At 45.9% G+C, this 288,358-nt stretch overlaps 2 protein-coding genes across 3 annotated transcripts; one reads left to right on the top strand and one right to left on the bottom strand.

Annotated features, from left to right (window-relative positions):
- The first annotated feature begins 128,192 nt into the window (after nt 1–128,192).
- Nucleotides 128,193–256,472, top strand: STX18 (syntaxin 18). 2 transcript variants are annotated; one of them, XM_067036393.1, is made up of 12 exons: nt 128,536–128,751; nt 196,884–196,951; nt 197,047–197,119; nt 208,808–208,923; nt 210,384–210,461; nt 210,621–210,687; nt 231,901–232,016; nt 241,770–241,858; nt 250,985–251,043; nt 252,526–252,595; nt 254,466–254,546; nt 255,227–256,472. In XM_067036393.1, the coding sequence occupies exons 4-12, from the start codon at nt 208,815–208,817 to the stop codon at nt 255,320–255,322; spliced, it is 765 nt and encodes a 254-aa protein (XP_066892494.1). In that variant the 5' UTR covers nt 128,536–128,751; nt 196,884–196,951; nt 197,047–197,119; nt 208,808–208,814; the 3' UTR covers nt 255,323–256,472. The 2 variants fall into 2 exon arrangements, with proteins under 2 accessions (XP_058922275.1, XP_066892494.1); XM_059066292.2 differs by lacking the exon at nt 197,047–197,119 and having other exon boundaries at nt 128,193–128,751.
- NSG1 (neuronal vesicle trafficking associated 1) lies at nt 256,148–287,967 on the bottom strand. The gene is made up of 5 exons (XM_059066296.2): nt 287,307–287,967; nt 286,758–286,912; nt 282,782–282,898; nt 264,723–264,833; nt 256,148–258,009 (listed from the first exon to the last, which is right to left on the bottom strand). The coding sequence occupies exons 2-5, from the start codon at nt 286,884–286,886 to the stop codon at nt 257,809–257,811; spliced, it is 558 nt and encodes a 185-aa protein (XP_058922279.1). The 5' UTR covers nt 286,887–286,912; nt 287,307–287,967; the 3' UTR covers nt 256,148–257,808.
- Nucleotides 287,968–288,358: the final 391 nt, after the last annotated feature.

The raw sequence follows: 288,358 nt of genomic DNA, 5'->3' as shown, positions 1-288,358 counted from the left end.
TTGTCTGAAAGTTACATCATCTGTTTCCATTATTTTAGGAGTTATCCTTTAATTCTTCAATATGCATATTTGACTGAACAAAGGAGAAATTCCGTTTCTAACCTAAATTTTGTGGATAAGCAGCTGTGAAACCTTAGCCAAATCAGTTTATCTCCTATTCTTTCTTTACTCTATGCCAGAGTTCAGTGATTTGTTAAACGAAGGCTAGAGATCAGTATGCTTTCACACCGCAGTACCCTGAGCCTTTTGTACTTACTGTCAAAAATCACAGAGCCTCCACAGCATACGACTGAGTGAGAGAAGCCAGACAGAAAAAAAGGGCATGCTGTATGACTCTGTTTATACAAAAATTAGGGGTAAAATTAATCACAATCAGGACAGTAGTTCCCTGGAAGCAGAGGGGAGATAGATAATGACTGGAAGGGACCTGAGAAGGGGTCTGGGCAGCTGGTAATGGTCTAGGCACCAGTTTCATAGCTGTATCCAGTTGGCAAAAGTCATCGAGTTGTATACTTATAATACATGTACTTTCTGTGTGTATATTATATTTCCATAAAAAAGATTTAAAATTTTATTTTCTAAGAAAAAATGAAAAAGAAAACATGAGTCTTGGTTGTCAAGGAACATTTCACTCTGTTGGTTACGTTGAACTTTCCCAGGCAAGCAGGTGAAGACAGTCATTGGGCCAGGTGTCCAGGGAAGAATGCAGGCTGGTTCCTGTCTTCAGGAAGGTCTCCAACTAATAGTAGGGACGGGCTTGTTTTTTAAAAATTCATAATTTCATGTGGCAGGTGCTATAACAAGTTTTACAAGATGATGCCGGGAGGGGAGGGCAAGTGAATAACATCGTGAAGGAGGCAGAAGAGGCTCTCAAAGGAGATGAGCCTTGGGCTTTCTCATAAAAGACAATCATACATCCCCATTCCTAAGGGAATGCAAGGGCACATTCCATACTGGGAAGCCCCGGTAGTTTGCTGTGTCCTGAGCTTTGGGTTCCAAGGAGTAGATGAGGCTGAAGGAGCAGGTAGGGAGTGGCCATGAAGGGCCTGGTGGCCTGGTCACAGTGCCCCCACAGAGACTCTTGGATGGGGGGAATCCAGGCACAAGAGGAAAGGAATGAACACTGACAGCAGGTACAATGAGCCAGAACATAGTTTCTTGCAGCCTCTACCGTATTTTACCTTCCAGACTACCCTTGGAAAAGGTGTTTGTTGGCTTAATTCACCAGAATCATTTTTCCCAAGCATTCTGGGTCATCATTTCTTTGTTGCTATACAAAGGAGCAGGAATTGCTGAACCCTACAGGTCACTCATGCTGAACCCTAACGTTCTTTCTTCCCATTGCAGACCAGCTGTATGACCTTGGGAAAGTCTTTCAACAGCTCAAGGTCCCCGATGTCTCGTGGATAAAATAGGGAACCAAACTTTGTGCTCAGGGCAGGAATCAGAACACATAATCTCTCAAAAATGATTTTATTTCAAGTCAGTGACTCTGTAATAATGATCAGTAATGTAGACTGAACACTTCCTGGGCACCAAGCATTACTAACTGCCTTATATGTAGAAACCCAACCTTCACAACAACTTTATGGGGAAAATACTATTATTAGCCACAATGTACAGACAAGAAACCTGCATTACAGAGAGGTTGAGTAACCTGCAGACAAGAGCTGGCAAAATTGGGACTTGAACTTGAGAAATCTGTCAACATCCACATCTTTGGCAACTACGTTTTAGTCCCTCTAGGCAAGCCAAAGATATTGCAACTTATATATTTTTACTTCTAGAGAAATTCTTTTTTCTTTTTTCTTTTTTTTTTTTTTTTTTTTGTGGTACGCTGGCCTCTCACTGTTGTGGCCTCTCCCATTGCGGAGCACAGGCTCCAGACGTGCAGGCTCAGCGGCCATGGCTCACGGGCCCAGCTGCTCTGAGGCATGTGGAATCTTCCCGGACCGGGGCACGAACCCGCGTCCCCTGCATCGGCAGGCGGACTCTCAACCACTGCGCCACCAGGGAAGCCCTAGAGAAATTCTTATACTTGCTTAAAAATATTACTTTTCTTTCATCCTATTTCCCATGGAGTTTGCTCCAAAGCAGAATTTCCTTCAGGCCCATTTAACTTGGCATCAGGTATTTTATTGGTCAAACATCCATTTTTATTAACACTTCATCTTATGAAAGTTCAGTATAATTGCACTGGTTATATTTTGTCACAAAATTATTTTCACAGGAAGAAAAATAGCAGCTTAGCAGGACCATTGTGTTTGAAATCAGAAGGAGGTAAAAACCAAAAAGACAGTCTCTCTTGCAAAGTTTCTTCCACCTTTCCTCCCTGGAGGAGGCGCCACTGGAGTTTCTCAATAGCATCCTCGTCACTTTCAATGTAGGGTCTTAAGGTGACATCAGGGAGGGTTCATTGCCACTTCAGTCCCCTGATTCCACGGAAACTTCAAAATCAGAAGCAAGTATGCTTAATTTATAGAATGCCAGAGCTGCTCTGAGAATCATTAGTTAAACCCTCATCGAGAAATTGAGGTTCAAAGGCACCATGTCATGTCCAACATCATTCAGCCATTTAACATCAACTCCGAACCTGGGTTTTCTGGGTTTTGTTCAAGTAGTCTCCCCACTAGTCCAGTCCAAGGGAAAAGAAGCTGAAAAAAATAAAATAAAGCAAGGTTTGAACTTGATTTTGTTCAGGCAAATTTTGTTGTCTTCAATGAAATGGTAGGATTGAATCTTTAAATTTTTCATTTACAAAAAAACCCATAAAAATAAAAGAGTAAGATGTAGGAGAGCATATGGAGGGGAGAAGACTAGCAAAGGGGTCCTGAAGTCTCACCAAAGAAGTGACCAAGCACCAGGGTCCATCACTGGCCAACTTCTAGAAGCCCCTAATTTCCAGAAAAGACAACCTCAGGGCAACCTTCCAATTTGCATTGGCAAATACATTCATGCTTCAGAAAGGCAGTGTAGCTATTCATTAAGAAGTTCTACACAGCCTGTAATCCCAGGTCATAGGAAATAACTGCTCTCTTAAGCAATTCCAGGTTTGTTGGTTCAAGCCAGAGGTCTGTGACGCTTGGAGAGATATTACTGGTTTATTAAAAATTCTATGGAAATAAGGCAGGAGGCCAAACCTGATGGTCTTTGAAGAGCTTAAGCAGCTTCCATTAGCCCAGGCACCAGAACAGCTAAGGATTTTCACATGCTTGCTAGTGAGGTGCAAAATATATAAAACAGATCCCTGTATGTAGAGAAACGAGCTGGCACTTAGCAAAAAGACATGGGAGCCTTTCATCAATTAATGTGGCATTGCCACTTACCAGCTAGTGGCTTTGATAAAGCTTCATCACTCAGGTGAATCACCTGAGTCTATCAGTGGACAGCACGGTGGATGCACCCCTGCTTTGCTACTTAACTGCTGTGTTATCTTGGGTTTGCCGCTTCACCTGTATGCACCTCCATTTCTTTACCTGCAAGATGGCCATAATGATGTAGGCATCACAGAGCTGTTAGAAAAAGTCAGTAATGTCTGGAGGGCTTCCCTGGTGGTGCAATGGTTAAGAATCCACCTCCCAGTGCAGGAGACACGAGTTCGAGCCCTGGGCTGGGAAGACCCCACATGCCGTGGAGCAACTAAGCCCTTGTGCCACAACTACCGAGCCTGTGCTCTAGAGCCCACGAGCCACAACTACTGAAGCCCACGTGCCTAGAGCCCATGCTCTGCAACATGAGAAGCCACCACAATGAGAAGCCTGCACATGGCCACGAAGAGTAGCCCCTGCTCACCGCAACTAGAGAAAGCACACGCGCAGCAACAAGGACCCAATGCAGCCAAAAATAAATAAATAAATTTATTTTTTAAAAAAAACTCTCCTTTCGGGCTTCCCTGGTGGCACAGTGGTTGAGAGTCCGCCTGCCGATGCAGGGGACACGTGTTCATGCCCCAGTCCGGGAGGATTCCACATGCCGTGGAGTGGCTAGGCCTGTGAGCCATGGCCACTGAGCCTGCGCGTCTGGAGCCTGTGCTCCGCAACGCGAGAGGCCACAACAGTGAGAGGCCCGCGTACAGCAAAAAAAAAAAAAAAAAGAAAAGAAAGAAATAATAAGATTAAAGTTTTGAAAATAAATTTATGAATTTGAGAAAACTTCCCAGAAACTAGAAAAAATGAATAAAAAGAAGAAAAGGGGAGAAAAGAAAGAAAATTAGAGTCCTGTCCAGGAAATTTAATATATAAATGATAGAAACTACCAAAAAGGAAAAAAACAGAATAGGAGAGGGAAATCTTCAAAGAAATAACCTTCAAGAATATTTTCCAGAACTGAAGGCATGCGTTTTCAGATTGAAAGGGTCCACTGAGTGTCCATCACAATGGACAAAAAGGAACTCACTACATGGCACACCATCATGAAATTTCAGAACACTAGAGACAGAGAAAAGATGCTGCGATCTTCCGGAGAGAAAAAGCAGATGGCATGCAAAGGGGCAAGAACCAGGACAGCATTGGGCATCTCCACCACAACAAAACCACGTCTGGAAAGCAGTGGTGCAAAGCCTTTTAACTCTGAAGGAAGTAACTTTTTAAAATTATTATTTAATTATTTATTTTATTTTCCTTATTCTTTTGGCTGTGTCGGTTCTTAGTTGCAGCACATGGAATCTTCACATGTGGGATCTGTCGTTATGGCACACAGACTCTTTGTTGCAGCGTTCGGGCTTCTCTATAGTTGTGGTGTGAGGGTTTTCTCTCTCTAGTTGTGATGTGCACAGGCTCCAGGGTGAGTGGGCTCTGTAGTTGTGGCACATGGGCTTAGTTGCCCTGAGGCATGTGGGATCTTAGTTCCCCAACCAGGGATCGAACCAGCATCCCCTGTATTGGAAGGCAGATTCTTTACCACTGGACCAACTAGGAAGTCTCTGAAGGAAGTAACTTTTAACCCAGAATTCTACACCCAGCCCTATTCTCCATCAAGTGTGAGCATGGAATATCCTCAGACATGCTGTCTTACAAAATTTTAAATTGAAAAATACCTATCTCAGAAAGCTACACGAGAATGCACAATTTGTTTCTAGAAAAGGGAATAAACTAATTAAGAAAAAAAAGATGCAGCATATAGGAAAACAGGATCCGTCACAGGAGAGAGGCCGTGGGAACCCCCTTTATGCTGGTGAAGGGAGAGCCCAGAATATAACTCTGCATTGAGCCTTGACTGGCTTGAGTCAGAAGTTTCCAGGAGAGGCTTATTTAGGAAGAAAATGTGTAGAATACCCGATATATTGGAATAACATTTACATACTTATAATAATGTAAAGGCAAATATTAATCTAAGCAAAATTAATATAAAATGTTTTGGGAAGCTGGAAAGATTCAAAGGTTGAAGAGGGAGGTGGATGGAGAGAGGAGACTGAAGGAAAACTAAACCCAATCTTCCATAGTGAAAAGGCAAAACGGAAAAATCTGGAAGTAGTAACATAAGCACGTTATCTCATAATAGGAAAATAATTTCCAAAAAAAAATTTTTAACAGGCAAAAGAATTGAAAATTATGATGTCTGAAGAAAGAGAAAAGGGTGGGCTGGAGGCTGCTCTTTATCAAAGCAAGCACAGGAAAATTATTTGACCCTTTACATTGGATACATGTAACTTTTGATAAAATTTAAAGAAGGAAGATATAGGTTGCATTTTGCAATCTTGGAAAAAACAAACAAAAGAAATCTCATTCTGGGCTTAGGTGAAAGCCCAGGACTAGAAAGACAGCTTTGGTTGTCATGGTAAAGGGCCTTTAGCTAGATATTAAAATTTTGAAAACTCATCCCAGCTCCACTGGAATTCACTATGTGACCTTGGGGTAAGTCCCATGAATCCTCTTAACTCTGCTTTCCCCTTGGAGCAAGACAGGAGTTGAACTAGAGAGCCATAGAGGTCCCCCCTGGTGCCTACATGCTATGCCCAAGGTGCTTGGATTACGAGCCCAGCACCATCAGGGAAAGGTCACACAAAGTCGCATGAAGGCGAAACAGAGGAGACACAACTCAAAAGGCAATGCGGCTCCCTCCTTCCTGCTCTGAGAGCTCGGCCAGGTCAGCAGATCTGCATTTGTTCAGAAGGCTGGAAATACAGCTGTCTCCCCCTTTCTAACAAGGATGATTGCTGCCTGGCTGCTTCCTGTGAATTCCCCTTCTCTTTGTCTGTAGAGCTGCCCTAGGGCAGGGTCCCTCTGCAGAAACCTCTCCGAGGTATGTCCATCCAGGTGGTGCGCTGGTCAACTAGAGGCCACCGGTCCTGCACTCTCTACTACTTCTCTGCTGGAAGTTTACCCCAACATGCCAGCGTTGACTCTGCTAGGTGCATGTGGTGCTAGGGTCTGTGGGTTGCCTGCGGGACAGACACCTGCGGGACCCAAAGACCCTCCCAGGCTGAGCAAGCATCCCTAACACAGCAGCTAGCTCGCCAGAATCTGCTCCTGGGAACTAAGATGCTCTCACTTTAGACTAATAAAAACAGGCTGGACAACTCTTTGTGACAAATCGAAACAAAACCCCATGCTTTGGCTGTGGGTTATTTGTTGAAAATCACCACGTTTTAAGAGCGGTGGCGAACATAAGTGCCTGTGGTCTTGGGCGAATCCTCTAAGAATTTATATTCTTAGCATCCACACTGCAGCCTCAGGAAGGAAGCTGTGAGCTAGAAGTGCACACTGAGGAATCGTTGTTTAAATAGGGAACCAGAAAAGCCTTCAATGTGTTATAAATTCTGAACCCAGGTATTCTCTGGAAGAAAAAACCTTCCACTGAGTGAAGGAATCCTTGTGTACTGAAGTCTCCTGGGAGCAGAATTGGCCTTCTGCATGTGGCAAAAATGGCCACCATCCCAGAATCCTCCCCACGCCCCCCCCTTCGCCTTCCTTTTTTAAAAGAAATCCATACAAAACAATAAAATAAATGAAAACTAAAGAAGCCCAAGTTTAATATTCAGGGGATATAATTCAAGTATAGCCAACTGGACCACTTCCCTGTTAATCAGAAGAATAACAAAGTTTTTCTCCTTGTGTTCTTTGTAGAACCTAAAGTTAATACACTGTTGAGGATACACATGGATGTGTGGAAGGAACACAGGATGGAAAATTGAAGACTGGCTTGCCTTACACTCACCACATCTCCCGGGAAAGGCTCAAGAGCAGATTTTCCCCAACATGACTGTATTAGAATCACTTGAGAGCCTTCTTAAGAATTCAGAAGGCCAGGCCCTCAGACTCTCAGCCTCCAAATATAAGGCCCTGCTCTCTCTGTCCCATTCCCAGCTCCAGGTTTCTCTCGCCTCTAACTTCTCTCAAAAGCACTCACTTCTCTCCTCTCCCCATCAAGGAGTTAAGGCTTCTGGACGATGAAAAAAAGTAATCAAAACTTTTCAAGATGATAGTTCATTATCTTGATTGTGGCGATGTTTTCACAGGTATAAATGTATGTCAGAGCTTATCAAATCATGCACCTTAACTATGCCCAGTTTCTTGTATGTCAATTATACTTCCAGAAAGCTGTTTGTTTTTTTTTGTTTTTGTGGTACGTGGGCCTCTCACTGTTGTGGCCTCTCCCGTTGCGGAGCACAGGCTCCGGATGCACAGGCTCAGCGGCTGTGGCTCACGGGCCCAGCCGCTCCACGGCATGTGGGATCCTCCTAGACCGGGGCACGAACCCGTGCCCCCTGCATCAGCAGGCGGTTTCTCAGCCACTGCGCCACCAGGGAAGCCCCCAGAAAGCTGTTTTTAAAGGAGCTAATCAGGTGGTCAGATGGCAACTTCTGCTTCAGGCCAGCAACATAACTACCTCCAAAGGCAACAAAGGGCAAACACATACACATGTTAGGCTATATAGGCAAAGCTGCTATAACCCAAAGTTCCTAAGACACAGTGGCCCCAACATGAGAGAAGCTTCTTCCTCTGTCTCATAACAGCCCAGAGGAAAGCAGGCAGCCCAGGGTGGGTGGGGTCCACAAAGTCATTCAGGGACCAAAGTTCCTTCCATCTTGTTCTGTGTCCACATGATGGGAGTTGACCATGGCTATCCATGGCCACATTCCAGCTTCTAAGAAGTCAGAAAAAAGAGAAATTGGAGGACTAGAAAGTTCCTCTCAGGGAAGCGTTGCAGAAGTGGGCACACAATCCTTCCACTCGCCTTCTATTGGTGAGAACGTGGTCACGTGGCCACACCCAGCTGCAAGGGAAGCTGGGAGATGTCGTTTCTGGCTATTAAAATGGGGGAGGAGGTTTCTATTATTAAAAGGAGGGAGGGGCTTCCCTGGTGGCGCAGTGGTTGAGAGTCCGCCTGCCGATGCAGGGCACACGGGTTCGTGCCCCGGTCCGGGAAGATCCCACATGCCGCGGAGCAGCTGGGCCCGTGAGCCATGGCCGCTGAGTCTGTGCGTCCGGAGCCTGTGCTCCGCAACGGGAGAGGCCACAACAGTGAGAGGCCCGCGTACCACAAAAAAAAAAAAAAAAAAAAAAAAAAAAGGAGGGAGAACAATTAGCCATCTCCACCCTAGTTTGGACAGATAGGGAGGAAAAAGTATGGGGAGAACAAAACACAAGTCTTAATAAATTACATTGCCACACAGAGTAGATCCTCAAGAACTACAATTTCCATTACTATGATGAATGGTATATTAGCTTCCTCGTGCTGCCATAACAAAGTACCTCAGACTTGGGGGCTTAAACAATAGAAATTTATTGTCTCACAGTTTGGGAGGTTGGAAGTCTGAGAGCAAGATCTCACAAGATTGGTTCCTTCTGAGAGCTGCAAGGGAAAATCTGCTCTATGCCTCTCTCCCAGCTTCTGATAGCCTCAAGCATCCCTTGGCTTGTGGATAATGTTCTTATATCTTGACATCATCTTCCCTCTGTATGTGTCTCTATCTCGCCACATGGATTTTTTTCATAAGGGCCCCAGTCATATTGAACTAGGGGTTCACCCTACTCCAGTATGACCCCATTTTAACTAACTGCAAACACCCTATTTCCAAATAAGGTCACATTCTGAGGTATTGGGGGTTAGAACTTCAATGTACAAACCGTGGGGAGACAAAAATTCAACCCATCACAAGCACGGAACTTGAAATCAGGAAACACGTGTTCATGCCCCAGCCCTGCCACCCACTGGCTGTGTGATCTTGGACAATCTTATGACATATGGTCTCATCGACCTCATTTCTCAAGGATGAAATAACCACACCAGCTCCCAGGGTTGCTGGCAAAGGCCTCGAGCAAACTGGGAAGGGCCCTGGTGAGACATGCAGGAACCTGGGCCCTGGGCGCCTTTGCTGCAGTGCTTGCACCTGGACAAACGTCTCCTCTAGCAACAGAATACTAAGTAACTCTAAGGGACTTCAAAAAAAAAGAACCTGCATGCATGTGCAGTTGGGGCAAATTATGGACAAGATACAAAAAGACCATCAAAACCCAACTGCCATTTCTGAAGAGCTGGGAGCAAAAGCAGGGTACTGCACTTGCCCCCTGCACACAGCACCACCAAAGGGGCAGGCCCACGTCACCCCTCCAGCCCGACCCCTGGACCCGCCCCCAGCCTCACCCCATATGAGGACCCAGCACCCTTCCTTGGGGAGCAAGCAAGGAAATCTGTTACTTGCTTTTGCTCCCCCCTGCTGCAGCAGGGGCCCCAATAAAGTCTTGCCTGAATTTCTTGTCTGGCTTCTTATCAATTTCTGTTGATTAAGGAGGACAAGAACCCAGATCGGTAACACTGGTGGCTCTCTGCCTCTCGTCCTCCTCTGGCTGGAATGTTGGCTCCAGAGGGAGGCATAACTCTGGCACACAAGCCCAGCTTCTCTTCCTGGCATGCGCCCTTTCTTGAATTAAACTTTGTGGAGGATTCTCCACGTTGCTCAAGTCGGAAGGGGCCTCTTAGCGAGAAACGCTACCATGGGCAAAACACCTTCAATTCCCTTAAAGGAAAAAAAAAAAATTTCTTTTGGTCCACAGATGGGTAAATATATTCACTATTTCCAAATGTCAAAATGCCAGCCTGGGCCAGGTCTCTACTGAGATCAAACGGACTCCCTGGGTCTCCTTTCTGCTGATGTGGGCGTGTGTTTAGCCATGGTGTAAAAAGCTGATTCCTGGGCAGAGTGGGCTTGGTGGACTGCACGGTTCACACAGCGAAGAGACGGGGCGTCAAGCCTCCTCCAGATTCAGACACCAGGAGTCATACACCCCCCCCCCACCCCAGGGAGAACTCTCAAGTTCCCAGAACCTACAGTCAATGTTGCCCAACACTCAGAAACAAACCTAGAACATCCTTGAGCTCAGGCTAAGGTGTGCTAAAGTGGTAATAAGACTGCCATTTATGAATATATCAAATTAAGATGTTGTATGCCTTAAACTTACACAATGCAATATGTCACTTATATCTCAATTAAAAAAAAAAAAAAAAACTTCTGGACCATCTCATGAAAATAATAAGGCAGGCAAGGTTATCCGGTCTAGGTTTAAAATTTTGTGATTAAAGGCCAGACTAAGTCTTATCATAAGTTGGTATTTGTTTGTGTTTTTAGAAATTCAGTTAGTAACATAGCAGGGATGGGCGTGGAGGAAGATATGCCTGCGGGCATACCCCTGGAGGGTGTGGGAGGTAGTCCAAACCTCCCTTTTCCCAGGACATCCTGGGAATGTGCTAGCAAAGCCTGAAGCAGTGTCTTTATCCTAAGGAAGGATCAGACAAGTTTACATCAAAGACGGTCCACTGTTTAAAATAGCAAAGAATGTAAACAACCTGAATTTTAAGGATAGCCTGCAGCTTGCCCTCTGGACCCCTGGGGTCTCAACTCCAGGATTAGCTCTTCTGGGAAGCCCCCTGGATACCCCCCATCCTCTCCTGTTCCCACCACACTTCTTCACGTCTCCACTATAGCAACTGCTTGCATTATGAGCCTTTATTTGTCGTGTTTCTCTTAAGGACACCAGAGTCTGGCAAACCAAGGTGGGCCAGCCCACCACCACCTGTTTTTGCAAATAACATGTTAAGGTTGTACAGCCACACCCATGATTCACATATTGTCTATGGAGGGAGACCCCAAGACCCCCAATATTTACTATCTGAGAAAAAGCATGCCAACCCCTGAACTAGGCCAGCAGCCCTTTGAAGAAAGAAAAAGGCTTATTTACTTCCACATCCTGTGAGGCCTGTGTGGTGCCAGGCACACAGTAGGTGTTTCATAAATGTGGACCAGGTTGATGGATGAACCTGAACCACGGAACAGACCAAGGTTCTCACACTTGTATGTGCGTCGTAATCACCTTGGGCATTTGTTTAAATGCAGGTTCCCAGGCCAAATGCCCACAGGTCTTATTTGATAGTTCTGGGGTGAAGCTAGGGAATAGGCATTTGATCAATTATACATTCCCAAGGTGATTCTGATGCTAACAGATCTTAAATGGGCCCTGTAGAGAGAAGCTCATGGTGAAACAGGGGATCAGGCAGGTTTCTAGCAATACAGTGGGACTAAATAACCCTCCTGCTATGTGCCAGAAAGAACATACAGAACAATTTAAATGTAGAGCTAAGCTCATAGGAACAAATAAAGGAAATTTCTAGGGCTCCAAGAAGGGGCGGGAACTGACAACCAGAGCGATTGCACAGGTGACCTGTGCCTGCCCTGGGTGAGGGAGGTGCAGAGTTTGGGTAACTTAGAGGCTGGGGTGTTAGTAGGCTAACTGGGGCCAGGAGACGAGGCCCTAAGCCCATGCAAGATGGGGAGTTAGAACTGAGGACCCCACCAGGAAGCAGGGACTCTCAGCAGACTACAACTTCAGTGAGGGATGGGTTAGAAAAATCCTCCTGCCAGCCCCGAGAGCTGACTGACAAGCTGGTCTCTCTCGACCTTGTTGTCCTTTAAGAATTCTCTCCCATAGCTTGTCTGCATTCATCCTCTATATTAGCAGTTATACTCCTCATGTGGTGGAAGAAACTTCAAGCAGAGAAATTAACCTAAGAGGCCAGGTCAACTAGTATCATGAATATCATGAGTCCATATTTGTTGGTTGTTTCAAAATTAAGTTAGGAGCAGTGGTGATGGGGGTGGGTGTCTGGGGTGCCTGGGAGAAGCATGTGCAAAAGCTCCTTGAACAGCAACCCTCAACCCCAGCAGCAGAGTGTGTCCACCGAATATGAGCTCACACTCCACAATCACAAAACAATGGGAGTGAGTTGGCAGACACAGCCAAATACTAATAACAGAATTGTCATATCCTACTGTTTCTCATCACCTTCCTGAAACCACTCCCTCTGGGTGGGATTAGCGCTTCTGCCCTTGTCCTCTCTGCAGTTTATGGTCAACCCTGACCATCAGAGTGAGCTTGTTAAAATATAATCGGATCACATCTCTCTTCTGCTCAAAATCTTCCACTGCTTCTCCATCTCATAGAGAGTAAAGTTTTGAGGCTTGACATCCCCCGGCCCCTCACTGCCTTTGAGAGCTCACCTTTAACACTGCTACCCATTCCCTCACTCTATGCCCAAGGTCATCGTGTATTCCCCAAACACAGTCCAACTATCTCTATATTCTTGATGTTTTGCTTATTCTGTTTGTTCTCTACTATTCTATCCTGTTTGTATATTCTCTATTATATTGAAAGCAGAAGACCAGGGTTTTGCCTTGCTCCTCACTGTGTCCCTGGTGCCTAAAATAGTGCGTAACACATATTAGATGCTCAATTTGTGTTGAATGAATGGATGAATGAGGACACTAGAAAACCACTGGTGCATTTTAATAAAAAGAGTAACTTGATCCTATTAATGTTTTAAAAAGTCATTATTCACATGAAAACCATGATTATGTTCAGCACATGCTGCCTCTGTGTATTGATTTCATGGTCACAGCTACCGTGTGAGGTCAAGGGGAAGTGAACTATTTTTAATCCTTACTTCACAGATGAGTAATTGGGGGTTCGGGGGTTTTAGTGTCTCATCTGACTTCATGCAACTGGTGGGACAGAATTGGACCCACCCTTCAAGGTACATCACTCGGCCGCCTGCTTTCTTACCTGCCAATCTTCCCCTAGTTTCAAGTTTCGGTGTGAAATACCTTTTGACAGATGAGGGATTTAGAGCTGAAAACCTAAAATCAAGTGTTCCTTAAAGAACAATCCCAGGGGTGAAATGTCACTTGATGAAGTGTCTCATGGCAGGATTATTTGTGGGGATATTTCATCCAGGAAGAGCATGAAGTGGGAAGTGGCCGCCTCTGTAGGGTCAATGTTAACACAGTTGAGTTGAGGTGAAAGCCCACCCAATGGGACACAGACCTCCTGGACTCCAGCCCAACCAGCATCCCCTGACCACTCTGGGTATGTTTCCTCATCAACAAGGAAAGCAGAAACTCAAACTGAAGGAACACTACATCTCTTCCAGCTCTGAAATTCCATGTGGAGGGGTTGATGGTTGAGCTTGAGAGACCACAGCACTTGATCGCTCTAGTAAACACTCTTCTGACCATTTCTCTCTGTGAAACGAGCCCAAACATAGCTCTCAGCCTCCCCAGGGACCCTGGTAACTCCCAGAAGCCAAAGCCGGGTGTCACGGGAGGATGTACTAAATTGTTGCCATTACAATGACTCGCCGTTGACTGACCTAGCACAGAGCGCCGTGCTGAAAGCTGTGCTAAGAGCTTGAAGCCCAAGGCCTGGCTTGGAATCCCGACCCCACCCCCAGTGAGTTGCTTAACCTTCAACCTCAGTTCTCTCCCCCCCCCAAACTGGAGATAATCACAGTCCCAACCCAGTGGGGCCCGCTGAGAGGACTCCGGGAGGTTAGTGCCATCAAGCACCACGCACCTGTTAGGGAAACGCCTCTCCGCTAAATGAGCATCATCAAGAAAGGAGAAAAGACAGTTCTGGGCTCACAAAGGCTGTGAAAGAAAGCTCCTCCTTGGCTCATCTCTCTGCTCTGCACCAGCCTCCATCCTAGACACCTGGACAGGGTCCACTGGGACCCTGTTGCTTCTGTGCTTGTGGCACGAAATATCTGGTTTTAACAACAGGGACTTGCAGAGCCGTGAAAGGACGATTTGCAAACACCCACAGCCAAAGGCCCAGGGGGATATTGCCAGCCACAGCCCATCAGGATAAACAGTGATGGATTTTAATGGCACAGGAGCTTTATGCTGACAATGTTTCCTAAGTTTTGCCCAGCTTCATTTCATCCACTGGGGAGGCAGCCGCGGGGGAGGGCTGGGACGTCCCCGCCACCCGGCCTGCTCTGCCTGGCACCGCTGCCCCTCCGCTCGCCATCCCTACAACACGCCAGCCTTCTGTCCCCTCCCAGCACTGCGTGGGCCTGGCCTACGCCGCCCCTTGGGTAGAATGCTCCCCGTCCCAGCCCCCGCCTGCGTCAGGGGCAAAGTCCCCTTAACCTGCAGGTTGGTCTCTGCGTAAAACTGACCTCCCTGCAGAGACCCTCCCTGGGCCTCCCCCAAGGTAACCCCTCCACCTAATGTCAGTCCCCCTGGCTTTGCTCTTAGAGCCCCCTGTAGATTCTCCCTTGTGTAATGTATCACAGTGGCAACTACTAAATTATTAGTATAATTTAGTGACTGTCATTCCAACTAAACAGTAACTTTCACGAGCGGAAGTGTCCTCCATCTCTGTGCTGTCACTGCTCAACTGCCAGGCCCGGCGTCTAGTAAGTTCCGAATTACTGAATGAATGAATTATGAATGAATGAGAAAGAGGGGAACCAGCATTTTATGAGCTCCTACTGTGTGCCAGCACCTCCTTCCCTTCTCCTGACTCCCCAGGGCGTAGGGCTTACGGATGAGAACACAGACAAGGAAATTGCCCAAGATCTCTTGGGCCGAGAAGCAGGGGAGCAGGAGTTGAATCGAAGCAGCACGACCCCAGACTCAGTGCCCCTCCGTGACCTCTTGCTTCTCCATCCTCTGGGGTTCTAGCAGACCCCCTCAAGTCTCTGAAGTCACCCCAAAAGGGGTCCCCTCATGGTAGTTAGAGGATGGACCTCTAGTGGGTATAAAGCTGCTGGCACGTGGGGACATTCAGAGAACGTGAGTTCTCATTCCTCCTCTGTTCTGTGTGGCCTGGAGAGTTCCACAAAGTGCTTCCACGCGTCTCGGCAAGTGTGGGGCGTGGGGAGGCAGGGGCTCACTCCACCTCACCTGACCCCGGAATGCGGCTGGAGGAGGCCCAGAGGGCCAAGGAGCGCCTGGCCGGCCGAGCACGAAGTGATGGGCGACCTCTCCTGCGAGCAGACAAGGCTTAGTGAGCGACGCGAGACCTCCGCCCGGCGCAGGGAATTTACTGCAGTTACCGAGGCTTCAGCACCAGCACAATGTCTTCCCCGGGAAGCCAGCTGAAGGGAAAACGAGATTACACAAATCTCGCCGCCTCCTGGACTCATCAGGTTAATGAGGCTTGATGCCTGCCTCTCTGTGGTCAAAGAAATTGATTGTGGCTCCAGTGCCCACCTCGCACGGTAGAAGAGAGGGACCTCAGATTACACGTTGGTGGACCAGCTCCTGACCCACACTGGCCTTGAGTGTGAGGGATGGTCCCCCTCCTCCCTTCCATCCTCCCGTCGAATACTTACTGGGAAGTCAGTCCTCGCCTTAAAATTTACCTACGACCTGTCTGAACTTGACAGGCAGTAAATAAGAGGCATAAGAATAGTATTGACTAACACTGGGGTGTCTACTCTGTACCACTCACATGCATTACACCGGATAACGCCCACAGCATTCTTAGGGACTATCATTATCCCATGTCACAGACGAGGAAATGTAGACGGGAGGGAGGTAACTCTCCCAAGATGCAGAGCCAGGGTCCCCACCTGGCATGGGACTCTCAGCGCCAGGCACAGGAGGGCAGCTGCGCGAGAAGGCCTCGGGACGGACCTCACAGAGGGGGCCCTGGGCTAACTCTTCATCTCTCTGAACCTCAGTCCTCTGCTGGGTTAACCGGTACAGGAAGCCCTGCTTCATAGGACTGAATGAGGATTACAAGTGGAAATGCACGTGGAGTGGGGATCCCAGCACATGACACAAAAGAGTGCAGAAGAATGGTTTGAACTCACAGCCCTCATTGCCTGACAGCTCACAGAAGCAGGAAGGGCCATAAGGTCAAGATGCAGGGAGGCCTGGTGATTCTGGGGGGTCAGACAGCCCTGGGATGGAAGCCTGGCTCACGGACCAACTGTGGAACCTTGACGCCAGCTGCAAACTCCTCGGCATTGGGGCCCTGGTGTGTAGGATGGTAGATGGATGAATGAATGGCTGAAAGGAGTAATGGATGGAAAGATGGATGGAAGGAAGGGAAGGAGGACTAGAAGAATGGATGGATGCGGATGAGTGAATGAATGAGTGGATTCATGAATGGATGATGGATGGAAGGGTGAATGGGTGGATGGGTTGGTGGGTAGACAGAATTTCAGAACTGAGAGAGGCAGGTCAGCCCAATATACCTCTTCCTCTTCAAGTGAACAGAGGCCTGAAGTGGGAAGTGACTTACTCAAGGCCACACGATTAATTAGGCCCAGGGCTGAGGACCCCCAGCCCTTTTAACCTTGCCCCTCTCTCCCTTTAAGTTTCCTGATGTCATATAACACTTGGCCTGTGACTTAACTTGAAGCAGAGAATCTGGATCATACCAGCCAGGGTCCCTGCCCTGTATCCTCGGGTCCGGCCTGAGGTATGTGGGGTGCTGCCTCATTCAGCCTTCACGAGGACCCATCCCCATCTCCTCTGACGGCCATATTCTCCCCTCTCCTCCAGAGCAGCATCCCCACCTAGGAGATCAGGGAGCCACTGCCAGGTTTAACCCTGCTGAGGGCAACAGTAATCATCATGGTTATCAGTTATTGAGCTTTTACTTGATGTCATATTTATTAATAAATTCACCTTCGTGGAGATGATAATAACAGTGATAATAACGTTAATAATAGTCACAGCTAACATTTACTGGGGTTTATCATGTCCCAGACATTGTGCTTAGCACTTTAATTCAACTCAGTGAGGGAAGTACATCATCCTTTCTCAGATGAGGAAACCGAGGCACAGAGAGCTTAAGTGACTCGCCCAAGATCACACAGCATGGAACTCAAGAAACCTGGATTTGAACTTGGGAGTGTCTGACTTGGGCACCTAATCTTTTTTCTCACTCTAGTTCTCACTGGCTCCCAGATTACACAGACAAAAAAAAAAAAAAAAAAAAAAAAGCCCCTGGTCACGATCGGCTACACCTTTATGGGAGATTTCACAGCATTTTCTACTCAATTTCTCATGAATCCTCAATAAGGTAGGAAGGTGAGTCCAGGTGAGTCCTGCCTTCATCTGGAGTCTAAAACTCTCTCATATACCCAGATACTGGAAGACTTGAGGTCAGCAAACTGGCTGCTATAACTAATTCTGCCACTAACTGGCTATGCAACTTAAGGAAAGTCGCTTAACCTCTCTGAGCCTCCTAAATAACAAGCAAGGGTCATTCCACCTTTTAGGTTTATGGTGGTTGGGGAGAACAACTTCCAGGGCCAAGGTTTTTCAGAGCCATCCTGGGGGCTCACTTACCTCCTAAATGTGGAGGAAAGGAGATTCAAAAGGGAGCTGCCCACATAAAGGGAAGGGGGCAGCGAGCCCTGAAACCCACTGGAAGATTCCTCACCTATGAAGCTTCTGCGGAAGCTGAGGGGAACTTCACAAGCAGCTCCAGCTGTCAGGCTGCCTGGCCACGGGAGAGGTAACAAGGTAAAGATGCAGTTTCACCGTGGCTCTTACTCAAACAGCAAAAGAAACTGTCTAAACCTTGGCCAGGCTGCCAAGCCCACGGGGGCCTCCTGCAGTCTTGTCATTCCATGAGCTGAGAAAAGTGAACCACACGGCCCCGTGATGGCAGGGAGCTGTGCCAGCTAGGACCCTTCAAAGGTGCTCATGTGTCCTTGTCCAACAGTCCCGTTGACTCCCTCAGCCTGCCCGGAGGGACTTCTGGCCCTGGAAGGGCTGCTTTGGAAGAAGCAAAGGAAGAATGAGTAAGAGCTGAGTGCAAGCAAGAGCTAGGAATCGGGGAACGCCCCCCAGGCCAAGGTCACAGCTGGGGCTGGCCAGGGAAATCAGCGAGTAAGCAGAATCCACCAATCCCTGTGACTCTTCAGCAGCGGTGCTGGCGGGGAGAGGGATTCTACCAGGGATCGATTTAATTCTCACAATAGCTCTGCAGAGCGGGTACTGTTATTCCCATCTTATGCACGAGAACAGTGGTGCTCAGAGGGTAAGGAAATTGCTCAGTTACACGGCTATCAAGCTGCAATTTCAGGTTTTCAATCCAGGTCTCTGGGACTCAAAGCCGGTGAGCTCTTGCCTCATCGTGCCCCATGCCTGCTGCTGGGCCCTCATTGAGCCCAAGGAGAGGGATGTGCCCCCCCCACTCCCCACCAGAGAGATGGAGGAAGTTGTGCCAAAGGGAAGATGTCCAGCCTTTAAGAGAGCATAGGCGGCACCCGGAGCAAGGGCCATCAACGCCCACCCATAGCGCCTCGCATGTACCCCGGAGGCCACTGCAGACATTCCCAAACAAGGCCCAGGGCCCCTCTGGCTGCAGGGGCTCGTCTGGCTTGGCCAATGGGGTGGCCAGAGCGCTAGAAAGTGGACATTCCAGGAGCCACGCTTAACCAGTGCCGGACAAGAGCTGGAGGACCAATCCCCGAGGCTCCCCTCCTCTGGGGGCAGCTCTGGGGTGGGTTCTGCACACCCTCTGGACCCTCTGGGGGACTGAGCTCAGGATGTCCACAGCGGGGACCTGCCCACTTCACCCCTTTATTGCGTCTTCTTCTCTTCCTACCTCACTTCCCTTTTCTGGGTCCATCTCATGATATGTTATACACATCACACACGAAGTACCTGAATCGCAGCCTTGTCTCAGGATCTGCTTTGGGAGAACCTGCACATAGACACGACCCTGGAAATAACAGGCATTGTGTAAAGGGGGCGCTCCAGGCCACTCTTACCCCTCACAACCTTAATTCTGAGCCATTCTCAACTCCTCACTGGATTCCTCCTGATTCTTAATTATCTGGATACTGACCTGGTGCCTTTTTCACTTCCGTCCTTACCTTGCTGTGGGGATTAGACTCTGGGGTCATTCTCCAGGCTCCCCTGTCATGTTTTCTACTCAGGTAGATACGGTTCCCTGGACCCTGAGCCCAGGTCGCTCCCTCCCATGAGGCCACCCTTCCGGTGACAGGTTATCCAAATCTGCCTCATGCTCACTTACTCTCACTTTCATGAATAGTCTACAGTGCAGCAGTCCCATGAATGAGGTAGGGCCAAGAAGGGGGAGTCGATGATGACACCCATGAGTCTGGTTTGGGCCAGTGGGTAGACAGTGATGGCAGTCAATTGAAGAGGACCCCCAGGGTGAAGGAAGTTTTGGTGAAAGAATAAGTATTGGATTTAAAGTGCCAGGGGGACAACCCAGGGGTGATATCCAGTGAGTGAGTGGAGCTATGGAGCTCAGTCTTGGCTGATGAGGTGTTGCTGAGAAATTTCCGCTACAAGGCGGATGGGCTAAGTCATCAAGTGGATGACATTCCCCAGGGCCAGGACCTGATTCAGGTGTTTATGGGCCAGGAGCTTATACAATTTGGGTTGGGGATGCTTATTAAGGAAAAAACCCACACAATTATGAAACCAGAATTGCAAGGCCTGTCTTCGACCCTTGGAAGGGATCTATGCCAAGTGAGGGACACTGAAGCTTAAGTTCACAGTAAACCAGTAGGGAGTTAAGAGACAGGTACATTATAGTGAAAGTACTTTCTAATGTTCTGTCTCCATCACTAGAGTGTGAGTATCTTGAGGTCTAGAATTATGTCAGGTTCACCTGTGGCCCCAGGGCCTTGAACAGTGAGTGGCTGCATCAGCAGGGTTCAGTGCAGGAAACAGAAATGTGTCTAGGTATTTCTGGCAGAAAGGTAGTCAGTATGAAGGAATAGGTGTTACAAAATTGTTGGACAAGCTGGATGAGTAGAAGTTATGCTGCTGCTACTGGGTTTTTAGTTTCAGTTTTCACCACTGCTTCAATTTTGAACTCAGGAAACAGCTAGAAATCCCTGCAGATGTCCCAGCAGCCCAACACCCATGAACTGATAAATAGAAGTGGGACATGGAGTGTGGCCACTGCAAAAGCTCACGTCTGGCAGAGCCTGTCCATCAGCTGCCACAGCAAAAATCCTGCTTTCCAAATCTTTCACAGGTTCATCTCATTAGCAGGATCTAAATTACATCCAGAGCACTAGCAGGAAGGGAGTCTGGTAATGCAGTTTTTATCCTTCCAGCCCCTGGGAAATAACAGGGTGGGGAGATCATGGGAGGGGGCACAAATGAATGCAAGCCCCTTTGTTTTACAAATACAGAAGCTGAGTCAGTCAGAGGGCATCTGTCTGGATATTTCCCACTTAACTGAGTGAAGAAGCACACCTGAACCCTGAGGTGAGTCTTACCTGATGGCAGGTACCACCTACCATATCACCCAGGCATCCACCTCAATGGGTCCAGACCAACTTACACCAAGGAATAAACTCTCAGGCAGCCAGATGTTTGGGCCACCATGTTTCATCCATTTTCTCAGCGAATGCTGTTGAGCGTCTGCTGTGTGCCAGCCCGTGGGGACAAACAGTGAGTAAAGTGGACAGAACCCTGCCCTCACGGAGCAGAGGGTATGATGAGTGACACCCACGTTAGTTCAAGAATGATACACGTTAGCATAATGTCATGTAACCAGGGTGTTGAACATGGAGGAAAATCAGAAAAACAGTTGTGTTTCTGTTTCTCTCAGTCCCTTCCTACCTGCCCTTTATCTCCTGCCGGTGAAAACTCAGATCATCCCCAAGACTTTCCTGCTCCCTTGTAGGTAATAGAAAGTTCCATCATCACTGGAAGACATAACCATGGTCTTGATTCAACATGAGGATCTAATCCCAAGTAATAACCAAAACTCCAAATTTCATTTTAAACTTGGACTTTCCATTCCCCAGCTTGGGCTGGCTCCAGACAGTTTAATGGTTTATTTCTTTTTGTCAATTACTTCACTGGTATCTGCTTAGCACGCTTGTGTTTCTTTGATTTTGGTGAGAAGGACAAAGCTATAGAACCGCATAGCTGAGCCACTCAAGGACAGGGGAATGGATAAGAGAGAAAGGGAAGGGGGGAACAGCATGGAAAGGAAGAGGGAACAGCATGCAACTAGTCTCAGAGTTTTAGTGAAAAAAGGAATGAAAATGAAATAGGCGCCACCCTTTACAGTTAGCATGTATTGAACAATTCTTGAACAGAAAAGAATTCTGTTTGTTTCTTCACAGATGAGGAAACTGAGACAGATAGAGTAAAAGTTATTGGCCCAAAATATTAGAAACAACCTACATATCCATCCATAGGGTGTTGATGATAAATTATAGTATAGCCCACAGTGGCACCCAGTGATGGGACAACAGTAACCAGAATGCAGAAGTTCACGAGCTGGTATCTTGTCATCTCCAGGATGGAGAGTTAAGTGGGAAAAGCAAAGTACAGAGCAGAAGCAGGTAGGGAATGTGAGCCCCTGTGCACACTTGCTTGTGTGCACAGAACTCTAGAAGGGTGCACAAGAAACTCGGAACACTGCAAGCCTGTCAGGAGAGGACAGGGAGGTTGGGGAGAGGGCTGCAGAGAAAGTTCTCTCACTGTATGTTTGTTTAGATTTTTTGGATTTTGATTCATGTGACTATATTAGCTATTTCCACCAAATTTTTTAGGTTAAAAGAAGGGAATAAAAACTATCAAGTTTCTCACCCTGTCTCTGGTGGTAAGTAGCAGAGCTGGGCATTAGGTGCAGGGGGTCAGGTCCTGCAGCCCAAGCCCTTAGCCCTCAGCTCAGTTCCGTTCCTGAAGCAGTCTGGGCTGATGGGGCCTGGCTGGGAAGAAGAGTGTCAGCTGCCTTGACGGATCACAAAGAAGACTGTCAGGTCACCACCATCTCTTGTCCCCTAGTCATCTGCCCTGACTCCAGAGGTCCCTTCAGGCCAGAGCGTGCAGAAGAGCTGGTCCCAACAGAACCTGACAGAGAAGGATGCTACCTGAGGGATGCTTCCTGTTGTTCCCAGAGCTACAGCACTCCTAATGCACTTGATCCTCCTCGTACCTCCTCCTCTGAGGGCTCGAAGGATCAATTCCACCTCTCGGATGAGGAAACTAGGTCCCAGCAGCAGGAGGAACTCGCTCAAGGATGCCTAGCTGTTAAAGGGTCAGAACTGGGGCCATGACCTTCCATCACCTGCTGTTAAAAGCCAAATTGTAACCCCCCAAAATTCATATGCTGAAGCCCTCATGCCTGGTACCACAGAATGGGACAATATTTGGAGATAGAGCCTTTAAAGAGGAAATTAAAGTAAAATGAGGTCACTAGGGTGGGCCCTGGTCTAATCTGACTGGTATCTTTCTAAGAAAAGAAGATTGGGACACAGACATGCACAGAGAGAAGACCATGTGAGGACACAGGGAGAAGGTGGCCGTTTGCAAGCCAAGGAGAGAGGCCTCAGAAGAAACCAAACCTGGGAATTCCCTGGTGGTCGAGTGGTTAGGACTTTCATGGCCGAGGGACCGGGTTCAATCCCTAGTCGGGGAACTAAGATCCCACAAACTGCACGGTGTGTCCAGAAATAAAGAAGAAAGAAAGAAAGAAAGAAACCAACCTGCCAACACCTTGATCTTGGGCTTCTAGACTCTAGAATTGTGAGAAAATACATTTCTGTTGTTTAAGCCACCCAGTTGGTTATGGCAGCCCTAGGAAACCAATACACCCACCCTGCCCTGGGCACATCCTTTCATTTAAATTCACTACAAGCCTGGATGTGTTATTCTCATTCAATGGCTGGGCCAACTGAGATGCAATGACTTGCCAAGTTGTCTTAGCCAATGAAACAGTGGCTTTTAAGAGAGGCAATCGGTAGAAATGAAGGGAAAGGAAAAGCGTAAAACTTTGAAGAAATCAGGTGCCCTGTTCTACTGTGAGAGTCAATGCAACATTTCCATAGGGATGAGCATGAGGTCCTTAAGTCAGCAGGACTTTATGCAGCCAAGGAGTCAGGGTCAAGATCAAGTTTCTCAGCACTGTAACAGTAGTACAGTCTCCCGGACTCAGTAACAGCGTAAAGAGCTTTAGACTCCGAAGACCATGCTCCATTCACAGTGCCTCCACACCCGCCCCTGCCCAGAGAATCCCAGATGCTTCCACGTCCAGCCATTTTACAGAAACATAGACATGCACAAAGATGTATATACATCAACACCTCCAGTCACCTCTATCCTGGATGCCTCTCTAAGGGGTCTGGCTCCCCCTAAGCAAGGGAGTAAGATGTCACGGAAAGTCCTCCAGCACTGCAGCTCAACAGACACAAGTGTGCACCCAGGTTCCGGCAGATCCTGGCTCTGGCACTCTGGCAGAGTGCCAGATTAAGCACTCTGCCAGCATCCTGTGAAGAGTGTCCCTGAGGAGTTGCTGTTCCTTCAGAAATAACCAGAAATGAGGACACAGGGGGCAGAGCCACTCTAGTCCAGCCCAGCTGGACTGGCAGCTTGAAGCAGAACCACCCAGCTGAGCCCAACCTGAATGTGCTGCCCCAGATGACACACACACCTTGTGTCCATTACTGAATGCCGTAGAATTCTGTGGTTGGTTGTTACACAGCATCATGAGGCCATAGTTGACTGATACAGGATATTAATGGGCCTTAGAAGTGCTTGTACATCATCACACACAGGGCTTTAAATTGGTAATGAGTTGTTCCTGGTATGGCTTGATGCGGAGGAAGAAGTTTCCTTGCCTTTATGCTAAAACCATAGTAATAACAAAAACAGCAACCTTAAGAAGCAGGGTAGCAAAAGGGCTAAAAGCCTCTGAATTCAAATACAAGTTTTATCCCTCACTAGCTGAGTGACCTTGGATGAGTTACTTAACCTCTCTGTGTCCCAATTGCTACTCTGGATAATAATACATCTAAATCATAGGACTATGTAAGGATTGAATGAATTTTTACATGCACAGCCCTTATGCCGTATCTGACACATGTAAGTGGTAGCTGTTAGTATTCACTAGCACCTACTGCATACCAGGCTCTCGGTCGGGGGTTCTCCCTCAGCTACAGCTTATCCTCTCAATAAATCAATCAGTCCTATTTTGCCAATTAGCTCAGAGAGGTTAATCCATCCAATTCTTTCCATCTATATATCTGCCCCCTAGCCCAAAATCTAGAATGCTCTTCCTCCAGGACCCCTCCCTATCTTCCTCAGATCTCAGCTCAGTTATCACACCTTCAGAGACATTCTCCTAACCTCCCCTACCCAGCCCATTCCCCTACTATACACTTTCACGATACCAGGTACCTATCTAGTGGGGCTGTATTAGTCAGGATAGGACAGGCTCTGCTGCAGTAACAAACAAGCCCCAGTCTCAGTGGATGATCAAAGGTTATTTCTCTCTGGTGCTACAGGTTCACTGTGGGACAATGAGAGGTAGGGAGTAGGGCTAATTCATCATGGTCACTCTGGGACCCAGGCCTAGCCGAGGCTTCATCTTGGCACGTGCTCCCACATTCCCCGAAGCAGTGGGAAGGGAATGGGGCAATGGTGCCCTGGCTTTTAAATCTTCTACTCATCACTGAGACACATGACTCTTATGGTCACATTTCATTAGCCAAAGCAGGTCAAGGCCAGGCCTAACTTCAAAGGAATGGGAAAGTGCAGCCCTACCATGTGTCTGATGAGGGATAAGAGGACGACTCTTCAGAGAACATCACTATTAACTGCCACAGTGGCACTTACCCCAGTTGTGAATTGACATGCATTTCCATGACTGATTTATGTCAGCCTCTTCCCCTAAGACTATAGTTGCTGGAAAGAGGGTCTGGTTTTGCTCATGCTTGCATCTCTGGTGCTCTGCAAATAGTAGGCACTTAATAAGTACTTACTGAGTACATTATTGAAGTGACTGTTCGAAAGTCACCCTGTGACAAGATCTGGATTTGAATCCACATCTAGCTAACATAATCACTTTTCTCCGTATCACTGTACCAACATTTGAATTCTATCAACTATAGCCTAAATTGGGTGCCCTCTTGACAACTAACTTTTGTTTATTTGTTTGTTTTGTTAATTCTGAAAGAGTTCAGGTAGGAATACTATAATTAATTCATGTCACAGTGGGGAATTAATTCAATCAGAATTTTTTTTCTCACAAAACTTTGCTTAGCTCTACCTCAGAAACTGATTCTGGAGTATAGGGCATGGGATGGCCCATGGTTTTAATGAGATAAAGAATGAAGAACAGGAAAGAGGCAGGGCTCATTTTGGAACTTTTACCACCTGGCAACATTTTGAGATGGGATGACAATCTTTGTCCATTTCCTAGTTTTGCCAACTGTGGACTCTGGCTGTGCAAAATGATACAACTCCAGTTGGACAACCTGATTCCTTCCTCAGAAGGCCGGAACTCTATGAAACTGTCATGGAGTTGCAAAATCCCATTCGATTTGGGCATACAAGACAAGGAATCTGCACAAGTATAACTTTCCTTTGTCTTAATTGTGGTCAGAAGTCATTTGGCCAAGAGTAAGCAAGCCCTGGTTATGAAATACTTTTACTGAAAGCTACCCCCACAACACCCTGTAATCCTCGGGGTCTTGTGCAATGGGATACCAAAGCTCCCTCTTGTGTAAAACCTGAGAACTACAAACCCACCCCAGACATCACTGGCCAAACACACCCCTTACCTCTGTTCTGCAAAGTATGTTTCCTAAGACCTTTTCTTTTGCTATCAACCATAAGCATCTCAGACTCCATGCAGAATGCCTGAAAGACATGCATTAGCACAGGATTCTCATGAGTATGGCAAGAGGGAGTATGGAAAGAACTGAGCTATAGGCTGACAATCACTTGTTCACAGTAATGAACCTACTCTGATATTTTCAGTAATCACTACCTTTCCTAACTGCCAGCTTGAGTTGCACAATGAATGAGGAGGACAAATTTCCTGTTTTTAAGGAAAAGAGAAGACCTACTTGGATAAATTAGGAGTTTGGGATTAACATATACACACTACTATATATAAAATAGATAACCAACAAAGACCTACTGTATAGCACAGGGAACTATACTCAGTATTTTCTAATAACCTATAAGGGAAAAGAATCTGCAAACAATAGATATATATGTATGTATAACTGAATCACTTTGCTGTACACCTGAAAATAACACAGCATTGTAAATCAACTATACATCAATGTTTTAAAATTTCTTTTTTAAATACATACTTGGAACATGACCAGAGTTAGGGGGAGGGGTGGGAGTGGGAGTGGGAGTGTTAATTCGGCACAGACATTTTTGCATTGCGAATCCGCCGGAAGAATAAGCGTGTTTTAAAGTAATCTGTGAGTTCGTCTCCTTTCTGGTTTTCAAAAGCCTGACTGAGGAGCCTGTTCAGGTAGGGCATTTACATTTTAGCCTGAGGATTTCCTGCCTCTGAAAAGGCAGTTCTGCAGACTTGACTACTGGTGACTCAGAAGCACAAATATCAATACAAGAGGTTTCTAACCTCAAAGGCAAGGCAGCCTCAGGCACTTTTACTGGCTTCATTGTTGAGGTCGATTTAAATTTAAATCTTCCCCCAGGAAAACGCACACACCCAGCTCCTGCTTGCACCCCAAGCAGAGAGGGAGCCCCTCTCAGGCCAACAAGGAATGAGGATCCCCAGCTCAAATGCCAAGGAACTTCTTATCAAGTCAGAGCTTCTTTCCGTGGGGAGACAGACAGTATACTTGGAATGACTTGAGACAGATATGATCCAAGTCATAAAGAACCCATAATTACCAGTAACATTTACTAAAGAATTTAAGAATAGGAAAAGAGAGAGAAGAAAGAAGGAATGAAAACAACAACTAAAGAGTAGGACATTCAACAGTGAAATTGAGAAAGTAAGGAGAGAGACCAACGTGAAAATGTTCACCATTAATACACATGTGCTCGCAAAGTTGCCTTTCTTCAGCAAGAGCCACTGCCCAGATGTCCCACACGTGAGGACAGCTGTGACACTTGGCACCCATGGAAGACTCCTAACTTTAACTCTAGGGAAGATGTAACTCCTCCGGAGAAGAAGAGGCTGTTAGAATCTTCTGCATGGGTTTCCAGAACTTTCTGGAAAGTTCTGGAAATGTTCTGCTGATCCTTCTAGGATCAGGGGAAGATGTAGGCTCTCAGAGGACTGTCCCATCTGGGTTCCCCTCCTCTTTTCTCCAAAAGTTATCTGAAAAGAGAAAATTCAAATCAACAAAATCATGTTTTCATTTTGGGGGTCAGAGGGCTCGAAAGACTGAAACAGCCCCAGGAAAGCCCAATGACAAGAGAGTTTTTAGGAAAGGGAGCAGTACAGGCGGGAAAGTTGTTTCTAAAATAACCGTGTGCTCTTGCCAACTGCCCCGATGCTCAGATGCTCAGCTTCTTGGAAAGGGGTGGTGGTGGAGTGAACTCCCCATGGCAGTTAGAAGGCTGGAGCCTTGAGCACAGACACACACGGGTAGCGTTTCCCAGGCTGAATCTTTGCCCACGAAGTGGTATTTTTGGCTTGGTCCTCAGCTAAATCTTATGAAAAGGCTTCTCTCTAAAGTGTTCATTGGACCGATGCTGACAATTTTGCTCTCAAAGGAAGCTGCTGGGGAAGCAATAGAGCTACTATAAAAGGTGGTGGCGAGACACCCCTGAGTGTGCAAGACCCGGGAACCCGGGATCCAGAAGATGGACCACAGCCTCCACCCGTCTCTGACATTGTGCGCTTTTTAATGTGGACATCGCCTCTATGACAGTAAACCTTTCATTTTGTTCTTAGGTGAGAAAGTAGTTTTTCGTAATTTTTAAATTAAATAGTAATTAATTTTAAAAATTAATTAAAAATTTTTTTGTTAAACCAATTTTGGCTTAACAAAAAAATCTCTGATTTCTTCTTTTTAGATACCAATTGGACCTAATTCTAAAGTGCTTTTTTCTTTCCTTGTTATTTATTCCATTTATTTGAGAAAACCTCTCTTCCTATGTCTATTTTAGAGTGATTTCTAGGGAATTGATAGACCTATAAACATTATGATTGTTTTCTATTTTTCCATAGAAATGTCCCCATACAATATACCTGTCATTTCCATTTCTATTAAAACACAAACACAACCCCCTCTAAACATCCCCTTACAAACTGCAGGACAAAGTGGGAACACAGCAGGATGTACAATTAGCTTTAAATCACTGTAAATACCTCCTAATTCTCTTAGCTTCAGACCCAAGATGTTCCCTGCAAGGGGAGATGTCTCAGAGCTCAGGGACATGCAAAATGCCCCCCTAAACGCCACTCCAGGATCCCAGGCAGCGACCTCATTAACCCACCTGCTTGGTAAAGAGCAAAAGAGGCTGCACATTGGTGAAACTGAAACTCCATATTGACAAGCGAATGTGCTTTCATAACATGGTGGAGACTGGGCGGTGCGTAGGTGCGGGGAGTTTAATCTCCGCTGAAAAGATTCAGTGAAGAAATTTCAGTGAGACTGGAGGCCACAGGTAGGGAGCAGGGGGGTGACTTAGAACTAATAGTAGCTAACTCAGATAGCTCTGGCAGAATAAAAGGCAGAGAAAGACAGATCCTTCGGTAGCCTCACCTTTTTATTCTGTGGTATTGTAAACAAATGTGGGAGTAGCTCCCAGGAAGTCAGAACTGCAAATAATAGGACGGATGGATGGATGAATGGGTAGGTGAGTGGGTAGACAGGTGAGAGAGTGGGTAGAACAATGAACAGATGGTTGGGTGGATGAGTAGGTGAGTGGTTAGGTAGATGGAAGAAGGGTGTTATGAGGATGAGTGGATAGCTGGGTAAATAGAATAAGGTTTTTCCCACTTTTACATGTAATTTCATTACAGCATCCCCCCTTCCACATTCACAGCTGTTTTATTTTTAAAATTGCCATCAAGCACTAAATATAATAAAATAGGCACTCTACCCACTGCTAGTGGACATGTAAATGGGTACAACTTTTCCGAATGGTAAAGCTTATCGAGAATATTTAAAAGATTGTTGCACCACAATGTTTACAGCAGCATTACTCATAGTGGCCAAGAGGTGGAAACAGCCCAAATGACCAATGGAGAAGCAAAATGTGGTCTATACATACAACTGAATATTCAGCCTTGAAAGGAATGGGAATGCTTTTTTAAAACAATTTTTAATAGTTCAACTAAAAACGTAAGAATATTGATCAGACTTGCTATCAAGCTAATGCTGGCCGCTGGTCCTCCCCGTGTGAACACAGTGTAGCTGGCAGAGAACTGTTTTCCCAGGAATGGCCCTGGGTTGAAAGTGCTTCACCCACATGCCCTTTGAATTTCTCGTTGGTGGCCAAGGACATCGTTTTCGGTTTCATTTTGTTTTGTTTTTCTGGCTGTATTGAGGTATACTTGACAGATAAAATTGTACATATTTAAAGTGATGATGTGATACGTATACGTTTCAATTTAACAAATCTACCACTTCACATGGTTACTTTGTGTGTGTGTGTGTGTGTGTGTGTGTGTGTGTGTGTGTGGTGAGAACTCTTTAAGATCTACTCTATTAGCAATTTCAAGTACACAATACATATCATTAACTATAGGCACCATGCTGTACATTAGATCCTAAGAACCTATCTTAAAACTGAAAGTCTTTGCCTTTGGACCAACATCTCCCCATTTCTCCCCCACACACACCCCACCCCAGCCCCTGGCAACCACCATTCAACTCTGTTTCTACAAATTTGACTTAGATTTCATATATAAGTGACACCATATGGTATTTGCCTTTCTCTGCCTGGCTTAATTCACTCAGCATAATGCCCTCCAGGTTCATCCATGTTGTTGCAAATGGCAGGATTTCCTTCTTTTTTATGGCTGAATAATATTCCATTTTCTGTGTGTGTGTGTGTGTGTGTGTGTGTGTGTGTGTATACATATATATGTGTGTATATATACATATACATATATATACACACACCATATTTTCTTTATCCATTCATCCATCAACGGACACTTCAGTTGTTTCCACATCTTGGCTACTGTAAATAATGCTGCAGTGAACGTGGGAGTACAGATATCTCATAATCACTGATTTTGTTTCAAATATAGATCTAGAAGTGGGATTGCTGGATCATACAGTAGTTCTATTTTTGATTTTTTTGAGTAACCTCCATACTGTTTTCTATAATGGCTTTACCAATTTACATTCCCACCAACAGTGTACAAAGATTCTCTTTTCTCCACATAAAAGGAAGGAAATTCTGGTACATGCTACCATATGGATGAACCTTGAGGACATTATGCTAAGGGAAATAAGCCAGCACAAAAGGACAAATACTGCATGTTCTAATTATATGAGGTATAACTATATAGCCAAATCCATAGAGACAGAAAGTAGAACAGTGGTCGCCAGGAGTGGGAGAGGGGTAATTGGAGTCAGTATTTAATGGATACAGAGTTTCTGTTTGGGAAGATGGAAAAAGTTCTCAATGTTGGTGATGGTTGCACAGCAATGTGAATGTAGTGCTGCTGGACACTTAAAAAAGTTAAAATGCCAATTTTTATGTTATATGTATCTTACCACAATTAAAAAATAAAAAGAGTGGCGCTCTCTGACCCCTTATAAAGCTACTTAGAGCAATCAAGCCTTAGGAAATAAATTAAAATGCAGGCAGGGCTTCCCTGGTGGCGCAGTGGTTGGGAGTCCGCCTGCCGATGCAGGGGACACATGCCCCGGTCCAGGAAGATCCCACATGCTGTGGAGCGGCTGGGCCTGTGAGCCATGGCCGCTGAGCCTGCGCGTCCGGAGCCTGTGCTCCGCAACAGGAGAGGCCACAACAGTGAGAGGCCCACGTACCGGAAAAAAAAAAAAAAATGCAGGCAAAGAATTATGCACAGTTATGCTCATCACCCAACTGTTTACTGAAAACAACCTAAATGTCCAAAAATGAGGACTGATGGAGAAATGATGGTACATCCACACTACAGATTATCATGCATGCATCCATTAAAAATGAGATTTATAAAATTGTTTTAAAGAAATGGATAATATGTAAGATCATTTTACAGTATAAAAACAGAACACAAAATGGTGTTTGCAAATTATTAATAAGCTCATGAAGAAAAAAAGTAGCTAAAGAGACTACTATAAAAAAATTGGCCAAAACATTACTTCCAGCCCTCTGAGTAGTGGGATAATGGATAGGAGGTTTTTGGCTTTATATATTTTTATGTTCTCTCCAAATTTCCTACAGTATGCACATGTTCTTTTGACGGTGGTGGGTGGAGTTAGGTAATTGGATCGAAGCAAGAAGTATAGGTAATCTCTCTCCTTGAGCAAAATAATTTTCAAATTTACTTGGTGGTGAGGAAACTTGGTCTCAACTGGCATCAGGATGATGTGTGCAGAGAAGTATCTTAGCTGCAACCAGAAAGGAGGCTTCCAAAAGTGCGCCACGGGGAACCAGAGTCCCCGAGTGACAACGACGAGGGATGGGCGTGGCCTGGAGGAGGATGGGTGTGGTCAGGGCAGGACTCCTGGCAGAGACGCTTTAGTGTGCGCTCTTCGGCAGTCTTCACAGAGTGAAAAGTACAGATTCCTTTCTACGGTGAACAAGCCAGGCCGGATATTCAAAGAAAGCCAAAGGAAAGGGCTCAGAGAGGAGGCAGAGCCAAGCAAAAGCTTTTCAGAACTAAATAAATTACTGGTATAACCAATGGGGCTTTTTATGCTGTATGATGGGGTTAGAATGGAGAACAGTTGTTTCCGAGACTTTTTTAAATGAGCGAAACAGACGCAAACATTCTGGCCATGAAAGTTGTCCAAGAGTTATTATTATTACTCATTAATTCTGCAAATATTTATTGAGGACCTACTATGTCGGCACTGGTCCAGGCATCAGAGAACAAAACAGACAAAATTCCTGCTCTCCTGGAGCTTACATTCTAGTGGGAACAAATGACAGTAAACATAATAAACAGTTCCAAAAGAAACTGTGCACCTACTGTGTGCCAGTCGCCATCCCCATGTTGGAAATGAGGAAACTCGGATCCTGTCTGCTCCTGCCCCACTACATCTCCCTGCCTTCCAGTAAGGTCCTCACTGCAGGCAGAGCAGTATTCAAGTGATAAAGAAAGAGCTGGACACCTGGAATATTGCCCATAGCCTAATCCAGCGACAGCACATGGCAGGCACACAGTAAACCTTTGCTCGATGAATCAGCGCATTGAAAGGTAAATGAGTGAATGCATAATCAATCAATTAATGACCACATTCACCTGGCAGGTGGGAGGATGAGGTTTCTAGAAAGAGAATTGTACCAGGAAAGAGGAGCTTGCCAGTATGAGGACCCACTGTGTGCCTGTCACTCTGTCCATGTAAGATCCAGTCACCGACCCTGAGCACTCAGAGTCAAGGCAAAAGGTTACATACCACCGTCCTACACGGGTATGTAGGGGGCCAGGGCTCACATCCAGGCCTGTCTGCCTTTCCACTCCCCTTCTCCAGGTATCCCTGTGAAACTCCTGAGCTGCTAAGGTCTTGAAAACACCCGTGTCTTTGCCCCAAGCCACTGAACCCTGGAGAATTTCCCCAGGAATCCAGATGGGTTTGCGGCACTGGTGGCTAAAGGTGGTGCCTCAGACTGGCCCTTTGTGCATCTTTATCTAATAAGGCAGAGGTTCCTGCTAATTGGGTTGGTTTGTGGGTGTTCTACCTTATCCTACAAATTGCCGTCAATAAATTCAGAGCCTGATGCAGTCCTGGAGGCTGACTAGGTTTAAATCTCATCTTGGTTGGGAGTAGATAAGAACAGCCTCAGGTCCTCTGGAGGGGCTGGAAGGTAACAGGGAGCCCAGCAGGCCCCCAACCCACCCCCACCCATAAGCAGCCCACCCTCTCCCGGCTCAGCTGACAGCAGGTATTTATGCTCTGGGACCTGGAGACGCTGTTCTTATAATGACCTAATGGCTGGTGAGCCGATGCTGTTTGGAGGAGGTCATAAATTAAGCCTGGAATCCTAAGGATAAACATCTTCAGGATTTATTCTTGTAGCTGCTCTCATGAGGCACATTTTTTTCTGGAGCCAGGGTGTTGGGAGAAGCCCACACACCCCCTCCTCAAAACTCACCAGAGGGAAAGGCTCCCTCTCAAATGGATGGAAACTTCTGCTCTGGGAGGGCAACCGCATTGCAGAGGCAGGGCTTAGGAAGCCTCCACGCGTGGACTATCCCCCTTGTCCGACTCCCCGGCAAAGGCTATTATTCCACCAGCTTCCGCTTCAGGACTTAGCTCTAGCCATGCCCGGTGCGGTGCAAGGAACATGGTCTTGGGAGCTGGAGATGGGCTTGGAAGCCAGCTGGGGGATACAGAGCAGCTTCCTCACCTCTCTGAGCCTCGGGGTCTTCATTCATAAGAGGAGAGATTAGCCCACTCATGTGTGGGCTTGGTATTAGACGGCTTGGGCCACCTAACAAACTACCAGACTGAGCGACATAAACCACAGAAACTTATGTTCTCAGAGTTCTGGAGGCTGGAAGTCCAAGATCAAGGTGTCAGCAGGGTTGGTCTCCTCTGAGGCCTCTCTCCTTGGCGTGGAGAAAGTATCTTCTTCCTGTGTCCTCACTTGGTCGTCCCTCTGCGCATGTCTGTATCCTACTTTTCTTTTCGTATAAGGACACCAGTCCTAGTGGATCAGGCCCAGTCTAATGACCTCATTTTACCTCAGTTAGCTCTTTAAAGACTCTATCTTGAAATGCAGTCACATTCTGGGGTCCTGGGGGTTAGAGCTTTAACATATGGATTTGGGGGGGACACGGTTCAGCCCACGGCAGTGCTCACAGAGTTGACTTGTCTCCAGGGTCTTGGGTAGTCCTTTCTGAGAAGCTGCACCCACCAGATGCTCTAAAGACACATTTCCCAGGAAAGGGAAAGAGGACCCAGATTTGATGAACACCCACCACATGTCAGACACTGTGCTGCGTGCTTCATGTACGTATCTTTGAGTGGAACCCAGTGTGTTAAGGGATTTTGTGTGTGTGTGTGTGTGTGTGTGTGTGTGTGTGTGTGTGTGTATTTTATTTCCTTCTGGGAGTGCGGAGCAGAAATTCCACCATGGAGTAGTGGTTTATATGAGCTCTACGGCCCCTAGAGTTCTGGAAAACTGGGATTTGTTTACATTTATCCATTCATCTAATAAATTTAAACTGAGTTCCTATATGGCCAAGCATTGTTTTAGGCAAACAACATAAAAAAATCTCTGTCCCTGTGGAGATTGCATTCTAGTGGAGGGAGACAGATCATCAGTAGATACAGTGAGTCATGTAATATGTTAGGGGAGCTGGTGCCAAGGGGGAAACAGAGGGGCCTCTAAGGGGGCTGGGGGGTTGCCTATACTTTCAATATAGGGTAGTCCTGACTTGCTCAGAGGCTGAGCAAGGATTTGAAGGAGGGAAGACAGTTAGTCATGCAGATGTTCAAAGAAATATATTCCTGGCACAGGGAACAGCCAGTACAAAGGTCCTGTGGCTGGTGTGATACAAACAACAACAGGGAGGCCAGTGGAGCTGGACAAAGTCAGCAAAGGGGAGTCAAGGGAGGAGAGGTCAGGTGGCAGTGAGGCCCACATCAGGTCAGGCTTAGAAGGCCTTTGCCTTTTTCCTCAGGGAAATGGAAATTATCAGAGGGTGAGAATTAATGAGAGGAAGAATCAGAGTCAGTGAATTCAGAAAAACAAATGGGATGAAAAACCATGTCAAGAGATTCCCCATGACCCAGACCAGGTGCTGGCAGATCGCTGAGAGGTAACTGCAGTTAATGTCAGGTCTCTGACCCACTCCTGGGAAAGCAAGGGGCCAATCTCACAGCTACAACACCAGCATTTCAGATCTCTCCCAATATCAAATAGTATCAACCCTTAAGAGTGGTGGTATTGGTGTGGTTAACACAGAGAATCCTGATAAATTGTTTACTGGGGGGAAAAAAAGCCACAAAACCTCAGGTGGGAAGCAGTATAATAAGTGGTTAAATGTTGGGGTTCTGGAAGCAGGTTGCAGGGTTTGAATCCCAATGCTGCTGCTTGTTGTGTAACCTCAGGCAGACTTCATGCTGTGAAGCTTCATATGTATGATCTCATTCTTGCTTTAGAAAAGTGGACGTATGTACATCCCTGTGCATAGAACAAAAGGTAAGGAAGGATGGTCGCCAAACCACAAAGGCAGGCATCTGGGGTGGAGGATAACAAGGAATATGTTGCCCTCGGGCCTCCTCTCTGCTTATGGATTCCAGAGCCTTGGAAGCCCAGATACACCCCACCCCCCAACTCCACAGCTGATCCTCTGCAAACAGATAAGCAGACTCCATTCTCCCCATGCTTCCAGGGAGGAGTGGTCAGTAAACTGCTAATTTACAGCAACTTTTCCAGCTACAAGGTCCCTAAGATCCCCAGCAGAACTTTTTCAGATGACCTGAGGCTGTAGAATAATACTGGTGATTAGATTCCCAGGCCCTGACATGAAGCAGCCCAGTGCAGGAGGCAAGAGGTGGCCTCCATCAAGGCCCCACAAGCATCAGATAAGGACCTGGTGAGAGGGAAGGCAGCCCTCCTCACTGACCACACCCAGAGCAGGAACCAGCAAACAGCACCCTCAGCCCACCAGAATTTGACTTTTAGGAGAAAGTGGAAATTGCCAGGAGGATAAGCTCATAAGAACTGATTTTCTGTGTCTGGACCTCAGGACCCACACAAACACGTTCCCTGGAAGACATCTCAGACAGGAGCCATAGATCCTGGTGTGTGGCTCGGGCAGGGTTTCCAAAAACATGCAAGTTATGGGATGAATTGTGTCCCCCCAAAAATTCATATGTGGATGTCCTCACCCTCAATACCTCAATATGTGACAATATTTGAAGATAGGGTGTTTAAAGAAGCATTCAAGGTTAAATGAGGTCACTAGGGTGGGCCCTGATCCAATATGACTTGTGTCTGTATAATAGACCGTTATGACACAGACACACACAGAGGGCAGACCATGTGAGGACACAGGGAGAAGAAGCCATCTATACAAGGAGAGGGGCCTCAGAAGAAATCAACCCTGCTGACGCCTTGATCTTGGACTTCCAGCCCCTGGAACTGTGAGAGAATACATTTCTGTTGTTTAAGCCACTCATATAGTGGTTAATTTTTTTAAAATTGGGAGATTTCAAGCAGAAATCCAAATTTCTATTTTCTCTTTAAAAACTGTGAGTCGTGGCCTCCGTGGGCTCATTCCCTCCTGGCTGAAGCTGGCAGTAGCTGTTCGCTTCAGAGAGGCATCAGCCCCACCTGGCCTCACTCCCGGACCCTAGTTTTCTGGCCCCAGTTGGCATTTATGTCTTCAGTTCCTGAATTCAAATCTGCTAATCCCAGACACAGCCTAGGGACAGAGATGTTATTAAACATAGAGGCCCACGGCAGTTTGCCTAGAAAGACATGGGATGTAAAGCCACCGTTTCCTACAGATCCAAGGGAATTGTTATCCTTGATGATAATAATTTCTCTTATTGTTGCTATTAACTGACCATTTGTTATATCCCCACCTGTGCTGTCTTATTTAATTCTCACAACAACCCAACGAAAGTTGAACATTATCCCCATTTTACAGATGAGGGAACTGAGGCCCAGACCCAATAAGTGACATGCCCAGAGTCACACAGCTATGAAGTGGGAGGACAGTCATTCAAGGTCATTTCTTCTTGACTCTTCCACCATGTTCTCATTTGTAAAAAAGAGGTGCCTTCAATCTAAGGAAGTGGTCTGGGTGGGAGAAAGAGACCAGAGGTAGGAGTCAGGAACCCTCATTTCAGGGAAGCCCCAGCTTGGAGTTAACACAGGTGCTCACAAGGTACTCGCTGCCCTGCACCCTATCTCCCCACCCTCCCCCATAAGTGCACACTACTATGACCTTGGGCTTCCCCTTACGTGTTGATTAGGAGGATCAGATACAATCAGATATTTCCAAAAGGAAATGTCTTTCCAGAGGGAAAAGCTTACTAGGGAAGGAGATGTAATTCTACAGCCCCCAAACAAGCAAACCAAAATCAAAAGGAAAAACAAGCTTTTAATGTTAGTTTTTAATACAAAAAATCTGGAAATGTTCAGACTCTTTACATTGGGGTTTCTGTCACCACATCACAAGCCAGGCTCCCACCTTCCTCAGGATGTCATCAACTAGCCTCTGCAAATATATGCAAACTCTAGCGGAAGGGGTGGGGGAGGGGCAGAATACGGGAGCCCCTGTGTGACCCAGGTGTGCGCCTCTCTGAGCCTCAGCTTCCTCATCTGTAAAATGGGGCTAGGGGCTTGTGTCTCACCTGCTGTGAGAAGATTCCTTCTAATTCTGTAAGCTCTGAGGCCCATTCTGAGCCAAGATGCTGTGCTTTTGTAAGGATTCAAAGGGCCACAAGGGGGTGTCACTGGAAGCTCGTGGGTGACCAGGTGCTAGATACAACATTCACCTCCTGGTCAATGAGCAGGGTTCCCACAGGGAATGGAGAGTACCTTCCTCGCCTTTCTAAGAGGGAGGGTCACTCCATGGTCTGGAGGATACCTGTCTCATGTTCATCCAGACCCAGCATGAGCTCTACCCTGACTGCCTTCCTAAAGTTCCCAGAAGCTGCCACTGCTGGCTCACCCCTGATAATAAAGATGGAGACCACTAACATTTATTGAGCACTTACCAGACTGAACCCCCATTTTACAAATCAGGACACGGAAGCACAGCAAGCGGCCAGGATTTGAACCCAGACACTCTGGCTCCAGCGTCTGCACTGGGGCTCTGACTATAGCGCTGCCTTCTGCCTCATCTGCCTGGGGACTCCGCAAGCTCAAGTCCAAGCCCCACCTCCTCTCAGAAGCCTCTCCTGGCCACCTGCTAACCATGGCAAAATGGGACTCCACCCTCTTTGTGCCACGTCTGTAGTCCTCATGCATCCATGCCCACACACCAGGCACTTAATCCCTGATGGCTGCTCACCCCCAACAAGCGTGCAAGGTGGCCATTGTTAACTGCCATTTAACGATGGGGTCCTGAGGCTCAAGACATTTAAGTAACTTGAAAAGGCTGCATTGCCCATCAGTGCTCAGGCAGGATTTGAACTCAGGTCCTCCTGACTCCAGAACTCCCGGGTGTCCACTGTTATATGCTGCCTGCCTTTCAAACTCAGCAGCCTTCACTTGTCACACTGACGTGCAGTTCTGCCTCTGGGGTGGGGCTCACGCCTGACACATCCCTGATGCCAGGAGCCAACCCCAGGCCTGGACGGAGCCGGCACTGAGGACCTGGGTACCAGATGCCTATGGCAAGGGACACGACTGGGAAGATGCCAAGCACCATTCACACGGCTAGTCCCGCTTCCTTTCTTCCTTCTGTCATGCAATCCATCGACAAATGTTAATGAACTCCCACAGTAGGCCAGGCACTGTTCTAGTCACTGGGAAAACAGTAGAGAACAAAACAGAAATGTTCCTGCCCTCATGAAGCTTGTATTCTACTGGGCATTCAGACACACACACACACACACACACACACAAAAAGACAGCAGTGTCAGCTGGATGGTCTTGAGTTCTGTGAAGAGAAAGAAAGCAGCGGGGGTGATAGATACAGGGGTGGGGCTCACTGTTTCATATCAGGTGGTCGGGAAAGCCCTCTGGTCAGAGTGTGGCTGAGCAGAGACTTGAAAGAAGTGAGAGGTCAGGGGAAATAGGGAATTCCAGGCAGAGAACAGCAGTCCTAAAGGCTGAGTGAAAGAAGCATTTAAAGATGGAGCAAATGCTGGCTGCTGGAGGATGGAGAAGAGGCCAGAGACGATTCCCAGTGATGCCCAGTGGTGCAGGGGAAAGAGAAGGCCACAGGAACGAGGTCTAGAAAATGCTGCACCCTGACAAAGTGAGGAGGCTTCTTCACCCAGGGGCCTTTGGGGGCTTTGACGGGCCGCTGCACCTTCTGAAGGCCCAGGTGTGGGAGAGCACACACGGTGCCCCCAAGTGTATCTGACCCCAAAAAGCATCTCCAGGATAAACATTCCTCAGAAAACATGTTGGAACTATGGAGAGTGATTTTCTGCAGGGGCTGTTTTCTGAGCTGGAAGGGAATAGGTGGCCTCAACCCCTCGAGATGTGATCCTGGGAAAACGGACCCCATCCTCAGGTAGGTGCATCCCCCTACCTTCCCCAGCCGCTGCCCTGAGAGGCAGTGAGGTGGGAAAAAATGCCTGTGGGAATGAGGGCAAGTGCCTCAACCTCCCCAAGCCTCAACTTGATAGCACTTCCTGTACTGGAGTTGCGGGAGAATTAAATGACTCAACTTGTGGGGAAACTATCAGGTCAACCGTAAAGCGCTGAATAATTATGAGTCATCGTCACGCTGAGTCATCATCATGTCTCTTAACAACAGTTTAAGATATTAACTTTCCCAAAGAACACCTGCATGTCGACGGGGAACTTCTTGAAAGGCAAAACCTGAGTCAAAAGAGTGGCAGCAAGGATGAAAATATTGCTCCGCCCCCAAAGGCAAAAATAGTAACAAATAATAAAAACGGCAAAAAACAACAAAAGTGACCCTTCATTTACCACTCATCTTTGCCTGGTGCTTTACCGCTATTAGCGGTGACCCTATGGGGTAGACATTAGCATCTTTATTTTACAGATGGGGAAAATAAGCCTCAGAGAGGTTAAGTAACCTGTCCAAGGACACACAGCAGGAGAGGATGCCACTGGTAAGTAATTCATTTACAAAATACCTGTTTCTGCTTCCTCTGTCCTGTTCTCTGGTGTTTCTCTGGTGTTTCCGACACTGAGCTTTGAAAATGAGGACTTCAGAAGGAGAGGAAGAAGGGCGTTTCAGAGCAAGGGACTGCCTTGCTACCCAGGGGAGAAACTACAGCCCAGGTGCTTTGAATCTGTCCTCTGTTCTCAAGCAGGTTCATTGCTAGTGCCTTGGCAGTGAGGGGTCCCCTCGGAAGGATGAGCTCCTTTTTTTCGTGGATAGAAGAACGAGCACTGGACCAGGGTATGGGCTCCAGGTCTGCCACCTTGAGCATCATGACCTTGGGAAAATCGTTCTGAGTCTCAGTTTCCCCAGAGAGGGCATTTTTTGGACAGTGATTTTCAAAGTGTGGTCCCTAACCTGGCAGCATCAGCCTCACCTGGGAGCTTATCAGAAACAAATTCTCACCCCCCGATCTGTGGAATCAGTAACCCTGAGGGTGGGGTCAGCCAACTGTGTCTTAACAAACCCTCCAGGGATGCTGATGCCTGGGAGAGGTCTGCTACCCCAAGCGTGGCCCTGGGCCCGGCCACGCTGGCATCACTGGGGAGCATGGTAGAAATGCAGAGTCTCAGGCGCCAGCTCAGGCCTACAGAATCCGAATCTTCCTTTCCACAAGATCCGCAAGGGGTTGCCTGCATATTGACTCTTGCAAAGCGAAGTCTGATAGCTGGGTGACACCCGGATTCTGAGTGACACCTCCTGGCAGCTGTAAAGCCCTATCAGGCGCTCTTGGGAAAATCACCCAATCTTTTATTTCTCCTTCTGTGAAGACTCCCAGGCAGGAGGGAAGCCCTTTGGGTTCAATCAGGGCTCTGAGTCCCTTTGATCCGTTCCAATCTCTGATAAGAACTGGGGCAAGGGGCACTGGGAGGAGCCCTCTGGCAATAAGGAGAAAGTGCTTTCCAGCAGGAGTCAGGAAACTGAACAGCAGTCTTCTGCCAGCTCGGCCAAGGAATGTCCCCTTACAGATCCTCTGGAATTGGGAAGAAACTCCGTGCAAATTCCTCGGCCATCCCAAACCAGTGAGAAATCGCAAGAGCTACCCAGTGTGGTGTGGTCGGCTCGAAATTGAGTTCAAAACAATTACCAGCCCACATGTGTTTCCTATGAACGGTGCAAGTGTTAAAACGGATTTAATTTTCTTTTGTAAATAAAGAGGCCCATCCAGACCAGCCAGTTTATCTCCCTGGGAGAGATGAAAGTGTTTCATCTGCCAGTAGCCTCTGCCCGCTGCAGAGGTGGGGGGCAGCTATCTGGACCCCATGTGTTCTCTATCTTGTAATCCAAAGTCATCTTTCCCATGTAGGACCGTTTGGGCACCATGGGGTCTTGGCTGGAAGTCTTATTTTTAGTTATCTAAAATGGTACTCCCTTTTTTTTTTTCTCTCTTTCTTTCTTTTTTTTTTTTTTTTTTTGGTGCTTAAACATATTAGTGATTCATAAACAGTAAAATTAGTCTGCTAGGGGCTAGTGGAGGTATTCATCCTGGTGGCGCCTGCTTTCCTGAGTTAGTAGTTAAAATAAATCATTGCTGTCACAATGGAATTCAGGCCTAAAAATCACCTGTAGGAATCCCCACCCCCTTCCCGTTCCACCACCCCAGGCCCCCAGAGCATCAAGGATCAAAGTTATCTCCCCCACTCCAGCTGAGGGGGTGAAGGAGGGAGGAGGAGGGAGGAGAGGAGGACAAGGCACAGGAGGAAAACCCCAGAAGTTATACCAAACCAGGAAATTAATGTCTCAGCTCTATTGTCGAAGCTGGAAGCACGAAAGTATGAGGCCAATTTATGATATTAGTGTTTCTAAAGTGGAATATGATTAACCACTTTATTATGTAAAGTTATGTTTCCGAAACTTAACCTCCTTGTGCTGGCATCCAGAACTTGGGGGCGGGGGGGGGGGGTTAATTGCAAATTTAATAAATTCCAACATGCCCAAACTTCCTGACTTCCACTGTCCACCACTGGTATCTCTAGAAACTTCAATAGTGGGAGATAACTCATACAGTCTGCTGCCTACCTTCTCTGCCGATGCCCTAATCCGGGATCAGGCAAATAAGCTTTCATCTTCGGAGCACTTAAGTTAATTACATGGAGGCCGGCGGAGGCCCCGGAGCCGGTTCTGCGCACAGCCCTCCCGAAGCCAAACATCATAGGATCCAGATGCAAACCCTTGGCAGCTTAAGCCCAACAAATTTCCTTTGTCAAGAAATGCAAACAGCCAAACATTGCCGCATAGGCTACTTCAGTAAGTGGGCCGCCTTCTGGGATGCTGGGCCTGCGGGGTGGAGGCCAGAAGTGCAGACCAGAAACCATTAAAAAAGCACGCGTGGTCAAGGGCCTAGCTGTTTCCCAGGCGTCTGATGGGTTTGTTTTATTTTGGACGGGTTACCGATCAAAATGACTGGCTGCCTCCTTTAATCCAGCCCAAGGCGTTCTGATGATTTAGGAATCCATCCTAGGAGTGGGAATGCAGGGTCGGGGGAGGGGATGCATGGGGGCTGCTCCCACCCCACTGACCCCCTGCAGACTTCCTTCTAAGTTCACTTCTGCACTCCACTCTCTGGTTCCTTTCAATCTGTCCCAGTGTGCTTAGTCCCTTTGCTTGGACACTCTCCGTGGATATCCTGTCTCTGCTCTCTGTCCCCCTGGGACCTGCATTGCTGGGCAATCTTCCTCCCTGACTTCGTGCTCCACGTGCCATCAGAGCAACATGTGTGGCCCTCTCCCACCCGCTTCTCTGCAGGGTGGCTTGGACTGGGTGGTGAAGCTGCCAGATTCCGGGGGTGGCCAGAGGAAGCTCACTGGGGCAGCCTAACTAAGACAACGTTCACCAAGCCACAAAGCTGGAATTCTGACTCTGTCCACATGACTTTGGTGACTCAGAGCTCAGGTGGCGAGCAGAGGAGCGTGCTTGATTAGCTTCCTGTTGTAGGTGAAATTGTGTCCCCCTCCCCACCCGCCCGCCCAAATATAAGTTCAAGTCCTAACCTCCAGTGGCTGTGGATGCAACATTACCTGTTATTACTTATTATTACTTGGAAATCGGGTCTTTGCAGATGTAATCCAGGTAAAACGAGAGCATACGGGTTCGGGTGGACCAGAATCTGATGGCTGGTATGCCTAGAAGAAGACAAAAATTTGGACACAGAGACACAGAGAGGAGGGAGACAGTCATGCGAAGACAGAGGCAGAAACTAGCCTGTAAGCAAGGAGCCAAGGATGGCCAGCAGCCGCCAGGAGCTGGGAGAGGCAGAACAAGCCTTCTCCTGAGCCTTCAGAGGGAAGATTGCAGACTTCCAGCCTCCAGAGCTGTAGAGAATAAATGTCTGTTGTTTTAAACCAGTTCATGGTACTTTGCTTCAAAGCCCCAGGAAACGGATATATCTCCTAAAACCTCAGCACTAACCACCTGTGTTTTCCCACCTGGACCTAAGCATCTGAACCGGATGATGGGGCAGCGACTTCCACGGCTGTGCCTGTCCTCTTGGCTGGCACACAGCACTGAAGTCTGCAAATGCTCAGCTGACTTGTGGGCTACGGCCAAGCCCGGGGCCACCCTGCCAGCCTCTAGGATTCCATCCCTGGCTGCCCAGGCCCCCTCCTCTGCGCTTCAGCTACCCTGGGGCTTTGCAGCTCCCTGACTGGAACTAGGACTGCCCAGCTGGCCCCCAGCCCTTCCCCCAGGCTGTCCTCCCTCCCGGAGCCCACCTTTCCTTTATGCCTGGACAATTCACCCGGTTCTCAGGACCCAATCCCAGAGTGCCTCATTCAGGCTCCAAGAGCGCTTCCCTGACTCCCATCCAGCCTGACTCGGGGCCTCCCTCTGTGACCCCAGAGCCCCTCACACAGCACCTGTCACCTTCTACTGTCATTGTCACCTGCCGGATTCACTACCGTGAGGCAGGCGTCACAGATGACCCACCTCGAGCGCACACGCGGGCCCGCCACGCTCCAACGTGTGTGGAATGAAAAAGCGACTAATAAATAAGTGGGTGGATCCCAATGCTCTCCCCAAATGGGTCCTCCACATGAAACTCTACGTCCGCTCAAGGGTCATGGCCCCCCCCATAGGAACAGAAATAGGAAGGGACACCCCAGCAGGACCTGTTGGCCCCTAGAAGGGCAAAGAGAAATAGAGAAAAACCCTCTGAATTCCCTAAGTTGGCCCATTTAAGTCAGACCTGAAACACGCTGTCTGAGCCCTTGCTTTTGGTGTGTTTGTGTAAGAGAATTGTATTTTGTCTGGCTGGAGAACACTTCTTCCCTTGATGGGTTTCCAAACCCACCTTATCAGCCTGTGTCTTTGCCCGTTTGCTTTCTCCTGAGAAAACAGTGTTGCTGGCAAGGCCGGAGATCCAATTAATTCCCTGAAGGCAATTAGCTTGGAAGGACCCAGAGGGAACCCACCAGAGAACGTCCTCACATTGATTCTGCGAAGAAAGTTCCAGAGGCAGGTCGGTGTTTCATTTATGGAAAAATATCTTTGAGCCCTGAATCAAGGAAGACTCTTTCTAAAAGTTCAACAGCCAATAACTTAATATTTCCGTAATGGCCACAACCCACCAGAAGGAGAGTTGGGATAGGCCGTGTTCTCTTGTATAAAAGTCTCATTTGGGCTTCCCTGGTGGCGCAGTGGTTGAGCGTCCGCCTGCCGATGCAGGGGACGCGGGTTCGTGCCCCGGTCCGGGAAGATCCCACATGCCGCGGAGCGGCTGGGCCCGTGAGCCATGTCCGCTGAGCCTGCGCGTCCGGAGCCTGTGCTCCGCAAAGGGAGAGGCCACAACAGTGAGAGGCCCGCGTACCGCAAAAAAAAAAAAAGTCTCATTTTAACACCGCACTTCTTGCTGAGGCTCAACTATGCTGCTTTCTGTTGTTCCCTCCGCCAGAAACTCCACTCCCGATGTGCCTTAGCCCTGACACCTACTCTTCCCGCAGGGATCAGCCTAAACGTCACGTGTCCTCAGGGAAGCCTTCAATCCCATCCAGCTCGGCCCCTCCTGCAGGCCCCATGTGTTTGGGGGTCCCTGGTGAGGTAACTGTCTCTGCCCCGGCCACACTGTACCCCAGCACCCAGCACCTGGCACAGAGGGGACTCTCAATATCCGGAAAGATGAACTGCAGCCGCCTCCCTGCAGCCCTGTTTTAGTGAAAGATACAAATCAGTGTAACCAGCCATTCAGGTTTGGCGGCTCTAACAGAGACCCAGAAAAACAGCAGTTTAACAAGATAGAGACCCATTTCTTTCTTATCAGGGATCCAAACTCCCTCTATCTTCTCCCTTTGCCTTAATAGGAAACTTCTACCTCGTGACCAAAATGACACCTCAAGCTCCTGCCCTCTCATCCACACTCCAGCCAGTGAAAGGAATGGGGACCAAGGAAGGTAGGCTCCTGCATTTAAGGATGTGCCCTGAAGGCTGTGTGCCTCACTTCTGCTTGCATCCCACTGGCCAGAACTTGATCACATGGCGACACCTGGCTGCAAGGGAGTCTGGGCAAGTAGGCATTGGCTGGGCAGTCACATGGCCAGCTGAGAACTCAATTACTGTAGAAAAAGGACAGAATGGATATTAGGGGACAGTGGGCCTACTCTGCCTTCCCCTGGAATCATTCTGAGGCACTCTCACTCTCCTCTCTTCCCAAACATTTCTCTAAGCAATCACCACTTCCTTGTCCTTTGATTTTTACTTCAAAAATGTATTTTGGTTCTGCCCCTGCCTCCCCTCACTACTGTGGCCTCAGATCAGCCACCTTCATCCCTTAGCTGGAACCTGCAGTGGTCTCCTGCCATCTCTGGTCCTGCCACCCTGCGTCCCCATCTATGCGCCGTATCTGAGTTCATCGGGTCCAACCCTATGGTGGCACTTTACAAATAGCTATCAAAGGGGCAAATTCATAGAGCCTTTGACCAGCAATTCTATGTGTTGGAATTTACCCCACCACTGTCTTAGTCCGTTGGGGATGCTATAATAAATTACCATTGGCTGGGTGACAGATAAGCAACAGATATTTTTCACTGCCCAAGATCAGGGTGCCAGCAGCTGAAACAGAAGGCAGTCAGTGCAAGAAAGTTCAAGGGGGTTCTGGGTGTTAGGTGTGCTCAGTTAGCGAAAATGCAGCACACTGCACACATGTGCACCTTTCAGTGTTTATTGTAACTCGTTTTCTAAAAATAAAATAAAACCTGCACATATAACATGCTTACAAGTGCTTGAAACCTAAGTATGGACCAAGAGAAGAGGACGAAAAGGAAATGGATATTACAAGGTAATGATGTCATGGATGTACTGTTTTCCTTTAACATCCTTTTATATCATTCATTTCCTCTTCCCTTCTTCAGTATTTAAGAAGTAACTAAGCTAGAAGGATGAGGAGCAGGGAGGAACTGGCCACCTCCTCTCCCACAGGGTAATGAGGGCAAAGATTCAGAGAAAGAAAATAATTTACCCAAGTTACATGTGGAGCTGTCAGGATTCAAACCCAGGTCTGGGGGCAGTCCTGGGTTGGTGTGTGCTCCTGTAATCCACATCTAGCCCATTCCATCCAGCTCAGCCCATCACATGCTCCCCTATTCTGTGCAAGGCATATAGAGAAGGGGATGCAACTTCTGGAGGTCACACAAGTCTGCTCACTGAAGGATGCATCACCCACTCAGAGGGTACAGAGCCAGGAGCCTTCATGTGCTCCTCACCCAATGACAAATGTTTTTTATTCAGCAAATATTTTTTTAGCATCTGTTCTAGGTGCTGTTGTAGGTGCTGGGGATGCAATATTGCCCTGCCCTTGGGAGGCTGTCATTCTAGTGGAGGGGTACGAACAGTGCACAGGGGAGCAAGGAAAACATGGAGCAAGGGATACGGGCTCTAATGGGAATGGAGCAAGGTCAGGAGGGATGAGTGGGGCTATGTCTACGTCTGATGGCCAGGGAAAGCTCCTCTGTAGCCGTGACCTGGAGCAGAGGCCACCATGGCGGGGAGCAACGTGGGTCTCTGGGAATGATCATTCCAGGCAGCTAGATGAGCATGTGCAAAGGCCCTGAGGCAAGAATGGGTTTGGTGTGTTTGATGAAGAGCAAAGAAGCCAAAGCAGCCAGAGCAGAGCTGGAAAAGAGAGGGAGCTGGGGTCTAAACCCATCACCCTGAGGTCATGGTCGGGATCCTGGATTTCATCCACATGAGATGTGAGCCATTGGGTTTTGAGCACACAAGTGACAGGCACTGAACACTGGCTGAAGGGGAACATATTAGTCTCCTCGGGCCGCCATAACAAATTACCCCAAACTGGGTGGCTTTAAACAACAGATACTCATCCTCTCCAGTTCTGAAGGCTAGGAGTCCAAAATCAAGATGTCAGCAAGGTTGGTTCCCTCTGGAGGCTCCAGGGAGGATCCATTCCAGGCCTCTCTCCTGGCTTCTGGTGGTTTCCTGCAATCCTTGCCACCTCTTGGCTTATAGACGCATCACTCCAATCTCAGCCACCACCTTCACATGGCCTTTCTGTGTATCTTCTCCCTTCCCTTCTTTTCTAAGGATGCTTGTCATTGGCTTTGGAGCCCATCTGGGTCATCCAGGATGATTTCATTTCAAGATCCTTCACTTGCTGCCCTTTTTAGGTCACGTTCGCAGGTTCTGGGTAAACATATCTTTTGAGGGCCAGCGTTCAACCCACCATGGGGTCCAGGGTGGACACAGGGAGACCAGTTACGAGGCTACTGCTATCACTCAGTGAGTGATGATGGTGGCCTGGACCAGACAGGGGAAAGCTGAGACTCTGCAGGTTTAAGAGGTTATCAGGAGATGGAATCCAAAGGATGTCATGCATGACCAGGTACAGAGAATTGAGGAAGAGGGCACAGCTAAGGATGACTGTCAGGTTTTGGCTTAAACAACTAGGTGGATCATGATTAAAACAAAATAAACAAAACAAAACCAAAAAGACTTTATGTCATCCAATTCTATACCACACAACTTACCCTTCTCACACAACATTGTAAAGCAACTATACTCCGATGTAAAATAAAAATTAAATTAAAAATTAAAAAGAAGTAAACTTACCCTTCTCCCCAGAACCAATTACCCCAGTTCCCCAAAAGAGCACACCCAATCTCTTAAAGTCTGTCTGCTTCCCTTCAGACATTTTTTAAGGCTGAAGAGCCCCAGGAAACACAAGAAGACCTTCATGTGATTGCTAAGTAATTGCTTTCCAACTATAAAAGTAATTAAGAAATGGCACCAATTTCCCTAAGTGTAATGTAATTAAATCCACTGGTTTGGAAAATCATTTGCGATAAACTGAAACAGCGAAAGATCAGGGGAATTAGGGAAGTGTCTGACAGGAGGGACAGCGTGTTCTCAGGGGATTTTCCCCTGGAGGGGTGGCCTTGGCAGGTGCAGGAGGTAGCTGGCAAAGGAGGGGAGGGTGGAGGATGGGGAGGGCCAGATCCCAGGCTGGAGAGGCCCAGCTGGGGCAGGGTTACCTGCGGGGAGAGGGTGAAGCCCAGGGACCCGGTGGAGTGGAGTAGAGCCCTTATCCCAGGAGGTCAAAGGCAGCTTCGACTTTGGTCAGGAAGGTGGCCAAGGAAGCAGGGTAAATGATCGGGATTGAGGAATGAAGCTGGACCATGAACAGAAGCAGGTGAAATCATGGTCCAGTTGGGCCAAGAAATGCACACAGGTCAAGGCCAAGACTCTGGCCAAAAGGCAGGCCATCAAAGGTCTCTTCTTCAATGGTTCCAGCTGCAGGTACAGAGTCTCATGGCTAAAGAGAGCCAGGAAGGCCAAATAGACAGATTTGCAGTATAGACTGCAACGAGCACCCTTTGGGGTCAGAGTGTGGTAGAGAAATAAGAAAGAAATTTTGCATCAGGCGGAGACCTCTGGGTTCAGATCCTGACTCACACACCTCATCATCTTGACCACTTTGCTAAACTCTCTGAGAACTGTTTCCTTTTCCATAAGAGCATAACAATCGTTCCTAACAAGTGCATTGTTAGGGAAAGATGCATACAATGTGCTTTAGAAACTATCAAGGCCCATACAGATGTCCTCTGGGATTACTGAGAAAGGGCCATCCATCCTCTGACCCCTTTGTCCCATCTCTTCTCCCTCCCTGGGAACTCCCTCCCGCTGGGACTTCCTTCCGCTCCCTCTCCACATCAGCACCCCTCTCTCCTCTTGTTCCCTCCCTTTGACCAAGGCCCCTACTCTCTGCCCCTCAGTTTCCTCAAATATAATAAGAAGAAAATTAAAGTCTCTCCCTCACAGGGTATGGTAAGGATTGAAAGAGCTAATGCGTGAAAAAATGTGAGGATTAAGCTGGGCCCAGACCTCTGTGAGCCTGCAGGAAAGCCCAGATATTATTATTATCACTAACAATCTAGAAAACAGTGAGCAAAAAGAAGAAACAAAAATCCCCCCCAGATTCCCCCACCTAGCAGGAACTATCGTTAACATTTGGAGAATAACGTCGTTGGCTTTTAAAAAAATGAATAGTTAATTTTTTTAATTTTCAGGAACTGATCAGATTCTTACACAGTTTGGAGGACCTATTTTTGTCATATAACAACCTATCATAAGCAACTTTATGTTATCTCACTTTCTTGTACATTGTTATTCTAATGGATGTCAAACTATCTGTAGTATTATCACACCATTGTTTAATCAACTAGCTGTTCCATGGACTGTTGCAAAAGCTGTCTCCATACCTCCTTTCCAACCAATTCCCATGCTCCATTTCTGGTGCAGGCTCACCTCTCTCCACGTCTTCCTACAGATCTCCATGAAGTAAGATACAGTTCCAAACACCTCACTCTTCTACTCAGACACCTTCAGTGGCGCCGCAGTGCTTAACAACTGAAATTGTATCTTCTCCCCCTGGCGCTCTCTCCAAAATGTTGCTCCAACCCTGTTAGCTCCTAAATCCCCCTGTCATACTCCACACACTGCCCCAAGGACACTCCTCACTCTTGCTGTTCCCAGCACCCTTAAGGAACTTCTTCCCCCATCCCCACATCTTGGTCCTACCCATCTTTCAAAACCCAACCCAATTCCTTTTCTTCCTCAAAATATTTTGTGCTGCCCATTGTATCACTCAGGATCAGATTCAGCTGGGAAGAAACAAGACTCAATATAACAGTGACCTAAACAAGGTAAAAGCTCATTCTCTCTTGCATGAGAATGACCTGAGGTAGATGATCCAGGGACTAGTACGGTAGCTCTTCAATCATCTGGCATCCAGACTTCTGGCACTCCTCTGCCATTCCTGGGATGAATACTCATCCTCATGGTCTAAGATGGTTGCTAGAGCTCCAGACATTGCATCCACATTCCTGAGAGAAGAGTTTTAAAGAAGATGGGAAGAAGAATGTATGCTCTCTCTTTCAGGAGGCTTTCCAGAAATACCACACAGGACTTCCGTTTGCATCTTATTAGCCAGAACTTGTTCACTTGGTCACCCAGGTGCAAAAGAGGCTGGGGAATTTAGTAATGTGCCCATTACTAAGAAAGAAGGGAGAATGGGTACTGAGAGAGAGCCCAGCATCCCCCAACTAGCAATAACAGCCCCTTCCTCTGAGCTCACAATGCATCTCCCATAACACTGGGCTCCTACTCCAGGAGGCAGCAGGGGCTAAGGAAAGACAGAGGCTTTGGAATCCAACAGACCTGGGTTTATTTAGATCCTGGCCAGCTGCTTTCCAGCTAGACAATTTAGGAAAGTTACTTAAACTTTCTCAATCTCTGTGTCTTAAAAAAAAGAAGCAGTTGTGGGGTCATAACATAGTCTTGTGTATATAAAGTACCCAGGAAAGTGTCGCGGAAGAGCCCAATAAATAATCATTGGCTGCCACACCCTTTCGCATTATGTCATCTACACCCATGTATTCCATCTTCTACAAGACTGTGAGGGTGGTCGAGCCCAGGCAGCTGGCACATGGAAAGGGTTGTCAGTAATATTTGCTGCATTCAATTGACCCCGTTTGGCCTATCCCTTCTCCTGGGCTCGTTCTGACCCTGCCTTAGTCATTGAACTTGTGGCCACTGGGATGCTGGGCATGAAGCTGACTCAGCAGGTTTGGGATGGAGCCTAGAAACCTAAATTGTTCATCTTCCCAGGGTTGAGAATCAGGGGTCCAGACATAAAGCCCCTTCCACCTCTGACTCTATAAGCTCTTACAGAATACAGAGCAGGCAGCGAGTCCTCAGTAAACGTCAGGTCCTATCCCCATGGTGGTTGCATTTGCTCTACTACTGCTGCTGAGTTATAAACAAACCCTAAACCGTAGCAGCATCAAACAACCATTTTGTTATACTCATGGTTCTGTGGGTCAGGAACTTGAGCAGGCTTTGTCTCTGTTCCCCAAACTCTGGCCCTCAGCCAGGAGACTCAAATGGATGGCGGCTTTAGGCATATTCACTCCCACGTTTGGCGGTTCATGCCACCTGTCAGCTGGGCTGTTGGTTGGGACACACGTGGCCTGTCTCTGTGGGCTAGGTTGGACTTCCTGACAGCATGGCAGCTGGGTTCCCAGAGACAGTGACCCGAGAGAGCAAGGCAGACACACGTGGCATTTTTATGATCTAATGAACTAGCCTTGGTAGTCACATAGTGTCACTTCCGCCATAATCAGAAGTCTGCCCAGGTTCAAAGGGAGAGAACATAGACCCCACCATTCAGTGGAAGCAGTGTCAATGTCACATTATCAGAAGGACATGTGCAATGGGAGATATTGTGGCAGCCATCTTTAGAAAGTACTGTCTGCCACAATATAACAATAATAATAGAGGAGGAGGAGGAGGAAAAGGAGGAGGAGGAGAAGAAGAAGAGGTCACTGTCGTCACTGTCATCATCTATAACTACCCAGGCCAGTACCACTCAGTGTGATGGAACCAGCTTTGGAAATGGACAATCTGAGATCTACCACGTACCAGCCTTGTGACCTTGAATAAGACCCTTCTCTGTGCCTTATGTTCTGCATTTATCACATGGGTATCAGAATTCTTCCCTCCCAGGACTGTGGTAAATCTTAAACACATACAGAACATACAGAAAATTCCTAGGGCCTGGTGCTGGCTCCCTCCACGGTGAGATGCAAGTTTTCTGTTCAGGGCTGAATTAGAGCCAGCCTTCTCCACAAATACTTCTACAGCCCTGCAGGGCATTTGGTCAGGGTCAGGGACCATGGGGGCCAGGCCAGCGATGTGTCCAGACCATCTTTTCTAATGGACTCATCATAGGACTTTGAAACTTCAGCTTCCTGGATGACTATCCTTTGAAGTTACCCTCGGTAGTTTGAGCCTCTTTGGGATCCCCTTGACTTTCCCCCAGTGAGATATTTGGTTGGTGATATAGCTGGAAAGATCCACAGGAGAGACACGCAATATCTTTCTTCCCAAACTTCCCAGTCCTCCAAGGAAAGGACGTGTTTGGTTTGAAAACAGAATGGCTTTATCACCAACCAGAGCCCTGGATGAAATCTCTCCCCCTAAAGCTGAATAAACAGCCCAGGCTCCACTCACACCCTGCTCTTAGCTCTTGAAACCCATTTGGGCTTATCTAGGCCCTGCCTTTCACCCCGGGGCTGCCCAGGCGCCCTCTTCTTGGAGGTGTGCCCTGAGCCCCGTAACACCCCACGGGATGGGAGACCTGCATTCCGCTCCATCTCCGCCTTGTAGGAGAAAGAGGCGGCTGGATTCAAGCCTCTTCCTACTCTAAACCTCAGTGTCCTCATCTACAAAGTGGGATGATGTTGCCTCACCAGACGGTGCCAGATTATTTTAACAGGAAGTACTGACATAGTAGGTGTTCAGGGAGCCCTAGCTTGGTCTCTGAAGAGAATATGGCCGGGTGGGATCCAGGGTCCGGCTTGGCTCAAAACATGCTGTTTATGTGCTGGGTGACTTTGGGCAAATTCATTAACCTCTCTCAGGTTCAGCTTGTGAATAATCTTGTGGTAATAACATTGCTACAGAAGTTAATACAGTGCTTGAGCATTGCACCTAATGCATAGGCAGTTCATTAATGGTAGTTGATTATTATTATCATTATTATTAATTCATTACATTCCTTTAGGCAAGAACTTATAATTTATTTCATCCCAACACTTTGCAAACACAAAATGGAGCTCCTCAATGTGATTGTGGGTAGAATCTTACAATTTTAGTTCATTTCTATTTTTAAATACAATCTTTTATTAAGATCACTGTAGATTCCTGTGCAGGTTTTTTTTCTTCCTTTTATTTTTCGCCGCACCGCACAGCTTGTAGGATCTTAGTTCCCCAACCAGGGATTGAACCTGGGCCCTTGGCAATTAAAGCACAGAGTCTTAACCACTGGACCACCAGGGAATTCCTGATTCATGTGCAGTTGTAAGAAATTACACAGAGAGACCCCAGTACACTTCCCCATGGTAACATTTTACAAAACAATAGTGTATAACATCTTACAAAATAATTTTTATATTCACGACCAGGATACTAACTGATACAATCCACTAAGCTTCTTCAGATTTTCCAGTTTTATTTGTTCTCATTTGCGTGTGTGTGTGTGTGTGTGTGTGTGTGTGTGTGTGTGTGTGAAGTTCTGAACAATTTTATCACCTGTGCAGGTTTGCGTATCCAACACAGTCAAGATAACACCACGAAAGCCCTTTGTGTCGGGATCCTATCTTTTTTTTTTTTGCGGTACACGGGCCTCTCACTGTTGTGGCCTCTCCCGCTGCGGAGCACAGGCTCCGGACGCGCAGGCTCAGCGGCCATGGCTCACGGGCCCAGCCGCTCCGCGGCACGTGGGATCTTCCCGGACCGGGGCACGAACCCGCGTCCCCTGCATCGGCAGGCGGACTCTCAACCACTGAGCCACCAGGGAAGCCCGGGATCCTATCATTTTAAAACTAGAAAGGCACCCTAGTTTGATTTTACGCATCAACATAGCATATAGATTAAGAGGGGCTCAGTGACCTGCCCACCTGGGTTCAGATGCCTGCTCTGCAATTACAGCTGTGTGACCCTGGGCAATGCCTCTTTAGTCTCTTGTTTCCTCATCTGTAAAATGAGAAAATAACAGCTCCCAGCACTCAACAAAGAATTCCATAAATGAAAGCTGTTAGTACAGCTTCCAGAAGTTAGTGATGAAGAAACTGAGGCCCCGGAAGAAAAGATACTTGATCAAAATCACACAGCAAGCTGGAGGCACAGCTGAGGTGGGAGCTCAAGCAGATGGCCTGCAGTAATATTCTACTTGACAGGCCAGCATGCATTGGCCGTAGATAAACCAGACCTCTTTCCGTGGTTGACCACACAGGCTCTGGAGGCTGCCAGCCTGGGCAAGTATCCCCACTACTGGCATCTGACTGAAACAAGTGGCCTAAATTTCCCCATGCCTCAACTGCCGCATCTGCAAAATGGGAATAGCAGTTGGGCTGCAGTAAAGATTTGATGATGTCCATTGTAAAGCAATTAACAAACTAAGAGCAGTATGTGTGTAGTTATTATTAATGTTAAGCCAGTTGCTATTACTAGTTAGTGGCATGGTCTTAACTGATTTCTTTAAACTAAAATTATCACGAGGAACCCTGTGGGCTTGGAAAGGTAAGGTGAGCAAACACGTCAAATCACAAAATTGTACAGGCAGTCCTCCGTACCTGTGGATTCGGAACCCGTGGATACCAAGGGCCTACTGTACTACACCATTTTATTCAAGGGACTTGAACATCTGCGGATTTTGGTATCTGAAGGGGTTCTGGAACCAGTCCCCGATGGATACCGAGGGAAGTTCGAATAAGGGAATCATGGAACATTATCACAGAATCCAAGTATGTTCTGTTAGAACCTTAAATAACTGAGCCAGCAGATCCTCTCCAGTTTACAGGAAAAGCAGTTTCTCATTCCTCCCAACAGAATTTCCTTCTTTTCTGTGAGTGGATTAACTCTTGAATACAGAAAACTTCTGATACTGTACCTGGAGCCTGTTGTTAAAATGTCATTTCCAAAAAACACAGGTTACAATCTCCTCTCTCTCTCTTCTTTTCCCCAAGATCAAAGGAGGCATTTGGGCCTTTAAGATAACATTCATTTGGAGAGAGATGGTAATATATAAGATTAATGAAAATTAACATAATCCCTCTGAATAGAAGAGAGCTTTTGTTCAATCGTTTGTCCTGCTGTTAATTATGCGTTAGGTGGTGATAAATGCTTTAAATCAAGCAATGCCTTGAAAACCATTTAAATGATTTTCACCTAATTAGGTTCCCTGCCTTGTTCTGAGTGTGGGGTATCCCTCCCTGCTGCCCCCCTCCTTCTGAAATGTAATGTGCCGGGGGCGAGGGGGGTGTGTGGAGGGGCGGATCAACAGACCCTGAGCTCCAGAGGGAATATTTCTTGGCTTCCACCAGCTCTGACCCACCCCGGTGGGCACACGGTTGTGATTTATTTTTTCGGAGTGGCTTTGCAGATCAGAGATCAAAAGGAAGTTTATCAGTTTCTGTCTCCCTTCAGCCTATTCCAGCCAGACTTTATGACAAGACCCTATCGGCCTTAAAGTTGAGAAGGCCCGGCACCAAGGGGAAGAGAGAGGGGGAAAGGCCCGCGAACTGTCACTGTCAGATCAGGGGCGGAAATTGCTGCGTGGCACCCAGCGGTCCTCAGGAGGGGGTGGAGCAGGGCAGGACAGGGAGGGGTGCTGGTTCGCGCAGCCCCCAGAGGTCACAGTTTCATAAAGGCTCCCCTGCTCCGCCACCCCTTCTGAAGTTGAAACCTCATCTGTGCCTCTTAAAGAAACTGGCTAAAGGTGAATAGAAGCTCTGAAGAGGAAGGGCTTGGTGGGGGTGGGGAGGAATAATCAAACCTCCCAGAGAACCCAGCTTCTTAACCCGAGGCAGGCGTGGGCCAAGAACTTTTGCTGCTCCCTTACAGGTTTGGGAATCAAATGAGCTCCTCCTCCTGGGGGGCCTCCAGGATTGCAATCCAGGCCATTCTAGCTCAAGGGGGACCCCATGTACCTTCAGTCGCCACCCTTCTTTCTTGCCAGGAAATGAGGACATTAAAGACAGTTTATTTAGAGGCAAATCGCCACTATCCTAAGCTGTCAAGTGCTGACCATGGCATTCTGACACGCATGACATGATTCTCTGATCCGAATTTGAATTGCAATCAAGACCTGCTACCTCCACCTCCATAGGTTCCTGGTACCCTTCTGTCTGCAACAGCTGAAACATCACAAGGGCAGCAGCTCCCATTGGGTTTTAACTTCTTGCTCCCCCCTCTGAAGCCAGAAGATCCAAAAAGAAAAATGAAACAAAAATTAATTCCTTCAATAGACACCTCTTCTAGCTGAAAAAAAGAAAAGAAAAGAAGAGCCAGTTCACATTTGAAGTTGGAATCTTTGTCGGAGCTTTTCCCCTCCTTTCATCCTGAACAATTCTCGCATTTACGATGCAGAGGGTTTCAGAACCCCCTGAAGTTGCAATTATTTGGACATTTTTGGAACATGTCTGTTAATGATTTGTGATCCTAAGGACTTATTTTGAATTAATTCCTCTTTTAAAGGGCAGTTTGGTCTCCCAATACGGGGCAGACCCTGAATGCCACAGCCTCTGCCTTTGTGCTAAATGAACTTTTTAGAGATTCCAGATGACTCCTGGCACCGGACAGAAGGAAGTCAGCCAGAGAGGTCAACGCTCTGGGCCAGCTTCCCGGGAGGATCCCCGCCATCCTCCCATCCCTCTCCCTCCCCCTCCCCAATCACTGGGCAGGAACGGTGCCCCCCAGTCAGGTATTTCAGAAATGCCTTTGAGACAACAGGCCAGGCCAGCAAGGCCTTGGTGAGCTCTCAGCAGGGGCAAAATGGGAGATGGAGTCCCAAAGCTCCTCAGACACCACCCAGAAAGGCCCTTAATCACTCTTCCCCTGCTACTGTTTTTTATTGTGGTAAAATATACATAACATAAAATTTATCATTTTAACATAATTAAGTGGCATTAAGTACATTCACATTGTTGTACAGCCGTCACCAACATCCATCTCCAGAATTCAGTCTTTACCTGTTCCCTCCACCTGGAATGCTCTTTTCACCTCATAGCTGGGTTAACTCCTAGTAACTGTCAAGTCTCAATTGAAATGCCACCTCCTCCAGGAAGTCTTCTCTGATAGCCCCCTTAAACACTTAACACCCCATTCTCCCCTTCCCAGGCCCTGGCACCCACCATTCTACTTTCTGTCCCTGTGAATTTGACTACTCTAGGCACCTCGTATAAGAGTGGAATCAAACACTATTTGTCTTTTTTTGGACTGGTTTATTTCACTCTGCATAATGTCCTCAAGGTCCATCCGTATTGTAGCCTGTATCAGAGTTTCGCTCCTTTTAAAGGCTGAATCATATTCCATTGTGTGCATAGACTACATTTTGTTTATCTGTTCATCTATCATTGGATATGTGTGTTGCTTCCACCTTTTGCTAATTGTGAACAAAGCTGCTGTGAGCTGGGTGTGCAAATATCTGTTCAAGTCCCTGCTTTCAATTCTTGGGGAGTATATACCCAGAAGTAGAATTGCTGGATCATATAGTAATTATGTTTTTAGTTTTCTGAGGAACTGCCAGACTGTTTTCCATAGCAGCTGAACCATTTTACATCCCCATCAATAGCGCACAAGGGTTCCAATTCCTCCACATCCTCCCCACCACTTGTTATTTCCAGTTTGTTCGATAATGGGTGTGAAGCGGTATCTCATTTTGGTTTTGCTTTGCATTCCTCTGACGAGTAGTGATATTGAACATTTTTTCCTGTGCTTATTGACAATTTGTATCTTTTCTGGAGAAATGTCTACTCACGTCCTTTGCCCATTTTTTTATTGGGTTGTTTGGGGTTTTTTGTTGTTGAGTCATAGTTCTTTATATATTCTGGGTATTAACCCATTACCAGATACATGACTTGCAAATACTTTCTTGCATTCATAGGTTGCCTTTTCACTCTGGTGATAGTGTCCTCTGACACACAAAAGGTTTTCATTTTGATATAGTTCAATGTATCTATTTTTTCCTTGGTTGCCTGTGCTCCTTAATCATTCTTGCCTCTAATTCTTTACCAGTTCTCTCCACCTGGAACGTGCTTCCTTCATCTCTTAGCTGGGCTAACTCCTAGTAACTGTCAAGTCTCAATTGAAATGCCACCTCCTCCAGGAAGTCTTCTCTGATAGTCCCAGTATGGAATAGCTGCCCTTTCTCTTGTGTTCCCAGGGATGAGGGGCTTCCTTCAATCAGAATACTTATCCAATTATTTTATAATTGGCCTTCCCACCAATAGACACACATGCCCCTGAACTTCGAGTTCCTTCAGGACAGGGTTCTATTTTCTAGTTCATTAACCAAGTGCAGTGCTTGGCATAGGGAAGGTTCTCAATCAAATTCGTTGACAGAAATAAGCTATTCTGTGGCTCCAGATATTTTTCATTATAAAACCTCTTACATAAGAAAGTATTTCATAAATCCTCCTGATAGAAATTATATTTCCATGTTTATGTTAATGGAGAATATCCATGACAGAAACAGTGAGGTTTTCAAATAAATGTTTCTTCCTAGTCCCAATAGCATCAAAAGTCATTCCATCTGCCACCATGCTACGTTTGCTTGAAGATTCCAAGACTCAGAGTAACTACTCAGTCTCCCCTTCCTGGGACCCACAGCCCACAGATTGGGAACAACCATCTATTTTATTGAAGGGAAAATTAAGTCTCAAAAGGTGAAAGAGAATTGCCCCAGTGCTTCCAGCAATGATTTGTCCTAAAATAGTAACTGCAAAATCTTGCCCTGTTCTCGCCAAAAGATGCCTACTTTTGTTGGACTCTGGTCCAGATATAGGATTTGGGAAAATCTGGTGGCCATGGCATAAACAAGGCTGTGGGTCTACCACCTCATTTCTTTTTCCCAGACACATCCTGGTCTACATTTCCCAGCCTTCCCTGCAGTTCAGCTAAAGACCATAGGACTGAGTTATGCCCAATGGAATATGGGCAGGGAGGATGGAAGCTGCTCTCAGCTCTGGTCCTAAATGCACCATTTCCCTTCTTCCAAGGTGGCCTTGGCAGCCACGTGTTTTAAGATAATGACGTGCTGAAATGGAAGAAGCCTGGATCCCCCAATCACCACTTACAGGAGAGCACTGGAGTGTGACCCAACTACGATATACCTTCACTGTGTCAAGCCCCTGAGATTCCTGGTTACCCTGGCACCTGGCACTGCCCACCCTCTCCCAACCAACGTGTCTGCTCTGCAGATGAGTAAACCCACGAATACTGATTACAAAGGTGCCTCATGTGCTGGTGGGGTTCTCCCAGCCCAGTGCTCTTGTGACAAGTGACCTCTCTCAGTTTTATCTCATTGATTTGATGGGACTCAGAGACCAGTGACGTCTCCCCTGGTCCCCAAGCACATCCTAGTCCAACGGGGGAGGCTGACAAGCAAAGCCAAGGTTCAGGGGACACCGGGGAGCCAGAAGTCAGAGTCACAGCTATATGTGTTACAATGCCAGGGGATTAGCGGGACCCACTGTCTCTACCGGAAAAGTAAGTTACAAGTGACAAACCATGAGAGAAAAAAAATCGCGAAAAATCTTGGGTTCTAGAGTCTGACAGATCTGGGTTCAGTTCTTCCTTTGGCTATCTGAGAAATCATTTCAACTCACTGGGCCTCAGATGCCTCATTTGTAAAACAATAATTACCAATACAAAATGAATGAATGAATGAATGGATGGATGGATGAATAAACAAACAAATTATTTGCTAGAAAAATTAAATGAACATAAATCTCCCACACAGGGGGCACAGAGCAAACTGCTACTATTATGACCACTATTATAAAAAAAGCTTTGTAAATTTTCAAGTTCCATATATAATCATCCTAGTCTGTTTGGGTTGCTATAACAGAATACCATAGACTGGTGGCTTATATACAACAAATATTTATTTCTCATGGTTCTGGAGGCTGGGAAGTCCAAGATCAAGGCGCTGGCAGATTCAGTGTCTGGTGAGGCCTGCTTCCTGGCTCATAGATAGCCATCCTCTCCCTGGTCCTCACATGGGAAAGGGGGCTCTCTACCCCTCACCTGCTTTATTTATCTCTGTAGCACTTATCACCACCTTGTACATTATATGTTGGTTTGGGTTTGCTGTCTGTTTCCTTTTCCTCCATTTTGATACAAGCACCTTCGGAATAGAGATTTTTGGTCTGCTATTTCCCTGCTATTTCCATCATAATGCCTGACATGTGTGGTAGACATGCAGTAAATATTGTCTGGATGGGGCTGCCCTGGTGGCGCAGTGGTTGAGAGTCCGCCTGCCGATGCGGGGGACACGGGTTCGTGCCCCGGTCTGGGAAGATCCCACATGCTGCAGACCGGCTGGGCCCGTGAGCCATGGCCGCTGAGCCTGCACATCTGGAGCCTGCGCTCCGCAACGGGAGAGGCCACAGCAGTGAGAGGCCCGTGTACTGCAAAATATATATATATATATATATATATATATATATATATATATATATATATATATATATATATATTGTCTGGATGAATAAATAAATAAAATAAAGAATGAATGGGCCACTGGAGAAAAACACTTGTCACCGGGCAGGTTCTAAGTTGCCTTCCCGGGTGAGTAATGAGACAGAATCAAAACTAGCCTGTGTCTGAAAGAAAATCAGATATTCCTCCTCTCTGTGTTGCAAGTGTGTTGGACCTCCTGACTACCTCTGGCTGGTGAGCTTGGTCCTAGGTTCATCTGATGGCTCATGTCCAACTGAGCTGCTTAATTCACATCTCTTACAGCAGGAAAATAACTCCTCCAAAGTGCCCTGAAATCCCATGTCCAGGAACCTCGGTGGCCATTGTGTTTGGACTTTTGAATATGCTAAGGGCATTATGTTATGTTATCTGCAGCACAGAAGGAGAAAAACTAGATGCAGGGATCCCATATTTTCAGAGAACTTATACCATAGATGCAGCAAGTGATTGGAGGCTGACGAGTCTACTTACAATGTAAGTGAACAAGTTCTATATCCTACCATAAAGTAGTATTTAATGTGCAAATAAAACATTTAATAACTTAATGTGCAATGATGCACATGCTTCAAGGTGGATGGGTGACATATTCTGAAGATGTTTAGCAGGAATTCTGCATTTAACAGTGATGAAAATCCAGAGTGGAGTTGTAGTTATTGTTTTTCCAAGAAGTTTTTGCTTCATCTCAAAAAACATGGACAAAAGGGCTTCTATAAAATTAAATTTAGGGGCTTCCCTGGTGGTGCAGTGGTTGGGAGTCCACCTGCCGGTGCAGGGGATGCGGGTTCGTGCCGCAGTCCGGGAGGATCCCACATGCCACGGAGCGGCTGGGCCTGTGAGCCATGGCCGCTGAGCCTGCGCGTCCGGAGCCTGTGCTCCGCAACGGGAGAGGCCACAGCAGTGAGAGGCCCGCGTACCACCAAAAAAAAAAAAAAAAAAAAAATTAAATTTAAACTGACTTTTTCCCTTCCTGGCTGGGGAAACTTCCTTTATTTTCGGGGTTCCCTTGGTCATGGAATGTAAACAGCCTCTCCTTACCAGCAAGACATTCTGAAATTACAAAGTGCTCATCAAAATCAAATTCTTCTTTGCAGCAACATGGATGGACCTAGAAATTGTCATACTGAGTGAAGTAAGTCAGACAGAGAAAAGACAAATATCATATGATATCGCTTATATGTGGAATCTAAAATAAATGGTACAAATGAACTTATTTATAAAACAGAAATAGAGTCACAGATGTAGAAAACAAACTTATGGTTACCAGGGAGGAAAGGGAGGGGAGGGATAAATTGGGAGATTGGGATTGACATGTACACACTACTGTACATGAAATAGATAACTAGTAAGGACCTACTGTATAGCACAGGGAACTCTACCCAATACTCTATAATGACTTATATGGGAAAAGAATCTTAAAAAGAGTGGATATATGTATATATATATATATATATATATATATATATATATATATATAACTGATTCTTTATTGTACACCTGAAACTAACACAACATTGTAAATCAACTGTACTTCAATAAAATTTTTTTTAAAAAATCAAATTCTTCTGTCCCAGGTTTGTCCAATTAAATTGTGACATCGTTTTTTGTTTGTTTGTTTTTGTTTTTTTCATTTTAACCAAAGCTGAATCAAAATGCTGGTTCTTAATTTCTATTTCTGCCTTTGGGAAGATCATTTTCATGAGTGTTAGACAGTACAAAAATGTTGGTGCTTAAATAAACTCAATAAGCCTTTAAATAAAGGTTCTGTTAGCAATGGTGTATTGATATAAACATTCTCTAATGATCTAATTGTAAAATCACCTCCATTTTTGAGGGACTTGACCAATGGCACAGAGCTCTCTGCTGCAGAGCTGCATGTAATCCAAACATGCTGAGAGGTAAACCAGGTAGGAGGGAGCTCTGCCCATTTTGCAATTAATTCAGTTCCACTCATACTTACTGGGCACCTACTGTACGTCAGGTCGCTCAAGGAGTTCACCCAGGGTCTAGTCGGGAGGAGATGCACGGACAGTGTTGGCAACATAGTGCCATAGAGAAGAGCCAGTAGCTCAGTTCTTGCTCGAGTAGGCACTGCTCCAATACTGTACACGTGTCATCTCATTTAACCCTCAGGACAGATTCGCAAGCTGGATCCTGCCAGGACCATCTCCATTTGGCAGCTGAGAACAAGACACAGTGAAGTCACTTGGAGTCACTATTCAAATTCTGGAGGTCAGAGCTGGAGCCCACACTCTTATAGACTGTAGCCACATCTCTGACACCGGAAGCTTGGGTGATATGGTCTCTGAGAAAGCAGTCACCCCATCCCAGCTGGGGAGGGGGCATCCAGAAAGGCTTCCTGGAGGTGGGAGGGCTGTGCAGAATGGTGTGGACAGAGAAGGAGTTAGCTAAGGGTAAGAAGATGTTCTGGGCTGAGGGAACAGCCTATACAATAACAGACAGGAAGGCATCTGTATTCGGGTTCTCCAGAGAAATAGAAAAAATGTGAATTTTCCTATTTATTTATTTATAGAGAGAGAGGGAATGAGAAATTGGCTTCGGAGGCCGAGAAGTCCCACTGCCTCCCATCTACAAGCTGGCGCCCCAGGAAAGCCAGTGGTGTAATTCAGTCTGAGTCTGAAGGCTTGAGAACAAGGGACACGATGATGTAAATCCCAGCCCAAGGACGGAAGGTGACATGAGAGGTCCCAGCTCAGTGAGGCTGAAGAAAGGGGCAAATTCCTCCTTCCTCCACCTTTTGTTCTGTTCAGGCCCTCAGTGGGTTGGATGATGCAGCTGCCTCCACCCTGGGGGGTGGCTGGGGGGGTCTGCTTTACTGAATCCACCCATTCAAATGTTAATCTCACCTGGAAACAGCCTCACAGACACAGTGGGGAAACAACATTTAATCTGGGCACCTGGGGGCCCCCTCAGGTCGTCACCCCTTCTGGCGCAACCCCTGATGCTCAGGCAGAGTGAGCTGGTGGGATGAGAGTAGGGCCTGTGTCTGTCCATTCGAGTCCTCCTCTCAGCTCTCCTAGTGATAGAGCTTTGGGTTCATTACTTTGTATTACCGGACCTCAGTTTCCTCATTAGTCAAATGGGGTAGCTGGTGTACCTATCTCACAGGGATATGACGGGGATCAAGTGATAAAACATGGGTAAAAGCAATTTTTAAACTCCACCAAAAGGTGTTTGTTTTTAGTTTTTAATTAATTTATTTATTTATTTTGGCTGCGTTGGGTCTTCGTTGCTGCGCATGGGCTTCTCACTGCGCTGGCTTCTCTTGTTGCGGAGCATGGGCTCTAGGCACACGGGCTTCAGCAGTTGTGGTGCACAGGCTCTAGGCACGCAGGCTTCAGTAGTTGTGGCGCCCGGGCTTAGTTGCTCCGCGGCATGCGGGATCTTCCCAGACCAGGGCTGAACCCGTGTCCCCTGCATTGGCAGGCGGATTCTTAACCACTGCGCCACCAGGGAAGTCCCACCAAAAACGTTTTTACAAATGAAAGGGCTCTTGTTATTATCTCCAGTTTTCTACTTTTTGATGCTTTCCCCAAATATTATTTTGTTGTACTCCAGGCAAAGTTGGAATGAATTCATTCACTCAACAAATATTTGCTAGGAGCAAAGGGAAAAGATGAAAATCCAAGACATCTTGGAAGGGGACTTCCCTGGCAGTCCAGGGGTTAAGACTCCAAGCTTCCACTGCAGGGGGGCATGGGTTTGATCCCTGGTCAGGAACTAAGATCCTGCTTGCCATGTGGCACAGCCAAAAAAAAAAAAAAAAAAAAAATCCAAAATTAAAAAAAAAAGACACCTTGGAAGTGACAAGCTAGGGAGGCTTAAAATGGACTCATTCCGGGCTTCCCTGGTGGCGCAGTGGTTGAGAATCCGCCTGCCGATGCAGGGGACACGGGTTCATGCCCCGGTCCGGGAAGATCCCACATGCCGCGGAGCGGCTGGGCCCGTGAGCCATGGCCGCTGAGCCTGTGCGTCCGGAGCCTGTGCTCCGCAACGGGAGAGGCCACAACAGTGAGAGGCCCGCGTACCACAAAAAAAAAAAAAAAAAAAATGGACTCATTCCAAAAAATTTATGGAGCACCTATTATCTGTGATACATTTTCAGAAATAACAGCGACCATATAGGTGGGAATAATATGAGCTCCTGTAACAAAAATACTCCCCGAATGCAGTGACTTCATGAAATGTTTCTCACTGCCATAAGAGTCCCACGCAGAGGTACCTGTCTGCTGGGGGCAGGATCCATTCTTTTCTGCAGGATTATTCGGTGAAAAACTGCCATCTCCCACAGTGGCTACCATAGTCATCCTGGGCTTGGACCTCTGGCCGAGAGATGGGAAAAGATGGTGTGAGGACCATGCCAGGAGGTTTGCAGGCCAGGGGTGGAGGTGGCCACATCACTTGCATTCACATTCCAGTGACGCAGGCGCAGGTCCCCACCCCAGTGCCTGGGGAAAAGGAAACCAGGTTTGGTGCACAGCTGGCTGTCTATGCCAACTGACTCTGCCCTCCAGTGGCTCATAATATTACCTGAAAATTCAATTAAGGAAACAATTCCATTTGCAATACCACCAAAAAGAATAGAATACTTAGGAACAAATTTAAGCAAAGAAGTAAAACACTTGTATGCTGAAACTACAAAACACAGTTGAAAGAAATGAAAGAAAACCCAAATAAATAAAAAGAGGTCCTGTATTGGTGGATTAGAAGAACTTATATTGTTTAAAATGGTAATACTCCCCAAATTAATCTACAGAGTCAATGCCATCGCTATCAAAAGCCCAACAGCCATTTTTGCAGAAATGAACAAGCTATTACAAAAATTCATATGGAAATGCAAGGGGCCCGGAAGAGCCAGAACAAACTTTAAAAGCACAAAGTTGGAGGATTCACACTTCTTAATTTTAAAAATGACTATAAAACAAGAGTAATCAAAACACTATTGTACTGGCATAAGGATAGACATGTAGATCAAAGGAATAGAATTGAGAGTCCAGAAATAAACTGTCACATTTATGATCAATTTATTTTTCAACAAAGGTGCCAAAATCATTCAATGAGGGAAAGAAAAGTCTTTTAAACAAATGGCACTGGAATAACTGGATATCCACAGGCAAACAAATGAAGCTGGATCCCTACCTCATACCAGATACAAAAACTAACTCAAAATAAATCAAATCAAGGACCTAAATGTAAGAGCTAAAGATAAAATTCTTGGAAGGTAACATAGGTGTAAATCATCATGACCTTGGATTAGGCAATGGTTTCCTAATATGACACCCAAAGCACAAAAAGCCAAAGAAAAGAAGTAGATAAATTGACTTCACCGTACTTTAAAAACTTTTGTGCATCAAAGGACACTAACACGAAAGTGAAAAGAGCAAATGGGAAAATATTTTCAAATCATATATCCGGTAAGGGTCTAGTGTCTGGAATACATAAAGAACTCTTACAACTTAACAACAACAAAAAGCCTCAGTTTAAAAATGAGCCAAGGGGGCTTCCCTGGTGGCGCAGTGGTTGGGAGTCCGCCTGCCGATGCAGGGGACATGGGTTCGTGGCCCGGTCAGGGAAGATCCCATGTGCCGCGGAGCGGCTGGGCCCGTGAGCCATGGCCACTGAGCCTGCGCGTCCGGAGCCTGTGCTCCGCAGCAGAAGAGTCCACAACAGTGAGAGACCCGCGTAACGCAAAAAAACCCTAAACAAAACAAAACAAAACAAAAAGGGCCAAGGATCTGAATAAACAGTTCTTCAACAGAGAATGGCCAATAAGCACAAGAAAAGGTGTTCAACATCACTAATCACTAGGGAAATGCAAATCAAAACCACAATGAGATACCACCACCTTATACCCACTAGAATGGGTAAAAACAACCAAAAAGACAGATAATAACAAATGCTGGTGAGGATGCGGAGAAATCAGAGCCCTGTACACAGCTGCTTGGAATGTCAACGGTGTCACTTTGGCAAACAATTCGGCACTCCTTCAAAAAGTATCCATGTGACCCAGCAATTCCAATCCTAGGCCCATACCCAAGGGAACTGAAAACATACGTCCACACAAAAACTTATACGTGAATGTTCATTGTACCATTACTCATAGTAGCCAACAAGTGGAAACAACCCAAATGTCCATCAATGGATAAATGGATAAACAAAATGTGATATATCCATACAATGGACTATTTTTCAGGCAGAAAAGGGACGCAATTCTGATTCTACAGCCTGGATGAACCTTGAAAACATGCTGAGTGAAAGAAACCAGTCACAAAAGGTGACATATTGTATGACTCCATTTATATGAAATGTCCAGAATAAGCAAAACTTTAGAGATAGAAAGCAAGTTAGTGGTTGCTAGAGGCTGAGGGAGGGGCAACTTTGGGAGGGTCTACTAGTAGGTATGGAAGATCTTTGGCGGGTGATGGAAATGTTCTGAATTACACAGTGGTGACGGTTATACAACAGGGTGAATCTACTAAAAACTACTGATGGTACACTTTCAAATAGTGAAGTTTATGTTATGTGAACTAGATCGCAATAAAACTTACTCTAAACTAATATGAGAGACATTGGGTAAACACATGAATTACAATGGAGTGTGATAAGAGCATGGCAGGTCACACAGGGCAAGGGACAATAAAGTATAGGAGCATCAAGAAGGCAGGGAACACTTCCTGACTGGGGGTGCCTGGGGTGAATTTTGAAAGATGAGTAGGAGTTTATCACACGGTGGGAACAGCCCAAGCAAAGACATGGCCAGCTGCTCAGCATGGCCGGAGTGGGGAGGGACATTGGGAGAGCCAGGAGTGAGCCTGGGGAGGGCCCCGGGCCAATATTTCTATTGAATTATTTGTGTAACTGCAATCAGGGGTCTCCCTGCTTGACTGTTGGCTCCAGGAGGACAGCCTATGTGTATGTCTTGTTCTCAACCACTGGCCCAGAGGCCAGCCCAGTGCATACTGAGAGGAAACTTCTGGAACTTATTCTCGTTGTCCACCTAGCTAGCCGTCTTTGGGCTCTGCTAGCTGCTCTGCCCCCCTTGGCACCCTGCCCCACAGGTCCGGATACATCAGACCGTGCACCTCCGAAGCCATTGGCTCCATCAAGGCAGACTCTCATTCCTAAGGCCTGCCGGCATAGGGACTCTAATGCAAGAACCCAGCCTCAGATGCCCAGTGCTTCCAAAAGCCGAGGCAGGAAGTAAAATTCAACTGAGATGCAATCACAAGGCAGATGCAGAATTCTCTAATTCAGGCCAACCACTCCTCCAAGGTCAAAATCCCACTGTACCCAGACTCTGCAGCCATCTCCTGTTGAGCCAGTCAGGGAACGAAATACCCCCGACTTGTTCATGCAGAACAAATTTGTCTCCTAAACAAATACCAATCAGCAAAACAGCCCAGAGTTAAATACACTGACCTCTCGATAAACTTCAATAAGCTGTTGAGTTTGGACGTGTGGATGGGGGGCTCTCGCCACGCTGTTTCTTTCCAGAGGGAGGAGGAGAGAAGCCCAGGAAGATCCCGCCTTGCCGACGCTTTTCCAAGGTCGCTGTCCACCCCCTGAACTTCTGACTGAGGGGTCTGGTGGGCTCCCAACTCCGGAATCCCCCAGGAGCTGGGCTTAGCTCAGCAGATCAGAGCATGTTGACCTGCTCCAGCCCTTCCCCTCCTGCACAGGTGTCTTTGGGAAAGTGCCCGTGGAGGAGCTGGGATCACACTTGGGCTTGGGTGGGGCAGGCTCAGGACTGATGAGTTAGGGAGTGGGGACAGCTCCTCTGGTCCCATTGCACTCCATGCAGACCTCTCCATAGAATACCAATAACGGTGACAGCTACCAGTTTTGTATGTGTCACCATTACACACATTTTCTTATTTAATCCTCACATCAACCCTCAAAGTTAGCTGCTATTATTCCCACTTTTCAGAGGAAGAAACTGAGGCAGCTTGCACACTGTACTACACCTAGTAAGTGGCCGAAAGGAGATTCTAATCCAGGTCTGTCTAATTCTAGAGCTCACGTATTAACCATTAATATCATGCTGCCTGGCAGTAAGCCTGCAGTCCCAGTTTGCATGGGACTAAGGAAATTTCCAGAGCACCAGACTTTCAGGGCTAAAACTGGCTGCCCCAGGCAAACTGGGATGGTAGTTTACTATGATAGGCTGAATCACAGCATCTCCCAGCCAAAGATGGTCTCATTCTAAGCCCTGGAAACTATGAATGGCAAAGAGGACTTTGCAGATGTGATTAAATTGAGGATCTTTTCTTTCTTTTTTTTCTTTCTTTTTTTTTGGCTGTGCTGTGTGGCATGTGGGATCTTAGCTCCTTGACCAGGGATCAAACCTGTGCCCCCTGCAGTGGAAGCGAGGAGTCTTTACCACTGGACCACCAGGGAAATCCCTAAATTGAGGATCTTGAGATGGGGAATTCTCCTGGATTACCAGGGTGAGTCCAGTGTCATCACAAGAGTCCTTATACGTGGGAGACAAGAGCATGAATTTTAAAAAAGGCTATGTAACAACAGAAGCAGAGGTTGGAGTGATGCAACTGCTGGCTTTGAAGGCAAGGATGGGGCTACAAGGCAAGGAAGTCAGGTGACCTCTAGAAGCTGGAAAAAGCAAGGGACTGATTCTCCCCTGGAGCCTCCAGAAGGAATCAGCCCTGCCCAAATCTTGACTTTAGCCCAGTGAGACCCATAGGGGACTTCTGACTTCCAGAACTGTAAAACAATAAATTTATTTTGGTATAGCAGCAATGGGAAACCAACACAGACACTCTAGCTGCCTCCAGGCAATGGCCTTGCCACTCTGTCTTACTTTCATTTTCCAGGAAAAGGAACCTACCCTGGGTGAACAACTATGCTGTCAGGCCCTGGAAGATCTCACTCATTCTTTCATGCATCATCTCATGAACTCCTGTGGACAATGGGTATGAATGTGTTATTATTCCAATTCTCTGTTTACAGATGGAAAGACTAGGCAGGAACTAATGAAGCAGGTTTCAGAGTAGTACGTCCCTGAATCTGACAGCCTGCCCAGGCTCCAGAATTTCACCCCTGAGCCCTGTCCTAGAGCTCGGGGCCCTGCTACTCATAGACCGATCCTGTTCATTCATTCACTCATTCATTCATTCAGTAAACACTGAGCTAGCAACTTCTTGGTGCCGGAACAGCCCCAGACACCGGGGGGGGGGGGGGGGATTCAGAGATGTGCAAGACATAAGTTTTGCCCACAAGAAGCTCACATCCTAAGAGGCTGATGTTCTCCAAAGTGGGGAAAATGCACACCTGGGGCTGTGCACAATGGCACTAGGATGTAAGAAAATGGGTAAGAATTGCTACTTCTATTTCTTCTTATCTAATAGTTAGCAGGACTTAGGAAATTAAGCTCTGCTGCATTTATTATGTGGATTGATGCTGGTGCCCAGGAGCCCACCTGTGTCTGGTGGGTCCACGTGAGTATCCCACAGAAAGAGGGAGAACCAGTCATCACGTGGTGGAATATGTCGGGGCTGGAGGGTGCGGATGGGAGGGATTCGTGGTGATCCCGGCTCTTCCATTGGCCTGTCCTGTACAGTGTAGTTACCTGCACCAAGTAAAGTAGGTTTGCGACTTCATATTATCTTGCTAATTACATGAACTTTAACAAGCACACATAGCTGAACAAAATTCCTGCAGAGAATCCACAGATTGCAGACAACACTCAACAGGTAAGGCTGAGTGGGCCAGAAAACAGCAGAAAACTTGCTCCTCCTCCAAGTACGAGCTCTCTGTCATCTCTTAGGTAAAAACCCTGACATCTAATCAGAGGCCAAGGAAATGGGGGAGAGAGAGAGATTGAGAGAAATTCATCAGGAAAACAAGCTAAATATGGATCTACAGCTGCTATCATTAGCAACAAACTTCTCTGAATGATTATATGTTGCGCCTGGAGACATTAACTACAGATTTCACAGAGTAAGGGATGTTTTTTAAAAAGCATCCAAAACATTATTAATAATTTTTGTTTTAGCACTGGGAATGAAGAGAACAACAATATACTTTAAAGAAATCTTGTTTAGTATTTTTTTTAAATCCATTGTGAAATTTTACTGTAAGATGTATAACATTCATTATACATTTACAGTTATTATACATATATAATTTAGAAATATACATGGAGTGCCTGCTCTTTGCATGTGGAGTGCATGATTTATGGGGTGAACAACTTTCTTAAGTGGAGACAAGAGAGATAGAGATAACAGGCATGTCAACCATGAAGTTGATAAAACATTACACATGCCAGCTTAGCAATGCCAACTGCCTACTCTCTGTCTGTTCTCTTCTTTAGTAAGAGAACCCTGATTTTTCTCTCTAGGTGTCAACGTGCCTGCACATTTCCCAGACTCTTTTGCAGTTCGAGGTCCCCACGTGACAGCCTTCTGGCCAATGGCACATATTCTGATTATCGAGTGCAGTGCAGAAAAACCACCCCCAAACCTGGTGACTTAACACAGCAACCGTTATCTATTTCCTTTATGATCTGAATGTGGGCAGGGCTCATCTTTGCTCCAGTGGTATCAGCAGGGGCAGCTCAGCTGGGGCTGGAGGATCCATTTCCAAGATGGTTCGCTCACATGGCTGGCAAGTTGGTGCTGGTCGTGGGCTGGGAGCTTCAGTTCCTCTTCACATGGGCTTCCCCATGGGGTGACTTGGGCTGCTTCACAGCATGGTGGCCTGGTACCGAGAGAGAGGATTCCAAGAGCTAGGGAACAGAAGCTGCCACTTTCTTAAAGCCTCGACCTGGAAACTAGCTCAGCACCACTTCTGCTGTACTCTATTGCTCAAGCACCCCCCGAGCCTGCTCATTTTCAAGGCGAGAACACAGAGACCCTATCCCTCACCGAGGGGAGTAGCAAAGAATTCATGGATATCTTTAATCTACCAGTACATGTAAGCAGAGCTTGCTAAGGATTCCTAGGAAAGCATGTACATCCTTCTCTACTGTCGCTTCCTTCTTCCTTTTCCTGGAACTCCAGTGGGAGACTTGGGGTGGAATGCCCATCCTGTAAGCAGGAAGTAACCACGTTAATGACTGCCACACACTGGAGATGGTGTGGGGGGGAGGAGCCGGGGTCCCTGGGAACATCACTGAGCTGCTGCCCCCGCCAGGACTGCCCATATCGAGACTCCTTGTGAAATGAAAGGACACAGACTGCTCCTTGGTTCAGCCCCTCTAGTGACAGACGGACAAACACCGTCCCTAAGCCAGAGCTCAGAGCTGGAGGAGCACAGAGGAGAGAAGGATGAGAAGACTTCATAGGGAAGTGATGTTGGAGTCAAGGCTTGAGAGGTGAGTAGATGGCAAAAGCTTTCCGGTAGCAAAGGTGCAGAGGGGCACCATCTACTCTCCCTGCCAGCCACGGGTCCTCCACCTGAGTCGCAGCCCCTGGGTAACAAACACCATCTCCTAGGATCCCTCACTTCTTCTCGGCCCCCTGAGACCTGCTTCTCCCCCACTGCCACCAGGCCCACGCCCCCTGCATCTCCTCACCCCCAAGACTGTTTCAGCAGGATAAGTACTAGACAAGGAGCAGGGAACCAGGCACCTCCTGTGAACCAGGTCTTGGGCTCTGTTTCATCCTTGTTTTCATCTTGTTTAATTCTTGCAACCACCCTGATAAGGACACATATCCCCACTTCACAGGGGCAGGGGGAACCGAGGCTCAGAGAGGTTAGCGACATAACCAAGGTCACACAGCTATTAAGAGAGGTAGCTCAGTGCAGAATTCAGGCTGCCTATGTCCCTTCAATGTATGTGTTCATTCTAGTCCAGAATGCACCCAATCTGTATCCAGGAGTCTTGGATTCAACTTTTAGCCCAGACACCCACATTCTATGTAGCTTAAATAACTTATTTCACCTCCCTGAGCCTCAATTTCCTCAACCCTACAATGAGCGAGTTCTGAGGGCTGAATAGGAGCTCCCAAAGGAGGTTTCTATCTGCAATATCCTTTGATCTTATGCAACTTTGGATAACATCAAGGTTTATAAAAACAAAGTATCATCAAATGAGCTTGTAATAAAATTCCAAAGCAATATGTAGAAGGGAAAAGAGCTATAAATCCACAGGATGTCAATTCCAAGTTGAATACAATTTACAAGAAAATGGTTCAAATATCACAAGGTCAAAACAATTTTGAGCTTTCCAGTATTTACAAACATACTTCACTTCATAAACCTTTCCAATCCACGTTGCGCAATATATACAGGACCATTTTAAAACGACTCTAGTTAATTTGATGTGGCTTGAAGTGAGGTCTGTTAGAAATGTGCTACTAATTTTGGACTTTTGTGTTTAGGGGAAAATGCGATTGAAGCTTAATCCAATTTTCTAACACCCAAAAACAGCTACAAGGAAATAGACAGGCATGAAGGAACAATGGCCTCAGAAAAGGCTCAACTCACCACTAACTTGCCCTGCTGGAATGTTCCATACCAATAAAATGTTAGCCCTTCCACCATGTGGGAAAGTCAAGCCATGAAGGTAGCTCATAATGGGGCAGGGAGCTTAGGGAGGAAAGTCAGCTCAGTTTGTACAGCTGCCCTCAAGAAACTCTTTCTGGAGGACATTTCTGCTCTGACTAGCTGCACAGAGGATTCTCAATATATATCCACCTAGTCTTAGAACTAGATGACCGATGATAGTAACATTTACCATTTGTTGAGCTGCCCCCAATGCAATACTTTGGGTTGCCTAGCTAACTGCAGTTTCCTGTTTTTTCCATATTGGCCAATGCCCTGCCCCATCACCACTCTCACAAATCCAGATAGGTCTGAGCCAAACATGGAGGTCTCATCCTCCTTGTTATTGATTAGTTAATAGGTAAGCATGTGTATTTCGGCAAGTTGTATTTTCCAAAAATGGCTGCACCCATATATAATCCATCCCATGTGCTCTTCTGAATATATGACTTTGACACTCCTCCCGTTGACAGGCAGGGGTCTAGGTGCCCTCCCTCTGAATTTGGGTGGAATTGCGTCTGCGGCAGAAAGATGCTATGTGACATCTAAGGCTAAGTCGTAGGTAATATAGTTTCCACCCGGTTCTCTTGGGAGGCTTGTTCTTGGAACACAGCTACCACACTGTGAGGACACCCAAGCAGCCCATGGAGAGGTCCACAATGCAGAGGAATCAAGGTCCCAGGCCCACAGCCCCAGCTGAGCTCCCAGCCAAGAGCCAGCACCAACTTGCCAGCTATGTGAAGGAGCCATCTTGAAACTGGATTCTCTAGCTTCCAGTGGAGCCACCCCAGCTCAGGCACGGAGCAAAGTCAAGCTGCCCTTCCCCAAATGCAGATTTGTAAGCCATGCCCTTGAGGTAGAAATGTCCACATAATTTAGAGGAACCAGAGAGCCTCAGCGTCACGACCTGCTCACCCAGGCAGAGCCAGAGGAGGCTGGAAGGCTCTAGGAGTAGCTGCACATTGCATGTGGTCCAACAACCAACATGGTGGTCCAGGCCAATAGGGAAGCATCGACAGAGGACATGTCTGGATACATGACCCTAAGGAGGCACTGCTCATTCTCCATGATCAACAGAGCACCTAGATGTTCCCAAATGCCTTGGCGAGAGGCTAAAAGGATGAGGGTACCAGGAGAGGCTCAAGTTGGAAGGAAGGAGCCACAGGATGCAGAGACTTTGAGAGCAGAAATAAGTACATAGCCAAGACCGTTAGCAATGAGTGCTCAGAGGCTGCCCCAGAGGCCAGCTGGGCCCAGCTGACCCTCATTAGATCCCACACAGGGGCCCAAGGACCAGATTAGCCCAAACTGGAGATGCCACCACAGAGCCAAGAAGACCCAGGGACACCCCAACCAACTTGCCTCCATAGGGTCATGGAAGCTTCACCCTCAACCCTTGAAGAGGCAAAGAAAGGAGACACGGAAAGTCTGAGCGCGTACCTGAAAGAGATCTGTTACTAAGGAGACTTGTAACTGTGGAAGAGACCGAGACCCCAGGGGGGTCCCTCTCCCCTTTCTGCTGCTACCCAACAGCACAGGTTAGGTTATTTCTAGAAAATACAGAAGCTGCATTTCCTTTACCTGTGTGAGGGGTGGTGTGTAAATCTGTGATCCCACTCTACCTGTTGCTGTTATTGGTCCACCATATTGTCTCTGTCCTGTCCTAAGTCCTCTCTCGCAAAGGACGACTCCTATGAAAACTCATTTTAAAAAGTGTTCCAAGTAGAGCTGATGAACTGAATTTTCTCCCGAGGCCAGTCGGGGCTTGGTGGTGTTTTAAGCAGGGAAACGGCTGGAGAAGTTAGTGGTTTAGGAAAAGCTGGAGGCAGTGAGGAGAAGGGGCAAGATTCGAGGCCCAGAGCCTCGGATGTGAACTGGTCCAATAGAAAGATGGCAAGGATCCTGGACTCAGGCAGGGGCCACAGAGAAAACAGCTAAGGAGGGCAAGGTTCAAGATAGATTCAAACAGCAAGTCTTGCCGCTGTCAGTTGTTTAGCACCTGCCCATGGGCAGGAGCGACCTCCTCTCTGAACCTCAGTCTTTTCTTCCATTAAAAGGAGATAGTAATACTGATCCAGCAGAGATGTCAGGAGTGTTCAGCGAGATCGCAGCGGAAACACACAGCACAGTGTTTCTCCTGCTACAGTTGCTATCCTTACCCCAACCCCACTATGGAAGGATTCGTTTTCAAACGGCGATGAAGGTGTCTAAGAGAGGTACACCTGTCTCTACTGCTGTTAGCAAAGCAAACAAAGAGCCTCTGTCTTCCACTTGGAGAAGGAATTATCTTTACAGCGGCAAGCCGGGATCCGCAAGGCGCAAGAGAATTTCATTACAAGTCTATAAAGAGGCACTCGGAAAGGAAACCGTCCGCACGAGGGGCCTTTGCCAACCACATCCAGATGTGTCGTGAGAACCGCGTGCCTCTGAGGGATTAGGTGAGACCCAGCATCCTGAACTACAGTATTCTCTGCTTCTGTTTACTGTGAGAGGTCAAGCAGGCTCCTCGCTTCTCAGACCCTCAGTTTCCCCACCTCGAAGGGGAATAAATACCCCTGCTGTTATGGGGGGTTGCTGTGAGACCTGTGAGGAAGCATGCATAGGTGAAGGGGAGAAATCCCGGGTGTGGAGTCACCTGGATGACCTTGGGAGATAATCAGCCCAAACCTCAGTTTCCTCATCTGTTACGTGGGCATAGCACCCCCTGCCTGTCTCCCAAAGTTCATTTGTTCTCCCAAGCCTGAAGAATGGAACCAGTCTCTGCCAGGTATCAGGCTCAGACTGCATACTAGGAGTGCCACCAAAACACAGCAGATGTAGCCCCTGCCGCTGTGGGGCTTAAAAACGCTGGTCAAGGTCATCCCTGAGAATAGCACAGACTCCTCGGTACAGAGGCAGTCAGGCAAAGAGCCTCTGGAACACAGCTGCCTGGCTTGGAATTCTCATTCGACAGCTAACTAGCTGAGCCACTTTTAGGAAGTCACTTAACCTTTGCATACCTCAGTTTCCTCATCTGCACAATGGCACTAATACTAGTTCACTCAATTGTAAGAGCTCATTGAGGTAAAATGGGGAAGGCTGTTGGAAGGGTTATCTGCATGTCCTCTCTCCGAGTCTTATTTTTGTAATGAAAGGATCTATGCTACCTGGCCCCAATCCCCTTACATACAGTCTCATTCCCTAGTATTTTCCTGCCATGTACTCACCCAAAATCTAGAGACACCAAGCCACTCCCAGCCTCCAATCTTGCCAACACCTTGATCTTGGACATCCAACCTCCAGAACTATGAGAAAATAAATGTCTCTTGTTTAAGCCCCCAGTCCATGGTGCTTTGTTAAGCAAACTCAGGCAGACTCATACAGACACACACATAGGACTTTTAAATTAACTTTTTATGCCTTTGCCCAAGTCACAATACTGGTCAAATTGGAGTTTTTGTTTGTTTGTTACTTAACAATATATCAAGGATGGCACCCCAGATCACTACATAGAAATCTAGTTTTTATTTTATTTTTTATATTTTTTTGGCTGTGTTGGGTCTTCATTGCTGCACGCAGGCCTTCTCTAGTTGCGGCGAGCAGGGGCTACTCTTTGTTGAGGTGCGCGGGCTTCCCACTGCGGCAGCCTCCCCTGTTGCGAAGCACAGGCTCTAGGTGTACGGGCCTCAGTAGTTGCAGCACGCAGGTTCAGCAGCCGTGGCTCACAGGCTCTAGAGCACAGGCTCAGTAGCTGTGGCGCAAGGGCCCAGTTGCTCCGCGGCATGTGGGATCTTTCCAGACCAGGGCTCGAACCCGCGTCCCCTGCACTGGCAGGCGGACTCCCAACCACTGTGCCACCAGGGAAGCCCAAAAATCTAATTTTTAAAAGGTTGATATTCCAAAAAGATGTATATGATTAACTTCTTCAACCTTTCTAGTCCCGATGGACTTTCCAATTGCTTCCAGGCTTTTGCCACCACAAACAAGCGACAATAAACATCTTGTTCCTATGGCCTTACGTTCTAGCGCTTTCATTTCTGCAGGGGAGATTCCCAGTGTGGGATGGCAGGACCAAAGGAAATGTGTGTTTCTAAACGTTAATAGATTCTTACAGATGAAAGTCCTAAGAGGCCTTGCCAGTTCCCAAGGACCCAAACAGCAACTCCTGTTCCCGCCAACAAAATACGGTATGAGAAAAGACTCTCTTTCCCCTGGGAGTTCAGCCCCCTGTCTGCAGAGAGTCTGCCTCCTTAGAGGCCAGCTGGCCAGGTTTCCAGGTGGCAGGGAAGCAAGCTGACAACCAGGCCTGGGTCTTGGCTGAACGTCCGGAGGGAGGTGGCTCAACCTCGGACTAGAAGAGGACCCAAACCTGGCCCAACTCATCTTGCAGGCACTTGGCTGGAGACGGCAGACACAGAGGGCCACGTGGTACATTGGGGACGATTCTCCCTCCCCCTGAGCTGACTTCCTGACCACACTACCCTGGAGGGCATTGCGGCCCAAGCCCCCTCTGTCCTTCCTCCCTGCTCACTCGGTATATACTGCTCTTCCCCAGGACAGGCCTTTCTAGACCCCCACCTTGTTCTTTCTTCCTCCTTTTCCTTCCCATCCACACCTCGCCGCATCCTTTTGAAGTCTGGTCTGCCATGCTGGGGGTGGGTCTTCATTGACAAATAACAATGGCTCTCCTCCTGGTCACAAGTTTGGCAATTCAACCTCATCAGTTCAGCAAAATAATAATAATAATGGCTAACATTTGCTATATGCTTGGCACTAAGCACTTGACCTTGAGGTGTATTAGTTCATTTACTCTTCACAGCAACCACCGTTATCCCATCTTACAGGTGAGGAAATATAGGCTTAGCAGCAGGCACATGGGACCTTGACCTCCTGCTGCCTTGTAATCTTCTGTGAATTCCACAGGACCAGGATTCACCTAGTCCAGGCATCCGTGTGCCTTGGGGAGGAACCTGGACTCACCTTGGTCCTCATGGGGAGACCCAATGTTCCAGGCAACCAAGGACCCTACCGTGTCAGTCCCAGGGGTTCCCCTCCGGCGCCCAAGTTCCAAGTAAAACGTCTGCGGCAGGTCCAGCCACATCAGATGCCTTCATCAACCCACCTCCGCCATGCTCACTCATCATTAATTCTGCCCTCACCTGGAGGACCAACTATGTGCCAGGCGCTGGGGAAGCAGAGAGGGATTTAAGCCAGTGCCTGCCCCCAAGGGGACCGCAATGCGGTGAGAGTTTCATGAGCCCAGAGGGGCCCCCACCCTGCCCGGGAGCAGTCAGGGAAGACTCCCAAGGGAAGTAAAGTTCCAGCGAAGAGGTATCGGGACCACCGTTCCTGGAAGAAGGCACATAAAGAGCAAGGTCTTGGAGGTCATCAAGAGAAGGCCACCCAGCACTGGATGCACCTGCTAATGCCCAAAGTTCTGAGAAGGGTGCCCAGATTCCTTGGTCCTGGACACTTTCCATTCCCAGAGCCTGGAATTAGAATTACAGTCACGGCTGCGTCTGACATCTGCTCGAACCAATTCGTTTTCATTAGGAAATGAATCCCTAATGAATTTCTGCCACCATTAAGTCTGATTTACAGTAAGGGTAATCACCCTTGGAAGCACACGCTTTATCCCTTTAATTAATAATCCTCGCTTATCAGCAGACCTACTGATCATGGGACAAAAAATGGAAGAAAGCCTACCAACTCCAGCACCAGCTTCCCCATTGCACCCTTGGGGACAGGGGAGAAGGGTCAGGTCTCTGGAGAGGGTCCAGGGACCAGGTTGTCTGCCTGTGAGGTTATTAACAGCCCTCATCCTCTAGCTGAAACTTCTGAGCCAGCCAGATGGTTCGGCTCAGTCCCCGAGGCCCACAGGTCACCGCCAGCCCATGCCCTGCCAGGCTTCCCATTTCTCTGCAGGCTCACTCACGCTGGGGCATCTCCACGTTGCAGTCAGGGCTCTCATCTAGACTTTAGCAAATCTGAACAAGCCACTCCCTGCTTAAAACCCTGCAGGGGTGCACTTGTGTCCCAGCTCTCCACACCCCAAAACCACCTGCCTGAACCTTCCTCCTACACAACCAGCACCCCTGCCCACTCTTCTCCTCTTCTCCCAGACACCTGGGGCGCCCTTGTGTGACCTTCTGCCTCATTCTGACATGACCTTCCTTCTGTCGCATCACACCCATCCACAGCCCTTCTCCCATCCCTCTGCTGCTACCCTAAGTGGTTTGTACCAAAAGGATCTTCTGTGTATCCGAGAGGCAGGTGGACAAAGTCAGTGAGTAACACCAACGTAACATAAGGAGCCACCATCAGCATGTGTGAGGCACAGAGGGGACCGAGAGGGGAGAGCTTTCAAGATGAGGGGATGCCTGAGCTAGGTACTGAAGAGCCAATTCTATATTAATGTTCCACCCACCATTACTAACCACTCAGCAGGTGCCGGGCACTTTACTACGGTATCTCACGTAAATGTCATATCAATGCTGAGAGGTAAGTATTATTACCCCCATTTTACAGGTGAGAAGATCGAGGTCCAGAGACATCAAATATGCCTGGGGTTTTGCAGAGCCTGTGAGTGGCAGAGCTGGATCCCTGTCTCTGAGTGTCTGTCCCAAGATGCACACTTCCAAGGGTACCAGTTTTCATGGGCTTTTAAGAGCACTCTTCATGCCAAAGCAGGACACAATATAGCACTGCCGTTACCTTGTCATGGCTCACACACACAGATCATATCGGCTGACTCGTTGGGGTCCACCATTGACCCAGAAGCCACACAGCAGGTGTACGTTTCCACCCCCTCTGAGGACATTTAGATTCAATATCTTGGCACACTTGGTCTCAGTCAGCTCAGGCTGCCATAACAGATACCACAGACTTGGGGGCTTAAACAACAGACCTTTACTTCTCCCAGTTCTGGAGGCTGGCAATTGATCGGGATGCCAAGGGGGTCAGGTTCTTGGTGAGAGTCTTCTTCCTGGCTTGTAGCTGGCTTCCTACTCTTTGTGTCCTCACATGGCACAGAGAGGATGGAAACAAGCTCTCTGGTGTTTTACTTAGAAGGGCACTTACCCCATCATGCGGCTCCACCCCATGACCTCATTAACCCTAAGCACCTCCCAAAGGCCCCATCACATTGGGGGATTAGGGCTTAACACATGAATTTGGGGGGGCACAATTCATCCATAGCACACCTGAAGCTCACTGATGGTGTGGGCTATGCTATGCTAAGGGGAAATCTCATTCATGTGAGAATGATGGAGCCGGATGACAGAGTCATTTGCTGGGTTCAAAACCTGGCTCAACCCCTTACAAGGTCATGATACTGAGGAAACTCCCTGTGCTTCAGATTTCCTCATCTAAGAATGAGAATACCGATAGGACCTACCTCCTAGACTCCTGGTAAGGCTTAAATGAACTGAAACATGTAAAATATTTGCAACAGTGCTTGGTTCATAAGAAGCATTCAGAAATGTTTGTTGATATTACTGTGTCACCAGGGATATCTTGTTCTCAGCAAAAAACTGGTAAGATTCAGACCCTTGGGGCTGAAAGATGAAATGAATACAAATATATCTAATGAGGGGGCTTCCCTGGTGGCGCAGTGGTTGAGAGTCCGCCTGCCGATGCAGGGGACACGGGTTCGTGCCCCGGTCCGGGAAGATCCCACATGCCGCGGAGCAGCTGGGCCCGTGAGCCACGGCCGCTGAGCCTGCGCGTCCGGAGCCTGTGCTCCGCAACGGGAGAGGCCACAACAGTGAGAGGCCCGCGTACTGCAAAAAAAATAAAATAAAATAAGGCTTAAAAAAAAAAAAATATATATATATATATATATATTTAATGAGACGGAAGGATAACAGGTTAGATGGAATTTTGAGATGGTAGCCTGTATTTCCCCGCCCCCCCCCCCCCCATATTCCTTTTTTCTTCCCAATTCTGAAATGAACAGCCAGGTGACATGTCCTGAAACACTCCAGTTATAACAAAGAAACATAATAGGCAGATTTGTGCGCCATTCTCCCTAAAACCCTGGTCCAGGCTTTTCTTCCTCCACATGCAGGAGAACCTCCACGTTCCTCAGGGCAGCATCCATGCTACTCCTCAAGCTGATCCCTGCTCCACATCTCTGGATCCATCTCTTGATGCCCTGTCTCCTGTAATGCGGCTCCAGCAACACCTGACACACGTGTGTACACACCAGGCTGTTTCCAAGCTCAGGGACTGTGCCTGCTCATCCCCTCTCTCCTTCGTCAGCCCTAGCTACAAGTCTCTGCAAGGACGCCCCCCCGAGAAGCATTCTCTGGCCCTCCCAGACTGTGCCCTCCCTCCCATGGGCTTCCATAACCCCTGGGCACTGAACTTACCCCACTGCATGGCACCTGTTGGTGGAGGTCGCCCAGGACAGTGGTTAAGAGCATGAACTCTGGACCCCAACTGCCTGGATGTGAACCCTGACTTTGCACCTACCGTCTGCATGGGGATGGGCCAATCACTTGGGCCTCCCTGTACCTCTAGTGTGCCCTTTGTCAATGGGGTTACAGACATGTGCCTCCCTCATGGGGCCCTGTTAGGATATAAGGGTACATAAGGCCCTTAAAACAGTGTTGAACACCTACCCAGTCAAGAGGCCATTGCTACCTACAAAACCGTACCCCTCACTAATGCTGTCTGTACTTCCCCACCGCCCGGCCCAGCGCCGGAGACTCAGTAGTTGCTCCATAAATATTTGTTGAGCTGAATTACCCGACAAAATGGAAACAGAGCTTGGCTCACAAAGAGGGAGATCACTCATATTACACATTAGGCGATTTTTCCAGAGTATATCATGCCAAACATTGTACATTCTTTATTACAGTGAGGGCAGTGAGATTCATTAAAGGGTAGCGCCGTTTCATTAGAAACCCTTATTTTCGGAATTTTGTAACTCGGCCACAAAAATTCACTCCGGGCAAAAACGCTAACTTTCGTCTGGAAGTAAATGGGTTTATTTTATAAATTTTTATGCATTTTCCACACATAAACAAATGGCTAGATAAACCATTCTTGAATGGAAGGATTGCAAGCGGAAAACTTGATATTTTGGCATAGGAGACAGAAAGACTCAAAAAGAGGGGCGGGGGCAAAGGGAGGGGGCTTGCTAGGTTGGGAAGTGTGCTTCACTGGGCATTTATACATAATCTTTCCTCGGAGCATTTTCAAAGGTCTCTTGCATCATAATGACTGCCATTGTGAGGGCTTCATCAGGTCAGCTGCTGTTCTAAGTGATATATATATGTATTAACAAATTCCTCAGATTACAAATTACATGTCCTCTTAAAGGATGGGTACAGTGGGTTGAATCGTGTCCCCCCCAAAAATTTATGTCCACCTGGAACCTCAGAATGTGACCTTAGTTGGAAATAGAGTCTTGGTAGGTGTAATCAAGGTAAGAGAAGGCTTACTAGATAAGGGTGGGCCCTCAATCCAAAGACTGGTGGCTGATAAGAGAAAAAGGAAGGAGATTTGGACGCAGACACACAGAGGTGAGAAGGCCCCGTGATGACAGAGGCAGAAATTAGAGAGACACAGCGACCGCCAAGGAGAGGCAGGGACTGCTTATTGCCACAGGAAGCTGGAGAAAGCAGGAAAGGATTCTGCCCTGGACACTTCAGAGGGAGCACATCCTGCTGACACCTTGATTTGGACTTCTGGCCTCCAGAACTATAAGAATATATTTCTGTTGTTTTAAGCCACCCAGTTTGTGGTCATATGTAACAGCAGCCCCAGGAAACTAAAGCAAAGCAAGGCCAGGTAACTTACCTGTTTACTCAGTGAGTAGGCAGAGCTGAGGTTGGAAACACAGGTGGTAGGCTCCAGGGTCCAGAGGTGTACCCATCAGTACCTGCTCATCAGCAGATACATAAACAAACCTTTTGAGCCAGCTCAACAGTAAACAACACACCTGTAGATGATTGCATCTCTTAATTCTTCCCCAAGGTCCCACAGGGAAAAAGGAACAGGCACCCCGAAAATCTTGTTTTCATTTCAGGATTTTAATTCATAATTCAGGGCTCTACCTAATAGCCTAAAAGCTACCTCTCATTGATTTCTACACCGTGGTGAGATCTGATTAGGGCAACAACATAGATCTTTACACACATTCAATGTCTAGAAAAACAAAGTCACAAGGAAAAGCAATTTAATAGTGTCTGCGTCGGGGCAGGAACCCCACCCTCATCCTCAGCCAGGTAAGCCTCTGTCCTTCCCACCTGCCCACTCTAACCTGCATGACCACAGCAGGGGCATGTCCAGGGGAGGAGGTGCCAGCAACGATGCAGCCAGTTAAAATGTCCATAGTAGGGCTCCCCTGGTGGCGCTGTGGTTGAGAATCTGCCTGCTAAGGCAGGGGACATGGGTTCGAGCCCTGGTCTGGGAGGATCCCACATGCCACGGAGCAACTAGGCCCGTGAGCCACAACTACTGAGCCTGCGCGTCTGGAGCCTGTGCTCCGCAACAAGAGAGGCCGCGATAGTGAGAGGCCTGCGCACCGTGATGAAGAGTGGCCGCCTCTTGCCACAACTAGAGAAAGCCCTGTTCATAAACGAAGACCCAATACAGCAAAAATAAATAAATAAATAAATAAATAAACTCCTACCCCCAACATCTAAAAATAAAATAAAATAAAATAAAATAAAATGTCCATAGTATAACTGAGTCACTCTGCTGTACCAGAAACGAACACAACATTGTAAATCAACTATACTTCAGTGAAAAAAAATAACAAAATGTCCATATCGGCTCATAATGATAGGTGTGGAAAGATGTACACAGTGTTATGAAGTGAAGAAGCAGCTTATAAAATGGTATGTACAGGGCTTCCCTGGTGGCGCAGTGGTTGGGAGTCCGCCTGCCGATGCAGGGGGCGCGGGTTCCTGCCCCGGTCTGGGAGGATCCCACGTGCCGCGGAGCGGCTGGGCCCGTGAGCTATGGCCGCTGAGCCTGTGCGTCCGGAGCCTGCGCTCCGCAGTGGGAGAGGCCACGGCGGTGAGAGGCCCGCGTACCACACACACACAAAAATGGTATGTACAGTGCACATCATTCTTAAAAAATGTAAATGCAGGGAGTTCCCTGATGGCCTAGTGGTTAGGATTCCGGGCTTTCACTGCCATGACCTGTGTTCAATTCCTGGTCAGAGACCTGAGATCCCTCAAGCCGAGTGGTGAGTGGCACAGCCAAACAAATAAATGAATAACATAAAATGTAAATCAAACATATAAACAAAGAAAAAGGGTGTGTGTGTATCTGTCCATAAACACATAAGTAAGAATGGAGAAGAGTTGACACAATGTTAATAGTGGTTCAGTAGGAAGATATTAAGGGTCATTTTTGCCACCTTATACTTTTACTTATTGTCTGAATTGTTTTCAATGAATATGCATTTATTTTATAATTAGAAAAAGATAACAGAACTCTTTACACTCAGGGAGGGCCAGGAAGCCCGCAAACTGCAGTGAATTGTGTGCGACCTCTCCTGCAGGACGGGCACCAGAAACCCCCCAAGTCACAGGGTCTCACCCAGCAGTGCCCCAGTGGAAGAAAGGCTTCGTTGAGTCAGCAGCCCAGAAGGATTGGATTTCAGCTCCCCTGTCAGCTCCCCCTGCAGCCATCCCACTTAAACCGGCCTTTCTTATCTAAAATGCAAATGAATTCCTCAGAGTTAATCTGAACCTCCTGGCCCAGTAAGCAACGGGGAAATGAAAAAATAAGAGGGCCTACCAGAGCCCAAAGGGGCCTGAGCATTTACAGTTAAGGGGACAGGTCCATCAGAGGGGATTCGAGTGTTCCAGACAGAGGAGCAGTGCCAGGCAATCAGCCTTGAGAGGCAGAAAGACCCAGTGGCTGCTTATTCAAGACAGAGACTGTGTTAGTTTCCTGTGGCTGCCAAAACAAATTACCATAAACCAGGTAGAGTAAAACAACGGACATATGACATAAATCACAGCAAGATCCTTTTTGACCCACCTCCTAGAGAAATGGAAATAAAAACAAAAATAAACAAATGGGACCTAATAAAAAAATAAAACAACCCCCCCCCCCCGACATTTATTATCTCACAGTTCAGATGGCCAGAAGTACAAAATCAAGGTGTCTCAGAGCCATGCTCCCTTCAAAGGCTCAAGGGGAGAATCCTTCCCTGACTCTTCCAACTTCTGGTGGCTCCTGGCATTCCAGTGGCTGCGTTGCTCCAGCCTCTGTCTCCAGATTCACATGGCCTTCTTCTTTCTGCATATCTGTGCATCTTCCTCTTACAAGGACTGTTGTTGGATTTAGACCCACCCTAACCCAGCATGATCTTAATTTAATTACCTCTGCCAAGGTCCTATTTCCAAATAAGGCCACATCCTTAGGTCTGGGAGGACATGAATTTTTAGGGTACACTATTCAAATCAGTACAGAGACAGACCAGCTCCTGGGACCAGGTCTACCCCCGGCCTACCCCGAGGTTGTCTGTCCCGAATCCCACATCCTCACAGTATCTGGTGACTTGGTCATCCATCCAGCACTCAACAGCTATTTACTCAGCAACAGAAGAAGGACCCAGACACATTAGGGTTAGACGTTTGCATGCACATTTGCTCGCTGTGATGGTTGATTTTGCGTGTCAGCTTGACTGGGTCACAGGTGCCCAGTTAAACATTATTTCTGGGTGTATCAGGTCAGGGGGGCTGGTGTTTCTGGATGAGCTTAAACTCAAATGTAGACCAAGTAAAGCACATTCCCTCCCCAATGTGGGTGGGCCTCGTCCGATCAGTTGAAGGCCTAACTAGACTAAAAGCCTGGGTAACAAAAAATTCTTTCTCTCTGTCTGTCTTCAGGCTGGGACATCGGTTTTCTCTTGGCTTCAGACTTGAACTGGAACCAAAGGCTCTCCTGCTTCTCAGACCTTCAGACTTGGACTGGAATGACACCATCGGCTCTTTGGGGTCTGGACTTAGCCTCCATAATCATGTGAGCCAATTCCTTATAACCAATCAATCACATTGGTTTTATTCCTCTGGAGAACCCAGACTAATACACTCCAACATGAGGCAGATAGCTGTAGACCATTGTCAAAGAACAACAGTGTAAGGAGGATTTAAAATAGAAGAGAAGGGGGAAAAAAAAAAAAAAACTATGAAACTCTGAGAATGGGCAGTCTTGTTTATACACTTTTAGCATAAACTAATAGGCTGGTTTCTAACCAAGAAGTCAGTCCTGGCAACCTGGGCCTAAGCAGACAGACTAGGGGTGCACAGAAAACCGGTTCAGCTGTTCTGTGGATCCTCCAGAAAACCTTGGCAATTGGGCTGTGAAGCACAGGAGACAGACTGTCCTGTGTGAGGCTTCCTGCTCCTTCCTTCCACTTCCCATGGGCCGAGTCACCTTATGCATGTGTCCCAGCCTCACTCCACAACAGGCCACGAGCTCAGATACCAGGACAAGCAACACAGCACAGCACCGGCCTCAGTGCACTTTAATTTTCTCATGTCTTAATGACTCTCACCTTTACCACTTAAAGAATTGAGTCTTGTCCCAAGTTAGCATAAGGGGTGAAGGAGACTCAGCCCTCATCCCTGACATTCTCCTTCAGCACTTTCCTTGATGCAAAATAGCCCGGCCCCCGGCACCAGCCTGAGCTGGCTTTGAACCCCAGTCTTAGGAGGGTTCCCTAGATGCAGCCTCAGGTGGGATCTAGCACACAAAGGTCACCAGCTCATCCCAGCTAGACATCCCCGGTTTTAACACTGAAAGTCCTGTGTCCCCAGGAAAGCTGTCAGTCCAGGCTCATGACAGAGGGAGGGGAGGGACTCAGGATCAGATTGGCGGGGGAGGGGAGTGAGAAGTTACGGGCAATACAACCCCGAGCCCCAAGGGCTGCTTCTGGAGGGGAGCTGGCCCTTCAGCATGGACACTCTCATCAGTCAGAGGCAGGCTGACCCTCAGAAGGGCTGTCACCGTAGGCGAGGTGGCCCCCTTCTCTGGAGAGGCTGACAGTGGGCTAACAGCAGCTGGGGCCACAGGCCTCTGCTGAGTTGGAGGAGGGTCTGGATGGCACATTCCATCCTGCTTTAAGAGCTGTGGATCTCGGGCAGGTTACCCCACTGCTCTGAGCCCAGTCTCCTCAAACAACATTGTTTTTCCTACCCGAAAAGGGTGTGGGGAGGAGAAATCTAAAAAATATAAGGAGGGGCTTCCCTGGTGGTGCAGTGGTTGAGAATCCGCCTGCCGATGCAGGGGACACGGGTTCGTGCCCCGGTCTGGGAAGATCCCACATACCACGGAGCGGCTGGGCCCGTGAGCCATGGCCGCTGAGCCTGTGCGTCCGGAGCCTGTGCTCCGCAAAGGGAGAGGCCACAACAGTGAGAGGCCCGTGTACCACAAAATAAAAAAAATTAAAAAATAAAAAATATAAGGAAAGTGACTAGAACATAATAGGATCTCGCCAATGGGGTCGTTTCCCTCACTTCCACCTGGATTTAGGACCTGAAATGAAGATGATAATGAACATGGTTGTACTAGTTTATCATAGTAATGATAATAATAGCAATAGTCAGTCTTTATGGGGCCCTTACCTTGCAGGCTTGGTATTATTTTAAGCACTTTGCATATATGAGCTCATTTGATCTTCAAAAAACCCTAGGAAGCAGGTACTATTATTATCCCCATTTCACAGATAAGGAAATTGAGACTCAGAGGTACTCAGTAAGTCGTTGACGTTTGCAAGAGTAAGAGGGAAAGGGATGGTATTTACGTTGAGTATTCCTTTTTCTTTCAAGCGACGGAACTTAGGCTAAAGCACCTTTGACTTAGAAGAATAAAAGTTAGGCAGCATCCAGGATATATAAAGAATTCTTACAACTCAATAACAAAAAGACACACAACCAAATTTTAAAATAAGCAAATGATTTGAGTAGATGTTTCTCCAAAGAAGATATAGAAATGGCCAAGAAGCACATGAAAATATGTCATCAGGGAAATGCAAATCAAAACCACAGTGAGAGGTGGTGGGAATGTAAATTGGTGCAGCCACTATGGAAAACAGTATGGAGGTTCCCCAAAAAACTAAAAATGGAGTTGCCATATGATCCAGCAATCCCACTCCTGGGCATATACCCAGCCAAAACTATAATTCTAAAAGATATATGCACCCCTATGTTCATAGCAGCACTATTCAGAATAGCCAAGACATGGAAACAATCTAAATGTCCATAGACAGAGGAACAGATAAAGAAGATGTGGTACATATATACAATGGAATATTACTCAGCCATAAAAAATAATGAAATAATGTCATCTGCAGCAACATGGATGGACCTACAGATTATCATACTAAGTGAAGTAAGTCAGACAGAGAAAGACAAATATGATATGATATCACTTATATGTGGAATCTAAAATATGACACAAATTAACTTATCTACAAAACAAAAACAGACTCACAGACATAGAGAACAGATTTATGGTTGCCAAGGGGGTGGGTGGCAGACGGATGGATTGGAAGTTTGGGATTAGCAGATGTAAACTATTATATATAGAATAGATAACAATGTCCCAGTATAGCACAGGGAAACATATTCAATATCCTATGATAAACCATAATGAAAAAGAGTGTATATATATATATGTATGTATGTATAACTGAATCACTTTGTTGTAGAAATTAACAGTAGAAATTAACACAACATTGTAAATCAACTATACTTCAGTAAAATTTTAAAAAAATAAAGTGTACAATCCAATGGTTTTTAGTATTTTCACCACAATCAATTTTAGAACATTCCTATGCTCCCTGCAAAGAAACCCAGTACCTTTTGCCTATTACCCCTAATTCCCCACCTTTCCCAACCCAAGGCAACCACTAATCTACTTTCTGTATCTATAAGATTTCCCATAGATAGAATCATACAATAGGTGGTCCTTTGTGACTGGCTTCTTTCACTCAGCATGTTTTCATGGTTCATTCATGTTGTAGCATAAATCAGTGCTTCACTCCTTTTTGTAGCTGAATAATATTCCATTGCATGGATGGACCACATTTTGTTTATCCTTTCATCAGCCATGGATGTTTGGGTTGTTTCCAATTTTTGCTATTATGAAAAATGCTGCTATGAGCATTTGTGTGTAAGTTTTTGTGTAGACATCTTTTTTCCACCTTTTTGGGTAGATAGGAGTGGAATTGTTGGGTCCTGTGATAATTCTATGTTTCACTTTTTGAGGAGCTTTTGGACTGTTTTCCAAAACGGCCGCACCATTTTGCATTGCCAGCAGCCGTGTAGGAGGGTTCCAACTTCTCTACATCCTCACCAACCCTTGTCATTATCTGTCTTTTTGATTCTACTCATCCTAGTGGGTGGGAAATTGCACCATTTTTTAAATTACCCTTTACCAAACACTTAGAAAACACCAGCGACTCTGCCAGGAATTTTCCATGCACCGTGTCATTTGTCCCTTTCAACAGTTCTATGAAGCAATTACTTTAATTCTCCCTCTTTTACAACAAATACTAAGACTGAGAGAGTGAACAGGTGTGTCCATGATCACTCATCTTTTTTTTTTTTTTTTTGGTATGCGGGCCTCTCACTGCTGTGGCCTCTCCCGTTGCGGAGCACAGGCTCCAGACGCGCAGGCCTAGCGGCCATGGCTCACGGGCCCAGTCGCTCCGCGGCATGTGGGATCTTCCCGGACCAGGGCACGAACCCGTGTCCCCTGCATCGGCAGGCGGATTCTCAACCACTGCGCCACCAGGGAAGCCCATGATCACTCATCTTAAGCACGCAGGTCAGTTGCTACAGCTATCTGCCTCCCAGTTACCAGCTGTAAAATGGATGTAATAAAGAACAATAGCCACTCAGTGTGATGTGAAAATGGGATAAAATAATATGCGTAAGTGCCTGGTGTGCCCTCACTCACTCATGCATTATGCATCCAACAAGCATTTCTTGAGCATCTGCTATGAGGCAGGTGGGTGTTGGGCGCTGTGTAAACTAGAAATGTATTCCTCAAAGTGTGGTCTGCAGACCAGCAGTATCAGCAGCATCAGGACACTTGTTAGAAACACAGCATCCTCCCTCCTGAATCAGAACCTGCATTTTGCCAAGGTCTCAAGGTAATTCATCTGCTCACTTAAGTTTGAAAAGCCCTTCATGACAGCAGTGGGTCTCAACCCAGGCTGCTGCCCATCCAAATCACTTGTACAATTTTTATTTTTTATTTTTTTAATTTAATTTTTATTTTATATTGGAGTATAGTGGATTTACAATGTTGTGTTAGTCTCGGGTGTACAGCAAGGTGATTCAATTATACATATTCATATATCCATTATTTTTCAGATTCTTTTCCCATATAAGTTATTACAGAATATTGAGTAGAGTTCCATGTGCTATACGGTAGGTTCTTGTTGATTACCTATTTTAAATATAATGAAAGTAGTGTGTATATGTTAATCCAAACCTCCTAATTTATCCCTCCCCCCACCTTTCCCCTTTGGTAACCATAAGTCTGTGCAACTTTTAAAACTAGAAATGCCAGTCTCTCTTCCCCTCACACTCTGCTCTCAGATTCAGCTGATCCAACCTTCCTCTCCTGGTGCGGGGATCCAGTTGCGTGTCAGAGTCGGGAACCTGCGCTGGAGACTATGGCCGTGCATGGCTCCTCCTCTCAGAGCTTTCTGTACGTGAGCAACCTGGCTTTGTACCTGGAAAAGTGGGGGTCAGGAGACTGGTGAAATAATCTGAGCAAGAGTGATGGGGTCTGGACGGAAAAGAAACAACAGACCCCAGAAATGTCTAGGAGACGACCCCCGCAGAACCTCACCAAGGGGCAGTGATGACAATGACGGTGACCGGGTGACTGAGGAGGAGCTGGTGATACCATTCCAGGAAGATAAAGAATATGGCATATGGACAAGCAGAGTTGGAGCGGCCTTTGGAATAGCCAAGGGGTGATATGTTGCAGGTAACAGGATAGGCAGGTCTGATGCTCAGCAAAGAGTTGAGGGATAGAGACATGAACTCCGCGTGTGAGGACAAGACCTTTCAGACCATGCAATGACAGCCATTTTTTTTTTTTTAGGATGATGGGATGCCACATTAGGCTATGTTCTGCAGATGGACCTGTAAGGGTGTACTCTTACCCTTGTGTGGGCCACAACTCATCTGGTTTCCTGGAGAAGCAGTACATTTCTCAATCAAAACCTTGGACCTGGGCAGGAATGCCTGAAGAAGGAAGATAAGAAGACATCCTTTCTCTCTGGTCTACAGTCTGGGAGAGTAAAGGGTGCCCTGGAGAGCTACCTGCTCACATGTAGTCACATTAAATATATATATATATATATATCTATGAACCAGGGACCTTCACCTGGGTAGAGACCCCAGGGAAATTCTCACTCAGGACTGAAGGGAAAAGGGTTTCTTTGAAGCATCATTTGTGGTGGAGGGGTTGGAGGTGATCTGGGTGTCCATCCATCACCAGGAGGATGGATAAATGAAATGGGGCAGAAACCCACCTCTGAGGACATAGTTTCTAAGTGAGCCAAATGACTTACAGAGCAAATTCTTCAATCTAATAACATCCATGGAGATTAAAAATCCATGACCAGACAAAACAACACTACCTATTTTCCAAGTATGCATAAAAATACAAGGATACCCATTGTTATAGACCAAATGTTTATGTGCTCCCCAAATTCATATGTTGAAATCTTAAATCCCAATGTGATGGTATTTGGAGGTGGGTCCTTTGGGAAGTAACTAGGTTTAGATGAGGTCCTGAGGGTGAGGTCCCATGATGAGATTAGCATCCTTACAAGATGAGGAAGAGAAACCAGCCTCTCTCACTCTCCACCATGTACGGACACAGTGAAAAGGTAGCCATTTTTAAGCCAGGAAGAAGGCCCTCACCAAGGACTAAAACTTGGTCTTGGACTTCCCAACCTCCAGAACTGTAAGAAAGAAATGTCTGTTGTTTAAGCCACTAGTCCACGGCATTTTGTGATAGCAGCCCAACCAGACTAAGACATTCATCAAACATTTTAAAGTGATTGCCTGTGGTGGTCATGAGGAAGGGGCGTAGAGGAAAGAGTACAAGTGTGAAATGGAGATAAAAAGAGAATAAATAAATAAAGCAAAAAAGCAGCCTCCAGTAGAACAATGATGAAAGTATACCATGAATTGTGGAATAGGATTAATTAAATTCTCCACTTTGGGTGTCTAAAGATAAAACTGGAAGAGGGGTGGCCCTGCATGCTCTTGCCCAATTGGTGCTTGATCTGTGACAATGGGTGAAGCCAAAAAGTGAAGGCACCTATAACCCTCTCTTCATAGGGATCCTCAGGGCATGGGACAGTCCCACAGATCCTGGAGAACAAGTTGGTTCTTGTGGTAGCCAGCTTCCAAGATGGTCCCCACTGATCCATGCCTCCTGGCATTCATGTCCCTGTGTACTCATCCCCCATACTGAATCAGGGCTGGCCCTTTGTGACCAATAGAATGTTAAGGAATTGGACATGTGTGACTTATGAGGTTAGATAAGAGGCATTACAGCTCCTGCAATGACCATTTGCTCTAGGGAAAGCCAGCCACCATGCCATGAGGACACTCAGGCAGCCCTATGGAGAGGCCCACTGGCAGAGAAGCCGAGGCCCCCCAACCAATACTCAGAAAGAGCTCGCCAGCCATGTGAGTGATCCACTTTGGAAGTGGATCAAGCCTTCAGACGATGCAGCCCCAGCTGATATGTGAGTGCAATCACAGGAGAGCTCTCAAGTGAGACTGTCCATGAGATGTCTTTCTCTATTCCCACCCAATGGAAACCAGGAATATAATAAATGATGGTGTCACGTCACTACATCTTGAGTTGATTTGTTACCTAGTATTAGATAACTCACACAGCTCTGTTGGTTCAGACCTTGTGAGCCAAGCTGTTTAACTTCTTTGGCCTTGCTCTGCTTATTCCCCTTGAGTTTTTCCTTTGTATGTAGCCACATATTAAGAAAGCTTCTGTTGTCAACTGTGCTTTAGGAAAGCCAAGGGGAAGGGATTGTTCAGTTCACTCTTAGGTCAGAGATTTGCAGGAAAACAGGCCCTTCCTGACATGCCCCAGAGGAGGGGTAAGCAAGAATTCCAAAGAAAAGAAAACTCAGACAGGGACCAGGAGGCTAGATACCCCTTCCCGGCAGAAAATTCTCCTCTCGACAAAAGACTTGTATGCAGAAAACTATAAGACATTCATGAAAGAAATTAAAGATGATACAAACAGATGGAGAGATATACCATGTTCTTGGATTGGAAGAATCAACATTGTGAAAATGACTATAATACCCGAAGCAATCTACAGATTCAATGAAACCCTTATCAAACTACCAATGGCATTTTTCACAGAACTAAAACAAAAAATTCCACAATTTGTATGGAAACACAAAAGACCTCCAATAGCCAAAGCAATCTTGAGAAAGAAAAACGGACCTGGAAGAATCAGGCTCCCTGACTCCAGAGTCTACTACAAAGCTACAGTAATCAAGACAATATGGTACTGACACAAAAACAGAAATATATATCAATAGAACAGGAGAGAAAGCCCAGAGATAAACCCACACACATATGGTTACCTTATCTTTGATAAAGGAGGCAAGAATATACAATGGAGAAAAGATAGCCTCTTCAATAAGTGGTGCTGGGAAAACTGGACAGCTACCTGTAAAAGAATGAAATTAGAACACACCCTAACACCATACACAAAAATAAACTCAAAATGGATTAAAGACCTAAATGCAAGGCCACACATTATAAAACTCTTAGAGGAAACCATAGGCACAACATTCTATGTGACATAAATCACAGCAAGATCCTTTTTGACCCACCTCCTAGAGAAATGGAAATAAAAACAAAAATAAACAAATGGGACCTAATGAAACTTAAAAGCTTTTGCACAGCAAAGGAAACCATAAACAAGATGAAAAGACAACCCTCAGAATGGGAAAAAATATTTTCAAACAAAGCAAATGACAAAGGATTAATCTCTAAAATATACAAACAGCTCATGCAGCTCAATATCAAAAAAACAAACAACCCAATCCCAAAATGGGCAGAAGACCTAAACAGACATTTCTCCAAAGAAGACATACAGATTGCCAACAAACACATGAAAAGCTGCTCAACATCACTAATTATTAGAGAAATGCAAATCAAAACTACAATGAGGTATCACCTCACACCAGTCACAATGGCCATCATCAAAAAATCTACAAACAGTAAATGCTGGAGAGGGTGAGGAGAAAAGGGAACCCTCTTGCACTGTTGGTGGCAATGTAAACTGATGCAGCCACTATGGAGAACAGAATGGAGGTTTCTTAAAAAACTAAAAATAGAACTACCATATGACCCAGCAATCCCACTACTGGGCATATACTCTGAGAAAATCATCATTCAAAAAGAGTCAGGTACCATAATGTTCATTGCAGCACTCTTTACAATAGCCAGGACATGGAAGCAATCTAAGTGTCCATCGACAGATGAATGGATAAAGAAGATGTGGCACCTATATACAATGCAATATTACTCAGCCATAAAAAGAAACAAAATTGAGTTACTTGTAGTGAGGTGGATGGACCTAGAGTCTGTCACACAGAGTGAAATAAGTCAAAAAGAGAAAAATACCGTATGCTAACACATTTATATGGAATCTAAAAAAAAAAAATGGGGCTTCCCTGGCGGCGCAGCGGTTGAGGGTCTGCCTGCCGATGCAGGGGACACGGGTTCGAGCCCTGGTCTGGGAGGATCCAACATGCCGCAGAGCAACTAGGCCTGTGAGCCACAATTACTGAGTCTGCGCGTCTGGAGCCTGTGCTCAGCAACAAGAGAGGCTTCGATAGAGGCCCACGCACCGCGATGAAGAGTGGCCCCCGCTTGCCTCAACTAGAGAAAGCCCTCGCACAGAAACGAAGACCCAACACAGCCAAAACGTAAAAATAAATAAATAATAAAATTTAAACTAGGAGCTAGTTTTTAAAAAAAAGATTCTGAAGTACCTATGGGCAGGACAGGAATAAAGATGCAGACAATGGACTTGAGGACGTGGGGAGGGGGAAGGAGAAGCTGGGATGAAGTGAGAGAGTGGCATGGACATATATACACTACCAAATGTAAAATAGCTAGCTAGTGGGAAGCAGCCACATAGCACAGGGAGACCAGCTCGGTGCTTTGTGACCACCTAGGGGGTGGGATAGGGAGGGTTGGGAGGGAGACACAAGAGGGAGGAGATATGGGGATATATGTTTACGTATAGCTGATTCACTTTGTTATACAGCAGAAACTAACACAACATTGTAAAGCAATTATACTCTAATAAAGACGTTTTAAAAAAAACAGAATTCTCCTCTCAGGGCTAATCTGGGAGACTCTGGGTTTTACTTTATTAAGGCAGGTAGCACTGCCTTTCTGGTAACTCTAGGCTTAAAGTAACCATTTAAAACACGGGGCTGGATGAACTAACTCTGGGAAGGGAGTATTTCCAGTGAGTAGAAGCAGAGACCTGAGCCCTGGGGAAAAGCAACATTCAAGGAATTACCTTTGGAAGAAGGGGCAGGGAAGGGAATAGGAGAGGATGAGAGAAGGATCAGAGCTAGGGCTCCAGAGGGTCTTGGAAGCAAAGGGAAAAGATCTTTAAAAAGGGACATTTCTGTAACAAACAGACAAACAAGAGGAATGGATCTTATTTGCTTAAAAAAGAAATGAAAAAGGCTTGAGATGATGACAGCTTTGCAGTAGTCCGGAAGGAAGGTTAGAGGCTTCAAGGATTCAATAAATGTGATCCTTGCCAGGCATGCTTCTCAGAGTTCCTCCTCTGGACCCAAATGACCCGGACAGTCACCACGACCCATCATCACACAAGCATCTACTACCTTTCAAGAAGGTGACGTCATTTCCCCATGTCTGTTTCTCGTCTTCAGACAAGGCACAACTCTAGAAATTGCTGAATGCACGGTTTTAGCAGAAAGATGGGCTCTGTCTTCAGCCCCTATTTTCCCAGTTGCTGTTCTCTTTTGTTTCTGTGCACCCTGTCTCTGTGTGAACACTGAGCTCTCATTGACCCTCCCCAAAAGAGGGATTGCACTCGACGTGCTGAACCGTCCCTGGAGGAATACACAATCATCTTCAGTGAGCGGAGGACAATAAGGAGGTGTCCTGTTACATAATTGAGGAGACAATGTCTTTTAGACTCAGTCTGGTTCACTTTTCACACTAAATTAATCTTAATAAGCATCTGCTTTGAGTAAAGGAAGTTTTGTGATAATTCAACCGTGACCTCTGTAAAAGTCCAAATGATTTCACTTTAGTCTCCCAGCCCCGAGTATCCTATTGAAATGGTCGTCTTTATTTCATGATCATCAGCATGTTAACATGAGCTGATTAATCCCATCAACCTAACTACACAGATCGGACGCAGCCCAGGGCTATGACATCATTAGCTTTGGGATGCGAGCACAGAGAATGGCAGACAGGGCCAGTCAGCTGGTCCCACAGGTCATTTGATCCAGGCTCCTTGTTTCTAAGAATTAAAAGCAGATTCTCCCCCCAGCTTGTTCTCTGGCTCCAAGATCCAGGTAAAATTGTCCCTACAAGGGCATCACTGGGACATATGTAACAGGGGCCCACTGAGCCTTCATTCTCCCATGGGACCGTTTGTGACCAGGCAACTGAACACTCAGCTAGGACTTAGGACCCAGCACCCCGTGGGTCTCAGCGGCCAGCATGATCTCTGCCAGCCTCTCTTGATCCTCCTCCATCATTTCTGAGCACACCTTCCTCACGACTGCATCACATACTTTCTCCAAAGCAGGAGCCCCTAACAACCTGGACATTCGTATCCCTGCCACCTGGCGGCCATTGCTCCCAGCTCTGCATCCTAATGATCTTTCAGGAAGTTTCTCTTCCCACCATATGTAGGCTGGGTGAGAACGTCAGTCAAGGAGTTCTGCCTCCTCTCAGCTTGAAGCGTGATTCTGGGACGGGCAGCGTCAGCATCACCTGGGAATTTGTAACAAATGCACATTCTCAGGGCCCTCCCCAAACCTGCTGAGTCAGAAAGTCTGGGACTGGGGCCCAGCAAGCCGTAAGCCCCCGCAGTGGCTCCATCGTAGGCCGTTGCCAGAGGTAGGCACGTGAACCACATTACTCTGTTGGCCATAAGTCCGTAGTTTACATTAGGGTCCCTCTCCGTGTTGCACGTTCTATGGGTTTCGACAAGTGTATAATGACATGTATCCACCATTACAGTATCATACAGAAGAGTTTCTCTGCCCTAAAATCCTCTGTGCTCCACCTATGCATCCCTCCATGTGCTCTGATTTAAGCCGCTTGTTTGTGATAATTTGCTACAGCAGCTACTTTCTCCCTCCCCCGGACTTTGGTCTGGAACAGAGCGAGGTAACTTGGAAGAGGGCTGGGGCCAGTTGTCCAGCATTGGCTTGGCCTCACCTTCTGTTGCTCACATGCCCTGCACCCTCACAGGTGCCCTGATTCCTGTCCTTCCAGAGCCTGCCTTGGCCTTTTTGGGGCTTCCAAGAGCTATGATGATCGATCATCCTAGAGGTGGCCTTTTTGCTTAAGTGAACCAGAGTTGGTGCTTGTTGCTTATAACCATGGGGCCTTGTCTCCAAAGCGCAGGTTTGAACAACAGTACAAGTAGTGCCCATAGCTTACACTGAATTCAGCGCTTAGAATGTTAAGAAAAATCTATTTCTGTTTCTAGGATAGAGCTTAAGACAACACTGCCACAAAGCTAACAACTGTCCATGGAAGGGAGCAGATCTCTAAATGGTGGTTCAAGTTGCTGAGCAAGTTTCCTGAGACTTCTGGGTCAGGCTGAGGACACGCCAAGCACCATCAGAGCTTCATTTACTCACTCCTCATGGCAACCCTCTAGAGTGGACACTATTATGGTTCCCTTTACAGAGAGGAAACAGGTACAGAGAGGTTGGCTGACTTGCCCAAGGTCACACAGCCCTGCTTACTCAAAGAATGCAAAAAGCACCATGCAGTCTAAAGCGCTGGTATTGTTTTCCAGTTTTGTCACTCACAGCTGAGTGCCTTTCTGTATCTGCTTCCTTTCCTATTAAATGGGGGTCACAATACTCACATGACAGGTGGGCACAGAGATGATGTGCTGGAATGAAAAGAGGGGCCTCCCAACAAATGGTCATCTTTCCACATGAACAAACCAGTGCAGATGAGAAAACCACAGCCAGAGAGGACAAGTGACATGCCAAATGCCAGCCGGTCAGTGGGTAGCAAGATCAGAAAAGGCATTCTTAGCCGGACCTGGAAGGTTCCGGAAGCTTTCTCAGCAACTTTCACCAGCAGTAAGAAATCTGCTCCTTTCCACGGAAAGTTCTTAGCTCCGTGGCGGTATTGTTTTAAACTCTATCCTGGAAACTGAAAAAGTTTTTCTTAACATTTTAAGGAACATTTCACTTTCATTTACTATTTTAAATTATAACTTGGATATGAAGACATGACCGAGTTTGGCCTGCTTTTCAATTGGGATTTGGGGCTGGAACACTTTAGTGTTAGATATACAGACCCAGTCCATCTCTTTCAAGATTTCTGCACACACACAGACACACACACACAGATGCACACACCAGTATCACAAAACGAAGTCGGGGTTGGAGTAGGAAAATCAGGAGGCCAAGCAAAGCAGGCCTCCCCCGTGTGACCTGTCTCGAGGCCTCAGCCCACTACCCACCCAGTCCTTTCAGAGCCCGTGCACACACATGGCTTAGATTTCTCTTCCTCGGCCTGGCATAGAGATTTAAACACAAATATCCTGTGAGAGGAAAGAGTCGGTGCCAACTCCCTGACTCACAGATTTGCTCCCTTTTCTCTGATTTTAGCAAGGACTTCAGGAGTGGAAGAGGCCTACCCCAGGTAGGCACTGAGTTTGGAGGCAGGACACCTGGGTGCTAGCCCATCCTCTGCTACTAACTCACTGTGTGGTTGTGGGTCAACCATCTACTCTCTCTGGGCTAGTTTTTACATTAGGAAAGGGGAAAATGATATCTTGTACCAAGAAGAGTTCCCACTTAGAACCCCTAGGTTCACTCAGTTCCATAAAATACTCACTGAGCAGCTATTATGTGAGGCACAGAAGCCATAAATATGAGAAGACGCATCCTTCTGATGAGAAGAAGCTCATCATTAGGGATCAAGGAGGCACCAGGGGATGTCCGATCTTCAGCCTCAGTTCTACCACTAACCATAATTTGGATAGCCCTGACCTTACTGACTGAAGTATTTGCCCCCCGCAAATTCATATGTTGAAGTCCTAACACCCAGAACCTCAGAATGTGACTATATGTGGAGATAGGGTCTTTAAGGAGATAATTAAGGTTAAATGAGGTTCTAAGGGTGAGGCCCTAATCCGATAGAAATGTCCTTATACGAAGAAGAAGAGATATCAAAGAGTTTGCTCTCTCTCTCCAAGCCCTTAGAGGGAAGGCCACACGAGGACACAGTGAGAAGGCAGCCATCTGCAAGCTGGGAAGAGAGGCTTCACCAGAAATCAACCTTAATGGCACTTTGATCTTGGATTTCCAGCTTCCAGAACTTTGAGAAAATATATTTCTGTCCCGTAAGCCACCCAGTCCATAGTATGTTGTTATGGTAGCCGGAGCAGGTGCCTTGGTCCTCCAGTTAGGTTACTAGATCTTTGCCTTTTTTACCCCTGGGACCCTTTAGGAACCTGATGAAAGCACAAATGCTGGAAAACACCATTTCAGAGGTCTCTCCTGCCCACTAAAGAACATCCACGAGAGGGCCTTGAACCCCAGCTGGTCTCTGTAGTTCCGGCCAGTCTCAAGCTTCCCCACCTGGTCGTATGCACTGATATAGGACAGAGAGACTGTCCTTTCTTCACTCTCAAATGTGGACCTCCTTTCAGTGCAATTAGAACAACCACATGTCTTGAATAAGCAAAGAACACTGGGGTTTCTCCCTCACTGTCCAGACAAACCACTAACCTTGTTCTCATTAGGGAAGAGAACCCACACTGAGTTAGCAACTTTCTTTATGCAAATCCTATACAAAACTTAATTCAAACTTCCTCTGCTTCTGGCTATACACAAGTAGCTATACAAAAGTATTCGGAGTAAACTTCTTACTGAGAACAACTATAAAGGCTGAATTTTTTTTAAAGAAAGAGTCGTTTGAAGTCATCCAAAAATATCCCAGTCAGGTCAGACTAGAGGGATCAAGACCCCACAAAAACACACTGAAGTAAGTGTTACATCCTCTGCTGATTAGCTCTTGCGGTATTTTTCACAATGTGGGTCATAGAGGCCAAATCAAAAGCAGCGATCCGGAACATAAGGCAGCATCTTACTGAGATTAGAAAGATAAAGAAAAAATTAGATACCAGGGGTAACGAGCAGCTGGTGGAGGGGACAAGATACCAGAGGATGGAGAGCCATGAACAAGTGAGTGCCATAATCTGCACTCAATTTCTCTATAAGAAATGTACCAAATCCTAAACTATGCAGTCACAGGAAGAGAGACACAGAGAACCCAACTAGAAAGTATCTGCTAGGAAGCTAAGCACAGAATTTGGCAGTCTCGTGGGCTTGGGGAAACAAAATTTGGAGTTCAGGGTAAATCAAGAGTAAGCGTTCCTAAAAAACACCTCAGGCTTTCAGTTGAAACCCTAAAGGACTACACTCTAAGAATATGATAAATGGGACAACAGGCCAGACGGGACTGGATGAGGATGACGTAGCCATACTTTATCCATCAATAAGAAGAAAATTAAACCTTTTCTGGAAGAATATGATATCATCCAAAAGCTCTACAATTTTTCATATACAATTTCCAACATGCAATAAAAAAATTACCAGGTGGGATAGAAACAGGGTTGAATACCAACAGTAAAGAGAAAAACAGTGAAAACAGATTACAGAGGAACCAGATATTAGAGTTTTCAGATATAAACTTTAAAATAAGTATGGTTAATATGCCTAAGAAAATAGAAGAAATGATGGAGAAAATCACCAGAAACTGGCATCTATTAAAAAAGAATCAAAGTCTGCTAGTTTGCCCTACAAATTTTGGACTTGCCAACCCTCACAATCACGTGAGTTAATTCCTTTAAAAAACCCCTCTAGGGCTTCCCTGGTGGCGCAGCGGTCGAGAGTCCGCCTGCCGATGCAGGGGACGCGGGTTCGTGCCCCGGTCCAGGAAGATCCCACGTGCCGCGGAGCGGCTGGGCCCGTGAGCCGTGGCCGCTGAGCCTGCGCGTCCGGAGCCTGTGCTCCGCACCGGGAGAGGCCGCGACAGTGAGAGGCCCGCGCACCGCAAAAAAAAAAAAAAAAAAAAAAAACCCTCTAAATAAATCTGTATCTATAGATATCCATAGATATATATCTATAGAGAGAGAATATACAATGTACATATCTTATTGGTTCTGTTTCTCTGTAGAACCCTAGTGCAGGCAAGATCAATCATTGAAGAGAAAATGGCTCAGTATTTTTCCAAGTTTTATTAGAGATATCAACCCACAGATTCAAGAAACTTTACAAATGCCAAGCAGGATAAACACAAAGAAAAGAGATTAAGAGAGCCCGGAAAAAAAGACTGGCTTCAGTTTTTATGGTGATAAGAGGACAGAGCTGGGATTTGGCTTCCCACGCAAGGTTCAGACTTGTGTGGTTCAAATTTCCCACTGGCACAAAGGGAAGATGCACCCAGGCTTTCTGAACTTGCCCAGATGTGGGACAAAGGGGGAAGAGGGAGAGGTGGGCTTGAAGGCTGTCACTGTCAAACATCAAATGAAAGAGTCAGGCTTTCTGACAGCAAATCATAGTCAAACTACTGAAAACTAACAGCAAAGAGAATAATCTTTAAAAGATACTTTATCTTAAAAAAAGCAACAATAAGACTGACAATAGACTTCTCAACAGAAATGATGGAAGACAGCCAAAGGAATGGCATCTTTTGAGCAGCCAAGTAGAATTCCATACCCAGTGAAAATATCACTTTTTAAATGGAGGTAAAATAAAGATATTTTAGACAAATAAAAACTTAGAAAGTTCACTGTCAGAAAAGCAGCACTAAAAGAATATATTAAAGGAAAATAATCTGAAATAGAAGCACAAATAAGGTAGAAAGAAATGAGGAGCAATGGGAATGGTAAATATATTGGTAAATATAAGTAAATACTGACTACTTAAAACAAAAATAACATTGTATTTGGGGAATTCATTTATGTGGAACTAAATACATGAACGTATAGCACAAAAGGCAGAAAGGATAAATAATTGTCAGGCCCTTGCCTTATGTAGGAAATACAAATACAAAAGTAGTATCTAGGAAATGGTAGCATCCAAAAGTAGATGCAATAGGTCAAGGCTGGGTGTTTTATTCTCTAGGGTAACCAGTACAGGAATAATAACAGAATGTATAACTAACAAGTAAGCAGAGCAGAGAAAATGGAATAAATTTTAAAATTTTTATATTAATGCAAAAATTGTCAGATATCTAAAAAAGCACAACTCAATTGTATTTTGACTATAAGAAAAAGATACCTTAAATATAAGGAGTCTGAAAACTTAAAATTAGAAGGATAGGGGCTTCCCTGGTGGCGCAGTGGTTGAGAGTCCACCTGCCGATGCAGGGGACATGGGTTTGTGCCCCGGTCCGGGAAGATCCCACATGCCGCGGGGCGGCTGGGCCCGTGAGCCATGGCCGCTGAGCCTGCGCATCCGGAGCCTATGCTCCGCAACGGGAGAGGCCACGACAGTGACAGGCCCGCGTACCGATAAAAAAAAAAAAAATTAGAAGGATAGGAAAAGCTGATTATGTTAACAATATAGTTATTGCTATTAACCATAGTAACATATAGACATAGAGATAGCTACATGTCTTTAACAACATATAGTTAAAAAGATAATATATTCTTTAAAGCAAGATGTATTACTAGAGATATTTCATAATATTAAAGAACCAATTTAACAAAGCAATATAAAAATTTTATATCTGTACACAGCTAATAACATAGCCTCAAGATAATAAAACATAAACTGAGAAAAAAAGAGAAATAATCAAATCCACACTCATAGTGGAAAATTTAACATACCTCTTTCAGTTACTTGAAAGAAAAAACAGGCAAAAATTCAGTAGATATAAAAGACCTGAACAACATAATTAATGAACTTGAGCCAACAAAAATATATAGAGCACTGTAACCAACAACTTCTGGGTACATATTCTTTTCAAGAGCACAAGGAATGATTACAGAAATAAACCACATGCTGTGCAATAAAGCAAGTCTCAACAAATTTGAAAGGACTATCATTGTACAGATATATTCTTTGACCATGATGAAATAAGCTAGAAATCAATAACAACATAACTAAGAAATCAGCTAAATGTTTAGAAATTAAGATATAGCTTTCTCGGCTTCCCTGGTGGCGCAGTGGTTGAGAAACCGCCTGCCGATGCAGGGGACATGGGTTCATGCCCCGGTCCGGGAAGATCCCACATGCTGCGGAGCGGCTGGGCCCATGAGCCATGGCCGCTGAGCCTGTGCGTTCGGAGCCTGTGCTCCGCAACGGGAGAGGCCACAACAGGGAGAGGCACACGTACCACAAAATATATAGATATATATACAGCTTTCTAAAACTATGCTTGGTTACTAATCATTGCTCCTGGGAGATCATTTGGGGCCTCCTTTGGTTCCCTCTTGTGATACCAGAACTGTTAATAAACTGAGACATATTAAACATTTTAAGAGGTTATTTGAGCAAAAATAGATTTGAATCAGGTAGCACCAAACCAGGAGTGTTTAGGAGTGCTCCTGGTATCAGGTGTTATGTTTAAGTCTTTAATCCACTTCGAGTTAATTTTTGTGAGTGGTGTAAGATAGGACCTAATTTAAAAAAAAAAGATATAGCTTTTTAAATAATTCATGGGACAAAAAAAGGAAATTTAAAAATATTTTTAGCTGAATGATAATTTTAAAATGACATATTAAAAACTTGTAGGATGCAATGAACTGCAATGAACACAGAGTTTAGAGTTTATAGGAAAATATAAACTTAAATATAAATATTAAAAAGAAAAAAAATCACTTATGTAAACCAGGAGTTAGCAAACTACAGGCCATCAGCCAAATCTAACCCACCATCTGGTTTTATAAATAAAGTTTTATTGGCACAGAGCCACTGCAATTTGTTACTATATTAACCATGGCTGCTTTTTACTATAACACAAGAATTGAATAATTGTAACAGAGATTCTAGAGGCTGTAAAGCCTAAAAGATTTACTATCTGGTAAAAATATTTTATTGACCTCTGATCTAAGTTTTCAGTCTCAAAATCTGGAAAAGGAACAGAAAACTAAACCCAGAGAAAGTAAAAGAAAGAAAACAATAAAGATAGGAGTAGAAACCAGTGAAATAAAAAATAAACTTGCAGAAGAAATCAACAAAGTCCAGAGGCAATTTTTTTAAGATTAATAATACTGATAGGGACTTCCCTGGTGGCACAGTGATTAAGAATCCGCCTGCCAATGCAGGGGACACGGGTTCGATCCCTGGTCCGGAAAGATCGCACATGCTGTGGAGCAACTAAGCCCGTGCACCACAACTACTGAGCCTGTGCTCTACAGCCCGCGAGTCACAACTACTGAAGCCCGCGTGCCTAGAGCCTGTGCTCCACAAGAGAAGCCACCGCAATGAGAAGCCCATGCACCGCAACGAAGAGTAGTCCCTCCCTCCCTGTTCGACGCCACTAGAGAAAGTCTGCAGGCAGGAGCAAAGACCCAACATGGCCAAAAATAAATAAATTAATTTTTTTAAAAAAATAATAATACTGATAAACTTCTGACAGGATTGTTGTGGAAACTGACAAGTTCTAAAACTCATATGGAACTGCAATCAACCGATAACAGTGAAGATAATTTGAAAAGTAAGTACAAAATTGGGTGATTTACACTACCAGATAGCAAGTCTTTTTGTTACTGTAATTAAAACATTTTGGTAATTATGTGATGATAAAGAAATAAACAGAACAGAGTCCAGAAATCGACCCACATATATCAGGGCCAATATAATGCTGCTGGCAAAAATAAAAACGTCTTTCAATAATGGTATTGATCAACTGAAAAGCCATAGGAAAAAAAAAGGAACTTTGACCCCTACCTCACATCATATGCAAAATTTCATTCCAGATGGATCATAGACCAAAACAGGAAAACCAAAACAATAAAGCTTTTAGAACATAGAAAGAAAAGGATTTTTATGAACTTGGGATAGGTAATAATTTATCAATAGTACACAGAAAACACTAACCATACAGGAAGAGACTGATAAATTAAATTTCATCAAAAACTTCTATTAATCAAAAGACACCATTATAAGAGTACAAGTCTAACCACAGAATGGTAAAACATATTTTTTACATATACCCACAAAACATTCATCTTCAAAATATATAAAGAACTCTTATAAATCATTAAGGAAAAGACGATAGCTCCATTTCTTTTCAATTGGGAAAATACTTGAATAGGCATTTAAGGAGTCATCCAAATGGCCAGTATATAAGTGCTGCAGAGGGTGAGGAGAAAAAGAAACCCTCCTATGCTGTTAGTGGGAATGTAAATTGGTACAACCACTATGGAGAACAGTATGGAGCTTCCTTTAAAAACTACAAATAGAGCTACCATATGATCCAGCAATCCCACTCCTGGGCATATATATGGAGAAAACCATAATTTGAAAAGATACATGCATCCCAATGTTCACTGCAGCACTATTTACAATATCCAGGACAGGGAAGCAACCTGAATGTCCACTTACAACCTGTGTGTCCTTAGACTATTTAGCTTCTCTGCACCTCAGTTTCCTCATCTGTAAACTAGGGATCATACTAGTACCTAAGTCTAAGGTTGTTTTGAGGACTCATAAGTTGATTTATGCAAATTTTTTACAGTAGTGCCAAATATGTAGTAAAATCTCACTAATTGTTTCTTTTTTTTTTTTTGGTTGGTGTTATTATCTTTGCATTCAACCTGGAGGGCCACAAAAGTTGGGGTAAAAAGCAAAGACCTTACACTCTCAGGCATTCATCCCAGAAAAATGAAAACTTGTGTTCACACCAACATCTGTACACAAATGTTCATTGCAGCTTTATTCACAATAGACAGAAACTGGAAACTCAAATGTCCTTCAGCAGGTGAATGGTTCCATACCATGGAACACCACTCAGCAGGGAGGAGGAATGAACCATTAGTCCATGCTTGGGTGGGTCTCAAGGGAACGATGCTGGGTGAAAAAAGTTATCCCTAAAAATCATATAAATGTATGCTTCCATTTATAAAACATTCTTGAAATCACAAAATTATAGATCTGGAGAACAGATTTAGTGGTTGCAGGGTTAGGGATTCAGAGTTAGGGAAGAGAAGTAGGTATGGTTATATATGGGCACCACGAAGGGTCCTTGTGGTGATGGGGTTGTTCTGTGTCTTGACTGTAGTGGTAAATGCACGGACCTACAAATACGCTAAAATTGCACAGAACTAAATATATATATAGACACACACACATAAATACATGTAAAACTGAGGAAATCTAAGTTTGGTGGATTCCATCAATATCAATATCTTGATTGATATCATAGGATAGCTTTGCAAGACGTTTTCACTAGGGAAGACTGCACAGAGGTTGCATTAGCTCTCTCAGTATGATTTCTTACAACTGAATGTGAATGTACAGTGATCTTTGATGTCAATCAGCCATGGTTTGATGTCCTGACTCCATCACTGACCAGCTGGTGACTTTAGGCCGGTAAACTCCCTAAATCCTCAGTTTCCCCATCCACTAAACGGAGACAGTGACAGTTCCTACTCCCTAGGGTTATGGTAAGGATGGAGTCACTGAGCATAGCGTCAACAAATGCCACTTTAAGGAAAATTACCATTGTTGCAAATAAGAAGAGGGACATTAAGGAGGTGAAGTGATTTGCCCCAGGTTGCCCTGAAATGAGCCAAGATTCCAATCCCTGAGGTTGGGTTCTACTTGCTCAGAGGGGAGAGAGGATCAAAAGTGGGAAATCTGGGGGTGGATGCACTGATCTTCTCCCCCTGACATTGTGTATGAGTATGTTGGGGGAGGGGAGAATTAGGAACCGGGAAGAGGTGCATTAGGAGACAAAGGAAGAAGGGGTCAGAGAGCAGACACCAAAAAAATGCTAAGAAAATCAAAGGGCCGAGGGGAAACAATAGTTTAGGGGGCTATTGTGCTCTTGCCCAGCTCCTCTGGCTAGGTCTGAATAGAGTCCCCAGCCATGTCCTCCTCTCCCACCAGGGTGCATGCAGAGGTCAACTGGGTTCAAGGATGTGACAGCTGCTCTGGACAGCGAAATGCAGTGCACAGATGTTTGTTGTTGTTGATGATGATAATGACAATGGTGATTTTTGTAACTGTTGGTTGAAAGGACCCTTGGCATCATTTCACATTTTTTACTGCCCTCGCTGGCCCCAGTCTGGGCAACTGTTTGTCAGTCTCCACGTGCCTGATGCCAGGGCTCAAAGTCAGAGCCAGAAGTGGCATCATCACCAGGGAGTTTGCTAGAAACCCCCCCCCCCCCCTGCAGACCACCGGAATCAGACATCCTCAGATGATGTGCTGGAGCAGCACAGCTCTAGTCCAGCCTACTGGTTTATTGCCAAGGAAACAAAGGTGTAGAGAGGGTGAGGGACTGCTCTGAATCCCAAAGCATGTTTGCACCAGAGCCACAGTCAGCGCCGGAACCCGGGCTCCGGGGCTCCCAGACAGCTGCCTTTAGCCAGAAGCCTCTGGTGAAGATGATTAGAGGAGGGCTTCTCTGGTGGCGCAGTGGTTGGGAACCCGCCTGCCAGTGCAGAGGACGAGGGTTCGAGCCCTGGTCAGGGAAGATCTCACATGCCACGGACCAACTAAGCCCGTGTGCCACAGCTGCTGAGCCTGCGCTCTACAGTCTGCGAGCCACAGCTGCTGAGCCCGCATGCCACAGCTACTGAGGCCCACACACCTAGAGCCAAAGCTCCACAACGGGAGAGGCCACTGCAGTGAGAAACCCACACACCACAGCAAAGAGTAGCCCCTGCCTGCCGCAACTAGAGAAGGCCCGCGCACAGCAACGAAGACCCAATGCAACCAAAAGTGAATAATACATAAATTACTCAATAATTTTTTTAAAAAAAGATGGTTAGAGGAGGAATGGGGCTGAGCTTCCTAAGTGAGGAAAGTTCTCTGTCTTCTCTCCTGAAAGCTGTCCTGGTGGGAAAACAATACCCCTCGGTGAGCTCACTCAGCTTGTGCTTTGGGTACAGGTAACAAAGTCCACCAGTTTGCAAACATACAAAATCCTCCTCTTCCAGAGAAGGTTGTGCGGAAACATCACAGGAGCTGGATTGTTTTCAAGGTAGACCACTTCCTCTCTTTGTACCTTGGTTTCCTCAACCGGAAAAGGTGCTCTTCCCTGACAACCATGATTAAGCACCTGAACGCATCAGGCCTGGTGCCGGGCCCTCGGTAAAGATGCACGCGTGCTTACAGCCTGGTGGTCACAGACACAGGAAGGTCATTCGGTATCTGCTAAGGATACAGAGAAAAGTGGGAGGCAGCGGGGAGACTGCACCCAGAAAAAATGCAGAGAATCACAAGCCACCACTGTTGGAAACATTTATTTGACCCCACTTGCCAAAGCCAACCTTGGCGTCTTCCCTTCCCATAATGCTCATTTGGGTGAAACCAAACTGTCTTCTCCATGAACCATATCAGTTGAAGAATGGTAGCACTGAAAGAGGCACCATATTAGAAATCTCCTGGTCCATCTTCATTTCCCAGCAGGGGAAACTGAGACCCAGCAAGGAGGCTTCCCTGGGGACACCGAGCATTAGTGGCCGCACCAGGACTCTCCACCCCTTTTCTGGAACACTTTCTATCTCACATCCTGCCCCCCACTTCCATGATAAAGTCACAATTCAATCAATATTGACAAGCGTCCTCCCTCTATGGGTGGTAGGAGGGTTGTTGACACTTGGTTACAGTTAGTTCCTGCCCTGGGTAAACTCATTGCTTAGCAGTTGGTTAGCCAGAGGAGATCCTGCCTACTTAGAAGTCGCAACACTGGAAGGATGGGAAGCGTCCCCCAGAGTGCGGGGGCCGGACTGGCATGGGCAGGACCATTCTAGGGGGTGGGTACCCTAGGGAAGAACCTGCAACTCACAAGCTGTGAGGAGGGCTTTCCAACAAAGATGTTGGAGACCTGGGTAAGTAATTTTTGGCTCCACCACGATAAAAGCAAGCTGCAAAGTCAAAACTAATAAATGTTTAATTAAAGGTCTACAGAAGGTAGCACCCTGTCAACATCATTAAGTTGCTAAATTAATTATTCCTAAAAGTTTCATTACATGTGAAAACGATTTAGATTTTCTCACCTTGCAAGAACTTCCCAGTTCGCCCAGTCAATCCTAAGAAATTGCAGCCATTATAAATTACGGCCTTGTAACCAAGTAAAGCAAAATTAAAATCATTAAAAAATCCTTTCAAAAAATTTATCATAAAGTTCTATGTAATGTGTGGGATGTTGCTCTTTTTAAGAGTTTGCTATGATGAGAGCTGAGACCTCCAAAACAGAAGTACCTAAGGGCCTGCAAGTTACCATAACTTGGTACGCTAACTAGCTCAGGGCTGGTGGCTGACCAGCCTGCCAGAAATCCTTGGGCAAGTCACTTACCAACTCTGAGCTTCGGTTTTTCCCCTTCTGAAATATCCAGGGGAGTCAGTAACCCCAAATGCGGGAGCTTGCTGTGAGAATCCATGCCAGGCAGTAGAGGGGAGTGGATACCAGCTGGGTAGTACTTCCCTCACTTGTCTGCAAGGCAAAATTTAAATGGGCGCCAATAAACTGGGTATCCAAGATAACATTTTAATGCAATATATTTTTTAAAGGCAAAATTAATGCACACACCAAAAAAGGCAGATGAGCAAAATACCAAATATGAAAATACGCTCTGTCAGGGACTCTGAGGCCAGCCAGTCTGGCAGCACCACTTCTAGTTCTGCAGACAGGTGGCGCAGTTCCTTCGTGCCTCGTTTCCTTTATCTGTAGAACGTTTGGGGGAGGCGGAAATGGGTCAATAAACGCTAAAGGATTTAGAAGAGTGCCTGGCAGGTAGGCGCTTTAAGTCTTTACTATTCCGGTGCAAAGAAAGCACCGCAGTCAGTGGGAATTTCACACGCCGTAAGAGAAACCGAAGGTCACACTGTCACTAAAATTTGGTTCGGGCCAGGTCTGGGTAGAGGCGAGTCCTGGTTGCGGTTGGAGCGGCCGGCGCTTCAGCTCCCGCCCCCGGAGGCGCTTGGGGGAACTCGGGCAAGGCGAAAGGGCGCCGGGGAGCCGGGCGGGGGCGCGCGGGGCAGGCGCGGCCACCCGCTGGCCCCTGCCGCGTGCTCGTCTCCGCCTTTGTCCTGCTCCGCGCCGCGAGGCAGCCGAGCGCCCTTTGTCCGCCCAGCTGCGTCTCGCGGCGGCGCTGACACTTGATCCCGCGACCCAGCAAGCCCTTCATTAGGCCCGGCCGCACTTCAAAGTGTGCGCAAGCATCCAGCTCCGAAGGCGATCCCCGCGGGCCGCGCCCGTCGAGCTACAGGGCCAGACTGTCCGACAGGGCGCGGTGGCCGTCCCTGCCCCGCCGCGCCCGGGACACGGAGGGGGCGCGGGTGTCGGGGCTCGCGGTGAACATCAGCTCCTTCGGTGGGAGGACGCCTTACCCCAAGGGGGCCAATAATGAAACGATTTTTGTCCATTTCAGAGTCAAGTAGAGTGCGTAATTATCTTCAAGATTTTCTTTTTGTAAATCAAACAGCCCCCACCCCAACACACACACACCCTTTGGCCATTTCTGAGACCAAAGGAATCCCTGGGGCTGCCCAGAAGAATTACACGCTGGGAGTAAATTAGCGCACTGGGCCTCGCTGGATGGGCAGGGATGCGCACAGTTTCAGGACAGCTGGTGTGTGTGTGTGTTTGTGTGTGTTGGGGGCCTGGGGAGGTGGTCACTCTCAAACGGAGACGTGGTGGGGGCGGGGAGACGAAGCCAGCACTCACACACTTCACCTACTTCAATCTTTTCCCACCCACTGACCTTCTCCCAGCTCCTTGGTCTTTTCCATCAACCCACGTGATGTTTCTTGTCCTTGGAAGGCTCTTCTCTCCATTTTCTACTTAATGAACCCATCCCCCCCACCCCCACCCCCCCACCCCACCCCCACCTCTGCCAACCCAAGGCCCTGCTCAACTCACCCTCATGAGAAGTCTTTCCCCCTGCCTTCAGAGTTTTCTTGGTTTAGAGCAGGAGTTCTGGAACAAGAGGGTGGCTGCTTGGAATCCTGACTGGACCACATATCTCCCCCTGTGAGAGAGGCAGGAGGGAGGATAAGTATTGGGTAGGTGAATCCTGGACCAGTTCTCCCAGATGCTGACCTTGAGGTGAGAATTAGTGGTCAAGGGATTTATTAAGGAAGTGCTCCTAGGAAAAAGCAGTAGGGGAGTGGGGGAAGCAGAACAGGGCAGGGAAAGAGGGCAAGCAAGGTTGCCAGGTTAGGCAAAGTCCCAGTCTTACTTAATCTTGTAGGGAGCTCCTGAGGGTTAATTCCACCTCCATAAACTCCTTGACATCGGTTTTGGTGCTGATTTTTTGAATCTGACACCCAAAGCAACAGTAAACAATTGGGACTACATCAAACTAAAAAGCATTTGCACAACAAAAAGCTGAATGGGAGAAATGTTTGCAAATCATATCTGATAATGGATTCATATCCAAAATATACAAAGAACTCATACAACTCAATAGCAAAAAATCAAACAATCCAATTAAAAAATGGGTAGATGTTCTGAATAGACACTTTTCCAAAGAAGACAGACAGATGGCCAACAGGTACATGAAAAGATGCTCCATATCACTAATCATTAGGGACATGCAAATCAAAACCACAATAAGATGTCACCTCACACCTGTCAGAATGGTTATTATCAAAAAGACAAGCAGTAACAAGTGTTGGTAAGGATGCGAGAAGAGGGAGCACTCATGCATTATTGGTGGAGATGTAAATTGGTGCAGCCACTGTGGAAAACAGTAGGGAGATTTCTCAAAATATTAAAAATAGGATTATTATACAATCCAGCAATTCCATTCCTGGGTATTTATCTGAAGAAAATGAAAACACTAATTCGAAAAGATACATGCACTCCCATGTTCATTGCAGCACAATTCACAATAGCCAAGACAACCTAAATGTCCATTAACGAATGCATGGATAAAGAAGATATAGTACATACATAACAATGGACCGTTATTCAGCCATAAAAAGAATGAAATATGGCATTTATGACAACATGGATGGACCTCCAGAGCATTATGCTAAGTGAAATAAATCAGACAGAGACAGACAAATACTCTATGGTCTCACTTATATGTGAAATCTAAAAGAAATAAATAAACGAAGCTCGTAAAAAATTAGTTAAATAAATAAACAAATTACACCTCCCAATTTATTCTGCCTGCAAAGCAAGGAACATGGACTCTCCTACCTGTCAGTCTTTGGCTACTGGAGGCTGGAGGGAGGCAGAGCTCGGAGAGACACACTTACAGGAACTGTTTGTTGGCCATCGCTGCCAGTGCAGAAGACACTTCTAGCATCCCAGGGTAGTTCCTTGAAGAAGGCTGCAGCTGTCAGTCTTTAAGAGCAGAGCACACAGAAGCTTGGGGGATGGGCAGGCAGAGCCAGTAAAGGGCATCTGAGTTGTCTGGGGGCTCAAGGTGTAGGGGGTCTCTGGGAAGAGCACTGACAGCATTGGCTACAGTAGCTCACAGTGGGGTGCCACGTCCTGGCCCAGAAGACACTCTATCTATCGTTCTTCTCACTTATGTGTCTGCCCCACCCAGTAAACAACCAGCTCCTTAGGGCAACAACAAACCCAGATGAGGTATGTTCTATAAAATGTCTGGCCTGTAATCTTCAAAACAGTAAAGGTCATGAAGATCAAGGGAAGACTGAAGAACAATCCAGACTGAAAGAGACGAAAAGGGGCTTGACATCTAAAGGTAAGGTGTGACTCCAAGTGGGATCCTTTTGCCATAAAGGACATTATTGGGACAAAGGGTGAAACTTGAGTGTGGTCTGAGGACTAGATGCAGAAATGCATGATATGAACTTCATGAATCTGGTGGTTGGTCTCTGGAAATACACACTGAAGTATTCAGGGGTGACCAGGGATCGTACTGACAAGTTTCAGATGGCTGAGGAAAAAAAATTCTTTGTACTATACTTTCAGCTTTTCTGTAAACTTGAGAATTTGTGTGTGTGCATGTATATATACATACATGTGTATGTGTGTGTGTGAGCATGTGTGTAATATATCAGGTCGTATCACTTCACTGCTCAGACCATTTATCGCTTCCATATCACCTTTGTTTTTTTGTTTTTTGTTTTTTTTGCGGTACGCGGGCCTCTCACTATTGCGGCCTCTCCCTTCGCGGAGCACAGGCTCCTGATGCGCAGGCTCAGCGGCCATGGCTCACGGGCCCAGCCGCTCCGCGGCACGTGGGATCTTCCCAGACTGGGGCACAAACCCGCGTCCCCTGCATCGGCAGGCGGACTCCCAACCACCCCGCCACTAGGGAAGCCCCCATATCACCTTTGGAATAAACAAAAGTCCTGACCCTGGTCTGTGAGTCCTACACAACTTTTACCCATGGCCTCATGCCTCACTGTGTTTCAGCCACACTGGCTTCCTGGATGTTTCTACAGTGTGCCAAGGACTCTCCTGCCTCTGGGCCTTTGCACTAGATGTTCCCTTTGCTTGGAGTGTGGCTCTCCAGATTTCCACACAGCCCTCTCCTCACTGTATCCAAGGTCTCTGCTCACAGGTGCCCCATCCGAGAGACCTATGAAAATAGCTCCTCGTTCAGGTCAGTCACCTGTATCCCTTTACCTGGTTATCTTTTTCCACAGTACTTTTCACTACTTGACATGGGTTTCCCTGTCTATAGCTCATTTCCTCACTAGCACATAAGCTCCCTGTGGCCGGGGACTCTTGTTTTTCCTTCTACCCCCAAGGCCTAGAAAAGTCCTGGCACAATGTGGTTGGTCATTGTGGAGCGCTCTGTAAGTTCCTAGCACGGTGTGTGGCCACAGTTAGTACTTAGTTAGTACCCGGGAAGATAAACAAAAAATGCAACACTGACCAAGTTATGAAGTTGTTCGCTCAAGTCTTGGAACTGGAGATTTCAAGAGGTGAAAGATCAGGAAGAAAGAACACAGGCTCTGCCTGAAGCCTGGAGTGGTAAGCCCCTGAGGACAGAGGCTGGATTCCAAATCGTTTCCTCTTTGCTCTGGGTACAGGTCGCTTTAGTGCTTTCTATCCGCCTCTGGGACTGGGCCACGCCCACAGGGGTGGGACTTCTCTCTCCTGCTTGGGCTCAGCCTTTGCTTCAAACGCCTTCCTGGAGACAGGCTTCTCATTTGGCCAAGGCGGCCAGTTCCACTAGAGTATGATCCAGTCGACAGGCCGTTTGCTCAAGGCTGAGAAACAGTCTTGAAATGCGACATTTCCAGATTTGCTTTTGCTCGTTTATAAATGTATACTGTAAGCAAGTTTCTGTCCCTGACAATCCAATCCCTCCTTTGGCACTGAATTAGCTTCAGAGCACTAACATCAACATCGAGAGGATGCCCTTTCCCCAGCCCCAGAGCAACTGGAAACACTGGATATCCTTTTAGCCATTAAGGATGGATAGGATGGGAAGTTTATAAAATACGTACCTATCACACTTTTGATAATCTCAGTGCCTTGCTAGGAAATAGAATTCTATTTTGCCAGGTCCTGCCAAGTTACCACTCATTCATTCAACAAATATTCATTGAGCTCTTCCTCTATGGCAGGCAGAACTCTAGATACTTGGGACATACATCAGTGGACACATCAGACAATGATCCTGACAAAGACACCATTGTACAGGTGAGATGCACCTGATACACACATTTCTTCTCGCTTTACCTGGTGAATTTCTACTTACCCTTCAAGATTCTGTTCAAACCAAATCCACCTCCTCTGGAAAGGTTTCTCAGTGTGCCCTGGGAAAATTAATTACTGCTTTCTCTATACTATCACAATACTTTGTTCAGACCTCTCTTATAGCACTTTATTATCTTTTTTTTTTTCTAAATAAGTAATATTGAGGGGGTAGTTTTGGGTTTACAGAAAAATTGAGCAGAAAGTACAGAGTTCCCATATATTTCCTCCATCATCCCTGCCCCCACTGATTTTCCCCTGTTAGTACATCTTGCATTAGTGAGGTACATTTTTTATAGTTGATTACTATGTGAGGAAAATAACTCCCCTTCCTATTTAAACTGCTATTAGGAGGATTTAGGGTATTGTGTTCTGTATTAGCTTTCCAAAGTAATACAATACCTGCAAACACTTACTACAAGCCTGGCACTGTGCTAAGCCTTTTATAGCCATTATGCCATTTAATCTTTGTACTAATCCTATGAGAAAGTGGTATTATTACCACATAAGAATTTTTTCCAAAGCTGGATCTGCTAAGGCTCTGCTTCTCCAATTCTACCCAGATTCCTGAGAAGTAGAACCCAGTCAATCTGCACTTACCACAACACAGTAAGTTGGAGTTTTACTTACCCAGGTATGGTCTTGGCAAGAAATTGCTTTGGGAAACAGAGATATGAGCCAAAGTCTGCCACCCCCATCCAATAACAACAGAGAAATGTGTGAGTTGAGGCTGGAAAAAGATATGAGAATCTTAGGGTTCTGGGGTTACCGCAGTGTTTCTGAACTCAATGCAGTTTACTGGTGGACAACGGGGATGAACGGAATGCACGCTGAGGATTCTCTGAACATTTCTGGATCCTGGGGGTAGCCAGTCTCCTTTTCTAGAAGCTCCAACAGAGGAGAGGGTTGAGTGGTACACTGCAAGTTCCCCATCACAGTTAGCCGAATGATACAATTTAAAACAAACCTCCACTTGCTCCTGATGTTACGGTCTGCTTTTTCACCATTGAGGTTTGCATTTGGGTTAACAAGCAAACACCCTGGGTGGTGAAGAAGAGGGTAAACTATCAACCATTTACTCCTTAGTATGGATTACTTTGCTTCCATTTTCTCTGTAATACCTAAGCAAAAAGTTCTCAAAGAACAGAAGTTTCATTAGGGGGATATTGAATAAATGTGGCAGAATGAAAAATTTGTGTATGAATGAGCTGCATTCATAAAGGATTGTTCAGAAACTCACAGGTGGGCTCCTCAGAGCTGAACCCTAGTGTGTATATGCACACACACACACACACACACACACACACACTCTCTCTCTCTCTCTCTCTCTCTCTCTCTCTCTCTCTCTCTCTCTCTCTCTCTCTTAACAGGAGATGCAGAGCTTTTGAGGTCTTCTTGGGTAACAGGAACAAGATTCAAAAGTTCAAGAAGCTACAACAAGGGTACTAATATAATAAGACCAAGTTTAACAAGGGCAGGTGTCCAGAATTGCCCCACACAGTGGGGAGATGGAGAAGGCAAGGCTTAATAGCCTACAGGACAAACTTGAGGATGGGGATGGGGGATGGGGGAGGGAGAGCGAGTGGGGAGTGCTGGTAGCCAGCAGCTCCTGTGAGTCAGGAGTAGGAGCTGGCTGCCAAAACATTAATGAGCTTCTGAGCCACTATGATACAAGCACAGTTTTCAGAATGGGAGACAACAGAGGCATGAGAGTCTGACCACACCTGAAGTCTAGGGCTCAATTCTGAGAAGAAACACGGGCAAATGGTGACCGAAGGAAAAGCCACATGACAGGAGAGGGAACTGGGAAAGCAGGGCAGAAGAAGTGGCCTCTAAAAAGCAGGAAGGGGGCTTCCCTGGTGGCGCAGTAGTTAAGAATCCACCTGCCAATGCAGGGGACACAGATTCGGGCCCTGGTCTGGGAAGATCCTACATGCCGCGGAGCAACTAAGCCCGTGCGCCACAGCTACTGAGCTACTGAGCCTGCGCTCTAGAGCCTGCGAGCCACAACTACTGAAGCCCGCGGGCCTAGAGCCCGTGCTCTGCAACAAGAAAAGCCACCGCAATGAGAAGCCTGCGCACCGCAACGAACAGTAGCCCCCGCTCGCTGCAACTAGAGAAAAACCCGCACACAGCAACGAAGACCCAACACAGCCGAAAACAAAAATTAAATAAATTTAAAAAAAAAAAGCAGGAAGGATGGGGGCGGCTGGAGAGCAGGAATTGTATCGGATTCACTTTGATGTTCCCAGTGCCTGTTGCCGAGCCAGGGATACGTTTGCGGCTCCGTAAATATTTGCCGAATGAACAGATTGGAGCAAAACAGAAAGAGCTTTCCCGTAGAGTTCCCCATCCATGAGAGTATTTTTTTTAAGCATCTTTATTGGAGTATAATTGCTTTACAATGGTGTGTTAGTTTCTGCTTTATAACAAAGTTAATCAGTTATACGTATACATATGTTCCCATATCTCTTCCCTCTTGCGTCTCCCTCCCTCCCACCCTCCCTATCCCACCCCTCTAGGTGGTCACAAAGCACCGAGCTGATCTCCCGGTGCTATGCGGCTATTTTGATGCAAAATAGATGGCCCCTTGCTGGAGTTTTCCGAGAGAGATCCAAGCATCCAATGAAGGCTTGGGAATAGATGCTAAGATCAACGTCCTGAGAATCTTGTTCTCTAAGTCTAGGTAGTAAAGGCCTCACCATTTCCACCTCTCAGACTTTCTCTTTCATCAGTGATTCCCCAAGAGAAGGGAAGAGTGGCCAGTGTAAGGGCTGTTCGCTCTCGGAAGCTGTACTCCCCTCTCCTGACCCCAAGAAGAAACACCACGCCACCCCCCTGCCCCCTCTCCCCGTGCACCACTTCATTAAGAGCATTCATTGTGCTGTGTTTTTCCTGTCTCTGCCTGGTGCATGTGTAACAGCCTCTCTTCCCTGAAGCCTGGCTTCATTTGGTTTGTACCATTTTGCCCCAAACACTTACACAGTACTGGTTGAACAGTACCTGTTAATAAACATTTGTCCAAGGAATGAGTGAATGAATCCTGCACTCTTTAGACTTTGTTAGGAATGTGTTTTCTACGCTGGCCTGTCTTTCATACAATATTCTTAAGTAAAGTTTGTGTATATTATTCCACTGGAGGAAAAAGGAAGGCAGATGGGCGTAGGGGGTAGGGAGACATTCTGGAGAAGTAAAAACTACCCTCTGTGGGTTTCAGAAATGTCTGGGATATTATGCCTGAAGCTGAAACATCAGGTTGTATTTACTTTTGCTGTTCTATAAACAGCTGTAAGTTTCCTAAAAAACAAACAACAAATGGCAAAACCTCTTGTTACTTTTTTGTATAGAAATCACATGGGCATGTGTCGCTCAGATTCTGGGTCTTGGTACTCTTTCTTTTACTTGATTTGTTCTCCAAGGTTTAGAAAAATTATGTATTGATCTTATGCCTTGTGTAAGGGTTTTTAATGAACAAAAGGCAAAAAAGTACTTGAAGAAATTTCAATGAGAGCGGGGCTATCCATCCCTTATCATATTTCCTGCAGCTAAAGCAGTGCCTGACCCATAGTAGGTGCTCAGTAAATACTCAGAGAATGAGTAAAACAGTTGCTGCCTCAATGACAGGTATCATATAAGGAGCACATTATTAACAGTACTAGTTAATCTACCAACATCCCAATGGTTAAGTATGATTCTGATGTTCAAAAACAAAGAAATTAGATGAAGGAACTAGTCAATGGTGGTAACTGAATGAGTTAGGATTCAAAACCAGCCGTGCCTGACTCCAAAGCCACCGATCTCTTGTGTCACAAGCTACTCAGGGGACAGTGGCCTTTGGTCCAAGCGAAGCTCATCTTGGGCTTTACCTGCTACCTGCCCAAGCCCTTCTTCCCCTAGTTGTTGTTCTTGGGTCCAGATCTCTGCTACCTTTTTCAAATGCTTTTGAAAACAAGGTAGGATGTAAGTATTAAGTGGGTGGATGATTAGAGAGTGAGCTAAATGATGGATAGTGAGTGAAATTGATGGGTTGATAATTAGTTGTACACATAGGCTCCTTCTCTGTCTGTTCCTAGGGTATCAGCCTGGCAATTTCAGTCTGGCAACACATCCTAACAAAACAAATTGGTCTCTATAACTCTTCCCTGCCAATTCCATATCAGCTGCCTGCCCCACCCGGGATGGTAAACCCTGAAGTCTTGAAAGTGGAGCACATGTCTGCACTACAGTTTTTGCCAGACCTCATTAATTCAGGAAGATGATACTTCAGTCAGTGGAAAGACTTTGAATGCCTGCAAAAACTCCTTAATTGTGGGTTTCCTTTTTCAGTCTGCTCCCTTAATAAATTTGGAAACTATTTCATGTAAATTATATTCTTTGAATGGGGCCCTCATGCTTTCCAGCTCCATGAGCTGGAGCAGAGATGGAACAGAGCAGGATAGAGGAAAACAACGGCCTGGTGAAAACGCTCCTTCCCAAGGAGATGGCTATTGCCACTACATCTGCTTTTTAACTCTAAATCAAATTCCTCTTAGGGATGCTGTATGTAAATGTGAACTTTGGGGATGCCTATGTGAAAGGGAGCCAGAAGTTTGATGTGCAGGCAACAGAGTAACAGTACAGCGAACGCTTGGCACCGTAGTAACTCCAAGGGCAGGAAGTATACACTAAGCCTGGAGATGCCTGGGGTGGGATTGGGTGGCTTAATAAGAAGGATGCATGGGCAAGAGTCAGTGAAATGGAGAAAAGAGAGGATGTTGGTCCAGCCAGCAAGGCAGAGCTGGAAGGGCAGCCCAGTGGGGAGATCTGGCCAGGCCAGGAGCCCAGGGGTAGAGATGGCCCCTAAATCTGTTTGAGTCCACCTCTGGTCTCAAAGCCAGAGTTCCTGCAGCTACTCTGCACTTCCGCCTGTCTGGCCCACAAGCACTTCTGGCATGACTGATCTCTCTATGGGAGGCATTTCAGACTTTGGAGCTGGGCTGCTTGGGTTCCACTTCTGCTGTTTACCTACTAGCTGTGTGACTTCAGGGAAGTGTCTTAACCATTCTGTACCTTGGTTTTTCATATCTATAAAATGGGAATGATAAGATGACCTCCCTCATAGGATTGTGTGACTTATTGCCCATAAAACACTTAAAATAGTGCTTGTAAGTAAGTAAGCTAGTAAGTGGTATGTAAAGATTTACCGTCATCGCCGCCATCATCATCTTCCTCTATCTCTGTTAATGGCAATGAGTCACCCAAGCCAGAAATTTCCATTCACCTACTTGTGGGGAATGGATGTCCATCTTCACGCCCATCCTGCATTTCCTGGAACCTACACTTCCCAAGGCTAAGACAAATGAAGGGACTACAACTCAAGGTCGAGGAGGAGGAAGACATGACATAGAGAAAGAGGTGGCAGAGCTCACAACGGAAGCACGAATGAAACATCTGACCATTGTTTACGCCAACCCCCCAGTGGGGCAGAGGAGACCTCCCTTAAGTCCTTGCATGAGCCCCACTAGCAAAGATGAATGACAGCCCAAGAAAAGGGAGGAGCCAAGGGGACCTCCAGGGCTTCCATAGACCAAGGAGTCAGGGAAGGAAGGACAAAAAGAAGGTCTGAGGGGAGGAGGTCTCTCTGCAGACCCAGGAGGGTGGCCATCGGGCTGCCATAGAAACGAGAGCTAAGGTCTGGCTGGCTATGGGGGCTGGGCCAACGATGGGTAAAGCAGCTGCCTCTGCCTTTCCTCCCTTTGTCAGCCATGTGTGGGTAAGAACCTGAAGTAAAGGACGATGAGAATATTTTTCTAGTCTGTTCAGTTATGGAAACCATTGACTCCTCCTTCGACAACAGGGGAGGGAGGGCCAGCCTGGGCTCCTTTGTAACCAACAGAGTCCTGTGGGTCTGACAGGAGGCATCCAACATGTGCAAGTCCTTTGGTTACAATTAGGGACTTCGTAAATTAAATTAGTGGATTATTATAATGAATTCGACATTTCCAAAAAACACTTTGGGGGAGTGTTAACTACTGAATGATTGAATGATACAGGTTCTTTCTTTCTTTCTTTTTTTTTTTTAACAGGTTCTTTCTTAAAAACCTCTTCCAGATTATAGCCACTCAACTTTAAATCACTTAAAACACAAACCTAACCCATCAAGCCTACTTTTGGGGGGAAATAACTCAAAACTGTTCCAACACTGAAGCTCACAGTGAGACTTTTATGTTCAAATTTTAACTTAGAGCCTGTAATTTGCCTGCCTTTTTGATGAACTATTATTAAAACCGGTGGCTGGCTTAACATCTTCCTAAATTAATAGTGAGAAACTTGGCTTTCATGGAAGGGTTGGGGAGAACTCCAGCAGTGTGGTCAATTCCTGGTTATTGATAACTTTTGGAATCCTGCTGGGCTGGCCTGCCTTATACCTTCAAGGCAAAGAAAGGTGAAGACAAGTGATAATGGAGACCTAAAAATACATCAACAAGAATAAATGTGTTGTGAGGAAATTCCAAGCTTTATTAAATGGACTTTTGTTGAAAGAAGCCCTACAGAGACTTTCTTAATAAATTTCAGAGAGGGGATGTGTTTGGTCACTGGAATAGCCTACATCAGCAATCGTGGTATTTGTGGAATGTCGAAACAGCAGATTGCTGGAGGTTAGTAGCACAACTGTTTCTTACAACAGGCCAAGGTCTACAACAGTGCTTTGGGGTTGGCTGAGACTCTTGTTTTCCTGTTAAAGGATTCTGTGAGTGACATGGGCTCCTCAGTTTGGAAAGAGCTTGAGAGTGTAGCCATCCCTACGTGTAGCCAATGCTCCCACACGTAAAGGTCCGTGGCCCAAAGAGACATTGTCCTGATATTAAACACCTTTTGGTAAATCATTCCCAAGTCCAATGACACCCACATCCAGGAAATACTTCTTGATGTTTAGCCTCAATCCCTCCTGCTTCACTGTAAGCTCATTTCCTCTCTTTCTGTCCAAAACAGAAATAGGGAACAGCTGGTCTCCATCCACTGGTTCATACACTGGAGGACCTTTATTTCATCCATCCCCTAAGTCTTCTCTTTTCCAGAATAAATACTCCAACTCCCAGAAACATTCTCTGAGACTGACCCAAACTACGGTGTCCAATTACTTTCTAAGTGCTTCCTTTAACCCCTACACTGATCCAAGGTACCGTCTCAGCCTTTATTCACCCTTGTACAGCATACATTAGTTGGGTGATGCAGAGACCAGAAAGTGAACCAAGTCTCCTTCCGATACTTGAAGAAGACACTCCACGACCTCCAGTTGCCCCGACACCACCAGCCATGAAGTTTAATCCTCAACGACCTATTGCCACAATGGCTGTACTTTCATTATTAGCTCTGTGCCAGATGCTGCCTCATACACTTTATATAGATCAGCTCATCTCACACTTCCAAAGCCCTGTTGGATAGATATTTTTTATGTTTAATTCACACTGGGATTTGAACGTGAGACTGTCAGACTCAGAGCCCAGGCTGTTGCCACAATAACAGGCTAAGACCTCATTCCAGCTTTGTACAGTCCCATCAAAACTGGGATGACTGAAATGGCCAGAAAGGACCACCAGAACATACTCTGTACAGTTCTATTCCTGGAGTTGTGTCCCCTTTCTCATTCATGCTGATCTTTTCCTATCCCTGGAGAGTGGGCTAGTGATACATAAAGTTTTTTAAAAATTTCACTCTTCAGAGATGTAATTTAAAAACAAAAACTCTGTTATTGTGCCTAACTGTCTATATATACACTTATCTGCCCCATTAGTTTTTGACCTTTTCCAAGGGGGTGGATTTCACCTTTGTTTTTATCTTTTCAGCACCTAGCACAGTGCCACTTATTGAGTAGGCGCTGAAAATGTGTTTGGAATCTACCTGCCTGGATGGATGGATGGATATAACACACACAAATCCACACTTACTAGTCAGCCCAGTTCTCTAATCAAAAGTTCTTATATGATACAAATAAGTATAGAAACACATGGGTCCCTTTGTATAAATGCCTCTCCCCCACTCCCACCTCCACCTCCACTCCCACCAAAAAGCTGGTCTGGCGGGGCACTGAACAGTTTAGGGATAAAGAATAAAATCTCATTTTTTCCCACTAACTCAGTGTGTGATCTTGGACAAGTCACTTGATTTCTCACCTGAAATACGAGGGGAATGGCCTGGATGATATTTGAGGACCTTTCCGTCCTAAATTTCCATAATTCTATGACTATCTACCTACCTTAATCAGACTTATCTAAATAATCACAAAAAACACCACTTCATGCTGGAGAAACACAGTCATAAGAAACTAAGCAAAACCAAATACCCTTCAATATCCTGTTGTGAACTATAAAATGTCCCCTAAAATCACACTTTCCCCTTGAAACAGGATGTAAGAAAATATTTTCCTATCAAATCCTTTTAAAGTGCAAGGGAAAGCATTTATTCTATGATTTGCTGTCCAACTCAATAAAAAGTGGAGGATTCGGCCACGTTAATTACAGAAGATACTGTCAGAAAAGCAAAGGTGGTGGAAATTCAGGTTGGAAACCAAGATGCCATGCCAACAAAATGAAGCATGAGTTTTCTGGAGGAAGCTTCCAAGTGTGTACCGAGCAGCTTATTTCTACCATTACATTGGGAAAACCAGTAAATGAGTTTTTATGAAGTGATTTACCAAACGTGCCTGGGGTGGACCGAGTGAGTGCTGGGAGGAAGTGGCAGCTGCCTTGCAAAGCTGTGGGGTGAGGGGAGAGAGAGGACTTGAACTTTGGTAACCGTTGATTACATTGTTGCAAGATGAGTCCTCTGAAATGGGTTTAACAAAGTAGGATACTTTCCTTAAGAGAGGTGGAAGGGGCCAGAAGATTTCAGAGGAAATCTTGGTACTTTGGATATCTGAAAGCCTCCTGCTAGATTAAATCCTTTCAGGGCAGAGATTCTGTTTTCCTTATTTCTCTAGACCCTTGGAATGTTTCAAGGAGCAGGGCTGGAAACATTGTTTGAGAAATGGAAAAAGAATAGGTGGATCTCTCTGTTCATGCAGGAAGACAAGGCAAGAGGTGTCTGCCCACCTCATAATCAGTCCTCCTTTCTGTTGGACCTACCCTGCTGGGATAGGCAGAATAATAGCCCCCCAAAGATGTCCAAGCCTTCATCCCTGGGAAGTGTGAATATGTTACTTGGCAAGGGGGAACTGAGGTTGCAGATGAAATTAAAGCTGTCCTCCAGGGATTATCCCAGACTACCCGGTGAGCCCAGTATAATCACAAGGGTCCTTAAATGTGGAAGAGGGAGGAGCAGAGTTGATGTCAGAGTGATAGGTTGTAAGAAGATTGTTATTTGTAGGCAGAATGTTGTACAGCTGGTCTCAAAAACCTATTTATCTTGTGTAACTGAAATGATATACCTTTTAATTAGCAACTCCCCACTTCCCCCTCCCCCCAGCCCCTAGCAACCACTATTCTTTTCTCTCCTTCTATGAGTTTGACTATTTTAGATACTTCATATAAGTGGAATCATGCAGTATTTATCCTTCTGTGAATGGCCTCTTTCACTTAACATAATGTCCTCGTGTTTAATCTGTGTTGTTGTATAGTGCAGGATTTCCTTCAAAAAAAAAAGGCTGAATAATATTCCACTGTATGTATGTGCTACTTTTTTTTTAATCTGTTCATCCATCAGTGGACATTTAGGATGTTTCTATGTCTGAACTCTTGTGAATACTGCTATTATGAACATGGAAGTGTAACTATCTCTTTGAGATCCCAATTTTGATTCTTTTGGATAAATACCCAGAAGCAGAACTGTTGGATTGTGTGGTAGTTCTATCTCTAATTTTGTGAGGAAACTCCATATTGTTTTCCATAGTGACTGCGCCATTCTGCATACCAACCAACAGTGTACAAGGGTTTCAATTTCCCCATCACCCTGATTTCTTTAGCTAGGTTCCTCCTTAGGAACAAGTTTATTCTTTGAGCTTCTCATCCCTAGAGTCATGGTCCTTTTTAGAACCCCTGAGAAAAAAAAATTTTTGGATGAATTTCTTTACGTCTACTTTCTAAAGTGAAAACACATGTTCTCCAAGTCCTCTCCTCTTACATTGTGAATTCTACCATGGCATGGCCAGCCTTCCAGGGTTTCTGTCACTCTAACGCTCCTAACCAGGTCTTTTCTATTGGTTATATCTAGGTGTACTCTAGTAGTTCCTTCCTCTCTGTCCTTTACCTACTGAGAGATAACACTGTAATGTTGGTAATTGATGAATGTACCCAATAGTCTGTTTTGGCAGATTTCTGGATATGGGGTGTATCAGTCAGGATAGGATAATTATGCTGCAGTAACAAACAACCCCAAATCTCCATGGATAAGTAGAGCCAAGGTTTACTTCTCACTGCCAGCACACATCCTTAGTTGGCTGTGCTCCGTGTCATCTTTACTCAGGGACCCAGGTTGATGACCCAATGGAACATTACAGGTTGCCATGGCAGAGGGAGAAGAGAGCACAGTGAACCACATGTTAGCTCTTAAATTTGGTGCCCAGAACCAACACGTCACTTTTCATGGCTAAAAGGAATCACCTGGTCAAGTAGCTGTCAATATGTCAAGGAACTATAATCCTCCCCTAGGAGAAGCCATGAATATGAGTGAACAATGAAACAGACCACCAAGGAGTGTCTCTAGTTACTATATTATTGTGGCAAGTCCATGATTTCCTGAACCCAGAAAACTGGTCTCCCCATGCTGCCCTGCAGGAATTCATACTTCCAGGCATTGGGCACCCTCCTCCATACAGCAAATGCCAGCTTACACCAAGTTTCCCCAGGTAGCAGTGCTAGAAAACCAACGTCTCTAAAGGATGCAACGATGACAAAACCTCGTTGGCTGATAACTACATGTCTATTTCTAACTGACAGCACAGTTCTGTCATGGCTTGGGCACCCCGTTGGGCAATATACCATCTTTTTGGCGGAGGCTGCACTTAATGACTTCCATGAGACTCCCCAAATGATTCTAAGCTGCCTACATCTATCCTGATTGTAAGGAGGGTGCTGTTATAGGGAACTCTATTCCGTAATTCCAATATGCCCTACTGTTTTTCAAGAGTAGAGAGTCTAGCCTAATGAATGAAACATTGTTACTAATGAAATGTAATTTATGTACCACTTCAAACTTGGAAGTTTGTAATACACTCCTACCATGCTTCTGGTCTTCCTTTTTATCCACATCCCCTCTCAGCTTTATGGGGTTTCCCATTAGTCCATGGTCAACTGAAGTGACCTTCCTCTTTGAGGTTAGAAGAGTAAAATAAAATAATAAAAATGCAACAGGTCATATCCCATGGTCTGTGGGACATCAAGGGCCTCCTCAAGATCTTTGTAACTTTTCTAGGAGTTTTAGGTGCTTGTGGTCACTTGTGGTTTTGGAGCCTGATGTTTTGAGCTCACATGGGTCTCATCTCCATAATCTTCTTTGCTCTTTGCAGAGGCAGACAGAAAGTTTAGACCTTTTTCCCAAACTTTTTACCCAAAAAACCCAACTGCACCAAACACAGTACTCACTGAAGCTCTGGTGTAACTCAGCCCCCTTCCACTCAAAAACCCTACCCAGTGAGCTACTATATCCTTTCCTGGCCCCTTCCCTGGGTTCTGGTTCCTCCCTCTTACCCTTAATTCAGTCCCGTTCATTTTATTATGCAGGGTGATTTAACTCCTTCTACTCTACCCCAGACTTATCTTCGCATAAGCCAAAGACTCATTAATGTCTCGGTAAGACAAAGGGCCACTTATGCAAGGCAGAATCATTGGCAGAGATTTAGTAATTTCTGTCTCATTTTCTCTCCCTTACTCTGTTGGTGGAAGAAAGCTGTATGAAAATTTATTTTCCTCATAAGGGAAGGCTGAAGTGGCTACAGGGTGGGTTTTAAATACCATTTTCCTTCCTCCTTCCAGGTACCTATGTACTTTCTTAACATCTATTTCTGATAAACATATTTAACACAGCAGGTGTCAAACTTTTGGTCTCAGAACTCCTTTACACTCTTAAAAATTATTGAGGGCCCTAAAACAGCTTCCGTTTATATGGGTTTTAGCTATGGATATTTACTGTATTAGAAATTAAAACAAAAATTTTAAATATTCATTCAGTTAAAAGTAAAGATAAACCCATTACATATCAACATAAGTGGTATATTTTTGTGAAAAAAAAAAAAAAAAAGCATTTCCAAAACAACTTAGTGAGAATGGCACTGTTTTACATTTTTGCAAATCTTTTTAAAGTTTGACCGAATAGAAGAGAGCTGTTTTGCATTCAGTGTTTTGCAATATCACAAGTCACCCAGCCTCTGGGAAACCCAACTGTGCACAACTTATGAAAGAATAAGAGTGAAAAGATAAATAACATCTTGATATGAAAATAATTTTTTATTTTGCCTACCACTCTTTGACAAACACATTTTAATATTCTAGTTGTGCATCCCCTTTAGAAAAAAAGAAAACAAATGATGAAATCAAAGAGATCTTGAATTAGATCTGAAGCTCGAACCAAAATGTAGAAAGAATTCACTGGCTAACTTTCTGTCGACTTAAATAACTATGACTTAAGATGATATATTTAAAAACCATACATGAGGAAGAACAGAAACCAGTGAAACTCTACGGTCCTTGTCTCGATCTGATAAATTCCTAGTCATTCTTCAAATCTGCCTTCTCTACAGTGTGATGCCTTCTCTATAGAGCTTTCCACACCATAATTAATAACAAGAATGTTAACAATAATGTTATTATTAACAACGGTAACTAACTGTCATTGGTCTCTAGGAGCCAAGCAACGCCAAAACACTTCGCACGTGTTATCTCGCTTAACTATCACAGTAACACTGAGGAAGGTGCTGGCTTCATTCTACAGATCAGGTGGGTGACGGTTGGAAAAGAAAGGTCTCTGGCCTCTAGCTCTGTGCCGTGCACATCTGCTCTGCCCTAGCACTTACTGCACCCAGGTGGTCACCGCCCACGTGCTTCGGTCCCGCACAAGGTGGGTTCATGAGGTCTGGATCAGGCTGGGTCGCTTCCTGTCCCCTAGCAACCCGCGCAACAGGAAGCCAAGAGAATGGAGCCAGCCTTCCGGCTTCCCGATCCCCTCGGTCCCGGGGCCTACACGCCCTAAGCGAGCTCGCGAGGGCTCGGGACTCCGGGACCTCCCCGCGCGGCCAAGCCCGCCAAAGTTTGCCGGGAGGAGAAACGGGCGCGAGTGTGAGCGTCGCTGGGTCCGGGTCGCCGAGGGGATGGGCACGCGCGCCGGCAGAGGCCGGAACCTTTCTCCTCTCGCAGTGGTAGCCCCGGGTGGGCCGGAACCTTTCTTCTCGCGTCGCCGTTGGTGGGCGGAGGCGTGCGGAAACGGAACGGTCCTCCAGCTGCCCAGCTCGCGCCGCGGTCGCCGGCTGCTGACGTGGGCGGGCCTGGTGGGGGCCGTGGGTGTGGGTCGCCATGGCGGTGGACATCACACTGCTGTTCCGGGCCAGCGTCAAGACCGTGAAGACGCGCAACAAAGCGCTGGGAGTGGCGGTGGGCGGCGGGGTCGAGGGCAGCCGCGACGAGCTGTTCCGCCGGAGCCCCCGGCCTAAGGGCGACTTCTCCAGTCGGGCGCGCGAAGTGGTGAGCTGGTTGCTATGGAAACGGCGGGCTGGAGAGGGGGCGGACCCGCGGCAGGGACCCCAGACCCCAAACCGGACTCTGTCCCGTAAGCAGTGGATGAGGGAAGCTCCTGGAGAAGGTTGTGTCAAGGGGGGGGGGGCGGGCAGGAGAGTTGGTCACAGAGAGTCGACTGCTGTCTTTGGAAAGGAACAAACTTAGGTCGAGGAATGGGGACGCATGTTGGGGAGCTCGGAACTATGTCTGCAACGTACATGGGCTGCTTTGTGAGGTAATGAGCTTGTCGTCACTGCAGACCTGAACGCAGGGGAAGCTTCCCCCATCGTCCTTTGCTTTCCCGTCGCAGCACTGACTACAGTCACAGTGTATTTATCTCTTCTGTTTACTTGTGTCAGCCTCCTCCCCTCCCCCGCCCCGCACTGAGATTCAAGATCGCATTCGGCCGACCTGTCCCTTCTCCTTGCCTCCTGCAATAGGTTAGGGTTCATGCCAGGGACCGGTCTGTCTTGATACTGGTTTAGGATAATCTTTCACAAACACTCTGTATTACAGACATCTAAACTACTTTCTGTTCCCTGAACACAGCAGGCTTTCGTTCGGGAGAGCAGGGACCTACTCCTTCCAGGCAGTAACAGTGTTGGCTTCACTTCAGAATCCCCAAAGCCTGACTCATAGCATTGCTTAGTAAATGCTCGTTGGATCAATGAATGAACAAATGGTTGTCTCCTTCCCCACTACCCAGGAAACTCTGTAAGGGGAGAGATAAAGTTTGCCAGGTTCACTTTTGGATCCTTGGCACCAAGGGTGGATCTAATTTTTGTGGAGCTTGAAGCTTATACAGTTCTGTGTGTCCTCTTTAAGAAATAAAAATACAACAAAAATACAAAGTCACACAAAAAAAGGTTCAGAGCTTTGGGGGGTGGTGCAAGGGAGGGGCCCTGACGCTCAAACTTCATGGTAAATCCACTTCTGTTTGATACACAGTGCAGTGCCTGGTACTTTGTAGACACTCAGATATCTTTTAATATATGTATGAATGAATTAGTGAGTGGCAGTTTGCAGAGGATATTCAAGCCTCGGAAGGGAAATTGGTCCAGATGAATATATTCAGTCCATCAATAAGCATACATTAAGCGCCTACCTTCTGACCAGCATTGTGTTAGAATAACGCGATTTAAAAGGAATGGTGGGGGAGACAGACATATTACCAAAAGAAGTGCCACAACGCCTTGAAGACGTTGTGTAGGACACAAAGGAGAGGGTGTTCAATTATGCATCAGGGCCAAGAAAGGCTTCACGGAGGCAATGATGCCTGAAACAAATCTTGAAAGAAGAGTAGTTGGTTCCAGTGCAGATAAGGTGGAGAAGGGCATCTCAGGCTAAGAGAAGAGTATGCACAAAGGTGTGGAGATGGGTAACTTTATGCTCAGTTTATTTATACTCAATGCGTGTCTACCCGTTAAATTACAAACAAATTAGTAATGGCATTTCAGATTGGAGGGGGGAACTTTTCACAGCTGAACAACTCCTAACAGTGATAACTAGGCCACTTTGCAATGGGAGCTTGATTAGTTAACTCATTTGGGCTGTGGGATTAATGGGGACCTTGGGAGTAGAAACTGGGTCTTGGATTTAGAAGACTTAGATTCCAATCTGGGTTTTGCTACTTAGATGTGGGTGACTTGGGTAAGTCCTGTTACCCAAGTCTCATTTCCCTTTTCTATGAAATGGGCATGATAATACCCTACTTGACTGGTAAGCTGATTATTAGGATCTTATGAGACTTTGTATATAACGTAAAGAACCATAATGATTATTATTGTACCCCTTCACCCTCCTACCCTAACCCTGTGTAGGCCATTTAGATGTATTTTCATCAGTGGCACAAAACTTTATTCCCTACACCACTTTGCTTTCTTGTACGTTCATTCTTTACTTGCAAAGGGGAACCAAGTAAGTTCATGAGGGAATCTGAAAATCCTGTGTAGGTATTAATAGCATCAATAGTGGAGGCAGTGACCCTCCTCTGTCAAGGTGAAGCTTTCAGCGATGGCATATGTGTGGCAAGCATGCAGCTATTCCTCTTTCTCCATCCCTGGGACCATGGAAGCCAGTGTTAATTTCCCAGTACATCTGGGAAAGTTGCTCAGAATCCTTTGCAACTTTGTGCCCCAGGCAACCATTACCTATTGTTGGACCTGACATTCAAGTTGAAATTTGCTGACATCCTACATAACATATAGTAAAAATAGAGTCTGTATGCCTGAAGCAGAACCATGGACTTTTTTCTTTTAGTACTTAAAAGGATCTTAAGTTCATGTTGTTCAGTCTTTTCATTTTATAGGTGGAAAAACGAACACTCAGGTAAGTGAAATAAATGTCTTGCCCAGAGTCATAATAGATGAGGTCAAAGGACAGAGCCAGAGGAAGAAGCCGGTCCTTTGACTCCAGTTTAATGTTGCTTATTTCCCACCCTGCCCCATACATACATTTCCACTATAATTTTAAACCAAAAATTCTTCAGCTGAGTTTCTTCTTCCTGAGTTAATACTGAATTCATAATTGCATACTGAATAAGATTTGGAGCATAAAGACCTGAATTTGAATGCCTTTTACTTACTGCATGAACTTGGGCAAGTTACTTAACCTCAGTTTCCTCACTCCTAAAATAGAGTGAATAATAGCAACCTCATAAGGTGGTTATGCAGATGAAATGAGAAAAGGTGTGCAAGTGCTTGCATGAGTGTGAATTCTTTTGATTGCTAGTAAGGGTAACCTAATTTAAACTAACCTGAACACAATAGGAATGTGTTGGCTTGTATAACTGGGAAACACAGGAAGGAGCTTCTTTCTCTAGGTCTTATCCATAAAACCCCAGGAAAGGACTCTAGTTGGTTCTGCTTGGGTCCTGAGCCCTCTTTATGGCCTCAGAGCGATGAGGTTCTTCACATGGCCAGGTCAGATGTCCACTCCAGTAGGTGGGTTGGGTGCTGTGATTGCTGCCCCACCAGAACCTTGGAAAAGGGAGTGCTATGTCTGACACTAGGGAGTAAGGGATGCTGGGCAGGCAAAACCGACAAAAATGTTCCTTCTGTTCCCTAGCACAGTGCCTGACCTGTGTTCACTTTACCTGCCTGGTGGTTTTCAACCCTGTGGGGAATAAAAAACTAGAATTGTGGGAGTTTGTATGACAGGCTTTGGTGTGGGAATGTGTCTGGAGGTGCCTCATAGGGGTGGCTCTTTCATTTTCTTACTAATTTATAAAGGTTACAGAGTCCAGGGGAAACAATACACAGTAAACCAAGACCCCTCTAAGTAGCCAAACTGAGTATGCAGGGGCAACAGGAGCCAGTGAACAGAACATCAGGGAACCTGTGTTCTAGACCAAGTTCAGCCATGAAGTGGACAGACCACCTAATCTTTCTGCACCTCAGTGTCCACATTGGTAAAACCGACAGCTTAGACTATAACTGTTGCGATTTCTTGTAAAACAAAGATGTCTTGTTTATAAGATAAACAGCGACCCTGTTGTTGGGAATTCTATTTTCAGATTAGGCACGCAGATGAATTTTTCTTTGATTATTATACATTGCTTTTGTGAAAGCTAAGTGTCATTTACTTTTATTTTTTTTTATGAGTTAATTATCTTTAGTTCCTGTCTTAAATTCAGACTTCTTACAGCAACCCAAAGCCAGATGGCCTGGTCCCTGCTACCTTCCTTGAGCTCCCCTCCTCTCACCTTCCTCTTACTCTACTCCAGCTGCCCTAGCCTCCTTGCTTTCCTCACATTCCTACCTCAGGACCTTTGCTCTTGTTGTTTCCTCGACCTGGAACACTTTTCTCCCAGATTCCATGTGGTTTGATCTTTAGGCCTCTGCTCATTCGTTGTTTTAGTGAGCCCTTCCTCCACTGCCCTGTATAAAGTAGCATCCTTTTTCTGTTCTTTACTCCACTTTATTCCTGTCATTATCTAACATATCATGTCTCCATTGACTTGTTTTTTATCCACTCGACTATATACTTCATGAAAACAAAGACTCTTTAGGTTCTAGAATAGTGCAGGATAGGTTCTCAGTAAATGTTTCTTGAATTAAAGAATGAGTGTTATCTACTGTGTCACTTTGCTTTTAATTTTGGAGCTGGTTGATCTCTGTCCAAGCCTCCTTCCAATTCTAGAAATGTGTGATCCTAACATGATTCCTTAATATTATACAGTATATATGTACACTTAATCCAATATCTGGAATAACCCTTGACTAAATAGTAGCTTTTATTTTATTAGTAAGATTTAGTTCCTACATCAAAGAGTTTATAGTCAAGTGGAGAAGCAGACCCATAAATAATACAACAACTCAGGTAGAAGTGACAACCGTAATGCTCAGCATTGATTCCCCAGGTCCTCGATTTTCTTCTGAGTTGTAGTGTTGAACTTGTGTGCCAATGTTTGGAGCCAAAGGTTAAGCTGGGACCACCTGGATTATTATCCATAGTAGCTGGAAATAGACTTTATCCAAGGATTGAGTATAATTCTACTTAAACTGGGTTTCAGTTGAGGGAGCGTGGTTCAAAGAAGCAGTATCAGGCAACAGGTGCCAAGGGTCAGTGAGAAGCTGGAGACAGGCCCACACAAGACAGGAATAGATCAGGAAACAGTGTAGGTTTAGGATGTAGGATTCAAACAGAACGTGGGTCTGTTGAATCATATAGATTAAAAAAAAATTAATGGGGAGTTCTTTTTGCAAATGAAATAAGGAGCAGCTTTTGCTAAGGCTGGTATGAGGGGCCTGGGAAGAGAGAGGTTCATCAGCCAGCTTGCCCCTCTACCGCCATTCCCCCTTCTCCTTGAGGAGCCCCTTTGGAACCAGCCATAGGGCTCAGAGAGACACAGTTTCTCACTCCATTAATGTTCTCCAAGTCTTCTTTTAACTTCATGGTGCTGTGTTTTTATGGATCATAATAACCGAGTGTGTACTGTAAGCAGAACTCAGTGCTAATGACTTTCAATGATATAAATAGTGAGCCCTTTGTATGGACTGCACTCCTGAAATTTTCCAGGATTTATGAAAACTGTAGCTTTTGAAATTATATTTATTCAATACTAATTGATTTATTCCATCTCCTGTAAGTATTGGACTCTTGATAGGTGTCAGTCATTGTGAGGTCACAAAAAACTATGAGACATATGTCCCGGCTCTTTGAAAATAGAAATAAAGGATAACTAAAGCTCCTTGAGGGAGAATCAGTAGAAAATCAAACTGGACCTTGAAGGATGAGAACCATTCTACCAGACAAAGGAAGGGAGTTAAATCACATTCCTGGCAGAGGGAGGAGTGTTAGCAAAGGCACCAGGTATACAACAGCAGGGTGACTGGGGGGAGCAGAGGCAAGGCTGGAGTGATTGGAGCCCTTTTCTGGAGCAGGCCTGGGTGAGGGGCAGAGAGGCAGGAGATGAGGCTCTGCTGGATTAGGTTAGAGCAGGGCTCAGCCAACTTTGGCCCATAGGCCAAATCCAGCTGCTGCCAATTTTTGTAAATGAGGTTTCAGTGGAATGCGACCACGGTCATTTGTTTCCATGTAGGCTATGGATGCTTTTGTGCTATAATGGTAGAGTTGTAGCTGGCAAAGGCTGGCAAAGTCTGAAGTATTTCCTGTTTGGCTCTTTAGAGGAAAAGTTGGCCAGATCTTGGGTGAGAGCATTGTCAGCAGTGCTGAGGAGTTTGGACTTTATTCTCTAAGCTATGTGAACAGAGGCCTGAAAAGTTCATATTTGTCTTTTAAAATAATCAGCAATATTACAGATGAGTTTTGAGTGTAACACGACTGACATAGAGGAGCTAATTGGGAGGCTATTGCAGTAATCCAGGTGAGAGCTGATGAGCTAGTGACAGAGTGGATGGATGAAGTAGATATTTAGGAGGTGGATTTTTAAAAAATGTAGCCATTGGTGGGGTTAGAAAGAGGGAGAGGTAGAATAATTCCCAGCTTTCTAGTTGGCAAATTTCATGGCGGTAGATATCACAATAACATTTTTTTCAAAGTTTGAGTAGGATGCCAATTAATCATGCCTTCCCTTTCTCAGTTCTAAACAGTGGAGAATAGGTTCATGGGACCCAACAGACATTAGAGTTTTATTAAGACAACAAGTGGTGGGTAACTCCCCAATGGCAGTGCTTCTTGGTAAATCTGGATTGGAGAGCCTAGCTGGAACCCAGTGGGGTCCTCTAGGTTTGTCATATTTAGATCTTGGAGATGATTGAGTCTTTAAAATAGACATGTAGTTCATATGCCCAGCCATCCACCTCACAAATCCAGGGAACATGGGGCTGGGCCTTATTATGGTGAGAGCTACAAGGCAAGTCAACCACACCAGACTGCAGATGGGGATACTCAGTAGGGCCATTTAGACACCAGGTTCTTATACAGACTTTTATTCTCAATTTTGCATTCTTTATTCTTGAAAGAAAGTCATCTTGGTGGTAATGATTGTATCACATACTGTAGAAGCATGGTTCTCAGGGATAGTCAGTTGACTTTCTCCTTCATTCCAAGAAAAATCTGGAACGGGTCAAAGAGTTCCCTCTTTTCTCAGTTTCTAGTTGGCAGGTAGCCAGTAGTTCAGTGTATCACCTACTAAGGATAGCGCTGCCAAAACAGGTCCTCTCAGGATGACATTTTTAATGAACTCTTCCTGTCCATGGTCTGATACCATCTTGCAGGCTTGAGAACCACGTTTGTCAACATACCAAGGATAGAACCGTCTATCAGGGCAGATATCAACTGAGCTCACATCAACTTGTGTACAAGTTAGAATACCAGATTATTTTCTTTGAGTGACATAACTAATACTCAGGAGGATCCAAATTTTGGAAAGTCAATTATTTTTGAGCTTCTGCTATAGGTCAGGAACTCTGTTGAGGGCTTTACATACCTGATCTCAATTAATTTTTCTCTATTTGGGGGGATAGAAATATTATCAAGTGATTTTACAATATTGATCATATGAATAATATGATTCTAGAATTCATACAAACTTGATGTTTGAGGTTTCTTGTTATGTGAAAATCTATATGGGCTCCCTCTGGTGGGCAAAGTATCAGTGACGTTTACAATGGTTAATTATGGCTTGTGTTATGAAAAACTTGTTGTGCTTAAAACATATTAAGTTTAAAATTGACTTAAAAAGAGGCCCCTTCCGAACCCTCTAAGAGAAAGTGAATAAACCAGAAAAGTGAAAAGTATAATGTGTTGAATGAACTCATATATCATATAGCTCACATATGAAAAGTTTGCAGCACATTTGTAATTTTAAACTTGGTATTACTTTTTTCTTCCTGACTTTCAGGTTCTCAAGAGTCTGTAAATACTAGAATTTGCCTTCTCCTACTTGTTACAGTCTAACATAATGCCTATTTGTCAAAACTTTCTTATGGAGCTCAGAAGCTATATTTAACCAAGAGAAGTGAGTCTTTTCATTTAACAATATTGTATACATTCCTGTTCACTTTTTGGACAGATGATAAGAAAACCCTAGAAAAATCAACATTTGTCTTTTATAGTCTGAGTAGAAATGACAGACTGCAGCATATCTTGACTGGGAGAAATTGAGAAAGGAATTAAAAAGCATAAGTTTTGAATTATAAATACTTTTGGACTATGCCAATAATTAACTGTATGATCTTGGAGAACTCACCTAACCTCTATTTTTGTTTTTCGTTTGCTTTTTGTTTTTTTCATTTTTCTTGTTTAATGAGGAGCTTTGACTAGATAACCGTTAAGGACCTTTTCAACAGGGTGGTTCCATGATTCAGTACTCTTTCTTCTGAAAGTCTCAGAATATATTTTGAAATGCTTTTTTCAAAAAGCATTTTTTGAAAAATGCTGGGCAGTAGTAACTGCCCAGCGCCTTATGATACTTCCCCCGAGTTCCTATGTACTCAGAATTTTTCACCTAGATTAAAAAAAAAATGATTTTGTTTTTCAAAGTTGTTGTTCGGTATGTTTCCACAAGTATGTTTGATTTAATAGTGATTATGTACTCATAATGGGCTGTTATCAGTGGGGCATGTTTTTGAAGTTGACTAATTTTAAAATCTGATTATAAAAACAGTAAGTGCTCATTAAACAGAATAAAAAAGAAAGTGAAGTTCACATATAGTACTACTGGCCAGAAATAGCCACTGTTTTAATTTTCGTATACATTTTTTCAGACATTTTTCCCGTTAAACAAAAACAATTTTTCTACAATGCTGTTTTCTAGCCCCTCTTTTTTTTTTTTTATCTTGTCTTGGCTTTTTCACTTAATAACATATTGTGAACATTTTTCTGTGTCAATCGTATTGTTCTTGTCATCAATTTATTTGGCTGCATAACCATTAAAAATAATATTACAGAATAAAAATCTCTTACCTAAAAAAAAAAATTACATAACTTATTCACCTGAACCTCTATTGAAAGATATTTAGGCTGCTTTCAGTTTATCACTATTTTAAACAAACAGTACATTTTTTACCAAATTTGTCTCAAATTTATAATCTCTTAAGATAAAAGGCAAAATGTATATAAATTCACTTTACTTGTTTTCTGTTGAATCTTTTCTCAAATATAAAAAATTGAATGCCCTAATTTGATAAAAAGAAGATTATTCCTAACTTTGGGGAAAGTGTTAAATGTATGAGAACTTATTTTGGCGCTGGAGGAGAATAGAAAGGGGTAGGTGATAATTGGGAGTAGGCTAGTCAGGAAAACTTTTACGTAGGAGCAGAGCCTTGAAGAGCAAGTAATATTGGGTAGGTGGTGAGCCTGAGCAGGATGTATTTCAGTGACAGTAAGGAAACTGGCTGACTAGGCCAGTGGGTTCTTCTTTGTCAGTGGCGTGAAACAAACTTGGGGAGGTACTTTATGGTCTGCAGATTATAGAAGGCCTCCTGAGCTTTTGTACAAAATAAGTGTACAAAAATCAGTGGCCATCCAAATCTAATTAATGACCACTTAAAGTCTAATGAAATCATTTACAGTAGTAACAAAAAGCATTTCTAGAAATAACCTTAGTAAGAAATGTAAATGCCTCATTTGAAGAAAACTTCCCAGTTTTGAAGAGAGATATAGAAAACTTGAATAAATAGAAACACATATTGTGTATGTGGAAGGGAAAGTGTTCAAAAGACATCAGTTATTCCTAAATTAATTTATAGATTTAGTGCAGCTTTATTCCAAATTCCAGCAGGAAGTAGTTCTGAAATTTATCTAGAAAAGAAGATGAGTGAAAATAGCTAATTAATTTTTGCAGAAAAGTGGAAGGGTGTGTGTGTTGGGGTGGGTGTACTAGCCTTACCAAATATTAAAACATTTTAAAGCCAAAAAATAATATATGCATATATGGATCAATCAGTGAAGCCTGTTAGGCCAGGTGTGTACGTGTGTGTAACTCTTGTTTAGGGAGGTATTGTAAATCGGTAAGAAAAAGAAGGTTTATTCAGTGATTTGGGGATAATTGGTTAGCACTTTGAAAAAAAAGGGCTTTTTTTTTTTTTTTTTTTTTTTTAGGTCCTTATCTTTTACTGTACACACATTAAATTTTTACATGGACTAAAGATTTAATTGTAAAAGCAAAACTGAAGAAAATGAAAATGTATATGAAATATTGACCTATCTTCTAGAAGTGGGAGGTCTTTCTGAGTTTAAAAATTAGCACCAGTAATCTTAATAATGGTGTTGATTTTGATGATACCAGCTATCACAAGTACTTTACATAGAGACACTATAGCATTATTCCCAAGTACAAGAAATTATTAGGTAAATACGGCATACTGAAGTTTGTCATGACATGAGAAGAATTGCTCAGATTAAAAAATACTACCAAAACCAGATACAATTAGAACTATATATACAAAATCAAAAAACTCTAGGCATGGACATAATGATTAGAAGGAAACTGGCTGACTAGGCCAGTGGGTTCTGGCCTACATTTTAGTGCATGTAAAATGCTAACAATGGCTATTTCTGGCTGATGAGACTATGGGTGATTTATTTTTCTGCTTCTATCTTCCTGTATTTCTCTAATGAACACATATTACTCTTGAAATGAAAAGCAAAACAGAATAAGTAAAACTCTAGGCGGATGAGTTTTTGTTTGCTGTGGGAGGAATGGAAAAGAATTAATATCATTTGATTGGAAAAATGTCATGAATAAGCAGTATCTAATTATATATTAAATGTACAACGGAGGGGGCCCCTCTTTAAAGGAAGTCTGTGGTAAATCTTTTGTAAAGGGAGTAATTTTCCTGTAACTCAGCTGGATTTTCAATTCAGACTTTCTTAACCTGTACAAGAAAATCATCCACAAATGTTTCATTGATGTCTTAGCTTTCTGGTTGTCATTCTAAAAAATAATAAACGATATAATAGCTACCACTTGTAGAGCACCTACCCTACCTGGCACTCTGCTAAAAGCTTTGTAATTTGGTTGACTATCCTTGCAAGTTAGGTTTCTTTACTCATGAAGAAACCAAGGTGCCCTGCCCAAGATGATGTAACATTGATGAGCTTGTGCCGTATTCCTGGGATCGCCTGCCACCTCTCCAGGTTCTGTGGATGCAGGGGTATGTGCATGCTGAGTGCTGTCCTGGGACTTTGGAGATGCACTTCACTTTGTATGGCACAGGTCAGATCTCTGGTGATTTTCTCCTTGGCATGTTGTCATATAATCTACTGTCTTCAGGAGCATATTTTGCTACATAAATCACAGGTATTTGAAAATGCCTGACCAGCTTTTGGGGAAATACAGCTGCCTCCAAATCAAACTCTTTTTTTAGTCAACAATTACTAGTAACTGTATTTTTTAGAGGTAGTGTTGAGGTATATTTTTGGGAAAATGGAAAGAGGGTTGTAGTTTTAGTTAGTAAAATCATTGAGAGGGAAGGAGACCCAATTTATATATTATATCCACCTGAAAAAGTATAATTCCCTTTTCTGTCATTGGGACACTACTTTGTTATTTATTTGTTCATTCAACAGTCAGTCTCATGGAGAACTCGAGCTGAGATGATTTTTCAGAATTGCTCAGGTGAGGCAAGGGGCCAGGCCTTTAAAAACATTGGTCAGTCATCAGAAGAGGGCTTCACCAGGGAAAGGCCTTCGAGTTGGGTGACATAGCTTCCTTCTGCTGAGGACAGTGCCTGAGAGAGACTCAGCTGTGAGCCATCAGCAGGCAATTCTTCCGGATGTTGGGGGAATGAGGGCCTTCATCCAGAAGGCACAGCTCTGCCATACTACCGTTTAGGGTTGTTGTGAGGACTGAATGAGATATTTCATGTAAAGCTGCCAGCATTGTATCTGGTACATTAGAGATACTTATTAAATGGCAACTACTTTATTATCAGCTTATATTTTTTGAATATCTGCCCATAAGTATAAGGAAGGCACTTAGATTGCTCTTTGGGCTGGAAAGATGAATGAGACTTTCATTTTGGTCTTCAATATGATAACAATCTAGAAGAAGGCATTCATTCATTCATTCAACAAATATTTATTGAACATCTGCTATACACTATGCACTGTTTTTTTTTTTTTGTTTTGTTTTTGTTTTTTTTCGGTATGCGGGCCTCTCACTGTTGTGGCCTCTCCCGTTGCGGAGCACAGGCTCTGGACGTGCAGGCTCAGCAATTGTGGCTTACGGGCCCAGTCGCTTGGCGGCACGTGGGATCTTCCCGGACCGGGGCACAAACCCGTGTCCCCTGCATTGGCAGGCAGATTCCCAACCACTGCTGCCACCAGGGAAGCCCTATGCACTGTTTTTGACCCTGGGGATAGAGCAAAGGTAAGACAGACCAAAATCTCTGCTTTCATGGAGAGTATATTCTAATGGGAAACTTATAGTAAACAGATAAAAAAATACTTGTATCAGGTAGTGATAAGTAAACTCATAAGACATAATTATAGAAGTTTTTACAAGAGGAACTTTGATAATTTAGATAGCAGAAAGATTACTTCAGGGTAAGGTTGAGGGGAGGCTTCATGGAAGAGGTGACATTTAGGTGGGCATCCCAGATTTTCCACATGTGGAATGGAGAGAGGAGATGCAGGACTGAACACGTGACAAAGGCTCTAGGAGTGGGAAAGCACAGGATGGTAAAATCTGAGGAAAGCTCAGTTTAACTGGAAGGAGTGTGAAAAGTAGGTAATGGCGTGTGCCAGGTATTACCCCTCAGCCCCTGCAGATCTGCTCTCTATCCTTTCCACTCTGCTCCTGCGTCAGGAGGCCGATCTTTATGGAGTGCGTGACTGGGTGTCCTTGTTCTCTGGCTTCTGATTGGGTGCAGCCAGTTCGAGGCTCCAGCAGGAGACTGGAGGGCTGGAAGAGGCAGGAGTTGGTTTGGGAACTGGGTTAAGGCTTTGCATCCACAATATATTACTTAGATTATGTGTCTGCCCACCAGCCCTAGAATTTTTTACCTGTGTATGTCAGGCATCCCATGGGTTAGGATGGCTTTAGCCAATAGGCTGGTACCAGCCATCAATAGACAGGGTTGTACTGTAGCCCCACTCAGGGGTGACCCTGAAAGATAGTGACAAAGGGAATTCCTCCCTGTGGATAGAACTTTGGACAATTCATCTTTGCCTTTTTATTTAAGGTGGCTTTTAAAGGCGATATGTTTCTCTCTGTCTCCCCCTCAACTTTACAATAGGGAAATGTCAAGAATTTTAGGCTTAAACAGATTTTCTCTTAGTGATGTGGCAGCTCATACTTCTCTTCCAAATATGACCTGAAGGGTTAGAGGTGGTAAATGGTCTTGTGGCATTTTGACTATAAATCTGAACTGGAATGGAATCTGTAACCCATTACCAGATTCTGAATCAAGCTGCCTTGTCTTTCTCCTGTTTTTGTTTCAGTGAAAATGTGTGTTTTTATTCTGTCAGTGGATGGTTTACATACCTAATATACCTAATATTAAAAGGGAATTATATAATGAATACTTGATGTGAAAGGGACTAGTTAAATACTTTACCTCCAAAGGATTCCATTAAAGTAATAAGGAAATTACATTTAATTTTAAATGGTAGAAAGATTTTTATAACGTTATTGCTATTAAGCATGTATTACACACACTCAAGCCATTTTTTGCAAATGAATTCCTAAAGCACAATTCATCTTTTTACAGGTGGAGAGGAAATATTCTTGCAAAATATAGTTTGATGTTGTCTTCTTAACTGCGGAGAGAAACTTACTTTTCCAAAGAATAGAATGTGATGGTTGATTGGAAACTTTTGGAGTTACGGGCTTTTAGCTCTACCTCTTGAAATAAGTAAATATATATAAATGGGTCCCCAGATGAAGGCGTGGTGGGGTACTTTATAGCCCTAATTGACTCCAGACATAGAGGCCGTGATTTGCAAGCAAGCAGTGACAAGAGGAAGTTAAATCAAAATTAAATTAAGGGAAGGAAGAAAAAAAAAAGAGATATCAAGGAAAGGTGATGAATTTTCTGAAGGCGTCTAAATACTTATCTGTAGGTAAGTGAGAAATCTGTGAATATATCTCAGTTATGTCAAAGGATGAAATCTGGAAACATTTCAGTCCTAAAAAAGACCTTCTCTTTTATAAAGTCTTTTTTGTATTCATTGCTTGGTACAATTCAATCAGTACAGGCATATTTGCTTCTATACTTTTCCATGACTCAACTGGCAGTAAAAATCAGCATCTCCCATGATACACATCAGGTGATATTTTGGGAGGATTGGTTTTTCTGTTTATATTTTGACTGTTTGATTTTGTTCAGCTCATGTAAATACAATTCTGGGAATCAGAGCCTACTGGCCACTCAGCCATGCTGACTGCCATTTCTGCACTTGTCTCAGTTTCCCTTTTGCTGGCCTCCCCTGTCCAGTGAGTTCTGAGGCCCAAGAGAACAGGGACTGTGTCCCACTCCCCATCATAGCACAGACGAAGTGCAGAGTTCAGCACGTATTTGTGAAGTTAATCTGTGCCTTGTGCTTCCTCTCTTTCTCATCCGGCCCACTGCTACCATGTGGGCTCATCTCTCACCATCTTGAGCCTGAGTTGATGGAACAGCACTGAGCACTCCCCGCCCCGCCCCCCGCCCCCCCTTCAGAGCCAAGCCACTGTGCCGAAAATGCTGCTTTCCTTATGTTCCTGTGCTCAGAAATGTTCAGTACTGCCCATTCCTCACACAGTGAATTCTGTTATTTGGCCGGTCTTCAAAGGTCTTTATAAAGCTAGCCCTACCCACTTTTCCAGTGTTACATACCACACTTCCCTGGATCATCCTACCAGCTTTAACCGGGCTGCTCTTTTCACAAACTCCTCTGCTTTCTTGTCTCCTTGTTTGGCTCCTGCTATTTCTCTTGCCTGGATGGCTCGCTCCCCTTCACTTACTCAAATTCTACCCATCCTTAAAGGGTAGAAGTTTAATCTCTTCTGAATTCAAAGCATTTGCTGCCTGTATTACTCATTAAGCCAGTAACTATATGTGGCTTATGACAGCCTTTACATTATTGTTTGGTGGTGTTATTATTATTACTTTTTGAAGATCTCATTGGCTTTATTCAGTGATTTATGAATCAAGCACTATCCCATCTAGCAAAGAGATAGGCACTCACATGTTGTTATTTAATGATTGCATTGTTGCTTAGCTTTCCAAGTGCTGTTGTCTTCCAGACTATATTATTTATCTTTGAGCATGGGAGATGGAAAAGGAAAGGGTGAGAGTGATTTGATGTTTTTAAAATATTTCCCTCACTGGCTTTGGTAGCTAGTGCTGCAGCCGTTAGACAGGACAGTCACCACGTCTTACTCACCACGTTTCCCTTCCCAGTGCCCAGCCCCGTGCCTGGTCCATAGTGGCGATTCAGTACATGGTATTTGACGAAATAAATAGAAGGCATTCTCAAATATTTGTTTACTAGTTTGACCCAAAGCTAAAAGAATCAACAAGGGTGATTTTCCAACTTCTAAAAGCCATAAAAATCCAGTTTCTCATTTAACTTTTTTTCACCATTAACAGTTCTCCCTCGAGTACTTCTTCCTTTTGCCTGCCTTCAGCTTCATTCTGAAATATAAATCAATTTCCTCTAGTTCTTTTCCCTGTGAAATTGGAGAACAGCTGTTTAGTCACCTCCTTATAAATAACCCTTCAACAAGTTAAATTGCCTCTAGGACTTGCTTTCTCCAGATTAAATTATCCCAAAGCCCTTTCTTTTTCTCATAAAGGCCTTTTCAGAAAGAAGTGTTAGTTATGTTTTAAACTTCTTTTTCTAGCTCTTTATAAAACTTTATTCTTTTCATAAATATACCATAGAATACTCCTATAAAGGCCTGATTAATGCTGTCTGGAAAGGAAGGCATCTTGAATCTCCTTCTCATTTGTGTTTTGGAGTATCCTGTTAACCTTTTTTCCTGTTGCCTGTTGGATTTAACTTGTGGTCTACTCTCTCACCCTCTCCTTGTTTTGTTTCCTTTTTCTGTGCATTTCTTCAAATGAGTAGCTTGATTTTCTTCCCACAAAACACTAACTTGCTGTATCAGGAGTCTTACAATTACAAGTTACAGAGACCCAATGTAAATTAGCTTAAATGATTAAGGGAATTTATTGATTTATGTCACTGAAAAGTCTAGTAATAGGACTTAACCTCCAGTACGGCTGGACCCAGAGGACAAAACAGTGTCACCAAAAGCCTTTTTTCTCACTTCCTATGATCTGCCTTCGTGGTATTAGCATCTCCCTTAAGGTACCTCCAAGCTCTGCTTCATGGTAGCTGTAGAGCTGCAGCACGTGCAGACCTTACTTGCCATACTACCCCATCCAGAGGAAGAGAGAGGTGCTTTCCTCGGAGTACCCACCGGCATCTTGGAACTGAGGCAGATGCCTCTCCTTAAACCCATCTCCAGAGGTCTGCTTAGGACCCAGCTCTGCAAATAGAGCAGTGTCACACATGGCTGAGAATAGGGAAAGAATGATTTCCAAAGGAAATTTGGGGAGCTTTTCCCAGGAGTAGGGCAGTGGATGTGGTGGCCAACAATAGATGTACGTTACACTCAAAATTGTGCTGCTTCATTCTGCCTTAGACAGATTATTGATATTGCTTTGGACTGAGGGTATCTCTGCGAATGAAGTCTTCACTCACTCACTCACTCACTCACTCTTCTTTGAACACTCTGGATAAGAGTATGCCAGGCATGCAACTAGGTATTGGGTGTACAAACATGAGTGAGGCAATATCCCTGACCAGGAGAAACTCATAGTCTAGTGAAAAGACAGACTAATAGGCAGATAGTTGTAATAAGTGCTATTATCAAAGTGTATATGGACACAGAGGTAGAAGTGAAGAACTCAGTGGGAGGGGCTCGAAGAAGGGAGGGCTTCACAGGAGAGCTAAGCCTTGAAGAGTAGAAGGGATTTCCCTAGATTGGGGAAGGAAGGTCATTATCCTCAAAGCCATGGTGAACCATAAAACGTTTTCAGCAGGGGACTGGCAGGATCAGGTATGGATTTTAGAAAGATCATTCTGCTGGCCGTTGGTAAACTCAATGGAGGTGAGAAGGACTGGCAGTGAGGAGGAGGATCCATTGACTGTTGCAGTAAATGAAGTCTGAGTGAAGACCCAGTGAACTGAGCCAGGGACCATAGGGACAGAGGACAGATTTAAGATATATTGACAGGATTTGGGACTTGTTAGATGTAGGAGATGAAAATCAATTGTTCCAGATGAATTCAAGGTTTCAGTTGTGGGTGACTAGATGAGTCTGGTTCAGTTCAAGATGAGTTCATCTTTGTGGTTATTTGAGGTGCCTGTTGAACTCCCACCCAAGGGATTCATGTTTATCAGGCCATTGTAGATACAGAAGTGGACCTCAGGAAAGGTTTCTGAGCCAGAGACATAGACAGGGAGACATTGGAGTATAGGTGGAGGTTGAAGCCTTGAGGAAGGAGTGAGGTTACCCAAGGGGAGTTTCAAACGAGAAGAAAAGAGGGCCTGGGAATGGGGAATGGCAACATTTGAGAGGCTGGTAGAGGAGAAGGAGAAAGGAGGCTGTGGAGGAGTTAGGCATCTGGGTCCCTCCAAATAACAGACCTCTTCTTATCTTGATAAAGGCAACGTCACCTGGGAGGTTGGTGGCATGGTGGTTAATTAAGAGTGTGGACTCTGGGGGGCTTCCCTGGTGGCGCAGTGGTTGAGAATCCGCCTGCCGATGTAGGGGACACGGGTTCGTGCCCCGGTCCGGGAAGATCCCACGTGCCGCGGAGCGGCTGGGCCCGTGAGCCATGGCCGCTGAGCCTGCGCGTCCGGAGCCTGTGCTCCGCAATGGGAGAGGCCACAGCAGTGAGAGGCCCGCGTACCACAAAAAAAAAAAAAAGAGTGTGGACTCTGGGCGTGACTACCTACTGGTGTGTGACTTGTGGGCAAATTACTTGACTTCATTTCCTGATCTGTAGGATGGGAATTAAGTAGTACCTAATTTTGGAGGATTAAATGAGCAAAGCGCTTTGAAAGTGCTTGGCACATAGGAAATGTTATAAAGTGTTTGATAAATAAATATGGAAACCAGTAAATGCATGTGCCCTGCATTTATTTGTGCGTCTGTCTGTCTCTCTGAGCTTACATATCCACTGGCCAGTTAATCTGAAATCCAAAATTAGTTTGTTTGGACTTAAATAATTTATTCTTCTGAAAACTCTGGTGATTCCAGTGTAACAGTTTAAGTGTCTGACTTCCTGAAGATTTTCTGGATTATTTATTGGATTATTTTTTCTACTGGCTATTAATTTTACCTCTGACTTTGATGTACTTTTCTTTGTTTCTTCCATACTTCATATATTTTAAAATTGTTCTTAATAACCTCACAGCATACAGCTTTCTCTTCTCTTTCTCTCTCTCTCTTTTTTTTTTTAAGATTTTCTTCCCCAGAATCATTCTTAAAGTTCTGGAATGCTCTGTCAGTTGCTCCCCCACAGTTTGGTCAGTTTCTGGCATGTTACTTTTAATCAGGCTACTTTTTTCATCCATCTGTAGGAATTGGCAATATTTTCAGTTCCTCTCCATTATGGTCAGGAATATGAACTTGCTGTCTTTTCTTCTTCCTTTTGCATTTTCCCAAGTATGTGTCTTGAACCACTGATTAGATCTGCGTGCCCACAATAACATAAGCAGGCACAAAGCTTAAATCTGATTTAAAGGAGTATTGTACAGTTTGTTCCTCCATTAAAGTCTAGATTAAAATAGAACAGTATTCAGGGTGTGAGTTTGTCATGGAATCTCTAACACTCGTTGAATCAGACATCGTGTGTGTTCGTTTTTAAATAACTGGGTGGGTCACTTTTTTATTTATTATGAACACAAACACTGATGCTAACAACTGACATGTGAAAGGAAAACAGGGAATAGTGATGAAAACCATTTAATGATTAGTGAGGAAACAAATATTGTTTAATGAAAATAAAAACCATGTCTAAAGGGCCTAATGCTGACTTTTGGAAATATAACCATGTTGCGGTCTGTTGTGTACCCTCTGTCCTGTACAGTAGATATTGTTTAAAATTGCTTGGGAACTGGAGCTTGCAATTGTGAGCCTGGAATGTCCTGCAGATAATTAAGTTGTGGTCAGGCTTTGGAAAAATAAAAAGTTCTCGAACTATGATTTTATAAACATGCTACAATAACATTTCTTTATATTTAACAGTTTCTTATAGAAAGCTGATACTCTCATGAGGCATTGATTAAAGGTAAAACATCAAGAAAGAAAAAATATTAAATTAAAACTTCACTTAGGATGTTGACAGTTGGCTTGTAATATTAAACAGATGTGTATGTTTCTGGGGATATTCTTCTTTCTGAACTGAATTGCTAAGTTGTATTTTTTTAAATGACAACTACAAATTTTTGATCAGTTAATAATTTTAAATGCCCTTTCTACAATCTTCTGTATTCTAACTTCATCTGTAGTTTGAGCCCTCTCAATGATATAATGATTGGTGAAACATTTGCTGCCTCTTCTAAAGTCTTTCATTTTCTTTCTTTCTTCATCTTTCCCCACCCCCCCCCACCCCTGGTCTTAAAGCTTAACTGGGCTCTTCTGATTTCATGATGCATTCTTGGAGATTGATTCCTTGAAATAATTTTAGGATCACTGAGTGGAATTCTACCCTTTTAGATTTATGTCTGTAGTTTACTTCTATATAAGTTTCACATTGGCATCTCAGTGCACAAGTTGACCTACATTGTGGTATTGTGTTTGTGTGGTCAATTGTAAAAGCTTCGTGATATGTGTGTAGAGCCAGCCATGCAGATCGGCCCATACCCCCGTGCTGTGGGCCCAAAGAAACGTCAGTGAGGGACCTCAAGGAAAGAGGTTCAGTAAACTCTTCTTTTTGCTTACAGGGTTGCCATATTAGGCAAATAACATAGAGTCCAGTAAGGGCAGTGGAACGGGTGGATTGGGTGGGTGGGTAGCCTTTGGTAAATGGAGGAGGAGTCAGGTCAGATTTTGTAGGATGAGGTGAAGATATTTTGCATCTTCAAAGATTCTTCGTATCTATTCGCAAGACTAGATAAATTGTTCATTGTGTTTGGGCTGATGACATTTTTTAGTTCTGAAGATCATTTTAATTGTAAGTCTGACGTGGACATCTTAAGTTTTCTGAGAGATATATTTTATGAGGCAGGAGTCTCTGATTAACCTGGAAGAACAGTTTAGTTGGTTTGGGTAGATTTATTTATCTTGGAACTATGTGTTGTTTGCACAGTCTTCTTTTTGGAATCAGTGTTTTTTCTCTGCAGATTCCATTTGGGAAGCTCTGATTTGGGGCCTAGTATTTGGAAGGCATTTCCAATAAACACAAACAAAGACCCGCTAGACTGTCTGAACAAATACAATGACATACTTTAGCATATAAAGCTTTATTTAACCTCAAGAGTAATGAATTTAGTTTTAATAGCATACTATTTAAACATTACTATTTGTTCTTTATATCTAATATTGTAAATCATTTTTAAATGTCCTCTTTCTTAAAGTTTGATTTAGAAGCCAAAAATTTTCTTCTTATAAAAAAGTGCATTTTTATATGAAAGGATTTGACAAGTATGCATTTCAGGTGTTCAACTTTTGTTCTCCAACTCGCTGTTTTAGAATTATTATATTAAATTTTGTGTGTGGGAGGAAGGAGAGCAAATTTCTGTGTTCGATGTCTTAGCAGATTTAATTGAATCATTGCCATATTCTCCTAGAAGTTTGCAATGCTAATTAACAGTACTCTTTCGGAAACAGTTGGGAACTTTGAGCTACATGCAAAAATACTATATAAGTTTAGCATAATTTGTTACTCTAGAAAGAGCCATCCATTTTAGCATAAGAATCTGAAAAGCAGTAGAACATGTCTGTTAAGGTTTCTATCAGTTGCTTGTTTCAGAACTTTGTATTATTTAATTCCAATTCTCTTCCAATATTTTGCTGTGAAGGGGTGTTGTAAATATTTTAAATAATTCTCTCTGACCAGAATTAATAATACCAGATATAAGTAGAAAACGCTGTTTCATTTTACCATTCTTACTGCATCATAAGCTAACTCTCTGTAAATGATATTCTTGTATAGATATTTTGGCCTGGCTCACTGATCCTAATTTCAGTATTATGCCTGACTTAGCAATAAGCTGCTGTGATCAGCAACAGTAAATTGTTATTAGGCAGGCTTTATTTTCTGTGGCAGTGTGGTATTGTAGTTTCTCCCACCCCTGAGGTAGAAAACCATGGTCTTAGTATTGTTTTTCAGTTTTAATGTTTAATAACTCTGTCTTGGGGAAAGGGAAAGTGGGAAGTTTTTCAAAGTAGATGATGATTAAAGAGTTATACCATTTGAATTACTTTCATCTTTTAAAAATTTCATTTGATCATCCTTTTTTCTCTGTACAGTGTTTAGATCTTCTCAGCTGTTTCATAGATAATGAATTTGGTTCTGTTCGGGAGAAGGGAGTACATTGCTAGTGTTTGCAACGTTCATTCTCTTAACCGCGAAGTTACTGATTTGGGAATGGAAGACACTCGTTGGTCCCTAGTGGTCTGAAATGGGAAATGCATCTCCGGAAAATTTCATTTGAACTTTCCATAAAGTTTAACATTTGATTAGAAACAAAAATGTTAATAATTTTAGGTAGGTTGATTGGCTTATTTATAGTGTTCTTTGAGCTACAGTTGTAGTTACTTATTTTCTTAATCTCTTATTGAAAATAGATGAACTACATATAAAAACTTGGGAACTAGATTAGCACCTGTATTTCAAGCCACTTAGGAAATGGAGGAAAATTCTGTAAATGCTTGTGTAAGTGCTAAGTAGACTGAGAAAAACCTGTCAGAAGTTTTCTCTTTGTCATTTCTTTGTTAGCTTTATCATGCTTAATTTTCATGAAAATAATGTGTTTGTTACTGTGGTCACACCGTGATTTAGCTTTGGCTTGTGTATGATATTTTATTGTCCCTGTCCTGGAAAATTATAGCAGTTTTTATGAGGAGTGGTTTGTGGGTTCACACAACCCACTTGGAGTGCCATTTACCATAATTCTCTTCTAAAAGGACCATAAAACATCATGTAAGTTGTTTAAAAAGGGAAAGGCCTTCTTTGAGAAAGGCTAAGAAGAAATCTTTCCAGGCTTTCTTTTGTTTCTTATAGTTTCATGATTTTAAGTTCAATTTATTTAAAGTATTAATGTTAAAGAAATAAAGTGCACATGTATGTGAGTAAAGATTGTTGTGAGCCAGAGCTGGGCTAAAACCGGGTATTGATGCAAAATAATATGTATCAAATTCATTATAATATTTTTAAATGTGTTTCCTGTGACTTTGGAAATGAAATTAAGGAAGAAAGGAAGAGAGAGAGGGAGGAAGGAAGGACGGAAGGAGGGAAGGAAGGATGGAATTAATTCATAGCATGTATATCTTTTTAAGAAAACCCTTGTGTTCTCTTAAGTAGTTGTTGTGTGTCCGTAGTGGACATTAAGGCACAATTTTTGGTAACCAGTCTTGTGAAACGCATATTTAATTTCACAAACAGATTTACCTAGGGAAACTTCCCTCCTTGGCCGTTTTACCATTTCGGTTGGCTTGTGGCACTCAGTTTATATACACCCTTACGAAGAAAGCATAGAATAGCACAGTAACAAGGCCAAAGTTCTGTCATGGTTTTCTGTACAAATGCTTTATTCCGATATTATCTTGGTTTTGTGCATGAGCTCGATGGAGAGCAAGGACGGAAATTGTTAATAATTTTCTACAGCATTTACGTGGTACTCTGAGCTTCACTTAATACAGATATATCTTATGTTTAGGAAATTTTAATAAGAAAATCCATACATATGCAAAATATAAAATAGAGGCCCCTGTTCATTTTGCATAAAGATATAACAAATATATAATAGATTTAATTTAAAAAACCACGTCCTTAGTACATGTGAGGCTATTATAGTTGGAACAATATTTATGGGAACACTTACAAATGAAATGATGATAGCTCTGTTCATGTAAATAGTGATATAAACATTTGTCTCTGCAAAATTTTCTCTTCTATTCAAATTAGTGTGTTTTAAAAAACCCAAGATTATCTGTGTGGTTTAGAAACTCCTTGGTTTTGTGACAAGAGGAGGTTATAAGTAGATTATATTTATGCATCTTGAAGAGAGTGTCAGAAAAATTGCTAAATTTTCTTGAACATGGCTGTAAATCTTTGTCTATAAATACTTCCTATTTGCATGTGTAATTTCATGAAGAATATCAACGTAGGTTTTATTAGGTGACTGTAAATTCTCCTTTTCCATGTGTGTTAAAACACACACCACATGCACACAAAACCAACTTCCTAAAACATATCAAAACATTTTAGAGTTATTTCTTACTCTACACTTTTTTTTTTTCTACAGTTGAGGTGTTTCTATACTGTTTCTATACTATCAGGATCGCAGAGTAGCCAACTGAAGTGAACTTGGGGAATAGAAAATGAAGGAGATTTTAAAAAGAAACAGGCGAGTCTAATGTGGCATTGTGAAAGGTGGGAACGAGGTGAAGGCTGTCCTGCTGGGCCTGGAGCCTCTGTGCCGCTGGTACAGAACCGCCCTTGGCCTGAACCAGCTCTTCTCCGGGCTCGTTTGGTGGAGTTGGGAGCCCCTTTGACCAAGTCTTTAGCCTGAGAATCTACTTTCTGTGGTTGAGTGTACTAAGCAGAGAAGACTTTTTGTGGTATTTTAACTGAAGCTATTGGTTATGCCACAAATTCTATAATTAAAAATTTTGTGTCTAGCTCTATTGACTAAATTGTTTTAACATGAGATGTTTGGAAATAGGATAGGCAGGACACTGAAGGGACCAAATACCAAATTCTCCAAGTTAGATATTATTTTCCACCATGAATTTATAATACACTGCTATATAATGACATCATTATTATTGTAAGTGATATAGAATGCTATGTTTAGGGGTTTTCTTTTTTTAGATTAGGAAATAACTTTTCATTTTTTGTGTTTACACAGATAACGTACTTCCTAGTCATTTACAGTTATTAAATAAAAATGCATAAGGTGAGTCAAGTGTGTGTTATCTTGTTTTATAAATTACTCAGTTGGAAGGAATCTAAACTTACTTTGCTTACAGCTTTTGTCCCAAATGTTGATGTTTCCTTGTTTCTGTTTTTCACTTGAGTCAGAAAATATTTTTCATGGACTTTAGATGACAGTAAGTCATTTGTTATTAAATAGCTATATTTTTTCTCTTATGTGAAAATCCTCATCAATATGACCAACTCCTGTCGGAGAAGGGGCACAATTTTTCAATTTTTCCCCCCAAAACTGCAACTTCAGAAAATATGTAAGAGATGTAGCAATTAACCTACATGCACATTTATAATACTAGAAAATGGGCAGCTAGTTACATTCAAAGACAGGATCTGATAGACCCAAATTGCTTAAAACATCACAGTTATTGAAGATCTACCCCAGGGAATTTGAGAAACCATTTAACAGATGAAAGTACATTTTGAAAAGTCTGACCTTACAGGCAATCATAAAATGAATCAAAACAGTGCTTTTTTCCCCCTGAAATGTACAGAGCCCATCTGTGTCTAATCCAGTAATTATAGACTGTGTTCAATTACCTTTTCAAACTTGGAGCAGACTGGAGACTAGGCAGTGAACAAACATAGGGTTTTGTCTAGACCTCAATTGACCACAGTCTAAAACTTGAATTTATATCTAATTTTATTTTTTGTTTGGTTTGATAGTTCTTAAAGGATTCATTTTTGCTACTTGGTGTTTTACCTTCTTAGATTTGAGATATTGCCTTTTCTCATCACAAAAGCTTTTGTGTCATTGATAGCTTATGCTATAATCAGATGTGTGTTTTCTGAATACTTTTGTCTACAAATCAATAATTTGCACTGGAGAAAAGACTGACTGCATGGGGTGGGGGAGGGGATTGTACCTGTGAGTAGTATTTTTTTAAAGTAGTCTTTTAAATGTTGCTGCTGACTGTAACTCTTTTTTATGTGCTAGGAAAAAATAATTTATTTGCCCTTAAACTTAGAAAACTATAGTTAAGGTAATTTTCAGTTGCTTTGTACACTTAATAGGATGTTTTTAAAAATACATGTAAACTGCTAAAACAAATCTGTCTCTTTTATCAAATATATTTTACAGTTGTTTTTCTCTTTACGTATTTTTTATTGCATTTGCTCATCAGGCCGGTATCCATTATAAGATACAGTGTATAGTGTTCAAAATCCACTTCAAACCATTTCTCTTCAAGTCAGTTTATGATTTGATGAATCTTTGTGTGAGAATTAACCACCGCTCTGGCAGTTCAAAATATTTAAATTTTATCCAGGAATCTTGGAACTTCAAGTTTTTCTTAAAACACAAGACAAACAAAAGGTGACTACAGTTTTTAGAATGCTTATGCGATAGTCAAAGCTCTTTTTTTCCGCGTTATGTAGTATTCATGTCCTTCACATTCTTATTAGCATTGGAAACCAATGTTTTGAGGTATTTATTGGATGTCATCATTGCATATTGGACCATGAATTTTTCTAGAAACTTTATGACCATTCCCAGAATGGTGTTTTGGGGTGTTTTTTGTTGTTGTTTGTTTGTTTTGTTTTAAGTTCATTTAGGACTCACCGTTCTAGGGAAGTTTAAAGTTTCTGTCATAGGGGAGGGAAGTAGTTGTATTTGGTTGCATGAATGAACTTTCTGAGAGTTATATGGGGAAAATGAAACCTAAAGAGAGTTACAAATACCTTATGCTTAATATTTCCATGAGACATTTGCTCAGTTAGACTAGAATAGTATGATATCTTTACCTCTTTCCTGTCCCCATGCTTCTTAGGATCTTCACAGAGAAGGTGAAAGATTAGTCTTTCGAAGTAGGAACTTGAGAGACCCTTTGGATCCTGTCTCATTCCCTCCCTTATCTAATCCATTTAAAATGTTCTTTTTTCTATCTCCACCCAGTTTTTCCTAGACCAGCACTCCCCCCTAGTTCCCACTTCATTATGTGATGTTTGGGCCACTGAAGCTACCTCCTTCATGGCACTTAGCCTGGTTTGGATTTTTATATTTGTTTATTAACCTGTTTAATGCCACTCCCACTGGACTGTAAGCTCTTTCAGATCAAAGGCTGGATGTGTGCTATGTTCTGTTTTATTCCACCATCAAACACAGTGTTGCTTGTGGCAGGCATTCGCTCCTTGTTGGCTGAATGATGTATGAATGCACTGTCTGCCTTACTTTCATCCCATTCTCCCTGGCTTAGTCACCATATCCATATTCTTTCTCAGATCATCCAAGCCCCTTTTAACCCAACCCTAGTCTTTCTCTCCTTTTCTTTTTGTGCCATTTCCTCATATAGATCTTATTTCTCTCACCAAATGACTCTGGCCATGCTGGTACCTTGCCCTGAATACCCCCCACCATTTTCCTTTCAGCCAGCCAATTATTCTTTTCTTTACAAAGTGGTACACTCCTCAGAAACACTGTTGCTCTAAGCTACATCTCCTCTTGTATACTTGTACTTACCCGATATTTGCACTTAATTGAAAATAACCTTGGAGAAGTTGTTTTTATGGTTAAGGACATTGCCTTATGATCTGTTGATATAGAGCAGTTATAACGTCTTTTGGCTGTGTTGTTATAGGGCTCACATGAGGTCTCAGTGTGTGAATAATAGCTAGTATTTCTTTAAAGCGTTCCAGTGTGCCAGTCGTTTTCGCTCAATTCTCACAATCCTTTTAGGAAGGCCTCCCTGTTTTAGAGATAAGAGACAGTGAGCTTCAGAGAACCCAAGTTGACTTGACTGAGTCATGAACCCCAAAGCAGCAGAACAAGAATTCAGATCAGGGTTTTATCACTTTAAACTCTTATGTTCTTTCTGGCACATCAAGATTGTTTGAAAATATAAGTTTTATCTTTATAGACATTCTGGACACATAGAAAACTATTGGTTTGTTCATTGATTAAAACGATGCAGCCCATTGAGCTTCCCTGGTGGCGCAGTGGTTGCGAGTCCGCCTGCCGATGCAGGGGACACGGGTTCGTGCCCCGGTCTGGGAAGATCCCACATGCCGCGGAGTGGCTGGGCCCATGTGCCATGGCCGCTGAGCCTGTGCATCCGGAGCCTGTGCTCCGCAACGGGAGAGGCCACAACAGTGAGAGGCCCGTGTACCACACACACACACAAAAACAAACAAAAAACGATGCAGCCCGTAGTTTTGTTATATCACTTATTGGACTCACTGCAGCTGTTGACTGTTTGTCTTCCCCATTTTTGCTTCTTAAAGGCACTGGCCACATCCTGTTTGATTTTCAGTCCACAGTGTGTGGTCATAGTAGAAATGCAAAAAACATTTGTTGAATGAATATAGTGAATCAAATGAAAGATATAAAAGAAATGCAATCAAAGATAAATCCTTAACTGACATAGATAATATCTAAAACATTGGGCTGATATAAAGGCCAGTACAGTGTGGTGGTTAAGACCAGAGAGGCTGGAATCCAGTCTGCCCAGGTTTTAAGCCCCAGCTGTGGCAAGTGCCACATTCTCCCTGGCTGTGTGACCAAGCAAGTTACTTTACCTCTGTGTGAATCAGTTTTCTCATCTGTGAAATGGGGATTATAATCGTACCTGCCTCATAGGGTTTTTTTTTTTTTTTTTTTTTTTTTTTTTTTGTGTGTGTGTGTGTGTGTGTGTGTGTGTGTGTGTGTGTAAAAACTTAGAATAGCGTCTGGCTCATCATAATGCTCAGTAAATGTTAGCTTTTATTAAATAGACCACATAGGGCCACTGGGCCATAAAGATAGGCATTCATAAACAAATATAAATATACTTAATTGTGTGTATCAGTAAAAATAATGGAAAGTATTAAGGAATTGCTGGAGTAATTTGGATGGCTCACGCTGTGTGAGGGCAGCATGAGAACGCCAAGTGGAGGAGGGAACACTGAGCATTGAGTGTGACAGAAGAACGTTCACTCTGCAAAATACACGCAACATTACCTGCGTACTCTGCCATATATGATGTATGTATATTCCACAGATCAAATTCAGAGGAGAAAGGTGCTACGAGGTGCTCCTTCAGTCAGGAGCTAAGGATAATTCCCGAGATGTGCCCTCAGAGAGTAGAGGATACAGATCGGAATATCCTGGATCCCAAGGAAGAGATAATTTTGATTAATTAAATAATTGGTTAAGTATCATGCAACAGAGGAAAACCAGGAGGTTTGACCATGTCAATTGGTTATCATGTAGAGAATAATTTCATTGAAGCGTTAGTTAAGAGAAGCCAGGTTGGAAAGGCTTAAGATTAAATATATGAATGTCTTGAAAAATCGGGACAAAGTGGACCATCCATTCAGGGTTCTTAGTATTGAAAGACAGGAGTGAAAGATCTTTAAAAGGTAGTAGAAATCACATCTAAATAACATTGAAGCTCTCTCTTTCTTCCATAACCAAATAGCTGAAAGAACTTTATTTCTCACTCTAAATTTTTTTAAATGAGAACAGTGATAGAATGAATTTCATTCATGAGGTCTCTGTTTTCCGTTCACACTGCACTGTCTGTTGCTGTGCTTGACAAATTGATTGCTTTATTTATGATAATATTTATTCAACTGCTTTCCCTATCTGCAGTGAAAAGATTGAGAAACACTTCTTTGATTTGTGTATCTACAAGTCTTCCTGATTTATAGAGAAGCCTTGCAGCAATGACCACTCAGTAAACAGTTTTTGAGCACTTTCAAGGTGCTGCTTGATGCAGAGACATCATAACATACAAGTCCTGGCCTCGTGGATTTTGAAGGCTGAGGGTTGATCATCATGTCTCCTTTAGGCTGGATTCTCTCCCTCAGTGGAAGCTGGAATCGTACAGTTCTTCCTCCAGTAGTGACTCGTGCATGGGTTTCTCCCACATCCTCAATGTCTTTAACACAGCCCTGCCCTCAGGTTGAAATGAAAAGAAATTATGGCATTTATAAAAGCAATGATTGAACATCAGTCTTTTATGAGAAAAGATAGAAGTTTATGGTTGTCTACTCGCAGCCAACTAGCACGTTATTACTGCATTAGCACAGAGACACAGCAGACCTCTGGCTTTGCAGTGAGGATGTGAGTGCTGGGGTACTTTTTCCTCATCAGAGGATTAAGAAATCTCATTGGTTATTCCTTTTTGTTGGGTGTCTGTTTAAAATGTAGAAATGTGATTTTTACTAAGCTTGGAATTTTAGAGATTTCCAAGGTGTCATATTTAAGTAGTCTACTGATGAACTTTGAAAATGTTAGTATTCCTGTGTGTTGCTGATAAATGTAGCCCCTAAAACTGACTCTAACACGGTAAGATTCAAGAACAGAGGGGAGAGGCCCCAACTCCCGTGACGTTGACGGAGATGACTCTGCAGGTTGAAACCCCCTACACTTTCCTCTACTGCTTCAAGCCTTTTTCTCTGTCCTTCCCTTGATTATGACTGGCTCCTGGCTCTGTAAAGGGGTGCTTCTTCTTGGATAAGTTGCAGTCAAGTGTTTGAGCCTACTTCTGTGAGATAACAGATGAATGGAAATCCTAAGAGCTCTGGCGTGCCTAAAGCTGAGATTTGGGAGCTAGGCTCTCTGTGATCTTACTCTCAAGGTGCAGGTGCTTCTAAATTAACATGGAATATAATTTCTGGGATTTGCTAATGGGAGAACCAGGGAAAGATTTCCTGTTTCCTGTCTCCTCTTAGTCTTTGGGAAAATTTTTAAAAATTTTAAACTTAGACTGCAGTCTTCCTTCCTTAAATTTTGAATTGAATGCATTCATGCCCATTTGATGTGTATATTATCATATTCCTGGATTTTATTCTTGAACCCAGTTGGAAAGTTTCAAGGCAAACATTTGGTTTTCTGTTAGCCCACAAATTGGGCAATGGTTGTTCAATTATGGTCTTCCGCTGACTTAGGCAGAGTCACATGTTAAAAGTATATTTTGCTAGTAGCCCACAAAGCATACCAACTGTCAGTCCTTTGTCATGTCTGCCTGTGGACAGTAATATTACAGTAATAGTAATATTCCAAAATTTCATCTGTGGATTACTTAAATGTATCATCCAGAAATTCACTTTAAAATACATCAATGACAAAACAGCCAAGCATAGATGTTATGTATCTGCCTGCCCACTTAACCTAAAAATTATAATGGTCTCTCAGTGGACTCAGATGCTGCCCAGAATACCTAACTCACAGACGTGCCTCAGATGTAGAAAAGCAAGTTCTGTATTATGAAGAAATATTATTTTCCTGACTATTTGCTCTGTGTTATGCTTATTATTCCATATTAAATGGTTGTGGTGGATGCCTATTATATTTTTTGTCCCAAACCACCCTTCTACCAACAATAAGCGCCTCCCTCCTTTTGGGAACTGATACTGTCTCTGACTTCAAACTGGTATTTTCAGCAGAAGCTGCTGTGTTTCCATGTAACATCCTCCAGGTCACACACAAAGGGTAGGTATCAGACTCAAATCAGGACAATAAGAATCCTTCCCTAAGATTTCTTAAAAATTGCAATTTGAGAAAAGAGTCATTCTTTGTCCAGAGGCCTGGATTTTAACAAATAAAAGGAGCTGTTGGTGGCCATGTTCCCATTGCTGAGCTGCAGTGAGAGAATTAAAGCTGAAAATCAGAGGAGAAAAGGGATTAGAAATCAAGGGAGCTCCATAATTTAAAAATTAATTAATTTATTTTTAATTCAAGTATAGTTTACTTATAATATTAGTTTCAAGTATACAACACAGTGATTTGATATTGTTAGAGATTTCACACCATACAAAGTTATTATAATATTATTGACTATATTCCCTGTGTTGTACATTATATCCCCATGACTTCTTTATTTTATAACCAGTAGTTTGTACCTCTTAATTCCCTTCACCTATGCCATCTTCCTGCCCTCTGGCAACCACTAGTTTGTTCTCTGTATCTGTGAGTTTGTTTCTGTTTTGTTATATTTGTTCCTTAGTTTTGTTTTTTAGATTCCACATGTAAGTGAAAACATACAATATTTGTTTTTCTGTTTGACTTATTTCACTTAGCATGAGATGTCCTTTAGGCCCATCTGTGTTGTCGGATGCCGCCAGCCGCGGCGGGTCCTCAAAGTGCAGCAACAATCGACGAGAGGGGGTAGGGAACTGAACGCACCAAGGTATGGGATCAGAAGGGCACAAGCAACTGATGGTTGCAAGGCAAGTTTAATAACAAAGCATAGCCATATATATATATACCCCTAAAGCAGGGAATTTGCTTAGTCACCATCTTATTGGCATCAGCTGGTTAATTGGCTTCTCGGCTTAGTCACGCCTTATCGGCATCAGCTGGTTGATTGGCTTCTCGGCTTCTCCCTCAAAGGCACCAATTTCCCCTCCAGGGTTGCTTTTCCTAGCTTTAGGGAACAACCAGCGACTCCCAGTAACTGAGCAGGTCCCTGGAGCGATTTGGCTAAAGGCCATCTCCTTTACGTTCATACCATAAAGTCCAGGATGCATACCAAGGAGAGTACAATCGGGCCCTGAGGCTTATGAGGGTCTTAATGGCGCCTTCCTCAGAGGGCAATGCTCGCCACAGTCGGAGATGGCAAGATTTCTTTCTCTTTTACAGGTGAGTAATGTTCCGTTGTGTGTGAGAGTGTGTGTGTATGTGTATCACATCTTTATCCATTCATCTGTCAGTGGGCACTTAGGTTGCTTTCATGTCTTAGCTATTATAAATAATGCTGCAGGGATCACTGGGGTGCATGTATCTTTTGTTTTTGCATATATCTTTTTGAGTTAGTGTTTTTGGTTTTTTGGATAAATACCCAGAAGTGAAATTGCTGGATCGTATGGTAGTTCTATTTTTAATTTTTTGAGGAACCTCCATACTCTTTTCCCCAGTGGCTGCACCAGTTTACATCCCTACCAATAGTGCATGAGGGCTCCCTTTTCTCCACATCCTTACAGACACTTGTTATATCCTATCTTTTTGATGATAGTCATTCTGACAGGTATGAGGTGACATCTGATTGGGGTTTTGATTTGCATTTCCCTGATGGTGAGCATCATTCCATCCCCAAACAGAAGAATACCCATTCTTTTCAAGTGCATGTGAAACATTCCCCAGGATAGATCACATGTTAGGCCACAAAAAACAAGTCTTAACAAATTTAAGAAGAATGAAATCATATCAAGCATGTTTCTGACCACAACGATATAAAACTAGAAATCAATTACAGGAAGAAAATTGGAATAAACACAAATACATGGAGACTAAACAACATGCTACTAAAAAACCAATGAAGAAATCAAAGAACAGCTTGAGACAAATGAAAATAGAAACACAGATTTCCAAAATCTATGGGATGCAGCAAAAGCAGTTCTAAGAGGGAAGTTTATAGCGATACAAGCCTACTTCAAGAAACAAGAAAAATCTCAAATGAACAACCTAACTTTACACCTAAAGGAACTAGAAAAAGAACAGAACAAGCCCCGAGTCAGTAGAAGGAAGGAAATAATAAAGATCAGAGAAGAAGTAAAGGAAGTAGAGACGAAAACAAACAATAGAAAAGATGGATGAAACTATGAGCTGGTTTTCTGAAAAGATAAACAAAATTGATAAACCTTTAGGCAGACTCACAGAGGAGTTTTAAATACCCACTTTCAGTTGTTTCAGAGGTCCAGCTGGATCTTTGACCTTCCCATGTTTTGGCATTAAGCCAGTGGCTCTCAACTGGTGGCAATTTTGCCTCCAGGGGATTTTGGCAATGTCTGGAGACCTTTTTGCTTGTCACTGCTAGGGACCTGCTCTGGCATCTAGTAGGTAGGGGCCAGGGATGCTGCTAAACCATAGTGCAATGTACAGGACAGCTCCCGTTCCCAGAATAATTCCCCTACAACAAAGAGTTATCTGGCTCAAAATTTCAGTAGGGCTTAGGATGATAAACCCTGAATTTTAACCCCTCTTTCAAACTTGTTGGATAACCTTAGTATCCCCTTTTTTGGAATGCTAGCTAGAAGCAGTTGCTGTTCAAGAGAACCTTAACTAATCTAGGGGTGTACATGAACTAATTGTGAGTGTTGTTTGGTTATTGGTACACATTTTAGTTCCATGTTTAAGATTTTTCAGCACAAAGCTGACCTAATGAACAGATATCCCATCACTCAGGTTTAGAGGGACTATTGATTCACCTACCACACCTACACACATTGTTCAAATGGACCTTTGGAGCCTTTCTTGGGTACCTAAGCAACATATATTCTGAACTTGAAAACTTTTGAAGCAAAATCTATTCATAAATTGCTACTAGGATTGCATCAAAATTATGCTGTCCTCCCTAAGATTTCTTTTGAGATTTACATTCGGCTCATATATAAGGGATGAAATATCCATTTTTAGGAATAACTATGTGGAATAACACACTGTCTTACAATGGCCTTGATCAAGCATGACTACCACAAGGAACTGCCAGTATCTGTGTTAACATGGGCTGAGCGAGCAAAATTCCTCTTTGAAACTATCAGAAAGCAAGGTACCTCTGATTCATCTTCAGACTCATATACATGAATTTCTCAATGAAAAATTGATGAAAAGAATGTTAGTGATGACTTAACAATGAGAATTTGAGGTGTTGAGCACAGTCCTGCAGTTAATCTCCTAGATTAAGAATCAGGTTTAATGTTTCTTACATTTTTCACTAAATCTTTTTTTTTTTGTAACTTTCTTTGACTAATGTTTTTTTAAAAACTGTGACGGGGAATTCTCTCAGTTTCTTTCCCCCTGGCTTCCCCCATTGCTGTAGTTAAAACTACAGATGAACTGCAGAGCATTTTGTGAGGCTAAGTTTCTCTCACTCTGTTTTGTCTCTCTCTCTCTCTCTCTCTGTCTCTCTTCCACTCTCCCTGGCCTAGTTGACACATAGGCACTCATTAAGTGTTTGTTCAAAGAACAATGAATGGTTGTCACATCCAACCATACAGCTCTATTTGAATTCCATTAACTCCTAAATTTTTATTTCCAGCTCCAACTTCTCTTTCAAACTCTACGTTGGATTACGTACCTGACATCTGTGCTCAGAGGTCCAGTAGACCTTTGGTGTCCTTGCTTTTCATCACATATGCTAGGTCTACTCCTGTCTTAGGTAGGGCCTTTGTACTTGTTCCCTATACTTGTAATGCTTTCCCCCAGATATCTGTCTGGATGACTCTTACCTCTGCTCCTTTAAGCATGTCCTTACGTGTCATCTTCTCAATAAGGCCATCCTGACCACTCTATTTAAAATGGTAATTCATCTCTTCCCCCACATTCTACCTAGATTTCCCTTCCCTTACTCTACTTTTTCTTTTTTTCCCCCCATAACATTTATCACCGTCTAATATACTTTATTAACAGACTTACTACTGTTTATTATTATGTTTTTTAACTTATTTATTATATTTATTGTTTATCTGTCTAGAATCTGGCTAGATTGTAAGCAGAGCCAGGATCATTCAAACGGGTCTTTTGACTCCCAAGTTTAATTCAGTTTTTGTTACAAACCAGCTTCTTCTTGTTGACTTCAGAATGGCCCTGGTATTTTGGGATCTACTACTTCTGGTCTCCTGAAGTGTTGAGCTCAGTCTTTGCTTCAAAATAACAAATTTCATATATATAACCTACATAATTAAAGTGATGTTTCTTTCTGTTTCTGACTGCAACACCAAAACTTCTTGGATTTTCACCAAATTCAGAGCTTATGTTTGGGATGACATAAGTAAAATATAGGCTACATAGCATAAATAAGAGATGAGAAAGAGCAGTCAAAAGAGGCAGTTTTCTTCTGGAGCAGCTTCAACAGGGAATGGAGAGGCCCAAATGATAGGCTCTTAAGACACCATGAGCACACAAAAAAACAAAAACAAAACAACAGTGTTTTGGGATATGAGCCCCAAGTTAAAAGTCCTAAAAGCAGGTGTTTTTCACCTGGGCATTTCTATAATGCATCTTACGCTCTAGAGGGAGTGTCAGCCATGATACATTTATTTGATGATAATTCATAATTCTCCTAAGCAGTCGTGGGAGGACAGCTAGTATTTAAATTAAAAGACACCCTATATTTGGACTTTTACATCTGTGTTAGGATGGCCAAAGTCATTTGTTCTGTGGTCAGCTCTCTGGCACAGTACCCGATAGATGATAAGCACGCAGTAAATACGGAATGTTTACTTTCCAGGCTGGAGCATAAGGTGCTAGGAGAGTCAGTGTATATCTTTCTAGTTGGCTTCTTTTTTTTCCTTAATTTTAATTAAAAATTAACATACAGGGCTTCCCTGGTGGCACAGTGGTTGAGAGTCCGCCTGCAGATGCAGGGGACACAGGTTCGTGCCCCGGTCCGGGAAGATCCCACATGCCGCGAGGCGGCTGGGCCCGTGAGCCGTGGCCGCTGAGCCTGCGCGTCCGAAGCCTGTGCTCCGCCACGGGAGAGGCCACAACAGTGAGAGGCCCGCATACCGCAAAAAAAAAAAAAAAATTAACATACAGTAAAATTGACCTTTCTGCTGTACAGTTCTATGAATTGTAATACATATATGTATATATATATATGCCAACATATATGTATATATACATATATATTCTCTTTTGGTATAACCATTTTATAGTCAGGATAAAGAACAGTTACATCACCTACAAAATCTCCCTCATGTTATCCTTTTGTATCCACCTCCCACCCCCGTCCCCCACACAACTGGTTCTTCCTTGCTATAGCTTTTTTTGAGAATTTTATGTAAATGGAATCATGTAGTATGTAACCCTTTGAAACTGACTTCTTTTAGTGAATATAACGCCCTTGAGATTCATTTAAGATGTGTGTTTATTAATAGTTCCTTCCTTCTTTGTTGCTGAGTAGTAGTTTATTATATGGAGGTACCATGGTTATCTGTCACTTGTTGAAGGACATTTGGGTTATTACCAGTTTTTGACAATTATGAAAATAGCTGCTACAAATACATGTGTACAGGTTTTTGTTTGAGCATAAAGTTTCATTTCTCTAGGGCAGATAGCCAGGAGTGGGATTGCTAGGTCGTATGGTAACTATATGTTTAATGTTATTTTAAAAAACTGCCTGTGCACAAATGTTCTTAGCGGCGTTATTTGTAATGATCAAAAAGTGAAAATAATCCAAACGTCCATCAACTTGAGGAATGAGTAAATAAAATATATTATATCTCTACAGTGGATATTATTTGGCAATAAAAAATAATGAAGTACTGATACTTATTACAACATGGATAAGCCTTGAGAACATGCTAAATGAAAGAAGGCAGTCACAAAGGGCCACATATTGTATCATTCTATTTGTATGAAATGTCCAGAAGAGAGGAAAGTAGGTTGGTTGCCTAGGGCTGGGAGGGTTGGGGAGATACAGGAAGTGACTGCCAATGAATATGGGATCTTTGGGGTGATGAAAATATTCTAAAATTGATTGAAGTGATGGTTGCACAACTTGTGAATATACTAGAAACCACTGAATAGCACACTCTAAATGAGTGAATTGTATGCTATATGAATTATATCTCAATAAGGCTGTTTAAAAAAAAAACAACTGCTAACTTGTTTTTCACAGTGGCTGTACATTTTGTATTCTCACCAGCAATATGTGAGAGGTCTAGGTGCTCCACATCCTCACCAGCACTTGGTATTGTCAGTATTTTTTATTTTAGCTATTTTAGCTAATAGGTGTGTGTGTAGTGATATTTCATTATTAATTTTGTATTTCCCTAATGGCTAATGATGTAGAACAGCTCTCATGTGTCTGTTTGCCTTCTTTAGTGAGGAGTCTGTACAAGTCTTTAGCCCATTTTAAAATTGAGTTGTTTATTTTCTTAGCGTGAAGTTTGCGAGTTCTTGACATGTTCTGAATACAAGTCTTTTGTCAGATGTGTGATTTGCAAGTATTTTCTCATAGTTTCCCAGTTAGTTTGTCTTTTCACTCTCTAAATACTTCTTGATGGGTTACACGTTCTCAGGGTTTCATTGTTTGATTACTCCTGTACCCTCAGTGCCTAATATAGTACCTGGTATAAAACAGATATTCAGTTAATATTTGATGGATGAATGAATGAGTTCCCTCTTCTTACTGATTAGCAACAGGTTTTTGTTTTTGTTTTTTTATTCTGAGAGATAATATATTAAAAGTAAATCTAATTAGGTCACTTCCTTGATTAAAATATTTCCTTCCACTTACCTCTCTAGGAAAAAATAATAATATGGATTATAAAGCCTGGAATGATACAGCTTGGTTCCTTGAACATTTCATGTTCTCCTCTGCCTCATAGTCTTTATACATGCTGTTCCCTCTGTCTGAAACACTTTTCCTCCCACTCTCTTTGCCAGGCTAATTTATTTATTTCTTAGTTCAAGCATCACCTTCGCTCATTCATTCTAGACTCTGTGAATATAAGAATGAATAAGACAGACACAATCCTTATCCTCTTGAGGCTTACCTTTCATGGCAGAAACCCTCTCTGCCCCTCACCCCAGGGTAGTTTGAGTGCCTCTGTTTTATGCTTTTATAGTATCCCTGTGTTTTTACTTCACAGAACTTTGTTTAATTATTTACAGTTATGTATGTTCAGTGTTTTTCACCCTACCAGCCCATAAACCAGTGACCTTTAAATATTTTTGTTTATTTGTCCTTTAAAAGAATTTTGAAAAAAACTAAGTAACCTCATACATATATTTCAAGCTGACATCTATAATTTTTCATTATAAGTTTAAATAGTTGCAAAGGATATAATTTCCAGCATACTATAAAACTTGACATTTTAAAGTTAAACTTTTGATCATTCTTTTAAATGTATCCCATGGAATCTAAATACTATACTTGATACCATCATTTGTTGGAAAAAAAAAACCCTTAAAAAATCTTTTTTATAGTCATAAATTTTACAATCTTTCTTTTTCTCCGTAAACTCCATTTCACTTCCCCCACATAATATTATCCTATCCCTCATTATTGTTGAAAATCTTTTATTGCTCATTCTCTTATACTTCTTTGCAACAAAAATAGGTATGCAAGTAGAAATTTAGTTTTTAAGGTATTTCCAGTGATGACCGAAAGGCTGTAATTGTTCTCTGTTGAACTATTGTGTTGAATTATTCTGTGTTGAGTTACCTTTGCAATTATTACCGACATACATGGATTAAAACAAAAAATGTTATTTGACGTGAAAAGTCTCTTAAGGCGCAACAGATTTTTTTAACTATATCGTGTGCAAGTGGATGAATGTTACTTTTTTCTAGACCATGACAGTGTTCAATATCAACTACATTATTATTTTTTGTTTTGTTTTGTTTTTTGTGGTACGCGGGCCTCTCACTGTTGTGGCCTCTCCCGTTGCGGAGTACAGGCTCCGGACGTGCAGGCTCATCGGCCATGGCTCACGGGCCCAGCCGCTCCGCGGCATGTGGGATTCTCCTGGACCGGGGCACGAACCCGCGTCCCCTGCATCGTCAGGCGGATTCTCAACCACTGCGCCACCAGGGAAGCCCCAACTACATTATTAATTTTCATTTCTTATGACATAAGAGCCAAGAAACCTTGGAAACCTTGTTTGCATACGTAAGCAGACAAGAGTGGAAGGAGTTTTGTTATAGCGCTGGCGCTCCACTCTGTTCTTTGAACTTCCTCTGAGTTACGTGCCCAAACTGTCATCAAAACTTTTAAAAGTGATCTGTCAGCTGACAACTCAGATCCTCCATTAATTGTGTTGAGTGGAAAAAAATTGGAAACCACCCCCGCTCAGACTTGTGAAAGGGTTTGTTGTTCAGTCATTAGAGTCATTCACAGAATTTATAATTGTCCTTTTGTTAGAGGTTTTTATGTCCAGGACAGTGCACCATAGGAAGATTCAGGTATGGCGGAGCTCTGACTTTCTTTAAGAAGTGGGAGAGGGGTGCTTGTGAAGGGCTTGTGAGAAAGTAGAACCAGCAGGATGTGGGTCACAGCAGATTCACAGGCAGATCTGCTTCAGAAAAGAGTATACATAGATGTTGAGACTCTAGAAATAGACTTCCTTAAAAATATGTGTGCCAGATACGCCACAGCATTCCCTCCTGTGCTTCCAGGGATACCCATCCCTCTGTTGTGTGGACTACTGCTTCAGGACACACGAGGGCAAAGACCTGTGATTTTTTTTTTTTTTTCCAACCACAATTTCCTCAACTCAGGACATCTAGTAGGAACTCAATAAATATTTTTTCACTGATTCAGGAAAAAAAATTTTCATGTAAAATTTGACTCCAAATCTATTAACCCTTTCAGTTTTCTTTGAAAAGATATAAAAGGGAAAATGTTTTTATTCCAGAGTAGTGTTGTAGGCTATGAAGTTCATTTTTAATTTTCAAGAATAAAATGTTCTTTTACAAGTAAATTTTTAAACTCAGTAGCTTATAATAATGCCACTTTCCCTAAATCCTTTTTCTTTGTTTTCCCAATTACAGTGTTTAAGGTAACTTTTACTGTTTTTCAAGTAATAAGGTTCTGCTTGAATTCCCCACTGAAATAATGTTTTTTTGGTACTTTTTATCCTAATGTAATTTTCAAAGATTTTAAAAAATAGTTGTCATTTGTTTTCTTTTTACCTGCAAGTGGTTTTGAGGTATCTGGCAGGTACTTAGGCATATCATACCTATAGGGTAATAAAGGCCTGTGTGCGTGCATCATGTAAATAGGTTATATTGCTGCTAAGAAATATGAACTGCGGATTTGCAGCTTCATCTTTCTGTTAATGTGCAGATTCTTAATGCTTAATATCCTGGAGGTTTCTGTTTTTCTGCAGAAAATCTAATACAGATTTTCTGTTGCCTCTTAAAATGCTGTACTTCTCCAGGAAACCTTATCTTCAATATAGCATCTGGTTTTCTGTGAAGTCAAAATTCTGAATCAGAATTTCCAGCTGTTGCATCTAGCTTTATGGAGCCTGAATTGAAAATCAAATACTAGGTTATATACTTAAATACCAGAAGTGAATATTATCTTTCTTTTTATAAAACAGTATGGCAGTTGTATTTAAGTATTTCCAATTTGCAGAGTTATTGTTCATGATTTGCTCCAAGAGAAACAAGATTGAATAACAGCTGAACGGCTTTAAGTGAATAGGTTACGTTTTATTCTCCTGTCAGTGTCCTGTGAACCTACACATATGGTGTCTGCACAAGGACAGATAAGAATTGTAAAATGTTAGTACTCACAAGCACCTTACAGACCATGTAGTCTGACTCTCCTCATTTTCTAGATGAGGAAACTGAAGTCTTATTTTGCCCTGTGTATAGAAAATGATCACTAACTTGAGGCAGAAGAAATCGGGTTTAATGGTATTAAGATAATTGTGTTGTTTACTGTTCTAAAAAGCAGTCATTCTGAACAGGCAAACAAAGGGAGGGGAGTCTTGGCAGTACTGCTCATGGACTGCTGCTGTGTGCCTGGGACTGGGATGCCGTATGAGGCAAATAGTTCCTTTCCTGTCTGGGAAACCATTTGGCAATATATGTCAAGATTTAAACATATTTGTAACTTTTTAGCTTGTAGTTCCTCTTTTAAGACTTTGTCTTAAGGAATTACAAAATCAGATAAAGGTTTAGTATACAAAAATACTCTGGTATGGTTTAGCACAAAGATGTTCATTACAGCATAATTTATCCTGTGGAAAATCAGAAGAAACAACTTAGTTATCCAGTGGTAGGAAAATCAAATTATGGTAAATTTAAACAATGAAATGTTATATAGCCATCAAAGTAGTTTTTTAGAAGATTTTTTAATTATGTGAGAAAGTGCTCATTATGGTGTCAATTAAAATAAGTAGAATATAAAATTGTATATATAATATGGTTCCAATTATATAAAGGATATATATACATAAAATGGAAAATACATCACAGTGGTAAAAGAGTTTATTTCTAGGTGATCTTCTGGGTTGATTTTATTTTCTTTATATTTTGCTTATTTCACAAATTCTCCATGATTAGCGGAAAATAAGGTTATTAAAAAAGAAATTTAAAATGTAGTTGAAGAGGCAAAATTTTTTCTAATACCAAGTGATGGAAAACCCATTTTAAAATCCCACTGAGGACAGGCTCACTGATACACAGTCTCTGATGCTTGTGCTCTGTTAAGTCTCACACAGCTGCCCTACCTTCACCCCCATGGCTGGGATCCTAACGGTGGGAATAGTGACCCATCCGGACTGTGGGCAGTGGGGTGAAATCCACGAGTAACTGCTGTATTAATCAGCAGTCATTTTATTTGGCAAAAAATAAATTTGAAAAGCCATTTCCCCCCATTGAATGAACATTCCTTTATTCTTTCATTTAGCAAACGTTTTTAGTGCTTACTAGTTAATTCTTCTGACTTGAAGGTAACATTCTGCTAGTAGTGATTCTTTGCCCAGTGATTGTTGAAATTTTCATAAATCTGCTTGCCAGAGTATTCTGGTATACAGGTAACTCGACACAGTTCCTGTTCTCACCTGGTTCAGGTTTAATAATTAAATTGGGTTAGCAGTTAAATAATGAATGTTTGTGTAGAAGCCAGTCAGTGTAATATCTGTGAACCCGAAAATACAACTTTATAATCAGTGCAGGGCTTGGTGGGATCTATGTGGCTGTGGCTTTGTGGTGCAACATGGTCGAGCAGCTGGGCAAATTAAATGCTGTTTTTCTAAAAGGTAAGCTTTCCAGAGCATGATATGGTTTTCTTTGCTTTCAAAATTCTTTGAAAAATCTGTGAATATTTTGAAGTCCTCAATTCCACTTTATAATTTAAAATTAATAACTTCTTACTAATGTAGTTTCATATGTTTTATACTAACCCCCAGGGGAAAAAAAGTATTTATTTACTTCAAATTTCTTATATTGATTTCAGTTGGTCTCATTCCACATTACAATTACAGCTTTCCAGTCCACAAGGTATGGCTTAGAGTTGTGTTTCAAATTTGAAATGGGTTGTGCATTAATAAAGCTACTGTTTTTAGTTTAAAAGAAAAGATCTTCGAAGAAAGTTTGTTAGGCACTGTGATAAATGTTTTAAATGTTTGTTATATGTAAGTTCATGATAGCCTCAAATTGTTATCCCCCTGCTAAAAGTGGCACCTTTTTTCTTCATTTGCCTGTTTGGCCTAGTTGTCCATTTTGTCTCATAGGCTATAGCCAAGGAATTCTAGAGTTGGAAAATGCTGCTTAGGTGAGCTTCCTGTCTTCTTGCAAAAATAACCTGAAGCCCTATGATGAGTATCTTATTCTTAAAGGCCTTCAGAGAAGGCCACAGTCTTCCCAGTGCTTAGCATTTCTCATTGACCACATCTTTTTCTCTTTTTTTAAAAATCTGATATGAAACCTAGATCTTTTTCTTAAAATTTAAGCTGTTTTGCTATTTGTCTAATATTTTGGAGTACTAAGTTATACCCTTATGGATATAAACTAATTGTTCTTATTATCCTTCCTAAATGTCCTGACTGCTTATATATTACCTGATTGTTTTGTCCTAACAATAGTGTTATGCACCAGTGAACTGGTATCACAAAACTGTTTTTCTTAGAAAAATTATGAAGTCTTTGATATAGGATTGGGCCAGTGATTTAAATAGTCCAAACACATGTACTTAGGTTTATTTAGCAATTCAATAGATGTTTATGGGATACAGGGACTGTGTGCCAGTCATTGTATTGAAGATACCAAAAAAAAAAAAAAAAGGATGAGATTAAGTGTTTCAAAGTACAGCAAGTCTAATAGGGAGACCTTTCTGATATATTGGCAGTAATATTATAGTTATTTGGGGTTTATTATTGTTAATGGGTTTATTATCCAGTATTATTTTGTAGAGAAGTAGAAAAGTGACTTCAAATCTGTTTTCTTTTTGCTTCTCCCTCCGCTCCCTGCCACCCCTGGGAGCGTTTCCCTCCAGAGAAAAATTGTTCTAAAAAGAAAAATAAAAATTCCAAATTTAGGGAAGACATATATAAACGAGTTGTAAATTTATGTGGTGAAAACAATATGCATTGAGGTTCTGTGGAACAAGAATTCCCCTTTTACAGAAAAGAATGATAAAGTTTGATTTTCCCAGTTAGTTATTGTTACAGAAGTTTTATGTGACTAATTTTAATGAATAGAAAAATACAACATCTCTTCATTTACAGTAACTAGTAATCATACCTCTCTTTGACACATACCATATACCCTCAGATGTAAACACCCAGGAGTACATTATCTCTGACCATAGCATATTGTCTCCTTATATTCTTGTGTCTTAGAAGATAAAGTTAATCTTCGTTTAACTCAGCAGGTGCAATACACATTTTGTTCTAGACCTGGTAGATGTGTCTCAGGAAGATATGACAGGGTGATTCTGAGGACCAGTGAACACATTTTTAATTTACAGATCTTATAAATTCTAGAGCAATAGGCCGTATAGACATTAGTTAAGAACAGAGATTCTGGAGCCACATTAACTGGGTTTTAATCTAGTTATGCTCTGCATTAGCTGAGTGACAGTGGACACAGTATGTAACCTTTCTGTGCCTCAATTAACTCATATGTAAAATAGGGATAATAGTACTATTCACCTCATAGATTAAGGAGAATTAAGTGAGTTAATATCTGTAAGACAGAATAAAACTGTGCCTGGTGCAGAGTGTTATATGGGTGCTAGTGAGTGTGTGAATAGATGTTTTATTATCTGTTGATGTTTTTGGTATTAATCACAGAATAATAAGGTGCCATTTGTAGTTCTGGGGCCTGCTCGGGGGTTGATGCTGAACAAGTTGAATGGTGATATAGCTTTTTCTAGTTTTCCTTAGTTCCCCCCTGCCGCCACCCCCCAGTTTTTCTGCAACTCATGGTTCATTATAAACATCTTAGAAATTGGAAGTCTGTGATCTTTGTTGGTATATTGTGCAGTAATCCTGGGAATTCAGCCTGAGTCCCTGAGAGCTAAATCAGAGGTCATGCTCTCCTAAAGCCATACCAAACAGGCCTTCTGGTACAGATACTGGGGGGCGGGGGTTGGAGGAGTCTTGTGGTCTTCACAGCTCCCTTTGCGCTGTGGAGCCTGAGGGGGCTTCTGGGCGATGGTATACTTGCATGTCTGTGATCATCCACTCCCATTGCCAACCTAGGTCCTGGATCTGGGATGGCAGACCCAACCACAGTCCTCAGAAACCAACACAGTCCTTCATTGGTTCAAATGCTGTTTTTATGGAATTCATTCCTGTGTAAAACATTAAGAAGCCAATTCTTCCACTGGCTATTAAGTCCTCTCAGATACAGGCTAATTTGCCTTGGCAGTATGAAGGAGTCTTCTCCCTGCTTCCCACAAAAGGCATGTAAGTCACTGCTTCCCACACCCTTCATCTACCTCTTTCAAACAGCTGTTCTTTGCACACCCTAAGTGCTAAGACTTACAGAATTTGGGTCTCCTGCATGACACCATGGTTTAATGTGGCTGGTGGTAGGATTTTTTCCTTTTCTTTTTTTAAACTCCAAAACTGTGGTACTATAGTTATTTAACATGGAAAGGGTGATAGGTAAAATGTCAGTCTTTCTACCCACAGTTGTGTAGGCAGCGTCAGTATGGTAAGGCTTTTAATGACACTCCAAAGCTGCTGCTTTTAAACAGCACAGGTAACCCAGGCCTCAGCTCCTCTCCCCGTTACTATGGCTTGGGCCAGCTGGGTGGGTGGGGTGGGAGTGTGGGTGGTGGCTCAGAGAGTGGAGAGCCTGCAGAGTAGGGACAGCAGTGAGGCATCTCCACGACTAAAGCAGACGGGTGAGCAGAAGGGGGTGGATTCAGGAGCCATTTCAGACATAGAGTCTGTAGGGCTCGCTGATGGATTGGCTGTAGTTCAGTGGGAGGCAGTGATCAGCTGTGAGGGCTCTGCCTAAGAGGACACTGATGTTCTCGTAATCTCATAACTAACTCAGAGCATAGTAGCTGACACAGGACCTGCGGCCACGGTCCTGTGATGGGGGGTTATCAGGACGTGAGAGGCCTCACAGCTCTTGGATGCTGTTTCATTTTGCTGCCCAGGCCTCTCCTTTCCCCCTTACCTCACCACTGGGGTTGCTATTTAAGAAGTCAGAGTTTGGGACTTCCCTGGTGGCGCAGTGGTTAAGAATCCACCTGCCAATGCAGGGGACACGGGTTCAAGCCCTGGTCCGGGAAGATCCCACATGCCGTGGAGCAACTAGGCCCGTGCACCACAAATACTGAGCCTGTAAGCCACAACTACTGAAGCCCGCACACCTAGAGACCATGCTCCGCAACAAGAGAAGCCACCGCAGTGAGAAGCCTGCGCGCCGCAACGAAAAGTAGCCCCTGCTCGCCGCAACTAGAGAAAGCCTGCGCGCAGCAACGAAGACCCAACACAGCCCAAAATAAATAAATTAATTAATTTTTTAAAACCCCCAAACTCATCATTAGATGTTTAAAAAGGAAATCAGAGTTTCTCTCACTTAATGGTGGTGTTGGGCAGTCCTCTGACTCTCGGTTTCTTCATCTTGATATTGAAGATCTTATATTACTTGCTTTACCTTTCTCTTGGGAATGTAAAGAATAAATGAAAAAAAGAGAAATCTTGGTTTTGAAAGTGTATATGACAGAGATCTTGATGAAGGTACACTTATTTAATGAAATATAATTCAACTATAGGATAAAAATATCACATGATCTGATAATCATAGATGTTCTCATTTACCATCCCAATATTTCAGACGTGGACAGTTTTTAGAGCCCGTGGTGTGTAGTTGACAGGCCCACTGTACTATGTCATTTTATTTTAACTCTCATATCCATTTTAAGTTGTTCCATTTCCTTATACTAGGATACTGTGAGATCCTCCTTTTTAAAAAAATCTTGTTATAGTTAACTCAACAGATTATTTTACCTGAAAATGAATGTTATTATGTGTTTTTTTTTCCTGTTTAAAAATTCAGACATGGGGTTGGGGAGCTGGACTTGGACTTGGACTAACATAAGGCTACCATTTATGTTTTGTATTTAAACGTACAATTTTAATATGAAAGAAAAGAGAGAGAAAGAAAGAAAGCCGTCTTCTTCTGTTAGCACCGTCTGTAAAAGAACACTTAACACCGTTGGCTTACAGAAATTCCTTCACTGGACATTCAAGGCCTTCCAGTCTTTGCATAGTACTTGTTGTATGCCAGGTATTTTTCTGAGCAGAAAATAACCCATTTCACCCTCATAAATGTGTGGTGTGTACCCATTTTTACAAAAGAAGAAACTGAGGCAAAGATAGGTTAAGTAATCTGGTAACACCCACACAGCTAGTGACTGTCAGAGCCTGTGTTGGATCCAGGCAGTCTGAGTGCAGAGTCTGCTTTGCTGTCCCCCACCCTGCCCGCATCCGTGGTTCTCGGCCTGCTTGTCCATTAGACCCATCTGGAGAGCTTGCCTAGAGTGCCAAGGGATAAAGAGAGACGTTTTACCTGGCCCTACTTGAGACCAGTCAAATCTTCCTTCTTCTCCCTTTTCAAGGTCACTGTCTCCCTGTTTTTCTAGTCCACTAGACCCTTTTCTTCCCCTGATTTCATGACATGTGTAAGGTATTTAATGGCCTTTTGCGATTAATGGCATACAGCTTTATGGTTTGGCTCTCTAAGGCAGGGCCCTTGGGGACAGGGACATCCTTCCTCCTTGTGTGTAGCCTTCCCTGTGCCCAGCACAGCATTGTACGCATACACAGCACTGGATTGTTAATCCCTCCGTGGACGCTTCAATGTACTGTTGTCACTTTGAATCGGGGGAGATCCCATGATGTATGGAAAGAGCATGGATAGTTAATTGGGCAGATCTAATTTCACCAACTCTAGCATATCTGAGTCTCAATTTTCTTACCTGTAAAATTGTAAAGGTGATAATATTAGAGGATTAATGTGAAGATTAAATGAGATATGTGAAAATATGGACTATGCTCTTTCCTGAAGTAGGTAATCAAAAATAAACACTGAGGGGCTTCCCTGGTGGTGCAGTGGTTGAGAGTCCGCCTGCCGATGCAGGGGACATGGGTTCGTGCCCCGGTCCGGGAAGATCCCACATGCCGCGGAGCAGCTAGGTCTGTGAGCCATGGCCGCTGAGCCTGCGCATCCGGAGCCTGTGCTCCGCAACGGGAGAGGCCACAACAGTGAGAGGCCCGCGTACCACACCAAAAAAAACAAAACACTGAATTCTTTCTTTGTAAAGTAAGCACAGTTTTGAACATGACAAATCACTCAAAAATGTGCTGTTCAGCTTTCAGTCAAATGCAAGAAGTCATGGAATTTTCGGAGCTCAAATAGACCTTCAGGATCAGCGAATGCAGTCCCCTTCATTTTGCAAGTGAGGAAATTGAAGCATAAAGAAGCGACTTGACCAAGGGCACGCTGTGAGCCCAGATGCAGTCTCTGTGTGGATTACTCATTCTGTACTGGTGTACAGATAGGTGGTTAATAAATGCTTTCTTACTACTGTGATTATTATTACCTTCTGCTTCATAGCGTTTGCACTGTCATCTCAGTGTACTCTTATATACGTTATGGAACTCTCAAGGCAACTTTGCAGGCCTCCAGTGTCTGACCCCAGTGTAAAGCTTTGCCTGTTGGATACAGTCCTAAAGGAGCCACCATCGGATACGGAGTTAAGGAGGTACAAGGAAAGAGTATATATTTACCTTGATTTTTTTGCACGAGAGGGAGAAGAGTTAAAAATATACAATGAGGTTGAAAGCCCATGAAACTCTTTCCAGTTCCTGTGTTTTCTGTGAAAACGGGGCTCTTTTATCTTTCATAAGTTCTTGCATGTATAAGGTTAAAAGCAGACGGGAAATGAAGTTATTCCAACTATGCTTCTAAGAGAACGTTGATATTTTGTTTTTACTAAACATCATATTGTAGAAGCTTCAAAATAGCATCATGCTTTGAGATTGTTTAAACCATTATAAATGTCATTTTCTATTGATGCTTTCGAATAGATTTTTAAGATTTCTATTAATGTTGACTATTATAATTTGAAATAAAAATGAAAAACAATTCATAGACACATAACATGTATTATTTATTTGGGGGCCTAATTGCTAGGGAAGTATGCAGCCAGTAGTGAAGATAGGAAGATAGTAAGGTGTGTCATTTTCTCATCTCTGAACCCAAACTCTTGACTCCTGTCATCTCACCTCCAGCCCCTGCAAAAACCCTTCTTTTTTTCATAGTGGGATAGTTTTTGGAACAACCAAGGTGAACACACTCTGGTGTCAAATCATTTACAGTTCCTCATCATTTTCTGTCCCATTTGCAGCTTACTGCATATGCCAAGATGTCTTGATTCTCTTAAATGCTTGGGAAGGTTTTCCTTTGTAGGACTGTGAAATTAGCCGTGAACAGTGGGGGGAGGAAATGCCTGTGTCTTTTCCAAAAGGTGGGATTTGCTTAGAGAAGATGATGATAAATGTTTAGCATTCTTAGCAGCGCCTAAAGTCATGCGGAGAAATACCTGTTTCAGGCCTCTCCGAGGACTTTGTCTAAAAGCAGAAACATTTGTAGTTTGGACTTTACTTGGGGTTTACAATATACTGTATGAGCACGTTACAAATATTTAACATTTATTTTTTGACATGATCATTGGTATCTTTGTTTCCTGATTCTGCACTAAGCTCTTAACCTTTTTTTGGTTTTTATCTTTTTCAGAAAAGTCTAAATGGGTGGGTTTTTAAAAATATAATGGAAACAGAATGTGGCTTAACTTCTAAAATTATTCATTATGCAGAGAAAAACCTGAAGCTATAAAATTTAAATCTCATGAAAGTTAATCAAATTTGGTAGTGCACAGATTTCATCAAAACCTGAATTTCATAAGCCTTGAAAACTTTGATGTTTTAAAAATGTTTGAGGAGTTTGTCTTTACTATTCCTCAAATACACACATTCTTTCAGGCCACTCCGGAAGAAAGTGCACAGAAGAGTGTTGCCGACTCCCTAAGGCGTCCCCGACTGGTTTCTAAAGCTGAAAGAAACTTCTTAGTCATATGGTGATAAGCAGAATTCAGAACATGTCTCTATTTTATTTTAGCACGTGTGAAATAGAAAGTGATAGTGATCACAAGAATGAAATTTGAGTTATGACATGTTGATGGATCTTCATATTAAGTCGCTGTAAATGATGTTTTCGGTTTCCTTATGAAAACAAAGTGAGTTCTTCTCTGAGTGATTCTCCTAATTGTTATTGTTAAGTTCTTTGCTCTGCTCTCTCTTTTTCTGCTCACGGTTAGATAACCTACAAATACGGTTTGGATCCTGTGTGTTTCACTTTCTTTTCTTAACTAAAAATTTTCAGTGGGTGTAGTCCCTGAGCAAATCTTTTTCTTTCCAACAAAATATTCAACTTTCTATGCACACAAATTCACGAGTCAGTTAAATGTGTTTGATTAATTTATCACAAAGAGTGCCACCTTGAGTAAAAACAATTCTACTCTGTGGAAAGTTCTTTCTTTTTAAAAAAGGGTCCTTATTTCTAAGAGCAGAGCTCTGATTTTAATTAAAGAGCATTTATGCAATTTTTTTCTAAAGCTTAAGATTAATTACTATGGTTACTAGGGGTATAAATCTCTAGATTGCTTTAAAACAGAGATTTTTGTTCAGGAGAGAGTTGACAGCTCCCTTTAAGAGAAGCAATTACTTAATTTTACTTTCCTAAGTTTAAACACATAAAAATATTTGTAATGATACCCCAAAGGCATCATAAAAATGTAAAATAATTGTACTCTAAAATATCTAAAATTACAGGAAATAGACCTCATTTTTAAAAAAGAACTGGGATTCATGGTTGGGGAACTGGGGTGTGACATACTTCAAAATCAGAATCTCTTGTCTGGAGCCTTTTTTTTTAATGGCAAAAAAAAAAAAAATCTTTTCTATTGCCAATCATACAGACTTTAAATTATGTTCATTCTATTAGGAAATATTTCTTTATAGTTTCATTACCTTTAACATGTATTACTTTATGAATGTCTTAGATCCCCCTTGAGAGACAAACTGCTGTCTCTAGAATTAAATGGCATCAGTTGGCTGGTGGATTAACTGTATCGCAGTTACCCTTTAGGCTCTTTTTAATGATTATTTTTAAACCTACATAGCTCAGTTTTCTAAGCAGCTTTGAACAAGGGCAGCATAAATAGTTTCCAGTGTTTTACTTACCCAAAGTATACTTCCTTTTTCAGTAGATAATGTTAACTGGTAAATTGTTCCCAGGTTAAAGGTTTGTCATATTTTAATAAATATAGTGCAAGATCTATAGTAGGGACGCTTAAAGAAAACCCCCCACCTTTCCAAGTAAATGAATTAATACTTCTTTCCCACTTTGGTGTTGTAGTATCAGTTCTTTTGCTATCTTCAGTTACTAAAATTTTAAGTGGGTCTTATATAGTAAAATGTCATTTTATTAGGAAAAGTGAAATTAGATAGTTTTGAAAGAAAGGGTGTTTCTTATGTAATATGAATGCTGTTGGGACTAGATATGGTTTTAGGTTAAAACGTGCCTGATTCAGGAATGCTTTGCATTAAATGAGTTTATATTTTGAGAGCAAAATGGGGGGAAAGAAAACTACTTTCCCTCCCTTTTTTTTTTAAGAGACAAAAAAATTAAGTTGAATGCAGATATTGAAAGTGCTGTGAGCTGAATGTTTGAGCAACAAAAGTAAACACTGATTATTGCAAATGTACATTTGGACCAATTTACTTTTATCTTTCAAGCGAAACAGTTCCCACGGTTTTTGTGGGCTTTTATTTAAGTTGGGAAAACTTTGGAAGTTTGTGTGAAAGTATAAATAAGTTTGGGAAAGTCATGATTAGAGTTTGATAATAAACATGCAGAAGCAAATTGGGAAACTCTATTAAAGTCAGATGGAATATTTAATAATGTTGTCTCTAAAAACTCATTTTCAGGGAGAAGAATGGTGATTTATGTTGCTCTGGAATAAAGACTTTGGCTGTAATTGAGAATAAGGGCTAAATATGAATTCTTCAACATGTATGAAAGTTTGCTTGTTTTTTTTTTTTTTTAAAGAACCTTAATGATTGTTCGGGAGTTCCCAAAATGTCCCCCTCCAATTATGGGCACAAAAACTACATATGGATTTCCATTTAAAAAACAAAATACATACTTAGTTGCCAGGAAAATTTAAACTACTTTTTACGAAAGAAACATTAAATTTTAACGTATAGGGAGATTCCTAATTTTGCAGGGCAGAAAAAAATTTTAGTTCATTTAATTATTGAAATATATCATAATATAGAGTATAAATAAAAATAAAATTTTAAAACCTTAGTAGTCTAAAATTTGTTTTAAACCTCATTGTCATTACATCAACCTCACAATTGCAAATTGGCATTTTATTTTTAGTTGTTTATACAAATTCTTGGGGAAATTTGTCCATTTTTTACTGTAATGATACCGTAAGTGCAAAATGGTATTACTTTAGCAGTTATTACATTTAGGTACCTTTGAAATAGTAGTCATGCCAACATTTGATCAGATACAGAATTTTTGAAGGCTTTCTTGAACATTATAAAGTTTTACTTTCCTTTCTTTGACACACTACTGTATATGTCCCTGAAAAGTGTATGTGTTTGGGATGGGGGGGCGTTTAGTGTTACATTTTGATGACAGTTTCATTGCTTACAAATTGATGTGATTTTAACTGAAACTTGTTGCTAGGATAAGAATGGAAAATTTTATATGCATGATGTTTCAGATGCTTTACCTAATGATCTGAAAAACTGTTAAAAGGAATTTAAATTATATACACTGGTTTTACTTTTAAAGCTTTCAACTGAGTTCTCAATATAAAATTCAAATATAGGACTTAAATATTTAGGTGTCTAAGTATAAAACAGTACATCTTAAAAGTAGGCTGAAAAGATATAATTTGATTCTCAAAATCAAGATCTATATATACAGCTCAGGATCTAACCATTATTTTTCTAGTTATTATTACACACAGATTGAAAAACGTATTAGGAACTAATAGTTTTCTGCTATTTTGAACACTTAAGTAAGAATCAGTTTTTATCAGGTTAGTCCCCATTTTATAAAAACTAGCAGTTAGCAGTTTGCTACAGTTCATTTAAATCCTGGAAGCACTAAATTTTATTTTCATTTTTTTCAAGCAAAGAGATTGTTAGAATGTTTTGTAACTTATTCCTTGAAATAGTATTTTTGCCTTATTTTCACTTTCAGTTTTATGCCTTATTTACTCCAAAGAAGACCACAATGAGGGAAAGGAATCTATATTTTTTAGAGGACAGGGAATGATGAAACAAGGCCCGGATTTTGCTTGGAATTTGAACATTTGTATTATTGTTTGAGGCTGGCATGCTCTGCATTTTATTCCCACTCACTCAGTTGAAAGATGACTTCGGAGGCAAGGCTGTGTATCTTGTTACCAAGCCCTCTTTCTCAGAGCTTCATGATAAAACGCACATTGGTTCCTTTGCTTTTGTTTTCACTAATAAAGAAAAAATATATGTTTTAATAGAGCAAAGCACTTACACTTTGGGGGTTCGAATGTAATCTAAGCATTTTCTGTTGAATGTAAATTATTGGCATCTACCAAGCAGTATGGAAGTTGAATGTATGTTTTCCCTTTGTACCACCCTCAGTTGATTCCGCTCTTCTCTTTGCTGATGTGAAGCAGAAACTGGACAAGGTAACAGTTTTGATGATGAGATTAGAGGTAGCCAGGCTGACTGTCTCCTGGCTTTTAGAGAACCTTATAAGCTCAGGGCCACCCCTTCCCCTTGTTTAGATATTACTTGCTCTTTTGAGTTTCAGATTACAGGAGCAATTGATCTGCATGACCTATCTTAAGAACTTTAACTTTGCAGTGGAAACTTAAACCAAATGTATATCCTCAAGAGACAAATCATCTTAAAACCAGGCTGTTGTCATTTTGATATACTGTACTGTTCTCTGAGGGACAATGTGGTAGAGGGCAGCACCTAGTGGACGGGACATGCACTTGCTGCTCTTGGGTATAAGGTTTAGAGAGCCAGTCTATATTGATGTGACTCTTGCCCTTCTTTGGCTTGCAAATAGGTGAGGTTTTATGTTATTTCCAGCTCATAATTTCTACCCAGGGCTAGGATCCCAGGAGAATGAGATTGGTAGAAGTTGTGACATGTCAGTTTTATTTGTGGTTTTCCCACTTGCGTAGGTGTATGTGTTGGTCCTTGCCATCTTCACAAACATATTCTCCTCATAGTTGATATTATAATTGAAACAAAAAGATCATTTTAAAAATAATTTTAATACTCCTTATTTTATTTTATTTTATTGTTGTACACAGGACTCTCACTGTTGTGGCCTCTCCCATTGCGGAGCACAGGCTCCGGATGGCGCAGGCTCAGCGGCCATGGCTCACGGGCCTTAGCCACTCCGCGGCATGAGGGATCTTCCCGGGCTGGGGCACGAACCCGTGTCCCCTGCATTGGCAGGAGGACTCTCAACCACTGTGCCACCAGGGAAGCCCAACACTCCTTTTTTAAAATTTATTTATGTATTTATTTTTTTGGCTGTGTTGGGTCTTTTGTTGCTGCGTCTAGGCTTCCTCCAGTTGTGGCGAGCGGGGGCTACTCTTCATTGTGGTGTGCAGGCTTCTCGTTGCGGTGGCTTCTCTTGTTGTAGAGCACGAGCCCTAGAGCGTGTGGGCTTCAGTAGTTGTGGCACACGGGCCCTAGGGTGTGCAGGTTCAGTAGTTGCAGCTCACAGGCTCTAGAGCGCAGGCTCAGTAGTTGTGGCGCACGGGCTTAGTTGCTCCGTGGCACGTGGGATCTTCCCAGACCAAGGATCAAACCTGTGTCCCCTGCATTGGCAGGCAGATTCTTAACCACTGACCACCAGAGAAGTCCCCCCAAAAGGTCATTTTTTAAAATGTCAATGGGCAACATTCAGTCTTTGGGGATTTTATATTTTTGAGTATATGTGTTTAACCTTAGTAATAAGAGACTACCTTTGGATAGAACTGCTTGTTGCCATAGCCTTTATACTCTGTTGCTAATCTGTTCTCTTTATGAGAAGAGGCGATGCTGCTGATTTATCAACTGGATCATAAATTGTTGGCTGCCTGTTAACAGAGTTGTGTGCCTTTGGAGTAAACTAACAAATTTGCAAAAACAATGTGAGAAAATTCCATATTAAAAAAAACTTTTAATGCATCACAACCACCAGTTTTAGGTATAGCTATTCCTTAATGTTTATTTTAGAATGAGAGATTGTTAATAAAATCTCTCACTCTTTCAACAGACACTTACTGAGTTAGGAATCTTGCCAGATTTGGGAATCTGAAATGAACGTGACATAGTTCTTTTCTGGACATGCCATTTTTAAAAAGTCTTTTAATTCTTTATCACAAAAGGAGCGAACATATTCCTGAGAAGTGGAATGCACTACAGTGGGGTATAAATGTGTTTATTTGCATGGTGTTTTCTGCCACAACTGGAAGAATTTAGAAGACATTTAGCAAGTACTTTTGGAGGAACTGATAAATAAAATTGATGGCTTTCTTTTAATGAGTTTGGTGTGTGGGAAGTTGTAGAAGCCTGCATGATAACTCTTCCTCAGTTGGGTTCTTCAGCTCGAGTTTTATGCTGGAAGAGCCCAAGCCTGGAGATGCAGCGTGAAGAATTTAAGAGCACAGGCTCTGGAATCTGTTTTGAGTATGGACCTTGGCTTTTCAACTTGCTAGCTGTGTGACCTTGGGCAAGTTACTTAACAGCTCTGTGCCTCAGTTTCCATTTTCTCATTTGTTATGAGAATTAAATGAGATCATCTGTGCAGTGGCATAGTCAGCACTGAACACTGATGATGATGATGATGGTGACGACGCTCGGTTAGTGCTTCCCTTCCATCTTCCCTTCTCTCCATGCTGTAAGGCAGGAGTGTGAGTAGTTGTGACAGTGTGCTCAGTCTTTCCCCCACACCTGCAGGCCTTGCACCCCTGCCGCCTCCACCTCTCCCTGGTACTGTTACCACTGTGTGGATAGACTCTGCCGATGGACGGCCAGCAGCTGCTTCCAGGTGCTGAGCTGGAAGTGCTTCCTTAGGCACATGAGGTTTGCAAAAAAGTTGTGCTCTCCTGTGTTTGTCTGTTTGTTTATTGAATTGTGTTTTGTGATCAGAGGGTCATAACCTGAACTCCAGTGAGCCAAGAGCCTCTGAAGCTCAGAATGGTGGACAGGAAGTTTTTTGTGTCTTTGGGAATATTCATTTTCTTAAAGGAATAGATCAGACACGTAGCTTTGGTTAGTGTCTCAAAGGATCTGTGCCCCTAAAAGGGTCAAGAACTATACCTTTGAAGTTCACAGTTCTTTCTGCAAAGCCACTCATGAAATTAAAGATACCATAATCCCCCCTAGAAAATGAAACTCAAATTTGACTTTTACACTATTTCTTTTGTAAGATATACAGGCATAATTTTAAGGGTAGAGTTGAGAAGTTAATGTGAGAAACTCAAATATAAATGGACCATTTTTCCTCTTACCCCTCTTGTCAAAGTTCTGAAGAATCATAAGAGCAAGGAAAAGTCAGGAATACAGGCTCTGGAGTAGACCCCCTGGTTTCAAATCCAGCTCTGTCACTTGCTAGTGAGACCTTGAGCCAGTAAGTTAGCCTCTCCCACTGTAAAGGGGGAATAATGACGGTACCTACCCATAGGATCGTACCAAGGGTGAAATGGAGTCATCTGGACAAAGCCCTTGTGGCTCTTCTTGGTGTGTAGTAAGTACTGTGTGTTTGCCATTATCATTTGTTGCACATTTTTGTTTACCCAACAACATTTGTAATATAGACAAATTTTTTGCCTATTATAAATGGTCTTTAATTGTCTATTTTACCTATACTTCGTTGATGTGTGAACGTTTACAAATATTTTTAATCTCTTTCTTCTGACCAGACTTTCCAGGGTTCTATAGCTGAGTTGCCTAAGTCAGAAAAACCTTAATAAAAGGAGGATCCCAAGTACTTGGATCCTTAAAAATCACTCTTGAAACTTTGGAGGGCATAAAAGGAGTGAAAAGAAACCAGTAGGGTTTGGTCAGAAGGAACGTTCTAATGGATTGAACGCCAAAAATTATCTTGGAGTTTCTGAGTCGAAAGGACCTCTGCGGCCTGCAAGTGAGGAGTCAAGGCCCAGAGCAGAGAGTCTGAGGCCCTAGGGCCGGCTCCGGGTCCCGGTGCGCCCAGGGGGGCCTCTCCCTGCCTGGAGAAGCTCCTGCTGGAAGCGCAGTGTGAGAGCAGGGTGGATGCGGCGGGCTAGCGGCGTAGTGCCAGTGTGAACGGTGTTCCTCAGAGAGGGGGCGGTAAATGCAGAGACTGCCTGGGAGGAGAGCACCTGCGCTGAGAGAAAGGAAGTCCTTGTGAGCCGAGAGAAGATGCGGAGGTGGGGGGGCGGGGGGTGGCCAGCCACACCCTCGAGGCGCACCTCACAGACACTGAGCCGGCAGGGGTCAGCTGCTCCGCGTGCTTCTTCACAAGGGCCCCTTGTCCAGTCCGCACGCCCCGGGTGAACGTGGGATGGAGCTTGGGCACTGCTGTGCCTTCCTTGGTTGTTTGCCTAAGGCCTCTTCCGGTAAGAGTACCTTGCCTCCCTGCCTGTGAGTCTAGCTAATCTAAGAATAAGCATTTTTGCTCTCACTGTGGCTCTTAAAACTCAAACCAGCCACTCCTTCTGATGCACAACTGAAGATAATGGCCTGTGAAAGCGCCGGCTGGGTCCTGGCTGGGTCCTGTGGGCACTTTTTACCTCGTGCCTGGAAGTTAGCCTGACTGTGAGGGGCGGCTCCTCTGTGGAAGCAGCCCGAGGACAGCAGGCAGCCGAGCCCTCGTCCAGGCAGCTCTTTTCAGGAGCTGATTGTGCCCACGTGAGTTGTTCCCAGGCTGCTTTCAAGAAGGGCTTTTCCAGGTGCCCCGCGTGGCGTTGAGCCTGCATCAGGGCGCCTCTGCCCCTCCTACCTCTGCTCTTTGTGCCTGACCTTGGTACCCGCAGGGGCCACCCGTTGCCGCTGAGGCAGTTAAAGTTGGACTGCGCAGCCAGACCCTCTGGGGCCAAGTTGTGATAAGTCACGGACTCGCTGTGGGGCCTTGGGCAGCGTGTTAACCTCTCTGGGCTTCAGCTTCCTTCTCTTCCATGGGGGTAGTAACAGTGCCTATCTCATAGGGTTGTCATGAGAGTTAGGTAAGTTAAATATACATAAAGCTCCTAGAATAGTGCCTGGCCTGGAGTAAGCAGTCAATAAATGTTAGCTACTAGTGTTAACCACCACCTGTCCTTCACTTGTGCTGGATTTGTGCCAAATCCAGTTTCTTTCCTTCCCCTGACTCCATAGCTCTCTGTTCCCCTTAGTGCTACAATTTTGTGAATGACCTTATAGGTCACAGCTCTTTCACGTGACCTGGGTCCCTCCACCTCCCTTTCCATCCGCTGCCCCGGGGCAGCTCCCACCACCGTCCAGGCAGACGTGGCCTCGTGGGTAAGGCCCAGACAGCGATGAGGAGGCAGTGGAGGGAACCTTAATATGCTTGAGCACCTGCTTTGTACCAGACACAGGACTGACATTTTCACTGACAGCTTGTAATCACCTTCAGTTACTGTCTCCAGTTTATACGTAAGAGGTTAAAGCTCAAAGAAGTTAAATATCAATAAGTTGCAGAAGGCACTAGCACTAGTCGGTGATGGAGCTGGGATCTGACCCCAGTTCTGCGTGACTCTGGAGTTCATGCTTTGCATTACCCAGAGTGGACAGAGAGCAAGATACGTGCGCGCTCTGCTCACACACTCTACACACAGCCTCCGCACCAGACAGGATTTGGATTGGGTCTGAAAAGCGATGTGAAGCCACGTCAGCCGTGGGTTGGAACTCCCTGTCTGTCCTCCCTCCTCCTGTCCTCTCTTCTGTCTTATTATCTCCCTCCCTAACGTGCCTGCCCCATACTGCGTCTTAATCTGTTTGTCAAGAGAACAAATAAAAGGAAGGTGTTTTGGGTTTTTTTTGTATACAGAAAAGAAAGTGATGATTAACCAGCATACATTGCAAAGCACGAGCCCTGTCCCCCCAGCCTCAATGTGCACTTTTGGGTCAGATTGTAGGTGAGGAGACGATCTGATTTCAGAGTGCGGTTAGCAGATCTCACCGTGATATTTTTGTGGAGGAAACATTTTTTTTTAATAGACTGAATATTTGGATTTCAAGGGTGTCTGTGGTTCGTTGAGCTGGCTGTCCACTGAGAGTGGTCTATAACTCCATGCTTCTTTTTCAGCCATGTTTTCATTCCAGTTTTTAAAATGATAATTTTTACTTAGAGATGTCTTTAGTGGCAGAATGATCAGAATGGCAAATGACAAGGAGCCAGGGGAAAATATGGATACAGTGAAGACATAGTTTTTCATGGAAAAAGCGATTTTAGTTGATGGAAAAAATAATTTTAGTTGATGTTAAGTCAGCTTGACTCTGACTTGACAGTGAACATCCTCTTAGGCAGCATTAATAGAAGCACAGAGGCTGGAACAGGGCAGTAATGCCTCCTCTCCACCTCCTGTTGACACAGAGTATTGAGTCCATTCTCGGAACCGCATTTGACTTTTGAGGCCAGTAAATTCCTGCATTCGGAGACTAATAAGACCAGCAGCCAGAAGTGTATTTCACGTAAAGAATTCCTTAAGGGATTGAGAACTTTTAGTTTACAGAAGAGAAAAGACTTGTGTGGGGGGCACACAATAGCTGAACTCGATTCAGAGAAACAACTGTGAACTGTGGTGGAGCGGATGGCCCGGAAGAAGCAGGGGCTCCCTGCATGCAAGCAGAGCAGGGTGTTACTTCCTGGAGTTACACTCTGTATGTCAGCTAGCAAATAGCACGTTCAGATAGGCCAGGAGTGCACCGAGCTTTGGAAGTGGAGGGTATGTGCCAGCAATGCCAAACCCATGCAGTTTGGGGAGCCAGTAGAATGGGAATTAAAATGTTTAGTGAGATTAAAGTGTGAACCTGAAGACAATGAGATGTAAAGAGAAAGCTGGGGCAGAAGGATTGAGGAGGAAAAGGTTGAGAACATGATATGCTTTTACTTTTTCTTGAGGTTAAGAGTCCTAGACCTGTTTTAAAATAGAATTGCATTGAGCTTCATGGGTCATTAAGCCCTATGGTGCTACTCAGCTTTTGAAAATTGTCATGAGTTTGTTCATTATGTCATTAGCACTAAGAATCTAAGATTTTACTTTTTTAATTTCTTAAAAGGAGATAGGGGCTTAGTATTAGAAAATAACACCTTTCAGGTTGCTTGAAGGTTAGTTGCTAATATCAGAAAGTAGACCACTAAATTCATCTCAACTCCTGTTAATTTTCCTTGTCCCCTCCGTGTGACCATCCTTATTGTCTGTCTGTTCCTCAGGATCTATGAAGCTGGTGTAGAAGGCTGGAACTAGAAGAATCACTCTCTCTCCTCTTTCACGTACACATTTCTTTCTCTCTCTCTCTCTCCCCGCCCCCCGCCTCTCTCTATTAGAAAACATACGCTGAATTCTGGAAACTACAAACCAGTAAGGTTGGCACTGGTTCTCAGCAAAATTCCAGAACAGGTTATTTAGCCACTGATGACAGTTTCCTTAGATCAAGAATGTCTGTGTCTTTTTTTCTAATGAGGTTTCCAGACTGATGGGGTAGAACACTTTATATATTCAACTAACATTTATGTTATACATATGCACACATATATATGCATGTATAATGTAATGTGTATAACATATATACATGCAGTGAACATTTATAACATTCAGCTAACAGACACTTATAGCATGCCTCCCGAAGGCATCATACAGAGAGAGTGGGACGTGAACCCAGAATGCCATATTTTAAAACCTCCTAGGGCCCAGCACATTTGAGTGCTTTGTGGATGAGAAATAAGATGTTCCAGGCAAAACAGCAGTGCCAAAGGGCAGAGGCGGAAAGAGGAGGCTGGATCAGGGAAGGGCTCTGAGGGTCTGGGCTCTGGAGTGGGTGTGGGAAAGCAGGCAGAGAAGCTGTTTTGTGGGTGCCCATTCCTTTGCCAGATTTTCAGCCAGTGGTGTGGACAGGCCTGGCTGACCAGTTTACTTTGTGGGGTGAAAAAGAGGGAAGAGTCAAAATGTTCTGAGATTTTCTAACTTGGGGAATCGAGAGAGAGGCTCTTTTCTCTTTGTGGGGACAGGGAGGGGCTGAGAGTAAGTCAGGAGGATCAAGCGTGAGTGGTTGGATGACTAAGGCTTTGGGACATGTAGCTTTTGAGGTACCAGTGGGACACGCAGTAGACGGTTGAATACGCTCCTGGAACACAGGAGCGAGGCAGGGGCTGGGTGTGCATTTTCTGTAGATGGTAAATTAAGCTATGGATGCAAGGGGCGGGTTTAGCAAGGATGTGTCAGTACTGAGCTTCATTAAGTTTCTGAGGTGTGCAAAGGCGGAAGAGGCAAGGAAAGAAGGTGAGGCAAAGTTGTCAGAGGTTTAGGAAGAGAACCTGGGGACAGTGGGGTCCTGGAAGCTGAGGGAGTATGGTGCTTAAGGAGGGGCTTGTGCGAGGACTGGAAGAGTAGCTGACACCCCTCCAGGGCCCTGTACCGGCTGAAGGGTGGCCTCCTGCAGTAGAAATTAGGGCGGAAGTGATAGGAGGAGGCTCAGACTCCTTGTTTATTACTTGCTTATTACTAAACAATTGCTGAAAGGAAATAAGTGAGAAAGAACAGTTCATACGTGTAATCCCTTAACACATTCACTGCTGTGACCCCAGCACCGAAAGAATGTCTGTGGCCATGCCAGGCTCTTTTGTGGGTGACTCTTCACTGGGAGCTTCCCTAGCATGGGGGTGGGGACAGGACTCAGACAACCCTCACTGTGACTTCAGCAGAGTCATCGCTCTCCAGAGCTGTGACGGTTCTGAACTTTTAGCTATAATTGGTATTGATGCATTTTTCAATTATGACTGAGGGGAGGTGGATTTGGAATTTAGTTAGCGAGCCTCCAGATTAGACTTGGGAACATGATCCTTGTGAAAAGTCGTTTTAGCTTATCAGTAGTTGGCAAACATTTATACAACAGTGGTTCTGACTGTGCCTTTGGCTGCCTACTAAACTGGACAGCAAGCTGTATCCACTGATTGAATGAAAAAAATAACGATTTTGTGTTACAGGGAACTTTTTACAATATGCCAGAGGGCTGTAAGGGAGTCTCTTTAATCTTTAACAATGGCTGTCTCTTGCAGAGGCACATTATGCAAATCAGTACTTAGTGTTTCATAATCAATCAGGTCTTTGTTGGAAGTGTTATGAGCGCCAGAACAGAATTCCTGTGGCGGGGGAGAGTAGTAGGGGACGTCCCAAGTCAGGCCACTGCTGTGATCTGCAGAGGACACTGGTGGCTGCTTTGAACCCCCCTGCAGTGAAAATGCAGTCGTCCTTTGAGAAGAATCCCTCCGTTTTGTAGCAGGGTTTTTGTTTTACAGTTTATCTTGCTTTGGGTAATTTACAAAACACCCACGAAGGAGCAGCTAGCAGGTCTGTGCTGTGGATGACACACATAAACAAAGCTGGGCCCGCTGCCTGGGACGGCAGATGGCAGCCGTGCTCCGGAGCTGCCTTTGTGTTGAACCTGCCAGGAGTGCAGTGTTTTAAAACCTTGGGCTCATCCAAGTGTGCGTGTCTATTTCAAAACAATGTCATTTCAGCTTCAGCCTGCACAGCACAATTAACCTTTAATAATCCTTTGATTCTAGATCAAAAATACCAGAGAAAATTTTAAAGCCCTTAGGAAAAAATTGTGATATTTTTGAGAGTTCCTGTTACTACTCCTGCTAAAATACATGTGTTGCCATCTAGTGGATAATGTAAAATATATAGCGGACTTACTATGTTTGGAGTTTATTTTATCCTGCTAGTAATTCTTGAAGCAGATAGAAAATCAGTTCAGTTCGGAGCATTAAATCATTTTTGGAGAGCCGCTTTGGGCTAGGCATATTCCTGAGCAGCTTATGTCCGAGAGACATGAAAACATTTCAAAACAAGATGGTGACATCCCCGAAAAAGAGATGCTTGCAAGGGGTCCTTAACCTGGCCTGGAAATGGCAGAGAAGACTTCCGGGAGGTGTATCCGCTGAGCAGAGTAGGAGTAAGTCAGAAGACTGGGATTGGGAGATGGGGGAGGGCTCTGAACCCAGAGAAGTCAGCAGGGCCATAAACACTAGGGGGTCCCAGGCTCAAGGAATTGGATTTGACCCTGCAGGGCCTGGGGAGTCAGTATACACTCTTTGTTAGGCAAGATTTACCTTTTTGTTTAAAAACATTTTTGTCTGGTTGCAAAGATTACACATTTGAAATGTAGAAAAATTTTAAGGTACGAAAAGGTATTAGGAAAAAGCAAAGTCTCCAAATCTTAACCACCCAGACAACCATCAGTGTTTTGATGAGCAGTCTTTTAGATTCCTCTCTCTCTCTCTCTCTGTGGATTCAGCTTCAGGTCTGTATTTCATATAATTTACCTAAGTACGTGCTGTACGCAACCTTGGTTTTCCCCCCATTCAGCAGCATCTGTGGACAACCATCCATGGGGTTGAGTCCATGGGGCTGAGTCCATATCAGCAGTGCATATTTACCTGCGGGAGCAGATCTCACGGCTGCACATATTGGGATGTTTTTGTTTGGTCTCTCCTAGTAAAAGCTTTATGTATATCAACAGGTAATGTGAGAATCTGTTTTTCCCTGTCAAATGCATCTAATATAGGGACCACTGCTACTGTTTTTTATAATCAGTCTGCTTATACGGTAGATGTGTTTTGTGGAGAAGTCCAGTGTCTTGATTTTTGACGTTAGCCTTATTAAAATACAGTCACTTAAAAGTGAACTTGATTTATCTTCAGAGAAAGAAAAGGATGAGTCATATGAATGCCTGTCATTTTAGAATGTAGTTTAAACAATTGTTTAGCTGAGTATCACCTTCGTGGAGAAGCCGGATCCTGGCTGACCCTGGAGTGTGGCTCTTGGCTTTGCGCTGACCCATAGCTGTTGACATTGCCTTTGACCTGAACAAGGCATCTCAGCATTGGGTACTTTTGATCTCAGGACGTTCTGTGTGCGCTGTGGTGAAAGCAGCCCGCAGAGACCCACTGCGCTCGGATGGGACAGTAGGTTTGTCTTCGTGGGCTGACTTGCAGAGGCTGAAAGCACACAGGCACTTGGTTTGGGAGTCACAGTCCCCCCTGTTTATTTTGAACCATTTATATGAAATGTGTTACTTCGGTGTCTTCTTATCTGTAAAGTGGGATTATAGTGGAACCTATCCCACGGGGTTATTAGGAGAAGTAAATGAGCTAATGGATGCACAGTGTTTAGACTGGTGCCTGCCACATAGCAGGTGCTCGATAAAAGTTGGCTATTAACTCGTGCTATTTCTATTTTTAAAGAGTCATTTTTACTGCCTTCCCTTTGTAGTGAAGCTCAGGGAGATTAAGCAACTTGCTCAAAATTTCAGTTGGCAAAGGTTAAGAGTTTAGGGAGTTTATATTAAAAACACCTCTTTTTTCCCAGCACAATTTTGAAACTACCTGAAAGAAATACAGGAGTCAGAATGTGAAAAAGCCAAACGGAGAACCTGGCTTTAGATTTGTTGCCAAATAAGGGTGGAGCGCTGTGGCCACAGCAGACCCTCGCTGCTGCCTGGCGCCCAGTGTGCCCACTGCCGCCTCCAGACCCTACGCCAGTCTGTCCTGTTCCCTCAGACGCGTGAGCGAAGCGTTGGGAGACAGAAGAGGGAGTCCATCCAGCTAGGGTCCCTCCACACGAAGCCTGAAGAGGAGGGGGAATCAAGGTCCGCTTCAGAGTAAGTGGTGGAGATTGAGCAGAGATTAGAGCCAAGAGGCTCAAGCAACTCCCTGGATTCCGTACCCATTTCTCTCTTGTTTGCCCTGCTCCACCCAAACCCCACAGTCTTTTGCCCGGAGTCTGCTCCTCTGCTCATACCCCGCCCCACGCTAAGCGTGGAGGTAGAGGAACTCAGACACGGGGAAGAGACCCAGTCCTAGAAGTTGCCTTCGTTACTTGTTTAAACTGTGTTTTGAGGCAGTTTGATGATCGATACTCAGGGTGAACGGGTCACCATTGCACTGCCAGTCTTTCTCACCATCCTGGTTCCTTGCTCAGAGCTGTGGGCCTTCCTCCCAGCATGCCTATGGTACTTGCGAATTCCAAGCCTCCCGTGTCACAAACACAAGGAATAACAGCCGAGCTTGGAGGAGGAGACTTCAGTGGTAAAAACAGGCACTTGGGATATGGGCATGTTCCTACTTTGAGTGACTTTTAAAACGAGCGCTCTACGTGGAAACATTCCAAAAACCTTTCTTGCAGATCTTTCTGTATCCACTGTAGTTGAAAACATTTAAAAAATCAATATATACAAATACTGTCACATGAAACCCAGTTTATATTTCTGTGAAGAAAAGCCTCAAACTTAAATAAGTTAAATAGTAATAGTTTATTAGTCTTTTGACCATATACTGCAGAATAAATAACTTAGCCTTTGAGTCATACAGACCCGTGATCCATGCCACTTCTTCCCCTCATTATCCTATGAGCGACCTCATGTGGGCCTCAGTTTCCATGTTTATCAAACGGGAATGGGGGTAACGTCTAACTCATCTGATTGTTATAGGGGAGCCGATGGCAACACACAGTGAGCAGTTCACACACTTCCTGGCACACAGATGCTTGGTGTGTCACTCTTGGGTAACATCAGGTGTGTAGTGCACTGCTGAATACAGATACAAGGAAAAACAACTTGCTGTTGCTCACTGGATGCTTTTCTTGGTTCCCAGTCATCCCTCTTTGTGATTACTATACTGGGAAACTGCACTTGCCACCTGCCAAGAATCTGTGCTTAATTTTGGGCATTAAGAACTCAAGCCTGATACTTAGAATGCTGGGTTCCATTCAGGCTTCACCCCATGTGTTCCTGAGCAAATTACTTACCCTGCCTCTGACTTAGTTTCCTCATCTGTAAAACAGGTTGTGATAATGTTCCCCATCTCGTGAGTGTTGCTGGGAGAATTTGATGAGCTAATGTGTGGGGAGATCTTGGAACAGAGCCTGGCACGTAGTAAACTCTCAATGAAGGTTTTGTTGTTGGTGGGTTTTTTTAAGTGGCATTGATCCTCATAAATGGAAGTTTAAGCAAGGCTTGCAAGTACTTAGCAATAAAATAGCTAGAGATTTTGGGTGGGGTTGAGTTGTTGGTTCAAATGTGGGTTATTACTAGTTTGGCAGCAGAAAATCTGTACTTCAGAATCACCAAACATGTTAAAAGAGAGTGCAAAATGGGAGATTCTTTTAAAAATAATGTTTTGTTAGGAAAAAATGTCAAGTACATACTAAAGCAGACAGAGAGTGTGTGGAGCCTGCATGTACGCATGTGCCCATCTTCAGCTCTCAGCTCAGGGCTGGTCCTCTTTCATGTGTTCCTCCCCACCTCCGTATTATTTTGAAACAGATCTCAGGTATCATGTCATAAGAAACTGGGATGACATTTGTTGTACTTCAAGGGAAACTTCTTGTAAGCATGTTTTCTGAGGTGCCTGCAGGGCCTTCTTGTTCCTGGTACTTATCCCCTTGCACCATTCTACCCTGGTGGACTGAAATTAGCTAAAGCTGGGGGTTGGGGCCGCAGTAAGGTGGGGGCTGCTGGGTCTAGCCTACGTAGTAGATTCCTTTGGGCCTGTTCAAACTTTTTATTGAAAATTTTGACTCCTTTAAAAAAAAAACTGTTTTGGATAAGGCTTTAATAAAACAGGTATGCTATGACTGAATGTTTGTGTCACCCCAAAGTTCATATGTTGAAGCCCTAATACCCAATGGGATGGTATTTAATGTTGAGGCCTTTGGGACCTAATTAGGTCATGAGGGTCCTGGAACCCTTGTGAATGGGAATCGGTACCCTTAGAGGAAGAGACATGAGACCACCATGTGAGGATTCAGCAAGAAGGCAACTCTCTACAAATCAGGAAGAGGGCCCTCACCAGGCACCAGATATGCTGGCACCTTGACCAGGACTTTCCAGGCTCCAGAACTGTGAGAAATAAGTGTTTGTTGTTAAAGTCACCCAGCCTGTGGTATTTTGTTCTAGCACCCCAAACTGAGACAACGTGTATTAGTTTCTTATTTCTGCTGTAACAAATTACCACAAGTTTAGTGGCTTAAAACAACAAAAACTTACTATCTTCTAGTTCTGTAGGTCAGAAGTCTAAAATGGGACTCCCTAGACTGAAATCAAGGTGTTGGCAGAGCTCTGTTCTTTTCTGGAGATGCAACTGTCTACCACAGTACGTATACTCCTCCAGGGATTATTCAGTACCCACTATCTATTCAACATTTAGTAAAAGTTTCTGAGGCTCTGCTTTGCACCAGGAACTGTGCCTGACAGGTTCTGGGGAAAGAGAGAGGACCCTTTAACCTCTAGGAGCTTGCACTCTGATGAAGGGAAACCAGTCGGTAACGAGTCATCGTGGTCTTTGTGGTCTGTGGGGAGCGTGGCAGGACTGAGGCCACTCAGGACCTGTGGAGCTGAATTATGAAGGGCCTTGAGTGCTGCATTGAGGTTTGGACTCAATCCCATTGGTTAAGCCCCAGAGGTGACAGTTAGCTGCCCTTTGGCAAGTCGGCCAGCAGAGATGCTTCCTTTGGCTCCAGTGTGTTTTAAAACGAGAATCCATCCCTGCCCAATGCACTGCACCCTCCACTCCTCTTGCTTTACTCCCTCACACTGCTTACCTGGCCCCTTGCAGGCAGGGGTTGGGGAAGGGAATGGAAACCACTGAAATGTGTTAAACAGGTGACTTACCTTGATTAAAATCTTGTATGTAGTACAGTAAATACCTTTTTTGCACATCTCTTAAATTTTTTTCCCAACCATCTTAAAAAGTCAGATTTTAAAATGCAGCGTCAGTGGAAAATAGGAGTAAGAGTGTGAGGAAGGCAGCTGTGGCTTAGTGGAAAACGGGCCAGATTTGAACTCAGAGAGTCCCAGGCTTGCCTGTGAGCCCCCCCAGGCACTAGCCATGTGACTGGGGACGAGTCACTTAGCTTCTGCAAGATTCGCTTTCCCAACCTGGTTAATGAGCGCGGTGAAGTCAGTGCCCACAGTGGGCTGCTGGGAAAGAACAAGGTCGTGTGTGGGGAAGTTCCTCACGGAGCCAGGGATGCTGGACAGACTCTGGCTGTCTCAGTTGTTGTTTGTAATCTGGTAAATAACTGAATATTGTGGCCATAGTTCAGTTTTTCTTCGATTCATGCTCTTAATAGATGCCTATTTGCTTTTAGTCTAGACTCTGTGAGAAATTTAACTGAACCTTTACTGACCTGTCTCGAAGACAAATGCTGAATGTTTCTTTAGTGGTAGATACTATTTTTGCATTTAAACATATACTCATTCCACAAATACTAACCGACACCTTCTGGGCTTCATGTTGTGCTTAGAGCCATGCGGGAAGCTGTGCAGCCCCTCCTTGCGTGGTTCCTAACCCCCAAGAAAGAGGCGTGCATGCAAAAGTGAAGCCAGAGGACGTGGCTGTGTGTAGCTGAGTGCCCAGTGGGTGGGATGCAGAAGTGCTTTTAAGTTGAGAGCAAAGCGAAAATTAGCCTGAGTTGGCCTTGACAGAAAAACTTTCATGAAAAAGATGAAAGTTCAGCACATCCTTCAAGGCTGGGGCTACGTATGTTTGGAACAAGTACAAAGGACATTAGGAGGAAACTAGTGTGAGCTGTGGTCAAAGGACAGAGAAGGCCACCAACTTAGTTAATCATTCTTTCCTTCTAGAAACACTTTTGTCCATGTTGACCATGATCCTAGGTTTCTTCCTACCTCTTTTTATTTTATTTGTTTCTTAATCCCTCATTCCACACACATTAACTGACACATGCTTTAGTACTAGAAATGAACCATCACAAATTCCGTCCTCTGTACTTTTGTGTCTGTTGTGTTCATCCGTGGAAGTAGGGAAGATGGAGATTTGCTGTGTAGGGATAAATTGTTGCTCCTGCATCTTTTCTTTAATTCTGCTGCTCTGCATGGGCCCTATTTATACACTTGATAGCTCCAGCCTTAGAATCCATCCCCTAGAACGCTTGGAAGAAGGAATATTTATCTATAAAATTTTGGATATAAGACACATAAGGAAGGGAATTGGCCTTTATTGAGCACATGCTGTGTAGTTACTAGACCTGCACTATCTCATTGAATCTCGAAGTTCCTTAGAGATCATCTCTTCGTTATGTCACAGATCACAACAATTACAGGAAGAAGGAACCATCTGTAAGAGACCAAGACCCAGGAATGTGGGTGACTTTCCCAAAGCCACCCAACAAGTCAGTGATTATACAGGAGTCTAAAACCAGAGATATCCAGTTTGTAGCTTCAAAATCTTTTTACTACCTGCATTCCATTCTCTACTAATTTAAAATTTGTTGCATATGAGCGTAACGTATTTATCCATATAAATCATTTGCTTTCTTTTCATTATAGATTTCACACATTGGCAAACTGAGAGATTTTCTTCTGGAACACAGGAAAGATTATATTAATGCTTATAGGTAAGTGTCTGTTTTTTACCGTGATTTTTAGTGAGTGTTCTTTTCCATACCTATATTCCTTTTGAGCTTTTTGTCCTCACTTTTTACTAACTTAGGGTTGTAATGGGGAAGGTCAGTTTGGCAGTGGAAGAATATCTGCAGAGCAAAAAGGGGCTCCCCCCAGCCAAGGTAAGTTCAGCCATACCCCATGTCCTCAAAGTCACCATCTCCTCACAGCAATGTCCCCTATTCTGATGTTCCCATGTGTCTGTAGCTCTGTGTGTGCCATATATGTTATGTGAAACATGCAGAGAGAAATGGGGCAGTTTCTCACTGAATGCATATTGCTGAGCAAATGAAGAGATAATGCAAGTCATGTAAAAATGCCATTTGGAAAGACAAGAGCTCTTGCCTCTAGTGAAGAAACTTTTGGTTAGGTTGATTTTTAAAAAGAAAAAGCATTTTGATTGAGCCTTCCAAAATGGCTTCTGGAATAGACTCCAGCTCTCAGTAGACACAGGAACACTGCAGTGCAGATATCATGCCTCCTGCTCTTCCCTGACCTACATTTGCACCTGGCTTTAGTGTGGCGTTTCTACCATAGGAATCAGCTTCAAGTGTATTACCTAAATTAATGGAAAAGTTGGATTAGACATATGAAGTGACATCATTAGAAGCATCTTTTTAGGATTTCATCATTATAAAACAAGGGATTTTGCCCTTCAGAAGCCTTCCTAGCACAGTTAGAAAATATCTGATTTTTTAAAAAAACTTTGTCAATATATGCAAAAATGAAAATGTTTCATATAAATTCTTTAACAGAGAAAATAATTATGCCCCAGGTGAATTTTAAATAATCTCTACCAGTTTGTCTACTTTATACTTTTACGTGCATTTCATTTGCATAATTTTGGAATATACTAAATTATTCTAATGCTTAGTACCAAGAAAACCTTATTTTAAAAGTTCTCAGTTAAAATAGTTGGTCACCACTAGATGGCGGTGTAAATTTTATTTTTAAAGGTGTATGTACATCAGATGCTAATTTTATAGTGCATAAAAATGGCAGCAACAGTCATTTTGGAAAGCTTAATAAAACTGATGTAAGCCTATCAGTTCCAGCTCCTTTCTTTAGTACTTTACAACTGAGGTTAAATAAGTGGCTGTAGAGATCTCTCATGGAAATCCATTATTAACTCCCTTTTGCCTTGAAAAGGCATCCAGCCAGGTGAATGCTTTAAAGGTTGGTTTAGTTCAGGCCACCCTGTCCCCTTATTAGCCGTTGAAACCTGAGAAAGTCACTTAATCTGTAAAATGCAGTGTCTTCCTCTAAACCAGGGGTCAGCAAACCACAGCCTATGGGCCAAGTCCAGTCCGCTGCCTATTTTTGTACAGCCTGTGAGCTGAGAATTGTTCTTATATTTTTAAATGGCTGGAGGGAAAATAATAACAATAGGGACTCCCCTGATGGCTCTGGTTAAGACTCCTCCCTCCCAATGCAGGGAGCCCGGGTTGATCCCCGGTCAGGGAACTAGATCCCACACGCATGCCGCAACTAAGACCTGGTGCAACCAAAATAAATAAATAAATAAATATTTTTTTTAAAAAGAAGATGAAATTAAGGGAAGATGCTGGGCCAGTGCCCCACCTCCTCTTCCCTGGTTAATCAAATACACTGTCCCTCCTAACAGTATACGTGTAATACATAAGAAATAAAACCAGTTTTTAAAAATAATAGTAATTATTATAATAATGTTTTACCACTTAAGAAAATTATATGAAATTAAATTTTCGGTGTCTATAAATAAAGCTCATTGGAACAGCGCCGCGCCCATTCATTTGAGTGTTATCGATGGTAGCTTTTATACTACGACAACAGAGCTGAGTGGCTGTGACAGGCTATATGGCCCTCAAAGTCTAATATGTATACTGTGTGGCCCTTTTCAGGAAAGGTTTAAGGAGCCCTGCTCTAAATAATGAGAGTGATGATCGCTTGCCACTTGTTAGGAGATTCAAACAAGACAGTACAATTGAAATGCAGTGCAAAAAGAAGAAAGCAATGAGGGGACTTCCCTGGTGGCGCAGTGGTTAAGAATCCGCCTGCCAGTACAGGGGACACGGATTCGAGCCCTGGTCCGGGAAGATCCCGCATGCCACAGAGCAACTAAGCCTGTGCGCCACAACTACTGAGCCTGCGCGCCACAACTACGGAAGCCCGCGCACCTAGAGCCTGTGCTCCGCAGCAAGAGAAGCCACCGCAGTGAGCAGCACGCGTACCGCAACGAAGAGTAGCCCCCGCTCGCTGCAACCAGAGAAAGCCCGCGCGCAGCAATGAAGACACAACGCAGCCAAAAATAAATAAGTAATTTTTTTTTAAAAAAGCAATGGATTTATAAAAAGATTATAAGGCTGCTATTCTGTAACTTTGCAATAGTTTTAAACTTTTGATTATAATGGTGGGATTCAGGCATTTCTCCTCGAACAGCACAGCTCAGCTCCACCTCAGTGTGTCAGTGTTTCCAGAGCAGGTGTGGACTTACTCTGAGTCCTCATGCCCCTGCTCAGGACAGTGGGCAGCTGGCCTCGGCCTCCCCCTTTCCCGGCTACCATGGCAGCACACTCTGGGGCAGAGGACCAGGGTCCCTGGAGCCCATCTCACCCTGCCACTTACTGGTTGTGTGGCTGCAGCATCAGCAGAACTAGAGCTCCTGAGGCTTTCTGAGTCTTGACCCATCATTACCCCATTATAGAAACTCAGTCTTTAATTCCTTTTCCCAGTTGCAGTTCTTGGCCAGCCAGTGCAGTCTGAGTTTCACTCCTACCCCTGTTTTGGTCCCTTTGAAAGATCAGGGACTTTGAGGGTCAATCACACCTAGGTTCTAGTCCCAGTTCTACCACGTATTAATCATGTAAGTGTATACAGCTCACTTCACATCTTTGTGCTTGCTTTTTTTGTTTGTTTTTAAATGAAGTGTGGATAATGTTCTTGTGAGGATTAAAAGAGATGTGTGAGAGTTCCTGGCACATTGAAGTCCCTTGGTGAATGGTACCTGAATTGGAATCCCAGTTGACCTGTGATGAGGTTGGGGCAGTGGTCAGTTGATAAAGAAAGCACCTCTAATTTCCTGCCAGAGATGGGAGGGAGGGAGAGAAAGAGAGAGAGAGGATGCCAGAGTCAAGTCGACCTGACAGAGATGGACGTGTTCTCAGCATGATCACTAGTGAAACCTAGGGTGGAGGCAGAGGTTATGTCTGCAGGAGGTTGACCTTGCTGAAGGCTCCTGAATTAGATGCACTCAGCCGTTAGTGCCACTGAACGGTCACAGCCCTGGAGCACAGAGAACACAGAGGCCCCTGATAGCATATGAGAGAGAGGGCAGGCAGATCCTCTGCTGTCAGTAAGCAGGCAGATCCCAGAGGAGAGGAGAGAGACTAGCCGTGGCCCGATGCGTGTTCACGCCCATGCCCAGGTCCTTCTGCCAGGCTGCCAATCAGAGAAGTCCCTGCCTCCAAGGGAGGGGCAGGAGGGAGGAGGCTGAGGTTAGGTGTCATGCTAGAGGAGTGGATTCATGTAGAAACATGAGGACTAGGGAATAAGCATTCCCTTCCATGCCCTACATTCTCTCCAGATGGAGAAAGGCCATCCTTATCTTCTCCCATCAAGCTCTCCCTCCCAAAGGTGGTAGACTCTTTAAAGCCTTTCTTTTTTTTTTACTGCTCTGCCTCCCAATGCAATGTGCTGGCCTTGGCCTGTTCTGAGAAGATTTTGGACGGAGTGTGATCATGGAATGGAGAGAAATACTGCCTTCAGACCCATAAGGCTATGTTAGCTTGGCATAGTTAGGAAGCTGTAATCTTTTCCACAATGTAGAGCTCAGACTTTATTGACCCATTTAATTTTTTAAAAATAATGACATTTTACTAGAGCAGAACAGCATGCAACCTAGGTAGCCTCTGGCTGGATCCCTTGAATGATTTTAATTAAAACTAATTCCTCCACTTCTGGTAGATGTACCTTTTCCTCAATATCCTGGCAACAAAACAATACCACCTGGGGGAGAAACTTTCTTGGTTTTTGTTGTTGTTACTAATAGAATAACCATTCTGTCAATTTCCAGTTTAAAAGGTTAATATATAATGTCTCCTAAAGGAACATCACCTTTTAATTGAGTAATCAGTTTTATCAAATTAACCTTTAGACCTTTTCAATTTCACTGAGCTGAGTTTCCATTAAGTCAAAATAGAGTAGGAGGATGTTAATCTTATGTTCTTGGAATTAGTCATTTATAGGTCTGCTCCATCCACAGGGTGCATAGCCACTTGGAAGTGGGTACCTGTCTTATTTATTTGTTCCCGACCCCGTTAGTCTCCGTTTCCGGGGAGATGGTTTCTATTAGGGGTGGCACAGGACTCGCTGCCCCTCTGCTCACTGCTCTCACTCCGCCCGCCTTAACCTGACTGGGGAGTTGGGAGGAGGGTGGAGCATGCTTGCCCAGCCCTTTCCCCTCTCTCTGGGGTCTTCTGCCTCAGGTAGAGTACATTCTGTCAGGGTTACCCATGTTAAGCTAAGCTAGTTAAGAAAACAAAATATTGGGGAGGGTTGGGATAGGGAAATAGGTCTCTGTTGCTTTTCAGGTTCTGCTGAGGAGAGGACCATCCATTCCCCAGGAACCTGTGGGCTTCCTTCTCTCCTTCCAACGACCCCCCGCCCCCGAAAATGTGGACCCTGGGGTTGGGGCGTGGGAAGGTGCCGCACTGAGGGAGGAGAGGAGCCTGGCCTCCTGGTTGGCCCTGGGAAGAGCCTCAGGCTTACTCCTCCCTCTTCTCTTGGGGTCCTGTCATCAGGATGGACACATTCCCTGCCCCTCTGTGCCTCCACTTTTCCAGGGAAGGCTCTGGAAGGGGGGTGCCTGCAGGTCTTGGGTGGGAGTGAAGTAAATCCGGGAGGGACCTATTAAGGAGCACAGTTGTGTCGCTGTGTGTCCGGCCTCTTCAGGTCATTCTCATGCATTAAGTGAGGTTGCTCAGAAAGTATTGGGCTATTGAGATATTGATTTATCAGCTTACTAAATCCTGGGTATTGCTCGTGATGATGGGATGCACTAATGAACAGACAGACAAATGTCCCTGCCTTTATGGAACTTATATTTTGGAGAGGAAGATAGACAAGAAACAAAATAAATGAGTAAAACGTAATAGTGTTAGAGCAGGATAAATGCTTTTAGGGGGAGGGGAGAAGGGAAAACAGAAAATGTCAGGGAGGGTACAAGTTTATAAACGTAGCTTAGGGAAGGACTTTTTAAGATGGGGGGGACGTTGAGTAAATACCTAAAAGAAGTAAGCAGTCAGTTTATGTAGATATCCAGGGAAATGACATTCTAGAAGGAGAAGACGGCAGCAAGTGTAAGGTCCTAATGCAGGAGTATGTCTGGAGGGTTCAAGGAACAGCAGCGAGGCCAGGGTGGCTGGAGCAGGAGGGACTGGGGAGTGTGGGAGGTGGTAGTTGAAGATGAGCTCAGAGAGGGGGCAGCAGCCAGATCTCGTGAGCTGTCTTATGGCTCATGTAGCTCTTGTAAGGACCTCGGCTTTTACTCTTAGGGGGGAAGCACTAGAAGGTCTATACAGAGGGTTAATAGGATCTGACTAACTTTCTAACAGGATCAGTAAGGCTAGTGTGTTAGAATAATCTGTGGAGGGACACAACAGAAGCAGCAGACCAGCTGGGAGGCTGCGGTTACGGTCCAGCTGAGAGATGCCGATGGCATGGCCCAGAGGGGTTAGCAGTGGATGTGATAACGAGGTCACATTCTGGAATTATTTTGAAGGTAGAGCCAACGAGATTTGTTAATGGATTAGCTGTGAGCTGGGAGAGAAAAAGAGGTGCAAGGATGACTCCAGGTTTGGGGCCTGAGCAGCTAGAAGGAATGGAATTGCCATCAACCCAGATGGGGGAGCATGTTTGAAGAGAGCGGGCAGGAGCTCAGTTTGGGGCATATTTGCAACACAGGTTAAACATCTGAATAGAGATGTTGAGCCAGCAGTTAGATGTACGCGTCTCGGGTTCAAGGAGAGGTTCAAGCTGAAGACATACATTTGGACTTGTCATTGTAGAACTGGTATATACGCTGACAAAAAAAAAAAAGCCACAAGCCTAGCTGAACTCACCAAGGGAGTGATGTAGACAGTGGGAAGATTGAGGGACTGAGGGTAAAAGGTATCAACAAAAAGCCTGAAAACGAGCAGCCGGGGAGATAGGAGGGAAACGGGAGAGGGTATTGTCGGGGAAGACAGAGGAGAAAGCAAATCAGGGGGAGGGGAGCCATTAGCTCCATCCAATCTGTGGAAAGTAACTGAGGGGAGGGATGACCCAGTGGTGACCCTGGGGAGTGAGGACCGCAGTCGGGGGATGAGGGCAAAAGGCCCTTTGGATGTGGGGTCGAGAGAGAGAGTAGTCAGGAAGATGGAGACAGGGTTGTAAGCGTCTCAGAGGAGTTTTCCTGAAAAAAGCGGGGAAATCGGACAGTAACTGGTAGGAGACGTGGATTTGAGAGATTTTCTTTTGTTTTTTAAGTTGGGAGAAATAACAGCATGTTTGTATGTGGCTAGGAAAGATCCAGTAGACGGGGAAAATTGATTTTATTAGGAACTAACACGTGTAGTGTTCACCGTGTGCCAGACACTGCCTAAGCACCGTGTCTGCGCGGTAATTCTTTAACGGTTGATGGTGCACGAGAGAGAAAGGAGAATCACTGGGGCCAACCTGGTGTCCAGGTGGAGGGGCAGAGCTAGGAGATGGACACCTCATCCTTAGCTGGGGAGAAGGCACAGTGTGCCGGCCCATGGGAAGCGAGGTGGGGAGAGCTTGGAAGAGCTCTCAGAAACCAGGAAGCACAGTTATTACTGATGCTGCAGATGGGGACGGAGGTGTTGGAGGTTTGAGCTGTGAGGAGAAGATAGGAAACAGGCACCTGGGAGAGTGGGAAAGCAGACACAGTGAAGACATACCGCATAATTGCCAGGCACCATTAGGGGACCGTGTGAGGTTAGTAATCATATAAAGCCAATATTTTGATCTCTGTCTGATTCCCACTTGATCCTAAACTCAGCTGCTGGTGAGCTAGTAACTCTCCGTTCTCTGTACAGCGCCGGTCTCTGGACTCTTAACTCCAAATGGCCCTTCTCTCATTGCTTCCCACTCCTGGCCTTCTTCCAGGAGCCAGACTTTTCCTATAACCCTCGGAAGTTTAGGATGGAAAGAGTCAGATCAATTAAACAAAATCCAGGCAACCAAGTATTTTTTGAGTGTCCATCATGTGAAAGCAGTCTGTTAATAGTTTGTGGACTGCACCAGTGTTCTGTTCTCTTTATCAGGCTGAGGTGAACGTCAGTAACCTCAGCCCTGTGTCAGCTTGGTGGCCACTGTGCTGTATGTCACAGTGACATTTCCCTTTCTCCTTCATAAATTGTAGAACTTCAGAACTTTAGTTTCTCTAGATTTTATCACAAAGTGTTTAGAAGACCATTTGCCCTGGTTTCACTTTTGAAAACAAAGTATCAGTCGTGGAACATCTAGTCTCAAGAGCATTACTTCTGTCCTTTTGAGTTGCATTATAGGGACAAGTGTTAGTAGCCGCTTCTTTCTTTCTTATTTCCAGTTCTTTCTCCTCTGGGAATAAGCATCCCCTCTTCTGAACTCTTCTACCTTTTATGACTCAAGAAGTGCCTTGAGCAGTGGTTAAGAGTATGGAGCCAGGATGCCTGGGTTCAAATCCCAACTCTGCTAATTCCTAGCTGCGTGACCTTGGCAAGTTACTTAACCTCTCTGTGCCTCAGTTGCTTCATGCGTAAAATGGGAATTATAATAGTACCCACCTCACAGAATTTTGATAATTAAGTGGGTAAATATATGTGAAGTGCTTAGAACAGTGAATTCGTGTTAGCGTTAATGCATGGAAAGTGTTATATGGCTATTAACCTTTGTTTATGATGTATAGTTGTGTACATAAGCCTGTGGACGTTACCTATTGTGATATAGTTTATTGAGAGCAGGGTCTATGTTTTGTTCATGTCTGTAGCCCAAACATTAACAGTTTCATTTCATAATGTATATTGGGCATATACTATGGGCAAGGTACTACACTTGCTCATATTTAATATTTATAGCAAAAATGAGATTGTGGTCTTTAACTTTTGTCCAGACCTTTTCAGTAACCTTTGGAACAGAGTCTAAAATGACTTACATTATTCTCTCTTCTTCTCTGTCTTCAGGAAGTATCTAATTGCATATTAAATTAATAGGCAGAATGTCAGTGATATTTTGTAATTTTGAACTTGCACTTTCTTAACATAGTATACTATATCAACCAGATAATTTTTAAAAGCCTATTCCTTTAAATTTCTGAACCAGCGAATAAACTTACTTCTCTGGTTTTTTTCCTTGTTTCTCCCTGAAATAAATTGACTAATCCAAACCTATACCTCACATAATCTCCTTAAACTGAATCTAACGTTTAGATAAATTGAAGTCTGTAATAAAATTATTCCTTTGCACATCGTAAAGGAGATAAAATCAAAGTTTGAAAAAGTTATATGTGCATGTACTGTGAGAATATATCTTTTTGGAATTATTTGCCAGATGGTTAACCTTTTCCAAATAGTAGTAATTTTGTTATGGTGATACTTAATTTGGGGCTGTGTCACTGGCAAGCGTTCGTTACTTTTGATAAGTGTTTCAAATGCCGATTACATAGCTAGTACTGTTTCTAAAACATCACAGAAGAATCAAAGTTTGAACCCTTTCTCAAGTTGCTCCATCTCATCTGTCACGTCTTAAACTTTCCATGCCATCTTTGGCCCTGCACCTTCTCATCTTTTCTTCCACACCTGCGCTTTCTTCTGTGCTCTGTGTCCTAGGCGTCTCCTCATTTACCTCCACACCCAGTCAGCTCGGTCTTGTTAGACCCAATCTATGAGATCTCTCTCAGATCTGTTATGCTTCCTCTCCCCGACTGACATGGCCTTGCCCAGGCTCTGTTCATCTCCTCCTGGATGCTCAGTGCCCTCTTAACTGGGGTCTGATTTCATCCACCTCCAGGCCAGCGACCACAGAAGACCCCACGTAAAATGCAAGATTCCTCAGTTTAAAATCCTCCAATGACTACGCCAGCCAGCAGTCCCCACTTTCTGTACCGCAGGGACTCCTTTCCAGTTGATAGTGGCATATTTGTATTTTGTATGATTGTTGTATTTGGGGGAAACCTGTTGATACTGAAGAAACAGCTAATGCAGATTTGGTAACTTTAAGTAAATGTGTACTTATCATAATCCCGTCTACATTCCTTTGGAAAGTTGTGTAGACATATGCTAGACACATTCAGCGTGGAGACATTGGGTGCATGTGATGTGCTGCCCCTTGAAATAAATCAAGGGGGGTCCCAGAGGTCCATAGCTAGGATGCTTGGTTTACAGGGACCACCTGGTATACTTCTGTTTTCCCTTTCATGCTCAGATGTGTCCTGTTGTAGATCATACGTTATGTGGTCATTCCAGCCGTGACCCACAGGCTGGGGATTTGGAGCAGGTCTTTTGCCGCTGTCCCCCGTGTGGAGACTCTTCCTCTCCACCTGCCCAGCACCTCCCCTGCATGAACCGACCACTCCCCGCGTGGGTCCCACAGTCCACTTCCAGACCAGTGCCATCCGCCACAGTTCCTGTGCCCCCAGTGTCTGTGCCGGTCTCCTCTGTGGTGTGGTACCCTCTGTGGGAATCAGAAGTGAGCCTTACTTAATTAACTTTGAACTTCCAGCCCCGCCACAGTGCCTGACATATGGGGGGCTAGTATACAAGTGAGTGAATGAATGAATTGTGAGGATTAATAAGTAAATAAAATACTGTTAGGCACCAAGAATAGTGTCTGGCACATCCCAAGTGCTCGGCTAATGTTAGCACACTTACTGTGTGGGGGACAGCATTTTTAGGTATTGGGGAAACAGAAGTGAACGAGACAAAGTCCCTGCTTTCGTGAAGCTTGCATGCTCCTGGGAGGACATGGACATTACTATTTCAGAGTGCTGTAAAGGAAAACAAGCCAGGTAAGGAACGTATAGTCAGAGAAGAGTAGTGTGATTTGGGGAGCCGCAGCCCTCACATCACAAAGCAGAGTGTGGGAGGGCGGCTTTGGAGCTGAGAAACAGTGACTTAATAACCAGCACAGACTATTTACAAGAGCTGAGACATGGAAGCAACCTAAATGCCCATCAACAGATGAATGGATAAAGATGTGGTGTATATATATATATATATATATATATATATATATATATATATATATACACACACAATGGAATGTTACTCAACCATAAATTAGAATGAGCTAATACCATTTGCAGCCACATGGATGGACCTAGAGGTTATCATACTAAGTGTAGTAGGTCAGACAGAGAAAGACAAATACCATATGATGTCACTTATATGTGGAATCTAAAAAATTGATACAAATAAACTTATTTACTAAACAGAAACAGACTTAGAAAACAAAGGGGAAAGGGGTAGGGAGGGATAAATTAGGAGTTTGGGGATTAACAGATACACACTGCTATGTATAAAATACACAACAAGGACCTACTGTACAACACAGGGAGCTATAGTCAACATCTTGCAGTAATCTATGATGGAAAAGTATCTGTATAACTGAAGAATCTGTATAACTGAATCACTTTGCTGTACACCTCACACTAACACAACATTATAAATCAACTATACTTCAATTTAAAACAAAAGGATTAGGGAGACTAAAAAAAATAAAAAATAAAAATAACCAACACAAGCAGTGACCACCACTGAGGGCGAGTGCTGGGTGCAGCACAGGGGCTGGTCGGGGGGGCTGGCTCTGGTCAGGCCGTGTGAGCAGAGATGCGAGGGCAGAGAGACGGCAGGCGTCTGCTGGGAGAGAGCCCAGGCTGCCGAAGGTTGTGTGTCTGATTGGGGGACAGCAAGGAGGCCAGTGTGACTGGAGCGAAGTGAATGGGGGCGAGAGGCAGGAAGTATGGTCACAGTTGGAGGTTGGGAATATCAGGACTTTGTATTTTATTCTCAGAATGGTAACGGGGGCTAATGCAGCTGGTGGGTGGGAGTGGAATGATTATCTAAGGTCCCTTTTAACTTGACATTTTGTGATTCTGAATCTCAGCTGTGGTGTCCAGGGTGTCTCATCACTGTTCATAATAATGCTGCAGCGCCCACCCATGTCTTACAGAAATGAGCACAGCGGTGTAACTACAACAGCTTCAGGGTGCAGCATTACTGAAAGTGGGCACCCTTACTTGTTCAGTAACTTTAGAGTTTTAACTGATTATCAGGGGAGGTGAAATGGTTCTAAAAGCTCTTTCATTTTGAAGACCACTTGTCAACATGGGAGAAAGGCCAGCCTGAAACAGCTCTTCACAAATGGTGTCCCCGCAGCGCTCTCCGTGCAGCCCCCAGGGGTTCCTCTGGGGGACTCCGACTCTGTCAGTGTGCTGTGTGACAGCCATCAGTAGCTGCCCCGCTGTTCTCAAAGTCAAAGCCCACACTCTTAACAAGGCCTGTGTGCTCCGGCCCCTGATTCCACTCCAGGCCCGCCACACTCTCTCGCTGGCGTGGCCTGCACCAGTTTGGTCTGCAGGAAGCTTTTCCTACCTGATGGCCTTCGTAAGTGTTGGTTCTACTGTCTAGAGCGTTCTCCCATCTCTTAGCCTGGCCAGTTCCTCCTCATCCTTCAAGTCTCAGCTTAAACGTCACTGCAACAGGGAACTTTGTTCTTCCTTTCACACCCCGTGACTCCATGTGTGGTCATTTGCTGCTGCCCTTTAATTTTGTCCCTCTCTCTCTCTCTGTTAGCCATGTCATGTCTGAATATGGGAGAATGACAGACACAGAACGAGACCAGATAGACCAGGATGCTCAGACATTCATGAGGACCTGCTCAGAAGCGATCCAGCAACTGAGAACACAAGGTGCCGTGCCCCGAAAGATGCAGCCAGCCAGCTGTGACTCAATTAAGTACTTACATGATGCATATGGCACAGCCGTGTAAAGCTCTCTGTTGTGTCCTTATTTCGATTTAGGTTTCAGAACTTTAAAATGCTTTTTTCCTGATTAGTGTTTTAACCTAAGCTGTTAAAAATAATGAAAAGGCCATGAATTCAGGTTAAACAGATGGGAAGAGGGAGGCGGAGGACCAAAAATTCACCGAGGGGCCAGGGCCAGGGAAGGTGAATCGTGTGTGGTGTGTGCATGTGTGCCTGTGTTCTGGGTGGCACCGAGAGCGGCAGCAGTTGATGGCATGTGGACAAGGATGCAAGGTCTCTAAACTCTCTACTTAGAGTATTAAAGTAAACTGTAGTATCAGACCCTCATGGTTAAGAGGAAGGCTCAATTTGCTTAGGCAGATACAGATTACATTAACATAGCATAGAGTTCAAGTGGCCAGATGCTATTGTGCTTGACACAGACTTTTGTTTGGGAAGCTTCCATGGACAACCTGGAGAGTCTGTTGAAAGCTATAGACATTCCCGCCAGAAAAAAATATACATATGCACAAAATTTTGTGTATAATTTCATGGATCAGCTAAATTCCTCATGTGAATCTCAGATTACGCAGCCCTATGGTGGAAACAGATCATGCCCCCTACCCTTAAGGACATTCATTGAGATAACCTAGAAAATACATGAACATTAATAAAAAGGAATTGAGTACCAAACCACGTGACCATGACCTCCTTATTGACTCTGAACCTTAGTTTCTTCATGTGTAAAACAGGCATAATTATAATTGCCTTTTGGATTGCTTGGATCATTAGCAGTGATTTATGTAAAGTACTAACAGGGTACCTGCACGTGGTAGGTACTCAGTCTCTCATAAACCGGAGCTATCCTAGCCAAGTAACTGGCACAGACTCTAAGAAGTGATGGTTCACAGAAGAAAGGTATCCTTGTGGCTCAAAGAATCAAGGTTTCCTGGAGAAGGAAGGTTTGACTCGGTGTCTAAAGGAAATGTGAATGGCTGAGGGGAGAGGACAGAGCATTCCAAGCTGAAAAACAGGCTGCCAGAGGGGGCATGTGTGCTCTGAGTTTGATTTAAACATGTTACTTGAAGGTCAGCTTGAGCTTTGGACACTGTTAATAACGAACAGGGTCAACACTCAAGAGGAAGGCTGTGTCAAATGCCATCCCTACGTGCTGTAATAAACCATAAATTATTTAATTAGTTTTTCTGCAGGTTGAATCTTTTACTCTCAACAAAGCCTAGTAACTCTTACTCTTTTAAAGATGTAATGTCACTTGACACAAGACTTGTTTTATAGCTGTATTTTTAAGAATACTTCTAATAGAGAAACTGTTGTGAGGAAGCTGATGAATTGTTCTTCTGTATAATTGAATACAGAGCCCTGAATATTGTCCTTTTCTGTTACAGCCCACAAGGAGATACATTCCCAGCAAGTGAAGGAGCACAGGAGTGCTGTTTTGGATTTCATTGAAGATTACTTAAAAAGTATTGCATTTTATCTTAAAGGTCAAATGTGGCATTTCACAATAGATGGGATGCAACATTTAGCTTTGCTAGCTGAAGACTGTCCTGTCTCATTGTATTTAATGATACCTTTGCCTGAGAAGCAGTTTTAAGTGGTCTCTGGTATTTTCCCCTGAACAGGAGTATGTAAACTTTACTCAGAACAAAGAGCCATCCGAGTTAAGCGAGTGGTGGACAAGAAAAGATTGTAAGTATTGTCTCCATTGGTGTTCTTTAATTAATAATAGTAATGCTAATAATAGCAAATAAAGTTCGGAGAGCACTATGCTGTAGAGTCAGACTGGGTTGTTATATAAACATGAAAAATAAGCTACTTAATCAGGATATGTCATAATTAGTGAGATCAGTAGCAAGTTCAGAGTGGGGACTGGTACCATTGAGTAGCAAAGCCTACGACCTAAGAGCTCCAGCTTGCAGGCAGGAAGCCTGTGTTTAAATCCTGGCTTTGCTGTGTGACTGTAGGAAGATTGCTTAACTTCTCTGTGCCTTAGTTTCCTCACTTCTAAAATGGAAAGATTTATAATACCTACCTTGTTGGGTAGTTGTGAGAACAAAATGAGTTGATATAGGTAAAACACTTACCGTGAGTGGTTAATATATGTTAACTTATACTATTATCTGCTCTTAAGCATTTACCATGTGTCAGGCACTATGTTTATTTCATTTAGTCCTCACAGCCACTCTATTAAAAAGTATTAGTACCCCATATTATAGAGGAAATTGAGGCTCAGGGAATTTAGGTTACTTGCCCAGTGTCACATACCTGAACTCAGATTTGATCGTCAGGTTAACCAGGGCAGATTTCTCAAACAGTGGGCTTTGTGTTGGATGCTGAAAGAAAATAATCTGGGTAAGGGATTAGAGAGGAAGAAAGCAGTCCAGGCTCAGGCAGGAAGGCAGGCAGAGTATTTGCCCAAAGCAAGTCCTGGAGGAGAAGTTAGGGCCTTGATGGTGTGTGATTTATCATCGAAAGATGGTGTGTGGTCACTAGGTCTCACACCCACCAGAGCGAGACATGCCAATTCTGCTTCCTTATCTCAGGCAGACCTTGACACTTGAGACTTAACAGGTACCTTGAGTAAAGTAAGAAGGGGCTTTTGCAGCTGCCTCCTCAGTTCCTGGTTCTCAGCAGAGGTTTGGACAAATTAAGATCAGACGGGAATTGTTCTTATTTAGGCAGTGAAGTTCATCCTCCTCTCCTGTCAGATAGCTGCCCTGTGCCAATTACTTTGAGCAGAGGACCTTGAGGGAAGTAACTGTGTGACCTTTCACAATGTAGTCCAGCCCTCCCTTCTAGTTCTTTCCTCACCTTACCCCAGAAGGCATCTGCCTAAAACATATATATACTTTTATCACTCCCCTGCTCCAGTGTCTTATGAAGCTAAACTTCACAGCATGACATTCCAGGCCCTTAACAATTTGTTTCTTAGTTGGTCTCCTCGGATTTATGCTCTGACTATACCTGACTACTTTGTGTTCTAAAGAGGTCTTGTTCTTTGACATTTTTATGCCTTAATCCTTGCTGATGTCTCTGCCCAGAATGCCCTTCACATATATATTTATATTCTCTGCCCCTGTCCCCTATATTCATGTGGCAAGCAAATTCCTATTTATACTTCCAGCCCCAGTTAAGATGTTGCTTGCTCTTTAAGGACTTCCGCAGTTCCCACGGGCCATATTAGTGGCTCTGTAGGGCCTCAACTATACTTACACCCCTACTTCCCTATCGATACTTTTGAGCTTTAAGCTTTTTCGCTGGCAATAAGATAATGGAATGTCCCCGCCCTGGGCAGAAACCGCTCCGAGCAAACAAGTATGGCGGGGGATGAAACCTCAGCAAACCAGTATGGCGGGTGATAAGAATGATTAAGCCAGAGTTTAAAGGTCGCCCTAGCCAACCATAACTCATGTGACTCAACCCCCACTCCGGTAAATGTAAAGTAGGCATCCAACAGCTAACCAATCAAGGAACTAGAGCCAAGACCCCCACTCCGGTAAATGTAAAGCAGGCATCCAACAGCTAACCAATCAAGGAACTAGAGCCAAGTCCCCACTCCGGTCCAGGAACAAACAAACCAATGAGGAAAAAACCCTTGATATATCCACACTTTGCATAATGAAAACTATAAAATGTATGTAATTCCGCTTGGGGGGGTTCCTCTTCGGCCTCCTGCGTGAGGACCAAGGAACCCCGGTGCACCGGCTCCTAATAAACCTCTTGCGTGTTGCAGCGACTCTCGACTCTTGGCGGTTCTTGGGCGAGCTGGGACCCCTCAGAGACCGTTCAGGTCTAACAGATTGGGGGCTCGTCCGGGATCCCCACTCGCCCCGGGTCGCCGGAACCTCGGGAGTTGGAGGTATCAGGTAGGCCTAATTGTCTGTCTGTTCGTCTTCTGTCCTCTGTAAGCCGCCATCAGAAAGAAGCCGCGCGAACCGGTTCTCTGTGAAATCTGTATTGGACTCCTGGCTAGGCAGACGTGCCAATAGCTGGTGTCCACGGACCCTGGGGGACGCCCTGGTGGTCCATCTGGAAGGAGAGACAAATTTTGTCTCCCCTTCATCGGTCCTGGCAGGATATACAAACTGCCATCTGAATCTGAGTTGGTTGCGGTTTTAAAACGAGCTCGCGGCGGCAATATTAATGTGTGTCTTCTGAAATTTTATTGTTCTCCTGTGCTCTATCTTTCTCCTGACGGACGATAATGGGACAAACTATGACGACGTCTCTCTCTCTCACTCTAAGTCACTGGACCGAAGTTAAGTCTAGAGCCCAGCGCCGAATCCCCGCCCCGCGGTGGGGCGCGGGAAATGTGGCGTACGGAAGACCCACTCCCCGGCGCCGCTCGTGGGGGGGCCCAAGTCCTTCTGATCGAGGCCCAGCCCGTGGACGGTGTGAGGCCGGTAGCGGCCCCCGGCGCGCCGGGCCCGGGTCTTCCCGGAGTCGGGTTGCTTGGGAATGCAGCCCAAAGCGGGTGGTAAACTCCATCTAAGGCTAAATACCGGCACGAGACCGGTAGTCAACAAGTACCGTAAGGGAAAGTTGAAAAGAACTTTGAAGAAAGAGTTCAAGAGGTAAACGGGTGGGGTCCGCGCAGTCCGCCCGGAGGATTCAACCCGGCGGCGGGTCCGGCCGTGCCGGCGGCCCGGCGGATCTTTCCCGCTCCCCGTTCCTCCCAACCCCTCCCCCCTCGCCTCTCCCCCCGCGTCTCCGCGGGCGGATGGGGACGGGGGGGTCGCGGGGGTAGGCGGGCGGGGCCGGGGGTGGGGCCGGCGGGGGACCGCCCCCCGGCCGGCGACCGGCCGCCGCCGGGCGCATTTCCACCGCGGCGGTGCGCCGCGACCGTGCGCCGCGACCGGCTCCGGGACGGCTGGGAAGGCCGGTGGGGAAGGTGGCTCGGGGGGGCCCCGTCGTCGTCGTCGCGGTCGTCATCGTCTCGGCGGCTGGCCAGCGGCGGCGGCGCCGGCGTCGTCGGCGTCGGCGGCGGCGGGCCCACCCCTCCCCGAGTGTTACAGCCCCCCGGCAGCAGGGCTCGCCGAATCCCGGGGCCGAGGGAACCAGACCCGTCGCCGCGCTCTAACACGTGCGCTCATGCTCCACCTCCCCGGCGCCGCTCGTGGGGGGGCCCAAGTCCTTCTGATCGAGGCCCCTCCAATACTGGCCCTTTTCCTCTGCAGATCTTTGTAACTGGGAGATGCATAACCCTACTTTCTCTGAAAATCCACAGGCTCTCACTGCTTTAATAGAGTCTCTTGTCTTCTCCCACCAACCCACCTGGGACGATTGTCAACAGCTCCTCCAGACTCTCCTCACAACTGAGGAAAGGCAACGGGTTCTCTTGGAGGCTAGAAAGAATGTGTTAGGTGCCAATGGGCAACCTACCCAGTTGCCTAACGAGATTGATGCCGGTTTTCCACTCGTCAGGCCGATTTGGGACTTCAATACCCCAGAAGGTAAGGAGCACCTAAAGATGTATCGCCAGGCTCTGGTGGCGGGTCTCCATGGAGCGGCCAGGCGCCCCACGAATTTGGCCAAGGTAAGAGAGGTAACTCAGGGGCCCCAGGAGTCACCAACCGTGTTCCTAGAACGCTTAATGGAGGCTTTTAGACGGTTCACTCCTTATGATCCAACTTCTGAGGAACATAAGGCCACCATAGCAATGGCCTTTATTGACCAGGCGGCCCCTGACATTAGAAAGAAGTTACAAAGGCTGGATGGCCTACAAGGTTTCTCAATTCAGGACTTAGTAAAAGAGGCAGATAAAGTATGTAATAAGAGGGAAACAGAAGAGGAAAGGGAAGAAAGGAAGCAGAGGGAGCAAGAGGCCCGTGAATTAAGGCGGGACAAGCGGCAAGAGAGGAATTTGAGTAAGATACTGGCCACTGTAGTCAGAGGAGGAAATATTAGAGACAGGAATAGACAGGAAGGGCGGACAGGAAGGCGACCATTAGACAAGGATCAATGTGCTTACTGTAAAGAAAAAGGTCACTGGGTAAGAGAATGCCCCTATCCGCTGTTGGGGAGAGACCTACTCTCCAAAGTCGGGGCACAGATTCACTTCCAGCCCGAGGGACCCACCATAACGGATAGCCAGGGAAGGCTCCTCCAGATTTTAACTATGAAATTAGAAGATGAACACAGGATCTATGAGAAACCCTCACCTCCACAAACTGATATGCAGGACTGGATGACTAGGTTCCCTCAGGCCTGGGCTGAGACTGCTGGGATGGGGATGGCAAAATACCGCCCCCCGGTGGTAGTGGAACTTAAGGCTACTGCCACACCAGTAACAATCCGCCAATACCCTATGAGCAAAGAGGCTCGGGACGGCATCCGTCCGCATATACAGAGACTGCTGGAATTAGGAATCCTGGTGAGATGCCAATCAGCATGGAACACGCCTCTCCTGCCTGTTAAGAAGCCAGGGACTAATGACTACAGGCCAGTACAGGATCTACGAGAGGTAAACAAGCAGGTAACAGACTTGCACCCCACTGTGCCAAATCCTTATAACCTCTTGAGTACTCTCCCACCTCAACATACTTGGTACACTGTCTTGGATCTTAAGGATGCTTTCTTTTGTTTGAGACTTTCCTCCCTCAGCCAGCCCTACTTTGCTTTCGAGTGGAAGGACCCTGCCTCAGGAATAGCAGGCCAGCTGACTTGGACACGCCTGCCTCAAGGATTTAAAAATTCTCCTACCATCTTCGATGAAGCGCTGCATCAGGACCTGGCATCGTACAGAGAATCTAACCCCCAGGTAACTCTGCTTCAATATGTTGATGATATTCTTTTATCGGCAGAGACCCAAGAAGACTGCGTCAGGGGGAACTGAAAGGCTATTAACGGGACTTGAGACACTGGGATATCGGGCTTCAGCAAAGAAAGCACAAATCTGTCAGCGACAGGTCAGTTACCTGGGGTATTTACTAAAAGAAGGACAGAGATGGCTCTCAGAAAGCAGAAAAGACACTGTGGCCCGAATACCTGCCCCTAAGAGTCCCAAACAGGTCAGAGAATTCTTGGGGACGGCTGGATTCTGCAGACTATGGATTCCGGGGTTTGCTGAACTGGCAGCCCCTCTGTACCCCCTAACCAAGAGCGGCACCCCATTCACATGGGGTGACAAGGAACAACGGGCTTTTGACCAAATTAAGAGAGCCTTGCTATCAGCCCCGGCCCTAGGGCTACCCGATGTAACTAAACCTTTTCATCTATATGTGGCAGAAAACAAAGGTATTGCAAAGGGAGTACTGACTCAAAAGCTGGGCCCTTGGAATCGCCCTGTTGCATACCTATCAAAGAAATTAGACCCTGTGGCAGCTGGCTGGCCTGCCTGTCTGAAAATAATTGCTGCCGTGGCCACACTGGTAAAAGATGCAGATAAACTGACTTTGGGACAAAATCTGACAATAACTGCACCTCATGCACTAGAAAGTGTAATTCGCCAACCGCCTGATAGATGGCTCACCAACGCCAGAATGACACATTATCAGACTCTGCTCCTGAATTCGGACCGCATTAAATTTACTTCAGCCACGGGGCTGAACCCAGCTACTTTGCTGCCTGACCCTGACCTAGAAGGCACCACAATTATCCATGATTGTCAGGAGGTACTAGCGGCAGCCCATGGAACAAGGCCCGACCTGATGGACCAGCCCCTCTCTGACGCCGCCTTCACTTGGTTCACGGATGGAAGCAGTTTTCTGGATGAAGGTAAGCGGCGGGCGAGAGCTGCGGTGGTAGACGGAAAAGAAGTCATATGGGCGGCTGCATTGCCACAAGGAACATCCGCTCAACGGACTGAACTGATAGCCATGACAAAGGCCTTAGAGTTAGCAGAGAATAAAAAGGTTAACATTTATACGGACAGCAGGTATGCTTTTGCCACTGCACATGTCCACGGTGCCATTTACCAGCAGAGGGGCTTATTGACCTCGGCAGGAAAAGAAATCAAAAATAAGGAAGAAATTGTAGCCCTGCTGGCAGCCCTGATGCTCCCTACAAAAGTTAGCATCATCCATTGTCCCGGACACCAAAGAGGGAATTCATCAATAATAACTGGCAATAATATGGCTGATCGAGTGGCACGAGAAGTAGCTCTGGGGGAAATCATCCTAGAATTAACAGGCTCAGAAACACCAAAGGGTAAAGAGGTAACACCCCCAGCCATAACTAAAGAAACTTTGTCCCCCCAGCAAGCCAAATCTATGCTACAGCAAATTCATAGATGGACTCATTTGGGAACTAAGAAAATGGTATCTCTGATGCAGAAAACAGGATATGATGTCCCGGGACTAACTAAATTAGCCGAGCACATTGCTCGGGAATGTATTCCATGCCAGCAGGTGAACACAAACAAAGGAAATGTGGCCAGCGGTAAGAGGCTCCGAGGAGACCGACCTGGAGCTTACTGGGAAGTCGACTTCACTGAAATCCGTCCAGGAAGATACGGTAACAGATATCTCTTAGTCTTTATAGATACTTTCTCAGGATGGATAGAAGCCTTCCCCACCAAAAAGGAGACAGCGAATGTGGTAGCCAAGAAGATATTAGAAGAAATTTTCCCCAGGTTTGGAGCTCCTAAGGTAATAGGATCTGATAATGGACCCGCCTTCGTCGCCCAGGTAAGTCAGGGTGTGGCCAAATACCTGGGGACTGATTGGAAATTACATTGTGCCTATAGACCCCAAAGTTCAGGACAGGTAGAAAGGATGAATAGGACTCTAAAAGAGACCTTGACTAAATTGTCCATAGAGACTGGCGGTACTGATTGGACGGTGCTCCTTCCCCTGGCCCTGTTTCGGGCCAGAAACACTCCTTCTCGCTATCACCTCACTCCTTTTGAAATTCTGTACGGGGCACCTCCCCCTCTGCTCACACTGGGGGAAGGTATCAGCCCCGACTGTCAAAATAACACTGATCTGTATGCCAGGCTGTTGGGGCTCCAGCTGGTCCAGAAGGAAGTGTGGTCTCAGTTGGCAGAGGCATACCGGCCCGGGACCCCTGCAGAAGCCCATCCCTTCCAAGTCGGGGACTCCGTATACGTCCGTCGGCACCGGACCCAGACCCTAGAACCCCGTTGGAAGGGCCCCTACATCGTGCTGCTCACCACTCCAACTGCAGTCAAGGTAGACGGCATAGCCGCCTGGATCCACGCCTCGCACGTTAAGGCGGCCCCAACATCCACCGGAGGCTTGACCCCATTCCCAACTTCAGCAACACCAGAATGGAAAGTCCAGAAAACCAGCAACCCGCTCAAGCTCAAGCTCCTGCGATCATCCGGCTCATAATCCTGACTGCTGCCTCAGCTAATCGTGAGTGACTTTAGCCCTCACATGCCCCAGTGGCTGACCTGGCAAGTCATCTCCCAGACTGGAGATGTGATCTGGTCGGTTAGTCACACCGCACCCCCTTGGACTTGGTGGCCTGATCTGTTTCCTGATGTATGTAAGTTGGCAATTGGGATGTCAGCATGGGGCATGTCTGATCATTATGACCTAGCTAACACCCCACATGATAACTCGGATAAAATTTTCCTCAAATTTGGGCCGGAACCTGTGACTCTTACCCTGGCTGTGCTTTTAGGGTTGGGAATGGCGGCTGGAATAGGGACAGGTGCAACAGCCCTTATCCAGCAACCTCACTATTATGATAGCCTGAGACAGGCTGTGGATGTTGAACTCCGGGCATTAGAAAGCTCTATAACTCAGTTAAAGGAGTCACTTACTTCACTCTCTGAGGTAGTGATGCAAAACCGGAGAGGATTAGATCTACTATTTCTTAAAGAAGGAGGACTCTGTGCCGCATTAAAAGAGGAATGTTGTTTTTATATTGATCATTCTGGGGCTATCACCGAAACTATGGACAGGCTTAGGGAGCGCCTGGACAAAAGGCAACAAGAAAGGGAAAATCAAAAAGGATGGTTCCAATCATGGTTTGACAAATCACCCTGGCTTACTACTTTAATTTCCACCTTGTTAGGACCCCTCATTATTTTGTTGCTGCTCTTAACTTTTGGACCATGCATTTTAAATCGCTTGATAGCCTTTATCAGACAACGTGTCAGTGCAGTACAAGTGTTAATGCTAAGACAACAATATCAAAGCTTGCAGAGAGAGACTGAAATTTCATGATTGAAATTAGTTGCAAAAAGAAAAGGGGGGAATGTAGGGCCTCAACTATACTTACACCCCTACTTCCCTATCGATACTTTTGAGCTTTAAGCTTTTTCGCTGGCAATAAGATAATGGAATGTCCCCGCCCTGGGCAGAAACCGCTCCGAGCAAACAAGTATGGCGGGGGATGAAACCTCAGCAAACCAGTATGGCGGGTGATAAGAATGATTAAGCCAGAGTTTAAAGGTCGCCCTAGCCAACCATAACTCATGTGACTCAACCCCCACTCCGGTAAATGTAAAGTAGGCATCCAACAGCTAACCAATCAAGGAACTAGAGCCAAGACCCCCACTCCGGTAAATGTAAAGCAGGCATCCAACAGCTAACCAATCAAGGAACTAGAGCCAAGTCCCCACTCCGGTCCAGGAACAAACAAACCAATGAGGAAAAAACCCTTGATATATCCACACTTTGCATAATGAAAACTATAAAATGTATGTAATTCCGCTTGGGGGGGTTCCTCTTCGGCCTCCTGCGTGAGGACCAAGGAACCCCGGTGCACCGGCTCCTAATAAACCTCTTGCGTGTTGCAGCGACTCTCGACTCTTGGCGGTTCTTGGGCGAGCTGGGACCCCTCAGAGACCGTTCAGGTCTAACAGCTCCTTCCTATGTAGGTTCCCTGTGCATTGTCATGGTCAGGTATGACACTTCCACTCTTAGAAAGCTGCTGGCACGCCCCCTTAGCCCAGTGTGCAGCATGATGCCTGCCCCAGTCTAGGGAAGCCTCTCAGTAAGGACTGTGTAATGAATGAATGAATGGCAAGTTTCCTGAAGGTAATTTGGCTGTAAGTAGAGTTGTTTTCATTGTCCAGTTGGATTGGTGGGTTCTTTGTTTTTGTATTATTTTGTTTTCATTGGTGATGGTTATTGTTAAAAATCATTCTTATAAAATAGATTTGAGAAACCCAAGTTCTCATGTTTTATGGCATTGTTGCTACTCTCGTGTTTGTTTTTTTCTTGGTGAAAGAAAAGCGTATTTGTTAGTAAAGGGGCAGTCTGATAGTTTTGTATTTTAAATCTTTCACAGTATACGAGAAAAGTTATTCTCTGATGGTGTTTATTTTCATAGAATGGTAATATCACACTAATGTCTCACACCAAAGGGCTCTTGTTCCAAACGGGGTGAAAATGTTTTGCCCGTGAAGGCAGACATAGTCTCAGCCGAGCTTTCTGGGGTTTTCCCTCCATGCCTGCTCCAGGCTATTTTTTCTGCTTCAAGGGAGACTTGAGATCGATAAAACGTATTGCCTGAAAGATGATGTTTCTTCTAACATTGCACAGGTTATGAAACAACAGATAGGAAGTCTAGACAAGTTTACAGCACCTTCTGAATTTATCATTGTAGCTTGAAGTTAATTATCAGAATATTGTCACATCCTACTATTAATTGTAAAGGATAATGTAAGTGAGAATTTCCTATGATATTCTGAGGAAATCCTGGCAACCTAAATAAAATAAGTGTTACTCTGTAAACAGGTTCCATGGTCAAACAAGTTTGAGAAACTCTTAGCGTATAGAGTTCCCTGAGTCTTAACACTGACCCTGTGCCTTGATTACATCTTTCTAAGAGAGAGCCCTGCTCACTGTGGAGCCCTTTACTCTTGAAACACCTGCAAACACACTTTAGAAATAGTGCCCAATCCCATGGCCAGGTGTATGACCTTGAGTTATTTATTATTTACTCCCTTAGGTTGGTTACAAAAGATAAAAATTTTGCTGCATTCCATTTTTCCTTCTTCTTTAAAGAAAAATTGGTATACTTACAACACATGCTCTCACTATACTTACTTGGTACTTAAAGAACATACTCATAGTATTATTTGTGATTTGGTCCTCTCATTCCAACTAGCTTGGAAGCTTGGTGAAGGCAGAATTTTGTCTTTTACCTCTTTATATCCACAGCCCCTAACCCGATATCCTACATATCTTAACAGCTCAATAAATTTTGCCAATGCTGGGGATGATAATGATGATAGAGATGAAGAAAACAAGAAGTGATATGATGTGATACTAAGTCCATAGCAATGATTTTGTGGGTTTTTAAAAAAATTTCAGTTTTTTTTGTATTTGACATACAAAATTTTAAAATCTTTAAAGAATACCCTGTAGTGATTTGATATATGTATGCATTATGAAAGGAGTCCTGCCCATCTAGTTAACACATTCATAACCTCATATATTTATCTTTTTTACCTATTTATTTATTTATTTTTTGAATTTTTGTATTTTATTTATTTTTTATATAGCAAGTTCTTTTTTTTTCTTTTTTTTTGCTGAGAACATTTAAGTTCTTTTCTCTTAGCAAATTTCAGTTATATGGTACAGTGTTATGAGCTATAGTCATCATGTTGTACATTAGATCCTTAGACCTTGTTCATCTTATAATTGAAAGTTTGTACCCTTTTACCAGCCTCTCCATATTTCCCCCACCTGTGATTTTTGTCTTATTCACCACCTAGAACAGGGGATCAGCAAACTATGGCCTGTAAGCCAAATCTAGCCTGTTTTTGTACAGCCCTCAAGGTGAACATGGTTTTTATATTTTTAGATGTTTGTAAAACAAGAAGCAAAAGAAAAAAAAGAAGAATATGGGGATAGAGACCATATATGTTCTTTCACAAAGCCTACAGTATTTCTCATCTGGCCCTTTACAGGAAAAACATGCTGACCGCTGGCTTAGACCAAAGTCTCTGAGGTGAAGGACTACACTTCTGTTGTTTTTTCTTTGCAGTCCATCATGGACTGATGTGTCAAGTTCCACTGCACAGGTCAAGTTCATAGCTTATGCTGCTGGTGAGCCACCACCATAGTTTGATTACACCTGAAGTGGTCTATACCCTGTTCAGAGACAGGAGTCCCCTGATTAAATGGCAGTATCAAATTGCTATACGTGTTTCTAAATGCTTATTCTCATTTTTGTACTTATTCATAGCAGACCAGTAACAAAGAGTTCATAGTCTCATACTGGTCTGCGGACCGTACTTTGAGTAGCACTGGCCTGAAAATCACTCCGTATGGAGTAGATGCCCAGTAAATATCTATAAGTGTGAAGATGGCTTAAGGTAGAGTGAGATATTCCTGCTCTGTGGGAGTACAGGGTACCTGTGCCAGAGTGGATACCTTAGACTGAAAGCCATCTTTGAAATGAGAGTGCTATAATATAAGGTATCAAAAATATCTCCTTTCTACCCAGAGTCTTTGTTGGGGGCATAAAAGAAGTGTAAGAGCTATGCCTGACTCTGGAATATTAATCATTTTTCTCTAATATTTGTATAGGGCTTTATTTAAGGTTTGCAAAGAATTCTTCCACATATTTTCTAGTTTTAAAACTGGAAAATCTGTTTCTCTCTCTCTCTTCTATCTCTTCCTGTTCTTAAATTTTAAATAAAATCCCAAAGTCTTTCAAATAAGGGACCTGGAAACAGATGTTGACCAGGTGGAAACTGTTTTGATTGCTGTTATGAAATGCTCAGCTTTCAGTTAGAGAAATCAGTTTACGTAAATCATGGAGCATAAACTGATCTTTCTGATGACTTTTTAAAAATTGCTTTTTTCAAATTGCCTTCAACTAGTTAATCTGTAATTTCCCTGAGGATCTCAGTAGACATTCTGTGTATAATTGGATCTGTTTTTATCACTTAAAAAAAAAAAAAAAAAGCACTCAACTTCATCTACGTCTGCTGCATTGCAGTCTTTTATTCATTTTAAATTAAAAACTGGCACATTAGCATATCCTGGACACAAGGGGCGACAGACATTAATGGAACCCTTTATTTAAAAGTCAGTTAAGCCCCTCTCCTTCCTGAACAATTCAGTCCTGCAGCCATGGAGTGGGGCAGCGTAAGGCGCATGTCTGCAGCTTCCGGGAGCTGTCATTTCCCAGGGCAGGTCAGAGTCTGAGCAAGCTGAGGAGGGGTGGCTCAGCATGGGCAGTGAGAGCCCGAGCAAGGACAGGGGCGTGTCCACATGGGGGAGGAGTGGCAGTGGAGGTGGCAAGTTGGTGATATACAAGGGGGACTGATCACATAATAAGTATATACGGATAATGGGAGGCAGGTTTCACACTCTGAGGGGAGTGAAAGGGAAATTGGATTGGAATGAAAAGTACTGGTGTGAACTCATGGTTTTCATTTTACATAGGTAGATATAGAAATGAAATATGGTTGTAAATGTGTATGCGTGTCTAGGTCTGCAAACACATACACATATTTTCTGGTTCTGTCCACTGAGAGGGCCTGGACGCACTGACATCCCAGTAGCAATAAGAATACTTAGCACTCAGATCTTGGCTTTTTTTTTTTTTTTTTTGCGGTACGCGGGCCTCTCACTGTTGTGGCCTCTCCCGTCGCGGAGCACAGGCTCCAGACATGCAGGCTCAGCGGCCATGGCTCACGGGCCCAGCCACTCCGCAGCACATGGGATCTTCCCGGACCAGGGCACGAACCCGTGTCCCCTGCATCAGCAGGGGGACTCCCAACCACTGCGCCACCAGGGAAGCCCATGATCTTGGCTTCTTAATAGCAGTTTTCAGCTTCCAGGAACCAGTGCTCCTTGGAGAAATGGCTGATTCTGGGGCTGGGTCAGGGAAAGTATAAAATGAGCCTGGAACATTTTGTTGTTCCAGAAAGCTAGGAACGGCTCAGAGAGTGACAGGGACATGCAAAAAGGACATAAGACAGTTTTAAGGGGCTTCTGCTGACCAAATTAGAGACAATTGGAGCGTCAAAATACATGGTAGCAAATTATAACCCATTGAATAAAGTAGGGCATCATGAGCCCATCTAGAGAGGAATAAATAAATGAGTAAATTGAAAAATTTGAAATTGATAATTGCATAGTATCTAAGCAGTCCCTCCCCCAGGATTTATTAATTACAAAGAGGAAAAGAGTAACTTTACGGTTACAGCCACTACCTTAATCAAGTGATCAAAGTGAAATCATGTACAGCCTGATAGGATGAAATGAGAAGTATGGAAATAGAATATCACTTCTATCATATCATATTGTTTTGTTTTTTCTTTTTTTTTTTTTTTTTTTTTTTTTGCGGTACGCGGGCCTCCCACTGCTGTGGCCTCTCCCGCCACGGAGCACAGCCTCTGTTCGTGCAGGCCCAGCGGCCATGGCTCACGGGTCCAGCCGCTCTGCAGCATGTGGGATCCTCCCGGACCGGGGCACGAACCCGTATCCCCTGCATCGGCAGGCGGACTCCCAACCACTGCACCACCAGGGAAGCCCTATCATATTGTTTTTACACCAGAGATGCATAACCTGAATCCAACCGTGAGGAAAGTTCACACAAACTCAAATTGAGGGATGTCTTACAAAATAACTGGCACATTATTGTGTATCAAGGATTTGAAACTCAAGGAAAGGCTAAGATCTATTCAATCCAAAGGAGACTAAAGAGAAACGACAACTAGATTCAGTCAGTGTGTGACTCTGAACTGAATTTTTTTCTTATAAAGGATATTATTGAGATCTGGTCAAATTAGAATGGGGTCTAGGGAGAGGATGGGAGAAATGTATCAATGTGAATTTCCTGATACGGATGGTTGTATTCCGACTGTATCAAAGAATACTCTTGTTTTTAGGAAATACTAAAATATTCAGAGGTGAAGGGGCATCAGGTTGGCAACTTACTCTCCAATGGTTCAGGAAAAAGCATTCTTCGTACTACAGACTTCTCTGCATGTGATTATTTCACAATAAAATAAAACCCCACAAGATCCCATTTCACACATGTTAGAATGGCTAAAATAAAAGTGATCAATGTTAGGGAGGATATGCAGCAACTGGAACTCTCATTTATGGCTGGTTAATAATTGGAACTCTGATTTATGGCTACTTACTTCTAATAAAGTAACTCTTTATTAGGACCAGCCAGGGACTTCCCTGGTGGTGCAGTGGTAAGACTTCCCTGGTGGTGCAGTGGTAAGACTCCATGCTCCCAATGCAGGGGCCCCGGGTTCGATCCCTAGTCAGGGAACTAGATCCCACATGCCACAACTAAGGAGCTGGCGAGCCACAACTAAGGAGCCCACCTGCCACAACTAAGACCTGGTGCAACCAAATAAATAAATAAAAAGAAATTGAAGGAAAAGAAAAGAAAAGTGTATTAACAACCAATTTATTTTAAAAAAAAGAACCAGCCAAATAGTTCTCCAAAGTTAAATGACCACCCAGTGACCCAGCAATTCTCCACCTAGGTTCTTTATGCCTAGAATGTCCTTTCTGCTTTTCTGTGCCTGGCAAAACTTTACTCCTCTTTCAAGAGTTTGGCTAAGTGACACTTTCCCTGAAGAGCCCCCAGTTATTTCTACTCTCTGAATTAGTAGCAGTAAGAATTTATAAAGTACTTAGCTTTTCCATAGTACTTTTTTTTTTTTTTTTGGTCTGCTGTGTTATTTAGTCTTTGCAATGACTTTGAGTGTTAATATTGGAAGGATACCAGAAGCCAGGTTTCTCATTATCAAAGAAGTGAAATGGAAAAAGGCAGAAGGAACCTTGTTTTATTGGTTGGAACAGAAGATACTGGACGCTGCTCTACAGATATGGAAACTGAGGCCCAGTGCTTACGAGGTGAGCCAGGGCAGCACCTACTGCACGCCAACCTCTATGCTAGGTCCGTTGTCACAGGTGATCTCATTCAATGTTTACAAGAACCTTTTTAGAAAAGCGCTATTTAATTCATTTTGCAGATGAAGAAAAAACTCAGACTAAGAGGATTTAAAAAGACAAAACAAAAAACCTGTCACATTGCAGATAAGTGGCAGACTAGAGGCTACTCTGCAGATAAGCTACAGACTAGGATCCAAGCCCGCTTTTGTCTCCAAACATATTTCTACACATATTTATCTTTCTCAGGCAGTCAATCAGCCAATGGTTTAAGGACCCAGTCTCCAACCACCATGTGTGTATGGAATTACTGGAGTAACCTGTCAGCCAAGACAGTCTAAGAGGACATCAGGCCAGTCCTACTGAGGAACATGGCTGAGGACAAGGCTGTGCACACTCAAGCAGCTTGTGGCTGCCCCCCCCCCCGCCCCCGCCAGACCTCTCTCCTGCTGATCTACCAAGACTCCTCAAATCCTTCCCCCTCCACAGCACCAACCCAGAAGATGAGCACTAGTTGGCCCCTAATTGGAAGACCCTGCTGAGTCCCTTGCACTGATTATAGCAGTATTCGCCCTTCTCTGAAGTTTTTGATTTTTTTTTTTTTTTTTTTTAGATTTTTGGCCACACCACGCAGCATGTGGGATCTTAGTTCCCAAACCAGGGATCAAACCTGTGCCCCCTGCAGTGGAAGTGTGGGGTCTTAACCACTGGACCACCAGGGAAGTCCCTGAATTTTTTGAATTATTAATGGATTTTGTCAGCTATTTTCTTCTGTTCATCCATAGGTCTGCATCTTGTCAGAATAAAAAATGTATGTTTCTTTAGGATTTCAGAAGTCTATCCAACCCCTCTGCCTTTTCTTATTACCCAGTGATAGTAGCAGCAGTAGTAAGAGTGGCAGTAATAGCTAATTTTTTCACCTCTTGCTCTAGACTATGGTCTAGAGCACCTTTTCCTCTGCTTATTGACCATTCGTATATTTTCTTCTTCGAGATGTCTGTTCAAGTGTTTAACCCATTTCTTTACTGGATTGTCTTTTTATTGTTGACTTGTGTTGGAGTTATTTTTGTATAGCCCGCATACAAGTTCCTTGCTGGATATGTGCTACAAATATGTTTCCCTGTTCTGTGGCTTGTCTATTCATTTTCTTAAAGGTGTCCTTTGATGAACAGAAACTCTTAATTTTGAGCAAGTCCAATTTATCTGTTTTTATATTGTCTACCAAGCTATTCTTTCATGTTTTCTTCTAGGATCTTTGTGATTCTAGGTTTTATGTTTAGGCCCATCATCTATCTCAGATTAATTTTTTGATATAGTGAGATGAGGTTGAGGTTCATTTTATTCCATATAAATATCCACTTATTCCAGCAATATTTCAACTTTCTTTTCCTCATTGAATTGATCTGGCACCTTTGTCAAAAATCAATTGACCATACGTGTATATCTGTTTCTGGACTCTTTATTCAGTGTTATTAATCAGATTTTTCTTATTCTGGTACCTCACTATCTTGATTACTGTGGCTTTGTAGTAAATCTTGAAGTCAGCTGATGTTAGTCCTCCAAATTTCTGCTTTTTCAGTATTATTTTTGCTATTCTAGATCCTTTGTATATTTCCATAGCAAGTTTAGAATCAGCTTGTCAGCTTCTTCAGAAAGCCTGCTGGGATTTTTATAGGGATCATATCGAATCTATATATAAATTTAGGGAGAATGGTTATCTTAATATCTACCCACAAGCATGGTATATCTTTTCATTGATTTCTGTCTTTATATTTAAATTTCTTTTTCTCGGCAATATTTTGTCATTTTCAGCATAGTAGAGGTGTTGCTCATCTTTTGTTAAATTTATTCCTAGATATTTTGAAGCTCTCGTAAGTGGTATTATTATTTTCCTTTTCAATTTCTCATTGCTAGTATATAGAAAATACAATTAATTTTTGTATCTACAAAATAACTTTCTGTCCTGCAACCTTAATTAATCCACATATTAGTTCTAGCAGTTTTTTTGTAAATTCTTTGTAATTTTCTCTATAAACAATAATGCCATATATAAATAATGTAATCTTTATGCCTTTTATTTCTTTTTCTTGCTTTATTGCACTGCCTAGGATGTGGGCCTCCAGTCATGTTGAATAGAAGTGGTTACAATGGACATCCTTGCCTTGTTCCTAATTATGGGGCAAGGGTTTATTGTTTCACATTAAGTGTATGTTAGCTATAGGTATTCTGTAGCTCTTCATCAGGTTAGGAAATTCCCTTCTTTGTCAGGGGTTCCCAAGACTGCCCTCAGGTTTAATGATTTGCTAGAAGGACTCACAGAACCCAGAAAGTCCATTATACTCATGGTATAGTATGACAGTGAAAAGAAACAGATTAAGATCAGCAAAGGTAAAAGGCACGTAAGGCAAAGTCCAGGAGCCACCAGATGCAAGCTTCTTGTTGTCCTCCCAGTGGAATAGTGTGGACAGTGCTTAATTCTCCCAGCAATGAGAATGTGTGATGTGGGACAACATGTACACAGTATTTGTCAACCAGGGAAGCCCACAGGATTTCACTGAGGATCAGTCATGTATGCATGAAGCACCCAAGCCGCTGACTTTAGTTAATCAGTCTCTAGTCCCTCCAGAGGTCGAACTCATACAGCTTGGTCCAAGACCCCAACATTAATCACATTGTTAGTGTAAACTGTCTAGTGTGGTCCAAGGCCCCAGAGGTACAAAAACAGTCTTTATCAGGCAGGATGTTCTAAGAGCTTGGTAGTTATCTCCCAGGAACTGGTCCAGGGCCAGTTCCTTTGTAATGTGTACAGTTGGAACACCCAAACCTGCTGCGTCAACTCTTTCTTGCACACTCTCTAGTACTAGTTCGCTGAAACATTTTATTATGAAGGTATCTTGAATTTTTCAAATGCTTTTTCTGCATCTAATGAGATGATCATGTGCTTTTCTTCTTTTCTGTTAATGTGTATTACACTGATTGATTTTAAGATGTTAAACCAACTCTGCATTCCTGGGATAAACCCTACTTGGCCATGATGCATTGCTGTTTTTATACATTGTTAAATTCAGTTTGCTTATATTTTGTTAAGGATGTTTGTATTTATGTTCGTGAAGGTATTTGTCTAATTTTCCTTTCTTGTCATATCTTTGTTAGATTTCCATATCAGGGTAATGCGGGCCTCATAAAATGATTTGTAATTGTTCTCTCTCCTCTCTTGTTGCCCAGGTATACTACATCCCTACCTTCTTTCTCATCTTAGGGAAAAACATTTAGCCTTTCACCATAAGGTATGATGATAGCTGTAGATTTTTTGTAAATGTCTTTTATCAGATTAAGGAAGTTCCCTCCTATACACACTTCTCTTCACCTTGCTTGATTTGCTCCATAGCAGTATAAAAGGTATTCTTCATTCCTTACAGCTCCATAGTACTCCAGGGTTCATTAAGCCAGTTCCAGGTTGATGGACATATGGTTAGTTTCCAGGATTTTGCTGTATTAAAATTGAGTTACAAAATTGCTACAATGAATAGCCTTGCACCTACTTTTTCATATTATTGCTGTATCTTTGGGATAGAGTCATAGAAGTCATATTGCTGGGTTAGAAAGTAAATATAATTTTGCTAGATATTACCAAATTTCCCTCCATAGGCGTTAACACCATTTGGTATTATGTATGCATTTCAGAGTAAATTGCAAACATCAGTACACTTATCCTTAAATACTTCAACATGTATATCATTAACTAGAGTTCAATATTTATTTACAGTTTTTCTGACTATTCTTGCATGTTTCCAAATGAATTTTATAATTGACTTGTCTGACTTCAAGATGGCGGGGGTGGGGGGAACCTGCTGATATTTTTATTGGGATCACATTATATTTTTAAATTAGGGAGAACTAACAGCTTTATGATATTTTTCTTTTTTCAATCCAAGAACATGATATATCTTTTCATTTGTTACAGTATTTTTTTTTTATCTTTCAAGAACATCTGTGAGTTTGGGGCTTTTCTTGCTTAGTTTACACTGCAATTTTTGTTGTTATTGTTAGTTTTTTAATCTTTTTTGTTTTGGCTGTTGCAAATGGAGTCTTCTCTTTCGTTGTATCTTCCAACTCTAAACCAGGTACTTTTTGATGAACATCTAAGTCATTTTTTGTTATTATAAGCAGTGCTGAATATCCTTGAAACTATAACTTTGTGCATATCTGTGATACTTAGAATAGCAGATGTATTTTTCAAAGATGGCTGCACCCAAACATATCCCATGCCACATGGTCTTATTAAAATGTGATTTTGTTACTGCTTCATTGAGCGTGAGATATGAGGTCTGTATTCCCTCTCCTTGAACCTGAGTGGACCATTGCAACTGCCTGGGCAGTGGAATATGAAAGAAATGACGGTTTGTTATAAACTGAGGCTGAGGCTGTTATAAAAGGCATTGAAGTTTTTACCATAGTCTCTGAGACTGCTTTCTTTGGGGGAAGCCAGCTGCCATGCCAGGTTAATCCTCCCAGCACCAACACACAGCTGTGTGAATGAGCTTCCCTGGAAGTGAACCCTCCAGCCCTAGTCAAGCCTTCAGATGGTGGGGCCCCATTGCCCTATAACGGTACCCTCATGAGTCAGAACCACCCAGCCAAGCTGCTCCCAAATTCCTGACCCCAGAAACATCGAAAGATGGTAAATGATTAATATTGTTTCAAGGCACTAAATTTTAGAGTGGTCTGTTACTCAGCCATAGTAACTGGAACACTTAACATGATTGATATTATAATTACTTTTGAAATTTCTATTGTTAATGTTGTAGAGGAGTATTTCCAAAACAGCCTTTCTCAGAACACTAGTCTGTTGTGTTTTGGGTTCCCTAAGGTCACATCCAGCCCAGCCATTTACTAACTGTGTGACCTGGGCAAGTTTCCTAACTTCCCTATACCTCAGTCTCCTCCTCTGTAAAAAGGCCATTAATACTAGTAACTACTTTATAGGGATGTATGACATTAAATAAATTTATGCATATACCGTGCTTAGAAAAGTGCCCAATACCTGATAAGCCCTCAATAAACGTTAGCTGGCATTAATTATGTCATCCTTATATACATTTACATTGTTCTTTTACTTTTAGTCCTTCTGACTAGTAACGTGGAAATTACCTTAGATCTTTTTAGCAATCTGCCTAAAATTTTCATAGTGCTGTATGAATTCCAATACAAGGCCCGTTGTTTCATAACTGGGTTGTTTTTCTTCGTATTCGCCATTTATTGACAATTATAAAGTATCCGTTCATTCAACCTATATTTATTAAACACTAAATGGCACACACTCATCTAGAACCTAGGACCACACAGCAACCACGACTTATAAAGTCAGGTACCCTGCTCTCAAGGCGTGCACTGCAGTGGAGTGAGACAGACAGTAAAGAAATGAACGAGCAGGGTGATTCCAGACTGCAGTGACTGCTCGGGAGAAGACAGACAGGCAATGGGGCACAGAGTAACAGGAGGAGGCCTTTTTTAGGTAGGAGAGTCAGAAGAGGCCTCTGTGAGCGCGTGAGGTAGCACCTGGCCCTGAGGGTGGAAGAGAATACACTGTGGGAGGAGCCCAGGGCCAGTGCCAAGTGCTGAGGCTTAGGGACCTGAGTCAAGGCCTTGCCCCCCAGTGGATATTTAAAGACTTGTGCTTTTATGGTTCAGTTATTTTCAGATATTATATATCATATTTGTTATCTAACACATGCTGTGTGTAGTCAGCAACACTTTTGCATTGGTGTAAGACAACCAGCTTCTTGAGTTTGTTGAACTTAGAGCAGTCGGCCTTTGCTGCCCACGTGTAGAGTGTGGGTTCAGGAGGTCGGGCTGTTCCGGCGTCCTTTCCTGCGTCGCGTCCTGACGGCACTCGTCCTGCTGCATGCTATGGCTGGGGGTGTGCGGTCTGCCATGTAGTAAGTGCCCCACTCAGTCTGTGTGGGGATGGCCGCTGGGCCCAGGGCAGTGGCTCTGCTCTCCCCGAGAGGGCACAGAGCAAGCATGAGGGCCATGTGTGACTCCTCTCTGCTTTCAGGTGGAATCCTGTTGTGTAAGTAAATGATGACTGCTAATTTTTTATCTTTAGATCTAAGCTGGAACCAGAACCAAATACAAAGACAAGAGAATCCATGTCTTCTGAGAAAGTTTCACAGAATCCTTCAAAAGACTCTGAAGAAAGACCTGTCACTGAAGAATTTCCAGGTATGAATTAAAATCAGAATCTGGCCTTGCGCCTCTTCCTTGTGACACGTTGGCCAAAATACAAAGCAGAAAAAGAAGGAACACAGCCCCAGACATCTTGTGGTGTTAGTATTTGCATAAAACAAAGGAAACACGGAAGTGTCAGTCTTTTTTGGTCACAGTTGGATCTTAATGCCGCCGCAGGGGCGGGTTGGGAGGATCCCCCAGTCACCTGGCAGCCGCCAAGGTCCAGAGAAACGGCCTGAGTTGCTGTGCACCAGTGGGGTGGGGACTGGAGACTTAGAACCTGGAAGAATCATGGGGCTCTCTGCCTGTCAGTCTCAGGAACGGTGGGGCGCTGCTTCCCCTGCACCCACGCAGTGCACTGTCGGCACTGACCTTGCCTGCACCTGACCATCCTGCCTTGGGGCGGAGCCTGTGGTGTCAGCCGCCTTTGTCAGCCAATTGAGCCAATAGGACAGAATGCAAGTCTGGGTTTATACACTTCCTGTCTTCATGTTTGCTAGCCGGCCCATAACTTAGAACAGCTCCTCGCACATGGTGGATGCTGGATAAATACAGTGTCTCTATAAAGTCTGGAAACATAGGGGACTATATATATAATGCTGTCAGGGACACTGCAATCCATGAGTCTGGCCAGGGTGGCCACCCTGTGTAGGGGATGCATGCTTAGTTTGCTGTACCTCAGAGGCACGTGAGATTTTGCTTTGTGTGAATTCCAGGATGCTGAGGCCCGAGAGCCTTCCTCGCCCCCTCTTCTGTACTCTCACAATGGCTGTCATTTACTGCATGCCTCCCGGGTACTAGGCACTGTCCTGAATCTTCACAGACATCACCGCCATCCTTGTAGCAGCCCTCTGGGATGGAGTTTATGACCTTTTTTTTTTTTTTTTTTTAAGATGAGGCTTCTTAAAGGCTCTGAGCGGCTGGGAAACTTGTCCAAGTTAAAAGTTCGTAAATGGTGGACCTGGCATTTACATGTGGATCTGTGCTGCCCTTCCGCCTAATTTATTCTCTACATATTATAAGCGAGGGAATTCAGAATGCATTTGGGGCTTTGTGAGCCTGAAAGATGCCAGAGGCCTTTCTGTGGCTGAAAACAGCTTCTGTGGGAAGGGCACAGAGACTGGCATTCAGTGATCCCCCCCTTCATTGTGCTGGGCACCCACTGGGGGTGTCAACAGATCAAGTTTCATTGAGTCTTTTGAGGTGTTATTGTCATCATTTTATGTGTGAGGAAACAGAGCTTTGAAGAAATTATATAACCTATTAAAAGTCAAATAACAAGATAAGGGCGTCACTGGGATTCCAGGTGTGGGTCACTCTTTGTCGAGCCTGAGCCCGTCCTCTCTGGAGGCTGCCTTGTCCCATAGGCCAGAGGGCTCGCCCACACCCTCCCATCCCCATCTCCACTTGTTCCTAATGAGGGAAAACCCCAGCATCAGTCACAAAGTGATGGGGCCCTGCTTTTTGTAAACAATACACAGGGGTATCATATCTAAATTTACTCCTGCCAGACATAGCTGCTCAACCCTTTATCCATCCATTCATTCATTCAGGAACTATTGTCAGGGCTGCTGAGAGTGGGGATAAGCCAGTCCAGAGTCTTGGGGCCCAGGTGAGGGTGAATCTCATGTCAAGAGAGTCTGCCCTTGCTGGGTCCCTTCGCCCACACTGAGAATTGTTATGCCAGGCACTGCACTAGGTGTTGGGGATACAGGAGCGAGCAGAAAATAGGCACATGTGCTTGCAGTCCAGAGGGGAACAGATGGTAATGGAATATTACACAACTGGGTACACAGTCAGTCTGTGCTATAAGAGAGAGGGTCCTGGTAATAGAGATTTGGCCCACTGGAGAGGTCGGAGTCCTTGAGGTTTCAGTAAAGACCCAAGGGCAGTGAGGAGTGAGCCATGTGGCTCTCTGTGGGAAGAGAGTCACAGGCAAAGGAAGCAGAAGTGCCTGGTGTGCTAATGAGTAGCCGGGAGGCTGCAGAGTAAGGGAAGAGCAGAGGGGCAGGAAGCGAGCAAGTACCAGGGCACCAAGGTCATGGGGCCTTCCGGGCCACGGCGGAGCCGTTTACTCTGAGTGAGGTGGGAGGCCACCAGGATGCTTGCACAGAGGACTGTCACACAGAGGACTACATTTGAGCAGGGTCCCTCTGGCTGCTCTGTTGAAATAGATTGTTTAGGGGAGCAAGAAGCAAAATAGGGACAGTTAGGAGGCTGTTCTAGGCAGTTCTCCTAGAAACAAGGTGGTGGTGCACCACACCAAGAATGGTAGCAGGGATGTGGAGGAGAAGGGGTAGAATGCTGGATGTGTTTTGAAAGTTGAGCCACAGAATGTGCTCCCTGGACGTGGGGCATGAGGAGGAGATGGGGCAAGGAAGGCTGCAGTGGTTGTTGGCAGTGGGAAGAAGGTGGCTGCCCTTCCCTGAGACGTGGGAGGCTGCAGAGGGGCAGGCTGGGGGCTGCAGACCACCTCAGTGTGGAGTATGTTAATTTAGGGATGCCTGGCACAGAGGTTGGGCAGGAAGTTGGGTTTATGAGTCTGGAGGTCAGGGGACAGGTCTTTAGATCACGTCAACCCCATGAGACAGGCTGGGATCCCTGAGGAATGAGGGTCGGTAGAAAGAGGATGAGGCACTAAGCCTACCGATCTGGTCTTCCCTGTTTTGTCTTTCTCCCCGGCACTTGTCGCTACCCTTCTGTATGTTTGACTCATTTATATCCTTTATGCTCTGTCTCCCCTACTAAAACATAAGTTCCACAAGGACAAGGAATTTCTGTATGTGCTTTGTTCAGTGCTGTAACACTGGCACCCAGAACAATACCTGGCACATTGGAGGTGCTCATTAAATCTTGGTTGAAAAAAATGAATGAATGAAGACTCTATTTGGAGCACTGATTGCTTTTAGTTGCTGTGGAAATATTTCCTGAAGCAAAAGGAACCTATTGCCTCTCGGTGGTAGAAAACAAATGGTCAGTGAAAGAATGCTGTTCCTCACGGTTTATATTTTTATCTTAAAGTCAGTATTTGGATGCTTTATAATCACGAAGTTATCTCCTGACTAAGCCAGCCCACCAAAATGTTGAGAGAACGCTCCAGTTTCGCTTCTGATCAGCGTGTAGGAGCAGAATGGTGTGAAGGGTGTCTCTCTGGAGGCCGTCAAGGTCCCAGCTGCAGCATTTAGTGGCACTTCCGAGAACCATCTCCCCCATTTTGTAAATACATCTCAGGACTCCTCCCACCCCATCTTGGTCCTCTCTTGCTTTTTCCTCTGCATCCTGGCCCCTGCTGCCACTCCTGGCTCCACTTCACTGTCCCCACAGCTCCACCAGGCAGCTCTTTCCTCCATGGTCATTTGGTGATGCTTATTTCTGAGTCATCTCTTCCTTGGTTATGTGGAGTCCCAAAGGGTAATAAAATCTGAACTAGTGCTTGTTAAAAAGGTGCACACTTTATGTACAAATTCCTGCATATATAACAGGCTTTTTCTACTTCATTTTGTTTGTTTTTCCCAAAAGAAAGCTATTACCATTGCTGTACCCCACCTTTATCTATTTTCTGTTCATGGAGATGGGCCATCCCTTCCTCTGAGTGTGAGGGAAGGGAAAGCACAGTGGTTGCAGTGTGATGTCATGGAAGGGTCGTGAACCTTGGTTTCACAGTCTGGCCTCTGTACTGCACCGTGACCCTGGAGAAGTTATTTGAACTCTGAGCCTCCACTTTCTTATAGTATCATGTGGCTGTGGTTTGTTGTGAGCATTTCAGGAGCTAGTATAAAGGGCCAGGCAGTGTATGGCATGTGCAGTAGGGCTCCACAAAGAGCACATTTTACATTAGTTCGTAGAGCAGCTGTGACGAGATCCATTGCTTGACACTAAGGACTGGGCGGGATTCTTTTTTAAATGAGTACTGGAAGTCAATTAGTAGGCTGGCCAAGATAGCAAAGGCAATTAGGAAGGCAAAGGAAATGAAAGTCTAGATTAGGAAGGAAGTTTTTTCTATTCACAAACTGCCTGGTATTGTGTACAGAAAATTTTAAGGAATCCACCAATAAAAGAAAAGTAGTAAATGAGTTCAGCAAGGTTGCAGGATACAAAACCATTATACAGAGATTTCATTTCTGTATACTTTCAATGAACAATCCAAAAACGGAATTTAAAAAGCAACAATTCCGGGCTTCCCTGGTGGCGCAGTGGTTGAGAATCCGCCTGCCGATGCAGGGGACACGGGTTCATGCCCCGGTCTGGGAAGATCCCACATGCCGCGGAGCGGCTGGGCCCGTGAGCCATGGCCGCTGAGCCTGTGTGTCCGGAGCCTGTGCTCCGCAATGGGAGAGGCCACAACAGTGAGAGGCCCGCGTACCACCAAAAAAAAAAAAAAAAAAGCAACAATTCCTTTATGATAGCATCAAAAAGAATAAATTCAACAAAAATGTAAAACATACTTTGAAGGCTGCAAATCATTGTTGAAAGAAATTAAAAATGATCCAAATAAATTGAAAAATATCCCAAGGTCATGAATCAGAAGAATTAGTGTGGTTAAGATGGCAGTACACCCCAAAATGAGCTACATTTTCAGTGCATTCCTCTTCAGAATCTCAGCTGATTTCTTTGTGAAAATTGACAAGTTGATTCTAAAATCCATGAGGAAGTGCAGGGAACTCAGGATAACCAAAACAGTCTTGGAAAAGAACAAAGTAGGAGGACTCACAATTCCCAATTTCGAAACTTACTACAAAGCAACAGTAATCAAGACAGTGTGGTACCGGCACAAGGATGGACATATGGATCAATGGGACAGAATTGAGAATCCAGAATTAAAACCTTGTGGCTCTGGTCAACTGAGTTCCAACAAGGGGACCAAGATCATTCAAGGGGGCAAGAATGATCTCTTCAGCAAATGGTGCTGGGAAAATTGGATATCCACATGCAAAAGAACAAAGTTTGACACTTAAGTCACACCATTTATAAAAAAGTAACTCAAATGGACCAAAGGCCTACACAGAGCTAAAACCCTAAAACTTATAAGAAAGAATAGGGCTAAATCTTCCTGACCTCAGATTTGACAAAAGATTAACAAGGATATGACACCAAAACACAAGCAACAAAAGGAAAAATTAGATAAACTGGCCTTCACCAAAATTAAAAGCTTTTGTGCTTTAAAGGTTAAAAAAAAAAGAAAGTGAAAAAGCCCACAGAATGAGAGAAAATATTTGAAAATCATATATCTGATAAGGGGTCTATATCAAGAACATGGAAAGGACTTTTGCAAGTCAATAAGTAAATGATAACCCAGTTTTAAAATGGGCAAAGGGTCTGAATAGAAATCTCTCCAAGGAAGAAATACAAATGGCCAAAAAGCACACGAAAAGATGCACAACATCATTAGTAATCAGGGAAATGCAAATCAAAAGCACCAGGCGATTCCACTTCACACCGAGCAGGATGGCTAGAATGAAAGAGGCAGATGATAAGTGCATTTGCAGGATGTGGAGAAATCAGAACCCTCCTGCAGGTAAAAGTTCTCCAGGCAGAGGGACCAGCCGGTGAAAAGATCAAGGAGGGAGAAATGAGCTGGCGTATTCCCACGTGCGTGCACACACATGTACACGCACGCACACACACTCACAAGAGGGAGGCACCAGTGAGAATGGTACAAGAAGGGGTGAGAGAAGGAGGCAGAGGCCTGATCACACAGGGCCCTACAGGCTGTGGGAAAGGTTCAGCTCTGAGTCTGTGTGTAGTGAGGAGCCCTGGAGGTTGTTAAGCTGAGCGTTACAAGGCCTGGGTCACGTTTAAAACCTCCCTGACAACCGTGTGGAGCTGGAGTGGAGTGAGAAAAAGGGGAACCAAGTGGCCTTGTTGGGAATCTATTGCAGGAGGCCCCACGCCGGCGGGATGAGGTGTCACCTGAGGGACGCGGTGGTGGAGACGGAGATGGCTGTGGAGACAAGGGCTCAAACTCCGCTCGCACTTGGGATCCGAAGGTTAGCCAGTAGGTAGGACGCGAGAGGTGAGGGACAGAGAGCCATCAAGGGCAACTTCTAGGTTTGGGCTGGACCGACCGAGAGGAGGAAGGTGCGAGGACGATGAGGTTCGGCAGTGAGGCCGGGAGGAGTGGGAGGGAGCAGCATCATGTTCTGGCTGCATGTGTGAGGTCTGAGATGCCTATTGGATTTTCAGGTGGAAATAGTGAGTCCGTTGTTGGAGGGAGCCTAGAGGCCGGGGAAGAACTCAGGGCTGGAGGTCTTTGGGGGTCATAGGACATGGGCAGTTCAGAGCTGCGGGCCTGGATGCGTCACCTAAGGGGAATGTGTGGGGAGGGGAGAAGCCTGCGCAGGCCTCCGTGGTGCTGCCAGTTTTCCAGGGCCTTTGACATTTCATCTCCGTCCCCACCTCAGTGCTGGCAGGTAAATCTCGTCCCCCACACCCAGCTGGTTCCTCTCGGGGGTCGTATATCTGCCCTTTTCTCTGTGCCATTCGAAGACAGCATCTTCCTGTCCATGGACATCTTGCTAAGGTTATCTACAGTTAGCAGAGGATTTTTTAAATCTGGGCTAAGTGGTGTCTTTTTGCTTACTTTTCAGGTTTTTCATTTTGCTTTTGAAACATGAGATGTAACTTAGAAAAAAGACTTTTTAGTGTAGGACTAGGCGGTACAGTTCTAGGAAGAGGGTGGTTTCTTGCTTGTCATACTCCTGTTTCTTAAAAAAGGCACTAGTCTTGTTACTTTTTGATTTAGGCAGCACAATAAAGCACCTCTGTGGTCACAGCTGACCTTCTGTGCATATCTGAGGTTTAGGTTTTTTTCCTTCCATATTCTTACTCAGCCAGGATGAGATTTTTTTTTTTTTTTTTTTTTTTTTTTGTGGTATGCGGGCCCCTCACTGCTGTGGCCTCTCCCGTTGCGGAGCACAGGCTCCGGACGCGCAGGCCTAGCGGCCATGGCTCACGGGCTTAGTTGCTCCGCGGCATGTGGGATCTTCCCGGACCGGGGCACGAACCCGTGACCCCTGCATCTGCAGGCGGATTCTCAACCACTGCGCCACCAGGGAAGCCCAGGATGAGATCTTTGTGGACCCATTTATAATTTGTTTCCTGACATTGGTTTCCGCTAAGATGGGTACGGTTATTTGTGAATACTTCTTGCCCTTCTTCTCCAGTCAGTCACGGGTCCTGCCCTCAGTAGACAGGGAAGATCAGATTCCAGCCCCTGAGAAAGTGAGTAGTGCCAAAGAGAGGGCACGGGTGGGAAGGACGTGGTCCACTCAGAGGGCCAGGGAACTTCAGGAGGAGGCGGTCCAGAGAATGAGTCTGAACCTGAAAAAGGGGAAGCTTAGAATGTTCTAGGCAGAGGAAACAGCATGAGTAAATACTCAGAGGCCGGAAAGCATGGGAGAGGTATGGAACGTAGTCAGTAAGGAAACCACTTCTGGGTCAGCAAACTCACAGAAAGGGGAGGAGGAGTGGGCCTTAAGGTGGGAAAGGTGGATGGGGCCAGACCATACGGAGGGCCTTGAGTACTGGACCAAGGAGTCTGGACTTGAGTGCCTTGGCATCGGGGTGCATGGAGGTCTGGGCAGAGCACGCGTGTGGGGTGTGCCGTGCTTCAGGCTGATTCTTAAGCTGCAGGTCAGGGTGGCTCCAGGTGGCTGCAAAGGCTCTTAACAAACTTTCCATTCTAGCTCAGAGCTGATTCATGCTTCGTTCTGATGTGAATGATGTTTCTGTGTTTCTAAATTTGATGTTCTAATCCTTAAAACATAAAGGTAAAAGCTTGAGATGGATACAATAATGAAGTCAAGTAGGAGGGCTCTAGGGGTGGGGGTGGGGATGAGTGAAAAGTACAGATGTTGCACCTGAAGAATGTGGTCTCAGAAAAACACCTCCTCAGCTTCTAAAGATGTTTTTAACCTTTTATAAATATCTTTTATATAAAAATTATGTATTATATTTATAGGTCCTATATATATATATATATTTTTTTTTTTTTTTTTTTTTTTTTGTGGTATGCGGGCCTCTCACTGTTGTGGCCTCTCCCATTGCGGAGCACAGGCTCCGGACGCGCAGGCCTAGCGGCCATAGCTCACGGGCTTAGTTGCTCCGCGGCACGTGGGATCTTCCCGGACCAGGGCACGAACCCGTGTCTCCTGCATCGGCAGGCAGATTCTCAACCACTGCGCCACCAGGGAAGCCCGGTCCTATATTATTAATCTAAGTTATACATGTGTCTTTTATAAATATGATGACAGTTCTGGCAAAAACAGCCGATTTTTAAAAACTTGCACAAGGTCGCAGATGACATGGAGTTTTTTTGTGATGACATATCCAGAATAATAACCATACCTTGTACATAGGTCTGCCTAATCTTCTTTCTCTAAATTGTTGCTATCATTATGTTCTTTTCCCTTATCAGTCTCAAAACAAAAACTCTGGACTTTTGCCCATCTCATGGGGCTGAGAGCAGCTATGGGAAATTTACTGAGATTGGGGAAGAAAAGAAAAAGAAGCAGTATTTGCCTTTAAGTACTTTGGCAACCCACTGACGAGCCCAGAGGCACCGCTGAGACACCGGACACAAAGTCACCTGTACAAAAAAAAGACCCCATTACAGCTTCCGCCCAGGAGTGACGCTCCGCCTCCCCTCTCCATCCCCCCACCTTGCGCCCAGCCCACCCCTGGATGAGCTGCATAGGCCTCTCTATCAGGGTCCCGGGTGGGGCAGCCCCTTCTGGGAGCTGTGCTGTAGCTCTGCTCTGTTAGCGATCTGGCCCATGTTTATGTGATCCCAGTCAAAATGTTCTCTAGATTAAAAGTAAAATTACCGCCAGTCAGCAGTGCATGCCCAGGGTCCTGTCTGGAGTACATCAAAATGCACCAAAGCACGGACTGGTACACGTACCATTGTACTAGCAGAAAACCCAAAGTAACCAAAGGTTTATCAGTGGAGTTACAGTTACACAGAAAATTCCTTACGGTGGGATGTTATGCGGCAATTAAAAGATCTACAAGGTAGATCTATGTGGAGTGACATTGGATAATCACCCAGATGCATTGTTAAGTTATAAAAAACAAGTTTTAGAGCAATGTTTTACCACTGACATCTTTGTGAAAAGCACACTACCCCACACACACAACTATAAATTATCTCTAGGCTGCGGAGGAGGCAGGGAATTGCATATCTGTGTGTGTGCGAGTGTGCTGGATAGAGCCTGCGAGACTCCATCAAAGCACTGACAAACAGTGGTTACTTCTGGGAGGGGAATGGGATTGGCGTGGTATGTCATTTCCTCTATTTTATATATATATATATATTTTTTTTAATGAAATTACCCATACATTTTGCAGTCTTTAAGTAGAGGGAGGGGTATAAGCATATGAGTATGTGTTTTGAAGTCAAGTCCACTTGAAAACTGGTCGTGAAGAATGTCCATTTGGTTTGCGACCATTACTGAGATCATGGCAACACTGAAACTGTGCATGGGTCCCCTTTATCCACACACACCCACACCCACCCACACACACCCACACACACACACACACACACACACACACAGATCTTTACATTGTAAAGAGTCATGCTGCAGTGCTTGAATATTAACCAACAGGTAATTGAATGTGGACAAAGCTGTATGATTTCCTTCCATCTCATGTTTTTAAATAGGCCTGCATCCTAAGACAACCTATTCTAAAGTGACTATTTTGCCTTTTGCCTACTTTCATTTTTTTTTTTTTTTTTTTAAACAGGAAAGATTCCAGCCGAAGCACAACCTGAATTGGGAACCTGGGGAGATGGGAAAGGTGAAGATGAATTATCCCCAGAAGAAATACAAATGGTAATGCTATTCTCTGCCTAATCATGTATTTTTAACTAGTTTTAGGAAGAATATTTCATTGAGTAGGAGGTCATCCTAAATGCCCTTGCCCTAATTTTTATACTTAGTTTTAAAAATTATAAATAAATATTTTAGATCAATTTTCCACTTGATTTCCAAATTCTTATGGAATTTGGAAAAAGTATGCTTTTCATATGTTTTAAATTTACATAGCATTAAAGAAGAAATTGCCTTGGAATCATTTTATTAATATTAGATGTCTTTTCAGCGGCAGTGAAATAGTCTTCTTTTCTAAATGGGTCTTTTATAATTGCTGCTATGGTGCTTTTTAATTGTTTGAATTACTGGTGCATGATAATGTGAAGAAAGCATATGTAATGGCTGAAGAATGAGAAGAGTAACACCTTAACTGCTAATATCACCTCCTTTTATTTACCTGTCCCCTACTTGCCAGTTGCAGTTTATTATCTCTGGGTGAGTTTCAAAAGAAAAGGGACAGATTTGGCCAGAGCCCCTGCCTGTTCGTTTACAGCCGGGTCTGTGCACAGCTGTCTGGGCATCGGTGTGACAGAGCTACCTGAAGTACGTGTACCTGGGGTTGGGAACAGATGTGTCCTAGAGCTGCCCTGGTGGGATGCTGGCCTTGCCCAAAGAGCTGAGAAGCCGGTTCCCACATAGTCCCCCTCCAGTGGCTGTGCCTGGCAAATGACACCTTAATTTGCAGCTGTTTATGGTGGACAGAACTTTTTAGTACTTGTTTTATCCGTGATACTCTCAGTAATCACACTAAAAGGTGTTGGGGCATTACTGTCTTGTAACTTTGGCAAAACGCAGTTGGCTCTCTTGTCCACGGGCCCCTCGTTAGTAAGTGGTTGAGCCTGTCTGCAGTCAGCGGTCTCCTGATGTCTCCTGAAGAAGATGAGAGGTAGAGCTTCGAGCCATGGCTGTCGAGTGAGAGAGGCACCCATCTCCTCCCATACCTCACACAGAGGCATTCATGTCACCAAGCTCTTCACTCTTGCCTCCTGTCTTACAGGCTCAGATGTTATGTCCTCAGAGTCGTTCCCCGACCACCCGGCCTGAAGGGGCCCCAGCCACTATGCCTGTGTGCCCACATTCTGCCCTCATCCCTCCACTAGAATACAAGTGCCCCGAGGGTGGAAATCTGTCTGCTTTCCTGCTGTGTTCCCAGAGCCTGGAGCAGGGGTGGGAACTGTTTGTTGAATGGATGAGTGACTTTGATGAATATAATATAAAAATTCTAGGTTGTTTTAAATGGTAAAGCAGGATCATCAGTAAGAACTACTAGAATATTCTAAGTTATTATTGTTATTATTTATATTTATGAACACCTTCTGTGTGCCAGGCCTTGTTTTGTTTAATAACAGTCTAGTGGAGTAGAAATTATCTCTCTTGTATTGTTGACGAAAATGGGGCACAAAACTTCCAAAGCCCGTGCAAGGTCACAGAACCGAGCAGCCGAGCCATGTTCCATGTGCCGCCGAGCCATGCTCCATGTGCCGCCGAGCCATGCTCCATGCCCCGCCGAGCCATGCTCCATGCCCTGAGCCCTGGCTCCAAACCCTGAGCTTTTTTCCTGCATCACAGCTCATGTGAGTGCCCGCTGGGATCTGGTGCTCTAGGTGAGTGTAGCCTGCACAGGAGGCACTGGCAGACTGACCTGGCGGCCTGACAAGGCCTCACCGGCCCCAGCAAGGGGGCCAGGTCTGCTCTCTTGAGCATTGGCTGCCGAGAGCATAAAGCTGGCTCGGAATCCTCTTGCTCTCCAGGCTTCCTGTTTCTTCCCCACGCCTGATTATGGGATTGAAACACCGGTGGCCCCTCACGGTGGGCTAATGACTGAGTGAGCTGACCCAAGAGGGTGCCAGGCATACAGAAGGCACTCATAATTGAGTTCCCTCGGCCTTTCCCCTTCAGAGTGGCAGGTGTGCACAGAGGCAGGACAGCCCTGGCCTGCACAGGGTCGGGGGGCCTGGGCAGCGCTCACGTGTGTGGGGAAGGGCTGTGGTGTGTGTGCTGCCCTCACGGCAGGATCAAAGGGCCACGCAGGGTGGCAGCTGCCGCCCCATGGAGTCTTCATACATATTTTATACTCAGGACTGTTTCACAAACATTCATTCACCCAGATGAGCAGTTTCCCCTTTAAGATCATCACCTTAGAAGCGTGACACTGATTCCAGTGATGACACCATTAGCCATGACTTTCCTGGGACTTGCTGTGGGGGTGCTCCCTCAGAGGCTGTGGGACTTTCTTTGGAACAAGAAGCAGAGCTATCTGTGCCCTTGATAGATAAAAATAATTCTGAGCTAAGGAAGTAACTCAAACACCTTAAAGTGGCCTGCCAGGCCCCTGCCTGCCTTCCACACCTCTGACTTGGAGTACGTGCTCAGTGCCCCCCAGACCAGCAGGCACGTGGCCCGGAGGCCTCCCGGTGTAGACTGTAGCACGCCTCCAGGCAGCAGCTGTGGCTGCCCAGTCAAGTAGAGAGAGGCTGAAGACGATGGCCAGGGAGTGGAAGTGAGAGCGGAGATGAGAGGGCTGCTGCGGGAAGTGGACTGGACCTGGTGATCCACTGGAGGGCAGCAGGGCGTGTGAGAGAGTGAGGCAGGAGAAAGAGCCTGGAGCTTTGTGACCTGGGGAAGCAGGATGCCGGCAGTCAGGAAATGAGGACCTGGTCACGGACAGGTGTGAGTCCGCGGGCGCTGGGATCCTGTGCTTGGGCTGGAGACGTGACTGTGGGATACACCTGAGGGCTGGTGTTTGAAACAGTGCATACAGGGGAGAGAGAGGCACAGCGCATCTCGCTGGCACAGCACATCACAAAGGGACACAGTGCCGGAGGGCAGGCCCAGGCGGAGAAGCCAGCAGGCTAAAGGGCAATTTGATCATGCTCCCCGATAGCCAGATGATGGCCAGAGTCTCTTAAAAGCTCATAGTTTTTCTTCAGTTTACACAAAATAACTTTATTATTGAAAATGATGTCACGTTCCCCCGTATCATGTAACGTGACCACCTATCTTTGCTAGAGATAAAAATATGTATGGTACTATCCCTTCATTAAGAAAGAATACATTGGCATTTAGGCAGAACTCAGCTTCCATTTAGGGCTTTTAAAAAAATACAGTGCACCGCTTCATAAAGGAAGTAGCTAGAAGAATGGCAGTCAGTCGTTTGCCAGATGCCTTGCCTTTCCCCACAGGCAGTGGTGAGCAGCAGCAGCTTGTTAACCTACACAGACACTCGCTTAGAAGCTGCAAGATGCACGGGGGTTAGACCAGTGGAAGGCTGGCAGCGGGGATATCTGTGATCAGCTGATGCTTGGCCCCCGTGAGAGATGGCCCCAGTCAAGGGCTTTGGGACTTGACAGAGTTGGTTTTCAACCCTCTTTATGTCACTTACTGCCTGTGTAATTTGGGGGCAAGAAAATAAGCCTCACTGAACTTCAGCTTGGTAAGTTGACAGGATTGTCAGGAATACAGTCATGTATGTATGAGTGCCCAGGAAAGTGCCAGGAGCATAGCAGCTGCTCAGAGAATGTTCCCTCACAAACAGCGAGAGAGATCGTTGCTGGACCCGTGTGGTTCTGGGTTCCCTGCACATGTTCCGAGTGTGATGTATGCAGCTGTTGCGTATGAGAAACACATGTTCATGTCATAAGGCTCATCTTTCCATAATGATGGTTGGTGCACCATGCTTTGTCCAGGCATTGTCCAGATGAATGAAGCATTGTCCAGAAACATGCCAGGGACCATTCCCAATAATGCTGCTTATTTCGGCGTCATGATATCAGTGACCTAAGCAATGAGAACCAGCGGGACCTTCCTAATTTTTATTGCGTAATTGCAAGAGGATGGGGCAGAAGGCTGTACTGTTCAGTACTTTTATGACAAGCTGTTTAATGTTCAGTTCACTTCTTTCCTAATTGGAGCTCACAGCTAAGTACCATATCTTACAGTCTGACTGACCCAAACCCTATTTAAAAGGCTCAACCCTGAAAATGAAGAGAAAGAAATGCCATACTATTGATTTTAAATTGGAAAGTGTTACAGCAAATTGTGGTCATAAGTCATAATCACTGTTCCTCAGGGTAAAATAATGTATTAAGCCCTATAACAGCAGTTTAATTCATTATTTCACCCATAGGAGCTGTTGTTACTCGTTCCAGAATGGCTGCGGAGCATTGTATGATTCGCACAATACGTTTCCATTCATCACTCGTGATGCAGGGATATTAATGCCTTTGAGTTAATATAAGCAGATGTTTTGTGGTCAGGCTGAGTGGAACCAAATTGTTTTCTGATGTTACCCAGAGAAAATACCTCCTTTCTAAGCCCACATTTATTTTACTTTCCTCCAGTGAAACCACTGCACTTAGTGATGTATTTCTTGGAATAATTTTTAAAGACAGGAACGTGACTTCTGTTCTTCAGATCACGTGAAAAGTGTCCCTAGCCCCTGTCTCCGGAGGTGGGCCCTTGGAAGCACCAGGTGGGCTGGCTGGCAGGGCTTGTGGTCTGTGGCCAAGCTTGGCTTACACATTGAGAACAGGAGAATTGTTGATAGAATTTGAGCACCACACAGGTGAAAGCTGGGGTACAGACCCTGGGGAGGTTCACAGGGGCACAGGTGGGGGTCACGGTGAGGGTCACAGAGCCACAAGTGTGAAGGTGTTTGGCACAGATAAAGCACGACTAGAAGAGCCCAGAGTGGCCTGGGCGGTGGGCTCCTGAGCCAAGGGGGCAGACTGCCTTCTAGGCCAAGCCCCCTGTGGGTTCATAGTATTGCTTCAGTGAACTGCTATTAGGTCTTTGCAATGCAGAGCCTTCTCCTGGTCTTATCTGACACTCAAAGGCCTTGGTAGGAATGATTTTCTTTTTAAAACTACAGTAAAGAGGATTAGATTAAAAAAGGATTTCTTAACAATGTATTCACAACGTGGATCTGTATCCTTTAAACCAAATTATAAACCCTTTTGGGGGACCCTATTTGAAAGTCGGACTGATTTCTGAATGGAATAAAGCAGTTAAATGATACTGCCTGACGTGCATGTAACACACAACACAACGTCTTAGCCCAGTACCATATGAGCGTTTGAGCGTTTATTAATTTATGCTGCCTCACGTGGTAGGAACTGTTGCTGGCCCCCAGGTCCTAGACTCTTAACCATGATGCCTACCACTGCTGTTGGGCGTCTGCACTGAGGGAAAGCACTGTGGGTTTTTTTGGGTTTTTTTTGTTTGTTTTTTTGTTTTTTGTGGTACGCGGGCCTCTCACTGTTGTGGCCTCTCCCATTGCGGAGCACAGGCTCCGGACGCGCAGGCTTAGCGGCCATGGCTCACGGGCCCAGCCGCTCCGCGGCATGTGGGATCTTCCCAGACCGGGGCACGAACCCGTGTCCCCTGCATCGGCAGGCGGACTCTCAACCACTGCGCCACCAGGGAAGCCCAGCACTGTGTTTTGCTGTGGGACCTAAACAGTATAGAGTGCGATGGCCCAGAAGGACAGGCTGGCTGCTATCATGCTTGCCGGGCCCTGCCTGCCCGCCTCCTCCATCATCCAGGCCTCTCATCTCCCTTTTCCGGGACTCATGGAGATGGAGGACATGGCAGGTGTGTCTTCCCAGGGCCTGTAGGTCCCCCTGCCCTTGGTGCTGATCGTGGAGCTGAGGCTGCATTCAGCACTGCACCTTGTGAAGCCCCTGCCTGTGTGGGCTGCCAGTGAGCCCCAGGGAGCGCTGTGTGCCTGTGCTTCTCAGGCCTGATGAGAGGGTAGGAGACAAGTAGTGGCCCTATAGAATTTGAAACCAGGGAGGGGGAAGGGGCCGTCAAAGCATTTAATGACTCGTTTTGCATATCCAGGGTCTGACTCCTGAAGAGATTAACAGTAATTAACATTTATCGAAGTGAAGTTGGTAAGCAGCTTCCACGGATTAGCACATATCTTCCTCCTAACAACCCTATTAAGTACTACAATTATCCCCAGTTTAGTGATGAAGGCAGAGACACAGAGAGGTTAAGTTACCTGCCCAAGGGCATACAGTTTAGAAGATGAAGGAGCTGTCCCTCCCCACCCTCAGGATCAGGCAGGAAAGGATAAGAATAACCAACCATAACTGTTCACAAAGAGAAACTGACAGGCCACACAGAAGGCCAGTGACTGGGCTAGGGTCACCCAGGAAGTTCCCATGAGGCCACAGGAACTGGGCCAGCAAAGCCCCTGGCATACCCCCTACCTCCCCCGGCAGCCTGGCATTTGGTGGCTCCCTGCCTTACTCAGCGGGTGAGAGGTGAGGTGTACAGGTTTGCTGCCCAGACGATCTCGGAAACCTCCCTGCAGCCTGTGCAAGTGAATGCGGTCAGCAGCCTGGCCTCTGCCTAACCTACCAGACCTACCAGAGTGCAGCCCGAGCTCGTTAAATGGCTCCCTGTGGGAAACAGGTTTTGTTGGGTTTTTTAAATGCAGTTTCATTGTTACTCCCAACCCCTGAATGGAGGCTGCTCTTCATAAATGTGGTCGGGCAAACCTCTCTCCTCAGCAGTTACCACTGCTTGATCCCTTGAGGCATTTGTTTCTCTCACTTCCTCCAGGAATGGGGAGTTTCTCAGGTAGCATCAAGAACCCATCGGTTGGAAGGAAATCAGAGCCAGAATCTGATCCCACTCCTGACCCCGCTAACAGGAGCCCTTCAGAAGTAACAATTACCAACCAAAAAAAAAAAAAAAAAAAAAAGAAGTAACAATTACCAAGAGGCTTAAAAGAAAGCCAGGTGCCCTTAAATTGGGGAGGAAACAAACAGAAAGCTGTGTTCCCAAGGGCCATTTCCTGTAATAAACCACCTCAAACGACCCTAGTTAATTTTGTTTAGGAACAGTTTAAAAGCATGAAAAGACTGTAGATTTTAAAGGGTAGGGCCATATTATCCGTAGAAAAATTCAGAGAAAATGTCCCCTGCCAACCCCGCCCCCAAAACCTGAGTAAAGTACCTGAGAGAAGTAGTCAAATTAGCACCCACATGCTGAAGTAATTGTATTTTTTCATATATATCAGACTCTTAAGTAACTGTTGACAGTTAACAGAGCTGATTCTTTCAGACTCAAAAGTGATGCTTTTATTCCCTTAAATAGCTTTTTTGACACATAATTAGAAAGGTAGGCAGCCTGCAGGTTGCCCGGGCCCTGCGGGAGGGTCCCCACCTCCTGGAGCCTCGCCAACCCCGGCCTCTGAAGTGGCCTGGGGTGGAGTGGAGGCCTCTGTGCTTTGATGAGCGGCTCGTGCTGGGAATCCGCACCCTGTCGTGTTTTGGGCCCTGTGCTGGGCTTGCGGTCCAGAAGAGAAAGACCACCCCGTCCAGGAGGAGAGCCAGACCCCGAACAAGCGTGGGAGTGCAGTGATGGAGGCAGAGCAGAGAGGCTTTAAAGAGAGGGGGATGGTAGAACATGATCAAACCTGCCCTGTTGCATCTGAGGACTAAGAAGGTGCCTATGCTGGGTTTCTAGGGACCAGTTGGAGTTCCCCAGCCAGAGAGGATGAATCCACCTTAGGCTGAGAGCTAGCCTGTGCAGAGATGATGTGGGGGATGGCAGGAGATGCCCTCGGAGAGGTCTGGGGGGTGGCCGGCTCGTGGACCTGGCGTCAGACCTGATCTGCAGGGGGCAGGGGCAGGGCCGGCATGTGACTGACTGAGATGGAGGGCAGACCGAAGAAGACTATGAGAGATGAGGGCGGAACTTAGATAGCAGGGAAGGAACGAGTACAGCAAGTGTGCCAAGTAAAACTGGCAGAGTAGGAAGGGAGGGTGCCAGCGGAGAGCCTCGCGGAGGGGCTGGAGGGAGAGGAAAAGGACTTGACTTTGAGGAGGCCCTGCTAGAGGAAGCCTCCCTGAGTGACGGGGCGCAGGAGTGAGCAAGGCGGTGGTAAGGGGTGTGGAGGGGCCGGCGGGCGTAACAAGGTTGCTGCGCGGGCAGGTGCAGAGGTGAGAGCACAGCCCCCTTCCCTGGTGGACCAAGCCCCTGCTTGGTGTGGACAGCGGCTTTTTCCAATGTGTGTGGGTGCAATACGGTTCCCACCTGAGCAGCTCATAGTCATGCAGACAGTTTGAGACACGCACAACTCAGTGCAAGGCAGAAAATGGCTAATATTCTAAGGGATTTTGAGAAGATACCAGGCCGTGGTTAGAAAAATGAGAAATTACCTTGAGCTCCAAGGCCCAGAACAGTATCATGGAGAAGGTGGCATGTGAGCTGGGAACATGTGGGACCCGTCGGGGAAGAGACAGAGGAGTGGACATGTGAGGACTGAGTCATCATCATGGACAACAAGATAGGGGGAGCTCCTCCTGGTCCCACACCATGGCAGGGCTTCAGATGCGTGCCATCCTCGCGTTTGTCCACTATCGAGCTGGCAGGACAGCTGGGAGAGCAGATGTCCACCCTGCAGCGTTAGATCAGCTCTGATGAACTCCCCGGGTGCTGGGGTGGCGTTCTTACCCAGACTGAGCTCCAAAGCCTGGTGCCATCCCAAGCACCGGGGATGCAACTTCTCCGGCTCCCGGGCCTCTGTCCCTGTTGTGGCGACTGGCCGAGGCCAGGCTCTGCAATCAAGACTGAGTCCCAGTGCGGTCCTACCACTACCCTGATTCAGCACGGCCGTGCAGCCTCACTGCTCCATTTAAAGAGGACGATATCAGGAGGTCGTGAGGGCCCAGAGGGAGAGCAGGGAGGCCAGCCTAATGGGGCTGACCCACAGGCCTCAGCCCTCTCAACCAGAGTCGGCTCGCGTGCTTGCAATTCAAATGAGTGAGATGTAAAGTCCAGCCACAGGTAGCCCCATGAGTGAGATGTAAAGTCCAGCCACAGGTAGCCCCGCTGCACTGCGGGGTTTTATTTTCTTCCTAAGGCCTGGCTATCCTCACACGAACACTCAGGGTCTTCCAACAATGCTGCCACGATCCATGCTGGAAAGAGGGGCTCTGGAGTGATTCTTGGAGGGCGGATCAAAGGTTTCTGCACAGACACGCCTTGCTCAACACTTGCCTTTGGCTGTCTGTGTTGCTTTGAGACTCTAGTCAGTTTGTAGTCATCCTTAACGTGTTTGTTTCCTTACAGTTTGAACAAGAAAATCAGCGCCTGATTGGTGAAATGAACAGCCTGTTTGATGAAGTGAGGTATGTGTATGATTCCTTTGTGCGCCGATGGCCTAGTTTACAACTTTCCCCAAAACTAGGAACTTTATTAATTTACTCTGGTGCCCAGGCATCCACATGTGGCCCTTGGGCCAAATGTAGCCCCCCTCCCGCCATTTAGGGGGTCAAGGAAACTGCCTGAATTCACTGACTCCTCTCGACTTGTGGGCCTGTGAGATAACCCCACGGGCTGCTACGAGGCTCCCAGGTGCTGCTGCCCCATCCAAGAGGATCGGCTTATGATGGCAGATGACACCAAACGTAATGACCACTGCCACGTGGGGGCTGGTTACACTTAATTACTCTAAGATGAAAGGGAGACCTCGTGAGGGACGGCTGACAGAGGGAAGCCCTGCAGATGGCTCCACTGGGTTCCGGCTGCTCCCTCACCAGGGGGATCAGCCACGCAGAATGTCCGTGGCCGTGGCCCACACAGGTACAGTTACCAGCCCTCCGGTGAAGGCACTCAGGGCTCTTGCCCTGGGAATGCCGGGAGCATTCTGAAAGGATGCGCCACACTGTGGTCACTTTCCAAAAGAAGATGCATCCCGACATCGCACTTGCGCAGCCCTGGAGACCGAGCGCAGGCGTTTCCCGCTGACCGCTGCCCCCGGCTCTTCCGCCGTCTCAGGCGGGTCTCCCAGTCCTTCCTCATAGACGGCGCTCTCCCCGCCCTCACCCCTCCTTACTCTTCTCCCAAGTCTCCTCTCCTTCCCTCACCTGGTCTGTGGGGGACTCGAGGCCCGAGCGACACAGCTAGGGATCATCTCCCCATCGAACATTTCCGCTTCCTCCTGGGCTGGAAGCTCAGCTTTAGCTGAGCTTTAGCCTGTGCTAAAGCAGCTGTCAGCTCAGCCTCTAGACATGCACCCCCTGGCCCGCCCCAGGGTCACCCTTGCTGCCCATGAAACGGGGAGAAGCCCGCACAACTTAGTTGCTGATATCCCAGCGTGGGATGTTTTCAGCCAGAATCAGGTTTCCTTTCAACAGGGAGTTGGGTTGAGCGGTGAATGCACTCTTCCCCCTAACCTGCTGAGAGGTAACAAAGTTGGGTGACAACACATTCTGACATTTTCTCTTGAATGCCCCCCATGTGTCACTGTGTTGCTAGGACAGGGCTCGGCATTAAAGGAGACTTTGCTTTGTGTCACTGGACACAGCTGCATGCCCCTGGCCCAGGCACTGGCTCAGGAGGCTGGGCCCCGGAGCCAGCTTATGCGGGGGGGCGGGGGGGGGGTTCCAAACAGTCCAGTATGCCTCAGTAAGCTGAGGGATGTTAAAGGGGAACCAGTATGGAGAGTGAATCTTCCTCTGCCCGTGTTCTCCTGCCCTGAGCCTGACGCGGAGTCCCCTCCCTCTCTCATGCCTTCACTTAGAAGAGACGACTTCTTTAGAAATGTGTGACGCTGCTGTTAAGATCACCAAGTACTAATAGTTAATGTGTAATCTATTTTTTTTATGAAGGCAAATCGAAGGGAAAGTGGTTGAAATTTCCAGACTCCAAGAGATATTCACAGAGAAGGTTTTACAACAAGTAAGAAAAAATATAGTTGTTTTAAAATTTAGCTTAAAACGGGGATATACTAAGATCTCGGGACTTTTCTTCTGAGGTCGTTGGGCCTCTGCAGCTGTGTGCCCAGAGCCTCCCCTTCCCTGGGAGCAGCCTCTGCAGTCCGGAGCAACTCTCCACACACCCCAGCCCTGTGCAGCAGAGCACGTGGGGGAGGGAGGCAGCTAGATTTTGGTTCTGGATGCCCTCCCTTTTCACTAGCGTGTTGCAGGAACTATTCTAATATGTATCTGCTAAGCCTTCACTTGGAAGCTTGATGGCCGTCAGTTCAGCCTCTGGACACAGAAAACAGCTCAGTCAGATGTCTCCCCCTCAGAGCACCCACTTGTCCTTAGAGGCAGCTCGGTGTGGCGGGAGGATCTCAGAGCCCAGGTGGAGTCAGACAGACGGCCCCCACCCGGTTCCCCGTCATGCGTCGTGTGACGTGAGCACTTTCCCCCTCAGCAAAGCGGGGCTGAGGTCACCTGCGTCACTCTCAGGGGTGGCGAATGGGATCCGGGCCCCCTCAAGGGTCTCAGTCCTGGAACCAGGAGCCGTTGTTGTTTGTGGGCATGGCTGTGGCAGACCTGGGTAATGCACTGTTCACTAGCGCGGCCACAGCCAGGGGCCAGGGGCCTTCACTACAGCAGGGCTGCTTACATGCAGCAAAGTACTCTGAGCTCCTGGGGCCCAGGTGCACTAAAAGCCCTTACTCTTCACAACCATTGCTTCTGTGCCTACACTCAGCCCAGCCACTGAGGAGCACTGATTGCCCTTCACATTTGATTCTCAGCTGGGGGCTGGTTCTTGGTTAGGAAGCAGCAGTCCCTGGGTCCTGGACATGTGCCCCAGGGGGTGGCAGAGAGCCACTCAGGGCCCCACCCTATGTCACCCCCAGGGCTCCGGACCTCGACCTGGGAGGGATTTGCAGAGCACAAGCTGAGCCCTGCCTGGCTCCCTTGAGGTTTCTAAGACCTGAGAAGAGCTGAGTCTGTCTGGGCTTCCTCATCTATGTTGCAAGGTGGTTCTTACCCATCCTCTCATGGGAACAGTGGTGTGGTCAGCCAGCTCTCACTTGGAGATTCTCTAAAAAAGCGAGATTTTGGAGCAAAGCAGTCCTTGGTCCTCAGGTCCTTAGACTATGTGGCATTCACTGCTGGGAATCGGATGGCTGAAGGTCGATTTCCTCTCTGCGGTACTGTATCAGTCAGGTTTCCCTAAAACCCACACTCGTCTATATTCCCTCCCTACCGCCTAGAGGGAGAGAGAGTCCTGCTCCTTAGACCTCAGTGTGGTTCACAGCCAGTGCAGGGGTGCAATGGTGGGTGATTAGCCAGCCACTCCTGTGTAAGCCCAGGATCCCATGTTTAAGCTTTCCAAGTATTTGGAGTAAAATTTTTGCAAACATCCTGCATACCATTTTGATTTTTAAGTTTTAGCTTTTTTTTTTTTTTTTAAGAGAGAGAGAAAATGGTGGTATACAAAGTGCCATTTTGAAGCTAGCATGTATGTTTTAGAGCCACATGTGCTTTGAAGCCCTTGGCATGTGGTGGCCACTCTGCGATTGAACTCTTCCTGTCCAGCGAGTAGAGGAAGGCGGCCAGCCGGGGTGGAGGGAGCACAGGCACCGGGTCCAGTCTCAGTCCTGCAACGTGGGTGCTGTGTGACTTTGGGCTTCTCTATGCTTTAAGCTTCCCTCTTGCAAATGAGAGTGTTGCCTACCTCTTGGGTGCTATGAGGACCCGTGGGTTCATGGTGTGTAAAGCCCCAGCACTTAGTAAGTGGCAGCTACTATCGTGACGTACACTCGGCGAAGGAGGTGGCGGTTGTATTTATCTGTTCCCTTCCCCAACAGGAAGCTGAGATTGACAGTATTCACCAATTAGTAGTAGGAGCAACTGAGAACATCAAGGAGGGCAATGAAGACATCAGAGAGGTGGGTACTCTTGGGGCACCATGTCTGATTTGGAGGGGCGCTGAGTCCAGTCAGTGTCCACCCGGTCAGGGCCACGCGCACAGGGCTGGTCTCAGGACTGTGTGCTGGATGGGCCCGGTCCACCCCGCCAAGCCCAGGACCCCACTCACTGCCCTTCAGAGGAGCCAGCTGGGGTGCAGGGGTCCCTCCCTAAGTCCGGGCTGGGCCCCACAGAAGAGGATTGTTGGACCCAGAGCCCTGGTCGCTGTTTACAGGGCCACCACAGTAGACTCTGTTGAGTGGACTTTATCTTCTGAGTGCAGTCCTCAGGTTTGGGTTGACGTGGGACCGTTCTTGGACCACCACTGCCATCGCACTACTAGGAAACACACGTCAGGGTAGTGGACACACGCTGTCATCCTGTCTGTGTGGGTTTAACCCTGGGGTGGACATGAGCCATTTTTCCTGGGAGAATTGTGCATGGTCTCCACGTGATGACTAACCAGAGAGGGAGATGCAGCCCATTTGTCTAACAGACTTTAAACCCACGTTTTGGTTTTGCTTAATAACTAAGCCGTCTGTGCAAGGTAAGCATAGGCTTGAGCAGTCCACACAGTTACAGCCCCGCAGGGAGAGCATGTGCAGACACACGCGGCAGCTGAGAGCCTTTCAAACCAAACCCCCTGTGCCCCGCCCCCCAGGCCATCAAGAACAACGCTGGCTTCCGCGTGTGGGTGCTCTTCTTCCTGGTGATGTGCTCCTTCTCCCTGCTCTTCCTCGACTGGTATGACAGCTAGGCGGCCACACCCGGCAGACGGCGCGCCGGGTGCCCTGTCGTGGTCCCTGGCGTCGGGGCCATCGGTGGGGAGGGGGCACTGAGATACGTACTCACAAAAAGGACACCCGACTTGTGGTTTTAAGCCCATTTAGTAGCTGGAAAAGAAAACAACACAACTAAAAGTGGTCTGCGTCGCAATCCTGCGGCCAGAGGGAAGGAACCGGGAGGGTGATTATTCCTGCACCTGACGGGGCTGCCCCGGGGGAAGCGGGGCACACGGGCCTCCTGCTCCACCGACGTCTCAGGCTTAGAGGAGGCGCCGGTCTTTCCCTCCTGGTGGCAGCAGGAAGAGTGCTGGCCAGTAGCTCCTCACAGCAGACGATGGGCTGTTTCCTGTGGCTTCTTGTCTGCCTCAGCCGACTGATACACAGACTCATCGTGCGGTAGAAAAGATACCACCTTCACCCTGTGAGTCTAGTGAATACAACAACTACAGCCATTTAACGTATTGTTGGTGGGTCCAAGGTCAGAAAGTCAGTGCGTGTGTGCCCACCTGCCTCCTGTCCGGGAAGAAGTGTGGGGACGGGGCCTGGCTCCCCCCAGAACTGCTGCCCCCAACACTCTCCTGATGGGTGGGCAGGGGGTGGGGAAGGCCTGACTTGCGGCCACTGGGGCCCACGGAGCTTCGTCCAGAGGAGGACTTGGGCCTCTCCACCCACCCGAGCCCCAGGAACCAGGAACACCTGCTTGTACTCAGGCACAAGGCATCTGCGGCCACGTGTTCAGAAAGCGCCCGGTGCGCGTGGGCCCCCAGGGTGTGGGCTCGAGGGCTCTGCACAGACAGTCTGGGGAGCACCACAGGGATCCTGTGTTCTTTATTTGCACAGAGTGAAAATGTCAGAAGTTACATGTGAATGAGCTTACAGTCAATAAAATACATGTCTCCTAGAAAATACAGATAGGGATGCCTTGACACTGCACTGACATGGGCTGGAATTTGCCGATAGATGATATCTCTGCAGAAGGCGTTTTGGCACGCGGTTATTGCTCTTATGCGTCGGCACAGCTTCACAACATCCATGACTCTATGCCCACCCACCGCTCCGAGGCCATGGCCGTTGTTTCCAACACCCTTGATAATAAAATAAACTGTATGTTTTGGAAACACATTTCAGGAAACAGTGATGGAGTTGGCCACGACCACCATGCTTGTTCGCAACAGATCTTGCACTATTTTGTCATTTATTTTTGATCTAAAAAAACAGTGAAACTTGACATGTCCACCAGAAACAACACATTTAAATAACATGGAAGAAAATGTCCATGAATGTCTTTTTTTTCTATTTAATCATCTTACACACTTAGTTTATCTAACTGGCAATTTTGTAAACATATACTTTAATGTCAAGATTCAGGTTGAAACATAATTGTCTTACAAAGATTGTGAATGAAAATGTCATAATTGGACTTGCAAGGTGCCACGCCAGCCCCCCTCCCAGCCTTTCCTGCCTGTTTGTTTCTCTCATCAAAGGAGTTACATCTGTCCCACAAAATAAAAATTAAGGTAGCCTTGGCTTACCAGCAATTACACTTTCATTTTTCTCACCCAGCTAATTATTTTAAAACTAAGTAGCTAATACGGCTGTCGGCACAAACTTATTCATAATAGATGTGAACAAAAGGGCCGGTAGGTTTCATTCCTACTCAGCCCATCACAGAGCAGACGGACTAGCTACAGGGAGACGGGTTCTGCAGCCTGTGGCCCCGGGTCCCCTCTTCCCAGAGTCCCCACCTCACATGCTCTGCCCCAGTCCACATGCACCGAGGGAAACGTGGCTCCCCTGCCCAGCGGGCACCCTCTGTACCGAGGGGCAGCGTTCTGCCTGCACAGCGACTGCGGCCCGAGCCGACCTGCTGCAGCGCCTGCGCGCTCAGGAGTGAGCACGGGGCAGGCAAGGGCACAACTGCGACCTGATGGCACCTTTCCTTCCTTCCCTCTGACGCTCACTATGGTGCATCTTGGCCACTGGCACTATTGCCATTGGCGGGAGGTGGGAAGAAACGCGCAGTACAGCTTGCTCTTAGCAAAGCAAGGGGTCACTCTAGATATGGCTATGGTGTAAGGTTTGCAAACGGCAAGGTGGTTTAAACAAAAAAAAAATCAATCCCACAAAATGCATCATTTATCTGAAGTCTGAACCCCTTGCATATCCAGTGTAAATTTATTTTTTGACAGCATCCAATAAATCCCAGTAAAGTCGCTAAATTAAGATTCTTTACCATGGAAAGTGGTGTCAGAGCTCTTTAAGCAATGCTGATATGCACTCGATTTTATGCCCATGGGTGGTCTGCAGCAAGCTGTATTTGCAGAGCAGCATTAGCAAACAGAAGCAGTTGCACCATACATGAGTAACCTCTAAATTATCAGTAATTATATCTAATGAAATGTCCCTCAAAGTCCCTTTGTTACCTTCAAGTGACACTGTAAGGAACCTGCCCATCTCGCTAAGCGGATTTCTCAGCAGCCTCAGTCTCCTGCTCTGAGAGCTTCTCTTCTGACAGAACTGACATCCACGGCGACACCGAGCGGGTGATGCTCTGCTTGGCCAGGTTGTAGTGGTTGATGACGGTGTAAAATTTCTCCCGGGCGTTGGAGTCTTGCTCCGTGTAGTAGCTCTCCAAGCCTCCTGGGATGCACTGGGTGTTCTGCAAGACAAGCGGCCCCCTGAGACGCATGCACCGATGCAGGAGGGAGGCCCCTGAGTCTCCAGGCAGCACCCAACCCGTGGTCACTGAGCACCTCCCTGGGCTTGGAGGAAACTCAGAGATGAGCTGACTGCCTGACACTGACTGCATGGTAACAGGATGGACGTCTGTACAAGGCCGTGGCGACGGGGCTTACACAGCGGGCCTTCCTGCTTCTTTAAAGATCTTACACTCGTTGCCATTTATTTTAAATCTCCTAGAAAACAATGGAACTTTTGACATGTCCACCAGAAGCAACATATTCAAACAGTGAAGGAAGGGAGTCAGAAAGGCTCCTGGGAGCAGGGGTTGGGGGCACTTGACCCAAAGGAGCCGGTCCTCGGGGCAGGAGGACGGGGACGCAGGCTGAAGAGAAGCCGGCGGCCGGAGCAGAGGGTGAGGAGCCGCAGGACACTAACGCTAGCGAGAAGGCAAGGGTCGGGGGGGTCAGAACACACCACCTGCAAGGGCCTGGTAGGGAGCTGTGAGTGTGACCTGGAGATCCAGAGAGCCCAGGAAGCCACGAGGACCCCATGAGGGCACTTGAGGGTGGGGGGCTCTCGGGGGGCAGCTGTCCGCTAAGGGAGAGGCACTTTCCTACAGCCCGTGGAACCCTGGGGAGGCTGGGGGTGGGGAGGTCAGTCCCTAGCTCTCACCTGCTCACCGGGGGTCTAGGGCCCCCCCAAAGTCAGGCTGCCTTCCCTTGTCCATCCGGCAGCCGGGCTAAGCCGCCGCCCACCCCATCTCCACACAGTCACTTGCCAGGCCCTGAGGAAGGGGTGGGGTTGCAGGCTGCACTCTGCCTCCCCCCCCTTCTCCCAGTGGCCAGCGGGCACGTGGGGCCCAGCTCGCGACACGCTTCTCAGCCCTCCTGGCAGCCGGTAGAAGCCATGGGGCTGACTTCTGGCCGGCGGGGTGTGCAGGGCTGTGACCATGAGCAGGTTCTGGGGTCTCCACAGGGAAGCTGCCTGCCCTCCACCGCTCCCTTCTCAGCGGCTTTGATTTGCCTGGAGAGGGACAACACCCTGGGGACCGGCAGCGCAACACAACAGAATCTGGGCTCCAGGAGGACCTCAGGGAGCCCCACTGCCTGCCAGCTGCGGCTTTAATGAGAGAGAGAGAGAGAGAGAGAGAAACCTTCCGTCTGGCGGAAGGCACGTTACCTGTGTCTCTAAGCAACCAAAGCATTAGAGGAACGCCAAGGTCTCCCTGTCCCACAGTGAAGGGAGACTGCAGTTACAAGGGTCCTGGGCCTTGGCTACCTTCACAGCCACCAGGGAGACTTAAACCCGCCCCCCCGCCCCCGCCGATTCCCAGCACCGCCCGCAGGGTCCGGCTAGCACCCCCGAGCAGCATCTCAGCCAAGGCCACCTCGCTGGCAAGAGCACAGCAAGGATTCTACCAACTCCTGGGGCCCAGCAGGACACCCCACTGCTCGACGCGCTCCTCTGCCTCTCTGGGTGAACCCAGCATGGAGACCGTGACAGAGTCTCTGATGGTCACCAGGATGGCCAGTGGCGGCTACTGCACGTGGGTGCCAGCCTGGGATGCACGGGGGGACCTCCTCTGAGAGCCCTGTCCCTGCCCGACCCGGGTTTCTTCAGCCTCAGGAAGCTAAAGGCAGGTTAGCTCTGTCTCCCTGTTAAGGGGCTGCTCCTTGGCGTCTTTCTGCAGACCCAAGGCCCGTCTCCACATCCCAGCCCTGCCACCACACTGGTGCCTTCTGACAGGTGGCCAAGTGCCTGCCGGCCACGATGTCCCCCTGTGAGCTGAGATCTGTCAGTCCCATTTCAGTCACAGCAAGTGAGACCCAGAGAGGGGAAGGGACCACAGGGCAGTGTGGGAACCGAGCTCCAACCCGGGCTTCTGCTCAGTGCAAACCAGACATCGCCCCGCCACCCACAAAGCTGCCGATGGTGACTGGTCAGCCCAAAGGCAGAACAGTGAGAAACAAGGCAGTGAGGTCCCCCCGGGGCGCCGAAGCAGGACTGTACCCCCTGGCAGCTTCAAGTTCAGCTAGCGTTTGTCAGGTCCCGGCCCGGCACACCAAGTCCCGGCTCGGCTCTCAGCTCACCTCAGAGGTGAGCTCCGTCCTCAGGGCTCAGGGGGCTGGGCTGGAGGGGGGAGGTGCTGCCCGGCAGGAGCTGCTGAGGCCAGGACCAGGGGAACCCAGTGAATGCAATGCCAAAGCCTTCGTCAGGCCCTCTTCGGGCACCAGGCGGGCACGTCACCCACCGGACCCGGAGGCCTCCCCACTGTGGGGGTCCATGTGCTTGGTATCAGGAGCAGCCACGCAGGGCTGAACAGATGATTTGTGGACTACAGAAGGAACCACATCTCGGTCTTAGAAGAGCTCCCATTTGAGCCAATGTAGAGGCCTGACCGGGTGTGACCCAGGGCCTCCTGTTCCACCTGTGAGCAAGCTCCCTCTCCGTCCGGATGCTTCTTACAGGGGTCACCAGCCCCGTGTCTGCGAAAAGGAGTGTCAGCCTGAGGTTTACAGGCTCTCCCAGCTGCCCATCGGGTGCAGAGCTGCTCAGGCCAGTTCTGGGCCAGGCCCTGGGGATACCACAGGCCCTGCAGCCCCATGCCCACCCCGTGGCCTCCAATCAGGATCCAGCTCTGCTGCTCACACTAGGAAAGGGCAGGTGTGGCCACTCGGCAGAGGAAGGGCAGCGCTACCTGGCGAGGTTACTGGCGGATGTGATGGCGTCATGCCTGGTCCAGCCCTGGCCCACCTGGCTGCTATTTCATCACTCGTGGGTCTGGGAGGATGGCAGGTGGTGAAGGAAGGGATGTGGTTTGGGGGCAGGGGGGTTTAGAGAGCTCTGGGATCTGGCAGAGGTTCATAAATAAGGTGAATTTGACAGCAAATCCATCCATCCGCCTCTGTTCCCTGAGCCAGGGCCTCTCCGAGATGCATGGCTCACTGCTGCTGGTTTAGCGAAGATGGAAGGGAAAATAATAAACGCGTGCTTTCCCCGCAGCCCTGATACCGCGCTGCCCCATGGAGAACTGGTCTCCTTAGCAGGTCACTGACCCTGAAATACAGACTAGAAACACCTGCCAGCTAGCTACTTCCAGGAGAGAAATGACAAAGGGGCGCCGTGTGTTTACGGCCCGGCACCGCTCTATGCAGCGTATCTGTGGGCTGAGGCCGGCAGGAGCTCACATTACAGGTGGAGTTCACGTTCTGCCTGAGCCTCGGTTCCCTCGTCTATAGAAAGGGGCTGATGAGTCACCGCCCGGGCTGCTGTGAGGACTGTAGCCAGCGCAGCACAGCAGACAGAACAGATTAAAAGCACACAGGGGCACCGCTGAGGTCACGCATGCCCTTCTGTCATCGGCGTCCTGACCCCGGCCACGCCTGGGCACTGGGGAGCCGGGCCGCTCTGCAGGGGCAAGCTGTCTGTTCAGCCCAGGACCAGCCCTGCAGGTGAACTGGCCCCTGCCCAGCAGGCCAGCGGCCACCCTCCTCCCCGACCTGCACTGCCACCTCCCCTGCACTCTGTCCTTGCAACCGGCACAGGGTCTGGCAAGACATGCTGAGGCCACCAACACCTGCTGGGCAGTGAGTGACTCTGCTCCAGGCTAGGGCAGGCCTCCAGGCGAGATGGGGCAGCCCTGCCCTCCAGGCACCCAGGACACACGGTGCCACCCACACAGTGAGGCTGTAAGATGGGGGTGCTGGGGGGGGGCGCTGCGGGGGTGTGTGCTGGAGGGAGGCAAGACCCCGGGGGAAGACGGCTTCCAGGGGTGTCCGGGAGCCACGCGGGAGTAGGATGGGGTGGGAGCTCGGGGTAAGCTGCGACCTGCCCCCTTTGGCTGGAGAGACCCCAGCAGAAACACATGGCAGCCGTGGGTGAGCTCAGGGAGGTCACAGAGCTTCTAACATGAAACGGTAACTGGACGGGTGAGGGAACCCAGGAAAGTGTCCCAACAGCCCTGGCCCACGGCCCAGGAGGCCTAGCTATTAAACCTCACAAGCAAGCTCCCCGAAGGAAAGTCAGTCTACGAGGAGCACCCAACTGTAAACACCTTGTAGGGTCTGGGGCAGTTTCCTCCCATTATGTTTAAGACCTTTCTGTAACACTCATCCAGTGACTTCATGGTTTAAAAAAAAAAAAAAAAAAAAGCTGAAACCTAGGATCCTCCCCAGCCCACATCTGCCTTTTTAAATCCCCTCGTGACACTCCTCAGCTTGGGACCCCCTGCAAGAGGCTGGCCCGCGCCCCTCTGCGCATTCCAGCTCGAGCGCCTGTGCCCATCAGCCCTTCCCTCGGGGCCTGGGGTCAGCAGGCCCGGCCCAGTCTGTCCTCAGCACAAGCCCAGCCCACAGCAGGTCCCCACCAGCGCCCCCCGCTCATTTGGATCCCAGCCCGGACGAGCTCCGTGCTCCCCCAGGAAGGGGTGGCCACAGGCACGCGGTCACCCACGTATTCCTTCTTGCCTAACTCTTGGCAGCATCCACATCATCTGGAGATGGGTCTGCTGGCTTGCTGCCAGAACATGAGCTCCGAAGGCAGGCCCCCGACACATCCTGTGCCCCGTGGCACGCCCAGCACCCCACCACGCACACGGGAGGTGGCAGTTAATAAATATATGCCGAATAAAGAAGGAAGTGCAGGGTGTGACTTTGGGTACGACGTCTCTGTACTCATCTTCCTGTTGGTAAAAGGGGGTCTAATGGCATCTACCCTACAGGGTTTCTGGGAGCATCAGAGATCTTAGTTAATAGCCCCTTGTAAACTGTCGGGTGGTGGCGTGTGATGCACACGTATGAACACGCAGAAAGGAGGGAGGAAGGGGACACACACACACTCACACCTTCCCTTCTCCAGCCTTAGCCCGAGGGCCGTGGGATACAGGGCAGCAGCTCCCCGGCCCTTCCAGTGATGTTCTCCAGGAAGGACACCACCCATTAGATGCCAGTGGAAAACGCCAAGTGCCCAGGGGCGGAACAGTCCTCTCAGGGGTTCTAAATTCCCAAGGCTGGCTGTGCACTGGAACCACCTGCAGAGCCTTTTAAACATGCACACACCTGCCGTCCAACGCTGCTGTGAGTCCGAGGACTGGGCCTCATCTCCCTGGCTCCACCTGGACCAGGTTATCTAGCAGAACCTGGCCTTGCAGGACGGGGAAGGCAGTTTGGGCCCACTCCTGCCTCCGTCTCAGGCACAGAGAGAACGAGCCCGGAAGGAAGCCCTGCATCCTCCTGGTGGGGCTGTGGCCGCAGGTATGGGAGCCGTCTGCCTGGACGAGGACTCCAGTCCCCAGGGAAGTGGCCCTCCGTGCACCCAGCTTCCATCAGGGCGTGGCTCCTGCGTCACCTTGGCTCCTCCTCCTTGACCTCAGGTCCTCCCCCTGCCCCGCCCCCACCTCCCAGATTCACTCCTGCTCCATCCGCAGCACCCAGACTGGTCTAGACCCCCATCTCTTCTCTGGTCGCCTGCAGCAGCCTCCTGTCACTCCCTTCCAATCGGCAGCCTCCCCAGCCACCCCAGTGGCCATCCCATCACCTCCCTCTCCTCCAGGGGCCTCTGGTCGGCACTCCAGTCTGGCCGCAGCCGGCTCTTCCCCAACAAGGACCACGTATGGACCGGCCCAGCCAGCACCTGTGCGCTGCTCCTCCCCTCACCCACCTGGCTCAGCCCTGCCGTCCTCCAGCATCAGCTCATGTGCTGCCCTCCTCCAAGTCCCAGCCCTCTGGATCAGCCTCCTTTAAACCATGGTGTCTCCTGAGCCTCCCAACAGACCATAACTCCTCCAGCCCCAGCCCGGGGTGTGCACGGGCTGGTGGAAGGGGCCGGGGGCTTGCCCCTGCCCAGACGCCCCTCCCCAGGTCCCTGCACGGCGCCCCCACGGGCCTCTTACATGGTGGGCACAAAACGCACGCTCGCCGAGCGCAGAAGGGCTCAAGTGTCAGAAGCCCTGAAACTGTGGAAGGAGGAACCCATACAAGGGCCTGTGTCCCTCACATCAGCAGCACCCAAACCGCAGCTGCCCAGTGGCAGCGGGCGACCGAGCTGTTCTCCTCCAGCCCAGTAGCACAGAGGACCGGGTTCTGCTTTCATTCCAGCAGCGCCAAATCCTGGGGCTGATCATGTTTTCCTCTTCGCGCTGGCTCTGGGAAGTTCAGAACCCAAAGGGGGCCCAGGTGCTGAGTGTATGGGACACGGGAGCAAGTCCACGGCCCGTGCGTTTCACTCCTGCTTTTCCCTTCACCCCACCCCCTCCCTTATTTTTCTCCCCTTAATCCTGCCGCCCCATGTGTCTGCTCCTCTGCCACTTGGAGCCTTTGGGGAAGGAGGCATCACATGAGCGAAGCGCGCATCGAGCGTGGAGAGCCGAGCGGCGTGGGGGGAAGACCAGGGTCTGCAGTCGGGGGTCTGGGGTCGGCCCGGCCCTGCTCCCAAACCCCAGAGTGGTGGTGCAGGTCTTCCTCTCCTGGGACCTCTGCTTCCTGGCATGTCCCCTCATCACTCACCGCCCCCCCAGACAGGAGCCTCCCTTTCACAGGCCATGCCGTGACCCCGCTCCCCTGCCCGCAGGGTCCCCACGAGGAGCTCCCGCCAGGCCCCCTCACCACCCCTGCCGCTCTAGCCCTGTCATGAGTCACGCGGGGGGACGAGGCACAAAGGCATCGGGGGCCCAGGGGTGGGGGCGGGGCTTACCTTGAGGACGAAGCCGTCGGGGCAGGCACGGTCATACTTGTACACCTTGTAGACGACCAGGAAGACGACACAGGTGAGGAAGGCCAGGGTAAAGAGCACCAGCACAGACACCTGTGGGCGGGGGCGGGGCCATCAGCACGGCTGAGGGGGCAGCCACGCAGACACACCCACACACAGATGCACACAGACACACACAGAGGCCCGCGGGCCACCGTACACGGGCACCGTCTCCAGAAGGAGGCACAGAACACGGAACCACCGGGAGGCCTCTGGTGATGAGCGGTCAGCAGAGTCACTTTACACTGGACCACTTTTTGTATCACTGTCATTTTTTCACCACAAGCATGCACCACCTTCATTTTAAATTAGCCATTTCTAGTATTCCAGGCCTTGCATAGGAGCTCGGGTTACAGATAACGATCGGGCCCCAGGGACATCGGACACACCGTCGAGCTGTGGGTGTGAGCTGCCCTTCCGATGCTGCAGGTCACCACAGTGACGCATCAGCCGATGGCTAATCAGATGTTCCAGAGACACCCGAGCCCTGGACACCAGCCCTGCCCTTGACCTGGGGCCAGCTGAGCAGGACAGACAGACCCTCCCGGGCCCCCATCACCTCCACTCTGGACAGTTTCCTGCGTGTTCAGTTAAGAGCCTGTCCTCCCCACCCTGGAGGACGGTCCCCATTAGCATGGGGACTCGGCATTCTGCACCGTGGCTGGAGCACGGGACGTACTCAGTAATGTCGGCAGATGATGCATGACAGCCCATGAGCAGAGTGGGCCAGCGATGGGAGACCTCCCCACTGCAGGGCCTGGGGCACGGGGGACGGAATGACGCTGCATCTGGCCTTGACGGTGCTCCCTGGCTGCTGGAAGCCACTGAGCAGGGGCGAGAGCGCGTCCTAGGCTGAAAGGGCGTGCAGAGGCCCCGCGGGTCAGGTCGGGAGGTGTGACCAGGAACAGCAGGACCCAGCCCAGCCCCACTACTCCCCCTCTTCTCCCCACACGGCCACCCTGGCCACCTGCCACTGCTGCCCGGGCTACGAGTCCCCACCTCCAACCACCCAGCTCATGTTCACTGCAGCCTGGGCGACACCCGTCCCCTCTGTGCCCCCCACCCAGGGAACAGCCCCTCAGACCCCCAAGCAAGCAAGGAGTCTCTGTGTCACCCCCAAGGAGGCCCTTCCTGCCCGTCTCTGCAGTCCATCCCCGTCAACATCTCTGTCCTCTACCCTCCGTTCTTCCCGTGACCCTTCACCTGGGCTGTCAGGGCTGTCATCCTCTCTAGCCACTCCAGCCTGTCTGGACAACCCGCCTGCACGTGGAGCCTGCGTCTGACAAGGGGACACAGGGTGGCGCCACGGCTGCCTCAAGGCACAAAGCACCCACAGGGAAGGTGCCATCTGGGTTCTGGTGGCCGCTATAGCACATGGGCAAAGGACAAGACCACCCGGCCTGGGTGGGCAGCCCGGGGAGACCGCAGAGGCAGCTGAGCATGGAGCTGGGTGACAAAGGAGGCTGAATCTGAGGAAGAGGAGGGGGCAGTGGCCCTGGGGACAACGCGGTGGCAGAGAGAGCCACAGAGTACGTGCGGGGCTTTCCGACGGGGGTGGCAGCCCTGCTGGTGCCCGGCACCCAGGAGGGGCAGCCAGATTCTGGGTAATCACCCAACTCCTCCAGGCCCAGGCTCCTGCCAGCCAATGGCAGCGAGAGGCCCCAGCTTGTGGGGCTGGTGGGAGGGTGGGGGGCTCAACGCTGTGCTGCTGAGGACAGCACCCAGGCACAATGGATGCTCTGGAAGGAAGTGTTTGCTATTGTTGCTGCAACTGTCACCACAGCCATTCCCTTGCTCGCCGGGTCACACAGTTGGCAGATGCAGAGCTGGACTCTCAAAAGCATGTGACAAAATTCAACATGCATTTATGATAAACATTCTCAACAAGTGGGTATAGAGGGAATGTACATAATAAAGGCCACATATGACAAGTCCACAGCTAACAGCATACTCAATGGTGAAAAGCTGAAAGCTTTTCCTCTAAGATCAGGAACAAGAAAGGGATGGCCACTCTTGCCAGTTTTATTTAACATACTATTACAAATCCTAGCCAGGACAATTAGGCAAGAAAAAGAAATAAAAGGCATCCAAATTAGAAAGGAAGAAGTAAAACTGTTACAATTCGCAAATGACAAAGTATCTATAGAAAACCCTAAAGACCACCAAACAACTGTTAGAACTAATCAACAAAGTTGCAGGATACAAAATCAACATATAAAAATTGACTGCATTTCTATACACTAATAAGTGAACTATCAGAAGAGTAATTAAGAAAACAATCCCACTTACAATTGCATCCCCAAAAATAAAATATCTAGGAATAAATTTAACCAAGGAGGTAAAAACCTGTACATTGAAAATTATTTATAAGACAGTGATGAAAAAAATTGAAGATTTTTCTTCAATTTTCTTCAATCTTCCAGTGCTCAGGCATTGGAAGAATATTGTTAAAATGTCCACACTACCACTACCCAAAGCAATCTACAGATTCAATGCAATCCCTATCAAAATTACATATTCATTTTTCACAGAAATAGAACAAACTATCTTCCAGTTTGTGTCAACCATAAAATAGCCAAAGCAATCTTAAGAAGAAGAAAATTGGAGGCCTCATGGTCCTTGATTTCAAACTATATCACAAAGGTATTCAAAACAGTATGGTAGTGGTGTAAAAACAGACAGACTATGGAACAGAGAAGAGAGCCCATAAATAAACCTACTACATATGTATGGTCAATTAGTTTATGACAAAGGAGCCAAGAATATAAAACGGGGAAAGAACAGTCTCTTCAATAAATGGTGCTGGGAAAACTGGAGAGCCTCACGTAAAAGAATAAAACTCAACCACTAACACCATATACAAACATTAACCCAAGATGGATTAAAGACTTGAACGTAGGACCTGAAACCATAAAACTCCTAGAAGAAAACACAGATGATAAAGCTCCTTGACATTGGTCTTGGCAATGATTTGTTGTATTTGACCCCAAAAGCAAAAGCAACAAAAGCAAAAATAAACAAGCAGGACTACATCAGACTACAAAGCTTCTGCACAGCAAAGGAAATCATCAACAAAATTAAAAAGCAACCTACTGAATGGGAAGGAATATCTATAAATCATATATCTGATAAGAGGTTAATATAAAAATATATAAAGAACTCATAGAACTCTAGAGCAAAAACCAAAGAATCCAACTAAAAAAGGTCAGAAGAACTGCACAGGCACTTTTTTTCCAGAGAAGACATAAGATGGCCAACAGGTACATGAAAAGGTGCTCAATATCACTAACCATCAGAGAACTGCAAATCAAAACCATACTGAGATATCACCTCACATCTATTAGAATGGCTATTTTCAAAAAGAAGAGAAACAGTAACACGGTCGGAAAGGACGCAGAGAAAAGGAAACTCTCGTGTAACATTGGTGGGATTGTCAATTGGTGCAGCCACTATGGAAAACAATTCAGAGGTTCCTCAAAAAACTAAAAATAGAACTACCGGGACCTCCCTGGTAGCACCGTGGTTAAGAATCCGCCTGCCAATGCAGGGGACACGGGTTCAAGCCCTGGTCCGGGAAGATCCCCCATGCCATGGAGCAACTAAGCCTGTGCGCCACAACTACTGAGCCTGCGCTCTAGAACCCGTGAGCCACAACTACTGAGCCCACGTGCCACAACTACTGAAGCCCATGCACCTAGAGCCTGTGCTCCGCCAACAAGAGAAGCCACCACAATGAGAAGCCCACGCACCGCAATGAAGACCCAACATAGCGAAAAATAAATAAATAAATAAATATATATATATATATATATATATATATTTTTTTTTTTTTTTTAAAAAGAACTACCATGTGATCCAACAATCCCACTTCTGGGTATTTCTGGGTATTTATCTGAAGGAAATGGAAAAACTAACTTGAAAAGATGTCTGCACCCCCACGTTTACGGCAGCATTATTTACAATGGCCAAGATACAGAAGCAACCTAAGTGTCCATCAATGGATGAATGGATAAAGATGTGGTATAGATATTCAATGGACTATTATTCAGCCATAAAAAGAAGGAAATCCTGCCATTTGTAACAACATGGGTGGGCCCTGAAGGCATTATACTAAGTGAGATAAGTCAGACCAAGTAAAACAAATACTGTTCAAGCTCACTTATATGTGGAATCTTAAAAAAATAAAAATAAAAAACTGAGCTCATAAATACAGAGATCAAATTGGTGGTACCGGAGGCAGGGGGGTGGGGGAAATGGGTGAAGGGGGTCAAAAGGTACACACTTCCAATTAAAGATAAATAAGTTCTGGGGATGTAGTATACAGCATGGTGACTACAGTTAATAAAACAGTGCTGCATATCTGAAAGTGGCTCTTAAAAGTTCTCATCACAAGAAAAAATATTGTAACTGGTGACAGATGTTAACTAGACTTACAGTGTGATCATTTCTCAATACACACAAATATTGAATCATTCTGTTGCACAGCTGAAACTACAATATTGCTATATGTCAACTACATTTCAATTTTTTTAAAAAAGAGTATAGGGACTTCCCTGGTGGCACAGTGGTTAAGAATCCGCCTGCCAATGCAGGGGACACGGGTTTGAGCCCTAGTCCGGGAAGACCCCACATGCTGCAGAGCAACTAAGCCCGGGCGCCACAACTACTAAGCCTGCGCTCCAGAGCCCGCGAGCCACAACTACTGAGCCCGCGAGCCACAACTACTGAAGCCCACGCGCTTAGAGCCTGTGCTCTGCAACAAGAGAAGCCACCACAATGAGAAGCCCGCGCACCGCAATGAAGAGTAGCCCCTGCTCGCCGCAACTAGAGAAAAGCCCGTGCGCAGCAACAAAGACCCAACGCAGCCAAAAATAAATAAATAAAATAAATTAATTTAATTTAATTTAAAAAATTAAGAAGTATAATCTCACGTCTTGGAGAGACATGCATCCTTAAACCTATCCCTTGAATCAGAAGCCACGTGGAGTTTGGTTCACAGCACCCCATCTGTTTAGGTATAAAAAGAACCCCCCTCTTTCCGCAGGACCGTGGGGAACCACCTCCTCGGGGCCATCCTCCTGGAACCTGGCCTGGGCGTTCCATCCAGGATTCCCGGGCCCGATGGCCAAGGAGCTCACAGAACTGAGAACTAAGAACACAACAGCCAAGGGAGAAGGCAAAGGAAAAGATCCCCGGAGAGTCAGCAGGAGGCATGGGGCATGGCAAACCCCAGCTCCCAACGGCGGGCTGTCCCACTCCCCCTCCACGCCTCCGTGAACCCCGGGCCTCTCCCGGGCCCCAGAGTCTGCTCGGAGCTGGAAAGCACCCTGTGGGGAGTGGGGGGAGGAATGTGGGTTCACATTTCCCTACATGGCATGGTGTCCCCTGCAGTCACCACGGCCTGAGAAGCGAGCTGCAGGCCTGTCCACGAAGATCCCCCACTGGCTCCGAACTGGATCCTGGCTCTGCCACCCGCACCTGTGCGACGAGCAGGTTGCCTGCACATCTTGTCTCTGGAGAAGGGACAAGGCCTCATACTCTTACACGTTTATCAGGAGAATGAAAAGCTATCAAGGGCTCGAGAGCATGTTGCCAGCCCCACGTGCTGCACCCCGGTCAAGGCTGAATTGTGCCCCGACCCCCCCGCCCCCACAAAAAAGTGGAAGCCCTAAGCCTGGAACCTGTGAACGTGACCTTATTTAGAAATAGGGTTCTTGCAGGTGTGATTCAACTAACTGAGATCATTCGGGTGAGCCCTAATCCAGTACGACTGTGTCATGAAAAGGGGACATCTGGACACAGAGGTGCACGCACATGGCCACGTGAAGACGGAGGATGGAGTGATGCACCTTCAAGCCTTGGAAAGCCAGGGGTTGCCAGCAACGCCCCGCCCCGCCCCGCCCCAGGAGCCAGGAGGAGGCACGGAAGGGTTCGGCCCCGGAGGCTTCAGAGGAAGCACAGCCCTGCCGGCACCTCAGTCTTGGACCTCTGGCCTCCAGAACCGGGAGACGATGCATCTCTGCTGCTGGAGTCCCCCAGTCGATGTACTTTGTCCCGGCAGCCCCAGCAAACTAATACAGCCCCCCACACCAAGGCTGTTTTAGGCCCTGAGTGGTCAGCACTTGCTCACCTCCCCTGAAGGTCACCCTTGTCCCTTCCCCAGCATGGCCAGACTGGCGGCCTTCCCTCCTCCTCACCAAAGCCCTGGCCAGGCCCACTGCCTCCCGGAGGGCTCTGGAACGTGCCAGGCTCTCTGGACACCGAGAGCACATGTGTCCCCCCATAACCCAGGATCTACCATTTCCTGAGTCAAGTGAAATGAAACTCTGTCCCAGTTTGGAGAGTTTCATGAACCTCCCTCACCTCCCACCCCCATGAGACAACTAAGAATATTCCAGAACAGAATGTGAAATCACTTAGCCAGACATACCTGTTTCCTCCAGGCCCTGGGAGTACCCTCTGGCTTTCTCTACATGGACACGCCATGGCTGTAAGCACCCTGGAGAGTCCCGATCGCCCGAGGTTCCATCTTTCATCGCCCGAGGCTCCATCTTTCAGCCAATTCTGAAATACTCTGGCCAAGAGACAAGCCACGCATCCACTGCCCACTGTGCATCAAGGGCCCTGGGTTCTAGGCCTGCTCGGCCAACACACGCAGTGACTCTGGAAAGGGCATCTGTCCCCTGACCCTCGGTCCCCTCTCAGCTGTGAAGGGGGAGAACCCACATTTACAGTGGGGAGTCCAGGAGACCCAGGCAGAGCAGCCCCTCACCGAACAACATAAGCCCCACTCCCTCAGGGCTGCGGCCTCAGAGCAAGGAAGCTGCCTGGAGACCATCAAATCCAGCACCTTCCTGTACACGTGACGGAGGCCCAGCCACTGAAAAGGCAGCATCTTCAACGGGAACAACGGGACACCCAGGTGGCCGAAGAGCCCAGGGCGCACACAAGAGGAGGGGGCAGCCGTCACCTCAGTGACCCGACCTGAGCACAGAAAAGACCCCAACAGTGCTGTGCATTAGAATCACAGGAGCCTCCAAGGATCCCGATACCTGGACCCCAGACCGGGAGACCCCCATTCCCAGACCCCAGACCGGGAGACCCCCATACCCGGACCCCAGACCGGGAGCAACACCCAGGCATCAGTAATGTGAGCCCACTCCTCACCCCCGAACACGTCCTGTGCGCAGCCTTGCTGAGAACCGTGGGGGTGAACAGAGGATCCCACTTCTGTGTCGAACTCCTGCAGCCAGGGGGCTCCTAAGCTCCTAACCAAGCTTTGCCCTGTTGCACCAAAACACCATATTGATGGTAGCTCCAGAAACTTCGTTGCCTCTGCACTACGTACGGTAGGCGGTTTAAATAAAGCTTGTACTTCTACAACAGCACCTGCAAGGCCACGTTACTGACTGCATCTTACCAACAGGGCAAAGGAGGCTCAGACACGTAGACGACTAGGCCAAGGGAAGCCGGCTGATACCCTACAGGTATCCAGGTCCTAATCCCTGGAAGCTGCACATGCCACTTTATATGGTAAAAGGGACTCTGCAGATATGATCAAGTCAAGGATCTTGAGATGGAAGATTATCCTGGATTATCCAGAGAGGAATAATAATCCTGGATTATCCCTCAGTGGAACCACAGGCGCCCTTATAAGAGGGAGACAGAGGGCAAATCTGCCACAGAGGAGACAGCGGCGATGGGAAGATAGAGCAGAGAGAGATTGGAGATGCTGTGCTGCAGGCATTGCAGATGGAGGGAGGAGATGCAAGCCAAGGAATGCAAGCAGCACACCTCCAGAGGCTGCAAGAGGAAGCACAGCCAGTGAGACTGATTTAGGACCTCTGGCCTCCAGGACTGTCAGAGAATGAATGCGTGTGGTTTTAAGCCACTCAGCTGCCCCAGGAAACTAATTCACCTCCTTGCAAGCCCCATCTCCCCGTAGACCGAGCCCCTGCGGGCAGGGCTGAAACCACACAACAGGCAGAGAGAGAGGAGTGAATGAGTCAGTGGGTGGATGCAGCTGGCAGGTAGGCCATCCCCCGGTGAGGACTTACAGGGCAGCCCTTGGGTGCCAGGAGCCAACCCGGAGCATCTACACATCAAGTGGAACATAAATTCAGTTTGCTGGGTTTTATTAAGGAAATGATCATGCACAGGAAGGGGGCAGGACCCCAGGCAGCTCTGCCCTCCAGGGGACCCGGGTGGACAGGCAGTACCCAAACCTGCCGCTGTCCTCTCCGGGTGGGGCTGCGGGCCTGGAGACCAGGGATGAAGGCCATGGAGGCCCTTGGTTGGCGGAAGGGTGTTTCCTTAGAGGCAGGGCCTTTGTTTCAGGGCCGACATCTGTATCAGGCACACAAAACAGTGATGCTTTTAGTGACCCCAGAAAATGGTTTTAACTTTTGCTTAAAAACTGGAAAAAAAAAGTAATGAATCCAGCCTGGATTATATTCATATTTAGTCCAAGACAGTCATAAGACGTTCTTTTTTTTTTTTTTTTTTTTTTTAAAGAGGAAATGGACCACAAAGGCAAAAACGCCTTGGGCCCCAGGGCCCTGCCTTCCTCCATCGACGGAATCCCCAGTGGCTGGTGGATGTTCCCAGCCACCGTGGATTGACCTTGGCCAGCAGGGTCAGCCCTGGTCTCTGTCGAGTGGTGTTAACTCATCACAGCACGGAGTGAGAACCGGGAGAGGAAGGTGGGAGCAGAGGCCGACCCCCCGCCATGCGAGGAAGTGGTCCAGGAGGGGGTGTCTTGAAGGATGGGGAGCGCTCCAGGAAAGCTCAGGAAAGTGTGTTGTAGTCAGAGGGAGAGAGGGGTTGTACCAAAGCCCCAGGCATCCAGGACACAGTGTGTTCAGCCAGTGCGGCTGGAGCATCACACGTCCTGCAGGAGAGCGGCACGGGCGGGTGACAAAGGACCCCGTGTGCCACACCAAGAGGTGGGAGCCCAGACAGTCCCTGGGCTCTGCGGGATTCCAGAAGGCGGCTGCCCCTCTATTATGTCCCAAATTAGCATTTCTCACAGCGCTGGGAGGTGTCGCCTGAAGGACAGATGTTTGCCACCAATTTATGTGTGTGTGTTAGAGCAAGATACTACATGGTCCCTAAATTGACATCACTTTTGTGCAGCTGTCAATAAAAGCTCTAAAGCAGGACACAGTGGGGTGAAATTATAGCTACTGTACAGGGATTTGTACTCATCACCCCGTGTCCTCTGGCGGGTGCCCCGTGGTGACCCTCACCCCACTGCTGGGCAGTGGGCTTTAAGGAACAGCGTGTGTGGGGGAGCAGCGGGGGTCGGGGGTCGGGGGAGAGCCTGGTGCCGGGTTTCCACCATGTTTGTGCCACTGACCTCTGGCAGCCATGTGAAGCCTATAAATCCTTCTCAGAATCATGCTTAAAATGCATAAGACACAACACACAGGAAAAAAAAACCAATTATATTGAAACGCTATCATCAAAATATTGCAAAAATGTACATCTGTGATATATTATGCATGTGCTTCCTTATTAAAAAAACAAGATCTTATAATACTGTGATTTCAAAGGAGTGATGAGACTAAACACTTCCCAAAATCTTGGCAACACCTGCAGTGTGATACAAAGAACACTTGTGATTTGCATTGGTGACAGTCACGGGATTTACTTATACTACTGTAGTTGATCGCCTACAGTAAAAAGTGAAAGCATGTGTACACTGCAGACTATAACACGTTGCTGAAAGAAAGTAAAGAAGACCCGAATAAATGAAAAACACCATGGATTGGAAGACTTAATAATGTTAATTTAAGATGGGAATACTTCCCAGACTGATCTACAGATTCAATGCGATCCCTATCAAAATCCCAACAGCCTTTTCTGTAGAAATGGAAATTGCAAGGTATAGTGAATAGCCAAAGCAATCTTGAAAATGAAGAATAAGCTAGAGGACTCACGCTTCCCAATTTCAAAGCTTGGTTTCAAAACTTAAGGCTACAGTGATCAAAACAGTGTGGGACTGGCATAAGAACAGCCATATAAATCAATGACATAGAAGGGAGAGTTCAGAAATAAAACCATGTGTTCATGGTCAGCTGATTTTTTCGCTAAGTGTGCCAAGACCATTCAATGGGGCAAGAACGGTCTCTTCAATAAATGGTGTTGGAACAACTAGATATCTGCACACAAAAGAATCAAGTTGGACCCTGACCTCACACCATATACAAAAATTAACTCAAAATGGAATTGAAGACCTAAACATAAAAGCTAAAACCATAAAACTCTTAGAAGAAAACACAGAGGTAAATCTTCATGACCTTGGATTTGGCAACAGTGTCTTAGATGTGACATCAAAAGCACAAGCAGGGCTTCCCTGGTGGCGCAGTGGTTGAGAGTCCGCCTGCCGATGCAGGGGACACGGGTTCGTGCCCCGGTCCGGGAAGATCCCATGTGCCGCGGAGCGGCTGGGCCCGTGAGCCATGGCCGCTGAGCCTGCGCGTCCGGAGCCTGTGCTCCGCAACGGGAGAGGCCACAACAGTGAGAGGCCCGCCTAGCACAAAAAAAAAAAGCACAAGCAACAAAAATAAACTGTACTTCACCAAAATTTTAAAATTTTGTGCATTAATGAACACTAGCAAGAAAGTGAAAAGACAACCCATAAAATGGTAGAAAATATCTGCAAATGATACATCTGATAAGGATCTAGTATCCAGAGCATATAAGGAACTCCTACAACTCAACAACAGGAAGTCAAACAACCCAATTAAAAATGTGAAAGGACTTGAATAGACATGCTCCAAAGAACATAAACAAACGGCCAACAGGCACAGGAAAAGACGCTCAACATCATTAGCCATTAAGAAATGCAAATCAAAGCCACAATGAGATACCACTTCACCCCCACTAGAATGGCTATAATAAAAAAATAAACAAGTAACAAGTGTTGGTGAGGATATGGAAAAAGTGAAAACCTTGTACATTGCTGGTGGGAATATAAAATGGTGCAGCTGCCGTGGAAAACAGCAGTCCCTCAGTATGTTAAACATAAAATCACCACAGGAACCAGCAATTCCATTCCTGGTTACATACCCAAGAGAACTCACAACAGGTGGTCACAGAGAAACTTGTACATGAATGTTCAGTCCAGCACTACTCACACTTAACCAAAAGGTGGAAACAATGCAAATGTCCATCAATGGATGAATGGATAAACAAAACGTAGTCTTACCCATTCAATGGAACATTACTCAGCCATAAACATAAACATAAACATAAACATCCGTGCTGCAACACGGATGAACCTTGAAAACATTATCCTAAGTAAAAGAAGCAGTCATACAGGACCGTATATTGTATGATTCCACTTATATGCAGGGTCCAGAATAGGGAAATCCATAGAGACAGAAAAGAGATTAGTGGTTGCTTAGGGCTAAGGGCAGGGGGAAATGGGGAGTGACTGCCAATGGATATGGGGTCTCCTCTGGGGGTGACTGGAAATGTTCTAAAAATAGATAATGGTGGGGCTTCCCTGGTGGCGCAGTGGTTGAGGGTCCGCCTGCCGATGCAGGGGACGCGGGTTCATGTCCCGGTCCAGGAAGGTCCCACATGCTGCGGAGCGGCTGGGCCCGTGAGCCGTGGCCGCTGAGCCTGCGTGTCTGGGAGCCTGTGCTCCGCAGCGGGAGAGGCCACAACAGTGAGAGGCCCGCGTATCGCAAAAAAAAAAAATAGATAATGGTGATGTTTGGGCAACACCGCAAATGTAGTAAATGGCACTGAACACCTTAAAGTGGTAAATTTTATATTATGTATATTTTACTACCAAAAAGAAACGGGCCAGAGGCAGGAGGCCGGCCTGTGGCAGGAGTCCGGAAGAGATGGTGAGCCCAAGCCAGAGCAGCCGTGCCCCAGAGGCAAGAGGGGTCCAAGGGGTGTTTTCTGGAAAGAACAGCCAGGAATGGAGAGCAAATAGGACATGGGCCTCGGGGTGAACTTTATAAGGAGTTTATCAGGAGGGGACCACGTGCCCGAGATGCTTGGGACAGTCCTGGCTGATAGTTACTGCCCCGGCGTGCCAAATGCACAGGGTCCACCATCACTCTCCAAAGTGTCCTGGTCTGGGCCATAAATGACACGGCCACTCAACTTACAAGGCCCTGGCCCTTATACCTGTTCTCCAAATGTTCACCGTGAGTTGGGAATTAGCAGTCACCCTGTTTCACAGACGAGGAGCTCGATGGGCACTTGAATTTGCTGTGTTCCCATCTGCTCTTCCTGGCCTGGGGTCTCCTCTCTTGCCGGGGGGGGGCCTCCCGGGGGTCACTGCCCAGCTGGGATGGGAACTAGGGCATCTGCAGCAGGGGAGAGTCACCCCGCAGGCCCCATGCAGCTGTGGGTATGGAAAGCGGAGCTTGGCGGGCTCGCTGTCAGATGGATGTGGGTCCGAATCCTGCTGCTGTATCCCCAGTTAGCTGGCTGACCTTGGGCGGGTTCCTCTCTGACCTTACTTCCCCACCTCCAAAATCAGGACAGTAGGATCAACCTTCAAGACTGTTACTAAGAGCCCAGGCAGGCAGCACTGGGTCGATGCAGGCTGAGCCATCTGTACTCTGCTCTCTGCCCTCCCACTCTCGGGGGGGAGGGGGAAAAGAAATGTGCTTTTCTGCTGAGTAATGCAGTTAAAAAAAAAAAACCTTGGAAAAATAAGATGAATTCTGACATCTCCAAGCATTTACAGCACTAAATATTTTCAGTAACCCACACAAAATGAACATACAGACACACCCCCCAGATGACTCAACCCACTTAATTATTCCATTCTAGACGAAGCTCCCGCTCTCTAGCTGGGCCAGGAAACCGCAAAAACGGGGCAGCTGAACCCTGCATGACGCTCTGCTGAAGGTGACAGAGTGTTGAGATGCATTTCTAGGATCCCCAGTGCCACCTTGCAAAGACCACGCCCACCGCTGAGTGCCAAGGCAACGGTGCCGCCGCCGTTCATAAATATTCAACAAATGCATCTTGAAACACACCAGGGGATTATTGGAGAGGGTGGAAAACAGATGGACACCTAGGAAGCTCAAGGTCATTAAGGATGAGAGAAAAGATACAAACCACCCACAGGTTCCTTTGTTGACAGAAGGCAAAGGGACCCCCAATGCAGCACACGGACACTATTCAAACCAACCCGGTCTCTCCTTCCAGGACATTCTCCCCGCCCTGCACCAACTGTGCAATGCCGACCTTGGAATCTCTGAAAGCCCCGAAGGCAACATGGCACCAGGGGAGGGGGCACGGCTTCTTCGCCCGAACCCTGAACTCACAAGGAGACGGTGTGTACATGTCAGAGGCGTCAGCAGCCCTCCGTCACGGCAGTCACAAGCATAAACCTTCCTTTAATCTGCCTAAGTATGGCCCCTCCATCCTCCAAGCGTTAAGAAGCAGCCTCAGCAGCACTGCGACACGCCGCTCTGCATGGGTGAGGGGGACTGCGCAATTAAAACACTGTTTGGGTTTAGTTAATTTGAGAAACATCGCAGGCCCGTATTTATTCTCGGCATAGATACACCTCCAATTAATTCAACAACTGCCTTCCTCGTTGACACTAACCTCTTCGGAAGCCTAGACTTTGGGCCACCTCTGGGTGACTCATCCAGCAATCCCTGTGTGGCAGAGCCTCAGAAAACCCTCTCCCCAGCCAGCAGTTACCTAGCAACCAGCTTAGCAACCTCGTAGCCAAGAGATTAATCCCCGGGTGATAATCATAAAGCAACATCCAAAAAGACATCTCATCTCGAGGATGCCACCGGAAGGTATATAAATATGAGGAGGAGAGCGCGGCACCTCGCTCCTGAACTACACAAATTGCAGACAAAAGGAGGACATGTTATTTACTTGTTGCTTCAACAGCTGAAAGGCACGATTTCATTTCTGCGATTCACACACGGAGCCGAAAAGAACGAGCAGACAGCTGGGCCGGGGAGCCACATGGAAGCTGCCCTATCACCAGCAGGATGAGGAAGATGTTCTGTTCCAGCCACATCTGTGACTGACCCTCAAGTGGGATGAGGGGGCAGGGGTGTAGGTCCTCCTCTCCGTTGCCCACACGCATCCCAGTTTTCCAAAAGACAGCCCCCAGCCCTCAGCCGGCTGACGTCTCCCACCGGGGAAGCACGCCTCACTGTGTGCGTGCCTTCAGAGATGACAGAAACACAACTGGGCAGTAAAAGGCCGAGAGAACATTCCAGAAAGGCCAGCACCCTTAGCATTTCCAAAAGGCACCAGCCCTCCTGAGCCTGCCCCGTCCTGGTGCTGGAACGCAACCCACCCATAAAGGGTCACGAACTCAGTAGGATCATCTGGAGAGCTTGTTACAATGCACGTCCCCAGGGGCCAGGGTCTCTCTGCTAAAATCAAATCTCAGGTGATTCCAACACAGGTGGCCCCAGACCACACCTGGAGGCCACCTCCTGCGCACAGACCCCACGGCCGGCTCGCAGGGAGCCCGGTAAACCAGCTTCCTGTTCAGCAGGGCCTTGGAGCAAAGGCAGGAGGTGTGCAGGATGCACAGGGCATTCAGCTGAGCGACTCAGGCCCACAGGCCTCTGGGTCAAGCTGGCCAGGTACCCTCGCACTGACTGTGGGACCCTGGGCAGGTCACCTGCTCAATGTGTGATCACCTGTAAAGGGCTCACACCCACTCACGGCCCAGAGAGGGATCCCTCAGGAGCTGCCATCAAACTTACGCAACAAGCAAGGGTCCCTGGAAATCTCACCAAGTCCCCATCACTGGGTGCCAACAGCCCAGTCAGGCATCCCCTGACTTATGGAGTTGTCACTGCACATGTGTCCAGCACCAGAGGCGAGGCGTCAGGGAGCTCCTCTCTTGCCCGACACAGAGGGGCTGGAAAGTTCTGTCTGCACCCAGAGCCCCCACACCTGCACTCTGCCTGACGGTGGCTCAGGGGGCACTATGTTCTGGCTCTCCCCCAGGTCACCAACTCAGGTCAGGGGGCCTTTGCTTACCAGGGCCACCCCACTGGACACTCACCCCACTCACAGGGACACCAGGCCACAGGCCTCACACCCAGAGAGAAGCATGAGCCAGGGAAAGGGGTCTGGTCACTGTGACATAAAAGGAAAGGAAGGCACAAAAATGATGCTTACACGGGGGAGGACTCAGGGTACGTGGCCCCACACACACACCTGAAGGCTGCTGGGAAGGAGGGCGACTTGTGTTCGGATCGAGGCCACAGGGCAGCACTCACTGGGAAGTGTTTTGAATCAACGAAGGAAAAGGCGTCTTAGAAGCAGAACAATCCAGCAGCGCAATATGTTGCCTGGGGCTGAAAGCATCCCAGGCAAACGTGTCCTCCAGAAGCCTTGTGGACCTCAGGTGTTACAGTCAAGAGCAGGCTGCTTGGGTTCAAGATCTCTGCCTAGGTTTTCCCTCAGCTGTAAAATGGAGATGATAATGGTGCCTGCCTCATGAGGTTTCTGAGTATAAAATGAGATCATAAGCATAACGAGCTTGACCCAGAGTCTGGCTCATGGGAGCACTTCACTACTGTTAGATGCTGTTATTGCCTCGTTACAAAGGGAGGTGGAAACACCAGGAGAATGAGGTGATCCCAGGAGGCTTCATGGCAGAGGTGATATCTGAGCTGGCACTGGAAGGTGATGGAAGGGGAACGGGGTCTGGGACTTGGAAGTTGGGGCCCACAGGGAGGTGTGTATGGCAGGAGATGTGAGGAAGGGTTCTGGCCTCAGAGATAGAGTCGTGGGGAGTACCCCAGCAGCCCCCGGTGACCACCTGGGACTCAACAGCCTCATTTGCAAAAGAGGCAATGACGCCCCTTTCAGGGTGGCTGTGAATCACAGGGAGGCCACAGATCTAAGTGCACAGACATGCCTGGTTTAGGTATAGAACTGGGGAAATGGCTGCTGCACTGCAATAATCCACTGAACACCAACTGCATACACCATCTTCTTAGACATTCTTAAACATCCCAGGAGGTGGGAGCAGAGAAGGCAGGACCTCTGCCACCACAGCCCGATCCACTGGGGCGGGCACGGATCTTCTGGGTCCTCAGGTTCCGGGCAACCGGAGCCAGGGAACCACACAAAGGCCCAGCTGTGGCTGCTGAGAGCCCTGATGGCCCATGTGCGTCGCCCATGCCTTAAACAAGGGACCTGGGGACCTGCATCAGGTGAGCATGCATGAAAAGCACCAACAAAGGACCCCAGAGGTGGGGACAGAGCCTGGCATGCAACCAACAGATGAAGGGATAGCAGCTGTTCAAGTGCCACACCGCACCCTGCTTTGTGGACACCCAAAATGCCGGGGCCAGGAGAGGCAGAGTTCAAGTCAGGAATGACAAACCCAGACACGCTCAGATATCCAGATGGTGTCTGCCATCGGGATGACGGCTATCATGACCTTAAAACTGAGGTCACCTCTGCCTCAGCCAGGGGTCGATCCCCGGGTGTGGACAGGGCAGGTCGTGCAAGCGGCAGCAGATGAGGCACACGCCAATCAGCTGGCCAGAGCGGGAGAGAGAGATACTGACCTTAGGTCAGTCCAGCCTGGCCCCCGTGAACCTCACAACACGGATGAATTACCAAGCCAGGAGCCGCCAGAAGAGCATCTCAACCTATACACCCTCCTTAGGCCACCAACAGCAACCACAGAGGCAGGCCTCTCTCTCTGTGCCTCAACTTCCCCATCTGTAGAATGGGTTATACTAACAGTACCTGCTTCTCGGGGAGGCTTGCTGGGAGGATTAGATGAGCTAACACAAGTAAACACCCCACAGACACAAAAGTCCACAATTCTGATGGCACCCGCTGGCTTGGCCGGCCCCTGTATGGTTTTCCTCCAGCCCGGGGAGGCAGCACAGAGTGATGGGAAGGATTTAAAGTCACATTATGCCCTGGCGTCCCCAATCACCCCACAAGGCCACCTCGCTCCTTGGGCTTCACTTTTATCTCTTAACCAGTTCACAGGTTTGTCATGGAGATCAAACAGGACGCAGTATGCAAAGGGGCTTTGGAAGCTGCAGGGCATAGAGGTGGGCAGGTGCCCTTGCTCCCAGCACAAAGACGCGGCTCATACATCCACGTGGGTGGCAACCAGGGAGCCAGCCAAGGCCACCCTTCAAGCCCTGGGTGACCCACTTATGTCTCCCATATCACCCTTCTGAATCTAGGTGAGGGCCTCCATTTTACCGTCTCTCATGTTTCCCAAAGACCAAGTTTCCAGAAGATCAATATCCTAACTTGTTCCTCAGCCAACACAGCTGCTTCCATCCTCAGAGGCCACCCAGACTCAGGGGAGAAGGCTCTGTCCCCAGGCCTGGCTGCAATCTCGCCCCTTTCAGCAGTTTTTCTTCCCTGAAGAACGGTCCAGAGCAAGGTTCCCCTCCCCAGAGTGAGCACTTCCAGCAACCCACGTACAGGGCAGCCAGGCCCCACCCCTCCACGTTGTCAGATGCCGTGTGAACACAAGGGCCCTGCAGTGGACCACCTCTGACTCCTGGTCCTGCCACGTAGGGCTGTGACCACCCTGTGCCTCAACTTCCCCATCTGCAAAACAGGCTCCACGGAGAGTACTGAGCTCCTGGGAGGGACGCTTAGCTAAGCCTGCCTATGCCAAGGCTCAGATTGGGTCTCGCACTAAGTCAGTGCGATGGGTTGCCCTTTGGTTATTGTCTGCCCTCCTCCCGGAACTGAAGGGATTTTCACGTTCGGTAAGTGATCTGTCGTATGTTTATAACCTTTGCCTAAAAGAGAGTTTAGGGATGGGTCTTCGCCGTTATTACAACTAAGTAATATTGATCATTTTGGAAGATAGAGGAAAGAAAGAAGAAATTTTAAAAACCACAAGGTCAGTTTTGCACATCTGGGGTCAGCCCATATCGGTGTCTCATCCTGTTCCCATCACGCCACAGGTCATCTCTGCAGCTCAGTGGACCCCTCCTGGGGGCAAAAGCAGCCTCTCATCCGCTTCCAGGGCCACTCACCTTGAACCTCTCGGTAACACCCTCGGTGATGCTGACGGTGAACTCAGCTATCTTGGGAGGACGTGCTTTGCCTTTCTTGCGGTCAGGTTCATATTCAGTCTTCGTTTTCACGACCACCTTGCCCAGGAAACAGAAGCAAACAGTCAGTAGTACAGCCAGATACATTCAGACACACCTGTCCAAAGAGGACAGGTGGGGAAAACCCTCGTTCAAAGTCACCATTTCACCACGAAGTATTTCACAGAAAGAACGAGAACAGCCACCACTTATTAGAAATCTCCTCTGTGCCAAGACTCGCAGAGAAATTACATTAATAATCCTGATGGCAGCCCCAGGAGGAAAAAATGGTAACGGAGGGGCAGAGAAGTTAAGTACATTGGTCAAGGCCACGTAGCTAGTAGGTGGCAGGGCTAAGGGTAGTCAGCAGGGCTACTGACTCCTAATTTGATGCTCCTTTCACTGCCCAGAGCTTCAACAGCCCGGGTGGTGGGAAGGATGCGTTGATTTTTTCACTGGTCTTCATATGCCGCCACGGGTAAAACACGAAGATTCAAGGGCACTATTTCCCTCCAGCACTAGGAAGGAGCAGGCAGCCAGCCTTCAAGCAAAGTGATCTTGGGGAGTCTGTCGCCGCCCCACCATCCTCCTCCCTCCCTTGTCTTGGCAACGGCCCTTAAAGGGTCTCCCTGCTCTGTCCCCGCTCCACTCTCCACTGTGAAGCGGGAGATGTTTTTCCAACCACGAAATCTGCTCTGCCTCTGCCCCGGGCAAACCCTTTCCCTACACACCCTGCAAGCTTCAGCTGCACCCTAACCCACCCCTCGAGCCTCCACCCCCGGATGCTCACAGCCTCTCCGCACCATCACTGCCCCCATCACACCCCGTTGCCGGGGCTGTTTCCTTCTCTGTCCCCAATGGACGGGGAGGCGAGGTGTCCGGCAGCAGTGTCCAGGGGCTACGTGTGTCTAGTCCCCAAATGCCCACCCCCCCCAGAGCAGGAGCCAGGAAGTTGGACTGGAGAGAGACAGCCCCCCACCCTCTTCCTCACCCAAGTAACAACACCCTTCACTGGGTGAACCACAGCCTGGGGACACACTGCCCTCCGTGATGGTGAGACCCAGGGCAGAACAAGCACTCAGGACATTGTGGGCGCTCCCAGACCGAGCCGTGACACCAGACCCAGCCTCAGGAAGAAAGTGGCCCACGCCATGCGACGCTGAAAAGTGATCCGAGGGCCACACCCCTTTAAAGCACACTCTTGCCTCCCTCCCCCCTTCCGTCACACACAGCTCTCCCTGCGCTCAGTGCGACAGCCTGCGTGCCCACCCTGGGGGCACCCATCTCTGGGGCAGCACCTGGGCCTCACCCTGCCATCCTCGAACCCCAACTAAACCTGAGTAGCTGTGGGACCCTGAGCACACCCTTGGCTACTTGGAACCTCAGTTTCCCAGCCTGTGATATGGGTGCAAGGCCTATCTGGTAGGGCTACTGTGAGGAGGAGGGAATCCACGGGACCCTGAGCCCAGCGGGGATCCACCCGGTCAGGATCCCATCAGCCCGGATTCCATCTGCCTCTGCCACTTGCAAGCTAGGTGACTTCGGGCAAGTTCCTTAAACTCTCTGTGCCTCCATTTCCACATCTGGAAAATGGGGTGACAGTGGTAGTTACCTCCTAACGTCAGTGTGTTAAAGTAATTGAAAGCCACAAAGCATGCAGAAACACGTCAGCTGAGACTGGCCCTGAGGCTGCTACCAGCTCTGTGACTACAAGCACTGCTGCACCTCAGAACCTCGGCGCTCAACACACGTTCTATTTACAACCTTAACTGTGTTATCTGCCCTCGGACACGTGTCCCCCGGGACAGGTGACATCACCTCCCTGAACCCTAGCTGGCAGCAACACGTCACCGCTGTTCGGGTTAAGAGATGTCTCGTGAGAGTGCGGTCTGGCTCCAAGCAGGACAGAGCGAGGGGCCCCGCCAGAGCTTCTGCACTCTGGAGGACGGTAGCCTTCAGCCAAGTGACCTTGCGCACGTCCTACAAACTCCTGGAGACTCAGTTTCCTCATCTGTGACCTCAGAAATCTGGCCCAGGGCTTCCCTGGTGGCGCAGTGGTTGAGAATCCGCCTGCCGATGCAGGGGTCACGGGTTCGTGCCCTGGTCCGGGAAGATCCCACATGCCGCGGAGCAACTAAGCCCGTGAGCCATGGCCGCTAGGCCTGCGCGTCCGGAGCCTGTGCTCCGCAACGGGAGAGGCCACAACAGTGAGAGGCCCGCATACCGCAAAAAAAAAAAAAAAAAAAAAAAAAAAAAAAGAAATCTGGCCCAAACATCACCCCCTGCTAGAATGCCCATCTCTGGAGCATCTCAGGGATGGGAGACTCGTCACCTTCAGAGCTGCTTAGGTTATCCTGGATGGCCTGACTGGTTGGCCAAAATTTCATATACCTGCCTGAAACCTCCTCCCTGGTACAAGCCAACTATGTGCCAGACGGTTCTGGAACGGAACAGACTGAGGACGAAAGAGGAGGCTGAGTGGAGGCAATCACCTGACAGAGGTGCTTCCTGGGGATGCGGTGTCCCTGGCACAGGCTGAGGCAGGAGGGGAAGGTGGGCACGGTGGCGCCAGGCTGGGCTAACTGGGCAAGTCTGACACCAAGAGAGGGAAGGGGGAGGCGGAAGCCGAGTCCTCGGGCAGCCCTGCCCCTCCCACAAAGCTTCTTTTGGACCATTGATGCCCCAGAGTGGCCCCACGTGACCTACGGGCACAGGTGTGATCAACTGATCCTCTTCTCTTGAAATAAAACACCTGTTCCAGCATCGCTCTGGCCCCTGCCCCCTGCTCTCCTACCCAAACACAGACAACAGAGTTGGGGGAATCAAAACCACTTTCCGGAGCTGAGTAAGGCTATCAAAAGGCCCACCATGGGAATAACGGAATCCTGCAGAAAGGAAGGACGCATGGCAGGGATAGTCTCTCATCCGCACCCCTGCCCCAGGGCCAGTAATCACCAACATGCCCCAATAAACGACAAGGCCTGAGTCAGAACCTCCCTGCCAGGCATTAAATGAAACAATAAATGCCAGCACACTCGGCGGAACAGAGTGCGCTTCCTCGTGGCTAGGATGATTTTAAAAAGCTGCAAGGTGGTCAGAATGGATGTGTGTGGATAATTTTAGGTTTGAGTTTTACAATATAATTGTCTAGAGTTTTAAGCGTTTTTAGTGTTAACTCTTGAAAATATTGCTCTGAATGGACACAGAAACTACTTGATTGCAGGTGGTGTTAAGAAAGAGGGGATTCCTTAAATTCAACAAAAAGAAAAAAAAATCCCACTTTTAGGAGAGGAGGATGAATGGCTGTCCCCAGTTACCCTAATACTGAGGAGCACGAGTGCTTATTTGGAGATTTCACAAAAGGAACAAAGAGAGGAAGGAGGCGGTGTAGGAGCGCGCACCCTGCCGCATCTACCGCCGATGTGGGAGGGCTGGGCGCAGAGGGTAAGGAAAGAGATTCAGCCCCTAGGGAGGGCCCATCCGGCCAAGGAGAGGGGCCTCTCAACCCCAAAGGGGCAAATGAGGCTGAAACTTCATCATCCGGGAAGGCACGAGGGGCAACCGCACCACTCCTGGGCTCACCCCAGAACCAGAGCTCCTGGTACCCCGGGGCAGGGACGAGCGGGGCTGGGTTGTAGGTGGAGGGACCAGGGGCCTCTCTCGGACAAGAGTCCCACGAAAATCAAGAAGGGACCTTTCCCCGACCGCGTTCCATTGTCAGGAAGAAGCTGTCATCTAAGACGGGGCGGGGGAGGGGTGGAGGGCCAGATCACCCGATCCAGAATCCCGCACGGGTACGAGGTCCTCCGAGGGGCCTCCTCCACCCCCAGTTCGTGTCCCCAGTGCACGCGGAGCGTTTCTTTTGTTGCGAGATTTGGGGGTGCGCACCCGGCGGTCCTGGGTGCCGGGGGCCTCTCACCTTATCCGGGGGCGGGAACTGCAGTTGATTGACATCAAGGGGCGTCATCAGGGGAATGGTGTCGAAGCCATCCTCCAGCAGCGACTGCTTGGTACCCTTCTCCGCGAAATTGTTCCCCAACTTCACCATGGTTCCGGGAGACCCGAGGCTGCCGCCTGCGGAGCGAGGGCCGGGCGGGAGTCACCGCAAGCAGGACCCACCCGCTGTCCCGGGCGTCGGCGAGCCCTCCGGCCCTCGCCTCGTCTCCGAGGAGGGGTCGTGAGGACGCAGAGGTCGCGGCCCGAGGGCTGGGGGGGTGGGTGCTGTGTATTTGTGGACTCACCCGCTGGGCAAAAGCGCCGAGCTCAGGGACGCCTAGCAGCCGGGGAGGGGGCGCCGCCCATGCCCGCGGGTCTAGACGCGTCCCCGGTCCTGGCGACGCCTCGCCGGTGACCTGCCCAGGGACCCCTGTCCCTCCCACCTGGGGAGATGCGCGGCCCTGTACCCGGCTCCCCGGCGGAAGGGTCCAACCCGGGCGCCCCGCGGCCCCGCCTGCCGCCCAGCACTCACCCCACGCCCGGCTCCGGCAGGTCTGGACTCCGACCGCACTCCGAGCCTCCGCGTCGCCCGCTCCCGCTCACAGCAATGGCAGAGGCGGCGCCGCGCGGGGCAGGGGCGGGGGCGCCGCGCGATTGGGCTTCCTCCCCCCGCTCGCCACCTCCCTTCCTGCCGCTCCCGGGGGTTAACTGCGCGCGGTGAGTGCGTGCGTGTGGCGGCGGCGGCGGCAGACTTGACGCAGCGCGCGCGCGCCGGCCGCACAAAGAAGCGCGGGGCGGGCGCAGGGGGGCGCTCCCCGTGGACCCCGCGGTCGCCGGGACCTCGGCGTTGGGGGGGGGGGCGATAGGGGGATGGCGCGACCCGGATGGGAGGCTCTGAGGGCGCCACAGGGCTGGAGGCCGGGGATGGGGGGAAAGAGAGGTGCGGGCTGCGCAACCCCGGGGCGGCGGCCGGGGCGCGAGGCGATTCGAAGCGAGAGAGGGGCGGGGGGATCCTAGGGATGGAGCGATCCCCCAAAGTGGGGGAAAAGGTGCCCCCCTTGCAGCCGAGCCTATCTGGGCGTCCTGGAGGATAGGGAAGGGTCCTGCGGGGGAGGGTTCCAGGAGGCGGTGGGCGGTGGCAGAGACCAGAGCGTGGTCTGGTTAGTGCGTGGCTGGCATGGGGAGAGGGCGACAAAAAGAGGGCGTGTCCCTGGTGAAATGAGGCTCGGATGGGAATGGGGGGGGAGTTTTTCGGTGGTACAGGATGTGGAGGGAGCGCTCTCCAGAGCTGGGGACGGTGTCCGAACGTGGGGGGACGCCCAGGGTAGCGGGAGGGAAGGTATCCAGGGCAAAGAGAGCGCTTCGCCTGACGCGTTGGAGCGTTTCTCTGATCTGGTCGGAAGGTAAAGCTGGGGTTCGCTCCCGGCAGCCGCAGCCTCGATCATCCGGGGCGCAGAGAAGGGGCGTCCTGGAACGAAGAAGGGGGTTTCTAACCCAATCCGTTGGCCCTCTCTCCCCCCAGCGGGGCCACTGTCGCAGCTGCCCAGATTAGGGCCCCATTTAATAGACTTCCAACCAGCCCTA

Source organism: Kogia breviceps, chromosome 6 (genome assembly GCF_026419965.1).
Source record: "Kogia breviceps isolate mKogBre1 chromosome 6, mKogBre1 haplotype 1, whole genome shotgun sequence".
Classification (NCBI taxonomy): domain Eukaryota; kingdom Metazoa; phylum Chordata; class Mammalia; order Artiodactyla; family Physeteridae; genus Kogia; species Kogia breviceps.
The sequence above is the reverse complement of the archived record's forward strand: the minus strand, read 5'-3'. Positions and strand labels throughout refer to the sequence as shown.

Excerpts from the sequence above, each read along its gene's own strand:
- NSG1 (XM_059066296.2), bottom strand. The coding sequence starts at position 286,886 with ATGGTGAAGTTGGGGAACAATTTCGCGGAGAAGGGTACCAAGCAGTCG. Across the intron at positions 282,899-286,757 it reads AGTTCCCGCCCCCGGATAAG|GTGGTCGTGAAAACGAAGAC; the intron begins GTGAGAGGCCCC and ends TTCCTGGGCAAG. Across the intron at positions 258,010-264,722 it reads CCGACGGCTTCGTCCTCAAG|AACACCCAGTGCATCCCAGG; the intron begins GTAAGCCCCGCC and ends CTTGTCTTGCAG.
- STX18 (XM_059066292.2), top strand. The coding sequence starts at position 128,584 with ATGGCGGTGGACATCACACTGCTGTTCCGGGCCAGCGTCAAGACCGTG. Across the intron at positions 210,688-231,900 it reads GTGGTGGACAAGAAAAGATT|ATCTAAGCTGGAACCAGAAC; the intron begins GTAAGTATTGTC and ends TTTTATCTTTAG. Across the intron at positions 251,044-252,525 it reads AGCCTGTTTGATGAAGTGAG|GCAAATCGAAGGGAAAGTGG; the intron begins GTATGTGTATGA and ends TTTTTTATGAAG.